This window comes from Dermacentor andersoni, chromosome 11 (genome assembly GCF_023375885.2).
Source record: "Dermacentor andersoni chromosome 11, qqDerAnde1_hic_scaffold, whole genome shotgun sequence".
NCBI lineage: Eukaryota > Metazoa > Arthropoda > Arachnida > Ixodida > Ixodidae > Dermacentor > Dermacentor andersoni.
Genome location: NC_092824.1, coordinates 108,467,504 through 108,754,519, shown reverse-complemented (window position 1 = coordinate 108,754,519; position 287,016 = coordinate 108,467,504). Strand labels below are relative to the sequence as shown.

At 44.8% G+C, this 287,016-nt stretch overlaps 10 protein-coding genes and 2 long non-coding RNA genes across 20 annotated transcripts in view; 5 read left to right on the top strand and 7 right to left on the bottom strand.

Annotated features, from left to right (window-relative positions):
• The window catches only part of LOC126539604 (uncharacterized), a 34,262-nt gene extending 4,583 nt beyond the window's left edge, over positions 1–29,679 (bottom strand). Inside the window, exons 1-13 of one of the 3 annotated variants that reach the window (XM_055075380.2) lie at positions 29,577–29,679; positions 29,233–29,333; positions 28,553–28,714; positions 27,956–28,045; positions 26,952–27,065; positions 25,021–25,101; positions 24,388–24,562; positions 18,789–18,836; positions 17,010–17,101; positions 15,614–15,786; positions 12,643–12,875; positions 10,063–10,391; positions 6,648–6,780 (exon numbers count right to left, since the gene is read on the bottom strand). In XM_055075380.2, coding sequence (XP_054931355.1) covers positions 6,648–6,780; positions 10,063–10,391; positions 12,643–12,875; positions 15,614–15,786; positions 17,010–17,101; positions 18,789–18,836; positions 24,388–24,562; positions 25,021–25,068 — 1,231 coding nt within the window. In that variant the 5' untranslated portion in view covers positions 25,069–25,101; positions 26,952–27,065; positions 27,956–28,045; ... (1 more) ...; positions 29,233–29,333; positions 29,577–29,679. Of the gene's footprint in view, positions 1–6,647; positions 6,781–10,062; positions 10,392–12,642; positions 12,876–15,613; positions 15,787–17,009; positions 17,102–18,788; positions 18,837–19,530; positions 19,626–20,857; positions 22,643–24,387; positions 24,563–25,020; positions 25,102–26,951; positions 27,066–27,955; positions 28,046–28,552; positions 28,715–29,232; positions 29,334–29,576 lie in introns of those variants that run through there. The other 2 variants (XM_055075381.2, XM_055075382.2) reach the window with 2 other exon arrangements.
• On the bottom strand, positions 25,220–30,379 carry LOC140214003 (terminal uridylyltransferase 7-like). Its single transcript, XM_072285236.1, has 7 exons — positions 30,328–30,379; positions 29,577–29,663; positions 29,233–29,333; positions 28,553–28,714; positions 27,956–28,045; positions 26,952–27,065; positions 25,220–25,228 (listed from the first exon to the last, which is right to left on the bottom strand). The coding sequence occupies exons 1-7, from the start codon at positions 30,377–30,379 to the stop codon at positions 25,220–25,222; spliced, it is 615 nt and encodes a 204-aa protein (XP_072141337.1).
• Positions 30,380–54,162: 23,783 nt separating this feature from the next.
• Positions 54,163–91,998, bottom strand: LOC126539603 (terminal uridylyltransferase 7-like). Of its 2 annotated transcripts, none has more exons than XM_055075378.1 (28): positions 91,884–91,998; positions 91,232–91,317; positions 90,019–90,785; positions 88,744–88,847; positions 88,045–88,161; positions 87,784–87,961; positions 86,534–86,674; positions 85,351–85,547; positions 83,597–83,710; positions 82,266–82,313; positions 81,348–81,519; positions 78,637–78,848; positions 75,585–75,965; positions 74,995–75,045; positions 74,752–74,848; positions 74,009–74,095; positions 73,633–73,733; positions 72,929–73,090; positions 72,347–72,436; positions 71,343–71,456; positions 69,663–69,743; positions 67,892–68,069; positions 65,497–65,544; positions 63,678–63,769; positions 61,955–62,139; positions 59,711–59,985; positions 57,995–58,323; positions 54,163–56,064 (listed from the first exon to the last, which is right to left on the bottom strand). In XM_055075378.1, exons 3-28 carry the CDS (start codon positions 90,770–90,772, stop codon positions 55,738–55,740), a joined length of 4,635 nt encoding a protein of 1,544 aa, XP_054931353.1. In that variant the 5' UTR covers positions 90,773–90,785; positions 91,232–91,317; positions 91,884–91,998; the 3' UTR covers positions 54,163–55,737. The 2 variants fall into 2 exon arrangements, with proteins under 2 accessions (XP_054931353.1, XP_054931354.1); XM_055075379.1 differs by having other exon boundaries at positions 54,163–56,061.
• A 3,494-nt stretch (positions 91,999–95,492) lies between these two features.
• On the bottom strand, positions 95,493–104,699 carry LOC126539390 (uncharacterized). Its single transcript, XM_050186213.2, has 5 exons — positions 103,548–104,699; positions 102,514–102,629; positions 100,750–101,064; positions 98,794–99,296; positions 95,493–97,505 (listed from the first exon to the last, which is right to left on the bottom strand). The coding sequence occupies exons 2-5, from the start codon at positions 102,616–102,618 to the stop codon at positions 95,618–95,620; spliced, it is 2,811 nt and encodes a 936-aa protein (XP_050042170.2). The 5' UTR covers positions 102,619–102,629; positions 103,548–104,699; the 3' UTR covers positions 95,493–95,617.
• Positions 104,700–104,962: 263 nt separating this feature from the next.
• Positions 104,963–124,990, top strand: LOC126539430 (spindle assembly abnormal protein 6 homolog). The gene is made up of 17 exons (XM_050186261.3): positions 104,963–105,008; positions 105,229–105,362; positions 107,264–107,321; positions 107,855–107,934; positions 109,175–109,268; positions 109,806–109,985; positions 111,718–111,915; positions 114,387–114,503; positions 115,021–115,136; positions 115,746–115,899; positions 117,256–117,410; positions 118,740–118,854; positions 120,410–120,491; positions 121,866–121,954; positions 122,181–122,270; positions 122,902–122,966; positions 123,450–124,990. Exons 2-17 carry the CDS (start codon positions 105,235–105,237, stop codon positions 123,637–123,639), a joined length of 1,911 nt encoding a protein of 636 aa, XP_050042218.1. The 5' UTR covers positions 104,963–105,008; positions 105,229–105,234; the 3' UTR covers positions 123,640–124,990.
• On the bottom strand, positions 124,451–134,302 carry LOC126539433 (plasminogen receptor (KT)). The gene is made up of 4 exons (XM_050186264.3): positions 133,937–134,302; positions 133,721–133,851; positions 129,505–129,614; positions 124,451–128,869 (listed from the first exon to the last, which is right to left on the bottom strand). The coding sequence occupies exons 1-4, from the start codon at positions 134,003–134,005 to the stop codon at positions 128,727–128,729; spliced, it is 453 nt and encodes a 150-aa protein (XP_050042221.1). The 5' UTR covers positions 134,006–134,302; the 3' UTR covers positions 124,451–128,726.
• A 182-nt stretch (positions 134,303–134,484) lies between these two features.
• LOC126539428 (dystrophin-like) lies at positions 134,485–182,841 on the top strand. Of its 3 annotated transcripts, XM_050186259.3 has the most exons (19): positions 134,675–135,354; positions 135,636–135,703; positions 136,214–136,350; positions 139,040–139,244; positions 140,876–140,961; positions 141,079–141,158; positions 141,284–141,358; positions 147,818–147,932; positions 148,721–148,775; positions 148,868–148,979; positions 151,001–151,116; positions 152,940–153,012; positions 155,808–155,896; positions 158,691–158,835; positions 160,955–161,150; positions 161,595–161,773; positions 166,431–166,617; positions 167,947–168,006; positions 170,772–170,859. In XM_050186259.3, the coding sequence occupies exons 1-18, from the start codon at positions 135,337–135,339 to the stop codon at positions 167,955–167,957; spliced, it is 1,947 nt and encodes a 648-aa protein (XP_050042216.1). In that variant the 5' UTR covers positions 134,675–135,336; the 3' UTR covers positions 167,958–168,006; positions 170,772–170,859. The 3 variants fall into 3 exon arrangements, with proteins under 3 accessions (XP_054931352.1, XP_050042216.1, XP_054931351.1); XM_055075377.2 differs by lacking the exons at positions 134,675–135,354; positions 167,947–168,006 and adding an exon at positions 134,485–134,652 and having other exon boundaries at positions 170,772–182,841; XM_055075376.2 differs by lacking the exon at positions 167,947–168,006 and having other exon boundaries at positions 134,676–135,354; positions 170,772–182,841.
• Positions 173,604–185,201, bottom strand: LOC140214215 (uncharacterized). Its single transcript, XR_011891135.1, has 2 exons — positions 181,487–185,201; positions 173,604–181,437 (listed from the first exon to the last, which is right to left on the bottom strand). It is a non-coding gene; the product is annotated as an uncharacterized lncRNA (long non-coding RNA).
• An 18,541-nt stretch (positions 185,202–203,742) lies between these two features.
• Positions 203,743–234,261, top strand: LOC126539427 (kinesin-like protein KIF2A). 2 transcript variants are annotated; one of them, XM_050186255.3, is made up of 20 exons: positions 203,743–203,858; positions 204,721–204,789; positions 206,226–206,258; positions 208,908–209,076; positions 211,360–211,624; positions 213,233–213,336; positions 216,263–216,425; positions 217,579–217,669; positions 218,246–218,309; positions 218,401–218,492; positions 219,828–219,970; positions 220,978–221,052; positions 222,032–222,167; positions 222,662–222,772; positions 223,181–223,248; positions 227,026–227,143; positions 227,256–227,357; positions 230,828–230,900; positions 232,066–232,128; positions 233,527–234,261. In XM_050186255.3, the coding sequence occupies exons 1-20, from the start codon at positions 203,793–203,795 to the stop codon at positions 233,601–233,603; spliced, it is 2,082 nt and encodes a 693-aa protein (XP_050042212.1). In that variant the 5' UTR covers positions 203,743–203,792; the 3' UTR covers positions 233,604–234,261. The 2 variants fall into 2 exon arrangements, with proteins under 2 accessions (XP_050042212.1, XP_050042211.2); XM_050186254.3 differs by lacking the exon at positions 206,226–206,258.
• Positions 234,262–249,833: 15,572 nt separating this feature from the next.
• Positions 249,834–284,185, bottom strand: LOC126539426 (uncharacterized). Of its 3 annotated transcripts, none has more exons than XM_050186247.2 (15): positions 284,108–284,185; positions 279,928–280,137; positions 278,845–278,964; positions 278,376–278,573; positions 277,374–277,558; positions 273,451–273,578; positions 270,422–270,561; positions 267,874–268,066; positions 266,157–266,229; positions 264,475–265,949; positions 260,914–261,260; positions 258,797–258,978; positions 258,375–258,422; positions 258,140–258,256; positions 249,834–255,660 (listed from the first exon to the last, which is right to left on the bottom strand). In XM_050186247.2, exons 2-15 carry the CDS (start codon positions 280,102–280,104, stop codon positions 255,582–255,584), a joined length of 3,462 nt encoding a protein of 1,153 aa, XP_050042204.1. In that variant the 5' UTR covers positions 280,105–280,137; positions 284,108–284,185; the 3' UTR covers positions 249,834–255,581. The 3 variants fall into 3 exon arrangements, with proteins under 3 accessions (XP_050042204.1, XP_050042209.1, XP_050042206.1); XM_050186252.2 differs by having other exon boundaries at positions 264,475–265,946; XM_050186249.2 differs by having other exon boundaries at positions 279,928–280,134; positions 284,108–284,160.
• LOC129386925 (uncharacterized) lies at positions 280,111–282,192 on the top strand. The gene is made up of 3 exons (XR_008614253.1): positions 280,111–280,202; positions 281,462–281,565; positions 282,055–282,192. It is a non-coding gene; the product is annotated as an uncharacterized lncRNA (long non-coding RNA).
• A 259-nt stretch (positions 284,186–284,444) lies between the features above and the next one.
• AlkB (alpha-ketoglutarate-dependent dioxygenase AlkB) lies at positions 284,445–286,797 on the top strand. Its single transcript, XM_050186263.3, has one exon. It carries the CDS (start codon positions 284,792–284,794, stop codon positions 285,692–285,694), a length of 903 nt encoding a protein of 300 aa, XP_050042220.1. The 5' UTR covers positions 284,445–284,791; the 3' UTR covers positions 285,695–286,797.
• Positions 286,798–287,016: the final 219 nt, after the last annotated feature.

Below are 287,016 nucleotides of genomic sequence, written 5' to 3'. Positions count from 1 at the left end.
GCTACGTCACCTGGGAATCTTCATCGGCACTGGCAAGGTCGACATCGAAGACTGGCTGACGTCCTATGAGCGCGTCGGTAAGCACAACAAATGGGACGCCCCACTTTTGCTGGCCAACGTGATCTTTTACTTGAGAGGAACCGCGAAGGTATGGTTCGAGACGCATGAAGCCGACATTAGAAGCTGGGATTCCTGCAAGGAAAAGCTATGCTATCTTTTCAGAAGACCTGTGGACATCAAATGGAGGCCAAGCAAAAGCTAACATCTCGTGCTCAGACATCAACCGAATCGTACGTCGCATATATTCAAGAAGTTCTGGCTCTCTGCTGTAAAGTGGACACGGACATGCTGGAGGCCAATAAGGTAGGACACATATTGAAAGGCATCGCGGACGATGCGTTCAACCCCCTGCTTTGCAGGAACTGATCAAGAAGTGAGTCCATCATTACGGATTGCCAGAATTTTCTGAAAACAAAGAGCAAACGCATCGCGCAATGCTTCGACTAACTTCTGAATACGGCCGACACTTCCTCCTGCAACAACCCTCTGGCGTTACATAATGCATGACCTTGCGGCGTCACATCCGCCTACAACGCCAAGCTTGACACAGGTCATCCGTCACGAACTTGAGGCTATGGCTTCAAGTTCTCACTGCCTGATCCATACACATGACAACATGACCATCTCGCTCATTCAAGCTGTTTTCCGCCAAGAAACTGCAAACATGGACATCCAGTCTGCTGTCCGCCCACGTACCACCCCTACCGCTCCTGTCATTGCCTCTGCTGCACCTTGACAGTCGTTCCCGAATCAATAACGGAACCCCTCTGAGTGGCGAACACCGGATCACATGCCAATTTGCTTTTCTTGCTCCCGGGTCGGTCACATCTCCCACTATTGCTGTAGTAGCCGCTGGTACTCCTTGCCACGGCCATATGGTGATCGCCGCTTCGACCGAGACCCTTTGCCTCTGTCGCCCCTCTCTGAGCCATATCATAACTGCCTTCCCTCTCGGGGACACACCACTAGCCGCTCGCCCTCGCCGCAATGCCATCAGTCCCATTCGCTTACACCTCGACGTCCCTCATCCCCGTCCTACGCGGGCCGCTTCTCTGGAAACTAAGCAATGCAGCCCCCAGAGGTGAAGCTGCAAAACCTCTGCTGACCCCTGCTGCTCAACCGAACCTTGTTGAAATTTTTGTTGATGTACCCGGTCAAGCCCTCATCGATACTGGCGCTCAGGTGTCGGTTGTGTGATCAGATCTTCGTAGCCATCTCCATAAAGTCCTGACACCTGCCTAGTCGCCTGCCATCCGGGTAGCTAATGGCAGTACAACAGCCATGATGGGAATGTGCGCCGCCCGTGTTACCGTTGCCGGCCATCCAGTGTTAGTCCTGTTCACTGTACTGGCTGAGTGTCCCCACGAAGCAATTCTTGGAATCTACTTTCTGACTCCCCATTCAGCACTTATTGACTGCAACCGGCACCCTTCGTCTTAAACTGCCCCATTACTTTGCCGACCCGACCAATGACCACAAGTCCAAACTTCGTTCTACTGAATTTGTTCGACTGCAACCTGATGCTGCGACTTACGTCCTCATGTCGCCTTCTTCACCACATCGAGATGGTCCTTACGTGGTGTCCCCACTTTGCGACGTCCTCCTGGCCCGTCAACTAGCACTACCAAGCCCTCTTGTAAACTACTCTTGTCAACAATCAAGCGTGGCTTTTTCTGAACTTTGGTTCGTGTCTGCAAGTGCTTCCTGAGGATATCTCTTGCTGTGCTGTCCCCTTTGGAAGACTGGAGTAGCTGCTCTTACGCCCGAACCACGATTTGACAGTGCTGCAGCTTCTGCCCCTCCTACTTCATGCAACAACAAGTTTACACCAACGATAGCTACTTATTTACGACCTGCTTACGCCGACGCCCTTGGCCGCATTCTCATGTCCTATGAAGACATCTTTGATTTTGTCAATCGCCCACTAGGTCGAACCCGTGTCGTCACCCATCCAATCCACACTGGCGATGCTTCTCCTATACACTGGTGGCCCTACTGTGTGTCTGCGGCTAAACGCCAAGTCATCCAAACAGAAGTGGGCAAAATGCTCTCCAGAAACATTATCGAGCCTTCCTGAAGTCCATGAGTGTCACCTGTCGTTTTGGTTAAAAAGAAAGACAATACCTGGAGATTTTGTATCAATTATCGTCACCTCAATAGGATACCAAAACGGACGTGTATGCGCTTCCGCGTATTGATGACGCGCTGTACTGCTTACACGGTGCCAGTTATTTTTTGTCGATTGATTTGTGTTCTGGCTACTGCCAAATCGCAGTGGATGAACGAGATCGCGAAAAGACTGCCTTCGTCACCCCAGATGGCCTCTACCAATTTAAAGTGATGCCATTCAGAATGTGCAATGTCCCTGCTAGCTTCGAGCGCATGATTGGCTCTCTTCTGCGCGGATTCAAATGGACCACATGCCTCTGCTACCTTGATTACGCGATAGTTTTTTCACCGACGTTTGAGAGCCACCTCCACCGACTCTCAGCTATCCTTGCTGTTTTTCAATGAGCTGGCCTACAAATCAATTCTGAAAAATGCCATTTCGGCCACCACCAAATACAAGTACTTGGTCACTTGGTTGATTCTGCTGGCATCCAGCCTGATCCTGATAAAGTTTGTGCAGTTGGTGAGTTAACAGTTCCGTGTTCTTCTACTGATGTCTGAAGTTTCCTAGAGCTGTGTTCTTAATTTTGGTGATTTATCCAGAACTTTGCCGAAATCGCTCATCCTCTCACAGACCTCCTCAAAAAGAACACTTTTCATTGGGGACCCGGCCAGGCTGCAGCATTTTCAGTGCTTATCAGTCGCCTTATCAATCCACCCGTGTTGGGTCATTTTGATCCTCATGCCTACACAGAAGTTTGCACTGATGTCAGTTGCCATGGCATTGGCACTATCTTGTCCCAACGACAGCGGGACACCCATTGCGAGATCGTGTATGCTAACAGTCTTCTTTCAGTACCAGAACGCAGCTACTCCATAACAAAATGTGAATGCTTGGCCCTTGTTTGGTCCATTGCTAAGTTGCGCCCTTACCTGTTTGGTTGGCATTTCAGCGTCGTGACAGATCATCATGCCTTATGTTGGCTATCTTCACTCAGAGACCTGACTGGGCGTCTTGGCCGCTGCACTTTTCGCCTGCAAGAGTACACCTTTCCCGTGTCCTACAAATCTGGGCGGCTACATAAGGCCTCCGAGTGCCTCTCCCGCTATCCTGTCGACCCTCCCGATGGCAGTGAAACCGATCCAGATACCTGTGTTTTGTCATCTCCAACTTCTCACGCATCGCCGACGAGCAGCGTCGTGACCCATATTTGCGATCCATCATCGAACGCCTTCCTTCAGAGCAACCGGATGTTTTTGTCCGTATGTTTGTTCACCTGCACAGGACCTTATACCAACGCAATATGAATCCACGTGGTGCTGAACTGCTTCTCGTTGTTCCCCAGCATCTGTGCTCGACAATTCTCTCGCAGTTAAACAATGTGCCCACTGCTGGTCATTTGGGTGTCTCCCGTACGTATGACCATGTGCGCAGGCGATTTTTCTGGCCTGGGCTATATTGCTTTGTTCGAAGCTATGTCGCTGCCTGCGAACTTTGCCAACGCTGCAAGAAGCCTCCATTGTCTCCCGTTGGGCACCTTCGGCCTATAGATATCCCCAGCGAGCCATTTTACCGCGTCGGCCTGGGCCTCCTTGGCCCGTTTCCAACTTCATCCTCAGGCAACAAGTGGGTGGCCACTGCGACGGACTATACCACGCGTTATACTATAACGCGGGCCCTTCCTACGAGCTGCATAACTGATCTGGCCGATTTTCTCCTTCATGAGGTGATCCTATATCATGGTGCCCCACATCAGCTACTCACTGATAGAGGCCGCTGTTTTCTTTCTAAGGTTGTTGACGACCTTATTCGCTCTTGCTCCACGTCCCACAAGTTCACGATTCTTACCACCCACAGGCAAACGACCAAGCATCTCAACTGTACACTCAAGAACATGCTCTCCATGGACATGTCTCATGATCGCCGGGATTGGGACTGCACCTTAGCCTTCATGACGTTTGCATACAATTCGTTGCGTCACGATATAACTGGTTATACTCCGTGCTATCTGCTACTAGATCACCGTGACCCATTCCTGCCTCTTGACTTGCTGCTGCCTTCCAATGCCACCTCTACCATGTTCTATGCTCACGACGCCATTGTTCGCGCAGCCACAGCACGTCGCATTGCCCGTGACCGTCTTCTGGCGTCTCAAACTATCCAAAAGCACCGTTACGACAGTCGTCGTCGGCACATTCATTTCAGCCCTGGGTCACTTGTACTGCTTTAGTTACCCTCCCGTCGCATCGGCCTTTGCAAAAAACTGCTGCCGCGATACGTCAGGCCACACCGAATTTTCCCCCAAGTCACCAGCCTCACATATAAGATATAACCTTTGACTTCACCGTCTTCTACCCCATCAGGAACTGATATCATGCACGTTTCGTGACTAAAGCCCCACAACTCGCATACTGATTCGGCACCCCAGGAAGCATCGAGAGGATGCTTCTGCCGTCGGTGGTTAATGTCATGTACGAGTTTGTGCCGCTGTGGACAAAAGGATGTTGGGAGGTGAAGAGGAGGTCGAAGTGTCTCAACGATCAGTAGCTGGTGTTAGCCCGACTACCGAGCTAGAACCTTGTTACTGTATATATTGTAAATACGTATATTTTCTCCCCGTAACAATACAATAATCGGAACCACATAGTTGATGATAAGGCTAACAATGCGAAGCACGTAGCGCTCGCCATATACATTTTCTGGTGAAGATTACTGTTGTGCAAGCTACCGTACTGATAGCAGCTTGGCGACATGGGGAGTGACATTCTTAGCCTTTTGTATATAAACAAAGCAGCCTAGTAACCAATTTCAATCTTGCAGCACCACTGTGGGTGGCTGGGTGCTGTCAAAAATTACCATTTCTCCCATTACTCTACATTACCATTGCTATCAATTACTCTAAAGCAATAAAGCATTGCATACTCCCCTCAGCAATCATATTGGTGGTTTTCAACAGCTTTGATGGACATCCACTTTCGCTGGGGCGGGATGGCGAGCCAATTTTTTTATTGCCGAAAGAAAAATGGGAGGGCGCCCACACAAGGGAAAGCCTACGAGGAGCATGTTTCGCATGTTGGTCATTGTCATCATTCTTATCCTTATTGTCATTGTATATAACATAAAGGCAAGTTTCTAAACAAGGCCAAAGATTCACAGGCAGTGGTTAGTAATTAACACAGAAAAAGGAAAAGTCTTGGTAAGTCTCCATGGAAGGCAGGGATTGTAGCTGATATACATATGATTGCTCACAATCTACTCTGCATAGGAAGGAGAAAGTGGAATAAACTATTCCAAAGAGGAGTAGAAAAAGATTTGGTTTTGACGTACGAGTAATTCTGATCGTATTTTCGGGTCAGGCAATGGTAAAAAGTTCAGAGCATTCTAATCACGAAGCAAACTTTGGCTAAAGGGTTTTGTGAAGACCAATTTTTGGAATGTATTTGAACAAAGAACCCAAGTCCTGCTGCTGTTTTGAAGAGTAAGGTATAGAACGCCATGTAAGTTATAGTACTTTACTAAACCAGTGCTTGACAAATGGAAGACAACCCATCATCAATAACAGTTCTTTGAAATGGCACTGCATTGGCTTCGAAAAAGGGACGCACCTGACACAGAATTTTTATTGATGAAAGACGGAGCAATACGCGACAAAGGCCACAGACTGTTAACAGTAATGCACATTTTAATTACACGCCCTTTCATATCACAACACAGACCAAAATACTGTTGCTATATGCATATGCTATATATGCATATGCTATATATGCATATTGCAAATACCTTTACACCCCACTTTAACTTAAGCAGATAAACCACTTATGCGCTTGACAGACGAATGTGGTAAAATATTTCTGTGAAAGTCTGCAAGATGGAGGAAAGGTTCTACACTTTTTTAGGTGATACTGGCTTCTTCAATAGACTTCAAATTAATTGAAATTTATAAATTTTTGTTGATTTCTAGCACCTAGTGGGTGGCTCAGCATTGCCCGAGACGATGGGCAAGAATGACAAAGAGGTCAACGATGAACATGGTACGAAACTTGCGATATTTGGAATGCGACCAATGCAGCCCCATGATGAACCAACTCAAACATTCCAGCACACGCTACAATTCTGCTGTGTGCGTCGGTACTTCTTACACCAAGACAAGAAGATGATAATACCAGCAATGCTCACTAGCTACACCAGCATAATTTTTAGCCCCCCCCAGGGCAAGAGCCCACCAAAACTGCTGCAAAACACACCATTATGACTCATCCGGGCTGGTGTTGCAGTGGCTGGCATTAGTACTGTTTGTAGTGCCCTGCGCCTTGCTCAAAATGAGAAAGCAGAGATACAAAAGGCTGCTGAAAGATCTCGTTGCAGGAAAAACAGACATTCATTCCTCTTGGAATTGCAGGTTAGCTATCCTTTATGAGCTCCGCATTTTCAAGACACCGGAGACCGAAGCCAAGATGGCCTCAGCCAGCAAGCTTACCCTCTGCTTGAGCACTCTGTTGTTGCTGGTGATGCGAAGAATGCCACTGGTTCCTGGCCTGACGCGACCGCGCTCCCTGTCCGGCTCGTTGCCTCTGTTGCAACACGAGGCCCAGCTGCGGCGGATTCGGCCTCTGTGGGTTTTGAGCAAAGCTACATATATATACACACTTTATCTACATACTAGCCGAGAGGATGTAATTTAAAAATCCTGCACATACAAGTCTCTCAGTTGTTGGGCCGTTATTTGTGTGACATCAACGCCTAGATTATTATATTTATTTAGAAGCATTGGCATTGCGTACGACAGCTTTTCCCTTAAATAATTTTTTCTGGGTGTGACCACCTGCCATATCTTTTTATGACAAGTAACATAAAATTTGTCATTGAGTTCAAGGTTGGCAATTTCTCGTAGAAAGGAGCAGTTCAGTTTTACTTCCCAGCTAAATGCAGTTGTTAACTTGTACTAGTATAACGTTGGCACAGAAATTATGTTGGCTTTCTGAAATAAGTTTATAGTACAGGACATTAAAGAGCAGCCGAACAAACTTCTTTTGCAAGACAAGTAATTTATGCAAATTACCAAAAGTAGTTGTGCCCCAAACCAATAAGCAATAATAGAGGTATCAATAAAAAAGCGAGTTATAAATGAGAAGTTTAAACTTTAAACGGCAACAGTGATTTACATTTCCACGTCATGCGAATGACCCTAGATAACTGGATTGAGACTGCGTCAATATGTTCGTCCCAAAGCATATTGTTTAAACTTAAAGTTTTTTCCCTGTACATAATTTTAATATTTGAACTCGCTGGCTTATTTTTAGGCCTAAAGAGCACAGCTTTGGTTTTTTGTATTTATTTCTAATTGGTTCATTATTGACCAGTCCCTCAGCTTAGAGTGCATGAGGTTCGTTTCATACTCTACAGTTGTAAAGTTTGTTCCTGAAACAAATATACTGATGTCATCAGCATACAGGACATATTTCACGTTTAGGTAAATATTCGTTACATCACTGATATAGGCGTTAAAAAGAAGGGGCCCCAAAACACTTCCCTGCAGAACTCCTTTTGAAATTGACTTCATACTTGAGCAATGCATATCTATCTGAACAAATTGCATTCTGCTTGCTAGGTAAGATTTAATTAGTGCTAAACAATGAACTCAAATGCCATAGCTATCAAGTTTTTCAATCAATGTTAAAGGGACACTAAAGTGAAAAACGATTTCTTCTGCATCAGTAAATTACCGTTCTACAACACAAAAAACACCACTCTTACAACGATAAGACGTTTGGTAAGCCAGAAAAAGCGCAAAAACGAAATACGGGTGGCGACACCTACTTAAGTTCCCGCACCTGGGGGCTGTGACGTCTTGGATTTTGATGGCATCTTCTAGGGCCTACTAATTATATATAGTAGTACAGATTGACTACATTGTGTTCTAAAGGAACCAAATATTAAACATTGCAAGTTTCGGGAACCTTTATTCAGCAAACGCGGCCCAAATGCGAAAACATACTTTGGAATCGCTGACGTCACGCTGACGTACCGGCGCTAGGGTTTCGGCGCGAAATTCAAATACTGATACTTGGAACTTAATTTTCTCATCTAATAATCAAACTATCTTTTTGAAATGCAGGGTTCTCAAACAATGCTGCATTAGTCTAAACTGATTTATTGTTTCGCTTTAGTGTCCCTTTAAATGGTGAATATTATCAAATGCTTTGCTAAAATCCACATAGACGCCAAGCACAAGTTTTCTTTCTTCAAACTGGGATAAAATGAATTCCTTTTGTTCTAACAGTGCATATTCGGTGGAGTTAAGCTTTCTGAAGCCAAATTGGGCAGGTGATATTATAGGTGATGTAAGATTTTTTCCGAACCCTTAGAAAACATAGGCAATATGGATACAGGCCTATAATTTTGAATATCATTTCAGTCTCCCTTTTTAAATAAAACACTCACTTTAGCGATTTGCATTCTTTTTGGAAAGGTTGCACTGGACAAACATAAATTAATATATATGTAAGGTACGGTGTGACAATATCTAACACATGCTTTACCGGTCTAATTTGCATGCCTTCAAAATCACACGAGGAACTATTTCGCAGTGACATAAAAGCAGAGAAAACTTCATGTTCAGAGACAGGCTCAAGAAATAATGAAAAGGGGCTAGCAACAGGCTTCAACTTAAACAATGTCACAACAACTTTTTTGGTTGTTCCTAACAAAGTGATCATTAAACATAGTGGCGAGAGGGATGCCAGATATCTCATTGCCATTTATGTTCACCTTTTCTATATGAGAATGCGATTTATTATGATTTAAGACAGTATTAAACCTTTTCCATAAGAAGTCAGGTTTTGGTGTAGAGCACTCAAATTCAGGCTGAATGTGTCGCATTCTACTTAGTTTCATTTCCTTATTCAGTTTATTACGATATATTTTGAATTGTTTCAGTGTATCTGGGTCCTTATATTTAATAAATTTATGATACAATTCGTTTTTGCGATGTATTTTTGCAAGCAATTCAGGCGTTATCCAAGGTTTACGAATTTTTTTGCCTAAGGTAATCTTTTTTTTTTCGGAGAAGTGGTACTTGTATACACCAGAATTTATATCTATGAACTTTGTTTATGCCTCTTCAGTGTTGTTGATTTGACCGATAACTTCCACGTCACAGGTTAACATCTGAGTTCTAAAAGCCTATGCATGTGCATTGTGCTCATCGCAATTGGTTGTGCTCATCTTTGCGTGTTAGTTGTTTTTCTGGGCACAGGTGTGCCAAATAAAGAGTTAAATTCGGAACTGAAAGTTCTGGCGTTTTGTGGTTCTTGCTATTTTCTACAACGTGACAATATTTTGCTGAAGATGGTCATTTTGCTAAATCACAAAATCGCTTAGAGCTAGAAGGACAGAGCTTTGGAAAGCCCATGCAGTACTACCCATATTTCCGATGCTGGATGAACTGCAACACTTGCAGCTCTCATAGAGGCTAGTGGCAGAATTCCTTCTAGTTCTTTCTTTGACAGTGCTGGCTAACACTCCCAGGCCTACATCTAATACACTTGTAATACTAGAGGAAGTGGACGGTAAAGTAGTGCCACAGTAGCTCAGTTGGCGAGAGCATTGCACATGTAATGCGAAGACGTGTTTGTATCCCACCGGTTTGCTTTTTAATCCCCTTTCATTTCCGTATTTTTAATTCCTTAATTTCAATTGAAAACAAGTAATTTATCCTATGTTTTCATTCGTGTCATTGTCTGTTGGCTTTATATGATTGTGACTAGCAAAAATCAGGTTACTTGGCTCCCCTTGTTCATTAGAGTTCAGTATATTAATTTCTGTAGTAAGCTTCGTGCTGAAAAGGAGCTAATTTTAGTAGACTTTCAATGATGACGTTGATTCACACTCACCCCCTGGCCATATCGCTGGTGTCCCATGTCTTCTGAAAGCTGTTGCGCTGGCTGCTGTTGATGCAGCCCCAGCAGGCGGGCCGGCACATCAGGGTGGGGTGCCGTCTGGCAGTTGCTTCCCGGGGACTTCAGTGGGCGAAAGGGCGGTGCTACCACAAACGGCGTAGGCGTGATCATAGGCGGGACAAAGGAGCTGGGGGCAGCTCCCATCTGGAGGCCTGCTGTTCCCATGTTCTGTGGCACCCTCTGGAACTGTGGCTGGGCAATCCTCGGTAGTGCATTTCCCTCATGAGGCACTTTAGGAGTGAGACCGGGATGGCCTGTTTGACCTGCAGAATGTGTGGATGTGCCCATATGTTTTAGTGCGAAGCTGTTAGCCTCTAGTCGGTTGGCATTTTTTGTAGCCGATACTTGAGGCAATGCAGGGCCAGGAGGAGTGGCTCGTACCCCCGTAAGACAGAGGCTTCAAGCAGTCAGCAAAGTTAACCAAGCAGTGCATATATATATTCTTTAGAATATACACAAGCACATTACAATCACCCAAACCACATAATTGATGATAAGGCACTCCTGCTAACAATGTGAAGCATGTAGTGCTCCCCATATACATTTCCCGGTAAAGATTACTGTTGTGCAAGCTACATCACTGATGGCAGCTTGCGACGTGGAGAGTGAGATCCTTAGCCTTTTGTATATAAACGAACCGGCCTAGTAACCAGTTTCAATCTTGCGGCACCTCTGTGGGTGGCGGGGTGCTGTTGAAAGTTACCTTTTCTCCCATTACTTACATTACCATTGCTATCCGTTACTCTAAAGCAATAAAGCATTGCATATCCCCCTCAGCAATCATATTGGTGGCTTTCAACAGCTTTGATGGACATCCACTTTCGCTGGGCCGGGATGGCGAGCCAATTTTTTTATTGCTGAAAGAAAAATGGTAAGGCGCCCACACAAGGGAAAGCCTAAGGGCATGTTTCACATCTTGGTCACTGTCGTCATTCTTCTCCTTAGTTTCATCCTTATTGTCATTGTATATGGTAAGGGAATACATCTACTTAGGGCAGGTAGTGACCACGGATCCGGATCATGAGACTGAAATAACCAGAAGAATAAGAATGGGTTGGAGTGCGTTTGGCAGGCATTCTCCAATCATGAACAGCAGGTTGCCACTATCCCTCAAAAGGAAAGTGTACAACAGCTGTGTGTTACCAGTACTCGCATATGGGGCAGAAACCTGGGCTTACGAAAAGGATTCTGCTGAAATTGAGGACGACGCAACGAGCTATGGAAAGAAAAATGATGGGTGTAACGTTAAGGGATAAGAAAAGAGCAGATTGGGTGAGGCAACAAACGCGGGTAAACGACATCTTAGTTGAAATCAAGAAAAAGAAATGGGCATGGGCCGGACATGTAATGAGGAGGGAAGATAACCGATGGTCACTAAGAGTTACGGACTGGATTCCAAGGGAAGGGCAGCGTAGCAGGGGGCGGCAGAAAGTTAGGTGGGCGGATGACATTAAGACGTTTGCAGGGACAACATGGCCACAATTAGTACATGACCGGGGTAGTTGGAGAAGTATGGGAGAGGCCTTTGCCCTGCAGTGGGCGTAACTAGGCTGATGATGATGATGATGATATAACATAAATGCAAGTTTCTAAACAAGGCCAGAGATTCACATGCAGTTATTAGTGATTACCACTGAAAGAGGAAAAGTCTTCATAGGAAGGCAGAGATTTCAGCTGATATACATATTGACACATGTAAATGTTTAGCTTTATCGTGTGACCACATTTCACTGCCTAACAAAATGTTATTGCACAGTGCAGGACACGCCTGCATGTGTAGGGAGCTTCTGGAATGTTATCGATGGTTCCATCCGCTGTCTGTCACCGAACCTTGAGTAATCCGATTGCATGTATGCCCGACGCGAATGGTGTAGAGCTTTGTGGAAGACACACAGGTCCCGGCGATTACGCTGGAATTTTCGACCACTGATGTATAAAAGCCGATGTGCTTGACCCGCTGATCAGATTTTCGGCGAACGCCGACTGTGTTCGCCGCTTTTGTTGAGCATTGAGTGTACCCTGTTTTTTCTAGGCAAAGTTGCTGCGTCCTAAACCATCAGTACCACTTAACAATATGATTGCTCACAATCTACTCTGCATAGGCAGGAGAAAGTGGAATAAAATATCCAAGAGAGCAGTAGATCCTGCTGTGTGCACTGATACTTCTTACACCAAGACAAAAAGATGATAATGCCAGCAGTGCTCACTAGCTACACCAGCATCATGTTTTGTGGGGCAAGAGCTCACCAAAACACCTGCTGTGGAACACACCATTATGACTCATCCGGAGTGCTGTGTCAGTGGCTGGCATTAGTACTGTTTGTAGTGCCCAGCGCCTTGCTCAAAATGAGAAAGCAGAGATACAAAAGGCTGCTTGAAAGATATCGTTGCAGGAAAAACTGAGACATTTATTCCTCTCGGAATGGCATGTTAGCACTCCTTTACGAGCTCAGCATTTTCAAGACACCGGCCTTTATAGACCAAAGCCAAGATGGCCTCAGCCAGCAAGCTTACCCTCTGCTTGAGCACCCTGTTGTTGCTGGTGACGCGAGGAATGCCGCTTGTTTCTGGCCTGATGCGATCGCGCTCCCTGTGCGGCTTGTAGCCTCTGGTGCAACATGGAGCCCAGCTGCGACGGATTCGGCCTCTGTGGGTTTAGAGGCTTCAGCATCTCTGAATCCATGTTTTCTGGGTCCAGATTCTGTATGCTCTGCTGTGGCCGAAACTTGAAGTGCCAAGGCCTGCCACTGCAAAGGGCAGCGGTCAGCTAGCTCACCTTCGAGGCACCTTCGACCGGTCAAGAGAACAGGAAAGGACCACAATGGAACTAACAACTGTACAATGGGCCGTACAACATTTGCAGCCTCTTTACACTGTCAGTGGGTCACAGCAATGTCTAACCATGCTACTAGCCAGAAAGCTGCACATGCTTTACAATTCTACATGCTTCAGCAGCGAAGCAAAATTCGATATTCCAGTTGGGGCAAGGGGGTCACACGAGCTTTAAATTATTGAAGCATTTTGAGTCATTTCGGATGAAAATAAAGATAATTGGAATTAAGTCACAATGCAGAATCCAGAATATATCCCAAATCATTAAGTAAAAGCATACATTTTATTCCAAGAATGTCTTCTACAAGTGCTCTCACAACAGTACTGGAATTCTGTCAGGTGGCCTAGTGCAGGAACCGTGGGCACCAGTCTAAAAAGGCATCTTCTTGCAGACATTGCCACCACTTCTTAGTTCAAGGGCAGCACATAGTGGGCACCACATTTCAACAAATAGAGCCAACAGAGTAGAGCACAGAAGTATAGTGCTCCGCTTCATACTTAGCAGGCAGCACTAAGGAAGATAAGCAAGATGTGCAGTGATAGAAGACACATTCAGCGTGTCTTGAAGGGCAGTTGCTTTTGGCCTGAAACGCTTTCTATGGATTAATTACTTAGTATACTACAACTACAGCTTGTGGATGTAATGTCACTACAAATCCTGGCTTACTAGTGCACTTGTGTGCTTCCTGTATGCAAGATATCTTTTGGTGGCAAGCACAAGTGGTGCAAAGTAGCTGCTGGTCTCAGAAATGTGCCATTTTGCATGTTTGGTGGTAGATAGGTTCAGGTCTGCGATACTTTCCATGTAATACGTATGCCATATTTTGCTGCATTGAAGCACGAAATATAACTTTTTACAAGCCACTTATATCTTTCATATATAATGCACCATATCTTGGTCGACACTGAGAAAAGTCGCACTCTAACAGACTTAGCGTTGCTGCTGAGAAAATGCATTCGAAGATTGCCTGTGCCATTACAGTTAAATACGAAAGCAAGGCTGTGCTCGTGCCATTGGCAACAGCATATCGTCGGAGTCATAATTACTTTGTTTAGCACAAAACAACGGACACAAAAAAGACGACAGCACAAGGCGCTATTCTCAACTGCTGTTTAAACTACTCTCAACTGGTCCGTTGTTTCGCGCTAAACAAAGTAATTATGGATTCGCACCAGCTAGCCCGCCAACGCATTGTGCTGAATTATCGTCGGAGCGCCAGGAATGCTGTCAGCTGCATATTTCGCTAAGTTCGGTTCAGAGTTACGTAAGATCTTGTGAAAGTGATAGGACTACAGATATTGATAATTCAAACTTGAAGGGGCCCAAAAATTTGTTTGAATTCAAAAGTGTTCAAATTAGAGAAAGCTCACTGAATGTAGGACTTACGTGCAGCCCTGTGTTAGCTGTGCACAAACTAACACATGAGTGACGAGTTCTCCAAGCGTGGTTTCACGGCAGAGCGGTTCCTGCTGCCATGAAGCCACAACTCAAGGCACAATTCACTTACATAAAACATATACAAATAACCCACATTCTGACTTGACGGCTAACCTTTATGGATTTTGGTGCAGATTACGCACGTCAAAATACGATCCATAAGAAAGAAGCAGTGGCACTGCCAGGTCAGAAGCACGACCGTGTGAGTTGGCGGAATGTGGTATGTCAAAATTAACAGCCACAAATGCTTACGCGTACAAACTGCTGGGGATTTTTGCACATGGAAATGCACATAATTTTAACAGGACCACTTTGGTTTATTCAGACTGACAGACATTCAAATTAAGTGGATTTGAATTAACATGATTCCACCATATCTCTAAAGGTGATCAGACGAGATAAACCATCCCACAGTGCTTGTTATCGGTGGGAAATAAAGCGAAAATAGCAACAATGCACGGTTTTTATATTCAAAGCTCATTCTAGAACAATTTCTCTTCAGTGAAGTTAAACTCTCCACGTCTTAGCTTCTGATAGCGAATGTGGTGACATGCTATATTTTCTTCTACAAACCAGCTGCGCATCGCCTTTAGATGCACTTTTATTTTCTCAATTAAAACCCACGACAGTTGGGTGCACATTAGATTCGTTGGCACGTTAGGTTCAGGTACATATAGTAAGTTAGCCAAATTATCTTCTTATTTTATGCCATAATTCATGCACTGTAGCTCCTCACTGGTTAACTAGCACTTGCAGACGAATACAGTAAAGCCAGAAAAGGCCTCTTGTCCTTTTTGTAATGCTTGCTTTCACTTTTCACTATGCATAGGCTTGAGCGTAAAATTGCTGAAAATGGACGGGTTTCTCTTGAGCAAATTTGAACAAGGGAAATGTGACAAAATACTCAGAAAGCTGCATCACATTAATATGCCAACGCTGTGGTTTCAGTGCAAAATGTAAAAACTTGCAGTGAAGCCTTCGTTCTTTTCGTCAATTAATCAGTTTCTCACCACAGAATTAATCGATACAGACCTTTCAGTGGACAATTTGTCAGTCTTATCTCAATGAGTGTTTTGCTCTAGTGTCACTTTACTGCCATTAACATTGTTCATGTGCACTAGATGTCACAGATCAACAGCATGGCCATAAATTATGCAGACGTGCAAATGGTGCTATGTGCAGCTACAGTTTCGTAGAAGTTTTTGTCATACATACCTCGGGTGCTGCAGCACTTCCATGGGACAATTGCCACCAGCAGTTGCATCATTCTCCTTGTCCCCATTTTTGTTCCGCTCGTTCCTGGAGTCGCCATTCTTGACACGCGGGTGGCATCCCTGACTCTTCCGTAGGAATTTGTCAGCAAGATGCCGGCGGTCAAAGTAGTACTCCTGCAAAAAACTTGCGTTTTTAAATGTACTACAAGCCGTATGCTTGCTGCATTTATCCCTGCCTTAAACAGCAAAGTGAAAAATGACATGGCCCTGAGTATGTCAAGCTTAACACAAACTTGCATGAGCTGGTAATTCACAATGAACTTGCAAACACACGCTATGAACATGATACAGGCAAAGGACAAGCAGTGTTGCAGGTCTGCTTTACCTGTGCCTTTGCATATATTCCTGTCGACAGCTTGCTTTTGTCGTTTGTCAAGACCTGTCATTTGCGATAAAGAGAGACGCTCAGGGTGCTAAAGTTTGCAAATTTCCTTGGTATTGTAGCTTAAGAATGGTTCCTGCTTGCAATAGGAATTCTCACAATTTGACTGAGACTGGGACCACTGATTATTATAACAAACAACTTACTACATAAAAAGCTACAGAAATGAGGTTACACTGTGGTTTATAAAGCTGGTTTTCAACATCAGACATAGGTAACCACTGGTTATGCCAATGTTGTGCAGTGATGTGCAGTAATACCACATAGGTCTACATTACGTGATCCTCTTATTTTTTTTTAAAACGACGTGGCCCCCTGTTGGCCATGCAAAAGGGAGTGGGAGCCCAGTCAAATCACTCCACTGCAGCCTTTTCTCTCACCCTTAATATTGCACCAAACCTGAAATAACCTTGTTAAAAAAATTCCAGGATTTTGTGTGCCAACACCACAATATTGTTACATAGGAAGACGCAGACGAAAAGCTATGTACAATTATATTTACAAGAAAATACGCTGCGCTTGGCCAAGAGGCAACAGCCCGCGCTAGCTTATCGTCGTAGTCGTCTTCGCATTGCTCACCTTTTCGTGATCGCACGTATTGTTCCATAGCAATATTATTATGAGATATGCCGTAGTGGGAGGATTGCGCATTACTTTTGACCACGTGGTGTTCTTTAACATGCACCCAGTGCACGGTAGAGGGGGTTTTCACATTTCACCTCCATCGAAATGCAGCCACAGTGGCTGGGATTTGATCCCATACCCACGGTCTCAGAAGTAAAATGGTGAAGCCTATACGCCATCACGGCAGGTAAATAACCTTGTATACTATCGTAAAAAGTCATGTTCTCAGCATTTCTTACCCGCCCTTGCCCAATTATAGTCAATTGTCTAATAAAAACATACTTTTATGCCCAGTGCAACATCAGGCGTAGCTACGAACTTGGCATCTTACCAGGAACGAACGGTAGCCTTCAGGAACGTTGTCTATGGGTGTTTCAAAGTGGGACAGTGCTTTGATGAAGGCATTCTTGATATGCGTGTCCACTGCAAATGAGGTGCACAAGAAGCAAACAAGCATTGTGGAAACGCCACACATATTTAAGCAGAAGGATATCCACACGCACACTTAGTTCATCATCAGCATGAAATTGCAACCAGCAGAAGCAGCCGGCGCACATTGCAAAACAAATAAATTCAACGTCCGATTTTTCGGATTCCCTAGGGGCCGCGACGTCCGGAAAAATGAACGCATGCCTTATACGACTGCCCCAGAAGCTCAAGTGCTCATACTTTGGCAAGAGACGGTGGGTGCACGCATGCATAATTAAGGAATACTAGCTGTATCCCGTGACAGTTGCCCATTCCCCCTCATTATGTGCATGTCCTCTAATAGTGCTGTATTTCGGCAAAGCTGACCTTTGGGAACGGGCATTGTGTAATGCTTTGGCCTTCCGAGCTTCGAATTCATCAGTGAGAATTACAAAGGCAAAGTAGGCACCATTGCTGTCATTGGTGGATTCTTTCAATAAAAAACACAACTGCGTACAGCAAGAAGCTTTGCAGCGAACGTAGCCAGCATTTGTATCTCTGCACGCGAGAGCGCCATTTCGAGGCAGTGAAATAAGATGGTGTCGGTGGTTACTTGGATTAATGCGATTTTGGATCTGCAGTCACGGCAGAAAGTCCGGAAAATCGGACGGCAGAAGGCTTTTGCCTCCTAAATTTCAGACGTTCCTATACTCTATGGAGTACATGGCAGTGCCACGAAGGCATCCGAATTATTGGGTATGTGCGAAAAATCGGGTGTCCGAAAAATGTTTGGTTGATTTAATAAGAATAATCTGTGGGCTCGTACAGGGGTGATCAAAAGTTCCTAGGCCACAGCTTGCGTGAACATGTTGACTTCGTGCCCATGTGGTGTGTCATTTATCGGATTATAAGAGCCCGACGGTTTTTTGCGAACAGGGTAAAGGACACTGTTTCTCAATATCCAGAGCTTCGGAGTGGCAAAATTACTCCAGGAGCCCCACCACTTGCTTGAGAGTGAACGTTTTCAAACATGCTGTGGCCTGGGAACTTTTGACCACTCCTGTACTTCCAAAAACCACTGAGTCATTATGAATAAGCCATAATTGGTGTGGTGTCTTCGGCTGGCTAACAACCACTTAAACCAGTCTAAAACCAATCTAAAATTGGTTCATAGAAACAAGTGCAATATCAGTGTCTATTATTTAGTGTGACTTGACATTTGCCAGTATACTTTCCATGGTATAAAAGGCTTGAACGTACTGCAAAATTATATATATATATAAAATAAGAAAAACAAGTAATAAATTGTGTCATGATGACCTAAAGGAGCACTGACACTTTAGGTCATCATAAGACTCGCAACATTGAGGCAGCGTACACTTCGCAACATGGATTCCTAAGTAGTGTTTTATTGGCTTAAAAATAAGATTCTTTTATGAAATAAATAATCTCTAACAATTCTCATTTTATTTACTTAAATTCAAAGGACACATTACTGCAAGTCATCTGCAAATAGAAATGCATATTGCAAAAATATTTGAAGAGCTTTAAACAAAATGTGTGATATGGCATTAATTTCACAATGTTTCCAACTACAGTACACAAGGTGGAAGAAATGATACCGCTGAAAGAGACTTCTTTTATAAAGGTAGCTGAATTTACAAAGCGACATACAATTTCGTCAAATGAAAACAAGACCTACTCTTCTCATACACACCGCTACCAAGGTTGCGGTCCAGGTGGAAAGGGTCTGCAAACAAAACCAGTCACAGGGTTTCGTTTAAAAACACGAGCCATATGCTGCAATGCAGTGTTACTAATCTTCAAGAAATTCTGACAGGAATATACCGTATTTACTCGCATAATGATCGAGCTCGCGTAATGATCGCACCAAAATTCGTCAAAATTCGATGTTTTTTTTTTAATTATTTCCCGTGTAATGATTGCACCCCGAACTTGCCGAAGCGATATGTCGTGTGTCAAGTCTAGCTAATAATGATCGCACATACCATCTGCTACTACCAAACTTGTCTGTGTAGGGATTCATAATGGTTGTGGTCAACAACAACAAAAAAGGCGCCTTTGGATTCTTCTCGTCTGCACTCGTACGCACGCAACAAATCGCGAGCGGCAACGATAGCAGCCACGTTTACATTGATACATTTGAAGTGTACCCCATTCATACACCGAGGCTTGTAACACAGCTAAGATATTCGCGCACTCTCAGCGGAAATGCCGTATTAGGACAGTAGTGAAGACAAATGCGACAGCTTCCGCAGCATGCCCGCCATGTGTTCCTATGTCACTGGCAGCTAAGCGCGCCCATCTGTTTCCGTCCCCTCAAAGTGGACATGGCTACATTATAGCCGCAAACTTGCCGATATTAACGATATCATTCATTACTGATACGGAAGAAACTGTTTCAATGCACGTAATGCACTCACGAGAAGAAAAAAAAAAATCGCGTTCGGCGCGTTTGGCTTGCTCCGCCGGCCGCCATTTTTGTTTTGGTGTCCCGCACTACATACAGCGGCAGCCGCCTATTTGTTGACCTGTTGTCATACCGCAGCAAATACGGGATGAAAACATTTTTCTTTTTGCGGGAAATTTAACCCGCGTAATGATGGCACCCCTGAATTCGCGTTGATTTTTTTTACAAAAAAGTTCAATCATTATGCGAGTAAATACGGTATTTTGAGATGGCAATAATTACAACGTTTAAACTTGATTAAATCTGTCCAAACATCCTAACACAAAAATGTGCATTTAACAGCATTTTTGTCACTTCTAAACGCTACAAATGCACACTCTTTGTTGAAAATACTTGTTGCTTTACTCGCATCAGCTGGGCCCATATTCTGAAACGTTTGCCTTCCGTGAAACTGGAAATACTCCGGAGCGGATGTAATTCCGAACGGTAGTCTGGTAAAACAGTACCTCCCGAATGGAGTCAAGAACGTAGTTAGTTCTTCAGAGTCCCTACTTAGTCGGACTTGATGGAACCCCGCGAAGGCGTCAAGCTTCGAAAACCATTTCGCACCCGCCAGAGAGCCTAATGCTTGATCGGCCGTAAGTAGCGTGAAGCGCTCACGAACGATACACTTATTTTTTATTTAACTTTGTGAGGTCGACGCATACTCTCAGTTCCCCCGGACCGTTTCGTTAACAGGACTATTCCTGCGCACCAATCCGTGGGGCCGTCTACTTTTCGAATTATTCCCATGCGCACGAGTCTCTCGATTTCGTGCTTTAGCCTTTCCATGAGCGGAATCGGCACTCGCCGCAGAACAGTTATGGCATGTGGAATTGCGTCCAGTTGTAGCCCGATAGTGTATTCTCCTGGGATAGTGCCTAGACTGCGACCTATGCGCGGAAAAAGTGTCTCATACCGTTGCTTGTCTGCAGTAAGTGAGTCGGCAAATTTAACGATACCTAAAGCATCTAAGGCTGGCAGCCCGAGAAATACGTCGCGAAGAGGGCTAACGACATAGCACGTTTGTCGGGCAGTCCTCTGTTTCCACGCAATCTCTGCGACAAATTTGCCTAGAACATTGAGCTTATTGCCGCCAGCCCCCTGTAGTACCTCGTCTGCATGGGTGGGCAATCCTGGAAATGTAGAAGGTATAGACTGACACTACTGCACCCGAATCAACTTTAGCAAGGATAGGCAGAGTTTATCAGAACCTGCACATAGCGCGCTTTCCCGGCCGCGTCAATCGCGCCAATGAAAGTTTCTCCGGTACCATGTTCGACAGCCGAGACGCGTAGTACCTTTCTTTGCGCTGACCCAACTTTCTTGAGGCAGGCTTTCGCAAAATTTCCTTTGTTACCACAGTAGTGGCACTTGGAAGCCTTGGCTGGGCACGTCGACCTTGGGTGCGCGTCGCCGACGCAGTAGGGGCACCGTCCCTCTTTGTGCTGCGGTCGTTTCTTGTGGCCCACGGCGTCCACGATGGCGCCTTGGTCCTGAAGTTCTGGCGGGCTCCCGATGTGGACACCCTCCGGTCGAAGGCTCTGCTGCTGCTGACGCACGGTTTCCTTGAGGCGAGCCTTAGCCAGCGCCGTAGCCAATGTCAGCTGCGGATCCGTCTGCAAGGCCTCGGATAGTTGCACGTCCTGGAGCCCGACGACAAACCTGTCCCGGATGAGTCTCTTCTTCATATCCCCAAAGTCGCAGCGGCCTGCCAGCACGTGAAGTGCGGTTGCGAACTAATCCATCGATTCTTCTGGCCATTGCTGGCGTCTGTGAAAGCAGGCACTTTCATTAACAATGTTCCGCTCTTTGACGATATGACTGTCGAACTTATGCTTTGCGACATCATAACTTTTTGCTTCATCGTCGGTCAGCTCAAATGTAGCAAAGACTTCGCGGGCTTGGCGTCGCATTGTGTAAAGTAGCGTGCGCACCTGGACCTCTCCCGAACGCTCGTTGAGAGCTGTGGCGAAGCGGTAATCATCGAAGTGGTCGATCCACGCCGGCCACTCTGACGTTTTGTCAAAGTCCAGCGGTGGTGGCTGCTGGAGCCCCGGGATTACCGTTGCGGGTTGGTTTGCCATTTTCTGGAAATGCTGCCGTCCACGGCCTCAGCGAGATACGTTGACCACTGCCCACTTCTGACACCGTGTAGTGACACTGCATACGAGCGCGACGCGCATGCGTGTCGGAAGGAACACTCGACGAGCCGCGCTCCAGGGGACGAAAGGAAAGAGCCACTTGTTTTGTGTGCTGGCCGATAATATACACTCGGGGGGCGTCACGTGTTACAAGTTGCTTGGCGCTCGCAGTTGCCGCCCAGCTATCTGTCGTGACGTCACATGCCGCACACATGCAGGCGATAACAGCACACACACCACGAAGGGTGTACTTTTGTCTAAACTCTTAGAAATATTTACACCCTTTGGGGCCTATCTTGTCCCACAACGATAATCGTCATCTGTCTTGCCCGCGTTTACTTTCTTTAACGCTGCGAGCCCACGCAGCTTCTCGAAAGGAAAGTAGCGAGCGCCGAGCTTTCAAAAAACTCGGGCAAGACTGATGACGATTATTGTTGTGGGACAAGATAAGCCCCAAAGGGTGTAAATATTTCTAAGAGTGTAAGAATGTAGACGTACACTGTTAAGCAAAATTACACCCTTTTGCCACACAACGATAATCGTCATCTGTCTGCATTCCCGACAGGAAAGTAGCGGGCGCAGCGTTTTCAAGAAAGGAAACGCAAGCAAGGCAGATGACGATTATCGTTGTGTGGCAGAGATACACCCCAAAGGGCGTAACTTTGCTTGAAAGTGTACACTCTAAGAAAAGTTTACACCCTTTGGCGTGCCCCTTGTATACCACACAATAATCGTCATCTGCCTTGATGCGTTTCCTTTCTTGAAAGCGCCGCGCCCGCTACTTTCCTGTCGGGAATGCTATTATGCTGATAACGCGCGTGCCGTTCGTTACTGGAAAGTACCGGGCTCGCAGCCTTAAAGAAAGGAAACGCATCAAGGCGGATGATTATCGTTGTGTGGCAGAAGGGGCACTCCAAAGGGTGTAAACTCTTCTTAGAGAGTGCTCTCAGGCAAAGTAACACCCTTTGGGGTACTCTTCACTCTTAGGCAAAGTTACACCCTTTGGAGTGCCCCTTCTGCCACACAACGATAAGCATCATCTGCCTTGATGCGTTTCCTTTCTTTAACGCTGCGAGCCCGGTACTTTCCCGTAACGAACGGCACGCGCATTATCAGCATGATAGCATTCCCGACAGGAAAGTAGCGGGCGCGGCGTTTTCAGGAAAGGAAACGCATCAAGGCAGATGACGATTATCGTTGTGTGGCAGAAGGGGCACTTCAAAGGGTTTAACTTTGCCTAAGAGTGTACGGCGCGTGCTTTGGAGTTTCAGTTGTTTCGTTATCGCGTCGTGTTGCGCTGGTTCTGCTAGCTCGCGAAACATGCATTTGGAACAAGCAGCGAGAATACCATGTCCATGTGATGTCGTGGGATGCGCGAACGGTCCGCGGAACTTGGCCAAGGGCAGTTGCAGCGGCGAATCGAACGTTACTTATCACTGTGTGCCAACGAGTGAACCTCTCCGTTCGAAGTGGTCAAGTGCCGTATACCTCTGCCACAGCGCGTTGGCAAAGAGCCGAAAAATCGCACAGTGTGCTCGCTGCACTTTCTTCCAGAGGATTACGAGTTCAATGCCGACTTACTGAAGTCGTGGGGAGTGCCTTTCGAAGCAATGCTTTCCCGCAGCGCTGTTCCGTCGGTCCTGACTGCATTCTCCGAAGCGCAAGAATAACTGCAGGTCGAAGACGGCGCGGTGAGAGTGGCATTTGGTTTTCACGAAGGAAAAGCTACAAATGTGCGAATATGCACAGCCATGACATACAGTTGCCGTCGTAGTAATAGTACGCAACGACGTCGGCAGCGCGAGCCCTCAGCAGCAGGTAACGTTCATCAGTGCTTAAATCGCTGAAGTCGAGCCCAGCATCGCGAGCCAATCCGTCGTTGTCAGGGTCATCCATTGTAACGAGCATCAAAGTTGGCGTCATAAAATAAAGAACCATCTGATCGTCGTGCACTTTCTCTTCCGCTAGCCACCATAGTTCCGCTTTCGCGCTGCCGTCGGCTCTGTCTTGGCTCTGTTTCTGGCCGCGCGTTTGCGTAGAAAAGCTGTAGCGCCGTCTGTGGGCGCTGTTTTACTCACCAACGGCGCAACGTCACTATGAGACCATGACGTTACCACTCCTCGATCGGAGGGCGGGCAGATTTGAACTGCGCTAGAGGTACGGGGACGCTTCAGAACGCATTTTCTCTTAAAATAAGTCTCTTCTTCGCATGAAACAAGCGTTTCGAGGTTTCTGGGATGGTATCTCAACAGTTCACGTTGACATAATAATAACGTTTAGTGTCCCTTTAAGTGTAGTGAAACATTTTTTTTTGTGTACTCTGTTTCAGTTACTTTCTTTTTATAGAAACAAATTAACTAACATTCCAACTATTACGGACATCATTTGTTCACCATAAAGGTGGAAACATTATCGATAACGTCCCCTGGGCAGCCAATCGGATAGCTCGCCCTACTGACGTCAGTTGGGTGATTTACGTCATATGGGTAGGGACGGCTGAAAATTTCGCTGAACAGTGTGCTGCGATCGGTAGCGGTGTGCATTTCTAAAAACTTATAATAAATTACACGCTTTACGCGGAGCACTTAGATGCATCAATTAACGATCACAAGGACCTACTCTAATGACTCAGTACGTTTGTACAAAATCGTCAAAATTGTTTCAGGGTCCCTTTAAGTGAGACTTACCTTCGATGGCTATATACTTTGACGTCCAAGTCTTCTGATGCTTGGTTAGAGGCGCCCTCTGTCGAATGCTCACAACATTTTCTTGGAAGTTGAACTCTGTGTAGAACCTGAGCATGCCTAGCCACAGCTTACCAACGTCCTCGTTGTTGTGCCCAAATTCATTCCAGACAGATTTCTGCAAGAGAAAAGCATTTTACTGACTGAGTGATTCCTCAAGCTGTTTGATCAGATCAAAGGAAGTTCCAAGTAAACCAGCAAGCAATGGCTGCCTCTAGCAGAATGAAGAAAACCCTGCTTCTGTGCCTTACTGGAACCGAGTACAAACTAGGCAATTAAAATCTAAGTGAGCTGATTAACTAAGCAAATCAAATGGCAAAAGGCCCAAGAAAACCTCGACGCATTGTGGAGCTGACATGGAAATTTCAAGGTGACATCCGATGCTATCTTTTTGTGTCCTTTCTGGCTTACCAGATGTCTGCTCACAGAGAGTGTGCCAAGGACTAAATGTGCAATATACCGACCTAGCTGAAATTATATTTCCCTTTCATGCTCCTTCAAAGCTGCGCAACCATAAGCTTTTATTTCCGTTTTTTCGTTCCCTGGGCAGCCCAGTACTTCACCTCTAAAACTTACCACAACTTCAATGTCATCAAAAAACCATACATTCCATCCTTCAACCATGACTTCAGGTTTCTGGTCCCCTTCTGGGTAAAACTGCAATGCAAGGGAGGACGCCACTGCAAAGTTACATGTCGGCGATGCTTTCTTTGGGTTCAGAAAGCGGACCACCATGCGTAATAACACGCTAAACAAGAGAAACAATAACTAAATGCTAATGACACTGCAGTACACGTTACACATTTACTCCATGCAACATTGTGCTATTACTGTTAATGCCTTACTTCACAGCACTCGGGGGTGAAAGTGCAATTTCATGTTATTATCAACCATGGTTGAACAAGGAATGTGTCAGGCTGGAGCCAACATTTCAGCAAGAGGACTTGTGGACAAGTCTCCCTGTCGGAACGTTGACTGCTAAGACACATCTTGTTCGACCATTGTTAATCATATCCATGTTCTTGTGAACTTGTGCAATTCCTTCTTCTGCACCATGTAGTGTGCCTCACGTAGTCTAGGTAAGCTAATGAAGAACCTGACAGTGCTAAGCTTAATGAAGCAAGAAAGGAAAAACAACTATTACCAGCCCAGCTGCCAACACATTCGCATTCTTTGTGCCTGCACTAGAAAATTCAAGAGGCAGCTCGTATATGATAGGCCTATAGCATTTTAAACATTACATTTGGAGCCTTCTTACAACCATAAAGACTAACAGAAGCAGTAGCTAGGGCCGTGGCTACCACCCTTCACTTTAATGAACTTTGTGTAATCACGATGCATTGGAGGCAGCTAGAATATTTCACGAATACTAGAAGTTTTCAAGCACTTCCATCAGTGAATCAAATAAGTGCTGTTAGCTCTATAACATCTGCCAATGTAATCTAGATTGCTATAACTTTTAGTGACCACTTGAAGCCAACAGAAAATGAAATCAGGAAAAGCATAGGGAAAATTAACTGTATGCAGCGAAATAGCGAGGACAAACTTCCCATGGGCCAGATGCTATAGCAGCTTTGCGTGCCTCTACCATTTTTGGAATTTAGTGCAAGGTACTAATGCCCGAATGCTCGCAAAGGTAGTTTAGCATGGAAAACATGGCAGTCTCTTCGAGGCGAGAGCCACCCACTTTGGACTTATCAAGACATCCTGTGCTGTTTGGTCCATTCGTTCCCAGCAGATGCTGGTGCTTTAGATTTGTGTCATGATGCTTCGACATCAAGGTATTAGAGACAACAGGCCGCTGTTTCCGAAATCTGTCCTCAATTTCTCGGCACTTTAGGCTTAACAAGAGTGGCTGTACACTGCCTCTGAGATTTGGCAGCTCAAGCAACAAGTCACGCGCATAGCCCAATTTCGAAGGCAACAGATTATAAATGTTAGTTTGTAGTACAGATGATGCCACAAACTGAATCATCATAATTTGCAAAAAAAGCGAAGTGCTACCATAGTTGTTTCTGTGTTCATGATACGAATACATTACCAGATTATATTGACATCTTGTGTATGTTGGTTTACTTTGTTAACTTTTACACCTAGGTGGCAATGCAGCTGTTTGCATTAGCATGCCATTTCGCTGTTCTTAAAGACTAGGTTGTGCAGCACTCTGAAACGTACGATAGCACTAGTGGTGCGTCACTTGCTAATGCTAACGCAAGCATATTACGCTATACTAAATCTCTCTAATATTGACAATAAGAAACGGAATGCGTAGGGGTAAGTATGTCCTTTAGTTGAAATGTAGAAATAAAGCACGACGGCAAATAAAAATGGAGAAATAGACAACTTGAGTAGTCTTTTCAATTTCAATAAAAACAGTAGTTTGTTTCCCTACGTTTTCCTTGCGATTGCTACATGCTAAAAATTGAGCCCCTCAAAGAACCATAATTGAGCACCGAAATTGCGCTGCCTAACAGGTGCTGCAGAGACTGCGTACGCAACGAGCTTACCTCCTGGAGCACAGGAATAATCGGTGGGCTGCACTGCTGCAGGTAATAGATTGTCAGGAGGATGTACGCATACGAGGACAGGCTTCCCCGAGACGCATCACCAATGTCACAGATCTGCAAGTAGGTCCACTCCTTGTTAGGCATCAGACAACATATATTAACGGCAGCTCTACACCAGGTGCCATTTGAGTGCTACACAGTTATTCCCTGAAATTGCTGAACTCTTGCCATCTTAGATTTGAATGCCAGCCTGGATGGCACGTGGCAACACAGGTTCGCTCAAGCTCAGCAAGGTTTTGCTTTTCAAGAGTGATCCTCTGATGCAATGTTCTGTGCATTCATTCAGTGAATGAGCAGCAGCTTATCGACAAACATTGCGACAAAAGTCCCCTTCTGAATTGAACTCAACCTTGGAATGTCAATGGCAGCAGTTTGATTCTTCGGATTTGACTCGATCCCACGCTCAAGAATCCTTTTGAATGGCTTTCGAACTGCGACGTCAATTATGCAAATGCGACAACCCCTCTGAAATCGACTCCCACAATGTGGCGTCAATTTCAGTTGCTCCCTTTTTGAATTTGACTTATAAAAGATTGCTGCATCGATAACGTCTGTGTGACATGGATTCAGTGGTACAATTTTTTATCAATAGTTAAGGTTTACAAATGATAGCATTAATTTTTAGCTCACTTCTGATCGGAATGTAATCATGTTTAAATAGCAAACTAGACTATGTGCCATCATAACCTATGACATCAGTGCACAAATGAAATAGTATTCACTCTTATAGCAACCATAAATTTGATATCTCAGTTATGTTTATTAGAAACATCGGTATTGATAAAATAATGTTTCTGTTAGCCTTCCCTTAACGATCGAACGGTGAGCAGATCTTCCTGTCCTTCATCAAAGAAACAGTTACTGGACCTAATCCAGGGTTATATATACACAGCTGCCTTAAAACCAACTCTCGCAGCAGTAAGAAACAATAGACGACCGGTTACCTTTGCAAAGTGCTTGAAAGTGTAACCAAGTATTCGGACCCGCTCATCAATCTTGCTGTACGCCTTCAGGAGCCTCGTGTTGTGTTGCGCCTAGAAACAAGGGAGAAAGCAACAACAAAAATTGATACACTACATCAAAGTTTAGTTGAATACTTTTTTATGCAATCACATTACTGAAGATTGAGCCTAATTTGGGGGCAAGTCAAAAATCATGTGCACATCATTTGTCTTAAATTCCTGCTCACGACAACTGTCTCATTTGCAACTTTAGTGCTAGTTCAATGTCTCAGCTGTGCGGTATGAAAGTGCTGCATCAGATCACCTGCAACAGAGTTAATGGGTGCTACCGTTGTGACGTGTACGAAAAGAGGGCAGCAATTCCTTTCTTTTTACTCTGACAGGTGTATGTGTGGGTGAGAGTATTTAACAAATATTTCGTGCGCAATGCAAACGAATTGGTTTGCCACAAACCAGTGTGTTCAAATTTACAGACAGTAGCGTGTTTACGGTTTTTCTAAACACATCAGTGAGGTTCTGCTGTACAGATGCACTGTAAGATATATTACACACTCATGCAGCAGGCTGTCAGGTACATACCAATGTGTTATTTAGGCTGATGTCGCACTCAAGACCAGTTGGTTCGTGGTAGAACTTCGCGATGGGCACTTTGGCTTTGGTGAGGAGGAGGATCTGGCGCAGGCCCTTGCGTTTGCGTAGTTTTCTCGCAATCTGCTGAATAATATATACGCCTTGATGGTCCTGTGAGCAACAGAGCAACAGATTTCTCGTCTTTTATTATTCAACCTTATGTGGCCGCTCAGCGTGTTTGGCCATTGCAAAAAGACAAGCGCGGCGCGAGAACGGCTGAAATTCTAAAGAGACGCGCACGCGTCCTTCCTCTGTATGAAAGAAGGTGGGATGGAACCTCGCTTGCGAACGCTCGTCTAGGCAAAGGGAGAGAGTGTGTACAATGCCGGTGAACTTGCCTGCGGGCAATTCTTAACATTACTGTGGTAAAACAGTCTCTAGGCGGTACCCCATAACTTCCAGTCTAGAACCGAAATTTATCGTGAAGCCTGGCGAGGAGGCCCTTTAGAGAGACGAGAGAGGGAGATACAGGCACAAGAGAGAATTCAGAGAATACATACATTCTCACTGATTCATACTGTAAAAATAAACGCACACAGAAAACTAAGAACTATAATGTAGCATTTTCTTCTCGTGTATACATGCTGTTCAGGCGTATGCGCAGATGCATGAGTCCAGCAGTGACTCACCTTGCCGTCCTTGTTACTCTCTATAGTAAGACAAATGTCTAGATCACTCTGTACACGACAAAATCCATTGCACGATGAGCCATAGAGCGTGAGCTGGGCACCTGCATTGGAGATGGATATAGGCATGTACAAAAGGTGTAGCTCGACAAGGCACATTAAAGCAAGTGACAGTTTGGGAAAAGCGCAAACAAAACTGTTTTCTTCCGGCTACATTGTATTGCACTACGAGTTGACGCACACACGTGAAACCTGCTTTATGATGTCTAAGAAATGTCGCGATACTTCGGTAAAAAATAATGAATTCTGCTTTTCAGCAAAGCCAATGGAAAGCCTAATCCTCCTACCTGAGAACTGCCCACGGATGAATGACTGAAGTTCGTGGAAAAGCCCTTGACGACGCGTCTCCTCCTCCGAATCAGGAGAAAACTCATCTGAAGGTTAAAAAAAGAAAGAGAGAGCCCAAACCGTCAAAAAACGTAAATAAGTTTTTTTTTTTTTTCACTATGTTGACACTGCTCTAAAATATAGCCATTATTTGAGAGTTCAAGCTTTGCAAAACTTCCTCAAACAGGATAACAACATGCGACTTGGCACAGAAAACACAGAAATGTTTTCAGTGCCAAGTCACATTACACTATCATACCAACTCGCCAAAGTTTTGCATTTCTGCAAACAAACAATTTTACGAAAACTTATACATTACATTTGGCCTGCTTTGCATGCTCTGATAGATGTACTCAACAAAACTGATATGTTGTCATCGCACAGATGCAAAAACTAAATTTTGTTAAAACACGAAACAATGCATTTGGTCACTGTATCTCAAAATCAGTATTAGTTTCAGTATCCATACTAAGTGGGTATGCTTTAAACCCTGACCTGTTACTGCAACATGCGCATTAAAGTTATTTAAAGAGGCAATTAGAGTAGTTTCATCAAAGAGCTTGTCGCAATCATCCCAGAATTTATTCGTCCGCCTCTGTTACATAGCTTGATCAACAAAATATGCGATATTGCCTTGAATATCGTATTCACAATAACTGCAGACGGTTGTTGCATGGAAATGAAAAGGACATATCTAGCAGATGCACTCACTCATCACATCTCGACAGACTTTGTTGAGGAGCTTGATGTGATCTGTCTCCATGCCGCTTCAGCTCAGAAAGCCGATGATCAGGACAGTCCTTCAGTAAAGGCACTTCACTTAGCATTTGGAATTTTTTAAATATTCATAGATAAGACAAACAGGGAGTTGTCTAATTCACATGCAGAAAGAAGAGCATAGGCGCTTCCAGAAAAAAAAAAAAAAAAAGGTATGAAAGATATACGAACCTCACGCAAATACACACTCTTCTGGGAAAAGGACCAGATAATAGGAGGTAACTGAAAGACAGCAAAGGCATCGGCTAGACAGACCGGTGCCAACATAATGGGCACTGATGTGTGTGTAGCTAAGAAAAACAATTAAAAAGAAAACTATCTGAATCGAACGACAGCAAACTTAAAGCAAGCCATACAGTGCTCAACACGAACACCCGACAAAGTTAAGGGGGCACGCGGCACAAAGGCTGGAAATGGGTCCAAAAAGCGAATCTTTAATTTTGTCATTTTCGCGTTCCCGAAACCCTGCACCAATATATAAATTTTGGCATCGAAATTCCGCTTATTTCGCTCATTATAGCAATCGACAACAGCAACACGCGCGTACCTATATAAATTGAGGTCTAAACTCACGAACTCACCCTGCTTTTGCGCCGACGGCTACCCGCAGAATCCGCGCTCCGTCAATGCAGTTTGTTTGAAATTCGGTGCGCGTTCTGCGCATCCAGCTTTCTCGTTTTGCGGTAACCGACCCTGACCGCCACTAGGGGGCAGCAAAATCGGCGCGCAGCGCGTGATTCTATTGGTCACTTAAAAACGCCTGTCGCCATTCTGAATAGGCATTGTACTCGCGACCAATGGCGTAGACAAATTTTCTCCAGGACACTGTAGCGCGCGACTGTGATTCTCCGCCCTCGCTTCACGCCTTACCACTGGGCCTTCCTATATCTCTCTCTTTCTCTATATTTCCCTCACCCCTCCTCTGTGCAGCCCTGTTCAAGGTTACGGCGCTGCACTTCTCTCTTCACCCTCCCAATAAGTCACTCACACACAGGCACCGTCTTGACCCTGGCAGGAGAGAGTGAGGAGAGAGGATGGGATTGACAGGCCCCGTATCAACACAGATAATTTTGAGGGGGAGGGGGTGGAAGGGCACGTGCTCGTTGTGCTCGCGACTCCAATAAAAAAAAATTACATGTATCGGGTTTTTTTTTTTTGGCAAAGCCGAAACCACGATATGATTGTGAGGGACGCCATATAGTGACGAACTCCGGATTAATTTCGACCAGCTGGGGTTTATTTAACGTGCGCTCAATGAACGGTGCACATACGTCTTTCATTCTTCTTTTTTTTCTTCCATTTCGCCCACGTGGTTGTGGTTATGGTTAGCACAATGCGGCCGCCACAGCCGGGATTCGATCCCGCTGCCTCGGGCTTAGTGGCGCGATACCATATCCACCACGTCGGGTGCGACTCGAATACGACGTTTCGCGGATCGATTATCTACTATTAGATTATTCGGTATTATCAATCCTAGACCAGGCCGTGATCGGTGACTAAACGTCGGGGTCATTGTGGTATAGACGTCAAACGACATTTTACTGAGCGAGCCAACGTGGCTATGGAGATGCTGACAAAATCGGCGCTCTTACAAGAGAGAGCGTGTCGTCTTCGGAGGCACGTGTTGTTGATGCGTGCGCATTAGTTCCGACTCGACCTGGAAGCGCAGATTTAGTATGGTGTGTGACTCATGCCTTGGGTATGTGAGAGTGATATGACGACTGCGGGCTTGCCAGGTCCAACTATCAGTAAGGAAGTCTACCAGGTCTGACCGTTCTTTTTGGTGTAACATACGCGGTCGAAGCACGGCTTCGCCCATCTACGAAAAAAAGCTATTGAAAGCGCATCGTCAGTAACAAATGGCGTCCTGCAGTGTCAACGAGCTTTTCTTCGTGGTTGACGGTTACCAGATAAAAGACGGGAATCCGTCGCTCTCTCAAGCACCGCGCTTATAAGCAACGGCTACGTGGAGCGCTGATGGGGTCGTTCGCTCCAACGTTTATACGTTGGTGGCGAATTGTGAATATTTTGCTATAACAATGAGTGGTACGGCATAGTTCTTCAATAGCAATAGATTAGAACGTTAATACCCCGTCAGAAAACTACACCGCGCTAAAAACAAAGACCGGAGGAATGCTTTAAAATATAGTACCGCAAACGCACGGCAGCGCGTCGCATATGGCCTGTTAAAACTTTAACGCGCCGTTCATTCTCCGCTGGTACTCGAAAACCAGACAGAGCTGCCTAACGGGTCTGCAAGTAATCGCCTGTTGCGGTGGCTTTCTGACAGCCTTATAACGTCGTGTATCACTGTAAAATAATTTACACCCTTAAAAGTGAAAAAAGTGTGTAAATGTGTCTATAACTTACACCCTTAGGGTGTTATCTATTTAACGGACTCCCTAAGGGTGTGAGTTATGGACACATTTGCACCCTTTTTCACTTTTTAGGGTGTAAATTATTTTACAGTGCAGGTCATAGGCGCGGACTCGTTAGCTTGTCGTTTCGTGCCACCTTGAACGTCCCGCTCCCGTAAGCTACAGCCACAACGTCGTAAAAGCTTAATGCACGATACACGCCTTCATTGGCGCCGTCACATGCTTCCCGATCGGGAGCTTCACCGGCCACTAATTTTTGGACACGCCTCCGTCGGAAAGGAATGAAGACTTATATCCCTCTGCGCCGCTCGATTTGTACACTGAGGGACGCAACGTATCCTGTCGATTTTAAATGGTCTAATTTTCATTACGTAAATCATCAGAAAGGCATAAGAAACGCGCCCGCACAAACGGAGCCATATGCGGAGAGGCTGTGCGGATAATCCTTGAAGCATTCTTCTCACTGGCCACTCCGCAGCGCCACCGCCTGCGTGCATTTCTAATACATAGCCCAGGATTGTGTGGGACCAGAATAACGGACAATGTGTGTTCGATTAATTCGTTCGGCCCGAGCTGGTCATGCCAGCTGACGCGACAAACGCAAGTGTCGCGAGAGGGATGCCGAGAGGGAGGGAAGCGGGACTTGCGGTTGGACGCACAGGAGAAAAACTCAGAAGAAATCAATAAATGTTAAAGAATGGACAGCTCATTGGGGGGCCGCAACTTAACATTGAGTTTTCACGACAGCGAACAGCTTGAAGCCACATTAAATGGCAAAATGATCGCGCCTGTGTTAGAAAATTACAATTATGCGATACCAAAAACGCCACTATTACCACAATTACAGGCTTGGTAAGGCAAAAAAAGAAATGGCGCTTGGAGAAAATGATTATGGCGTAGCGTTTGCTAAGGCCTATAGTTAATTCATTAACAGTAAAAATGGAGTACATTGTGTTCAAGCCAGGAAGTGAAAATGGCAAGTTTGGGTAACCTTTACTAACCCAACGTGGCCCAAATGCGCGAGACTCTTAAATTCGTGACTCCACACTAAAGTACAAACGCTGGAGTCGTAGGGAAAAACTTTAAAAAAAAAGGAACTTTGCCGGACGCGGCAAATTTTTAAAGCGAAGCTTTCTTTGCCTCTTTCTTCGACTTTTTCCGATGCTGCTGCTGCTGTATGACACCGAGTCGGTGTGTGGTTCAGAGCGTGTGTATACATGACATGAGCGAGATAGGGAGGAACGACAGCGCGAGAAACTTCTTAATAAAGGCAAAATGAGACATCCACCCAAACGTGGCTAAGTGCTTCAACGGAACCCCATACGGATTCCTCGAAAAAAAAGCTTCGCAGTTGAAGAAAAATTCGTCCTGGTCTGGGGCGAGGCTTCTTTGAACCTTGCACAAAACGCCCTGTGGAGCTCCCTACGCGTCGCCATCTTAGACTTTTGACTGCTGTAATTACCAGTAGTGACCCCCCGCATAAACACTGCAGAAATTGCAGCACCTACCTTCTTAAGGTGCAAGTCCAGAGGGAAGGAAAAAATTCAGTCACAAAACACAAAGGACAAGAAGAGAGGTTCACACCACAACGACTGTCGTTGTGGTGTGAACCTCTCTTCTTGTCCTTTGTGTTTTGTGAATGCTTTTTTCCTTCAACTATGTACCAACTGGCCCGGATTTCAACCCTTCTCCAGAGGGAAGCTAGATATAATTTTAGAGAGTAGGGGTGAGAGTAGGCGCAGAGAACAACTAACAGCCTTGCCAGTTTTTGCTCCGAGTTCCCATAAGAGGATGTGGGGTGGTATGGGAAAAGGTAATCTGAGAAGACAAGGAAAGCGGTTCTGTGCAAAGAGAATTAATTTAAGTTCAAAGTACGGAGCGGTACGCTTCAGCTATTTCTGAACAATAAACCATGCAGATTTGTCAAGCGGACATCTTACGCAGGGCGTGCAGAACCAGCACGCATGTGTGTTTGTCTCTTTTTTGACCTTCGTATAGGCAGTATAGTGCAGCAAGCAGAACGATGCCAAACCAACTATGCCCCAGTCGAAGCTTTGTTGAAGCAGAGCCGCATTAATTCCTTCGTATAAGCAGTATAGCGCAGCAAGCAGAACGATGCCAAACCAACTATGCCCCAGTCGAAGCTTTGTTGAAGCAGAGCCGCATTAATGCGCACCGTAAGGCCCAGGCGACACTATACTGAAGCGATCACACGTCAAATCAGCACTTCTGTGCCCGCCGCGTTACATATAGCTTTGTGGCTATGGCATTACTCGAGGTCGCAAGTTCAATCCTGACCACGGCATCTACATTTAGACAGAAGCGGAATACAAAAAGAAAAAGTGCAGCTATACATTGAGGTGCACGTTAAAGAACACCAGGCCCGATTCCGGCACTGCGGAGTGCCTCGTAATCCGATCGGGGCTTTGGCACGCACAGCCCTGTAATTCAATTGAAACTTGACACTTCTGCCACGATGCGATGTGCCATGTGAGGCAATGATGATGCTCAACCCTCTCAAGATATTATGAACAATGGCGCACAACAACGCCTCAAAGAAAGATGCCTCCCTTTGTGTTCTGTGTACTATGCAGACAGACAGCAGGGGTGCACGCAAGGTAATGTTTAACATTAGCTCTCTACTGTGGCATTGTACTAAACGCTGATGAAATTTAACATTCGCCGTTAATATCACCGCTGATTAACGTCTATCAAAGCAAACGGAACAGAAGGTCTCGCTTACATCGATTCCCACAGTGCTTGGAATCCGCATATGTTTCTTCTAACAGTCAACCTATTATCCACGGTGGCCGCATTTCGATGGGGGCGAAATGCGAAAACACCCGTGTACTTAGGTTTAGGTGCACGTTAAAGAAGCCCATGAAGGTGTTCGAAATTTCCGGAGTCCTCCACTACGGCGTGCCTCATAATCAGAAAGCGGTTTTGGCACGTAAAACCCCATAATTTAATTAAAATTTTAATTAACCTATTGCGAAATTAACAAATATTGAGTTTTCAATTGAAAGTTAATCAATCGAAACTTGCACAGTGTATGCTAGCCGACACTGCACAATGTCAGCAAGAGTCAGCCTCGAAAAGAAAATTAGTTGCCAGTGCCAAGGAATGAGTCAACCACGGTTTCGCGTTTATCGAGAGTAATCGTATTTATGGTCCCTCGAAAAGTCGGACTCGAGTTAGCAATTGTCCTAACCCAGCTCCAATGCAGGAGGAACATTTTAAGTGATAATACATGTACAAGGCAGACAAAAAAGATAAAATATCTTTGCGATAGTCGAATCTTAGCAGTGAGTCAGTGAATCATCAGCAGCGTCAGAAATTCTGCGTCACCATGTATTGGCGTCATTTAGATGTTACTTCATCAACGATGACCCGGTTCGCATGCGTTCTAGCGATATGATAACACGCCGTTCAATGCGAAGCACGTTTCTACGGCATCTTTGTGCCCCTCGCTGACCTTCCATCGTGATTAGAGATGATTCAAAATGGCGACGCGGCATCGGTGATGCTAGTATAGTTCGCTCGTGGGTCTAGCGTGATGCGCTGTATACCGACATTGACGCGGTTCGCAATCACGTCAAGTCTTCGGGACACACGCTCTGCAGAGCGTGTCGTGTGTCCGCAAGTCCTAGCAAGTATGAGCAATGTCAAGATGCTCGCCATCGGTGGGACGCGGGATGTTTGCTCACAGCATCGTCATCCTCAGCCACACGGAGAACAGTATATATACACTGGCTCAAAACGCCCAAGTGACGTTAATCTCCCCGCTCTATTGAACACTACACCTGCTACGTGCTGTTGTTCCTATAGTTTACAGTTTCACTCAAATGGGTTCATATTCAGCAGCTTTTATTCCAGAAAAATACAGATCACTGGTGCTAGAGGTCAAAACATTTTTTGCAACGTGAACACAGTCGCGCACGAAGTCTCCCTGGGCCCAGGGGAGGCATGGGGACCCAGGTTTGCCTTGATCTGCGAGAAAAACACGTTGTTTGCATGGTCAGGCATTCCATATATGGTTTTCAATTGCAAAGCAGTCGTCGCACAATGCCAAATGAAACCGACTACTCCACAACGAAGCCACGGTCAAAATACGTATTGCCATGGCGTGATTTTTCGTAATTATCTATTTGGCTACTTTTGGGCTATTTAGGGCAACGCTATATCGGCAGAGCCGGTGGTGCAAAGCACCTGAGGTTGAGTCCAGAACCCTTGGTTGGGGCAACGGGGCCACCATTTCTATCCCTCGGTGCCGCGTCCCAAACATTTAGAGACCAGTCGCGACCGAGTGGTTTTATGGATGGTCCGCCGGCGCGCCACTTGTCCGAGGATCTTCGTGTGAGTGGTCCGCTGGCTATTCATGCTTTCAGACTCGTCTACGCCGACTTTCTTTTACCAGCAACTCAGGTGTTTGCTTCCATCCCAAATGCAACGTATGCAAAGAAAGCGCAACAAGGGCGAGTGACACAAACGCAAAGCAACAGAGCCCAATACAAAGGATGCAGTAAAATTATATATGCAGGTCCCACGCACTGTGGGAGTCGATGTAAGCGAAGCTTTCCGTGCTGGATGCTTTGATCGACGATAATTAGCGGTGACGTTGACGGCTAAAGCTTAATTTCTTCGACGTTTAGGCTATAGCACGAGAGTGATGAGTTGATGTTAAACGTTACCTTCCGTGCACCACTGCTGTTTGTCTGCTTAGTACACAGAACACACAGGGAGAGGTGTTTGCTTCAGGCGTTGTTGTGCGCCATATTTTATAACCTCTGAAAGGTTTGAGCATTGCCCTTTCCTCAGGTGGCATATCGCATTGTGGCAGAAGTACTAAACTGGAACTGGATTATGGGCCTGTACGTGCCAAAACCACACTCAGATTGTGAGGCAAGCCGTAGTGGCAGACTTCGGATTAATTTTGACACCGTGATGTTCTTTAACGTGTCTCAAAATCTAAGTGCAAGTGCGTTTTCTATTTCGCCCCCGCCAAAATGCGGCTGCCGCCATAGGGATCAAATCGATAGCCGTAAAGCTAACGCGGCGGGCACTGAAAGTGTTGATTTGACGGTCGACCACTTCCGTATTGCCTCCTGGACCCTGCGGTGCGCTTTAATTAATGCGGCTCTGCTTCTGCACGCCCTGCGTAAGTTGCCCGCTTGACATATTTGCGTGGTGTTTATTTTTCAGAAATAGCAGCAACGTAGTGTTCCGTACTTAAGCTTATCCTGTTTCCTCGCAACCGCTGTCATATAGTAGTGGGGTTTCCTTGCCTTCTCACGTCACCCACCCCCCTCTCTTATATGGGAACTGCCTCTTCTCCTCTCTACGGTTCTATATGCGTCCCTTCTGGCCTCGCACGTTAGTAGAAGGGCAAGCGCTGCAGTTTCTGCAATGCTTCTGAGGGGAAGCAGTCAAGCGGCTAATGTGGCGACGGCCACGGAGCTGCAGAGGGCATTGTGCACATTCGACGCGGTGGGGTGAAAACGAGTTTCTCCCGTCGCTTTTCCTCTCTTACTCGCGCTTGTCATCGCTCTGAACCACCCCCGAGGCGGTGCGCGCGACAGCAGCCCACAGCAGCAGCAGCTGTGGGAAAGTCGGAGGCAAAGAAAGCTTCGCTTTAAAATAGTAATAAGCAGGAAGCACCTGCGAACTAAGACGGCAAGGTGCTTGGCATATGATGAGCCGCCACGTGCCACGCTCTTACCTGCGTGCGATCTCCAACGATCAAAAGATGAAGCGCCAACAGAGATATCACACTAATAAAGAGCAAAGACAGGACAAGCGCCTTGTCCTGTCTTTGTTCTTTCTTAGTGTGCTGTCTCTGTTGGCGCTTCACCTTTTGAAAGCTATGAACCAACTCGACCCACAACGTGTTCTACTACAATATCTTCAGCGAAATCGATAGCGTAATAATTGCGGGCCACACGCAACTAAAGTTGTCAATGCCGCGCGCACTTCAGACTTGGGTATACACTTGTCCAAAAGCTGGAGTAAATATTTGCTCAGGAAGGGGTTGCCGTAACGGTCAATTAGCCGCGGTCTTGGAAACGGGTTCTCACAACTGTCACAATATGGGCACGGTGCGCGCGGTGAATGATGGCTACGGCGTTGACGCGTTCTGTGCCGGTCAGACACGCCTGGCCCGCGCACATCAGGAGCCGGAGGTTTGACACTGGCCTCTTAGCTTTTGTTGTTAAAACGACCGCACGTTAGATGGATGTAGCAAAGCGCCGACTGTCACTCTTGAGGTTAGCTTTGTGCACTAATGGGCTTAGGCACGCGTCACAAGTAGCTGGCGCTAATCGCCCCCTCCGCTTGTCGGGCATCAAGAGAACAGATTGGTGGGCTAGTTGGTACTGCACAACTTGAGGCAAAACGCAAAAAAAAAGGAGAAACAAGAGGACAAGAGAAGGAAAGCAAGACACAGTTCTAATAACTGAATTTTTATTGCACATGGTTACCACATATGTACCATCGTACAACAGGCCAATATCGCAGCATAGATTTCTTTCCGGCACAATCATCCCCTTCAAGACGCTACCGCGCTAGATACAATTTTTTTTACAGCGATATAGATGGGCTACTTACAAATTTATCAGTTCTAATCATTTTAAGTGCCTCGATGATCTCCCTAGTGACTTGATCTGGGTTCCTAGATATCGCTTGTGATTTATCAAACAAGGGTTCACAGCCACGACGCGAGCGCTGTGCAGCTAGATGACTAGTCGGTACCAGATTATTAACATTGTTCGAATGTTCCCGTAAACGATCATTGAAGCATCTTCCCGTCTGACCAATGTATTCCTTCCCGCAGTCTAAACGAATGCGACACACCACTCCTTCCATGCACGAAACAAACGCTTCTCGGTGTTTTTCATTGCAATCACGGCGCCTCTTTGCAGTGTTGTTAACTTTCGCGCACAAACCAGACAACTTCAAAGCGGATGAAAAGATGACGTCAACGCAGCACGATTCCCAATTTTCTTCATATTATGGCTAGGTTGCTGCAAGTACGGCATGAAAACCACTTTTCTGATTCTGCTCTGTAGGGTATAGTGGAATCTGGGTGATCACGTATGCTATCAGCATTTGCAAGGGGTAGGTGTGCTTAGGCGAGAAACCTTGTTTTCGAAGCTTGTGCGTACCAGGTGATGACAGGATTTTAGAAGAGTGTTTTAAAACAAATATTAATGATGCCCCGCTTAACTAGCTTGGAATGCGCTGATGAAAATGGTAGAATGGTTTTATTCCCTCTGGGCTCGTAGCACCAACACATATGACTGTTTGAAAAAACAAGCGAAAGATCTAAAAACCTAATGTAACTATTAGCAGCCTCTTCACATGACAATGTAAGGATTTCGAGGCACTCGTGAAAAACTGCACAAGCTGCAGACGCGGCAGAAGCCAAGCATTCAATGTGGCATTGTAAAAATACTAGATAATCACCGACATACATAAATCGGTCAGTATCATGAGCAGCGTGCCTGTTTGAGACGCAAACACGAAGGAAACCAATTAGCGTGACCAATTATCATATTGTTACTTGAGAAAAGCAACGGGAAAAAAATGAGACGCGAACTTAAAGGAAATAGGATAATTTGTTGTCAGAAGCATGTCTGTGTTCTCTTTTGTTTCCTTCCTTCGTGTTTGCATCTCCTTTTTCTTTTTTTTTCGTTGGCTTTCTCAAATATCAGTATGAACCAATCGGCCCGGCCAGCGAGCAGCAGTTCTATCCTGTTGTGTTTCGCTCGTCAAGCAAGGACCATCGGCCACATATACCGCCAGCCCTCTCTTTACCTTTCTTTGCAGCCGTTCCGCTGATCTCAAACTTCCCGAGCTAAGATTAATCACATAAATCGCGCTTCTGCTGCAGCAAGCTTCCGGCTAGACAGGTAGAAATATCGGGAGACCGTCAGCCCGCGCTTCCCGGGTCAAGGAATCCCGTCGTCCCGATGGGCAAAGTGGGCAAAATACACTCGGACGTACAGAAAGAAGTGGGAAAACGACCCCTTATTTAAAGGGACACTAAAGGTTACCAGAAACACAAGTTAAAGTGGTAGAGCAATGTTCTAGAACGTCTAAGGCGTCAATTTAATCGCGAACAGAGCTTTAGTAACCGAGAAATTGAGGTAAGTGCATGACACGATTTGAGACCCCCCAGCGACATTCCGGTACTAGCCCGATGACGAAAGGACTCCTCATAATTTGTGTTACTAATACTCAACTACTCGTATTAAAAATATCATTTCATTCGATTATAAGACGGAAAAAAATGCTACTTGTCTACGTCTATTCGACTCTAAGAAAAAATAACATTTTGACGTTACCCTTCAGTAATATGGGTGTTCGAAAGGTTTCGTTTTCGCTCGACTCTGCGCGCTCGACTCTGCGCCGCGCACGCTTTGGAGTTTCAGTACTTTCGTTATCGCGTCGTGCTGTGAGGGTTCTGCTGGCTCGCGACACTTTCATTTGGAACAAGCAGCGAGAATGCCACGTCCATGTGATGTCGTGGGAAGCCCTCGTTGCTTTCCCGCTCCGGAGAGCCGGTGTCGAGGCCGCCGTCGTAGTACGCAACGACGCCGGCAGTGCGAGCCCTCAGCAGCAGGTCGCGCTCGTCGGTGCTCAAATCGCTGAAGTTGAGCCCACCATCGCGAGCCAATCTGTCGGTGTCAGGGTCCATTGCGACGAGCGTCGAAGTTTGCGCCATAGAATGAAGTACCAGCTTATGGGCGTCTTGCGCTGGAGTTTGAGGTATAGTAGCGGCGCCTGGTGGCGGTGCGGGGAACGACATCTGGGTCGCGCCAGCTTGGGTCGTATTGAGCCCTGGCTGTGGCGAAGCACGTTTCTAGGCCGAGTTTTGCGTCGATTCGCACTTTTTTATGCCCTGTTGCGAGTGCGAAAAGGCTCGTCACTTCTCACAGATCACGCCGACCACGCTGCGAGCTCGCCGCAGCCTATAGTTTAACGAAAACGGACTCTCCGTGTGCCGTGGGACGTAATGTGGGACGTAATTCGTTTCTCCTTCCGCTAGCCACCATACTCCCGCTTTCGCTCTGCTGTCGGCTCTGTCTTGGCTCTGTTTCTGGCCGCGCGTTTGCGTTTTGCGCAGAAAAGCCGTAGCGCCGTCTGCGGACGCCGTTCTACTCACCGTTGGCGCAACGTCACTATGAGACCATGATGTCAGTACTCCTCGATCGGAGGGCGGGCGATTTGAACTGCGCTAGCGGTACGCGGACGCTTCAGAACGCATTTTCTCTTAAAATAAGTCTCTCGTTGGCACGAAACAAGCGTTTCGAGGTTTCTGTGATGGTATTTCAACAGTCCACGTTGACTTAATAGTAACCTTTAGTGTCCCTTTAAAGGTAAGAACGATTTCAAGCCTTCTTTATAATTACTTAGGCAATGTTGCTTCGTTCTTGTGGTTGGTCTCGCAGTGTAGTTCATAATCTGTTGCGTCTTTGGCAAGTTTTTCCTTTCTTTTTCTTTTTCTGTTACAGACTGGCTGGCACCATCTCAGTCAGGCGAAATGGCACGCTTAAACCCTTTCATTTGTTGATCTGCGCGCACACGCGCAAGGTTTAAAGGCGCACATAACTACGAGGAAGAACGGAAGAAACATATGCTTCCGAACGGCGCCAACTGAACAGATGCATTTAGCGACGTTTATCACATCACAACCAAGGGCCGTGTTACGTCCCAACACCGCGAAGGGTGTTAATTGAACGCCTGCCACGTGTGTCAAACCACCGCACCTCCTGTCCAGACGTCAACGCGGCGTGGACAACGACTAAAAACGCTCACCCCATCGTTACTTGGAAAATTGAGAAAAGTGTGAAAGGAAGGGAACCACAACAACGAATTGATAGGCGCAGTTAACTAGAAGTGTCAAATCATCACCCACCCCTCGGCACGTATCCCGCCGTCAAGACAGCGTGTAAACCGGCTGTTGCAGGGTTCCACGAAAAGGGCCTCAGCCCGCGCCTCACCTTGCAGGCTGAGCGAAGAAAGACACCGTGCAAACTGGCTGTTTCTTTAGTTGATTCTCTTTAGTTGGTGTTGTCTTTTACCCTGTGTAAAGCACAAGGTTTGTTTGTTTTGTGTAAAGCTCAACACAAAACGCAACAATCTTTTTTTTTTGCGGGGGGGGGGGGGGGGCGATTGAGATCCTTGTTATACGCTGGCAGCCCGTTTCATTACGAAACTGCGTATTGCCTCGCGCCAGTTACCAGTATTACTTTATGGCAGAATCCTTAGAATTTCCTAGTTCTGTACACAGGTGGCAGAAACGGCTTGTTTGCGGTAAAGCCCCTTAAACTTCGCAAAGTACTGCCACGCTTTGAAGAATGCCGCCTCCTCCTCGCGCGCTCTGGCCGACGCCGCGTCGCCATTGGCCTAATAGCATCACATGGGCCCTCGCGCCGTGCATCAGCGCCATTTTTGCTCGAGAAGCGTCTACGCCACGGAGGAAGGAAACTAAGGAGAGGCCCTGACGTCACTCTTTGTGAAGCAAAAGTGAAGCCGGAATTTGGCGTTGCTCATGGCGATGCTCCGCCTTTTGGGCCACCCTCCTCTCTTGTTTACATCTTTCGCGAAACCACGCCGCGCTGCGCGTGGTGTCGCGCGCGGAGCGCGCGCGCTCGCGCAACATCTGGCAGAGCACGGCGCAAGCAACACAGCGCAACAAGCCACGGTGGCTAACGCAAACCCGCCCACTCAGCGCCTTTGCCACGGCCCGAAACCTACCAGAGCAACACGTGTGAGCGCTCAAAACCATAAGAACGCCGCCATTGTGGCCCAAAAGGCGTGGCCATAGAACAAAAAAATAAAGTAGCAAAAAAAATGAGAACCTACTACGTCATTTCCTCCACACTTTTCTCCTAGCGCGCGGAGGGGGTAGGGCCTCTCCTTAGTTTCCTTCCTCCGTGGTCTACGCAGTGGCGAGGAGCGCATGTTGGCGCCGTTGCTACGCTCGAGCAGTGTAGACGGCGCCACGGTCGAGGAGGGAGCGTGAAAGAGAGGAGAAACGAGGAGTAAAGGCGCAGGAGGAGAGTGTCACTACTTTAGTTTGCGGTAGAATCCCTTGATAATTTGAAAGCACCGCGCGACCTCCTCGCCTCCTCCTCCTCCCTTCCGCGGGAAGTTTTGCGCCCGTTTTTCTGCACGACGATTGGTCTCCTTGCCGTTGCCATTGGAAACGCGCAAATCTTGCGTTTTGATAGGTGTATAGTATTGTGTATTAGAATATATTCTAGTTCACTGTAGTGTAGAGGCTTGAAAGGTGTATGCTCGAGTGGACCGAACGGCGCTCTCTCGCCGAGGCGCCGCGCGTGGAAAAAATTTGCGAGGGCGCTGCGAGCGAACTGCAAAGAACTGCATAGGGCTGGAGATGCGCTTCGCGGCACATTCAACGTAATTTCGGTGCGGGCACTGAGACGGGTTGCGCGCGTGCGCTCTTATAGCAGTGCTTTATTTCCAGTGAAAATTTTGATTAACACATTTTCGCCATGTATATATATTTGAGGCATGTGTTATACAACACGAAGTCTTCAATTTTTGCTGTCGTTGTCTAGTGCGCCGTCTGCTAGCGAGCGCGCGTTCCTTGCGCGGACGCTGGTGGACGCCGTTTTTCTTGCAAAAAGTCTGTGCAGTAAGCTTTTTTATTATTTTACTTGCATTCGTGCGCCCGCTACTCTTGTCGGCCGGTACCAATTGTAGTTTTAGCCAGGTGAACTGCCGTTTTTAACATTGTTATCTAAATGTAACACGTAATTTTTGCCACAGAGGCCGCCTATCTGCAACATGAAGCTACGTAAGAAAAAGTTATTGATATCGTGTCATTTGACGCGCGTTTCTTGTTGATGGAATATTGATAAGAGGCAATGATCAAATAAAACATTATATAGTGAAATAAACTAGGTTCATTAACTGCGCGGTATGACATTACTTATGCCTTAGGAATTGATGCCTTTCTTTATCTTCATTTGGTTTTTTACAGCGAAGCTGCATATGGCTAACCGATTCGTCCGTCCGTCGCCTGTACGCCGAAAACTCCGGTGTGTTACGTTTCGCCTACGACGCGCGGTATAGCCGGCGCGGATGCAACGGACGCCGGGGCTTCGTTCAAAGCGGCGGACATTTTGGCCCGTTCGGAGCTGCCGCAAAGCCTCCCCGCCAAGCGCGTCCAGGCGTGTTTCAGTGCCACGTGTCTTCGTGTGTGCGTGCGTGTGTGTGTGCCCACGCTTGTCAAAGCGCGGCAGCCGGGGAGAGGAGCTCCCCAAGTGTGAAGCGAGGAGGTCTGTCCGGCGCCCGGCCGGCGGATGCGTCACTACACTCGTCTCAACATGTCTCTCAGCTCGTCCGTGCTCCGCCGTCACGTGGTCTCATCCCGTGACCTTCCTTCTTGCCCGCGACGCCGAGACTATAAGAGCAGCTGCCCCCGGACGCCGAGAGAGAGACTCCGATTTCTTCTGTTGAGTAACGTGCACTCCCGCCTTTCCACTTCGGTCGACCTGACCGGCCGCTCTTTTGCGATGTTAGAATAAACAAGTTGTTCTGTTACCAGTCGCCTCATGCTTTGCCGGGACCTTCGGATGCTTCCAGTTGTGCCCCAGGCCGCCAGGCCAACGCTACCCTTGGGGCTTGCGACCCAGTTGCAATAACGGGCGTCAGCACTGAGATTCCAACAGCTGGTTGCCAGCGGTGAGATCGCGACAACGGAGGCCAGCAGCGAAGATATGCGGTTGACTGTATGCTGAGCAGCACAACGACCATCCGGGAGCAGTGCAACGAGCCCTGTGTGATGACTGGTTGCCTGCAGCGGAACGACTGCGCTGAATTCTTGGCTGCGAGGTTTGGTGAGTGCGGGACTTTCTTCTTCCGAGTTTTGCCAGGCTTTTGTTAGTGTCAGAAACAGAGCTGGTAATTGTGGTTGTCGTTGCTGCCGGGTTAGTTTGCGGCAAGACAATAGTAGGCAGTAGAGAAAGCAGCATTCAGAGCAGCCATGGATTTGAAGTCGTTGCGCAAACCGAAATTGCTGGAGCTTGCAAGAGAGTTGGGTCTGGATGTCTCAGACAAACTCAGAAAACCAGAACTGCTAAGGGCTATTCTTGAGTTAGAAGCTGAGGATGACGAGCTGTCGGAATGCCTTGAGACCATTGAGGAGAGGGAGACGGCAAAAAGACAGGAGCGCGAACTTAAAGAACAGAAAGAGAGACAGGAGCGTGAACTTAAAGAACAGAAAGAGAAAGATGAGCGTGAACGAAAAGAACAGAAAGAAAAAGAAGAGCGCGAACACGCTTTGGAAATGAAGCGTGTCGAGGTAGAGATAGAACGCGCTCGTAATGGAAGTCAGGCACACGGTGCAGGAGAACGAGTATCGTTCAAAATGACTGACCTGATGCGGCCGTTTAAGCTTGGAGAGGACATTGGTTTGTTCCTGGTTAACTTTGAGCGAACGTGCGAGAAGCAGGGGTTCTCTCGGGAAACGTGGCCACAGCGCTTGCTCACTTTGTTACCCGGCGAGGCGGCCGACGTAGTCGCTCGCTTGGAGAGAGAGGAGGCAGAGGATTTCGACAAAGTGAAATCGAGTCTGCTAAAAAAGTACAGGCTGTCAGCGGAGGCGTTCCGTCGGAAGTTTCGGGAAAATGAGGAAGGCAAAAGTGAGTCATATACAGAGTTTGCGTACAGGCTTATGTCAAACATGCAGGAGTGGCTCAAAGAAGAGAAAGCGTTTGGTGACCACGAGAAAGTTCTGCAGTGTTTCGGGCTAGAACAGTTTTATAGTCGGTTACCTGAGAACGTGCGGTACTGGGTCTTGGATAGGCCAGACGTTAGTACGGTGGCTAGAGCCGCTGAGCTAGCCGAGGAGTTTGAGACGCGTCGGGCTCGCGGAGCTAAGGACGGTCAAAAGGGTGAATTTGGCTCCAAGTTTGAGAGGCCGAAGTTCACGCCCATGAGAGCAAAGGGGGACACACGTAGTGCGGATGCGAGTGAAAGCAGTCCGACCGAACGTAAGGAGACGGCGGCAACCGAAGCCGAACGCAGAAAGCGGTTCGAGACGAGGCAAGCGCGCGTTTGTTATACGTGCCAGAAGCCGGGTCACTTTTCGGCGCAGTGTCCAGAAACAAAAACAAAAGTCGTGTTTTTGTCCTTATGCAGCACTGATGAGAACATGAAGCTTCTCGAGCCTTACATGCGAGACTTCCTCGTGAACGGGAAAGAGTGCCGAGTGCTTCGCGATTCCGCAGCTACAATGGATGTAGTTCACCCCTCATTCGTAGAACCCGATATGTTCACGGGCGAGTGCGCATGGATCAAGCAAGCCGTGGAAGCTCATAGTGTGTGTCTGCCCGTAGCAAAAGTGCTTAGTGAAGGACCTTTCGGAGCACTTGAGACGGAGGCCGCAGTGTCATCTATGCTGCCCCCCCAGTACCCGTACCTATTTTCGAACAGGTCCGATCACCTCCTGCGCGAGAAGGGGCTTTTGTTTGGTGAGGCTAGCGTTCAGGCCTTAACCAGATCGGAGGTTCGGGAGCTCGCTGCAAAGGCGGTAGTTGCGGGACCGACGTTGTCGAACAATGAGAAAGGGTCAGAGGTGCAGCTAGCTGATATTCAGAGCACGCCCGAACTGAATAAAATTGCGCCTGTAGCGTTAAAGGCACCAGATACTGGAGAGGAAATTCCCGATGCGGGAAAGTTAGAAGAGCTATCTGCAGATTTGCTCATCGCGCCTACGTCAGACGGACTTAATAGGTTGCTAAAAGTCAGCCGGTCGGCTTTGATAGCCGAGCAAAAGAAGGATGGCAGCCTAGAAAACATACGCTGCATTGTCAAGGAAGGTATCGCCAAGAAAAATGCTCGCTTTGTGGAAAGAGGTGGGGTCCTGTACCGGAAGTATCTAGACCGCAGGGGAGTGGAGTTCGATCAGCTGATCGTGCCTCAGTGCTACCGTCAGGATCTGTTGCGCTTGTCGCATGGGGGTTCGTGGTCCGGACACCTAGGAGTTAAGAAAACTAAGGACCGTCTCTTGCAAGAGTACTATTGGCCAGGGTGTTTTCGGGACGCAGACCACTTTGTGAAGACATGTGACACCTGTCAGCGGGTGGGCAAACCAGGGGACAAATCGAGGGCGCCGTTGAAGTTGGTACCTATCATTACGGAGCCTTTTAGACGGCTCGTTATTGATACAGTGGGACCTCTGCCGGTAACAGCCACGGGGTACAGACACATTTTGACTGTGATCTGCCCAGCGACAAAGTTCCCTGAAGCAGTGCCGCTTAAAGAACTCAGCTCAGTTGAGATAGTCAATGCACTACTGTCCATATTTGCGCGAGTTGGTTTTCCTGCGGAAATCCAATCAGATCAGGGCACAGTGTTTACTAGCGCTTTGACGACAGCCTTTCTCGAAAGGTGCGGGGTAAGGCTGTTACACAGCTCAGTGCACCACCCCCAGTCGAATTCCGTTGAGAAGCTCCACTCCGTCATGAAGCGCGTGTTGAGAGCATTGTGTTTTGAACATCAAACTGACTGGGAGCTGTATCTGCCTGGGGTGATGTTTGCATTGAGTACAGCGCCACATGCGGCTACGGGGTTTTCGCCAGCTGAGCTAGTGTACGGTCGCTCGCTGCGTTCTCCGCTTCGCATGCTTCGAGACGGATCACTGCCCTCTCCAATGGCTGCAGACCATCTCTTCCACAAATGGCCGCCTCCTGCACTGGAGCCTCGCTTTGCAACAATATTCCTTTGAGGTGCGTTACAAAAAGGGGAGTCTCAACGGTAACGCCGATGGCTTAAGTCGAAGCCCCTAACGTAAGAATCAGCCTCAAAATTGTTTGTTACTGATGTTTTTCTTCCTGAGGCAGGATTTTTAACATATTGCTTTTGTGTAGTGTTTTAAAGTGATGATATGCTTTCTAGTGCAATTTTCCGATTTGTGGACGCGTTCTGAGTGCTGCTAGACTACTGTAAGGAACTAGGCAGTGGTATAAAAGGGGAAAGAGCCTGGCAGGGCTTAGTGAGGGTTGTGCCGTGCTTGCTGACTGAGCGGTTGAGTTTCGGCGTAGTTCTAACGCTTGCCGGGAACGAGAACAAAAATGTCAACTCTCCCGAAGTCACTTTGCAGTGTCCTGGGTGAACCTGAACGTGAGAACGAGGCCTTCTCTGTGCGCTGCGCTCAAGAAACGCCGAAGGACGCCCGACTTCGGTTATGAGCATCATCGAGCGACATCCCTCCGGACAGCGGATGCAGTCCCCTGACCATCGGGATCTCCTTCCCCCGGCGGGGCGGTCTGTTACGTTTCGCCTACGACGCGCGGTATAGCCGGCGCGGATGCAACGGACGCCGGGGCTTCGTTCAAAGCGGCGGACATTTTGGCCCGCTCGGAGCTGCCGCAAAGCCTCCCCGCCAAGCGCGTCCAGGCGTGTTTCAGTGCCACGTGTCTTCGTGTGTGCGTGCGTGTGTGTGTGCCCACGCTTGTCAAAGCGCGGCAGCCGGGGAGAGGAGCTCCCCAAGTGTGAAGCGAGGAGGTCTGTCCGGCGCCCAGCCGGCGGATGCGTCACTACACTCGTCTCAACATGTCTCTCAGCTCGTCCGTGCTCCGCCGTCACGTGGTCTCATCCCGTGAGCTTCCTTCTTGCCCGCGACGCCGAGACTATAAGAGCAGCTGCCCCCGGACGCCGAGAGAGAGGCTCCGATTTCTTCTGTTGAGTAACGTGCACTCCCGCCTTTCCACTTCGGTCGACCTGACCGGCCGCTCTTTTGCGATGTTAGAATAAACAAGTTGTTCTGTTACCAGTCGCCTCATGCTTTGCCGGGACCTTCGGATGCTTCCAGTTGTGCCCCAGGCCGCCAGGCCAACGCTACCCTTGGGGCTTGCGACCCAGTTGCAATAACGGGCGTCAGCACTGAGATTCCAACAGGTGCAAACCCATGCGCTTGCGCGGAAAAAAATAAGAGTAAGAGAGGCGCGCGATTGGCTGCGCCAGTAGTGACGTCGTTGCCCTCCGACGCAGCCGAGCGCGCGTGCGCAGCAGTTTCCCTCCGGCTCCGAAGTGGGTAGGCCATGCATCATACGTACTCCTAAGGAGCAGGCAGCTTTCGATCAGCAATGCCGCGAGCAGAACCGGGAACGAGCTCGTCTACGCCGTGCCGTTGCTGCAGCCCGGGCACAAGAAGTCTCGTGCAGCCGAGCGCAAGAAGCAACTGCGCACCGATGATCCGGCAGCCTACCAAGCCGTCGTCTAACGAACTGTCGTGATTAACCCAGTGATAAACACTGGGGCCGCATAATTCAGCTTCGCTAGTTAACCATCTGTACGGAGTGCTTCGATGGTGATCTTTTATGCTTTAACTTTCTCAATTTAAAGGGCACCTGAAATGGTTCAGACAGATTTTGTAGACACGTAGAGCAAAGCTAAAGTTAATCATTCGCTCCACAATTTGAAATGTCTCATATTAAGAGAGCTATGGACAATTACTAGTAACGCTCCTCCATAGCCATGCATTTTCTCAACTCGTTCGCCAAGTGATCGGGCTAAGCTCCCCCTTCACTGATGAGTGTCATGATGGCACATCGCGTCGTCTACTTCAGGTTGTCTAAGTGTGAGTGCTCGAAGCCTCTCCAAACCTCTCCGCCAGCCGCTTGGCAGTGGACCCCAAGCGATAGCTATCGAAGCAGCGTGCATTGTGAGCATTCTGTCGCAGCACCGAGTGTCCGGTATTCCGCTAACCACAGGTGAGCTGGGTGTTTCGACGGATGGGTGGAGGCATAAACTCGAGCTGAAGAAGCTTTAATGTAGAGGTACAGGGTGGTCCTTTATGAAAGGGAACACGCGAGCGCGTGGCTCGTGCTCTGCGGAGTCTGCTTCGAGCGCCAGCAAGGAGAAGCACATCCGCTTGTGTCGTCATCTATAGGTGGCTAGAATAACCAGGCGTGGTCAATATGCAGGCGCCTGCTAGAATTAGTTTGAACCCCCCACCCCCCTTGCATGACTGTTGCGCAAGGAGCGGTGCCTGCAGCGCAACGTCTGCTGCTAGCAAACTGCGTTGTGTACGCAAGCGCACTGGAAACGTGGAAGTGCTAAAATATGCCCGGAAGCTATTAGGTACTGCCGGCATAACTGTACTAATGCGCAAGCATTCTAGGGCTACTTCCCTTAGAACTCTGTCCGTCCATTTTTTTGTCTGTAAAGAGTGACACAATGCACTGCATGCATAGGTATAGGCGAGGTCCTATGGAGGCATGTATATATGAATGCCTTACGACTACATTTGAGTACCGAGATTTATGATTATGACTATGTGTAATGAATACTGAGAGGTATAGGTGTAATTAAGGTTAATAAAAACTAACAAGTTAGTTACAATAAAACAAGTTAAGCATAACGATGATTAATTGACGGTAATTCGGAATAGTGAGGCTAAATAATATGCATTTATTTTAACTTAGACTAATCAAGAGTTACTAAGGTTAAATCAGCAGAGCCTAATCAATCATAATTAACGGTACCTTGAGATTAGTGAGACATCATTAAGTATTCTTAATTATTCATTACAGATACAAATGTCTCCGCCATAACTTCACTAAAGCTAATTAACTAAGTAAGCAAATAACATCATTAAAATTAAATAAGCTTGAATAATTAATTAACAAAATAATTATGTTTATTTACCTAAGCTATAGTTTCACCTGAGTGCACTTTTCTCCTAAACCTCCCCGAATTAGGTGAGGCTTAATCACGCCATGGTGGGAGTGGGGAACCAAGGCTCCATACTGGAAAAGACTACCCAGAAACTCTACTGGGGTTGTCAAAGTGGTCCACTACCAAATTTCAGTTGGCCCACCCTCAAATTTCAAGTTGGCCCACCCCCAATTTTATGTAGGCCTACACCCAAATTTGATGTTGGCCCACCCCAAAATTTAAGTTGGCCCACCCCTACGATAGGCTTCCCCATGAATTTTCTGTAGACCCCATGTATCTCTATGGTTACTCCCTCTAATCAATTTTTTTGTGCTTGTTCCTGATTGCTTATAAAGCTACCAATCATCTACATTTACACTATTATAATGATTACATGTAGAGAGAGAGAGAGGAAAGGGAAAAGGCAGGGGGGTTCTCTACCCTACGCTGGGGAAAGAGGGGAGGGGGAGGTAAAGTGATAACAAAGTAGAGATAAAGAAAGAAAGGAACATAGACGTACAATCACAGTCAAATACTGTCACCGTATACCGTCACCACACAGCACAGTGGCACTTGCAGCACTATAAACATCTGTTCATGCTACAACCGCTTGTCCAATTCTGTAGCCCTTAAATACTGCAACAGTGCCCTCGTCGCCCTCTGCTGTGATGGCTTGTGATGACGGCATCTTAAGAAGTTCCTCTGTTAGAGGTCTTCGATCAAAGCGCCCTATCGCATTTGCTAGCGATCGTCTCTGCAAATTATAGCGAGGACAGTCACAGAGAAGGCGCTGAAGAGTCTCCTCGTTACCACAGTTATGTCGTAACTTCACACATTACGCATTTTCGTGCAGATACAAGGCATTGCACCTTTCGCGTGGTCGATAGATCTTGTTGCGAAGCGCGCCAAAGAATGCTTGGGCATTAAAATGCGCTGACAATGCCTGTTAACCAGCTGGCATATGTTGATACTTCTACGTTTCCAGTGTGCCAGTGTACGGAGTGCGGTTTGCTAGGAGCAGACGCTGCGTTGCAGGCCCCACCTGTTGCGCATCCAGCTGGCGTTGGAGGCAGCCCAGCAGCCGCTTGCCTGTCAGCCGTGTCTGGTTATTCTGGCTTGCAATAGATGACACTACAAGAGGGTGTGCTTCCCCTTGCTGCCAGTTTCTGGCGCTCTTAAGCAGCCTCCGCAGAGCACAGGCCATGTGCTTGCATGTTCCCTTTCATAAAAGACCACCCTGTACATGAGCGGCCTGATCAGTCTGCAAGGTCCAGCCACCTGGTGGCACCACCTAATGAGAATGATCATTTAGCAGATTCGTAAAAACATTTGAAGCCACAAGGGCTAAATTTAGGCAAATCCATGTACTGCCTGTCCCTCCCATGCAGGCTCTGCGGGAAACTATGCTTCAAGGTCCCGCCGTCGGCCGGATCTAGCAGCTAACTTGTGCATATCTTAGTGGTACTGATCGTCAATTTGTCTTGTGCTGTCCTTTATAACAATGCAGTAAGGAACCTTACACGATTTGCATGAATGTGTGCGCAAGTTTTAGCCTTTCCCAAGCAACAGCTAGTTCTCTCTAATGGCGCTGCACATTGTGTGATGCATCACACATAGAATTGTGACAGCACGAGTTCTGTTGTATCAGAGAGTGATAATCCCGACAACGAAATACTGTTGGTGCTCCTTAGCATCAATATAGACTTTAAAGGGACACAGAGAAGAATGATTTCTTCTGCATCAGTAAATCGCCACTTTTTCTATGATAACGTGCTTGGTAAGCCAGAAAAAGTGCAATAACAAAAGAGTGGTGGCGATGCCTCTCGGAAGTTCCCGCACCAGCTTGCTGCACCATCATGGATTTTGACAGCACCTTCTCAGGCCAAGTTAATTCCTTAGCGGCAAAGGTCACACTGAAGACTGCTTACGCGCGGCAATGCAAAAGCGTTATAGCCTTTTTAGTGAAATATTTCGATTAATGTTTTCGACATGCATTACAGTTCTTTCTGCTGATTCGCTGGTGTGTTTGCCTATATATACGTTGGCCACAGACCGGCTCATTTTATACACTCGTGATGTGGCATCAAGAGTCCATCGCAGTAGACACAGCACCGATAAGATCCAAAGATCAAGTGACGTGCAGGGGCAACACGCTCATTTTATACACTAGGGACGTGGTGCCACTACCCCCCCATTGGCTGCACCGTCACACGTACAATGACGCACGCACTGGGCACACCTTTAGTCAGCCAGTACCATGGAGCCACCGTGGCATAGAGGAAGCATGCTCATCTCGCGCCCCCTATGTCCGGGTCGATTCCCACCCAGACCAAAATTTACTTTGTTTACAGGAACCTCCCTTACAGGAACCTCCCCATTTTGAGGTGTTTTTACTCTGCGCCATCGCCCATTTTGCTACCATCAATCAGTCATGCTGCCGGCGCCAATGCCGCATTTTGGCATAATGGGGCACATAATGCTTTTGCATTAATATCTACTTTGAAATCCGTGACGTCACAGTGACTTACCGACCTTAGGGACTTAGCGCGAAATTCAATAACTCAAACGACACGAGACGTTCAAAGAATGCTCTATCCATCAAACTGATCGTCTGATTAGCCTTAGTGTCTCTTTAAAGTAACATGAAAATGCATCCAAAGAATACTTCCAAAAACAAATAAAAGAGGCACGGCACAAATAATGCTTGAATTTCTCTTTACTTACATATTTTACTACAATCGTTCAGAGTTATTGGCAGGGGGGAACATTGTTTAGGCCACTTATGTGCTTTTGAAGTTCTTCACATATTTACAAGAAATGACAATTACACACTTTTCTTGCCTTCATGGCACCATGTACATGACATGGCTTACACAAATGTCCACCATAAAATCCTGATGATGAATTTTATTAAAATCAATAAACCCCATCCAGCACCACCATGACGTGTGGCACCGTGCACTGTGTCAAAATCTGTGTTGGCATGGTATGTCAAACTGCTCACGCATGAGTTATGTTTTCCAAAGACTTGTACTTGGTACATGACACAAGATGTCAACAACACAGTGGCCTTGAGATCGAATGCATCTGATGAAAATGATTGGGTTGTATAATTACAAAAGACGCACAATGCCGAGGGAGGCTGGACAGCCCCAGCCCACGGTTAAGACAAGTGGAGCACTCAACAAGAACTGCCCGCCCCGATACATTCTGAACACACTTCCTTTTACAATTGCTATCTTTATAATATCATTACAAGGAAACTGATTTTCTCAACCACAATTACCACCACCAAATGCTGGCTGAAGAAACACCTTTTTGTTTTCAGAATACTGCCCAGAATGAAAGATTCCTCGCGCAGCGCTGACTACAACACTTAGCTGCAATTACTGTCACAGTGCTAGTAATGACACTACTCAGAGAGCTCCGTTCACAAGCCAAATCAAATGTGACAGCTTCTTGTTACCACATCATCACGTGATCACATTGAAACAACTTCCTACTCGAGAGCATCACTGCAAGGGATGAGAAACGGGGCAAGTCAAAGGGGAAGCTATGCTTTGACCTAAAAATCCCAAATTGAAAGTGTGACAGAAGAATGTAAATAAGAATGCTAAAACTATGTTTTGCCATGTCTTGATGACCTGACAAGATTTTGCATGAGAAACAATGATATCTGTTAAGCGAGGAAAAAAAGCTAACTTTGGGAAGGCACCAAGTGATAACATTCTAGTACCATTGCCAGTCAGTCCCCATGATCGTCAGTAGCTAAGCTAAAACAATGAATGCGAAAATGAAAAAAAAAAAGCCATTCCTTACATGCATGTCCATCAGTTGCCCCGACATATCCTGGAAGCATGCAAAAACCTGAAATGTATCTCGCTTTTGACAATGGTATACACTGTCAAAAAAATTGAGCTTTGCTCAACAAGTGGCACAATAAAAAAAAGAAAGGCAGCCAACTCTTGCTTGAAAAGTGGTAACTCCTTCTCTAACCACCCTGCACCCTGACAACCCAATCCTAAGCAATTGTAAGAAACATAAACAGGCAGTTTACACAGCATTGTACCATCAATCAAATTGACACAGTCTTTTTGTCCAGGGTACTAATCCAAGAACTTAAAACGAGAAGAATGTATGAGTCGGGGGGCTTGTCAATGGATGCCTGAGGCATCAGTCTTTGGGAACAAGCATCACCACAGGAAAGGGGTAGAAGGAAGAAATTTGTCACAAGTAAAGGTCGGGTGGGGAAAAAAGCTCTTTTAGAGATTCTCTAATCTTGGGACGGCACAGACTTCACATCGTGGCTCCCATGTGATGAGGGGTCCCATTGCTGTGATGCATGGTCACTGCACAGTGCTCCAGGGAAGACCGGCTGGCTTGGCATCGCACCAAATGGCGGCTTCGAAGGGGGCCCGCAGAGAAAGGGCTGCTGCTGATTTGGTGGTGGGGGCATTGCTGCCGGGTGTGGCGGCAGGTTGTGGGGCCCCCTCGGTCCGAGAAAGCCACTGAAATGGTGCGGAGCTTCCTGGCCATGAGGAGGTAGGTTCGGAGGCCATGATGGCGGCATGTTGTGCCTTGACGGCGGACCCATCGGCTGCTGTCAAGAGGGGAGGGGGGGAGGGGGGGGGGGGGCAAATAGTAGAGGCAGAAAAAACGATCATTCAAGATGGAAGTTTGGCCAGTTTGGTGGCGAGAGCCAATAGTTTTGAGAGTCCCATCTTTGACCGTTCACAGTGGTTTCAATTACACACGCAGAACTGCACAGAGCCTATCTATCCCTCAATTTGTGACTGCATGCATAGGCTACAAAGAATTTCTTGTTTGTCACAGCTTCCTCATTCCAGACACCTGTGGTTGAATGCAAAAGCAATGGAAAGCTTAATTCTATCTGCAAGAGCTTTCTATTACTGGCTTACCTTTCTAGAAATCTTACAACAATTGTTTCAGGCTAGGAGATGACTCAATTGCAAGAGAAATAGTGACTGAGGAAACTGCAATATTCTCTTGCAGTTCACACAGAGCGGGCACCACACTCTCATAGTGCATATCGTTTCATCTTCAAACGTGATCTAGTTAGCATATCTATGTATTATCATTGGTTGACTATGATGTACCAAGCATAAAAGAGACATTGCATCATACTAGACACTCGTGCCATACATTCACAGTGGCAGCATGAAATTTCTCCTCCAGTTGTGTTGTTTTCTCACCAGTCCATCTTCTTAAAAGCGACTTCTTCGACACCTTGAGGCACTAACCTGTAACTTTAGCCTCACTCAATATTAGCCTTTGGGTGTCCTGTTAACCTTGATGCCATCCAAGTGACACAAGACAAACCGGCAAAGTTTGCTTACAAAATGGTAATGGAGGGCAACACAGACTTACCTTTGACTCTTTTTATGAGCTGTTCTCACCTTGCGAGAGTCAAACTTCTATGATCCCACAGATTTGCTTGAAACAGCCACTCTTAAATTCACAATGTATAATTTTTCTATCTAACAGAGGCAAGGACAGCGTGAGACTGTTATTGCTTGCCTTCGAAAGCGAATGATCGTACCAGCTCAAGACACTTGTTGAAACGCTTCAGCGCCATTTTCATTAATGTGCTTCTGATAGCCCTTCAACCTAGATGCCCAACAAGGGCACCCAAGAGCAACAAAGATGCAGTCACAGAATGGGCGTGATGTGTTAACAACCACCACTTCATTCAGCTGCCAGAAAATCATGAGTACGACTAGTACATAAATTTGCCTCATCTTTGGGCTTTGTGCTTGAGATATTTCTGTAACATTATTATGCCTTACCTTCCTAAACTTCAAAGTAATTCTATATTTCTAAATGCGTGAAGGTAATAAGTGCCTGCAGGCATCAACAATCACTGCTAATTTTCTTTTTTCACCAGCTAACCATTATTACAAAGGCATCGCTCTGCTCAAGATGTGCCTTGATGTTAGATTCGTGACTCAAAGTTCTGACACTCTGATCTCCACAACATGACAATATTTTGCTGAAAATGGTCCATTTGTTAAGCCACAAATCCATGCAGTACTACTAACATTTCTAACGCTGGGTGAACTGTCACACTTGCAGCTGCCATAGAGGCTAGTGGCAGAATTCCTTCTAGTGCCTTCTTTGACGGCGCTGGCTAGCACTCCCAGGCCTAGATCTAGTACACACATAATACTCCAGAAAGTGGATGGGAAAACGGTGCGGTGATAACCTAATTGGTAAAAGCATTGCATGCATAATGCGAAGACGTGTTCGTATTCCACTTGCGGCCAGTTTCTTATTCCGCTTTCATTTTCCTTTATTTATTAGTTAATTTCAATTAAAAACAAGTAATTTACCCTACACTAATCTTGGTGCCATTGTCTGTTGGCTTCATATGATTGAGACTAAAAAAAATCAGGCCCCTGGCTCCCCTTGTCGTTCATTAGAATTCTTTCTGGTAATTTCTGTAGTATACACTATGCCACAAAGGACTTAAGTAGAGTAGATTGTCAATGATTACGATGCTTCACACTCACCCACTGGCCATATCGCTGGGGTCCCATGTCCTGCGGCAGCTGTTGCGGTGGCTGCTGTTGCTGCAGCCTCAGCAGCAGGGCCTGCACGTCAGGGTGGGGCGGTGTCTGGCCATTGGCACCCGGGAACCCTTGTGGGCGAAGGGGCGGTGCCGAAATGAAAGCCGGCGGCGTGCCCATGTGCGGAACAAAGCAGCGGGGGGCAGCTCCCATCTGGAGACCTGCCGTTGCCATGTTCTGCAGCGTCCTCTGGAGCTGTGCCTGGGCGACCCCTGGCGGTGCAACGCCCCCGTGCGGCACTTCGGGAGCAAGACCAGGATGACCTGCATGACCTGCGGAACATGGGGAGGTGCCCACACATATTCTTTTTCTTTAGAGCTGAAAGAATAGTAGGACGTCCACCCAAGGCAAAGCCTAAGGGTATGTTTCGTCCCTTCGTCATTGTCATCATTCTTGTCTTTGTTTTCGTCCTCATTGTCATTGTATAACTTAAACACAATTTTCTAAACAAGACCGCAGGTTTATAGGCAGTGGTTAGTGATTCACACAGAAAGAGGAAAGGTCTTCATTGGAAGGCAGAGTTTCTGGCAGATATGGATATGATTGCCCACAATCTACTCTGCACAGGGAGGTGAAAATGGAATAAAATATATCAGAGAGCAGTGGAAAAAAATAAGAGTTTTTAATGTGCAAATAATTCTGATCGTATTTACAGGTGAGACAATTGCAAAAAGTTCAGAGCATTCAATGTCACAAAGCAAACTTCGACTAAAGGTTTTTGTGAAGACCAATTTCTGGAAGGTATGTGATGAACAAAGAATCCAAACCCTGCTGCTGTATTGAAGAGCAGGGTATACGACGCCATGTAAGCTCCACCTTACAGAACCATTCCAAGGCGAATGCAAGACATTGTACTGCATCTACTTCAACAAGGGCACGCATCTCAAACACAATTTCTTATTGATTAAAGAGGGAAAAAAAAATATGCAACAAAGGCCACAGACAGTTAACAGTGATACAAACTTTATTTACATACCCTTTTACATCACAACACAGAGAAAAATACCGTTGCCAATTATACATATTGCAAATACCTTTACACCCCACTTTAGCTTTAGTAGATAACCCACTTATGCCCCTCACAGACGAATATGCTAAATCATTTCTGCAGAAGCACACAAGGTGGATAAACATTCTCAGCTTTTTAGATGACAGTGGCTCTTGGAGTAGACTTTAGAAGAATGCTAATTTATGAATATTTATTGATTTCTAACACCTTTTGGGAGGTGCAGCATTGCCGAAGTTGCTTCTGCGCCGTTAAACTAGATTTTACTAACTAAATCTGGTCACAATAGGCGGAGCATTCAACTAGTATGTGTGAAACGAATGAACAAGAAATGTCTCTGGAGCAAACATTTCAACAAGAGAAGCCATCTTCATCCTGCCTATGAAGACCCATGTTGGAAAGACGGCTACAGCGACTTTCCTGTTCCACTAATGTTGATCACATCGTCTCCATTTTACTGCGAGCCTCTGGTCTTGTTTGGACAGCCTCTGGACACTGCTACAAATGGCTGATTAAAAGATGTCGTTGCAGGAAAAACCGAGACCTGCATTCCTCATGGAATGGCGTGTTAGCACTCCTTTATGAGCTCAGCATTTTCAAGGTTCCAGCCTTTGTAGACGGAAGCCGAGATGGCCTACAGCCAGCAAGCTTACCCTCGCTTGGAGCACCCTGCGGTTGCTGCTGGTGCTGTGCCTGTTGCTGGTGATGCGAAGAATGGCGCTGGTCATCCTGCGCACGATTTCTCGCCTGACGGGGCGGTGCTCCTGGTCCGGCTCGTGGCCTCCGGTGCAACATGGGGCCCAGCTGCGGCTGATTCACCCTCTGTGGATTCAGATGCTCCAGGTTCAGCTGCTCCGCATCCATCTCCTCTGGGTCCAGATTCTGTGGATTCGGCCGCGGCCGGAACTTGAAGTTCCTGGGCCCACCACTGTAAAGGGCAGCAATCAGCTCGCTCACCTTCAAGGCACTTTCGGCCACTCAATAGAACAGGCAAGGACCACAATGGGACTAACAACCGTACAATGGGCCGTACAACAACTGCGGCCTGTTTACACTGTCAGTTGGTCACAGCAATGTCTAGCCACACTACTAGCCAAAAGGCTGCACATGCTTTGCAATTCCTTGTGCTTCAGCAGAGAAGCAAAATTAGCTATTCCAGCTGGGACAAGAGGGTCATACGAGCTTTAAATTTTTGAAGCATTTTAAGTCATTTGGGATTAAAAGAAAGCCAACTGGAATTAAATCGCAATGCAGAATTCAGAATATGTCCCAAATCACTAAGTAAAAGCATACATTTCATTCTAAGAATGTCATCTGCATGTGCCCCCACAACAGTACCGGAATACTGTCAGGTGGCCTAGTGCAGGAACCTTGGGCACCAGTCTAAAAAGGCATCATCTTGCAGACATTGCCACCACTTCTTAGTTCAAGGGCAGCACATAGTGGGCACCGCATTTCAACAAATAGCACCAGTTACTTCATATACTACAACTACAACTTGTGGATGCAATGTCACGTCAAATCGCGTGTTACTAGTGCACTTTTGTGCTCCCTGTATACAACATGCTATGTTTTGGTGTCAAGCACAAGCGGTGCAGAGTAGCTGCTCGTCTCAGAAATGTGCCACTTTGCTTGTTTGATGGTAAATAGGTTCACTTCTGCAATACTTTCCATGTAATACATACACCATATTATGAAGCATAGAAGCACGAAATATAACTTTACATCAAATTACAAGCCAGCTATATCTTTTATATGGAATGCACCATTTTTTGATCAAAACAGAGAAGTCACTCTCTAACATATGCAGCGTTGACTGCTAAGAAAATGGGTCTGAAAATTGCCTGCGCCATTACAATTAGATACCAAAGCAAGACTGTGTTTGCGCCATTGGCAATAGCTTATTGTCGGAGGTAGTGTGTTCGTGATGGTTGCCCTGTATTCAATTTGTGCTCGACTACGATCTGGAGCGGTTGACTGAGCCCGACTCGATGCTTGTGTTCAGCCAAACTGGTTACCGTTTGCACAATCTCGACATGCATATTCCAGTCCAACAAGCCAGCTCGACCTGTTTCTGTTGGGTTTGTGTAAATGCCTTGAAAGACGAGAAAAACATGGCACCAAGCTGCCTACATCGAGAGTATTGTGCAGAAGCAAGCATAACTGTTGCTATACATTACTTTTAATGCAACCTATAATTAAATAGTCTGTTTTACAGCAACAACTATGGGCACGAGAGTACTTCCTTCAGCCACCAAGGGAGATCACTGATTTCCTTTGACTAAAAGTTCAATTAAACTCCCTTAGTGGAAGAGCGACCATGTGACACCGAGTGCATCTCGTTTGAGATAAAGATGACGGAATTAAAAGGAGTTCACAGGTGCCCATTTGACAGGGGTATAACACTAGCACATGAATACAGTAAAGCCAGAAAAAGCCTGTTGTCCCTATTGTAATGCTTGCTTTGTTTCTTTACTAAGCAGAGACTTGAGCGTAAAACTGCTGAAAAGGCACAAGTCTCTTTTGTGCAAATGTGAACATGAGAAATTTCTAGAAGTTCTATTGCACCTCAGTGGCCGAAATATGAAAGAATGCTCCGAAATCTACAACGTCACATTTACGTGGCAACACTGCCATTTCAGTGCGAAATATTAAAAATTTATGTTTTCCATCAAGTAATCAATTTCTCATCACGAAATTAATTGATACAGAGCTTTCAACGGACCCTTTGTCAGTCTAAACTAAATGAGTGTTTCTCTCTAGTACCCCTTTATTTCCATTAACATTGTTCATTTGAGCTGGGTGTCACAGCTCAACAGCTCTGGCACAAATTCTAACTCATTGTAGCCATAGTCCGTGTGCAACTACAGTTTCATACAAGCTCTTGGCATACTTGCCTTGGGTCCTGTGGCGCCCACATGGGACGATTGCCCCCAGCAGTTGCGTCTTTCTCCTTGCCCCCATTGTTCCTTTGACGCTTTGGACACTCTTTCATGCGGTGGCCAATCTTGCCACACACGCGACAACCGCGATCATTGGGTGGTGGTCCATCAACAAGCTGCCGGTGGTCAAAGAAGTATGCCTGGAAAAAAAAAAAATGTGGGTTGTTTAATGTGCTGCAAGCCATGCTTGCAGCAGTTGTACCTGCTTTGGTGAATGCTTTAAACACCAGTGACCAATGACTTCACAATTAGTATGCACAAGTTTTCAAGGCTTAACACAAAGTTGGATGAGCTGGTAATTAACATCAAAATTGCGAATGCATGCCATGAACATGATACAGGCAAAGGACAAGGAAAGTTGCCATGCCTGTTTTACTTGTTCCTTTGCTTGTGTTCCTGTCCACCGTGTGCTTTTGCTACTTTAATTTTCAAGGCTTGTCATTAAAAAAATTTTTCTAGGGTTTTATGTGCCAAAGCCACTTCCTTATTATAAGGCATGCCATAGTGGGGGATTCTGGAAATTTGGACCCCCTGGGGTTCTTTAACGTGCACCTAAATCTAAGTACACAGGTGTTTTTGCATTTTGCCCCCATCGAAATGCAGCCGCCGTGGCCGGAATTCGATCCCGCGACCTTGTACTTAGCAGCTCAACACAGGCTTGTCAGTGTGCACCCATCCCCAGTCGACAGAATTCAAAGCCAATGCAAAATCACAGAGGAAATTGTAAGTTAAGCTTTCTGCACTTATAATCCACACCAGTGCTTCAGCAGAAACAGCAACATTGCTAATCACAAACAATAAATTGGTATTGCAGGTGCTGCAAATGTTATTTAGATATTAGCAATAATCTTACTGGTGCACCATGGAGCTTAGATGTAAGCTAGGATTTGAACTCAGTTCACTCCAAGATGGAATGTATCAGAAATAATGAGAGTTGCTCAGGCTGTTAAAGTTTGCTAACTTCCTTGGTATTGTAGCTTAATAATAGTGTTTTTTCGCCATAGGAATTGTCGGAATTTATCTGACACAGGCACCATGCACGACTTGCTACACAAGGAACTGCAGTAAAGTAATGAGGTTACACTGTGGTTTATAGCCGATCTTCAAGATCAGACATAACCACTGGTCACGCTGATGTTGTGCAATGACATGCAGTAATCCCACATGTGTCTACATTGAATGATCCTTTTATTTTCGTTAAGAACAGAGTGACTCATTGCTGGTCATGCAAAAGGGAGTGGGAGCCCAGTCAAGTAACTCTACTGCAGCCTTTTCTCTCACCCCTAATTTTGCACCAAACATGAAATAACCTTGTTCAAAAACATTCTGGGGTCTTATGTGCTAAAAAACCACAATATTATTATGAAATATGCCATAGTGGGAGAAGTCCGGATTAATTTTGACCACCTGGGGTTCTTTAACGTGCACCGAATGCGGCACAGGGGCATTTTTGCATTTCATTTGCATAGAAATACAGCTGCCATGGCCGGAATTCAATCTCGTAACAACCTTGTACTATCGTAAGAAGTCATGCTCTTAGCATAACTTACACCCTCCCCCCCTGCCCCTGATTATAGTCAAATGTTTCATAAAATCAAGCATTTACGGCTGATGCAACATCCCCACCCCAACATGGCCACGCCCGATCTCACCAGCAGTTACGAGCTCAACAGCTTACCAGGAATGTAGTATAGGCTGCAGGAAGCTTGCGTATGGGTGTTCCAAAGTGGGACCGTCCTTTGATGAAGGCCTTCATGATATACGTGTTCACTGCAAGTGAGGTGCACAATAAGCAAACAAGCATTGTGGAAAAGTTATGCATATTTAAGCAGAACGATATCCACACGCACACTTAGTTCAGCTTAACCATAAACTTAAACCAGCAGAAGCAGCCTCCGCACACTGCGAAACCAATAAATTTAACGTCCGATTTTTTGGACTCCCTAGGGGCCGCAGCAATGTCAAAAAAAAAGAAAATGCATGCATGCCTTTTACTGCCCCCAAAGGCTCAAATACAACATGCACATCCGAAATAGCTCTGAAGGTCTGCTAGCACACTTATTAGACTTATGGGTGCTTGTACTTTGACAGGAGACAGCGGGTGCACACGTGTATAATTAAGGAATACTAACTGTGTCCTGTGACTATTGCCCTTTCCCAATCTTGGTGTGCTTCACCGCAATAGTTAGTGTATGCTTTACAGAGTAACACTGCTGTAATGAGGCGAAGCTGACTTTCGGGAACCGGCATTATGCAACTGCGCTGTGCTTTCCGAGCTTTGAGGCCATTGGCGAATGAATCAATGTATGGTGTTTATTGATGGAAGGGCCAGGTATGGCCAAAGAGCGCCAGGTCTGTGGTGATAAATTCGCAGAGTAGTTATGAGTTCTATGAAGTTGATGTGACGTGGCTGTAAAGGGGGAGGCCATTGGCGATAATTACAAAGGCAGAGTTGGCGCCATTGCTGACAGCGGCGAATTCTTTAAATAAAAAACGCGGAACGATTCATGCAGCTTCGAAAAAGAGGCTGCAGTTTCAATGTGACGACAGAAAGCAGCCGAAACATCATTCAGGAGGTTCGGCTGACACGACCAAAATGCTGACCACAAATGAAGCGAACCAGCGCGTGCAACGCAGCATCCAAGAGATGGAGCGAGCAGCATCGTGGCCGTGAAATCACTCGCAAGAGAGCGCCACTCCAACTTCTCCCCACTATTGGGGCAGGTGGCAGTGGCATGAAGGTGTCCGAATTATTTGGCATGTCCGAAAAATCGGGTGTCCACTAAATCGGTCATTGACTGTAATTGAAATAACAAATGGGTTTTTACGTCCAAAAACCACTGCATCGCTATGAATAAGCCATAATCAGTGTGGTGTCTCTGGCTTGTTAACAACCACCTAAATCAAACTAAAACTGCTTCATAGAAACAAGTACTGTATAGCATAGTAAATTATTTGGCATTTGCAAGTATACTTTCTAAGGTTAAAAGGGCATGAACCATACCGAAAAAAATCTCTAACGCTGGAGACATTGACCCACTAGAAAACACTGGAGAGGATGGCCCACTATAGCATCCCCCTTCTTCGCTACAATATATATTTACATAAAGAAAACCAAGTAAAATATTGTGTCATTACTCCTTTAGGTCTTGATAAAACTCACAACATTGAGACAGCGGACCCTTACAACATGGATTAATAATTACCATTTTGTTTGGCTTAGGAAAATTACTTTCAAAAGATAAATAATATATATTTCTTTTCTTTTAAAAGACAAATTACTGCAAGTATTCTGCAAATGAAAATACACATAGCAAAAGGTTCGAAGGGCTTTCGACAAGATGTGTTACATGGCAATAATATCACACTGTTCCCAACTACATGATGAAAGGTGAAAGAAATAATGCAGCTGAAGGAGATTTCTTTTAGAAAGGTAGCTGAAACTAGGATTTACAAAGCGACATACAATTTCCCGAAAAGAAAACAGGAATACCTACTCTTCCGAGACACTCCGCTACCAAGGTTGTGGTCCAGGTCGAAAGGATCTGCAAACAAAACCAGTCACAGGGTTTTACTTAAAAGCACGAACCACATGCTGCAATTCAGTGTGGCTAATCTTCAAGAAATTCTAACAGAATATATTTTGAGACCACAATAATTACACGGTTGAACGTAAGTGAATCTCTCCGAGCATTCTAACATAAAACTGTACAACATTTAACAGCATTTTCGTCACTTCTAAACGCTACAAATGCACACTCTTTGTTGAAAAATCTTTGTTGCTTTACTTGCATCAACTGGACTCTGTGTGTTCAAATCACTGTTGGCAGGATTTGTAGGACTATGATAATTACCTAAATTAGCACCTCAGTGTTTCATCAATATATCATGTTCCACGTTGCTGTAGTTGCTTCCTTTGATTAATCTACTCACCTGTGCGATATCCTGGCTTAACAATTTCACCATCATGGCCACAGGTCCTTTAATCATTGTACTATACTAATAGCACCAACAATCTAATAATTAAGTTGATTGTATATTTCCTCTGTGTCCACTAGCTCATCTGTGTGTCATTGTCATGCACTGCACCATGTTAAAGGCATAAATGAGTTACCAGCACTTATTACAAAAGAACAAGCTATAGGTTTTTGTTGAAGAATTATCTGTTACTTAAACCATTATAAGTTACCATTTGTTACTTCTTACAAATGGTTTATGGCCCCCTCAATTCTTAGACATATAATAAAGAGAAAGCCGAGTTGTACAGTTAAACATCGGTACAATGAACTTCAATAAAACAATATACTCGATAAAACAAGGTATTTAACTTTTTGTAACCTCTTGTACATAGTATACCATGTATTTAGAAACTTAATATAACAAAGTGTGTTTGTATGAAATTTCAATATGACGAAATTTTGCTTTCGCCGCTAGGGAATGTCGAGACAATAAATAGAAACTTCTGCGGACCCAAATAGTCAAATTATTGAATTACACACGGCTACTCGCAAATGCACCTCTCAAATGGTGCTGGGCACAAGAGTGACCGCTGAAGTAGAGTCATGTCATGTTGCGTACAAAGTTCAAGCGCGATGAGATGCTATTGCACCCCCGCACACTTTGTGCTTTAGGCGGGAGTGAAAGTGTGCGATGGTCCGACAAGACAGATGGTGGCTTCAGGAGTACCACCCTCCTGTGCGAGCAAAAGGAAAGAGGGGGAGGGGACGTGGTAACGAGATGAAGCATGCGCGAGGGGCGGGTGGGGATAAGTTGGTGCGGTCGCGATTTCTGGCACGCGTCTCAGCCCTGGCTGCAACTGGCCGTAAGCGCAGCTGAGCGCATACACAGCTGCGGCGCATCCTAATTTAGAGGCAATCTGCCACGTGTGCAAAAAGTGGGCTTGCCAAGGCAGCATGGCATCATGTAAGTTGTCTTCCCGTGCATTTAGTATTGAAGTTTGCGCAATCTAGAGTTTTGGTGACTCGTTGGAGCAAGAGGCAGACAAAGCATTCGCTCACTGCTACCCGCGGCTTTCATGACAGCGTCATCCCAGCTCGGGCGACACTATCTGCTGCGGGGGTGCAGTGCACGCGAAAGCGTGTCTTGCTTCGCTTAATTCGTACCGCCGATGTGAAGATATCATCGACGTGGTATGAAACCATACCATTCGTCACCGACTCCCAAATTCACCAAAATGAATTGTTTTCTCACTTAAATTAGCTTTTTTCGATTGCCTGATAATTCGGAAAATTCTGTGGCACCATTCCATGCAGGAAATATAGATTGGCGACAGTACTTAATTGCATAAATTGTCGAATTTCAATCCACCAAAATTTTGATATAACGAAGAAAACTGCCGATTTTACCCACACTGTTATATAGAGGTTTAACTGTATTAGCAAGAAATACCAAGCATTACCAAATAAGACTCTGAACCTGAGAGCAGGCATGACAATCTAGAAAGGGTTCAAAAACTAAAGACAGGCAGCGGGGACACATTGAAGTTCCCACACCCACCAGCTCAGATTTTAGCCACGTCTGCTGGGGCCTAGTAATTTGGTAAAATACTGTGATAACTGGCAAAGTACAGGCAAAGATGCAACAGTGTGTAATAAACGAGTTGAACACTGAACTTAAGAACTTTTCAGAACTGTTACTGCACCACAACGGCTTAAATACGAGAAAACTATTTGAAATTCGTGACACCACACAAATGTGCTGACACTGCGGATGTTAGACTACATTGTTTTTAAATGGATGTTACAGCTTCATTTTTTCTTCTCATTATCAATATATTACCGCAAAATTAACCATGATAGATTTTTGAAAGGTACCTCATCAGTCTGAACTGACGCAATGCTTCTCTTTTGTGGCCCTTTAAGCGAGACTTACCTTCGATGGCTATGCACTTGGATGTCCACATCTTCTGAAGTCTGGTCAGAGGTGCCCTCTGTCGAATGCTCACAACATGCTCTTGGAAGTTGAACTCTTCTGTGTAGAACCTGAGCATGCCTAGCCACAGCTCACCAACATCCTCGTTGTTGCGCCCAAACTCACTCCAGACAGATTGCTGCAAGAGAAAAGCATTTTACTGACTGAATGATTCATCAAGCAGCTTGATCAGATCAAAGAATGTCCCAAGTAAACCAGCAAGCAATGGCTGCCTCTAACAGGATAAAGACAACCCTGTTTCTTTGCCTAAACTGCAACAGAGTACAAGCTCAGCAATAAAAATATAAATAGGCTGGTTTATTAAGTAAGCCAAATGGCAAAAGGCCCAAGAAAACCTCAATGCATGGTGGAGCTGACACGGGAATTTAAAGGTGGTATCCCTTGCTATTTCTTTAGTCCTTTCTGGCTTACCAGACGTGCGATCACAGAAAATCCGGCGTATGTGGAAATAATTGTGTAGTATACCAACCTAGCTGAACTTAATATCTCCCTTTCATGTCGTAAGTTAAAAGGTTCAACGGTTAACGCTTTTACAGCTAAACCTTGACATAACGAACTTTAATATAACAGAACTCTCGATATAAAAAAGTATTTTAGTTTTCATAATCTCTTGTCCACAGAACATCATGTATTTAGAACCTCAATACAACAAAATATGTTTGTGTGTGATTTTAATGTAACGAATGTAATGAAATTTCACTGCCACTGCAAAGGGATGCTGAAACAATAAATTGAAACTTCCACATACGCAGATGGTCAAATGATTTATTTACAAGTGGCTGCTTGCAAATGCACCTCTCAAATCACACTCTGGCCACGTGAGAAGAGCAACTGCTGAAGTAGAGCCGCATCAGGTTCTGAAGAACGTCCCAAGTGTGATAAGATCCTATTGCGCCCCATGCACTGTGTGTTTTAGGTGCAAGTGAAAGTGTGCGAGGGCGAGACAAAGACGGCGGCTTCACAAGTGCCACGTTCCCGCATGAGCAAAGGGAAAGAAGGGGAGGGGAGCAAGCTTGCGGTAATGTGATCAAACGCACGCAAGGTGGGTGGGAGGTAAGATAGCTTGGCCGTGGCTGCGCGTAACTGTAAGCGCAGCTGAGCGCATATGCAGCCACACACCCTAATTTAGAGGTAGTCTGCCATGTGTACAAATAGTGGGTGTGCCGAGACAGTGTGGCATCATGTAAGCTGTCTTCCTGTGCATTTCGTATTGAAGTTTGCATAATCTTGAGTTTTGGTGACTCGTTGGAGTGAGTGGCAGACAAAGCATTCACTCCCCGCTGCCAGCGTATTTCATGATAACATCGTCCCAGTGCGGGAGGACGCTATCAGCCATGGGGCAGTGTGCACACGAAAGCATGGCTGGCTTCGCTTAATTCGTACCACCTATGTGAAGATATCATCGATGCGGCATGAAACCGTACCGTTTGTCGCCAACTCCCAAATTCTTCAAAATGAATTGTTTTCTCAATCAAGTTAGCTTTTTTTTATTGCCCTATAATTCGGAAAAATCTGCAGCCTCTTTCCTTGTAAAAAATTGATAGGAAACTGTACTTATTTGCACAAATTGTTAAATTTCAGTGCAACAAAATTGCGATATAACGATGCAAATTGCCGATTTTTGCAACTTCATTATATAGACGTTTAACTGTATTTCCTTTCTTTCCTTTCCTGGGCAGTCCAGTACTTGACTCCAGAGCTGCACACTTACCAGACGTTCAAGGTCATCAAAAAACCACGCATTCCATCCTTCAACCATGACTTCAGGTTTCCGGTCCTTTTCTGGATACAACTGCAAGGCAAGAGAGCACACCACTGCAAAGTTACAACCTGTCAGCAATGCTTTCTTTGGTTTCAGAAAAGTAGACTACCATGCATATTAACACACTAAATAAGACAAACAGTAATTAAATGCTAATAACACTGCAGTACACATTACACACTTACTGCACGCAACATTGCACTCGGGGGTGAAAGTGCAATTTCTTGTTATCAACCATGGTTGAACAAGGGATGTGTCAGGCTGCAGCCAACATTTCAACAAGGGGACTTGTCTGGACAAGTCTGCTTGTCAGAATGTTGACTGCCAAGACATATCTTGTTCGACCAGCATTAATCACATCCACCCTCCTGTGAACCTGTTTTGTCGCAGTTCCTTCTTCTGCACCATGTAGTGCGCCTCATGTAGTCTAAGTAAGCTAATGAAGAATCTAATAATGCTAGGCTTAATGAAGCAAGGAAGGAAAAAACTATTACCAGCCCAGCTGCCAACACATTCGCATTCCTTGTGCCTGCACTAGAACATTTAAGTGGCAGCTCGTATATGATAGACCTAGAGCATTTTAAACATTACATTTGGTACCTTATTACAACCCTAAAAACTAACAAAAGCAGTAGCTAGGGCTTTGACTACCACCCTTCACTTTAATGAACTTTGTGTAATCAGGTTGCATTGGAGGCAGCGAGAATACTTCACGAATACTAGAAGTTTTTAAGCAGTTCCATCAGAAGTCTTGCAGTGAAGCAAATAAATGCTGTTAGCTCTATAACATCTGCCAATGTAATCTAGACCTATATAACTTTTAGTGACCACTTGAAGCCAACAGATAATGTAATCAAGAAAAGCATAGGGAAAATTAACTGTATGCAATGAAAAAGCAAGGACAAATTTCACATGGGCCAGATGCAGCTTTGCGTGCCTCTACCATTTAGGAATTTAGTGCAAGGTACTAATGCTTGAATGCTTGCAAAGGCAGTTTAGCATGGAAAACATGGCAGTCTCTTCTATTATAAATTTTATAAATTATAAAGATTATAAATGTTAGTTTGTAATACAGATGATGCCACAAACTGAATCATCATAATTTGCAGAAAAGCAAAGTGCCACCATAGTTGTTTCTGTGTTCATGATACAAATATATCATCAGATTAGATTGACATGTTGTGTATGTTAGGTTTACTTTGTTAGCTTTTACACCTAGGTGGCATCACAGCTGTTTGCATTAGCATGCCATTTCGCTGCTCTTAAAGACTAGTTTGTGCAGCGCTCTGAAACGTACAATAGCACTAGTGGTGTGTCGCTAGCTAACGCTAACGCAAGCATTTTATGCTATACTAAGTCTCTCTAATACTGACAATAAGGAACGGAATGCGTAGGGGTAATTATATCCTTTAATTGAAATGTAGAAATAAAGCACAAAGGCAAACAAAAATGGACAAATAGACAACTTGAGTAATATCTTCAATTTCAATAAAAACAGTAGTTTATTTCCCTACGTTTTCCTTGAGATTGCTACATGCTAAAAATTGAGCCCCTCAAAGAACCATAATTGAGCACCGAAATTGCGCTGCCTAACAGTTGCTGCAGAGACTGCGTAGGCAACGAGCTTACCTCCTGGAGCACAGGAATAACCGGTGGGCTGCACTGCTGCAGGTAATAGATTGTCAGGAGGATGTACGCATACGAGGACAGGCTTCCCCGAGACGCGTCACCAATGTCACAGATCTGCAAGTAGGTCCACTCCTTGTTAGGCATCAGACAACATATATTAATGGAAGCTCTACACCAGGTGCCATTTGAGTGCTACACAGTTATTCCCTGAAATTGCTGAACTCTTGCCATCTTAGATTTGAATGCCAGCCTGGATGGCACGTGGCAACACAGGTTCGCTCAAGCTCAGCAAGGTTTTGCTTTTCAAGAGTGATCCTCTGATGCAATGTTCTGTGCATTCATTCAGTGAATGAGCAGCAGCTTATCGACAAACATTGCGACAAAAGTCCCCTTCTGAATTGAACTCAACCTTGGAATGTCAATGGCAGCAGTTTGATTCTTCGGATTTGACTCGATCCCACGCTCAAGAATCCTTTTGAATGGCTTTCGAACTGCGACGTCAATTATGCAAATATGACAACCCCTCTGAAATCGACTCCCACAATGTGGTGTCAATTTCAGTTGCTCCCTTTTTGAATTTGACTTATAGAAGACTGCTGCATCGATAACGTCCGTGTGACATGGATTCAGTGGTAAAATTTTTTATCAGTAGTTAAGGTTTACAAATGACAGCATTAATTTTTAGCTCACTTCTGATCGGAATGTAATCATGTTTAAATAGCAAACTAGACTATGTGCCATCATAACCTATGACATCAGTGCACAAATGAAATAGTATTCACTCTTATAGCAACCATAAATTTGATATCTCAGTTATGTTTATTAGAAACATCGGTATTGATAAAATAATGTTTCTGTTAGCCTTCCCTTAACGATCGAACGGTGAGCAGATCTTCCTGTCCTTCATCAAAGAAACAGTTACTGGACCTAATCCAGGGTTATATATACACAGCTGCCTTAAAACCAACTCTCGCAGCAGTAAGAAACAATAGACGACCGCTTACCTTTGCAAAGTGCTTAAAAGTGTAACCAAGTATTCGGACCCGCTCATCAATCTTGCTGTACACCTTCAGGAGCCTCGTGTTGTGTTGCGCCTAGAAACAAGGGAGAAAGCAACAACAAAAATTGATACACTACATCAAAGTTTAGTTGAATACTTTTTTATGCAATCACATTACTGAAGATTGAGCCTAATTTGGGGGCAAGTCAAAAACCATGAGTACATCATTTGTCTTAGATTCCTGCTCACGACAACTGTCTCATTTGCACCTTTAGTGCTAGGTCACTGTCTCAGCTGTGCGGTACGAAAGTGCTATATCAGATCAGCTGCAACAGAGTTAATGGGTGCTCCAACTGTGACATGTACAAAAAGAGAGCAGCAATTCCTTTTTTCCTAGTCTGACAGGTGTGTGTGTGTGTGCGTGAGAGTATCTAGCAAATATTTTGTGCACAATACAAACAAATTGGTTTGCCACAAACAATTTACACATAGTCGATGTGTTTAGAAAAACACAATATGTTATGCTGTACAGAGGCACTGTCAAAGAAAAATATTGCACTCATGCAGCAGGCTGTCGGGTACATACCAATGTGTTATAGAGGCTAATGTCGCCCTCAAGACGACTTGGTTTGTGGTAGAACTTGACGATGGGCACTTTGGCCGTAGTGATGGGAATGATCTTGTCCAAGTCCTTGTGTGTGTGGAGCTTTTTCGCAAGATCCTTAATCATCTTTGCATGGCAAAGGTCCTATGAACAACAGAGCAAGAGATTCTCATCTTTCATGACTAAACTTTAAAGCACCCCTCACCAAGTTTGGCCATTGCCATATGACATGCGTGGTGCGAGAACAGCTGAAATTTCAAAGCGATGGACACAAGAGATGGACAAAAATAGTCAGTAGATGCTTGTCGAGGCAAAAATTATTGGGGTAAAGCACTCCCTAGACAGTGCTTTATAACTTCCACTCTAGAACCTATTTATCATGAAGCCTGGTGAGGAGGCCCTTTAAAAAGAGGAAAGAAGGAGATAACGGTACAAGAAAGAATTGAGGGAATACATACATTCTCACTGATTCATGGTGACACACACACACTTACACACACTTACACACACACACTTACACACACACACACATACACACACACACACACACACACACACACACACTCACTCACTCACTCACTCACTCACTCACTCACTCACTCACTCACTCACTCACTCACTCACTCACTCACTCACTCACTCTCTCGTGCATGTTGTTCAGATGCACGAGTCCAACAGTGACTCACCTTGCCGTCCTTGCTACTCTCAAAAGTAAGACAGATGTCAAGATCACTCCGTACCAGGCCAAACCCATTGCATGAAGAGCCATAGAGCGTGAGCTTGGCATCTGCATTGGAGATGTATAGGCATGTATAAGAGTGCATATGTCACATAAAACGAAAAGTCAACAAGGCACATTAAAACAAGTGACAGTTCGGGAAAAGAACCAACTGTTTGCCTCTGGCTGCGCTGCGATGTACAAGCCTATGTGCTGCGATTAGACACACCCGTGAGACCTGCCTTATGAGGGGCTTTACGATTTCTAGAGATGTTCCGGTACTTCGGTAAAAAATAATGAATTCAGCTTTTGAGCAAAGCCCATGAACAGCCTAATCCTCCTACCTTTGTACAGCTCACGGATGAATGACTCAAGTTCGTGGAGAACCTGTTGACGACACGTCTCCTCCTCTGAGTCAGGAGAACACGCATCTGATGGAAAAGACCAAGCCATAAAAAGCACAAGTAAGATTTTTTACTGTGTTGACATTGTTCTAAAACATAACCATAAATTGAGAGTCCAAGCTTTGCAAAACTTCCTCAAACAGGATAATAACCTGCAACTTGGAAGAGAAAACACAAAAGTGTTTTCAGTGCCAAGTCACATTACACTATCACATCAACTCACCCAAGTTTTGCACTTCTGCAAGCTAACAATTTTGCATAAACTAACAGATTACACTTGCCTGCTTTGCATGTTCTAATAGATGTACTCTACAAAACTGTGCTTTGTTCTCATTGCACGGTTGCAAAAATTCAGTTTTCTTAAAATGCAAAACAACAATGTATTTGGTCACTGTATCTCGAAATCAATGTTAGTTTCAGTATCCATATTAAGTGGGGATGCTTTAAACACTGACCTGCTTTGATTACATTATATTAACATGCGCATTAGAATTATTTAAAAAGACAATTATAGTAATTTCATCAAAGAGCTTGTCAGCAATCATCACAGAATTTATTCGTCCACCACTATTGCATAACTTGACCGACAATAAATGTGATTTTCCCTTGAACATCATATCCAGAATAACTGCAGATGGTTGTTGTATGGAAATTGAAAGGATATATCTAGCAGATACACTCACTGATCACATCTTGGCAGACATCGTTGAGTATCTTGGTGTAATTTCTCGTCATGTCTGGCAGCCGCTTCAGCTCAGGAAGCCGATGATCAGGACAGTCCTGCGGTAAAGGCACTTCACTTAGCATTTAGAAAATTTTGAATGTTCATAGATAAGACAAACGGGGAGTTTGTCAAACTAACATGCAGAAAGAGGAGCACAGGTGCTTCCAGAAAGAGAAAAAAAAAAGATGAAAGATATACGAACCTCATGCAAATGCCCACTCTTCTGGCAAAAGGAGCAGATAACAGGAGGCAACTGAAAGACAGCAAAGGCATCAGTTAGACAGACTGGTAGCAACATAATGGGCACTGATGTGTGTGTAGCTAAAAAAAATAATTAAAAAGAAAACTATCTGAATTGGACAATAGCAACTTAAAGCGAGCCACACAGCGCTTAACACGAATACCCAACAAAGTTACGGGGGGGGGGGGGGGGGGGGACGCACCAGAAAGGCTGGAAATGGACCCAAAAACCTAATTTTTACTTCTCATATTTTTTTTTACTCTCAGTACTTGCACTAAAAATAGCAAATTGTTGATTTCATTAGTGTTCCTTGAGGTGCCTTGTTGAAGTTTCACACAAGAATTGATAAAAATTATCTGAGCAATTATTACTGCTTTACATCCATGCAGAACACTTGCGATCAGGCTATAAATTTATGTATCACAGTATGTATTGCAACTACTACCTACATCTCGAAATAAAATTTTAAAACATAAGAGCACCAAAAATGAGCACATTCTATAAATTAGTGATAACTGAGAATATAAGCGAGCTAAGAAGTTTTGCCATACCCGTCCATTGGCCAGTGTCTTCCGCGAAAAGCTGTAGCTGAAGTCTTCAGCAGTGCACATGTCAAGGTCATCCAGAATCCGCTGAGGTATCGGCGGCCCTGGCTTCACAAACACTTGAACAGGTGGCGGCGGTGGCACAGCAGCCTGCTGTGGCGCTTCTTTCTTCTTGTGACTCTTTGACTTAGCTGGGTCTGCCCCAAGGTCTAGGTTGGTGATGACCTTTGAGACCTCGGCAAACGAAAGGTCCGGGTCGTGCTCATCTGTGTCGTGGGCTGGACCCGAAGAGCAGCTGCTGGCATCATCGTCGTCCTCTTCCTCATCTTCATCGTCAGATGCTTTGGCTCCGGCCAACTCATCTGTCGAGTCATGTCGTTGCTTTCGCTGTGTGTCAAAAATGCACGAGAAAAAGCAACGACTGTCAGCTGAACTGTCACAACAGTCTGAGAACTAAAGGGCACATTAAATGAGAGCATTAGTGGAAGCTTTCTTTCAAGATTACATTCACCGATAAGCAAATGGAGTCACCTTTATTAAAAGCATTGGCTTGCCATGTCAGAAAACAACACAAGTAGGACAAGACATAATGCCACCTTCAAGTCCCTCAAGTCGTCAAATCAGTTGCCTCTATCAGTGGTAGCATTTGACAGAGTCTAAATGTTTATAATTAAAAGCCAATTAAACTGCATTAAAGAATAATACAATATAGTGATTGGGTTTTTCAATGGGCCAAACCGATTTAGAAGGATGAGAAGCACAACTCTGCGGTTATCTTTGATGTATCTGCCCAACAGTTTCGGTTGGCGGACCGACCGTCTTCAACAGCTACAGCAAATTCTCGCGACACAGTTTTCTATGTGTAGTTACAAAAAAAAAGAAAAAAAAAGAAAGAGAAATCATAGATTTAAGAAATGAGAGAGTGAGCAGGGGGCTAAGGCGATTACTGGTTGGTGATAGGAGTTATGCATAACCAACATGTATGTGTACACACAGGTGTTTCACATAACCTGAAGCAAGGATATTAAAAAGGTGGTTAACCACAGCTGAATGACACTAATGACATAGTTAGCCATCATGTGGCACTCCTTAGAGTACTTTTTACATTCCACTTAATTGGTTGGTTAACTAAGACCAATTATGCTAAACTTTTAATATAATAGAACTTCATTGATATGTTCCCGTTATGTATGTTATCAAGAGCACAAAAAAAAAAATGACCCAATAAAGCTACGCCCATATTTTGCCATTTCATACGTTCTCGGAAAACACAATTTTTCGACTCCAACGTTCAGTACACCGCCAAATGTGATTGTTTCATATGTTTCACAACCGCTAGATCCTATGTAAACAAGAAAATGCATGAGGTGTGCACGATTGAGAACAGTATATAGCTGCCCGCCATGGCAGCTTCACCGCAATGCTCGCCCGCCCTTCTCACGTGAAAACGCCAGCACACTCAATTTCTCATTTTGGTACCAGCAAATATCCGGGTTCATTGCAGGCAGCATTGACAGCTATCACTGCCAATCCTACTGCGATGGGCATATTCGCGTGGTGTCGTCAGAAGCGCAGCGCACGCTTTTAGCAGGCAATATCTAGTATCGAATTGCTGCGTTCTCAACCATGTGTCAAGCGAAAGAGCCATGCACGTGGACCATTCACTTATGAAAGACGCCGACCCATTTTTTTCTGCGTGCCACTGTGGAAGGTGCTGACGCACTGTGAAGCCGATGCCTAGAGCTACAGCCACTCACTTCGCCACGGTCCACGTGCACAGTTCAAGAACAATGCACTATCCAGGCATTTCATTAAAAGTTATTCAAGCATTTTCAAGCAAAAATGTTGTGGCTATGTAGCAGAAATTAAGGGGTGCTATACTATCACTTTTGTAAGATTTTGCATGGTGTGTCGAACTATATAACGGACAGCGTTCTTGGTAGCGTACAGACAGCAAGCTCGCTATAGTGGCAGAAATGTTGCTGGTCGCATAAAGCAACACATCCTGTGTTGAGCCACGTGAAATCATGCCATGTAATTTTTTTCCACTTGGCCAAATTGAGAAGGGGTGTTGAGCCATGGTCCGTTCATGAATACCGTATTTACTCGCATAATGATCACACTTATTTGTTAAACCACAAAAAAATTGACGCAAATTCAGGGGTGCAATCATTATGGGGGTTAAATATTCCGAAAAAACAAAAATTTTTTTTTCATCCCACGATCGCTGCGGGATACAGGTCAACAACTAGGTGGCTGCCGCTGTATGTAGTGCGGAACACGAAAACAAAAATGGCGGCCAGCGGAACAAGCCGAACGTGATTTTTTTTTTCTTTTCTTGAGTATGTTACATGCATTGAAACAGTTTTTTCCGTATCAGAAATGAATAATATTGTTAATATCGGCAAGTTTGCGGTAATAACGTAGGCACGTCCACTTTGAGGGGTCAGAAACTGATGGGCGCGCTTAGCTGCAGTGACATAGAAACACATGGCGGGCATGCTGCGGAAACTGCAGTATTTATCTTCACTACTATCCTAATACGGCACATTTCCGCTAAGGGTGACAAGCGTCAGCGTATGAATAGGGTACACTTCTAATGTGTCAGTGTAAACGTGGCTGCTATCATTGCCACTCGCGCTTGGTTGCATGCCCACGAGTGCAGTATAATGGTTGTTGACCACAACCATTATAAAGACAAGCTTGGTTGTAGCTTTTTTTTTTTTTTGTCATGGAAGTGCAGAAAGTGATGAAAGGAATGAAATGGGGCATCTGCTTAAGAATGTTTGGTGCGTGCAGACCGCTTGGTTTATCTTCAAGAGTCGTTTGCGTAGCATTCGACAGATGGTAAGCGCGATCATTATTAGATAGACTTGGCACACGACATATCGCTGTGGCAAGTTCAGGGTGCGATCATTACACGGGAAATAAAAAAAACTCGAATATTGACGACAAAATTCAGGGGTGCGATCATTACGCAAGTGTGATCATTATGCAAGTAAATACGGTAAACACCCAAAAGGATGGCAAGAAGTATGAACCCCTGCATAAAGCACACCTTGGTATTCGCATCTTCCTGGTCAGACTCGGAGTCAGACTCGGAGTTCTCGGTGTACATAGGCGGGCCTGGAAGATGGGTGAACATGGGACCTGCATGCAGTTGCGGCTGCAAGAAGTAGATGGCCGAGGTGCAGAGGCAGCGTTTGAGGAACAGGTACATTCGCTCGCTGGGAATCGAGCGGGCAAGGTTCCGCTTGGACGAGTACGGGTCTGCAAGGCAGGCAAAAGAGGGACACTGCTGTGAAGATCGGCAGATACCATGCATAGGTGTGCCGCCATGAATGCAGCCAAGGCACAAATTGGGCCTCTTAGTAAGACCATGATTAAAAGAGCAGGACGGGATCAGAGGGAAAAAAAAAAGAGCTGACAACTAATGGACCCGTGTGTTTTCCACTTCTTGTTGTCATCTTGCAGGCTGTTAAAATCACAGACATGCCAACCTTAACATTTGAAGAACACTACAGAGAAAGCCACAAAATACTAAAATGTGACTGAAATATACAAAAAATTTTTGGCTGTTCGAGATGGTGACTGCTGATTCAAAATTTGCAGACTGTTCTGCAGGGACGCTGTGAACAAACACTCTGCTCCATAATTGCATTCCAGTGCACAAAGAGATTGTTTCTTTTTTAGATGTATTCGTTAAAAAGTCATGTAACAGTGGCTTAAAATTTAGTTGCCATTAGATATACATTGGTTTCATGAGTAGACACCGCTGCACATATGAACGAGTGGGTCTGAAAAATCGGGCCCTAGAAGTTCAGTCAGCAATTGTACTTGGATTCTTTTGAAATAAGCTTTGTTCTAAAATGGATACAAATGAAGAATCGTAAAATTAACCTTGTCAATATGACATACATGAACCATCCATAAAAGTCTGCTCTTTTGGTTATATCATTGGTTCCCAAACTGAGTTCCATGGAACCCGTATATACCCTGGACAGCCCACTGAATGCCAAGCACCCACAGCCTTACACCTATGAGAAGTATGAAACAGCTGAAAGGAAATGCTGAGTTAGTTTTCAAGTAACCATTACCATTCTCATTAAACAATCAGCCAAACAGACAACTGCTATTTTCCACACATATGTTGGGTGGCTGAGGCTTCTTGAACGCAAGCTTGGATGCCGCTTGGTATTGTATTCACCCCTCAAAACCCACTTGTGACGTTAGGCAATATAGATGTTCAAAAGGATATCACACTGAACTGGTTGGTCTTGATCCTGAATAACAGGCACGCTAAACAGAAGCTGGATGAATACAACACAAGGAACACATAAGACGACACAAAGTTAAGACTAATAACTAAGTATGCAGTTCACATGAGAAGGCCAAGGTTATAACAGGCACAAATGCTTAAATCTTCAGCATAGAATAAGAAAGACTAAACAGGAAACGACAGGCACAAGCAGTAACTACCAACTATGTTTAATACCATACGAAACACTTTGAATTCGTACACACAGGAACAACAAAAACAGAACCAGAACTTTGTATTCCTTGTTCCTGCAAATATAAATTCAAAGTGTCTGGTATTAAACTCCTATAAGTTGACACTAGCGCCTGCCAGTGTGTTTTGTCATCTTATTCCACACTAAAATTTTTACTTACTTATTATTATTTGCTTACTATATCTATATATTTTTATATTTTATATATTTACTTATTATTTACTTATGTATTTATTTATACTGTCGACTCATCAGGGACCATAACGGGAAGGGCATTTACATAGGTATCTTACAATGGAACAATTATAATCAGCACAATATTAAGATTACACACAATACTTAGGCAATTAGCAAAGGCAAACAATATGTTAGGCAGAAATAATAAAGTAATACATCGTAATAATGTAAAAAAAACAAGAGGTAATCAAAGAGGTGAACAATTAGCAAATTAGCAAAGATAATGAGCAAAGGTAATCAAAATGGTAGGCATTCAATTATACATGGCAGTAAATTTAAGACGAACAAGAGGTAATGAGGTAGGCTATCAAATAGCAATGGCGGTAGGCTAATAATTAAAAAATAATACGAGGCAATAGGATTAAGAATAAACAAGAGGGAAAGAGGAACACAATTTGCATAAATAAACCATACTACTCAGGAATGCATTCGGTATACTGTCAAGTCCTGGTGATTTCTTTTGATCTAAGTTAAGTGGTAGGTTAAGTATGCCTGTTTCAGTTAGTGTAAGCGGCTCTAGTGGCTTATTTCTAGGGAAGCCTGCTTGTGGTTGTGTGCCATCGTTTTCTGAAAACGAAGCAGAAGTAGTCATTAAGCAAGTTTGAGTTTCTATTATCTTCATTTGAGGCTCTGTTGTCATTACGATTCTTCTGGTTATTGTAGTTCCAATACTTCGTGGGAGTAGTTTTCAAAAAGTTTGTCAGCGAATTAGTAAAGTAGAAATGTTTAGCTGTCTTAATTTTTGATTTCGTACAGTGAATAGCTGCACCGAGATCGCCATGTGCAAATATTAATGGGCTAGTTTTTAGCAATTTTCTCATTCAGTTTACGTTTTGCATGTATAATGTCAGGCGTTATCCATGGATTATGCTTACCTTTTTTTCTCTAGTGGTATGTAATCGGTTATACAATGGGATATAACCACGGTAAACGCAAGCCGCAATAAGAGTTATGGGTTACCAACTGGCCCAAATTAATGTTGTTTTGTACAGATGCCATCCATGCCGAGAACCGAGCGTACCTTCAAGGGCAATGTAGCGCTTGTTCCACTTTTTCTCCACAATAAGCATAGGCTGTGACCGCCTGATGCAGACCACACGTTTGTTGAGCTTAAACTCAGCGGCGTAGAAACGCAGGAGCTCCACCCACAGCTGGCCTATGCTGCGGTCATTCTTGCAGCTCCACCGACCTTCCTGGTGAAGAAAAGGATACAAGCGAACTAAAAGACACGTTTAGAAAAAAACAAAACGCTTTTACGCTCTGCACCTTTGCAAAAGCACAGCATGTGTTGATGCTGTGCCAAAATTGCAGCCAGAATATTTTCAATCTAGCTTCTGCTGCAGTGAACCCTACTCTACCGTGTACTATGGTAGCAACGCCAAAAAGAGTTTTTCTACTGGCTGAGCTGCAGGCTAATTTATTTTGCTAAAAGGTCACGTAAAGGCAGTATTAGTATAGGTCATCGGCGAATGATGCTATCACAAGTGCTTGCTTATGCTAGCGGTCACGTTCTGTCCAGGATACTTTGAAGCATGCTACTACTTGCAACAAGATATAGCAACACATGTGCATCAGCAGACACAACTAAGGAGAAAAGCATTATAATTATTTAAAAAATGCTGTTTGTGTTGGAAAACTCAGTTTATCTTCAGGCAAACCAAGATGTACTAAGCCAATTTTCATGCAAGTACCATGGTATAAAAATTTAAGAAACTGAGAAAAATGACATTGCCTGGAAAAGCTGGTAGTAACCAAAATTCGATTATGAGCAAGTGGGTGTGATGGTGTGATGTCGCTGGCTATGGCAGATTGTTAACACAGGGCCACAACGAGAAAACAATGCACTGAGCTTTGCGTCGTGTCGGTTATTCTGTCCTTCAATTACTGAACAGTTATAGGCATGCTGTTATGGCCACATTGGCATGTTTAGTCCACTTACCAGATCTTTAGGCTTTAGGTATGACTCAGATTCCTTGCCATCTTTCATCTGCACAGTTTCAACAAAACAGCAGAATGTGATACCACGGCTCGCAAACCTGAAAATGTGCGACAAAGACAGTTTCCTCATTTCATGAAAGGAAAGAATTGTCATACACCTGAAAGTAGCATGAAGCAACAAAGGAAACCCATGTGGGTTTTTCTGAAAAGAATGGTGGATCAATCAGCTGACCCGACGGAAATTGGTTAGCATTACTCCTTCGTAACTCTCAAGTAACCGAACACCTGAGGAACACTACAAGGCTCCTTAATGACGCCTGATGCATGTCACTTCACATTGCACTTAAAGACACGTGCCTTCACAACACGTCTGAACCTATCAAACACCACAGGCAATATGCCAAGTTAGCCACAGTGTGATTACCTCCTCTCCCCTGGCGGTCTGCCAGCTGTGAGCACCGAAGCGCAATGTCACACACCACCTGTATTCCTACAGGCTCCAAAAATGTGGTCACACCACCCTCTCTGCCTCCCTCACACACCCTCTCTCACCTACTTTTCTTATTCCTCTCCACACGCTTCCCTCCTATTCTCCCAGGCCACGACGTAACTGACAGACACCACCGAGCTTTCGTTCATACAAGTGTTCTAATGCAGACACATTTTCAAGTTTTACGGCAAAAGAAAAATTAATCTTGGTTCAGTTGGCATTGAAACCAGCACCAATGCCTGTCTGGGACTGTCTCTCTACCACCTTATCTAGCCAGTAGGAAAGTAGACCGAAAACGAGACCGAATAAATCGACAACTTGAAATGCAAGGACACTGAATACAGTCAAACCTCAATATCACAAACACGGATATGGCAAAGTAAATTTAAATACTTTCTCAGCAATATCAGTGGGTGACAAATATATGCTTATAATAAATATCGGATACAATGAAGGTATTTCCACGTCATACAACTTCGTTTTAATGAGGTTTAACTGCATGGCAAATCAGTTCTGTGGAATCCCACAAGGTGAAGGTGGAACGCCTTGTCCTGTAATCTGCTGACTTGCTCACTAGCTCACCAGGTTTTAGCACAGGAAGCTGGGACAGACAGGAAGGACAACACATGAGCATGTCTTGTGTCATCAGTGTTCATTCTTGTTTCTCGCATTGTATGTAATTGTATGTAAACAAGGTACTGTGTCATATTATGAAAGCCACACTTCAGTCTGTACTTCTGCTGTATACAACTGAAACATAGAGAGCAGCTTGTAGGCAGAGTGAAGGCAGTGTACGCAAGGGGAGACAAGACAGGCTGGAATGTAATATTGATGGTACCAACCTCATGCAAAACAGGCAGCACAGCAGGCTTGCACTGTTGCAAAAAGAACACTGTCATGATGGCAAATGCATGTGGCGGCAGCGTGCCCCGATCTTGCTGGTCCAAGCCACAAAGCTGCAAACATAGAGCCAAACTTGTATAATTGGCCCCCAAAAATGTGCTATATAGCATTTCCGCAGGCATGAGCATTACAGAAAGTTACTTGACTAATTGGACCAACTGAAATTCGCAAAGCAATACCTGGGCTACAAGGCCAACAGTAGACTGCTCTAGACTAATTTGGCAATCTGTGGCTAATTAATATGCACCTAATTGTAAGTACACAAGCGTTCCTGCATTAGAATCCAATGGAAAATGCCATGATTGGAAATTGAACTTTTGATCTCATAACAAGCAGTAGAACACAGGAGGCATAGAGCCACAAGAAAATGATGCTATGCTTCTAGCCCATGATCATGCCCATAATACAAATACAAGAAGTAACACCTGGGAGGTTATTTAAGTGTCCATCTAGTGGACATGTCCATTTCGTCTGCTGCTGAAGTGCTGATTGGCTGGGGGTGCCTCTCCTTTTCGCAGGTACCCCAGCACAGCCAATCAGAACTTTTAAAAGCTGACAACATGGACATGTCCACTAGGTGGACACTTACAGAATACCCCCCTGGTGACAAATAGTTTGGAATCTGCAAACCTCCCCTGCAGTGTCTTCCATAAGCATGTTGAAGCCATGACACATTAATAAATAATCATTTTACTAATGAGATATCAGGCTGGTCAAGATCTCCATGAACAGAAAGGCAGAAGAGCTAAACGGTAAATAAGGGTCTAAATTTAAAAACAAATGACCCCTTGCTTTGTTTTTTGTTTACTATCAAGTCTGGACACAGTTCTTGCCCGTAGCTTATTTCATGTTTAATAAATCAGAATAGCAGTGAGCTAGGCTAGTTGGAATTCGTTCATGTTGAAAACAGTTCATAGAATGCGCCTTTTTCAAAATGAATCAATCAGAAGCACAAATGATCTGCCAGACACAAAAAGTAATTTTCACAGTGAAGGAAATGGTAGTACCATCTATGCTAGGATGGCGCAACGCCTGCCACAAAGATGACAAAATTCAGAGTGTGGTTTCGCCCTCTTGGTGACAGGCAGCAATGCCATTCCTCTCTATGACAAAATTGCCTTATGCTTGACATAACTGCAGATGACGTGCACTTCTTATCTGTTTTGTAAAAGAGCAGGAAAGTACTGTACTCTGCCCCCAATTATAGTCATAAGGAAAATTCGCTGCAAAGTGATACTTCTGTACAAAAAACTCAACAATCAAGCAAGTGGTTTAGCAAGCGATCTTTGCAAGACTCCATGAGACAAAAGCATTAAGCATACAGAATGCACAATGTGTTCTCCACCTACACTAGCCCCCTATTCTTAGAACATTTCTCGTCTTGACATTCCACCTCAACTACAGACTAATGAGGGTAACACTATGTGTTACCCTCATTTACCGTAGCTTACCATAGTTACCATTTACCGTAGTTTACCGTAGCTAGCTACCCTCAGCATCTACTCGAAGGCACTTGCGAGTGGAGATGTGTTTCTCTTGGAACTGCTTATGGCAGGAATCGCAGAGAACAACTGAAGTGCAGCGTGTCCACTTCAGATGAGAGAAGGCAATGCTGTCCTACACTAGGCAGATTTGAGCAAGAGTTTTGATACGAGATTCATTTGTGAATGTGGGGGTAAGACTCTATAATCACCTTGGCCCATAGCCGAAAAGCGACTCCCAGAATTTTAACCCTCCTGTCGAGCGAGGCATAGTCATCGAGGAGCTTTGAAGTCTTCTGCGAGTTGGAGTTGTTGAGGCTGATCTCACAAGAGAGCTTGCTGTCGACCTCCTTGAAGCGTATCCGCGGCACCTTGGACAGGTAGTCCTTCGTCACTTGGGTATACTTGGCTACAGGGACAAACGTGTGCAACAATGAATGTCAATGCACAAGAGAAGGAATTCTCAAACTTGCAGTCTATGAAAACAAATCTAGACTGCGCAATAACGCCTTGCTGAGACCCCTTTATTGGCTGGGTAACAAACTGAGGTAGATGAGCAAAACGTGAACAAGGTGAATGCAGGAGCCAACGTTTCGACAAGTGGACTTGTCTTCTTCAAGGCGACGTACGCTTTCCTCGCCAGAGTATATATAGGTGGGGTGCCCACCTATATATACTTATAATATATACAGTATATATTATACTATATATATATTATGCTATATATATATTATATATTATATATAGTATATATTATACAGTATATATAGGTGGGGTTCCCACCTATATATACTGTGGCGAGGAAAGCATACGTCGCCTTGAAGAAGACAAGTCCACTTGTCGAAACGTTGGCTCCTGCATTCACCTTGTTCACGTTTTGCTCATCGTCTTGAATTTCCATCTCCTGCATTCACCGTGTTAAACCGAGGTAGAGCCACATGTATCCAAAGACATATCCACTTGTGCTCAGTGGGACAATCAGGAAGACAGCAGGACAAGTGTGAACTTTCGCCACCTTATGAGCATAGAATGACAGCTGACATCGGCAGTTACCATATAGTGGTTAAAGTTTAATGAAAACTTTAATTCATACCTCATGCTTTCTTTGTTTGGTCATTTGGTTCCTATTGTTATCTCTTGCTCAAACATTTGTCTATACATTAAGCTTCGCAACATTCTATGGCCCGCTGATTTTTGTACTTATCACTGCCCGCTTTTTGTAGGCATTCCTCGTGACAACTGGGAACTCCGATTAACTACTCGAGATATTGCGTATGCATAGTACAGTTCAACGAATGCTTTACCTTAAAACCGTATTCGAGGCCTGCTGTTACCAAAACCTCCAACAGTTAAGCTGCACTCAAAGGGAAATATTCAGTGACAAAATATGCTTACGGCACTCCAGAAGGAGGTCACCTGTGCCAACAAAGAGCTGGGCACAGTCCGCTTTCCCAAGTGGAGACAAGTCCATGTTGACGTTGCTCGTCTTCAAGCCAAACCCACTCACTGACGAACCATGCAGGTTGAGCTTGACATCTGCATATGGAATTGACAAAGCATTTTAGTTCCTTTCCAAACCATTTCGACATGCATCCACTCAGTTTTAAACAGTCTATGCACTGTGTACTGCTCTAGCAGATGAATACTGGTTAAGTACACTAAGCCACTAGAGTAAAGCAAAATAATTCACTCTTTATTTCACTGAAAAGCTATTCCAGGTAATAAGATCAAAATAACATTATTATTTGCTTGGGTATAATGTCCAGGACATATGTGTCCTTTGACCAGTGATATTTAAGAGGAAAGCTGCTTAGCAGGTACAGCCAGAACCACTCTAAATACATTTTTCACTGCAATGCAGTGAAAGAGTATCTTGAAAAATGCTGAAAACATAGGTAAAGGCCAAACCCCATGAGAGTGGTTTTGTGCACGACAGCGATGCGCGACGAAACGGATCGTCACTTGAACAGATCGCTCGGTCTTGTTGCTAGATTCTGGAAATCTAGAATTCGTCACTCATCGACCAGAAGTGCTATCAGCAACCAGCCAATAGAGCGAAGCTGGAACTGGATGTACATCACTTAAATACTACCGATTGTCGCACAAAATAAAGCAATGATAGAATTTTTACATGTGCAAGGATAAGAACCTACTGCAGGGCATTCCGAAATATCTTATGCTGCTTTCTACAGTAAAATACATCAACTTAAATTAATAAAGGATGCGTCACGCTAGTTTCGATGCGTATTTACTGCCCATACTGGCAACACCAGCGAGACGTCGCTCAAAATTGCCGCTCGCATGGGGTATGACTCGTAGGTGACAAGCGAACACGACAGCCATCTCCATCGCATCGCTTGTTGCTGTCATGCACAAGATTGCTTGGATGTTTGGATTGCTTAGGTTTATACTTAACATCATGGGCAGTGGACTTCAAGATGCTATCACATTATCAGGGAACATATAATCAAGATCATATAAGTGAGGTCGTAGGTCATGTCTCGGCTGTAATTGTTTGCTTAAATACCAACAACTCGTGTGCCAACTTTTACCAACTAACACGAACTTTTGTATTCGAACATCTTATAATTAGGCTTGCATAGCAAAAATCTGCATGTTTAAGAGACAAGAAATTTCCCTCTCACCTGGTAATGTTGCCTTGACAAATGTTTCCAGGTCATTGGCTACTCTCTTCCGCAGTTCAACCTCCTCCACAGTCAAACTGTGCTCCTGCACAACCTTCTCGACCACAGCACTAATCGCGTCACATTGGACATCAACTGGGTAGGGAAGGTTCTTGACTGCCACCCGCAAGTCGTTTACCTGGGCCAACATTTCCTCAATGAAGACTCAATCCAAGAAAAACAAAGAGAGAGAGGCCTGGGTCCTCTAGCAAGAATACTCACAAGCTTCTTGGTAGCGTGCTGCTCCTGGTCCAAATGCTTTTCGACATACCACATGTCGTCGAAGTGTCGATGACAAAGGTGACAGTAAAACTGCGCCCTTGGGAAACGCTTGGATTTCTGGAAAGTGCAAGCAGTAATCGAGACTGATGTCGGCAATAAGGTGACACCATAGCACACAAACAGCAACACACAATGACTTCCTCAGTGAATGTGCCCATGTAACTCCTGGTGCGAGAATAATGTCACAGTCGAGGCAACGGACCCTTTTCCTAGTTTGTAACGTGGGCTTTTTTTCCACAAGGCAGTATGCCAAGCTTATGGTGGCGTAGCTTTGCATAGCAGTGCATACATGTATGTGCAGAGCTAGCGCAACTTATGAAATGGGAAAGGCGGCTCTTATGGTTAAACTACATGCAACATATGCTTGAGCACAACCACATGCTACTAAAAATGTACATCTGCAGATTAAGAGAAGGGTCTAACTTAAAATAGGAAATTTGTCCATTCATCCGTGCACTAATATTGCGGCAGTTTCCTGCCAAAGAAATGCAGTGACAAATGAGTTTGAAAGATTACAGCAACAAAGGCAGTTCAATGTGCCTAATTTTTTGCCCTTTAAGTGTATACGATGATGGGACACAGAACAACAACAACAACAAAGAAAAGGAAATGAAAGAAAAATTAAATGACAATAGTTACCTTCTTCAAAGGGAGAACCCTGTGCTGCTTGAATATCTCCAGCCTGTCCTCACATATACTGTAGCTATCATGACGGCCACCATTCCGGTGTGAAGGGGCAGGACCTACAAAGTTGAGTGATGATGATGACGGTATACATGGTTTTATGGTACAAGGGCAAATGATGGCCAAAGAGCACCAATCAATGGTATAATGTAGTTGATGATGTGGTCAATGACAAATGTTAAATGTATAGATATAGCATGGCTGTATAGAGGCCTAAAGACAGCACTGAGGCTGACCTTATTTACCAATGTTGCCAACTAATAATAATTTAGATAGCTGGCGTGATCGCTGGACATGCGATTACCACCACACAACGCATCAGAAATTTCATTTTAACAATGCTCTTACGGTGCAGCCTTTAAGCACTTCAAAAGTATACACAATATGTTACTGCTTTTTCGGACTCTGCAACAATGCCTATTTATTGTGAAAAGTAAGCATGGATATATTTGCTGACAATTCACAGCTGAGCAGCAACAGCTACAAAACAAAAGGGCTATTTGATATGACCTGTAATTTATTGCCATTTTCAGCATAATACAAAACCTTATTTCGCTTCATTACCGCCGGCAAATTTTGAAAAACTGTGTGCTAGTGTTCACGTTTGCCATTGACAAAAAACCCCAAACTACACACATATTCAAAAATGTATATTTAAAACGAGAGTGAGGGTGCATTACGACATTTGTTCCTCCCTCACTGTGAATTTACAGTTGTTCTCAGGATTTATGCTACACTCCCAAGAAATGAACTGGTGCAAGAGGCATTTGCATTGTCTCACTTTGCTTTGACCACGTGCTCCGATATGCCACTGTTCTTAGAACACTATTTCAAAGTACACATTGGCACTTGAATATTTATTATGTGTGTTTTGATTATGCCCATCTCCTCTTGAAGGTTCTCCATTGGCAGTTCTACCCAAATTGCTCAGCCCCAACGGAGCCAAAAAGCTGGAAGCTACGTAAATTCTTGTTTTCATTAAGTAACTTCCAAATGCTGTAAAACATAACCAGTCAACCAATGCTTTTGAAATTTGTTAGAAATATCTGGCATTAATAATGGAATTTTGGATGATCACTGGTCTACCATATTTTGCTGTTTATGAACTTGCCATGAACAAAACACTGGACTTTACAGCGAAAAATTTCAGAGCTTATGACAGCAGTACAAGCCTTTCTTTAATATCATATATCATAGACCATTGCTTGTGAATCCCATAAAAGGTCTCACCTAAGGCCTTTCGGGGTGGATTCAGGCGGCGATTCTCATGCAATCTAGGTGGGCTCTCAAGAAGCTGCCTCTCAAGGTCCTGTAGAAACAGAAAGGCCTTTGGGTCGGTTGCACAAGGCCAAGCAGTAGCAGTCAATGGTACTTCTTCGCAGACTTTCCGTGAACCCCTGCTGTTGTTCTTCAGGCCAGGTGACTTGCGCCCGGTTGCAACAGGCTTGGCCTTGTGCTGTACGCGCTCTTCTGCCTTCAAAGGAGCGCCTGCACCAGCACCAATTTCACCCTGTACGATGCTACCTCCTTTGGAGACTAAGTTACAGTCCTTCAAATTTGCAAGGCCTGTCAACACTGGAACCTCCTCAGCACCTTCCATGGGTGGCAGCACATTCACGTCGTTTTCGACTGGCCTGAAGTCCCTCTTTCCACCGGAGGCATTTTTCCGTCGTTCGCGTTTCCCCGACTTCTGCGGGAGCCGTGCCAGTTTCTGTCGGCAATCAACTTCGTCATGAGCAGTGTTGCAGGCGGTGAATGCAAATGGGACTACAGATGATGTGTTCACTGATGGCAAGCCCTGTACAGGATGAAGTTGTGCTAAAGGCTGAGTGGGCAATGCAGGCTGGGGCGGCAACGTGGGTGGTGGTCTGTCGTTGTGTTGTGTGACATCTGGCGGCTGATTTCGATTCGTGGAGGCCAGCAGGAGGCGGTTCAGGTCCCGTTCAATCTCGAGGCACATCTCTCGCTCGGACATGGTTGCCATGTTGAGGAATGGGCTGGAAGTATTTTCAGAGTCAATATTACTCTAACTGATTTTTAAAGAAACTGGCTTTCACTCTATTTGAGAATGACAACACTGAATCCAGAACTATGTTACGGCATCTAAAGGTGCAGGAAGCTGGCGCTACTAAACTGGACCAGACCATGCTAACGAAGTAAAGCTGCAAGAAAACGGTATTCACTCCCACCATATAGTTCCGAGAATGCAAGCATTGATTTTACTTTTAAAGATCGAAAACGCCGTCCAACTCCCGCAATGACAGCACTATGCATCAAGTGGTGACCAACACAGCAGAGATAGTCAACAGATTTGAGCTCTTCACGTATTCAGGGGGCCTCCAATGTGCTCCTGCTTTATGAATGCCCACATAGTGAACTCGTGAGTGACTGCTGATGCGCGCGCGGTACGCGTCAAGCACGTGATTGAAATAAGGTACTCTACCGTAGCGCCACCAACCACGACAGCAGCACAGGACAGTCAGTGCAGGCGGATCTTCATCCTTTGCTGACACGTCCTCTGGTCATCAGCTGTGCACCGCCACACATGCAAACAATTTGACCGTGTCACCGCCCACCAAAATACAGAGGCATATTCTGCTCAACAATAATGCTTGCTAAATGTTGGCAGAGGTCGAACTTTTCTTTCTTTATTTATGTCACATCCGGGCTTACGGACAGCAGCGTCCAAATGTAGCTGCTAGTTGCGAAATCTCGCGCAATGAAACAAAGCTATCTGCGACACTGTGGATGGGAGATAATGCGCGGGGGTCCTTCGTGCCGAGCTCGCGGGGGGGACTGAGTTTCCTCAAAAACAGGTTCCGCTGTCACGACAAAGGGGCGCGACGTTGTGATCTGTCAACGAAATGACGTTGATTAACGTGATACAATGCGGCTAGAGCATTCAGACAACAGCATCGAACTCAGCCTTCTTGAAGAACTGCGTGGCACAGGAACACCATAGCGCAGCGTCCAGTCAGCTGCGTTTCTCGGAAAATGGGGCGCCCAGGTTATCTACGCTGGGGATGCTACGTTTCACGGGCCGCAAATATGGGCGTCCGGAAGTGAGACGCGTAGATTTTCTTGAAGAACCTTACGGAGGTCGTTCGCTTGCGGTCAGCGCTTTTTTCGGCGGTGGCGATTTCGGTGCACTTGAATTCGCAATTTGGCGATAAAGTCCCCGTAGTCACGGTGGTCGTGCGTCCGCCATGTTCTAACAACGGGCACATTGTTACCAGACTGCGTTGCTTCTAACTGTCTTTATACAGCGGAAAATGGCAGCACGCAGCCTGCCATGATGGGCGAGCACCACTGGCGAGCACACCTCGCATAAAAAGGTCCCAAGACGTTGAGAAACAAAACACACTTTTAAAAAGCAGGCACTGCGTGTCTGCACATGGAGATCTAGTTAACTGATTGTACCAGCGTGACCGTTCAAAAATACTTCCTCCGTGCAAGCTGCGCATCGACAACAAAATCCATGCTCACGATCGCACATCTAGTAATCGCACGGTGCCATAGAAGATTTAACTCCCGTCGCATTCAACCTGCTGCCGCTGTGCCCTTGATGCTGTCGTTGTCAACGCGTTTATAAGATCTGTTTTTGGTTGATGCGGCATCAATGCAACACTGCCGGATGTCGCATTTTTCTTCTTCTTTGCCCTTTGCGCGCACGGAGCCATGCGCAACGCTCAAGTTACGCTTGCCGCGTCTGGCGAACGTGTTCGTTGTTTTTTCCCAGGTCGTGCGCCGGTACCTGGGAAGCTCTGTTGCCGAGCGCTAGCTGGGACGTGATGGGTGTCATGGGCATGGCTGCACTAGCAGAGTGGACAGCTTCGTGTACTCGGATGGTGCCTCAGAGTTTATACGACGGGCATGAACAGTGCAGCTGAATGTACAACGTTGTCGTGTTCACATGTTGTGGACGAACATTACGCGCACATATACACCGTATTCGTAACGCACTATATGCGCACGTTTTTACGAAGGCCTAAACTGCATCGCGTGTTGCCATATATATACATATATATATATATGCTAAGCACAAGGTCGCGGGATCGAATCCCGGCAAAATCGGTAATAAGAAAAAAAAATCGGAAACAAAATCGGTAATGCAATAGCTATGTTGTCGGTTTTGCGTTGGAAAAACACCAGTCTTTGGACTAGATCTTAAGAATTATGTGGTTTTACGTGCCAAAATCACGATATGATTATCAGGCACGCTGTAGTAGGGGATTCCTATAAATTTGGACCACCTGTGGTTCGTTAACAAGCACTTAAATCAAAGTACACGGGTGTTCTCGCATCACCTCTAACCTGTCGTCACCATATCATTTCCTTTAATAAAGTATATATCCTCTCTCTCTCTTTACATCGCGGGCTTTCTTCAGACCCCGAAACAAAAGAACCGCGTAAAAGGTAACATCAAAGAAAAAACTTCATTGGGTGTTTCTGAGCACGGTTTACAACTTCTCCGTTACAATTTAAGTGCTAAAACTAATTATTTAAAAATTTTCAAGCTTAAACTAAACTAATTAGCTAAGCAATCGTACTTCGACCGCATTTCAGTCGCACTAACCGTGTGTTGAGTGACTCGAGACTGGTCTCATTCGTCTAAAGTGTACTATTCTATTTCTTATAAGTTTTGTTCGTTCGGGGTCATCTAAGTCTATAGACAGGCTTTTGTTTTTCAATCCTGGAAAGTATCGTCACCCTTTATATCGCACCAGCCTTACCCCTCCTGTATCCTCACTCGATTTATTGTATTAATTTCCCCCTGTGTGTAGGAAGAGCAGACCGGCTCAGTCGCACGTCATGGGGGAAGAGCTTTCAGATACACCTCAATTCTGATAAATTTTTATATCATGGTGGGGGGTGGGGGGGTATGTAGCGTGTACAAATGTGTACAAATTTAAAGACCCAATGTTCGCGCGGCTCGTTTGTCGCCTGTTTCAGATTTCACTAAAGGTTTCCGCGAGCAGATGAATTTTCGAAATGAATACGCATACTTGAAAAATACCTGCTACGAATATATCGAATCGAGAACCGCGCTCTTTCTCTCCCTCTCTTTATTTCTGTCTCTAAATATATAGGTAAACATGGAGAAGAAAAGCGGCAACAAATAACAGAGGGAGATGTTTATTTCCTATGATATAGGCATCCATGGTACTTGGAGTTGCGTTCATGTAGACAGCTTGCAAATTGGGAACAAGTTAGGACCTAAAATATTATATAGGATACGCGAATATTCTAAATTACGGAATACTAATCGAATAGCTCTGTTCCGAGTCGAAGTATTCGATTCGAGAATTTCTATTTTATATTTCTTCGAATACCTTACTATGGCCGAACATACGGAGTCACTCTACATCGGCTGCTTGAACTGCCCGCTGTAAGCCAACCTGTAACTTTGGCGAATTTTCACAGCGAGGCTGTTAGCATCTAGTTCGGCATTTTTCATGTCCGCGTCCGTCAGCAGAAATGTGGGCCGATCCCGGCGGCAATGCAGGACCATGAGCAGTGGCTCGTACCCCCGTAAGGCAAAGGCTTCAATCACTTAGCAAAGTGAAGCGAACAGTGCATACATTCTTTAGAATCATGCATACAAGATACAGAACAGCATGCGTTTCATTAAAGAACAAGCGCAAAACAATCATCCGTACCACATAATTGATGATAAGGCGCTCCTGATACCGATGCAAAGCACGTACAGCGCTCCCCGCATACGTTTCCCGGTAAAGATTATTGTTGCGCAAACTGACGCGGCGACGGCAGCTTGCGATGTGGGGAGTGACGTCCCTAGCCTTTCGTACACAAAATAACCAGCCTAGCAACAAGATATCGATGTTGTTGCAGCACTGCTGTGGGTGGCGGCGTGCTGTCAGAACTACCATTACTCCCATTACTACCTTCACTCTAAAGCAATGAAGCATTGCATACCCCCCTCAGCAGGTGTAGTGGTGGTGGTTTTCAGCAGCTTCGCTGAACATCCGCTTTCGCAGTACCGGGATGGCGAGTCAGTTTTTTTTTTTAGCTCACAAGGACCTAGAATAGAAATGTCAATGTGTGCATAGAAGTGCCTGTCTTAAATTTTTTGCTTGTCTTTTTCTTTTGATCGCATGGGACAGATAGCGCGCTACGGTCTGTTCGGGTAAATTTCAGGAAAAGGCGTGCGCCATTTGCCTGACGAATCACCATGTCCAGGCAGGACGAGTACCCCTACCAGTTGTTTTATTAATCCTTCAAAATTGCCTTTATAGTGCGCAAGAATTTCGGCAAGATGGCGATTTGCTAGTTAGTAGCTGTTTATCGCAACTGATCTTTATCTGAAGCGCTACAGCTGACACGCACAAAGAACGGTACGAACGAAAAAATAATGGTTATAACATGACTAGGACAGCGCTTCACCTGCGCGCAAGTTCGTATGCATCTCTCTACAACTTTAGCCGAAGCTCGTCTGCCTGTCTTCTCCATCGTGGTTGAATCTTGCAATACGGGAACACCACTGCACGGTGTATGATGTGTTAATTGTTGCTTGAAAGAAAGAAAGATAGAAAGAAACAGTTTTTTTGTCGACCTGAGGTTGACTTCTTTGCAACAATATACTGCTTGCAGTGAAGTTAGCTTTAACGAATTTTTTCGGTGTTCGCAAGTGCTTCCGACAATTGAACGTGTCCGTTACGCTAAATCTCTGTTAATTATTATTATCCCGAATGCCGCGACTCAAACGAATCATAATTCGTTTTATTGCAGGACAATATCGCTGGGTTGCAGCTAACTTTTGGACTATCCTCACTGGCTAACTGCCACTCTGCGCCGGCCTCACGGCGGCTCATGACGTCGTAGTGACGGAGCGCCGGTGCCGGTCTAGAGGACGCTGGCTGGTGGCATCGTCGTCGACGTAGTAATACTCGTACTCGTCGTCCTCAGAAGGCTGGCCGTTGCGCACGACAACTTTCTCTGACGCGTCGGAGTTCCTGGCGTCGTTCGCGTTGCATCGGAGGGCGTCCTTGCACCCGGAGCTCCGAGCCTCGTCGACGAGCGCCTTTATGCTGATGATGGACTTGAGCAAGTCCATCTTTGCGGGAGGCAAGGGACGACGGTATTTTTCTTCGGTGACAGAGAACCCGCTACTGATCGCCGCTCTCTTGTCTGGCAATCGACTTCTTTGCCTGTTTTCGCCGTTGTCTGCGGGAGTCGCTGCGCGTTGTCCGGCGGCCCGGTCCCGCACCGCGTCGTACCGCTTGACGTCGGTGTGTGGAAACTGACGGGCGACCTCTCGGTAGTAGCCTCTGTATGCCCAGCGTTGTCTCTGACGCGACGATGCCGGTCGTTCCGCCGCCGCCCCGAGAATGACGTCGGCGTACCTCTTGTCCGTGGTCGACTTGGTTGTCCGCGTCTCACCACCAAAATAGGGCTTCGGCCGCTTGGAAAAAGCGGTTCCTTCCAGGACGACCGGAACATCACGATTCGGCTGGCTTCCGTTCCTGGACGAGGTGGCAGTGACGTTTCGACCGCGAGGACGGAAGAAGTTGCTGTTTCGCGCCGCCGAGACGTCGGAGCCTCGTAACGGGTACGGAAAGGCAGTTCCGTTCCTGGAGGTCCTGTAGGGCAGCGACTGGACCTGCGCTGGCCTGGACGTGTACGTGGCGGCGCGGGTCCACGTGAAGTCGTCGTCGTCGTGCAGGTGGTAGTGCGTGCTCCTTCGGTAATCCGTCCGGCCAGACGCCTGGCCGCGGTCTCCTTCGTGCGAGGCTGCCGGCGCGCACATGAGCATGAAGGCGAGCGAGTTGTTGAACGTCGAAAAGTCGCCGCTCTTCGGACACCGCTGTGGCCACTCCGCGGAGAGCAGTGTCTCGTTCTTCGACGCCAACAAGGGTAACGTCGACGTTACAGTGCTAGATTGTATGGTATCAGTGGGAGCGCTAGAAGGGAGGATACTAGACGTCGTCCCGGACGTCTGCGATATTGAGGTTGGCGTAAGCCTTCTCGCGCTTGTCTTCTTCGCCGTCGTCGCCGTCGTTCTACTTGTCATGTAATGTCGGTGCCGCAAGTTCTCGGGCATCGGCGCTCTCGTAGACGGCAGCGTCGCGTTCCCCGTCTTGTTGCCGCCGAAAGGATAGAAGGGCACAATGAGGCTCAGATGCCAGCCGCCGGCGGTTTCGTTCGGCGATGTGACCGTGGCGTACGCTGCCTGATTGTGCGCCTTCTTTTCGGGTGCGCCAGGTGACGCGTCTTCGTCCTTGGCATTGCCGCACTTCGACGGCGTCGTGGACACGGTCCTTTTCGCTGTGGACGTCACTGTCTTAGTACTAGCTGCAGTTTCAGCTCTGTTTGTAGTCGCCGTCGGCTGAGCCGTTCTTCGCCTGGTGGAGTACCATGCCGATGGCCTTGCGTAGACCGCGTTTTGCGGGCCCTGGGAAGAAGGTAGCGGATTGGACGCCCGCGGCGCTAGGAAAGTGCGCTCCGTGCTGCTCGGCGTTGTCACCACGCGTCCACCGCCGCAGTCGGCCGACCCTCTGTCCTCGCACTCCCAGAAGGACTCGCCCTTGTAGACGCTGTCCGGTAGCCACAGCTTGCGGCAGTCCGTGGCACGAGCCGGAAGGTCCTCGCCCGGAAACTTGACGAAGACGCGCGTGGGACACTTGGTTCCTCGCGAACTGCTCGCAGTGGTTCTGGGCGCGCACAGGGTCTGCGGGCGGTCTTCCTGCAAGCGCGTGCTGCATACGCGGGAAAGGAAGCGCGATAGGGTGTCATAACCTTAAAGGGACACTGAAGCGAAACAATAAATCAGTTTAGACTAATAAAGCACTGTTTGAGAACTCTGCAGGCAGTCATTTCAAAATAATACTTTGATTATTAGATGAGAAAATGAAGGTCGAAGTATCAGTATTTGAATTTCGCGCTGAAACCCCGACGCCGGTAGGTCACTGTGACGTCAGGGATACCAAAGTATGTTTTCGCATTTGGGCCGCGTTGGCTGAGTATAGGTTCCCGAAACTTGCCATCTTTAATATTTGGTTCCTTTAGAACACAATGTAGTCAATCTGTACCGCTATATACTTAAGTAGGCCCTAGAAGATTCCATCAAAATTCATGACGTCACAGCGACCAGGTGTGGGAGCTTCAAGGAGGCGTCGTCACCCGTCTTTCGTTCTTGCGCTTTTTCTGGTTTACCAAGCGTCTTGTCGTGGTAAGAGAGGTGTTTTTAGTGTCGTAGAAAGGTAATTTACTGATGCAGAAGAAATAATTTTTTTTCTTTAGTGTCCCTTTAACTGTGCACATCTATACTAACTCGTGATAACCCTTGCCTATACGGTTGATTTCAATTAATTAGACGATTGCAAGAGTTTGTCTAATCGTCCGAAAGATCAAATCAACAAACGGCAACAAAATGAACGAATTCATGTTTTTTTTTATTGCTTGAAGTAGTCTGCAACGTCTTTTTGTGTCTTGCTCATTCAGAACGACTCGACCACGCAGCATCAAGCGAAACATGCAGAAACGGTGACTTCATGGGCGGAATGAGCACCGAAACATTAAAAGAAGTTTATATGAAACATATTCAAGCCTATAGAAGACGGGTGCTGCTTGCTTCCCTATAGGTAAGCAAGCAGCACCGTCTTCTGAATTTCTTGTTTTCAAGCTTTTGGTAAACGGTGCGCGTATATGGGGTCAACTCTCGGCCCAGGTCGAGAGTTGACTATTATATCAGACAGTAGACTTGTACAACTTCTAGAGCGGTATATATATGCAATATTTCATAGAGTTATTTCATATATGCAATATTTCATAGTTTCTTATCATTAAAGTGGACTCGCAAGGTGCGTTCCTTGCCTGATGACTGTTCGCTTTCTGTCGATAACTAGAAACTGAGCACGTTCATTTCCGGTCTTCAATCAGTTTTGTGCTTAGCGAACTTTGCTTGCTTACGTATACAAACTATATATATAATCACGAGTCACTGTAGTCGTAAACATTTATCAATTGCCATTGTCAGAAACTAACCTGGTACTAGCGGATGCCGTACACGGCACAGTAGTGGGTGTCGCTTTTGTTGTCTCTGCCGTAGTTGGCCTCGTCTTCGCACTCGAGCTTGCAGGAATTGGAGCTAGTGACGTGTGGTTGCAGCTGCAGCGACAGCCTTTGTCGTAGAGCCTTTCCACGAGCACGGATTTAGACAGTGACGCCCGGATGATCTCTTTGATTAGGCTTCCGTTCTGGCCGCTCGTCTCGAGGGGCGGCGGCACGAGGTAGAAGACCTTGCTGACGGTCTCGTTGCTCAGCAGTTCGCTGCAGTTGCACGCGCTTTCGGTGGCGTTGGCGATGGCGTAATCACGAGTGGCGGACCGCTTCGACCCTTCTGGACGGTTCTCGGTTCGAGGGGATGTCGTCGCGTCGTCGCTTCGCTTCAGCTTTGGCGGCGTTCGCGTCGAGTCCGGGACGAGATCAGCTGGCAGTGGTTCACGCGGTTCCATGAGGTTCTTCCATCGACGCACGATGGATTGCTCCTGCGCAGGAACATGCACAAAGGGGTGGAGAGAGAGACAGAGGAAAGGGGAGGGAGGTTAACCAGAGGGGAAGATCCGGTTTGCTACCCTACGCTGGGGAAAGAGGGGAGGGGGAGTTAAAGTGATAACAAAGTAGAGATGAAGGAAGAAAGGGGCACAGACATACAATCACAGTCGGTCACTGTCGCCGCATACTGTCACCGCACAGCACAGTAGCACTTGCAGCACTATGCACATCTGTTCATGCTACAGCCGCTTGTCGAATTCTGCTGCCCTTAAAAATTGTCACAAAGGCGTGGAGGAAGGAACTGAACTATATGAGAGAGCATCAGGTCACGCAGCTAGCCTTGGCGAACCAGCTCTCCGTGAAAGTCATTCTGCTCGCTTTTCCCTTACAGTATCAGCACAACACGTGACCTCTGAGACACTGCTTATTGGCCGACAACGTTTGGTTCCCGGTAGCTTTTAATCGATGCGCACTTGTTGAGCTGCGATGCCGCAGCTCTGCTTACGGAGCGGGAGCATTAAAACCTGCCTCGCGCTCTGACGTGACGGTCACGTGTTGGGCCGATACGTCTTGGCTTCAGTCGCGTTGCGCGATGCTGTCTACTGATTTTTCCTTCCTCTACGCACAAAGGGACAAGTGGCAATTAGACCCTTTTGCAAAGGTATAACTGCGTACGCCACAGTTGACACCAATTTCGAGAATGCTTAACATCTTTACTCCCCCCTGGACTGCGTTCCCTCTTCCGATGGAGTACGTGTTGTTTGTATCCACGCACACTGCAGATTAAACAAAGTCTATTACGAAGTTAACAGTTAATTATGGGATTTGATCGAGGTACTTAATTAGATAGTCAGCGATCAACACGTACGCCTGCACTAAACTGCCGCTCCTACCGCGCTGCAGAAACAAATAAGGCAATATCCCCACAAAGCTGGAACATAATTCCGTATCAAAGAAATTTAGAACAAATTGGAGAGCATACATTCGTACAAAAAAAAAAGTAGTAATGGCGACGTTTTTAGTCAATCGGAGAGGCTGTAGCAGCCCTGTGAGCTAATCAGAGTTGACATAATGAATTCGACAATATTTGACTGTATTACAAGCAAAAAACAAGGGACTGAAAATGGAGTAACAAATTAGAGTAGTAATTAATTAATTAATATTCGGCTTGCTGAACTTTCCAGAACAGGAAACAACCCAGTGTATGAAAAACGCTACTATGAGCTTCGCGCTAATTATTTTTATTTATTTCTCTCCTCGAAGCAGCGCTGCTCTGGACATAGTCAAATATTGTCGAATGCGCCATCTTGTCAGCTCTGATTGGCCCGCACGGCTGCTACGGCACCTCTGATTGGCTCAAAACGTCGCCATTACAGAATTCGACAATATGGCGGAATTCGACGATGACCAGAATGGAACCTATAGGTGCACGGTGTATATATTTACCGGCGCGATGGACTCGTGGTCGTGCTCGGCAGGGAGCGTGACCGCGCTAGTTTTGGCGGTCATGTCCTGGCCGAAACGTCCTCTGTGCGTCCGGACGGTGGTACGTTCCTCGGTTGTGCTCTCGCCCTGGTCGGCGCTCGAGTCGCCTCCGTCCCGCTTCTCGTCAGACGGGGCGCCGTCGTACTGACTTCGCCACTGCGAGCGCTGTGGCAGTTCCTGCTGCGACGAAGCCTTGCGCTGGAGCCTCTGCGACAGCAGCACGCCTAGCGATGGCACGGACAGGTCGATGTGCAGGTCTTTCTTAGAGATGTGGTGCTTTTTGAGAAGGAAGAAGACCGACACCGTCGATAATATATTAATATTACATACATGGTAAATTAGGGGGCGCTAAGAGAATCGTTATGTAAGTTTATACCTAGAAAGTTCTTTCAAGACACAATTTAGTTAATTTCGCGGCAATAGGATAGTTTGGTACAAGAGAAAATTAAGGACTGTGTTCCATATTTTGAATTTCGCGCCGAAATTCCAGTGCCGGTATGTGCAGTGTGACGCCACAAATATCGAAGTACTTTTTTTTTTATTTGGACCGTGGTGACTCACTTAAAGTTGTCAAAACTTTCTAACTGCAGTCTTTGGCTATTGTAGAATACAATGTGGCCAATCGTTACCGATAAATAGTTACCTATAGCCCTAGCGGAGAAAATTCATGACGTGACGACAGCTATCATTCCGAGATCTTTTTTTTTTTTATTGCACCGGTTGCCGATTTGTGCAAAGGTGAGCGCCAAAGCGGTACGCAAAGGGGCAGGGACATGAACAAGACATTAACGTGCAACTGAGGGTTACTAAGAAATAAATCCACCGAGAGCGTATACCCTTGCGCTGACAACGGTGTTACTACTATTATTATTATTATTATTATTATTATTAGTAGTAGTAGTAGTAGTAGTAGTAGTAGTAGTATTAGTAGTAGTAGTAGTAGTATGACATTCTATTTTTGGTGTTCCATAAGGTGGCAATTAAGTGAGCACCCTTCCTTGTTCACCTCTCTGCTTCTTTCCCGCACCACTTTGGCGCTTTCCTTTGCAGAAAATGTTGGTCCAACTAGAACAGCAGTTTGCTATTCCTGTTGCCATTTTATTTCGTTTCAGAAACGGCAATGCGTTTTAGTACAAATTATTGGTTTAGGGGCAAATGTGTATACGGTACCTCTCAAGAGGAGCACCGAAAATTTTAGGAGTTATCGGTGTCGCGAGCCGTACAGTATATTAGACCACGGCGCGCATGACAACGGAACTGCCCACCGAACTTTCCCCCGCATCAGGCGTTACTCGATGGGACAGGTCGGGATGCGATCTAGAGCCACTCCCTTATGCAGAGGGAACTCGATCGTGACCACACAGTGGCCGAACAATTAAGAGAATCCTCCTGCAGCCGACGTTTCGACAACGATAGTCGTCTTCGTTGCGGTAACGACTACCAGCGAGTTGCTGCCCTGACGAAGATGAGTCACCGACTCGTCTTGTTGAGACGTTGGCTTTAGGCTGATAATTTTCTTGGCCGGTAACTTCAATTCTCCGTCTTTTTTGAACGCTTTGTCAATTGTTTCGTGGTCATGTATGGAATCTCGAGGGTCATTCATATTGGCATGAACGCGTACGGTTTCGTCAAGTCTGGGCGCTGCCTTACTTATCTATGGTGTCGTTGTCAAAGCTTAACCTAACGTACCACTGGACGCGCGTCTGAAAGCCAGAGGATACTCACTGGAACGTTGCTGGCTCCAGCCACGCAACATCCAGGCAGCTGACAGAGAACGCCCGCAACCGTCAGAAGGGGCAGAAGCTTCAGCAAGTGACATGACGGCGCCATCTTTGTTGGGACTGGTCAGAATTGAAAAGAGACCGAGCAGCAATCGTGTCTTCTATTATACAGTCGAACCTTGTTACAACAAAGCTGCACTCGACTAGAAAAATATCTTCGTTATATCCGATATACTGTCAAAGCGTATATTCGTTAAAAGCTGGTATCACCACAAACAGTTTAATTTTTATATATCCGATAGCTAGTTGTATCCGTAATCGTTATATCGACGTTTAACTGTATTATATATGCATCCTCGATCACGAATTATGCTTGCGACGTTCACGCAAGGAAGCTGGCGTCTGCCATGGGCCAGTTGGAAGTATACTTCTAAGTGGCCCACGCGACTCATACGCGACTCATGTGCTTCTGTATATGCTTCTGTATCGTCGCTATCAGCTACAGAAGCATATACAGAAGCATATGAGTCGCGTAGCACGGCGAAGCTACGTGTGCAGTCTGTTGCAAAAGTGCAGGGGCCATCGCTCGCGACGTTAAAGCTCGCGAGCTCCAGTAGATCGCTATGTCTCCGTTCCCAGTCTTGCTGCTGATGGGTATACCGGCGACTGACGTACAGGGCCTGGCAGCTTTCTGTGTAAAGAGTAGCACCCTCCTGTTGTCTTGTATATCTGTATTTTGTGTACCGGGAAGGGGGGGGGGGGGGTGTATGCACATGAAATTAGCTCCTGGCAAGAGGCGCGATCTTTGACAAATTGCGCAAACGTTATTTGACCGAGGAACGAAGTGCTGGTAAGATATTGCATAAGTGACATTTGCTTTGTTATTCGTACTAGAACTCTTGTTTGCGTTTTCCCCTTGTGTAGCTCTGTGAACTCTCCCCGAGCGTGTGCGAAGCTCAAGCTTGCTGCGTGGAGAAATAAATAAACAGTAAATATATTACTATATCGATGACAGTGCATGCAAATGTCGTGTGTTACCTGCCGGTTCCCGTCTGTTTGCTGGCCGGTCAAAAGGCGCGCAGCTGTTCGCGCATTACGTCGGACGCGTGTCAGAGCCGTGGCATCGCCGCTGCACCGGTCGGCCCTCCGCTTCCGGAGCTGCCGTCGACAGTCGACGAGCCACTCGTTGGTGATCGGCTCAGCTCCGCCGCCGCCGCCGCCGATGTCTTGTTCCCTGTTAATGGCAATCACCCACTACGGTAGATTGATGGCATAGGAGGAGGAAGAAACGTAGAGAGATCGGAGCAATAGAAATGATTTTTAATAGAGATTGGAGAAATAATTAATCGAACACGAATAATCCATGTTGAAATATTGAAGGGATATACACGTGTGCCAACGGCGTCTTTTTTTCTCTCTCTCTTTTTTTTTTCAAGCAAATATTTTTTTGTATGCTTCTAAGTTTGACGTAGCTTTCTCACTGAGCTCATCACGGAGACGGTGTGACAGTAAACTGGACTGAACCCGTAGATGGTGTAATTAAAACTGGGCTGGTCCAGCTGACCTCGTGTACAGAATCAAAGGTGGTGACTGGATGGGCCAATTCTGACACGATGAGTGCACGGTGTGTGTCCACATGTGTGGGCTGTAAGCGAACCAATACTGGAGGCTGTAAAACGCGACGTAAAAAAAAAAAAAAACGGTTTAAAAAAGAAAAGCGCACATATAAATTTTGTCTGTTCGAATAAGATATACACAAGGTAACTTTTATGTTATAACCATTTATTATGACGCTTCAAAGCAAGTTCAGGGCTCCAATACACGTTGGGTTGTATTGCGTTTACACTTGATATATCGCGTACACGCCGTAGCACACCGGCCTTCAACGCCGCGAGAAAACCGTTGCAGAACACTGTCCCGTGGAAAGCTTCGCACTTGGTTTCAAAACACAGCATCGGCATGGCATGGAGAACTTAACAGCTTCTCCGGCTCCGTTGTAAAAGCAAGCTTCATAATCTGTGGAAAATGGAGCATCGGGAAGATTACGCGTTTGTGTTTGACACTGCAGACCCATTCTTGTTGACACTGCCATTAGATTGCGATTCACTTTTGGAGGTCTGGTTGCTCGTAAGATAAATCATGTTTGCGGACAAGTTAAAAGTAATCTTCATAATGTCCGCTGGTAGTGGTCAGTGCACTTGCTTGAAATTCCCGCCTTGAGTGGGCTGTTCTGATTAGCGCAAGCCGCAGTGTCGCAAGCGTCAGTTTTTATTCAAGGACAAATTATTATATAAATCTCAGATTAATATTTATGGAAATAAATACAATTTATTACTTTATATTTATTGTTTGGCAACACAAAAAGTTTTGTGAAAAGTCGACTGTTCGAACCACACAAGTCATTACTAGCCGACTAAAAGACGACGAATAATCCAATTAGTTGACCAATCAGATAAAAGTGTGACATTTTTCAATGTGCTCGATGGCGTTGTCAACAAGGTGCGAACGGCTTTAACACATTTTGATAGCACTTGCCCTCGAAATCAAGTGGACAAACGTGCCCTTCTAGCTACAGTTCGATGCATAGCCTGGGCTTGTTAAATTCGGGAGAGTAGTGCTTTTTACTGCCCCTCCCAGTGACGCCCTTGGTCTCAGTGTCACGATCATATGTTGGCGCCGTCTTATCGTGTTTCCTTTCGTTTCTTGCTTCTTTCGTCAGATCGCAATGATCCTAGACTCACAGTACAGGCGAGCGGACAGCTCAGGCACGAGCGAACTGGGCCAGGATGAGAGCCTGTACTGTAGGACACAGAGTGTGCAGCTCAAGGATGACTTCTGCAGCGGTGCGCGCCGGTGAGTTTAGCGCGAGTGCCCCTGTGCTTATTTGTCGCGATGTTACTTGTTACTGCCTAGTAGACCAGAAGTGTGGTTGTGTAAGTAAGGCCGGAGTAAGCTCGGTGTGTTCTCCCGAAGTGAAGGTAGCTTTCCACATGTGATGGTTCCTAGAGCACGTATGCATATCACGGAAAACAAGATCACGGCGACAAGCGACGTGATGGAGATGGTTGTTGCGTCCTTTCGTCGCCTACAAATGGAACTCCACGCGAGCGACGACCTTGGGCGACGTCACCCCGGTGTCGCCGGTTGAGGGCACCAAATACGCGGCAGCAAAACTGGCGTTACGTATTCTCCAATAATTTAAGTTGATTTGTTTTGCTGAACAGAGCAGCATAAAGTATTTCTAAAGGTCTTGTAGTAAGTTTTTCTTATCCTTGCACGCATCAAAACTCGGTCGTTTGCTCGTTTCGTGCGACAACTGGTAGTATCACTGTTGCACATCCTGTTACGGCTTCGCGCTATTGGGTAGACGGGCGGCGAGCGACGAATTCTAGATTTCCAAAACCGAGCGACGAGAACGTGCGATCCGTTAGCGCGACAGCCTGTTTCGTCGCTCGAAGCCGTCGCTAGTCGATGTCGCGCGCAATATCGCACTCATGGTGTTTGGACTGCCATTCGAAAGCTTCTCGATGAAGGTACCCCCACTCACAACTTCGGCAGTGTTCGAGATTTATTGAGCGCTCATGCATTCATGCTCAGCCGTTGTTTCAATCTTGCAGTCTGATTTGATCACATATTCACCATCATGCTTCACCATGGGAGAGAAGCACGTGAATTGATTTTTGAACCAAACACAATTCCTTATTTCATGATGCTGTTTATATGGAGCAAGTATTTAACTTAAAGGAGTACTGACAAAAATTTTCGTGAGCTGTTTTCTTTTTTCACTTAATCAGTAGCTATTGACCCAGTAACCATGGCAAAGAAACATCTTTGCTCCACCGTGCGATGTTCAATTGTATGCTTGTGTGTGATGACCGGTTGCAGTTTTGATTTTGAAGAGCACTTCGTGCCCCATCAAGTAAGAAGCATGCTTGTAAACAGCGATGACCATGCGAGCGTGCAGACCTGTGACGCACGTTGGATGTACCGTATACCATACCATCTGTGCTCCAGTTTTGTCTGCTAGTTTGGTGGGAAACCTGTGCATTGCTATACCATCGTAATGCTTAATTGGGCAGAAGTCCACTATGCAGTTTGAGCTGGGCATTAGAGAGTTTTAGTGTGTATGTAAACTTCTTACCATTTCTGTTTTGCTGAGTAACTGGAGAGCTGTACAGCAGAACAACGCTGGTAACACCATCTTTTCATGCATTGTCCAACCAGAGAGCATGCAATACTAGCATTGCAACTTACATATTCTACTTAACTACTGGTGTAAAGCGTCGGTAGCGGCACAATTGTTAATGTGCCATACTTCTATGATAATTCCTTTCAACAATAGCAAAGAAGCGACAAAAAAAATTTCGGGTGGATTGTAGTTGGCCAAATTGTCCCAGCATGTCGACACCAGCTTTGCTACTGCCAACCATGGCACTGGGAACCTGGTAATCCGTAAACAGTGAGAAGTTTACACGTACACATCATGTGCACACATGCGTACACTTTGTATGTCACAGAGGACCTATGCTGATTATGTCTATAGGTGCTGCACTTTCTGATTCATCGCTCGCATGAACTTCAGGGTTCAATTAAAATGTGTCCTAAGCTACATTTGCTATTGGTACTTTACAGATGATACCTATGAGCTTGCAGCAATGGAATCTACCAGTTATTTCGAGTTGGAATTTTTGTGTTAGCACCCCTTCAGTTGAGTTCCATCATTTTATTTTCATCATTTGTTTGATATATTTTAGAGTTTCATCACTGTGCCTCGCTATACGAAGGAGCAAGTCATCAATCATTGGCCAAAAGGTGAGCGCAAGTCATAATCATTAGACTATGACTTCTTGACTTCCTACCTTTTTAATGTCCACTATGGTGAATGAAAACGTACAATACAGATTTAGAATTAAAAGTGATCGCCTCAGTGCATTTGGCTCAAATTGAATGTTACTGATTTAACTGTTATCAAAGATATATATATCTGTGTATATGTGTTTCAAATGAAGGCATCATTTTAATACCAGAGAATGTGTAGCAAACATTAGTGGGTAGTTTGTTGCCTGTTGGCATTGCCTGCTGACATAATGTGTGAAAGAAAAGAAGACCAGGACAGCCACAACAATGTTTATCTTGACCTGGAGTCTTCACAGTGTGACACAATGTAATAAAGAATAATTATGACAATTATTTTGCATCTGACAGTGGCACATGATGAGAAAGGCAATATTCTAGATTTGCTTTGATACTAAGTGGGCCTTTGAGGGCAGATGCACAATTTATGAGGTAACTGCAATGTATGGTCTGTAAAGTTAATTTCCCAACAAATCTCTTTGTGTCGTTAGGAGCTTCAAATTCAACTCACGGATGATGCAGACCCATTTTTTTTCTACACGCTCACTCTCACTGAAGAGGACTTCCAGAGGCAAGTTTTCATCATTTCTCTTTTATTCCTAGGAACGTATTCCTTGAGGATTCAGAGTTTTCTTTAACTGTGCTATTTTGCATGTCATGGCTTGTGTTGTACAGTCACACCTTGATATAATGAATTATCAGATATAGCAAACAATTTTCTTTTTATTTGCGGCTCAACAGAGGATGCGAGCCAGCATCAATAAGCCAAAATGGTCGCAAAAGTATTTTTAAAGAAGCCCCCCAGTGTCTCTTTGTCATTAGAAAAAAAATACAAATTTTAGTCAGTGGTGTCATCAGTGAACAGCATACGGAGACAATGAACAGCTGCCAGACAAAAATAATTTTTGTTTTTCAAGTAAATGGGTATGAATTGGTTGTGAACCTGAAGAGTGGTCTGTATGATCTCAAATCGCCTGTTTCTCACTCAATGTTTCCTGTGCCAAGCCAGGGTAGGTAAGGATAAGCATTTCTATATTCCCTTCTGGCTCCAGTTAATTACTATATACATCGAAAATTTAGTTTGACCACATTTTCTGGATCATCAGAATTATGAAGAGCATACTGCTGGATAGAAAATTTTTAATTCAATCAGTTTTTCCAAGTTGACACAATGTAGACTCCATGCAACAACTCTCTATAGAAGAATGTGAGATATGAGAACATGGACTATTTTATGCCTAGCATACTATTAAAGCACGTATATCTAGCCACTTCAAGAAATGCCTGATGTAAAACACTGTGAAAAACAATGAAAGAAGTGTACCCACTGCATGAAGATATACTGACACGGACAGCAAACAACCAGCAGTCTACTTTCCAACTTGTTTTGCTAAAACATTATACCACACACATTCAAACTTCCAGCACAGGTCCAAAAATAGTTATTTCAAGATGTATGCGACATGTTTCAAGTAAATTATTTTCATCAGTGTTTTTGCTTTTGATATAATAGTGTTACAATTGAGTATTTTTCTTATGTGTTAGTGTTCATGTTCATAATTCTGTTGCATGGCCCTGGCTATGCACTTGTTGATGCCAATTTCTGTTTGGTCCTTTATAACGAGTATCGGATATAACAAACAGTTTATTCCACCGAACATGGCTTCGCTATATTGAGGTTCAACTGTATGTGAATTTAATGTACAGACTGTGCTGCCCATTAGGAGTAAATAAATTTAATTTTGATGCAGAGTAAAATATGCCAGGGTTATATGTCTCCGTTGATTTCTCATTTGGCTTGCATCCCGCAGCCTCAAGTCACAGCAGGGTCTCCTCGTGGACTTCCTGGCATTTCCGCAGAAGTTTGTCGATCTGCTTGAGCTCTGCACCAAGGATGAACTCAAGGTTCAGTTTGCTTCACTCCATCTGCACCTGCCGCATCACTATTATGTCCCAGATTTTGTGTGTGCGTGCGCGCACGTACGTGCACGTGTACTTGCGCGCTGTCCCACTTACCTGCAGCCTACTAAGGCAGTGAAAGAAAACAGAACTGGCATTCCATGTATGTCACAAATAGTGTGCCTCTGTTAATCACAACGCACTATGCTGAAGCAATGGCGCATGAATGTAGCCTCCAAAGAAAGCACTTTGCAGCATGGGCCATGCATGCCTCATGATGTGCTGGCCTCAGTAAATCTGATGGATGAATACATCAGCTAGTCTTTTGTCTCGTTGCACAGTGAGGCTGAAGACTACCTGCTGAGTACATTGTGCCATGCCCATACGTCACGTTGCTCAAACGGCTCACTGCATTAACCAATGGAGCTAACCAATAAGTGCCCCCAGCAACTTATCTCGGCAGTTATACCGGGAAGTTATTGCTTGACTCTGACAATCATCCTCAGATGATTTTTAGCATTCTTTAACCCTTATCTACCACAGGACAGCCCCCGGTTTGTGCTATCACTCACGGTGCATGGTCGGATAGGCTCGGATCCTGCCATTCTGGATGTCATAGAGGCCAACCCTTTCAAGCACCTAGTTCACCTGTCACTCAAGCTGGCCCCTGCTCCTGATACCACCGTCCGCAAGCACCTGACCTCTGCCATGCGCCTCTTGAAGGTGTGTATATCGACTTTAGAAAGATTTTAAACTTCACATAATGGGACAGTAGGCGAGATAAGAAACAGTGGCGTGTTAGAGAAACAGTATTTATTTAGTCATGGTGGCCAGGATGCTGTGTTATGCAGGGTCACAGTAAAGATTGATGCCAGCGCGCATATACAGTCAAACGCCTTTATAATGAAGTGCTTGGTGCCTCCGAAATCCTTCGTTATGCAGGTCACTTCGTTGTACAGGTTGAACACTGTACGGCTTGCAATAGAGCAACCTAAGTGCCTTCAACAAAATACAACTCTTATTTGAGATGTACTTAGTTAAGAAGTTGCACATTTTCTTGTGCATACTTTGTCCGAAAGAATGTGTGGGTGCAGGCGACCTTATGGCATCGACCTTCACGGCTTGCTTCGTGGTGGAAGCTGATAGCGATGCAAGGTACAGCTGCAGAGTGTCGAATGCTGCTACTATATTGCCTCACGTCAAAATTCTTGGGCCCGTATTCACAAAATGTTCTTATGCTGAAACATTCGCAAAAGCATATGCCAACCAATGGTGATATATTCTACATACTATTATTAGCAAAGCCAGCTAGCCCATGGCTAACTGCACTTACAAATGAAAATCTTTATGAATTCAGTCTTTGGTTTGTTTGAAGGCTGCAGCTGCCTTCTCCTTTCTGTCCAGGATGGTTTAGATGATGTCATCGAGTGCTTATTTTGAGAGTACCATCAATGTGTGTGTGCATGCGTGTGCTGACCAGCACTTCCTATGCGCACCGTAGCTCAGTGACGGTTGTGGAGGGCAGTGATGCTATGTGTGTTTGTTGTAAAGTAAGCAATCAGCAGTCGAGGATGCCCAAATTGTTTATTGTGCAAGTAATTTTGTTGTAGCAGTGTTCACTGTAGTGGTGTTCACAATACATATCAAAGATAGTAATTCGGCTGGGGCATACATATTCCTTTGTTACACAGGTAATTTTGCTGTAAATGCATTCTTTGTAGAGTTGTTGGACTCTATTTCATGCATGGGGAAACATTTCTTGGAGACCTGCATTTAGACCCTGTGGAAACCTTGCTTCCTTTTCTCTAGTGGGGTTCAAAGATAACTGAGCTTAAATTTGAAGATGCTTGTAAGTGGCAGTTCTTGGATGCTTATGTGGTTGGCTTCTTGTCATATGGTCAAACCATATGGTCAGAAGCGTTAAACCTTAGTCAAAGGTAAAAATGGCTGTACGTTCTGACTCTCGTACTACAGCCTTATTTGCTAAGGAAGCCGAAATTTCATTTTTAGTTGTTTATGTTTGCTGTCCATTTTTACTTTTGATTAGGATTTATCTCAAGCCAAATGAGCTATCATCAAATGCTTGACTGCATAGTGAACCTTGTAATGATGAAATAATACTAGTGTTTGATAGTTCCACAGTTCAGATTGCAATGTGCATTTTTTCACCTTATTCAAAATTTATTAGGAAACCATTTGAGTTAGTGTAAAATTTATGATTGAAAAAAAAAAGTCAGAACTGCTTTATTTGCCAACTCATCGGTGCTCGTACACAGATTTAAGTGTTAGGAAAACTGTGAAGGGACAAATTTCAGGCTTTATGTCATTCTCTGCATCCACAATTTGTAGTCTTACAATACTATGCCTGCATCTTGGCATGCTTCTGACAATGATTTTGTAACCGATGAGATATCAATATCGTGGGAGTGAAGTGTTGACTCATATCATGTTGCAGGATGAAAACAGGCGGCTGGAGGCAGCATTCCGAAGCTCTGAGACGGACTTGCATTCCCGCCTGCAGCAGTACCAGGAGATGGCAACAGAGCGGTCACGTGAGCTGGATCGCGTCCGCTCCCTTCACGCCTCTCAGCTGGCGTCCCTGCGAGAGCAGCATGAGCGCGAGCTGGCTGCGGAGAAGGAGAATGTGCGCAAGGTGAAGATGCTGTATTCGTGAGAAAGTGGCGGCTTCATGTAATTTTAATTACAATGCAATGCAATTTGTAATTCGAGTGTGTGGAATGGATTGTTCAACAGAAATTGAGTTACGCCACATTGGCAGGTCACCCCTTGGAAGAAACACAAACACGACTTTCGCTTATACCCACCATGGCTTTTAGCGGCTATGGTGTTGCACTACTAAGCACGAGGTCTCAGAAACGAATCTTGGTTGCGGTGGCCGCATTTCGGTGGGGGCGAAATGCAAAGACGCCTGTGGTCCCATGCACGTTAAAGGTCCCCTGGTGGTCAAAGTTAATCCGGAGTTCCCCACTACATCAGGCAAAACCAAATCATGGTCTTGGCACGTAAAACCCACAATTCATTCATTCATTCAACTTTCACTTTTACTACCACATGTGGCATGAATAAGGTACACTCATACCTAAATATAACAAACATGGATACAACAAAGTAAATTTAATATGTGCCGCATGTTGCAGCTCCTGTTTGTGCTAGTGATGTAACAGTGCTGGTTGCTTGTCACAAAAGATAAGATTAAGACATCACTTCATTCCACTGACCATTATGTTGTGCTGGAAAGAAATTGTAGCTGACATTTATGTTGTCTGTGGTGGTGCACTTGGGCTGGCCAGCATGGCGTGGAGCTGGGTGCAATGGCAGAAATATGACAAGAAAATGGCAGACAGAAAAATGCTGTGCCACTGATGTGCTTGTACCATTGTTATAAATTCATTTATTCATTCTTTTTTTTTAGCTCTTGATCTTTTCATGGTACTATGATCGCCTTGTGGTTCCAATGATCAAACGCTTGGCAGTGGCTTAAGTGGAAGTTCCGGCTTTTCACAACATACCTTTGCCAGTGGTCGTCTAACTGCGCCATTTGTGCCATTTTGATACAATTCGACTTGCCTGCTCCTGGTTGCGCCCACTCAAGTGTCATTTGCGCCAACTGCGCAAAAGTACGGCATTTTTGCATTTTCACGCTAATGCAATGTTTCCACTTGGGTTATGCAACTACTACACAATGCGAATCGGTTTGTGAACATTCAAATACAGTCAACGACTGATTTTTCGGACGCCCAATTTTTCGGGCATGCACTGAAATTCGGACGCATTCGCGGCACCGCCATGTATCCAATAGAGTCTATGTATGAACGTCTCAAATTTTGGACAGAAAAAGCCTTCGCCGTCTGTTTTTCCGGACTTTTTACCATGACCACAGGTCCGAAACGGCATTAATCGCAGCCACCACCGCGGACATACTAATTATCTCGCCGCCTCAAACCGGCGCTCTCGCAGCCACCACCGCGGCAACGCTAAGCCTAGCTACTTCGATGTTAGCTACCAAGCTTGCTGTTCGGCGCTGTGTTTTTCATTGAAACAATTCGACGCTGTTAGCAATGGTGCCGACTCCGCCTTTGTAATCCTCGCCAATAGCTTTTTTTTTTTTTTGAAGCTCTGGAAGTACGCCGCGTTGTATATGTGCCAGTTCCCGAAAGTTAGCTTCGCCTCGATACAGCTAGGCTACGAGGTGAAGCGTACGCAAAGTATTGCGGTGAAGCGTACCAAAAGTGGGAAGGGGCAATTATCACGGGACGCGGTATGTTTCCTTTAATTATGCACGTGTGCACCCGCCATCTCCTATCACAGTACAAGCATTGATATGGCTAATAAGTGTACTGGCCGGCCTTTAGGGCTATTTAGATAAGCTTTAGGTGCGTATCTTTGTTCTCGTTAGCCTACAAAATTTTGTTTAATTGTTTACAAAATTAAGTTTCTTGCCTACCCAAATAAAAATGTTCGCGACAGAGCGTGCATGGTATACCATCCGTGGGAATTAGTTGCTGTTGGCTTTGTGTCTTGCTTCACTGTTGAAGAGCACTTACTGATTGCACAGTAATAACAAGTGTTGCCAAATGGCTACAGATTACTGCTGTACTATTCCAAGTGTTCCAAAAAGACCAATTTTTCTGCTCTGAAGCTGCCCCAAAATGCTGGTGTGGCTACTCTTAAACTGCTACAGAATGACATTATTTCTGCTTCAAAAATCACTCCAAATACTAAACTGACTGGACCATCACTGCTTTGCTTTAATTTTGCATATAATGGACCGTTCTCATTGGATTATGTTCTTTTGTAATGAGCGTTGACTGCACTGGCATGAAACAGTAACAATTAACAACGTCACTGTGAAGTAGGAAACAGTGCAAAAATGAATGTGCACTAGAGAGGTGATGAACAGTAAAGAGAAGTCCCTTCTCTGGTGCCTGCATGTTTTATGTCTGGTTCTCTACTTAAGTATTGATCAGTGAACTTCTTCAGACACCACTGTTGAACTTATGCAGCACCTCTCTGCTGCTGTGCCCTCAGTTTCATTTTGTTTTCTTCGCATCTCTCCTGCTGGTGCTGATGTCATTCAAGGCTGTGTTGCTTGTTTTGCTGCAGGCCAGTTCGGAACAGCAGTTTCGGTTGGACCTGGAGCACAGGGAGACAGAGCAGCGACTCAAGAAGCAAATACAAGTGCTAGAGGCTGATGTGTCTATCAAGGAGACATTGAACAAGGTGGGGGCCCTTTTGATTCTTGGTTACCATCAAGTGCGATTGGCTTGTCTGCTCACATGCAAGAATTCGCTATTTGCGTCATTCATCCTTGTGAGCATATGTGATTAGCCAAAGGAGGACGAACGATTATTATTGACAAGACAACTTGTCTGAAACAGTCTGGTAATCTGGGGCACATAGATACAGTAACTACAGTGCCATTATTTGATGCCATTTTCATTGATGCAGTTGTAGTGATGTGATTGACAGTCTCAAAATGCAGTAAATGGCCTAGAATCTTGTACCTTAATATGATGCTAGTCCTATAACATGCTGGCAAAGCAGGGTAGCTTATGTGATGTCACAGATTGAGTTTAACCATACCGTCTGTTTCTTTGGCAATGTGATTGACTATTGGAAGTCAGTAATTGTGTGTAATGCAGTAAATGGCTTATGAAGCAAGCCAAAAAATTTCAATTTAACATTTTCTTTATGTTGAATCGACAGAAATGACTGCCTTGCCTTTTGTATCTTTCAGGACCTACAGGAAAAACTGGCCAAGTCCGAGCAAGTCTGCCGGGAGCTGTCATTGAAGGTGACAACGTTGGAATCAGCAGTGGGACAGTGCCAGCGAACGGCCGAAGTGCTTTCAAGGTGCGTAGCATGTGGTTACCCTCAGAAGAGTGAGGCAGTAATGATTCTAAAAGCTGCATTCTCATTTATAGCCTCAGTGGCTTAGCCACATTTTTCCCTACCTCATTTTCCACCACAGAAGCTTAAAGCAGTTTTTTGCATTCACTGCATTCTTTACATTACAGGCAGCTTTTGCTAAGCCCAATGTTACTGGCTGTCTTCTGATGAACTGTCTTCTGTCATTGAGTGATTGAATTTGGTGGTGAACTTTGCTGTCAGTACCACATTTTTAGCTTATGTTGCAGACTTGGGGCCTGTCACACACAGAAAGTGCATACAGTGACATGAGGCTGCTGTGCCTTTATTATGCTTGATGTGTGTGCCATATTGTATTGTATGACACATGCTGCATTACGACTGCACTTACCTGGTTTTCGTGTATATACTAAAGGTAACTAATTTGCTTAATAATTTCAGCATTGGAACAGAGGTAAATCTGTTTGAGGGTGGTTCTGGAGGGTTTGCAAGCCTAGAAATGTTCAGGAATGTTTAAAATAAGGGGGCGTGAGCAGGGAGTGGGTGAAGCTTTTCTTTTTGTAGTGCGTGCAAAATACATTTTTGTCATCACAGGGAGAAAGACACTGTTGAGGCTGACAAGCAGCTGAACGAAAAGGATGCCAGCACCTTGAGGTCTCAGCTTGATAAATTGGAGGCCGAACTGTTGCAGAAGTCTCAGCTTCTGGCCGAGACGAAGGCGCTGCTTGAGAGCTGTGAGCAGAAGAAAGTGAGTACTAGAGTGTAACAGTGCATTGTATTGCCTGCCTATACTCTGTAGCATTTGTTTTAAGACATTTGACCATCACAGACCCCTCGGCTTGCCTTACATCCAGTTCACTCGCGTATTCCCTCTCAGGTATGGTCGTGCAGCCTCCTGTCTGTGCCTGCCCGGCCGTGCTGAATCTGAAAGATCTATTTAGAGGGCGCCACTTTCCCAGGTGTTGGTAACAGTCTATGGGGGCACGGTAGCAGTCAAGGACGGCAGAACACTAGGTGGGGCAATGAAATTAGGAAACTTGTGGGCGCTAGTAAGAATCGGTGGGTGCAGGACAGGGATAATTGGAGATCGCAGGGAGAGGCCTTCGTCCTGTAGTGGACATTAAATATGATGATGATGATGCCGCCGACAACCTTGTTGAGATCAGTGCCTTATCTTATCTTTGCCTGACCCCATTTCCTCTGCCACTAGCTGCAGTCTTAATTAAACAGACAAACTGTATATCTACATATAAGATGCTTCACTTATTCTATGCCGCAGGGCAAGCTTGAATAATAATAATATAAAAAAAGAAGCTTCAGACTTCTTTAGTTTATTAGAAATATATCTCCTATCACTTCTTGTCAGGGCAGCTGAAATATCTGTTTTCGTTCTCAAACCTGGGCTACCACATCTTCAATCTTGGCTATCCCTCCGATGAATGCGTTCTCAAATTCTTTGTCACTGTCAGCGAACTCAGAAGCAGTTTGTGTGATGGGACAGTGACGAGGGATGGCAATGTAGTTTTGACATGTCACTGTCCCATTTTTTGCAACGAAAGCATGTCAGCTAGCCAGGGGCAGTGCCAAGATATTTTTGTTGGGGGTGCAGGAAGGAATTTAAGGAATTTAATCACTGGGCAAGCCCTAGTTGTGGGAGGGCTGCGACGGGGCATACAGGAGGATTTTTTCTTTTTTTTTTTGAGGGGGGAGTGGGTGCCTTCCCGCTTTAGAAGTTGTCCCTGCAGCTAGTGCACGTTAGCACACATTGATGTCAAGCAACTTCATTTAACCTACATAAGATGTTTTCCTCACCAAAGATAAAACACAACACTTAGACAATAGCAGGAAGGCGAGCACATATTTGGCTATGAGACACTTGAAACTGGTCCGACAGATTGCATACAGATGAATCTCAATATAAAAAATACAAATTATTGAAGGTAACGAAGTAAATCTAAAATGATTTTTGCCAATATCACTGTATCAGTGCATCGTAAAGAATATATAGTTATAACAAATATTGGATTTAATGGAGGTACTTTTGTGTAGAATGCGAGTTCATTATATAATGCGATTTGACTGTATCGGTGATGAACCTATGCAGCAACAGGCGGAGGCACTCTTGGAGCAGCGACAGGCCCAGCTCAGTCGACGAGAGGCAGCCGTCAAGACTCTCTCGGATGACATCCTCAAGGGCAACGAGATCATCAAGCGTCTTCAGGGCGAGCTCAGGACTAACCATGCCAAGCTGCGGCTCAGGTGTGCACAAAGGAATTGTCACTTATATTGAGGCAGGCTTCTGAGGTTCAAAGGGTTTCAGGATTTTCTTGTGTTTGTCTTAAGGGAGTCTATGCAATTGCAAATTATTTCTGTGGAAATCTACGGAAGGGAAAAATTGTAGGGATGTGTGAATGTTCGATATATTGAATACAAATTGAATAGTCCTTGCTCTTTAGTTCGTAGTTATTTACTTCAAGAATTTACTATTTTAAACTGTCAAATATTCATTTTTGGTCTAATAAAAAAACTTATTAGAGTTACTGGTGTGGATTGTTCCCACTGATTCTCTGTAAGAGAGATGTCGTTGTCGCACGAAGGCAACAGTAGCTGAGCAAATGCGCATGGCAGATAACTTCTGCCCAGTAATTTCTGGCCATTCAAGAAGAATACCTTGCTTTTTAGGCAGCCTTCATACGACACTGTTGTCTTGATTGAGACAGCAATTTGCTATTTAACAAGTATCACCATATTTGCATCTCTCTAAAACAATGCGCGGTGCCAAAGTATCACGATTCTCTCCTTCAACGAAGCACAACACTTTACAGGAATGCGGTGACGCGCTGTACGTGCACCAGATAACTGAAAGGAATTGTTTCTCATTTACAAGCTCCTTAGTTGACCGGGTGTCCATTCGTCAACAGCATTACACACACATAACAAATAATGTCAATAAACCCTCACTTTTTTTTACAAAACGGACACCACAATAATTTAAAAATTTACTTTGTTCAGAAATGGAGAAAATGTCAAAAGGTCATTTTTCCCAAACATTCGTATGTTATTTGATTAGGAAATTGTACTTATTCAAACACTCCTAAAATTGTTGTCCACCTGAGAGTGAGAAACTTGTGTGGGCTTCGTTTATGGCTTCATGCTAATCTCAGGTGAACGACATTTTTTTCTTTCGTAAGTCTACTGTAATGTTCTGCTGTAGACTGCGTGACAACAGGCACATGCCATCTCCCACATGCTGTATGCATGTGACAGACAGCATCAAATGTAAGTGGCCGGGTTCTGTTGATCTTTGGTGGATGTAGCCCGAGTCAGCCACTTGGTCGGCTGAGCTTGATTTAGGACGACGGTGGGAGTGTCTGTACTCCAATGTTATGCCGCATCTCCAAGATGTGTGCAGCACATTATCAAGAGCACAGAATGTTCTGTGCCTCCCAGCCTTCATTAAGCATTTGCCTTCCAAAAATTTAAATTTTTTTCGCAATAATGTTGCATAAGCAAAACGAGAAAAAAAGAGCATAAGCTGCTGTGTTCTGCGTTCATCTATGACGAGTCACCATGTTCTCTCACCTGCAGGTCAGAGGTCATCACAAAGCAGGAGGACGTGCTGACCGAAAAAGAGCAGCAAGTTCAAAGGCTTGTGCGCAAGGTTGATGATCTCGAGCTGGCCAACAAGAACAAAGAAGCTGAGGTCAGTTTCCTGCCAAGTAGGCTGAGCGACGGTTTAACACAGGCTGCCGTTCAATAAAATGAATTGCTTTTTTGATGGTGGACCTTTAAACCAGGGTCCCCAGGCATAATAATGCGATGCCCTAACCATTACACCACGGGCTTCTAATGCATGCCCAATTCTCAACTGTATCACTCCTCACTCGTGGCACCTAAGTCTTTGAGACAATTTAAATGTGTAATAGTGTTGCGAAAAGCATCCAAAATCATTTCTATCAATAATCTCAGCTCATCAATGTATGCTGTAGAATAGCAGGGGGACAGTTCTGTGACAGAATCTGGCAGAAAAAAAGAAAGAAAAAAAAAACGCAATGCATGGGAGATTAGAATGATTCCCAATTACCGCTCCTCTTCGCTCGTGGTAGCCAGCACTTTGAGATGATCTAAACGCTCCCTGGCGCTTCAAAGCTCATGAGCGAGTCTAATAGTGCGTTGCGATTAACTCTCACCGTTGCCGCTGTTTGCTCGTGCCAGCTATCACTTTGAGACGACAATAGGAATGCTCATTTGTGTTAGTAAAGTGATAACTAACGTCACACTTCCGCTACTTACAAAGTATGTTTAGTATGAAGGTATTTCCATGTTGTATCGACTTTGTTATCAGAAGGTGCTTAACGAGCACTTTCCATAAAACAGAAAATAAAAAAAACACAGCAAAAAAAATATGAATGAAGGATAATGGCATGTCGTAAGGTACATGGAATAACATGGTGACACACAAGTCATTGCACTATTCATGCATACACATGCAAAAAAAAAAGGCAAGAAAAATAATGTAACAGTAAAAAAAAAAAGACATCAAAAGGACTTGTTAAGTTCTTCACGGAACCTACAGTGTAGTACTGGAGATTGGATTTAGCTGGCACTGAAGAAAAATTGTAGCAGCTACATGTTTATTACTTCCTGCATTGGGGTACAGCTATAATAACGCTTCTGTCTGGCATGCATTTAAAGGAATGCTACTACGTGTGCGTGCCTATGTTTGTGCACGTGCGTATGTGCGCGTACTACTGGCTCACTTGCTCCTCCTGAGTTCATCATCAGTGCATTGAGGGCATGCTATATATTTGCCTTATGCTAAGCTGCATGAGCATATGTGACAAATACTTCTATATAACTTATCCAATTTTTTTTTTTTTTTTGTTGGCATACTATCATTTATTGCTTAAGGAAATTAAAAAAATAATCATGGTTGCAAGTGGTCTAAGAATTATTTTGTAATGTTGGATAAGGTTACTCAAAAACCTCTGTAAAGGGATTTTTTTTCTTGTGAAAAGTTGGTCTCTGGAGCTTGTCCTATCATTCATAAATTTTTTCTCGTGTGTATGTGGGCACACATGCAAATTGTTCTTTTGTGGAATACGGGTGACACTGAAATAAATTTCTTATATTATGCATGTATACACCCATGGAATTCGGTGTTTAAATTGCTTGCATCGATACAGTATGTCTTTCTTTTTCATTTTTTAATAGAGGAAACAGTCCCGGGATGTTGAGTGGCATATCATTGTTTCCAGGTTGCAAAGGCGCGACAACGCTTGGAAGAGGTTGAGCAGAAGCTGGCCGAGTGTCAGAAGCAAGTCAAAACAAACGAGAATGGTGAGTCACCATCCCTCGAAGTTTTGCATTAGCTCGTGAAGAATAAGCAGTTCATTCCAGGAGTTGCAAGTATTCCCTGATAAAGAACTTATTTTGAAAAGTGGACATATGCTTGTTGCTTGTCCCCATTGTAATAGTGAACGACTTTTTGTTAGCGCCAATTGACAAGAAGCCATTGAGAAAAACAGTGTTACTGGGCTGGACATCATATCAATGAAGTGAGCCATCAAGGCTCTCTGATAATTTTTATTAACACAGGCTATAATTGAAGGCTATAATTGGGCCCTCTGTACGTGAATGTGTGCTTTGTTGCGTCCCTACTATCTTCATCATATCATCATATTCCTCATATCTATCCTGTTGTCCCCTTCTTTCTGAGCAGAGTAAAAAGCTGGAGGTCTATTACTTACCTCAAGCCAGCATGTCTGATTTTTCTCAGATAAATTTTCCCTTCCCTCTTCTTCTGTCTTGTATAGTGCTTGATTCATTAAGTATAATTAATGGTACATCACACCACAAAAGTTTTCACGGCACACAAGTCGTAATGAAGGTAAATTTTGCCTTTGCATGATCGTTAGCCTTGAATATAGATTACAGTGTTGTAGTTCCACAGAGGAGTAATATGCAGTTCCTTTCAGTTCTGGGGCATGCATGTTGTGTGTGCTGAGATTTTGATTTTTCACGAAATCACGGGCTCCGAGGAGATTTACACTCGTAGGTGCATGTCAGGAAAATGTGTTCACTTGAGCGATTGAATGAAATACGCTAAATTTCATTCTAAGGAATGCATTGACTCGATGGGCATTGAAAACGTCTTCCAAAAGTTAAGCAGACTGTCTGTGCTTGTTTTCAGAAACATGCATTATTAGGGAAAATTTTATAAGTTATGGGGGTGAGAGTGGCATGTTTAAGTTATAGTTCGACACGTTGTTGCCTTTTCAGTAATAGTATTGGTAAACCCCTTTTACTACTGCGCGGAAACATGTAAAGCACAACGATAGCGGTGAGTACGGTTGTTGATCGTCAAATTAATTCTCAGGTCAAATGCATCGGCTATTTAGGCATGACTGATCGTACATTCCCGCGTAATCACTGGTGCTCACATGTAAGCAGTATACATATACATATTTGTATTATATAACTAATTCTAATTAATAATTCTAATTCTGAACTAATAAAATGTGTTTTAATTTGATTCTCTCTTTTTCTATTTGAAACCGAATGCCTCAGTTGGGAATGAATTCAAAGCAATAATTTGCCCATGTGACCCCTAATATTGTTTGTTTGCAACCATCTTACACTGACGCTGCGAAACTAAACTGCATTCCAAAGCTGTCCTTGTTGGTGATAATTCTCAGTGCTTGTCATTTGCAGTGATCCAGTGGCTGAACAAGCAGCTCAACTCATGTCAGCTACAGCAGGACAAGCGGGGTAGTCCTGTTGGTTTGTCTTCAAGCAAACAGGTGACTTCACTGCACTGCATGAATGTCTAACACTGGTTAATTGATCCATGCTTTAAGAACAATTTAGCACAATTCAGTGCTTCTGTTGTCTACTTTTCTTTGTCCCTGTGTTGTTCGCACTGTTTTGTTGTTGAGCATGGATCCACACTAAGTACAGCTTTCAGTCGTGATCGTGAAACAGGCTGGCACTAATATCAGGATTTCTTTTCATTTTTTTTTGTTTCAGTTCATAAGCCCAGTAAACCAAAGCCCTACGTATCCAACGGCACGCAACTTCGCATTTCCCGGGACAGGTGGCACTGCTGCATCTTTGCAGGTAAGGATGCGAAGCCTGAGTCATGTTACTAATTTTTCAACACCAATGTGTACCATAATCTACAGGGTAGCCAGGATTATGTCCTTACTCCATTGACTATGAGCTCTCATCTGTAGTGTGCTGACGTGACACGCTCATCTGGAAAACAACAGAACACAGAGCAGGAAAAGAAAGGAGTGATCAGATCCACAAAGAAGAACTACCATTCACGCATTCACATGCACAAAACGTCTGCAAATGTGATATTTACCCCTTTTCTTCATTTATTTATTTTCTTAATTTTTTTCTTTGTGTGTTTTTGTCCTGGTATATATATATATATTTTTTCCGTGTACATTGTGGCCAGGACAATAAATCAGACAGCTGGTAGCCAGCACTGTGCCCTCATCTCCGTTATGTGTCCAATATTTGCACTGTTTTTCATAACGATTGCTTAAAACTAAATGACTCAGCTGCACGGTAATGCAGTCGGTGGAGGACATAATCTGTGTTGAGGATAACAGGGAGAGTGCAAATGCTCACTCGGTAGTCCTTGAACTCAATATTTGCTCCCTGCATCGCGTTGCCCATTGAGTGGCCCCTTTATAGTCGCCCAAGAAGGAATCAGCATTGCTTCGACATTGTATTGCAGCCAACTTTTCCCAACCTGACCCCTGGAGTGAGACAAGAATCTCCTGTTCTTCCCAAGCCCATTGAGTAAGTAGGCCTTTCCCATGTATAGCTCCACTGGAGTGTGAACAGTGTATGATCACGCTGCTAGACTTTTTATTTAGAAGCGTCTTTGGAAACTTGGATGAATGTCAGTGCCAGTCGTTGAATGTTCATGTGTTTTTTTTTTTCTTTTGATTTCCTGAATGGCTATGTAAGCTATGTATTTCATCTGCAAGCTTGTTCACTAATGTTGTCAGTGATTAAATGCTACCATTTTTTAGACTTTATTAAAATGCACTTCTATGCAAAAAATATTTTTCTTATGTTGTAGTTTTTTTTTTAAAATCTAACATATCCCCAAATGTAGAGCTACATTGCATCCTTGCTGCCAAGTCACAAGGTGGGGCGAGGCTCCAGTCAAAGATATTTTCACTGCTCTTTCTCCCATCTCCTCTTCTCAAGGGAAATAAAGTCTGAATTGGGTTCGCCCACCACTGGTCCTGACCATCTTACTTCCCTTTGCCATAGGGATTCCCCACTGGTCGACCCGCGATTCCTGCAGCCTCAAACAGCGGACCCCACAACACAAAGGGCACTTAATCCGCTGACCACTGTGACCACTCCATTTGGGGCTGCTGCAATGGGCCACCAGAGGGCGCCTGCTGCCACCCAAGCCCCACCCTACTACCCCACCACTGCCAAGACTAAGCCGTCCTGACAGCAACATTGAGGGAAATGAAACTGACCGGCTCAATCAAAAGCGCATTTTTTAAACCGAAAATACTGGAAAGGTCTGTGTGCCTACATGAAGTAGGCTCGTCCTATGTCGTGGTAGCGCTGTTCTCATCTGTCACATTGAAGTATGCGAGATTCAGCGTTGCAGGCTCACCAGTGGCAGTGACCCATGGTGAAAGCAGGTATTTCTGATGTTAGTTTTGTGGTCAAGCGTCGTTATAAAGATGTCGCATCTGTCACAAATATCCTATATTCGTTATGACCTATAAGCATGTATTTGCGACATGCTGATATGAGAAAGAAGCATTTTAGGTTTGCTTCATTATATGATATTATTTATTATATTCATTTTCCTATACTGTAATTTGCCTATATAATGAATGGCCCTGTAGTGGTGTTAAAGCACCATTATTCTGCTTCAGGCATAGCCTAAGAACAACAGAGTGCTGTGTAATTATAATATGAAGCTGTATTGCTGTGGGAAAACAACTTAAACAAGGAAATTTTGCTTTATGCAGCAGGTATAATGTTGGAATAAAAAAGTATTTGTAATGTCTGGAAATTTTCTTTCCGATAGAAACAGTGTCATAGGCATTCTTTGCCAAGCCCAGAGCACTGAACAAAAAATAACTCAATTAAGGGCTCTGGCTATGTAGCATTGTGTAAAGGACAAAATCAAGTGAGTCAGCACATTCAGTTTGCAGATGCTGCAGTCTCCATCAAAGCTCTTGCAACAGTTGTGGAGTGATGGAGGTTGACTTCACAATGCAGCGAACATTGCAATAAAGGACTACTAAAACTCAACAAGCTTTATTGCATGTTCATAAATAAGCAGACACTGTTACCAAGACACACAGCACGGTAATACATTTTCATTATAGCAAAGCATTTTTTAATGCAGTTGAATCGGGTTAATCCAAACTTTTACGGACGTCGGCTATTGCAAGAATTTCCCAAATAAGTCACTTTCCTGAACAAAATTGCAGATTATTGTATGCACATATAGCATACACATGTGCAGGTGCCTTTGGGCAGATATACCTCAGTAGGCATGCATAAACAGCCATACTTATTATACCATTGTATGGCACCATTGTGTTTGCAGTGACTGGGTTGGTGGGGCCATTTCACAGTGATGCTAATCACAACAGTGTGAATATGAAGCATAGGTTCTGACTATTCATGCCTGATCAATGTCCTGTGATCAGCTGTTGTTTTCGTCCCGGAATGTCAAGAAGCTCGAAAAACCGAAAACCTTGTTTCAATTTAGTGGCTTCAAAATGCACTGAAAACCAAACTGGGTCAAATAAAATTTTTATATATGTTATAGTCAACTACAATTTTAAATAGAGTTTGAATTATCCTAAGAAATCTGCATATGACACTTTACCCTGAAGTTTTCTTGTCCTAGCAAGCATGCATGTTAAACTGTGAGCGAAAAAACCTGATTGCAGATTAAGAGACACCCAGAATACAGGCATGGTGCAGCAGACGCAGCAACACACCACAGCTAGATGACACTATAGTGTTTCTTTCATACTCAGAAGTGATACACACTGCTAAAAAGATTCTAATAGTACTGCTAGATGCATATTTGTTATGACAATTTATGACTTGTCCACTTGTTTTATTTCATGTGAGCTATGTGCAAAGAGAGACACGTCACAGACACAGAGACATGGCAGCAATAAAAATGGAAGGCTGTCCTTGAGCTACTTATACTATATTGCTTGTTATAAAAGCCTGTTTACATTTTTTTTCACACTGATGTCAAGAAAAAAAAGAACGCCGTGGTAAAGAACTATCATATTTTCAGCCTATTACCTACACTTAACCTACGTCATCAATTAGTACAACCTTTGGAAAAAGAAAACAATGTCTGCACGTCTAGGCCATGCAGATAACTTCATCGAAGGACATTCTAAAGTTATGTTATAAGAAGGACCCTGCACAGTTATCGGCTTCAATGTTTTTGAAAACTTAGTGCGTCTGTTCTCCTCACTTTGCTTGCAGTTTTTGACAAAAAGATGTTAATATGTACTCTATTAAATCTGAGACGTCGGCAATATGAGATATGTCCCTTTCCTCGACGATATGTGAGTAACCAAGTACAAACTGGATTCTTGAGGGTCATGAAACTTTGGTTACATTTCAGTCTGTCATCTCATTTCTGTGCATTGGTAAAGAGTATACATAGCTAATCTGGCTCCTGCAAGGCATTGTCTGTAAATTATGACTTTTTTATAGAGAAGATGAACTGTAGTACACAATTTGCTCAGCCTAAGATATGCAGATAGAATGGAAAAGCTCACTTTTTCTAATAGTAAATAGTCGCTTGCACTTGATTTTAAATACCTCTTGTGCTTTGTCAAACAGGTTCTTGTGCTTCTAGAGCCATGGCTTGACTCTTTCAAGAAATTGCTTGTTTTGCAAGAACACATGTTGTCCAAAACGTTGTAATAAGTAGAGAAACAACCATACAAATTCAAAAAATCTGCTGTAAACTCTGAATATCCCTGAATGTCAATTCAAGAGGCTAGTTTAACATGTCACCAAAGAGACTACCAGCAGAATGAAGCTTGCTTTAGTGTGTGTAATAGCTATCATGGCCTATTTTTTCTGCTTGAAAGAAAATGTCTGAAACAGATCTAGCTGTAAAATGTTGGTTTAGGACTTCTACATTTTCTTGTCTTGGTGCTTTATAAAGCAGCACAATTTGTTGGGCATGTGAACTTGAGTTTTTTTTTTTTTTTCTCACAGGCATTGCGTAGTTCAGAAGACCCTGACGCTTTTTGTCCAGTGAGCATGTCTGGATTCCGAAGAGAGAGTTGACAATTCATATGACTGAACAACTCGGGTAATAAGCACTAACACACACTGCTGCATTTATAGCAGCTGCTATATTTTTTGTGCATATGGCTGATATATTTTGCAGTTTCCTGTGGGCATGTAATCCTACGAGGGTCAACCAGATGAAACACGTTGTGTAAGTTGTAGCAATAGTGATCTCCCACTGCCCAAACTTGTATGGTGAGAACAGGCCTTCACACCTGCCTTGGCATCAGGGATGCCTTTTCACTAGCACTATGTGTTGCCGCGCATTATGAGAACAAAAAAGCATGCTGACTAATCATCACAAAGTCTAGTTCATGTCTCGCTTGGTTGACCCCCTCCTCCTCTCTTGCCAAAGTGTATAAAATGTCCACATATATTAAGGCAGCAGTAAGCTCTGTTTAGAAGTGATTGAAATGGCACGATCCAATGTCAGGGTGAAAGCAGTGTACATCTCTGTCTCACTTTTCTTGTGAATCTTGCGTTGTATCAACTTTTTATGTTAACAGTCTGTTTAGCAAAACTAAGCTCACACTCGACTCTTGCATACAGTGTCACAGTATGTAGCTATAAATGTTTGACATTGTAATGACTGCTGCTGTGCACACTCCATGATTTAGGCTGTGTGTGACAATAACTGGAACTGAAACTGACAATAACTGGTCATTTAAACAAGCTAAAAAAAAAGTTCTCGTAAACAAAAATGTTTTCTGTAGAAAAGCACATTAACATGACTAGAAAGAACTGAAATAGGAAAGATAATGTATGACAACATTTAAAGATAGAACAATCCACTGAATATTCACAATATATATGTATATATTTGTTCTCACTGCTGTTTTAATAGACTAGTGAGAGTAAAAAGTCACAGTCCACTGCCTTGAATACACAACCTATAAATCCGAAACACTGAACACTTCTTCGTTGATCAAAATTCTGGCAGAGCAACTGATGGGCAAAAGTGCTCGAGCTGAACATATTACCAGAATGCTGGCAAATGACTTCACTATGAAGTACTAACAGTTAGCAGCTATGCATAAATATTTGATGTAGTGAAAGACAAGTGAACAAGCATGTTCACTGGTTCAGCTACGTCAAAATGATCTAATGAATTGCACATTAAAAAAATAGGACGACAAATGGTAACGACTGTATGTGACTAGTCAGCATAAGATTAACAAGACTAAGTTAACAAGTGCACTGGTATATACTAGGCCCCTGTTAGGGAACCATAAAGAAAATGGTCACAGATGTGACTATGGACATCTCGAACTACTGCATGGTTCTAAAAAGTCTTGCAGAAAGTGAATTCTGCAAAAGATGCCCCAGGTAGCATTCTTTTTTTCCCTCTGGTACCAATCCATTTATCAGGACATTTGCAAAAATGATAGACTGCATATCTTGCGCGACATGTCAGAGGACCGCAGGCATGATGTGCTTAACGCCAGAATGCTAAAGGCACCACTGGACATCAAAATACCAGATCCTTGCGATGGGGACTTAGTATAAGTGAGCTTGTGGCTGCAACAAATAGCCTAAAAAGCCGTAAAGATAATGATAAAGCATTCATCGCTAGCACATAGGTACATTAACGATAACATGTGCTGTACTGTTTCACCTAAGAACAAACAAAAAATGAAGTAGAAGTGCTTATACACTTCTGTTTGTCATGCACTTTTCTGCCAAAAACAAAGCAAACAAACCCTTACTAATGTAACATCCTAAGACACACAGAACGTCACTTGCCGATAAACAACACTACATTTGATACAATACCACAAAATAGCAGGAACAATAATTAACTTAAGATAATGATAAAGCATTCACTGCTAGCATGTAGATATAAAACAGACTCTGTACTGTGTCACCTCAAAAAAAAAAAATGAATAAAAATAAAAGAAACGAAGAGTGCTTGCATGTACACTTCTGTTAACCTTACAATGTATTGTGATTTTTTGGCCAAAAATATAACAAACCCTGCGTGATATCACACACTAAGGCTCACAAAATGCTTCTCACCAATAACGAACTCTATGTCTGATACAATACCACAGAACTGCGAGAAAAAAATTCACTTGAAGTGGAAGAAGGGAATCTTTGCAGAATGCGACCCGAGGAGTTCTCGGTGGTACTAGTAGCACCAGGCCAAGTATGTATAACGACGATTGCAGTGGGCCGGAATCGGTCTGCAAGAGGGAAACGCAGACTCCTATGGGTCTTGCTGAGCGGCAGGTGTGTTCACAGAAAGATGTCATGCGCTCTGTTGAAACTCCCTTCGTCCTTTGCTTTCTCCCGGGCTTCATCAATGCCACCGACGGTGGGAACGTTGTGAGGGAGTTCCAGCAGCTCTTTCTCAAACGACATGATGTTCTCTGCCTCACCTAGGAACAAACAGAGACCACACCTCAGCTAAATACAGTCGAATTTCCACAATACAATCACACTGCATCCAAATTTGGCAAACGAGTTTGCAGAAATCAGCAAGGTGAAAGAAGTTTCATGAAAAGGAAACATTGTCATCTGCTCGAGTATAGCACGAAGCTGCAAAGGAAACCCACATGGGTTTCTCCGAAAAAAAAGCTTCATAGCTGAAGGAAAACTCATCCTAAATTGTGCTGCTAGCCTCCTGGTTAACTCATATGGTGGAGTGACCACCCCAGAAAAGTGTTGGCCCTACGTTCCATCCCCAGACTCCAACGAACTTCCCTTGAACTTTGAAGCTTTCCTTCTGAGAAGCCTATATAATTTTCCTTTGTAGCCTTGTTCTACATTTAGGTAAATTATAATTTTTCTCTTTCATTCATCTAAATTTCAGGGCAATATGAATTGAAAGTCCCAGCCAAATTGCATTATGTACATTTGTGTACTGCCGAAAAATATTATGTTTCTTAATGTTTGCTGCATTCAATTTATTAAAGTATTTATTGAAATGCTTGTGTATACAGGATGTGAACCGAGAAAAAAAAAAAAAAAACTCAGTTTATTGGGCCAGAGGAATGGCAGAGGGTCATTGTACCTTTGATCCTCACAAGCTTGCTCCCATAGGCCAGGTCACCTTGGTAAGCCAGTATGAATGTCATGGGTAAAATAGGTGCCAACATCAATGGCTTCTTGGTCCTTCGATACCTGTAAGAAGTTGTCGTGCCTTTCACATACTTTCCATACACAGTAAAGTAGTGCGTACTTTGTTGAATCATGCACGCTCGTAGAAGTAACCTTGAAAACTATTAGTTTTCTTGTTGCTCTTGCACACATTCTCCATGTTCGATATCCCATATGAAGGCTTTCTGCTACTGTCTTAATGAAATTTCTTCGTCATTTATAACTCAAAGATGAAGGAAGAGCTGCATCTCAGGCACATGGAAATACAATAACACAGTCAGGTAAAAGAAAATGCTAAAGAAGAGATAGCGTAAATTTATTGCAGTATGTGCAGAACCCAGGTAATGCCCCAACACCCTACAGTTGGATGCAACTGATAATGCATTATCCTTATCATTTTTGCTTGTACCTCGCACTACTTTCAACTGTGCATGTGGTTACTTGTATGGAAATTGAGGAGCCAGAAAGTTGCAGTAAATATATGAATGCATCAAGGCTGAACTGCACATTAAAGAAATAACCATAAAAGCATAAATGCAGTGACTGCCTAGTTTAGAATCAAGCATCTTGACTACATCTTGCGATACGTAGACATGACTATATCCTTGGCTGCAAGATCGCAATGTCGCAAGAGATGGCATTTTGCGGTCATCATCATCATCATCATCAGCCTAGTTACGCCGACTGCAGGGCAAAGGCCTTTCCCATACTTCTCCAACTACCCCGGTCATGTACTAATTGTGGCCATGTTGTCCCTGCAAACGTCTTAATGTCATCCGCCCACCTAACTTTCTGCCGCCCCCTGCTACGCTTCGCTTCCCTTGGAATCCAGTCCGTAACACTTAGTGACCATCGGTTATATTCCCTCCTCATTACATGTCCAGCCCATGGCCATTTCTTTTTCTTTATTTCAACTAAGATGTCGTTTACCCGCGTTTGTTGCCTCACCCAATCTGCTCTTTTCTTATCCCTTAACATTACACCCATCATTCTTCTTTCCATAGCTCGTTGCGTCGTCCTCAATTTCAGCAGAACCCTTTTCGTAAGCCTCCAGGTTTCTGCCCCATATGTGAGTACTGGTAACACACAGCTGTTGTACACTTTCCTTTTGAGGGATAGTGGCAACCTGCTGTTCATGATTTGAGAATGCCTGCCAAACGCACCCCAACCCATTCTTATTCTTCTGGTTATTTCAGTCTCATGATCCGGATCCGTGGTCACTACCTGCCCTAAGTAGATGTATTCCCTTACCACTTCCAATGCTTCGCTACCTATCGTAAACTGCTGTTCTCTTCCGAGACTGTTAAACAATACTTTAGTTTTCTGCAGATTAATTTTCAGACCCACCCTTCTGCTTTGCCTCTCCAGGTCAGTGAGCATGCATTGCAATTGGTCTCCTGAGTTACTAAACAAGGCAATATCATCAGCGAATCGCAAGTTGCTAAGGTATTCTCCATCAACTTTTATCCCCAATTCTTCCCACTCCAGGCCTCTGAATACCTCCTGTAAACATGCTGTGAATAGCATTGGAGATATCGTATCTCCCTGTCTGACGCCTTTCTTTATAGGGATTTTGTTGCTTTCTTTGTGGAGGACTACGGTGGCTGTGGAGCCGCTATAGATATCTTCCAGTATTTTTACATATGGCTCATCTACACCCTGATTCCGTAATGCCTCCATGACTGCTGAGGTTTCGACTGAATCAAACGCTTTCTCGTAATCAATGAAAGCTATATATAGGGGTTGGTTATATTCTGCACATTTCTATATCACTTGATTGATAGTGTGAATATGGTCTATTGTTGAGTAGCCTTTGCGAGATCCTGCCTGGTCCTTTGGTTGACAGAAGTCTAAGGTGTTCATGATCCTATTTGCGATTACCTTAGTAAATACTTTGTAGGCAACGGACAGTAAGCTGATCGGCCTATAATTTTTCAAGTCTTTGGCGTCCCCTTTCTTATGGATTAGGATTATGTTAGCGTTCTTCCAAGATTCCGGTACGCTCGAGGTTATGAGGCATTGTGTATACAGGGTGGCCAGTTTCTCTAGAACAATCTGACCACCATCCTTCAACAAATCTGCTGTTACCTGATCCTCCCCAGCTGCCTTCCCCCTTTGCATAGCTCCTAAGGCTTTCTTTACTTCTTCTGGCGTTACCTGTGGGATTTCGAATTCCTCTAGGCTATTCTCTCTTCCACTATCGTCGTGGGTGCCACTGGTACTGTATAAATCTCTATAGAACTCCTCAGCCACTTGAACTATCTCATCCATATTAGTAACGATATTGCCGGCTTTGTCTCTTAACGCACACATCTGATTCTTGCCTATTCCTAGTTTCTTCTTCACTGTTTTTAGGCTTCCTCCGTTCCTGAGAGCCTGTTCAATTCTATCCATATTATAGTTCCTGATGTCCACTGTCTTACGCTTGTTGATTAACTTAGAAAGTTCTGCCAGTTCTATTCTAGCTGTAGGATTAGAGGCTTTCATACATTGGCGTTTCTTGATCAGATCTTTCGTCTCCTGCGATAGCTTACTGGTTTCCTGTCTAACGGCGTTACCACCGACTTCTATTGTGCACTCCTTAATGATGCCCATGAGATTGTCGTTCATTGCTTCAACACTAAGGTCCTCTTCCTGAGTTAAAGCCGAATACCTGTTCTGTAGCTTGATCCGGAATTCCTCTAGTTTCCCTCTTACCGCTAACTCATTGATTGGCTTCTTGTGTACCAGTTTCTTTCGTTCCCTCCTCAAGTCTAGGCTAATTCGAGTTCTTACCATCCTGTGGTCACTGCAGCGTACCTTGCCGAGCACGTCTACATCTTGAATGATGCCAGGGTTCGCGCAGAGTATGAAGTCGATTTCATTTCTAGTCTCACCATTCGGGCTCCTCCACGTCCACTTTCGACTAACCCGCTTGCGGAAAAAGGTATGCGTTATCCGCATATTATTCTGTTCTGCAAACTCTACTAATAATTCTCCTCTGCTATTCCTAGAGCCTATGCCATATTCCCCCACTGACTTGTCTCCAGCCTGCTTCTTGCCTACCCTGGCATTGAAGTCGCCCATCAGTATAGTGTATTTTGTTTTGACTTTACCCATCGCCGATTCTACGTCTTCATAAAAGCTTTCGACTTCCTGGTCATCATGACTGCATGTAGGGGCATACACTTGTACCACCTTCAATTTGTACCTCTTATTAAGTTTCACAACAAGACCTGCCACCCTCTCGTTAATGCTATAGAATTCCTGTATGTTACCACCTATTTCCTTATTAATCAGGAATCCGACTCCTAGTTCTCGTCTCTCCGCTAAGCCCCGGTAACACAGTACATGCCCGCTTTTTAGCACTGTATATGCTTCTTTTGTCCTCCTAATTTCACTGAGCCCTATTATATCCCATTTACTACCCTCTAATTCCTCCAATAACACTGCTAGACTCGCCTCACTAGATAGCGTTCTAACGTTAAACGTTGCCAGGTTCAGATTCCAATGGCGGCCTGTCCGGAAAATACCATTTGAATGTCATTTGAGCCAAATACGTAATTCCTAATAACATCTGGTTTATAAATGTAATTAAACTAGAGCCATACATAGGATGTGGCTCGGGCATTTTGCTGTATGTTTTGTTTAATAACTCATGTGGGCATCAGTATTTTCCGTGAGTTATTTGAGATCAATTACAAACTGCCATTATTGTATGAATTCAACACCTTGACTCCTCCAATTGCCTTAGAGGGTGATCATACCCTGTCTGAATCGGTTACTGCGCAATTTGAGTGTCTAAAATATGCAGTACAGGCAACAGTTTCCTTCCGACTTGAAGATACCAATGCAACGCCACATCTTAATAATAATAAAAACTTTAATAATGTCAACTCTTTGCCAGATATTTGTTTGAGGGAGCTAAAAATACACGCAAGAAGAAGGTTGGGTCATTTGAGCCAAATACGTAATTCCTAATAACATCTGGTTTATAAATGTAATTAAACTAGAGCCGTACATAGGATGTGGCTCGGACATAATTGAATTCTGCCATCTTCAGCCTTTAAGCAAGTTCGTGGTTCACATTACGACAAGGACACGGTCCTTCCTGTTTGTAGCTTCTAAATGCGTGCGCACGCACAGCATACCCAACGAAAAGAGCCGCACTGGAGGCAACGTAGAACGCGGTGAGCCAAAAAAACAGCTCCCGTGCATGGGCGATCTTGAGGGCCAACATTCGCTGGTGCATCAGGTGTCTCATGTATATCTGCCTCTCCAGCTGTAAAAATAGAAAAATAAGAAGGCAACGATTAGATTGCTGCTCAACAACAACAAAAATTGTACGCACGATTGACAACACGTACTTGATAGTTCTGCATTTCTAGCTGCTCTTGAAAAGTGTTATGAGCTGGCTGACTCCATGCGAAACCCATTTTCGTTTATAAAAAGGTCAGTGGTGGCGCGAACTTTTACAGTTATAACACAAGGCAGCCTGTAGCAGGGCCGGCGCTGGGTCGGAGTCTACAAGCGAAACTCGAAGGTTGATCGCCGGGCGTGGTTAAGTTACGAGAACGTCAGCGGTGATTTTCAAGACCGCCGCTCTGGGAGAAACCAAGGGTCGACGTGGCCACGTCGGACGAGCCTCATTTTCATCAAACGATTTTTGCTAACCAACACTGCGGCTTTTTCTTTGAAGCAGAACTCTTTTTCCTACCGAGGCGCCCCCTGAGGGATTGACTGACGGCGATCTTGTCTGCTACGCGTTAGCAAGATTCGCAGTTAATTTACGGTGCGAGGCGAATTATTTGGTTTTTATACTTAGCGCGTAAACCGTAATTAGCATCGGCAGAACGTTAGCTTGTATGTTATCGCTTGTCGGCGCGCCGGCTCGTTCCTTCTATCACGGTGATCGCAGTCAGCGTGCCAAGGCCAAGCAACAATGTTCCGATTTGAAAATGGCTCCCATAAGTGGTGTGCGTGTGCGATAAATACTGCGTTTAATTTGCAAAACTCGTTCCGTTGTGTGATAACCACGACGCCGGGCATGAACCGATAGGTGCGACGGGCGACCGCGTTCACGGTAAGTGGCGCTCCAACGGCGTGAATGAAGTGACAACGTGACCGGAGTCCGCAAGGGCGGTTTGTTTTTCTTGCCAGCGCGTGCCTGTCGCCCGCGCCCTCCCGTCCCACTTTTAGTAGCTCGCTCTCGCCAGCGAACCGCCCGGAACGAGTTGTTGGGCTTGCGGGGTCGTACGCATACCGTACGCACTACGAAGTGCGAACGTACGAACCCCTCGCCCGTTTGAACGAAACTGGAAGATGGGGGCGCGCGCGCGCGCGCGTTGTCACAGAGATTAGAAAGAGTTGAAAGTTGTGTCGGCGTTCGCTTTTGACCTCAGCGGTCCTCCTCTTTTCTTTTTGTGATTGTCGCGTTTTTTCAAGCCCCCCATTCGGCGGTCAGCGATCGCTGCGTGGTTCTCATTTCGCGCTGCCGTATGTTCGCCGTCGGCCGATCGGCTTGGAGGACAACGTGTAGGCGTCTCCCGCCCGTGCAAACAAGAGCGCGCCAGCAAAAAAGAAACGTTGAGTTCGCGGAAGCGAGCGCCTTGAGCGGGCCGCGCGCAGCGGCAACTGCGCGCTTTGGGTGTCGCGCTGGCTGCGAGTATCGTGTTCGGGCGCCCCGTCGCTCTAGCGTGCTCTTGATGTCACCTTCGTCTGGGCGCTGCTGCGGTTTGCGGACGTGCGAGTGCGTCGTTGCCTTTGCATGTCGCGCGTGGACCGGGTAAGACCTCCGCCGCGCTGACAAGAACGCGCGGGTATACTTAATCGAAAGGTCGTCTGCGTGGGCATCGGCGCGCGTAACGTACCGTAGTACGCTAAATCTAGAGGCTGGCTTTCGCCTGTTGCATGTCCGTGGCGGATAATCGTCGTTTGTGCTGGTGGTTGGAGATCGCCGCCGCTGGGCATTTACTTTCGCGTTCTGTCCTGTGTGGTCGTGTCGGTTTCATCTGAGTATAGTTGTGCCTGTCCCGTGAAAAAGCTGCTTCTCGGATTTTGTGCCAGGAACACGAGAACGAGATGGACGAGTGGGAAAGACAGGAGACGGGAACCGGAATCCCGTATTACGTGAAGTGAGTAAACCCTTACAATGTCCTGGCAAAGAAGAACACGTTCTGTTTGAGATTGCTTGAGGGTGTCATACTTGCTGCAAAGCGCATTCAGGTAGTCTTTAGTTAATGGCCCCAATGTATTGATGCATGCTGGAGCGGTTCAGCCCTCTATGTTGACTGCATACTTTTCTCTACAATATTTAACAAGAATGAAGTAGAATTTCTGGCACATGATTGCTATATTGTCGCATTTTTGGAGGAAACTTGTAATCCTGCAGCGTGTGTTTTAAACTTCCTGTAGTCTGGGCTTGGTCACTGTAATGTAATCATCTAAAATTGTAACGTCTCTGCATTTAAAACCTACTTGAGCACTGCACCACACTGCATTGCAACTTTACGGTCAAACGACTTTGCTAGACGTTTTGTTTCCCAATGGGAGCTCTTCACTGCGGCTGTTGTGTGTGATAAGAATTTTATGTCGGCAGCCCTAGTGCAGCCTAATGCTACAAGTGCTTGTGATTATTTTTGCAGCCATCGAAAGGAGAAGACGCAGTGGGATCATCCTGAAATGGTCCTCATCATTGAGAAGCTAACGTCGTTCAACGACATAAAGTATGCTGCATACAGAACTGGAGCGAAGCTAATCTACCTTCAAAAAGAACTTCTATGTAAGTAGCATGGGATGAATAGCTGTAGTGCATTTCATGGACACAGTTTTGGGTGATATTTCATGCGCGTCTGGCATATGGAGTCCACATCATTTCCTGCGACAGGTTATTTTTTTTCTATTGTTACTTTTACGAAGCAGCACCTGTTGGTTTGAAAAAGGAAACGCTTCATTATAGCTCTGAGTGTCTCTCTCTCTCTCTCTCTTTTAGTGAAATGTCTGTATGCAGCAGTAATAGCCTGCATTTTTGTGGTCAATGCTTTAGCAATGGTACTTCTCATTTTTTTTGTGTATGTCAATTTGCTGTATCATTCAGATCTCATTAATGCAGTGCGCAATGGACTGCGTCTGTCATAGCATAAAATTGGGTCACCGCAGATGTCCTAAAGGGTTGATTGATCGAAAATTGTTTTTATTTTATGGAGTACTGAATTTCTTTGTGTGCATGTGCCGTTCAAGTGCCATAGCAGCTGCACTCCGTATCAGTGCAAAAATTTTATGTTAAATGACCTTTCTGTATTCATACCTCTGGTAGAATTATCTGTAGTTTTTATGCTCTGACAAAAAGTGCTCACAGCATTTTTTGCTGACCTTAAACATGTGTTTAGGTTACCGCTCTTTAAAGTAATAACAGGGATAAATTAAGAGTTGTGAATATTAAGAGCTGAATTGCTTTACAGAACATTGCCCCAAGGTTATAAAAAATGTACTTGTCTTACTTGACAGTAGTGTTGTTGCTGGCCGTATCAACTTCCGAGGTGTCATTTGTAATGACTGATACTAGTTCACAATTTTTTAATACTAGTACCGCAAAATTTTCATAATTTTACTTCGAGTGCACTTGATCGAGACTGCCAAAGTTGACATGTTAGATGGTTTGTGTTCCGAGTTAACATGACAATCTGAACATAAAGACTTGTGATTATGTGTTATAATAAGTAAGCCTGGAAAGAATGCTTGAATTTTCCTTATAGAAAGATGACTTTACTTCATCTTCCACAGAATTTTGTGCGAGTCACCTGTGTTGAGCCGTTTCACTTCAAACATGCACATGCTTCTCCCTTTAAGCAAGCAGCTTCAAGTACTCTTCATTGAGAATTAAAATAGAATAATAATGACCTGGAGCTTGTTGCTGGATGACATTGCTCCCAACAGCTTTGTGGTGTTCATTGTAGATTAGGGATTTTGTCAGAATTGGATTCCTACAGTGTTTGTGAGCTCCCTACAACCTCGAGATAACTGTTCCTGTAAACTACTCGTGCCATGCATCACAACTAATTCAATGGAACTGCATGTCCTTTTGCCACGTTGTGTGTGCCTTTCAGTTTTGTCACATTTGGCCCTCACAAATTGCTTTAGAAGCCCTTTTATAAATTCCTTGCTCATATGGTTAGCTTTTTTTATACAGTGACTGCAGAAGACGCTGAAAACACCCTACTCGGATCATGTAGCATGCATTGTGTGCTCTAAAAAAAAAAAAAAAATCTTCAATACACTGAGGTTATGCTTCATTAAAAATTCTCAGATTCAACAAACAAACAAATTACTGAATTTTGCAGTAGGTTGCCAGTCTTTATAATAGTACAGTAGCCGAGGTAATGGTTGCACGAAGTGCCTGACTTCCAGCGGATTGTTCTGTGTACGGAACGAAGCTAGATGTTGTTTGTCGTGGGAGATAGCCAGTTTATGCGAGCCTGACGTCAAATGTGTCTGCACATGCGTACCAAACCCCTTCAAAGCTGGCTTCCCCACAACAAGTCTCACTGTGAGCGAAAGCTTACCTCTGTAGTTCTTTGTTTGACATGGGAAATACTTCTATGTGTTGCAAAAGGATAGAAAGTTGGGCGAGTTGGTACGGTAACATGATCTTGGATTGTAGCGCGAAGTGACACGGACACAGACTAGAAGCAGACTAGATAGCGCTCGTCCTGTCTGCTTCTAGTCTGTGTCCGTGTCACTTCGCGCTACAATCCAAGATCATGTGACTTCCATGTGTATCTAGTGAAGTACGTTACGATGGCAATGCCTAGAGGTTTTACAAATAATTATAGCATGTCATGACTTGCTTGGGTCAAATGTTGGGCCCGTCACTTTCAAAGCTGGTATGTCAATTATTACTTCAGGCTTTTAGGGACCTGCATTTGTTAAGAAGATGTTATACGTCTTCCTGAAGCGTATGATGTGGCGAACGCCCTTGAGAATAGCAATATCTGTCGGCACAGTAGTGGAGCACAGCTTGAACAACTAGAATAATTAATTATTATTAGGAATAGTCGAGCAAATTGGTTGATCACACCAAGTGACGAAAAGAGCATAAAGTATGAAAAGTGACATTGTACATAACGTGATGACCAAGTGCTTAACTTATATTTCAGTGGTGCAAGAAAAAGCTGCAGAAAGAATGCTCATGGAAAAAAAAATTGACGCTCCGCATAAGACAGTGACCGTGTGAATGGGGTTAGATTCTGTGTGCACACACATGGGTGCATATGAAAACTTTCACATTGGTTTCTAGAAGGTTTAAGCTGTATGCAAGATCTTTTCGAAGTACTTGCAAAACGTCTTGTTGCTGGGTAGGTTGGTGTTTACCTAGCAACACTACACAACACAACAAGTATGGGCTAAAATATGTTAAACACAAGGATTTCAAGAAAAACCAGGGTGTCCTTTCATTTATTCGTACCTTGCAGTCAGCAACGTGCACGTGTCCATGCTGGGCAGCGTGTTTGGGGCGCATGGCCTAGAAGGCGCGTCCCAGCACGAGCTGCTGCTGGGCTGCGCGCAGGTGGAGGCCATCTTGGAAGACCTTTACAAGCGCGCTCCCGGGGTCCATCAGCAGAAAGTTCCTCTTCTTGCTTCGCTCGCCCTCAATCTGCTCCAGAACCTTTTTGACGCGTGAGTTGGTTTCTTCACCACTGGAGTCGAGCAACTCTGCATGTATGCGAAGGCTTTGAGCTAGGATCAGATGACGTCAGCTTGGACTTGTGCTTGATGCCACTGGTCTAGCATTGAGAATAGTTTTGATGCTGGCAAGTTGGTATCGGTTTGAATGGTACCTGCCCTGTCTTCAATATTTAAACATGTCCCTTGTTCTGCACATCTTTGCCAAAATTGTCCCTAATTGAAATGTATTTTTCCTGAGTCATTCTGATGCAAGCGTGTTGTAGCCAAAGTTGTGCAGTATCAACAATTGCAGAAGCTGTCAGCTAGCACCAAGTGACACCCCAATGACCCCCCCCCCCAGTGTCTCTCTCCTACCACCATGAAGTGCACTCCTGTACCCCAAAGGAAAATGTAAAAGTGGGCTCGGCCCTTCCCTCAAGAGAAAAATTTTGGCACCGCCCCAAAATGAAGCAGGACGTTTATTTGGGCAAGTTGAATCATAGTTAACTGAGAACACAGTGCAAAAAAAAAAAAAAAAAAAACACTGGCAAAGAAGACACAGTACAGAGAACGAGCGCTGCCCTTATGTAGTGGGGTTAAGCTTTTGCCTTAGCATCAGACTTGGACTTTTTTATCATTTATACTGCTGGTTTAGTGACTCTCTATCACCTCTAGAAACTTTTTGATGCATGAGCTTGTGGCCACTGCGTTCGTGTGCTATGTAGTGGTTGCAGGCTCCCCTGGCTTGCATAAAACAAGGGCTTTGGTCCGTGTCTTGTACTTCTCAGCAATGTTTTATTCACCTTGCCGACAGTTGTGCAGAGTGTTAAATTGCCAGGCTATTGTCGAAGTGTTCTTCAATTCTTGCTAGTCTTACTGTTGATTTTTACTTTCCGTATTATGATTTGTGCGTTCTGCCATGAGCAGTAATATCAAGGTCAAGAAGCAATGACCGACCTCAATTGCACTGTCACACATGTTAGGGCTGTGGCCACTTTTTATCATTTGCTGCAATGTTCTATATAAGATAGTCTCAAGTTGGCAAATGTCACAAAGCACAATATCCACAGCAGCCGTTATCTCAAAGCAATGAAAAGATAAGGACATCACTGTTGCAATTTCCTCCTCCTTCTTCTTTTTTTTTTGCAATTTTTTTGTGTGTAAGGTATCGGGCCTTGAATGCCCGATACCTAAAAGAATGAGAACACTTATCAACTTGTCCAGTTTCTACATAATGTTACTAGGCAGAATTGGTGCCTTTTCACAGCAGAGCTGTGAAAGTCGAATGCCATCAGCATGAGTAGGGAATATAAAGTGGCAAGTCCCTCAGGCTCTTTCTTTTGGAGTGCGCAATCGGGAGCAAAGTTTAGAAATTGCGGTGTCGGCAATAAATTTAACCTTCTCCTAGCACAGCTGTGCAACATAGAATTGTCTCAATGCATTGCAGTGCTTGAATAGGCCCAGATAGGCCATACCACTTGATTTCAGCTCTCATGCCTAAGCTGCAAAGAAAAAAAAAACAATTGCGGCATGTGTGGTCTCTAGAGCTTTGCTTGTGATTGTATGCATACATCGCACTATGTGTAAACTGTAGTTGGGCCATTGAAGTACATTCTGTTATTGCCCCCTTTGTCCATCCACAGCAAGCGTAAAGGGACAATACAAGTTTTGCAGATGAAGATAGCATTGTTTGTTTTCTGTGCTGGGCGACTGCTGGACAAGCTCAAGTGTGAGTCCGCCGCTGATTTCTGCGGTCTTTTGTTCTGACATAGCTGTCCAAAGAGTCCAAATGTTTCTTTTTATTTCACTGGGCAATACATTCATAAAAATTTGTTCACTTCTTCAGACATTTGCAATGAGCTACAAGACGGCACTCATCGCATTTCCTATGAAGAGCTTGAAAGCTTCCTACACAATATCTCAAAGGTATGGGATCCTGATAATATTGTGTGCAGTAGTGTTTAAATCAACCATTGGTAGCACATTTGTAGCTTTTGCAGCAAGAAGCTAGCACTATGCTTTCTTTTTTCTTCTTTCATCTCTGATGGCAGATTCCGGAGTTCCTTGGTGAAAAGCTTTCGTTTGGTGCGCATTTTGTTCCTGCTGCTGTGGAGAGCTGCCGAAAGGTATGCATAAGAAATGTTGAAGTCTAAACTGAGAGGAAAGACCATACTCATCCTTCCCACATTTTTCCCGCTGTTGACAGACTAAATGACTTGAAAGCCTTTAATTTGCCTAGGGCCTTCTGAGATCTTTGCTCTTGTCAAGAAGGTACATTTAGCTTTGGGATAGACATCTGAGTAGAAGAGGACCTGAATGGTGTGCCTTTACGCTCAAAATTTCATGTATAAGAGATGTTGCTCTAGTACTGTTTTCATTGGTGTCAGGCATTTTTTTTTTTTTTATTCACTACTGTAAACTTGAGGTTTAGTCCAGTTTATTGCTTTGAAAGTCTCTGGTAGAGGCATTACATAAGGGGTGGGTTTTTATAAAACAGCAATGACATCATGAGAAATAATCACTTAACAAAATGGTTGATTACAAGTTCTATAAACAAAGATGGACCACTGGTATAGCAACTTTGGCGGGAGGGGAGGGGTTCCAATCTGTGGCGGTTCGAAAGAGAAAAGAGGTAGTGGAGGTGGTTGTCCGTCCAAGCAGGGTTGGCAATACAAATACAAAAGAACAGCACCGGTGCTGGCTCAAAACTGTGAATTCACGGTCTGATCACTTGTCTCAGTAATGCAATTCCAATCATGTATGGTCCTTGAAAAATAGAAAATTTAAACAGGGCAGTGCGAGCAAAATATGGCATTAGCGCATTTTGTTGGTGGTGTTGGGTGGGCCTGCTAGTTAAGGGTGGTAAATACTGTGATAGATCCGATAGAAAACGTTGGGAAAAAAGTCTTATTCTAAATTTTTGCCTTCATGGCTGTAATCGTGGTATGCTATTAGATGGCATTAAATTAAAATACTTTCAAGACTAACAATGTTACCTTTAGTATAAGGGTCCCATATAATGCATGCAAATTCTAGTTTTGGTTGCACAAGAGCAGTGTAGCAGAGGAGTTTAACATTAGTAGTAGTACTTTTAAGTTTATGTATCGAGACACATAGCTTGCAGAAGGCACTTGAGCAAACATTATCAATATGAAGATCCCAAGATAGGTTAGAGGTCAGTGTCACACTGAGATATTGGTGGCAACTTGTTGTAATGCTAAAGACCCTAATAAGTAATATGTTATGTTCAGCTCAGTGTTTCTATTCTCTTCCCTTAAGTAGTAGTGGGCAGTAAATGATAATGATGAAGTTGTATAGCTTTGTGTATTGCTTTCACTGTGAGACATCTCACTGTAGTAGTGTGCATATAGTTCTGATATAGCTGTTCAGTTGCGCAACATATTTAATATTGCATGATAATTGGGTAGCCACAGCATAATCAAGTTCCCTTGAATGGTGCACTTGCGATCGACAAATTATCTGAGCTGCAGATTAACCGGGTAGTCTTTTAGTTTAGATGTAATGCACACTTGGCAAGCTGGACAACCATATTGTGTTCGTTTCAAAATAAGTCTGCCGTGTACAGTAGAATCTTAGCAACTAGAGATAGCTGAAAGACAATTGCAGTTTACAAAACAGTAACCCCTAAGTTGATTGGTGCTGTATCTTGGCAATTAAAAAAAATAATAAAATTCATTTATCAGAACCAGAATTTCCGTATCTCTGTGTAAACAGAAGCGAAATGCAAAAACACCCGTGTGCTTAGACTTAGGTGCTTATTAACCCTTTGAGGGTCGAATTATTCTGAAAAAAACTTTCCCAGGTGGTCAAATTATTTTATTGCGGATCTTGAATCTACAAAATGTATTAAGTCGGGAATAAATGTCGGCATCACTCAGAACTGCAACATGTTCAATAGTATTTCCGAGCATGGTACTCCTTGAAACACGGGTCTACGCACAGCGCCTTATTGCAGTCTGCACACCTAAAATTCGTGTCTGTTCTCTTGAAGCGAGGAGTTGTGTTGGCGCACACATGCCATCTCTGCGTGCGGCTGCCTTGGGCAGAGGCCTGAGGCACCCTCTCGCGTAAGCGCTTTGCCGCGGAGAGCGAGAATACCTCGCGAACGGCGCTGATAAGCAAGTGGTGATAAACAAGCTAAGAGCAGTGCCAATCAAGATAGAAATCAACTTCCGCCTCCGTTGCGATCACGCGGCGGAACCGAAACCGCGAAAGCGCGTTGCCACTGAGAGCGAGAATACTTCGCGAACAGCGCTGAAGCAAGCTAAGAGCAGCGCCAATCAAGATAGAAATCAACTTCTACCGCCCTGCAAGAGAGTGCCGACAAAGAAAAAAAATGACGTTTCGCGCGCCTCCGTTGCGATCACGTGGCGAAACCGAAACTGCCAAAGGGGCGTTGCCGCAGTCTGAGCGACGCGCTGAAGCTAGCAATCAGCTCTGTTTATCTCCCCAAGAAGGTAGCACCAATTTCAAACGCATCTTGTAAGTGCTAAGAGGTGGCAGCACTTCCCGATGAGCGTTCATCGTCATAATGGCGCGAAATTTCAAACGGAGGGTCGGAACCGTACCCGTACGGCGAAGACCTTGCGGGACAGAAAACCGCCGCCGTACATGTACGGCGAAAACCTTCAAAGGGTTAAAGAATCCCAGGTGGCTCAAATTTCCCGAGCCCCCCGCTACTGTGTGACTTATAATCGGATTATGGTTTTGGCATGTAAAACCCAATAATTTTTGTGTAAACAGAACCCCCAAGACGTAGCGACACTTCAACATGTGAAATCGGCAGTGCAAATGCTAAGAGATTTTTTTGAGAAAGAAGCAGTATCTGAACTTCTTTTTTTTCAGAACCTGCCTTCTGTAAAAAATACATTCCTAAATAACGATGGCAAGGGCTAGCAAACATAGTACGTAGTTGTTCCAAAACAAATTTTCTGCAAGCTGTGTTAAGGCAATTCATAATGCTTTCTCAGTAAATGAAACTTTTGTTAATTGGGACATATTTCTCCGGTACCTTGAGGCTCTGTTTAACTAAATTCTACATTAATTGTCTCATACGCACAACCCTTCAGTTGCACTTTGGTCTCTCTCTCTCTCTCTCTCTCTCTCTCGTTTTTTTTGCTTTTTTGTGCTTCAAGACTTCGCACTAAGTCAACATCCTGTATGAAATTACCAAGGAGCATTTTTCTTTTTTTATGTGGCAGGCTGCATAACCCTAAGTATGGCTTTTTGGAACATCAAACCACATAAGATAGACTGAGAAGTGCTTCCTAGAAAGGAAAACAGCAGGCACTCTTGAGAGCGCATGAGCTTTTTGCTTCAGATAAGATTAGGTGTTTATGCATTGCGCTGAGATAGCACTTTAATACAACCCTTGACCTCTTTGGCCTGACAGATGGTCCACGCCACTTCTGAGATAAGAGGAAAAGGTCAATAATATTGGGGCAGGATGTTCTTTGTTCACAACTTTCCTTTGTTTAGCTTTCCTAGCACCAAAATAAAGAAAGTAAGTAAGGAAGGAAGGAAGGAAGGAAGGAAGAAAGAAAGAAAGAAAGAAAGAAAGAGGGCAATGCAATGAATGCTGCCAGATTGTGTATGATGAAAGAAATTTCCGAGGTGGAGGATATTTTTGCTTGCTGACAGTGAATACAACACAAGTTTCAAAGGAACAGTAAAGAGAAAATTAGGCTTAGTTGAATTTGCAAGTTAGGCTTCTGAAATACCAAAAAAGGCTGCAGTTACCACAAGAAAAAGCTTGATAAGCGAGGAAAGATACAAGAACAAAGGACAGGTGACAGCAATGCCTCGGAAGTTCCTGCAACAGCTGTTCGTGAAGGCATGAATTTTGACACCATCTGCTCTGGCATAACGAATTGTTTATTATTAATGATGAGCAGCATTGCATTCTAAAGGAGCGTAAGACTGAACTTAGCAGGCTTTGAGAACTTTAATTGCACCACAATGGCTCAAATATAACATACACTTTGAAATCTGTGACATCACACCAACGTAATGATGCTGGTGCTTCAGTACAAAACACTAAAAATTGAAGATTCACCTTCATTTTCTCTTCTAGTAATCAACCTCCTCCCACAGAATTAATGGAAATGGAGTTTTGCAACAGTACTTATCAGTCTAAACTAATTTAGCATTTCTCTTTATAGTGTTTTTTTCAAGCACCTTGGAAGTGCTCTATATGGGCAAGACTGCAGCTGAAATATTTATAGGATTTTCCTACCGAATTACAAAATAAGAAGCAAATCGTTTTGTTTGTATTGTGCAATCTATATTTCAGTTTTGCTAATGTGTACAGAGTTGCTGCCTTATGAGCCATCTGGCTTGATTAAATTTTCATGCTATCAGAAAATCTTACGATGTGAAACTCTCATCGGAAACCAGAAGGTAAACCTAGATGTCGGTGGTGTTGCAGCAGGCGGGGTTAGCCTGGCATGCTTGACCAGCAATCGTACCACCTGAGGATCTCGCATGTTGTTATCAAAGGTGCATAATTTATCAGCGCCATGTCTCGAAGAAAAGCAGTCACCAGACGTAGAACTTCTACCCTGATTACTGTGGGGGCTTCAGGGAATATTAAGTCTTGAAAGCTCGCGTGTGGAAGGCCTTTCTTCCCTAGGCTGTGAAGCAACAGTTTTCTTTTCCTGTTGGAACTGCAGGCACAACCAGATGAAGTGCTCCACATTACTGATCTCACCACATAAGGCATAGAGCCTAGAAGGTATCGCTGTTGTTCTTAAACTAAGGTGAACGAGGAATTTCATTGCCAACAATGCTTGCCATTTCTTTTCTACCATTTTAATAATATTCTCAATAATTTAGCCCTCCTATCGTATGCATTAGTAGAATGTTGAAAGTGTAATGTACCCTTTTAATTTCACTCAAGCAATTTGTTTGAGTAGATTGTTCGTGTGTAATATTCTGCTAATTCGGAGCTATTTATGGTGAAACCGTAGAGTGTATTTGGGGATGGTTTTGAGGTGGCTATCTGCTTGTTAACTCCAATTGCTTGTTCAACCAAGACGTTCTGTTGACAGGTGTAACTACCCTCAACCTGCAGAGCATGACGTAAAGGATGTCTAATACTAAGTGTGTCATTGAGTGTGTTACTTAGTGCATTTTGACCTAGGCAATAAGAGACAGCTGTACCCACTAAGTGACATGTGTTTATGAGACTGTCATGACAATTCGTGCAATTACAACAATCTCTGCAGGCTTCAGGTTTCTTGAAAGACAAAATTACTACATGGGGACGAGATTTCGTAAAGTTGCAACTCAGGATTGCTGTTTCCTGCCACGCAAAGTAAAGAAGTTGGGATTGAATGTATTCATCTCCACTTTATGCCTACAGCTTTACACATCTAGCTTGGTGCTTCTCTATGCTACGCAGTGCAGTACGAACCTTGTTTACAAAAATGCAGTTTGTATCCAGACTACTTTGTCAATTAACAGCCACTGTCATTGCAAAAGCAGTCAACCATTATTAATAGTATTTCCCAAATGGTTCCACTTGACAGAATACAAGTTAACACACTGCTACAGTGCTGAACGTGTTAGCATGGTGTCTGGGTTGCTCTTTGCAGACTGGCTACAAACAAAGCAGAAATGCATTGTTGTGTCACTGCTCCTTTTTGCTGCTGATGAGATCATTGCCTGCATAGGCTTTGTATTAGTTTGGTGGTCTAGTAGATGTAATTGGCATTCGCACTGCGCAATGCTGGCCTGCGTTGCTGTGCAATATAAGGGCTCAATGTTATTGCCGGACTTTTTTTTTTTATGCGACGCATATTACTAGAGCTCAACCCAGCTCCTCAGGCGTGGCGGTGTCGCCTTCAATGACCTTTGACCCCATGCCATACCACGTGACACCGTGACGTCACGACAGAGGAGAAACGGGGCTCAAACTCGCGCCGCCGCTCGCGGCGTCGCCTTCAAGGCTGACCACGTGACACCGTGACGTCACGACAGAGGAGAAACGGGGCTCCAACTCGCGCCGTCGCTCGCGGCGTCGCGGCGGTATATAAGCAGCTGCGCTTGTTTCTAGATGGCTTTGGCTCAACTCTTGCAAGATGGGCTGGGTGGGAATCGAACCAGGGTCTCCGGAGTGTGAGACGGAGACGCTACCACTGAGCCACGAGTACGATGCTTCAAAGCGGTACAAAAGCGCCTCTAGTGAATGCGGTGTTGCCTTAGAAACGAGCTGTTTCTAAGGCTCAGGTGTGCGTCGCTTGCTCAGGCGCACATTTCGTTGCCGCGCCGAACGCTGCATTGCTCGACGCTCACCGCGTCCAATGCGCGGCGCGTAGTCGCTGCGCCGTAGCCCATTGTCTTACACCCCTTGGCGGGTCGACGGGAACGCTGTCGCGTTCCACTCTTGAAGGCGAAGCAGAGTAACGCATGAGTTGTTTCTTTGTCTAGCCGAACCAAATATAGCCAAGCAACAGCAGTTCACCAGGCTAAACAGTGGTTCAACAACTAAAATAAAGGCTAGTATGCTTCGCATCCTGGGCTTAACCTTAGCTAAGCCACAGCCATTTTTTTTCTTTTTCCAGCTCGCGCCAGCATTGCCCGCCATTCCTGATGACATGTTCCTCAACTGGCTGCTCCGGGAACCACAAAACCTCGTTTGGATCTCAACCTTCTACAGGATGAGGTCCACTGAAAATGGTAATAAGCCACGTCACCATTCTCATATCACTTGTGATTCTTGAACTTTCATTTCTTTTGCATGCTTTTTCCCATCACCAGGTAGACCAAATTGCAGTTTCTGTCCACTGTGCGAGGAACCGTGCATTGTTTTACCTTGCTGAGCGTACACTTTTCGCAATCGTAGACATTCTTTAAGAGGACACTAAAGAGAAACACACTTAGTTTATATGATTTAACTATTCTTTCAGAACTATTTCTAACTATTCTGTCAGTGCACTGGTGCGCCATCATGTATTTCAAATTATTTTTCTTATTTGGGCCATTGTACTACAGTATAAGCTCTTACTTTCCCAAATTCTGTTTCTGGCTCCTTTATAATACAGTGTGGCTCGTTTTGGTCAGAAAAAAACAGCTAGGCCCATGCAGACATTGCAAAATTTCTTGAGATCATGGCGAAATCCTGCAGGATGTTCAAAACAGGTGGCACCACTTGTGTTTCATTCTTGCACCTTTTCTGGCTTAGCCTCCTTTCGTGGTAAGAGTCACTTAATTTTTTTTATCGCGGAAGCGCAATTTACTAATGGAGGCAGAATTCTTTTTCTCTTTAGTGTCCTTTTAAATTTCGAGGCCATGTGGCATTGCCACCTCATTTTTGAAGTGGGCAAGTGTGCGACGAACAGATGTTTTGGTTAGAAGGTAGCTGTGAATTGAAGGTAAGTATGAGATCCCTGCAAATCGTTTCGCTGCATCCCTTCTGTTCTAGCACTCGCCCTGCTGTCTATAAATTTCGGTTGTGTCTGTTGCAGTTGCACACCCAATGAAATGTGGAGCATGCAAGACGTACCCCATCGTTGGTCTAAGGTGAGCTACTACTCTTTTGACTGCTGCGAATTAGGACAAGCAGTTGTCAGTGTGAAATGTGCTCGTAATTGTATATCCTGGCCTCTGGACAGGTACCAGTGCCTTCAGTGCCTCAACTACGACTTGTGCCAAAGCTGCTTTTTGCACGGCAATGTCAGCAAGAACCATTCCATCAAGCACCGAATGCAAGAGCACTGCCAACAGGTGGGCCTGCCTGCAGTGATGCTACATAGTAGATTTTTCACGCATTTAAGCCACTGCTGCCTCTGGCCTACACAAGAGAAAGAAAAAAGAAGAATGTAGTGTTTGTGCAAATAACCTCATGCAGCAACTATATAGCACGTCAGAAACACTTTGACTTGACTTGCAGTGTTTGTTCTTTTTTTCGCTATACAGTCGAACCCAGGTATATCGAATCTGAAGGGATCACGAAAAAGTTTGATATATAGATAATTCGATATATAACATGAAAATTTTATACAAAAGATTTTCCAGGGGATTTTACTGCTGTTTGTTATACACAATAATTCGTTATGTGTAGGTCTGATAAAACCGGGTTCGACTATGTTCTTGCATTTGTAATACAGTATAACTGTGTGGAGTTGCTCATTAATGTCAGCATTTTCTTTCTTGGCTTAATTCCTGTTGTTCTGCACTCTTTAATGGCTTGTTCTCTAATTCTATTACAGTATACTCCCGTAAATGCGACTCCATTTTATTCGATTTTTCGTTTAATTCAATGCTGGCCTAAAGACCTGGCAGGGCGTCCATGCATTTCTATGGGCCCAAACTTTCTCTATTGCAATCCTAAAATTTGCCTTCGCTGGATAATTCAAACTTTACCAGTCAGCATGCACCTGCACCTCCCCTGTGGTGAGCACGATGGCGGCCCCTTTAGTGGTAGCGCCTGTTTTAGGTGGCAGTGAATGCGTTGAACAAACATCATCTCTCGCTGAAAACGCCCATTTTCGGCCTGCCCTGGGAAGATTTTCAAACAGTGACCGTAGCTCCAAATGTTTGATTATGGTATTTACCCAACTCTAACACATACTTTTTTTGTTTTGTTTTATTTTTGAAGAAAATTGGGCTGAAAATTGCCTGCATGAACAGTGCAATCGGACACGAAACAAGATCCGTCTGTGCAATGTTCATAAGCTTTACCGCATCACTAGGATGTATTGCGGCAGAGCTGACCTTTAATATAACTGTCTGGCTTGAATAACTGTGAAACTGGGCACCATTGCTCAGCAACTTTCCTTGCCAAAAAATTGGAGGCACGTTAGATTTCTAATTTGTTTAGGAGCTTTAATGTCATTTCTACATTCGCTTTCTATGTTTGACACATCGAAAGTGGTCACACGTTTGATTTGTAAACCTGTTAGAATCAGGCAAATGCTGCCAAATGAATCAGTGGTTTGTATTGGTGTCTTCCACCAATCCACCAGATAATTCAAGCAATTTCGTTGGTCTCGTCAGGCTCAAATTAACGGAAATCAACTGTAATTGTGTTTTTGCCTCTGTTGACATGGCTACTTAAAGAAAGCACACTGTGATGTGCACAATAATTTGCGATAAAGTGCAGCTAAGCTATATTTATTTATATATATATATATATATATAGTTTGGAAGTTTAAGAATCTGGTACCATGGTTAACGCTGCTGTTTCACCCTTCACCTCACTGTACCATTTCTGTTGACAGTGTGATTGTGAGGTACCTTTGTTTCAATGCTTCGTATCAGCACAATTATCATAGAATGATTGCAAGCTCAACATATTTACAAGGCTTCATGATTCCAAAAAGCAGACATAAAGTTTGTGTTGCCTTTACTGCCCATCTTTTTCGGTGTTTTCTTATGTCTGCTGTTGCAGACATAAAGGTATGGCATTGCTGCCATGGGGACTGAGGCATTAATGAGATGAGGGCTGCACAAGACTCCTGCAGAGTCATGCAGAGTCCTGATCGCAGCAATGCCCTGTGTTGTTTTGCAGTAAATTTCGGGTGATGTCGCATTGGCCGACCCACTGTGGTTGTATAGTGGCTTTGCCGTTGCGCTGCTTAGCCCAGCTTGGCAGCTGCATTTCCATCGGGCCAAATGCAAAAACACTTGTAAAGAACTCCAGGCGGTCAAAAGTAAACTGGAGTCTTCCTTTACAGCGCGCCTCATAATCACATCGTGGTTTTGGTTAGCCGAACACTCATTTCACTGCATTGCAACATTCGCAGACTTCTTCCTGGGAAAAAGTCAAAGGCGTCCTGAAGACTATCAGCCTGAAGATCCAGCGCTGGAAGCGTGAACCCAGGCCCAGCTACCTTCCCCTGCAAGCCAACCCTGAACCCAAGTAATTTTAGTTCCTCATTATGTGCCTTGTTCAGGGATTATAAACGAGAAGAAAAGGGGTTAACCGAGGGGCCCGATTTTTATTAGTCATATCATAAGCCAACAAAAACAAACACTGACACCAAGGACAACATAAGGGAAATTACTTGTGCTTAATAAATTAAAGAAACAATAAATTAATGGAAATTAAAGTGGATGAAAAAACAACTTGCCGCAGGTGGGAACTTAACCCACAACCTTCGCATTCCGCAGGTGGGAATCCTGCACCAATTGCACCATTATCATACTCATACAAATTGCTTCGCCAAATTATGCCGAAAGCGGAAAAATGACCGAAATTGCAGCCCGCTCCAACAAAACTGTTTTGGCTCCGCCAGGCATCAGCAAAGGATCGCGGGCACTATACCGGCATGAGGCAAGGCATTGTGGGGTTAGTCTCGGAGGTATTGTAAAAGTAGCTTTCGTATTCTGGCCGCCAGTGGGCGCCAACAGCCACACACGATTAAAGCTCTTCTACACCGAAACAGGCCCCTGCATAAAAGTAAAGGTAGCGACATTTCTTCATGTTGCCGCCCGAGTCGGTGAGTGATAGCAGGTGGGGAAGTCCGGAGCTTATCCACGCCTCCCTCTTGGAGGAGTGGAGTCGCATGGTTGTGCTCGGACCGTTTCTGCAAAAACAAGTGCGTGAGTGTTCATGCACTGCCAGCTGTGTCTTTTTTATTTTGTGTTGTTTATTTTTTTACTCGCGCGGTGTGCAGTCCCGCGATTGCAGTGATCGCGAGTCCTGATATTGCTGCAATCAGAAAAAGGCTTTGTGAGGATACGAGCGGCAATTAAAAGCGCATGCGGTGAGGGGACTCTGAGAAGAAGCCAGGAGAGGACGAATGTACGAATGTCGTGACTTCTAGCTTACTCACGGGGCTTGTACAGAATCACTCTATGTGAACTCCAAGTGATGTGGGTGTTCTAGTGAGTCTAGCGAATGGCAAAGTCAGTAACATGCAGAATCTTGGTTCGACCTTGTTGGTGCTGTTAATTTAAATTACCTGGAAATGTCTTTGAATAGACCACTGTGGTGTCAAATAACCCTAGCTTCTTCACATCTGTTGAAAAACACCTCCAGTCACTTCACCAGCTCTGAGCACAAAAATAGTATGAAAAACATCTTTAGGCTGCTTTTCGACACTTTAATGCTGCTGAATGCAAAGCTTTGTGACTGTTACCCCGTTTAATTATAGGCTGCTCCAACATCAGAATTTGTCAGCTCCTCTGCTCCACAGTGAAGTTTTACCTGCTCCAAAAATTGCTACAAAATGAATTTGGGTGTTACCACCCCTGCTTGTTCGATTGAGCGGCACACCTGTGCAAAATACTTGCCATTTTGTTTGTCCAGGCTAAGCTGCATGGTGTTATGCAGTTTTAGCTAACTGTCGCTTATGGGTCGCTTTGCTCATGCTTCATGCGATCGGACACTGCAGAGAACTGCATTGGTTTTGCATTATTTACAAGCGTCTCTCTCCCAAAGACGTAAACTATGGACAGTACGCTTGGCTGCAACATGACAAAACAGTCAAGCGGACGCGCCGTTGTGCTCCACTCAGTCGGCTTGACACGGAGCGAGAGCAGTGTTATGCTTTCTGCTGCTGGAATGAGCATTGTGTGCACGCACACTGGTGTTGCTGCTGGGCAACTGTGAGCACATTAGAATAAACCAGTCTGCGTGAAATGGATTGTAAACAAAAAAATCTAGAACTCTTTATTATCATAACATTGTACACATGCTGCATTCTGTCTTGTATATATCTTTGATTGACCCTCTTTTAGGCCTCCAGCACAAAGCCCGAAAGCGTATCGAGTGCCGCCGTCGGATGAAGTGGACTGTGTGAAGTCAGCAGCTGTGAGTGGCTTCCTTTGCTGGCTATTCTCAAAAAGAGCTGAAATAGAGTGCTCATGTTTCTTTTTTTTTTTCTCTCTTTTTTTATTTTGTAACTAGTTGGTAGAGGTAAAGAACTGAAAATTATCAGGTTATTTGTTTCTTATTTTGTCCTTCTATTGCGATACCAATTATATGGACACCTTAGGTGCATTCCTGCCGGTGGCATCGCTGTGAGGTTCAGTATAAAGTCCAAGGATGATAAAATCGTCGCTGTTTTCACAACTTAGTTCCTGTTGATGTGAGCAGCAGCAGGAAGGTCAATTTGCTTGTTGCTGCTGCCACGTTTACTCACTGCAGCATTTTGACAGCGAGTCTCCACGGTCACCGAGTGAGATGTCTTCATGCTGGCTCGTGTGCGTGTGACGCCGTGCTTGTTAATTTAAATAGTATGTCCTTGTTTACAAGTTTATATGGCCAATAAAACTACTATCCCTACTTCATATAGCTGTCCACTAATTGCTATCGCAATTGGTGCTTCGTCTTTTTGGCGAAACGGCGACTTTTTTTTTCAAGCAGTAGTTGAAAAGACGGAAAGTTCGAGAGGAAGGAAAATTTGCAGTGTAGTGCTGCATGTGTCACTTATGACAAACCTTTCACTTGAGGGCTTATTTTATTAACCGGTTACGACATTGCATTAGTAAACACTTGTTAGGGAGCAGAGATGTCCTAATTAATTAAAATAAATTCCTATCTAGTTATGCACCCGTTACTGGGTCTGTGGTGGAATAGCTGTGGTAGCACCAAATTTCTCCCAAGAACCGTCCTGATCCAAAAATAGCACTTTAGCAGAAAATTGCACCAAACCTTTGCCGGAAAGGCATTAGAGCTGCCTCACTAGTAAAACTGAAACCATCGCCTAAATTGTGCTGTTATATCGCAAGGGAGGTGAACCAAGCTGCCGGAGCCATGGATATAGCCGGTGCCGTTGGTCCTCAGTTTGCTGTTTTCGCTTTTTTGTTGAATTTCACAGGATCCAATTTTCTGGCACTGTGCAGTCTTGTTGTTTCTTCCACTTGAGGGTAGCCAACCGGACGTTATTCTGGTTAACCTCCCTGTCTTCTACTTTTCTCTTTCCTCCTTCCTCCTCCGCTTGAGATGTGGTCGTGTATTGCTCGTACCACTGTGACTTGAAGCTTGCTCAAGGAGGCTTTCGGGTCAAAAACAGCTTCAGATAATGATCAGTCGCACATTCTTTAGCATAGTCATTAGACAGTGCCCCTTTAAAGATACCTTGTAATACATGTACTCAATCGCTGGCTCGGAGGAAAAAAAGAGAGGGAAAGACGGGGAGGTTAGCAACCACTGGCTAATAATTTGGTATTATTGGGGTCTTCCTTGCAATCCCACACGGTCGGAAAGGCATATCTTGGGGTTGTAATTCGAACAGCTTTCACGTTCTCCTGCCTAAGTGCACGTTGGGTAAAAGTAAATACACCTCTGGATGTCTTCACTGTAACGTTAGTTTAGTTGTGTGCATCATAGAGGGTGTTGTCTTCTTTAGATGTCCTTTTTCTTTTATCTTGCTTGAAGCACGGTGAACATGCAAAAAAATTTTGTTGCAAGTCGAAATGGTAGCAGCATCATTATACTGCGATATGCGCACTGTGGCGCAAGCGTTGCCCTACTAATGCCACCTAACGGCGGGTCACTTGGGTGCAGAAGGCTGCTCCTTTTTTGGCTCGGGGTTGGCAAGCAGTGCGGACGTTCCGCGCATGTGCTGATGCATGCCTCTGTGAGACCGTCTCGCAAGGCATGTTTGTTTTCACGACCGTACACGCGAAGGACCAGGCATTGGTGTCCAGCATGGGGCTAACGTACTCACTCGATATCCAGTCGCAGTGAGTTGGACTTCCTAGATTTGTTGTGCACCCATCGGCATGTTCTTTGGATAGCAGTTCGGCTAGCTGGCATTAGTGTATGAAAGGTGCAATAAATGCCCTTGTGATTGTTTACACTACTGTGTCATCATTCGTTTGTCCCAAGAGCACGGGTGAGACCTCACACCACAGGGAGAGGCATTCTATTCAAGATGAATAAAACTAGCCTGGTAATTTTTATCCCGATTGTTGCATTGATATTGAAAAAGCCGGCTCCTCTATATTTGTTTGCTTTTTCAGTTAATATTGAGATCTTGTGGTGCATAGATTATGTACGTTTGACGCTGTGCCAAATCTGCTCCGAAAGGTCGAATATGGTTGTTCCATCACTGTACCTCCTGCTTTGAAGCCTCACTCATATTTTATTGGTAGCATTAGGGGAACATGAGTGAAATACTGAAAACATGCCTTCTCAGGAAATTCAGTGACAGCTGCAAAAGCCAGTTTTCAATGCATTTCCTTAAGTTATTGATTTGGGCAACATGATATTGGAGTGCAAAGATACGAGAAAGGAAAGATTAACAGCGACAGACAGAGCAGAAAGAAAGACAGCGCTACTGTAGCGCTGTCTTTCTGCGTGATGTTATTCAGCAAGCAGCTGCTAAGAACTTGTTGTTCTTTTGGATTGGTGAGATGCATGATCTTGACTGCATAGATTTTTTGTAGATCTCTTGCTGAACCTGATTACTTGATGCTACTGTTCGCTCAGCCGAGGTTGCCTAACGTGCCTTTTACCAGTGTTCAATAAAGTCAACACTTGGTAGTTGGCACATGTACGTTCAAATCTTTTGTCTTGCTTTCTGCATTCCTTGCACTTGGTACTGTTGTAAGCATGATGTTTAATGATTCATGTTTCTGCTGTTTTTATTTATCCTTCAGCACAATAATGCGCTCATGGCACCATGCTTGGACACCCTCCACCAGCAGGAGCTGGAGAGCATCATCGAGCGGCTCGAACGAGAGAACAGGTCAACTTCTTTCACTCACCCTAGAGATGAGTTTTAGTACTTCATGTTGCTCATCTTGTTGTCTGGCACCAAATCAGGCTGCACCAAAGCATTGCTCCATACCTGCCAACTCTCTTAAATTTTCTCTGAAGTTTATGAATTTGGGCTCATTCTACAGTCTTGCAAATGTATTGCCTAGTTTTACGAAAAGTTAATTTTGGTCCAAGAAACCTTCGCTCATTGGTCTCTGATCATACCCTTTGAAGTCTTCTGATGGTGAAAAAACACCAGAGAGGTATTTGCTTCAAGGTAGTTTATATGGACAAACTCCTGAAGCAGGTACTTCATGTTGCTCATCTTGTTGTCTGGCACCAAATCAGGCTGCACCAAAGCATTGCTCCATACCTGCCAACTCTCTTAAATTTTCTCTGAAGTTTATGAATTTGGGCTCATTCTACAGTCTTGCAAATGTATTGCCTAGTTTTACGAAAAGTTAATTTTGGTCCAAGAAACCTTCGCTCATTGGTCTCTGATCATACCCTTTGAAGTCTTCTGATGGTGAAAAAACACCAGAGAGGTATTTGCTTCAAGGTAGTTTATACGGACAAACTCCTGAAGCAGGTGAGATCTAAAAACAGTTTGTTGTCTGTCAGTTGCTGCTTGCTGTTCCAAGTTTGCTTCTGCTTGTGTGGTGCATAAGAAAATAAGTTACAATTAACCCTTTGAGGGTCGAATTATTTTGAAAGAAACTTTCCCAGGTGGTCAAATTACTTTATTGCGGATCTTGAATGTACAAGATGTATAAAGTCGGGAATAAATAGTAAAAAGAAATTAGGAACAGTATTTTGGTGTCGGCATCACTCAGAACTCTTGGAGTGACGAGTTGTGTTGACACACGCAAGGCAGAGGTCTGAGGCACCCTCTCGCGTAAGCGGGTTGCCGCAGAGAGCGAGAATACCTCGTGAGCGGCGGTGATAAACAAGCTAAGAGCAGTGCCAATCGAGAAAGAAATCAACTTCCGCAACCCCTGCAAGAGAGTGCCGACAAAGAGAAAGATCACGTTTCGCGCGCCTCCGTTGTGATCACGTGGTGAAACCGAAACCGCAAAAGGGGTGTTGCCGCAGTCTGCGCGATGCGCTGAAGCTAGAAATCAGTTCTGTTTATCTCTGCAAGAAGGTAGCACAAATTTCAAACGCGTCTTGCAGCACCTCCCAGTGAGCACGCATAGTCATTATGGCGCGAAATTTCAAACGGTGGGTCGAAACCATACCCTTATAGCAAAGACCTTGCGGGACAGAAAACCGCTGCCGTACATATATGACAAAAACCTTCAAAGGGTTAATTACATGAATAAGTAACATGCAAAAGATCTGCGCTTAGGGCAGACTTCTAAAGAAATGCATTCTGACCCCCCAACCACATCCTGTTTTTCCTTCCTTCGGGGTCGTGTCTTTGAGAATTTTGTGAATTGTAAAGCTCACAGGTCGGGCAGGTATACTGCGCTGTTATATATGCACTGTTAGTCAAATGTCATATTGCAATTGCATAAGACACATAAATACCTTTGTCATATATGTATACGGTATTTATCAGAAGCTTATACTATTCGTTACTTGCTCTTATTGGTGAGAAACCTTTTAAATTTACTTTGTTACGCAGTAGAACCTCATTCTATTGTAAAAAAAAAAAACACGAAAAACATAATAATCATGAAAACGTACGATCCAAACTAACTAAAATATTTGTAGACTCAGCTGTAGTTGGCATCTGTGTGATGCAAAGCATTGTGCAAGTTTCTGCAGCATATGTGTGCCGAGCTGCTGGCGCCGAATATGGCGTTGCCATTTTTGTGGCTTTGGCAAACATACGTTTGCGCTTCTCGAATTCGGCCTGCAGCAAGTTTTAAACGTGGATCACTGGCACGAAAAGCTGACGCATGTCTATCTAGTCGGGCCCAAGCGACCTGACCTGAGACGCACGTTGTCATTTTGTTATTGCATAGTGTTTTGAGACAGTGATAGGAAACCTAAACAAGATCAAATTGGTGGGCAATGCCGGAATACGGTGCTGCCAAGCACCATATTCACTCACTTACATTCACTTCACGCCGCCTGCAGTAGGGACTGACAGCGCGTTTGGGTTGTCATCTTTTAAATGTGTGCAATACGATTCCAATGGCACTATGCCCCAAGCGCTGTGAAACAGATAGCTGAAGATGCTTGTCGCAATAGGATTGGTCACGATAGCTGTGAATGCGGCATGCGATGACCCAGGAGGAGATTTGGTGGTACCGAAATAGGAGACTAAGTGCGCACCTGACGTCTTCACGCGAGATGGGTGGGCGAGTATTGCGGGGAAGCTGCTGCGGCGGGCAGCTGCTGTTTTGGATTGCACACACCTCGCGCCTTTATTTCCGTGGGATCTAGCGTTGTGAAAATGTCTCATCTGACCGCAATCTGGCAAGGCGCTGAACGTTGGTGCCGAAAGTTTTCCAAGAAGATATAAACCGGTAAGAAATAAGTGAAACTATAATGGGTCATTTTTTGAGTTCTCGATCACGAATGTTGGCGCCGAGAAACCATAGATAATGGGATTGTATCAATGAGGATCTACTGTATTTGGTAATTCGTTATATTCTTGTTCATTATATTGGAGTCTGATTGGGTCAGCGTGCGACAAATGTATGCTTATAACAAATATTGGATATAAGCAATATATTTTCTTGTCTGATGCGTCTTTATTATATAACATTCGAGTGTAGGTCTTTTGGATATATGTCGTCCCTGCTTCTGACTGGCCCCTACGTGCCCCACAGGAACCTTGCCCGTGAGGTAGCGGCCAAAGAACTCGGCACGGGTAGCCCAACATCGGTGCCTTCGTCACCTCTCCGGCAGCGCTACCTCCACCAGCACCTGGCGCAGGTGGAGGTGCAGCTGAAACGCATGCGCAGTCTTCTTCAGGTGAGAAATATGGTGCATACCTGCCAACGCACCTAATTTTCAGAAACTTCAAATTTTTCTTTATTTAAATGCGCAGTAATCTCGCTCTCCTCACTTCTCGGTGTTGCATTTGCATTATGTTTACAAATTTTGAAGTTCCTAGGTTGACAAATATGATGGTGCACTATTATTACTCTTTGAAGGTTCTGTTTGGATGTTCTGTGAAGGCTAATTGGTTCTTGATCTATATTTAATTACTCTATTAATAATAATTGGTTCTTGATTATGGATGCGAAGTAGCGTTACATAATTGTAACAAAGTGCAAACAAAAAAAGACAGTTATATGTGTGTATGATCGCATTTTTTTGGTTGTCTTTTTACGACCATGCTGCACAGCTTCACATCGGTGTGCAATTACAACTTTAAGGATGTGTTCATCCTTACTTAGGCTTTGTTTAAATTTCTGAGATTTTATGCTTGATCAGCTATTGATGCTGATAGGTGTGAGGTCTCGCACGTGCTCTTGGAGCAAGGGAACGACAACACAGTAGTGCAAACAGTCACAAGCGCATTTTTTGCATCTTTCACATCCTAATGCCTGCTAGCCGAATTACTACGCTGATGGGCGCTTGATAAATCAAGAAAATCAGACTCGCTGTGACTGGACAGCGAGCGAATATGTTTACTCCTACGCTGGACACAAACGCCTAGTCGTTCACGTGCACAGTCACGCGAACGATGTCGCGTTAGAACGATTCGTCCATTATCGTGCTGCACTCCTAGTCCTTCCGCAAGACAGTCCCGTGAAGCGGGTCGGCGCACACACAGAACGTCCACACCGCCCGCTGACCCTAAGCCGAAGAGGGAAGAGCCTACTCCCTGTCGCGCCCGACTAATCTCGCCGTTAGGTGGCGTTAGCAGCACAACACTCGTGCCCTCTCTCGTAATATGCTGCAACCACACCGACCGCCACCGGTGCTTAGCTACGGGGAGATGCTGAATTACAGAAGACGCGAGAGCCATGCGGGGAAAACATCAGGGGATGCGTGAGAGACTGAGCATCCCCACATAATACATGCACTGTGACCAGATTTGCACACATTACAGGGAAAAATTAACCGATTCCAATTACTTCCTTCTAATATGTAATCGGTTACAGCTATCAAATATTGTCCCACGAAAGTAATTGAGGAATTACACAATAGTAATTGACTACTTTTGTATTACTTTCCTCAAAATTTTTATTTACACTGCATAGGTACAGTAAAGAGAACGAGCTGGTATGACAATTTTCAATGCACCCTCTGCAGCACTTCATACATTGTTTATATGCACTAACAATTGCTTTTAAAAATTTAATTGATAATCGCTCTTTTTTTTTTCTTTTTCTTTTTTTGTGAGGACATCAGCAGAAACTCTGCTGTGAAAACATCCTTGAGGAGGAAAAAGAGGGAAAGAGGAGGAGGTTAGCCAGTTCGCTCAATATGCATTCAGGACGGTAGGGCAGTGTTGCAATGTACTATACGGATCTTGCGCACAAGATTTTTTTTTGCTCAGCATCTAGGTCCTCTATGAACAGCAGTGCTTCATTGTTGCTGGGAATTCGAGAACATGCTCCCAGTTCAGAGAAAAGCTGGAAAGTTTGTGTGTGATTTCCTGGCTATAACGTCCTAAGTGGCCTTCACTATCAAGACATACTGCAAAACCTGGTCAGTTAATCAACTAACATCCGATGGAGCGTTAAGATGAAACAAATACTGAGCCCCTTGGGTTTTCCTGTCTGAATATGAGCATTTGCGAGGCTGCTGCCCGATACAGTCTCGACTGTTCTGCTGTAGTTATTGCCAAATTCGGGTTCTCTAAGCTGTGTTGTTTGTTGCAGCTTGTCTCGACACTAAAGTAAGTTGTTATATGTGATTGGTTACTGAAAAAAGGTAATTGAATTATAGTGAGTGTTACTGAGTAAACAAAGTAATTGTTATATTTCAAAATTATAAAAATGTTTAGGTGATTACAAGTAACTATTTACATGTAATTTGTTACGCACAAGTTTGGCTGTGACTGGAAGGTGTGTTCCCATTTGCAAGGAGTGCAAAGTGCCTGACTAAGCCACAGTTCTCTTTACCATTGCTTTGAAAGGTGCTATCGAGAGAGGAGACGAGTGGCGTGGATCCCGTGATGTGCGTCCCCAATGGGGTGCCTGGTGGCGGTGGTCATCCGTGCTTGGCTCCAGCGGGGAACAACCTTGCCTGGCTCCAGAGCACGCCGGCCAATGGTGGGCGGATGCCATGCAAAAGCATGGATCGGTTCATGGAGATTCACAATGGTCTCAAAGGTGCGACAAAACATCAGCCTTTATTATTCATGCTTCGTTGGTTATAACTAATACTGACTGATAGTCTAGCCCCATTTTTACAAACATGCATTGGCCTAGAGTTCCTTCTTGACTTTGGTTATTCAGGGGCAGCAAAGCGTTTTGACTACAAGGAACCTGTGATTCCTGCAACATTGAGTGCTGTGGGAGACACCTGTACATCCCCAGGTTTCTAACAGACGCTGAGAATTTCATAGTACAAAATTACAGTGCAGGAATTGCTGATAAGCGTTGTTGAAGCCAAGTTACTACGTCATCTGAGAGGCCGTGCTGCTGTCTGCTTATAGTAAAGTTGAGAAGTGTCGAGCCGAGACACATTTGTTAATAAAGGAAGGTCTTCCACGTCTCGAGAATGACAGTGTGCCGTCGACGTTACGATAGCTTCGCATTTAATCTTTCCAATAGCCATGGAGGCCCCCCTGAATGCACCCACCCCTCCACCCCCACCACCAACGCCGAGTGTCGTCTGGGAGCTGCGCCGGGACGTGGCTGCAAGTTCATCCACGCTTCCAGAACCGCCATCGCCAATTGCCTGCGCCCCTCCTTCAGAGATTGTCAGCGCCTGCGCTAACAAGGGTACACTGGTAAGTTAACGAATTATAGATTTTGAATCGAGTATAGCATAGCACCAAGAATAAGAGTCCAATATTGAACATCAGAAAATTTCATCAGAAACATCAGAACATCAGAAACACAAGGTTGCACACTTACAAATCTTGTGCACAAAAACATGGTGCTGCACATGCTCATTAGCCTACTGACATTATATAAGAAGAAATGTTGGCAACTGTCATCAATTTACCATATTAATTCGATTATAAGGCGAAACTACTATAAGGCAAGAGCGCAGCTGGGTGAACCAAGAAGAATGGTATGCACATTCATATAAAACGATATAGAGTAGCCTATTTCGGGAAAAGAATTCAAGGCCATTCCTCCCTGCGAAGGTAGAGGACCAGTGGAGCTGTAAACATTGTGGTAAGAAAACTTGTGGTAAAGAATTTATTCCATCACTCACTGTCGCCTAGTAATGACAGTCACAATGGCTTTGTGGTCGCTATGATATCTGACACTGATCGGCATACTCGCAACTGCAAACGCATTCTTTGATAATGTGAAATTGATGCACGTATGCCGCTGGGTGGTTGGTTGGGCCGGATCAGTGAGGCATCACAAGCGATAAGTCTGCAACACGAAGCGTGTAGACCACTCCCTTTTCAGTTCCAACACATTCACATTGAAATCACCGACTGCGACGACAGGGGTAGTGTCATCACAACGGGGGTATGAGCCATTGATGATGACAGTTTTTAACGTGCTGCTCTGTATGCTGTATGCGTGATTAGAAAGAATATAACCACAGTTCACTTTGCTGAGTGCTTGTAGCCTCTGCCTTATAGGGCTATGAGCAATTGCATTTTTTGCTTGCTTATGGGGGTATGGGTGCTTATGGGTATATGGGGATATGAGCCATTGATTATGAAAATTTTTGTGTGCGGACACGAAAATTCTATGGTACCCTAGCCATATACAGCTCCACTGTAAAAACCTCGCGTTATATTCAAATAAATATGGTAGAGATCTGGGAATCGAGATGCGTATAGTACAGTCTGCCCTTATTAAAGGGAGGTGTCGAAGGTCTCGAATATTTTTTATTGATAGAAAGTCTGTTGAATACAATCAAGTGCTTCTTTTTACTTCTGAAGCACAAGAAATTGTAAGTGAGGTTGTCCTGAATACCAATGAGGTATTAACTTAAATAGTAGGCCATACTGCACTTAATGGCAACCTTCTGCTTTGTACTTTTCTTCCAGAAACCAGCCACCCTCTCCTTCTGTCGTGTGTCCATCTGCCCTCCGTGTAAATGCTTCTGTAGCCGAGCGATCAGTGCACTGACATTTTTGAGCCTGCCTTGTAAATCAAAAGCTAGTCTTGTGATGAATACGTCGAAACTACAGGAAAAGACCAATCTGTGCCTACGAGTGGCGTTTCTCGCAGCAGATAAAGATGGCAGCTGTGATCAAGAGTCATCCTGTACACGTTTTTTTCTTTGGTGAGGCGATTTGTCAGCTTTATGAACCGCTACAAATAGATCTGTCTTGATCTGGCACCAAGCACCAATTTGTAACTTTAGTAGTGGACACCTGATAAAACAGCTTCGTATTAATGGGCTGTAAGCCGTCGTGAAAAGCTTGTTGCTAATATGTTCCTACAAGTGTCTTGTCAGTTATCGGTCCCGAGGTCATGCATACAGGTTAGACTGACAGTCGTTGAAGCAGCGTTCAGGTTTGTGGCCAACCAGCCGGCAACTACTGCAAGCATGCATGCCAAGTTTGTGTGCGCTCGCATGTAGGCGGAAAGCTCCGAAATGTGCAAAACTGCATGCGTGAACATGCATATCTGATACGATCTGTGTGCCTTCTGGCTACTCACAGCCTGACCTTCGCCCATGCTTTTGTGCTTCCCATATGCTCTGCTTTGATTGTTCTTTCTCCACGTCACATTATTCGTTTTGATCGGTCCTGTCGACCTGGACGAACCTTGTACCAACAGAGATTGCACAATGTAGGAATGCTGCATGCATGAAGGCACAGACTACAGCCGGGTTTCCTGCCGAATACTTGTAGGTATTATATTTTCAAATAGTATTCGATGTGCGAATCAAATTATTCGAATGTTCACTGTTCAATTCATATACAGTTGCTGACCGATAAATCGGACAACGATAATCTGGACATGTTTCGGTAATTTGGACAGTTTCGCGTCGCCGCCAATGGCCCCGTAGACTTAATGTATAAAGACGACCAATATTTTGGACAGCCGTTAGCTCTACATTCGATTATCCGGACTTCGATTAGACGGTAATCTACATTCGATTAGACGGTAATCCCGGAGACCTTGTGTTGGTTGCAGCACTGTGCCTCGGGAGATTTAACTGCAAATGCCAATCTTGGAGGGTTTGTCTGTATTGTGAGGTCACATCAACATCGCAGTCATCACATCCGTTTTGGCCATTGAGGAAAGAAACAAAATAGGAGAAGCGTTGACGTCACATTTTTGAAGTCGGAAATGCAGCCATGTAGGTGTGCCATTTCCCATTTCGCCTCCAATCAGCTTGCCGGAGCAGATAGGCAGGAGCGTCGAACTTGCATTGCAACGAGCCGCTGGTAGTGTGTGCTGCCCACGCGCATCAGAACAAAGCCTACGAAACTTCTGTAACAGTTTTAGTGAAGTAGACGCGCCCTTATGCTTTTCCGTGGCACATTGAAGATGATGAAGACCCATGCTATGATTACTTGAGTGTGTCTGTTGCTGACTGACAACTCACACTCACGGGCCCATAACACAACTTTCAAGCTTACACACTTCATGCTCCAAAGTCGGGTTGTCTCGCGAACAGAATCTGCTGCGAGAAAGACACAGGCCGAAAAAAACCTGCCTCACTTTCGAGAGCTTCAGAAGCTGTGGTTGCTATGGCAACGTTAACGTTGGGGTACCAGTCCCAGTGGTCCTTTGCGGAAAACAGCATGTGTCTTCCGGCACACTTTCTCCAATACATCCATGCTGGCCGGGGCCTCTCCTCTGCTTTCCTTCTACCATGATTCCGTGCATGGCCCGCTCTCTTGTTTGTTGAATTTGCCATCCCAACAGCATTCCACCATTCTGTGCTTGTTTATTTGTTTGCGCTCTGCTGGCTCCAAGAAGTCTTTCTCGCGAAGTTAGCGACAGGGCACGTCAAATGGCACCAACGGTGCCTTTGCAGCCCAACTCTAAATGAGCCCGACTCTGCAACTGAAGAGCCTGAACTGCGGCCTACCACAACGAGATCAAATGTGGACAACATTAATGACCTGCTAAGCTGCGGTGTGCCGATTCCTGCTACCGTTACGTTTGAAGACATTGCAGACGTCGTCAGGGCGGTGTTGTTGTGTGCCGAACTGAACGATGACGAAACAGTTGAGCAAGTTCTCCCACTGTCAAACAGCTACTTCAACTCGGATGATGACGTGCCGTGTGCTCCAGAGCCTACACATGTGGATCTGACTCGAGCCTTTGCAGTCCTTGCATCTGCATACAGAGACAACACAAAACTGGCAGAAATACAGGTGGACTTGGTTGCACTTAAGCGGAAGTGCACGCAGAAATGAATTGATCACTTCTTCCTTGCACAGGGACCTTAAAACGTAAATAAAATTTTTTTTTGGATACATTCATTTTTTTTCGGATGCTCGATATTTCGGACTTATTTACGTTGCCCGCGAATTCTGAATTATTGGTTATCGACTGTATTTAATTATTCGCGCACTTCTAAATGCAGCAATTAGTCCTACCGATACTAACCTACAGAGCTGATACGTGGATGCTGACAAGGAAACTTGGGAAGACGCTAATGATCATGCAACAAGTGTTAGGAAGGAAGTGATAGGTGCAATGTTAAGGAACAGGCAATCTGGATTATAGAGCAAACACAGCCAGCTGGTTTTCTAGTTGAGAATAAGAGGACGGTGTAGAGTTAGGCGGGTCAAATATTGTGCAGAATGGGTAAACCAGTGTTCTATTAGACTAATTGAAGGGGTCCCCAGTGTAGGGAAACACAGTCAAGGATGGCAGAGGAGTAGACGGTGTGATGAAATCGGAAAATTTGCAGGCATAGGACGTGGTTGTCTTACGTGAGTCTGTGGTAATTGCAAATTGCTGGGACAAACTTTCATCCTGCAGTAGACATAAGTTAGGCTGCTGCTGCCGCCGCCGACAAACAAACGCTTGCCCAGAGCACTTATCAATTAACTAAGTGCTGATGGTTGATATTAATTTGGAGCCATCTTCCACATCGTCCCTTGTTTGCTGATGAGTATGTGCTGTTGGAGTGCCCCGAAAAATGCACAAGGGTATAAATAAACATCAACATCCTCCCCAGTTTTTCCATAGGCATTTATTGGCAGTGCCAGGCATGTTGCTTAATGCCTAGTTCATGCTACCTTACACAGCCGCACACGCTGTGAAACTATTCGCCAAGATATATGCACCACCTTACCAACCAGGCCACTGATTATGACAGGCCACTAACTAGGCCACTGAATAACCAGACCACTGAATATGGCAAGCAGCTGTGTGCCTGATGCAAGGGCGCTACTAGGGCATCACCTTCTGAAATTGCTTGAAACTTGTCTGTGGTCACTCATGCTCATTGAAATGGAAAGAAATGAAGTTTTGGTTTTGGTGCTCTCGTCAAACCTGCAGGACTCTGCAAAGGAGTGCACCTTTGGCGACCTGACGTCACCGGTGCAGTCGACCTTCATGGTGGACCCTGCCAGCACCACAGGGTTGGGCAATGGCTGTCCTGCAGCACTACCCGGGCTGCCCCTCGACGGAGAGCTGGAGAGCATTCTGCGGCAACTGGATGACCTGCTGTCCGAACCCAAACAAGGTTCGCTTCCCATTGGCATTTCCCGTCTCTTAGCTCATTGGCTACAGCGCTGGCAAACTCTATAGTTGGCAGCAACCTAAGAGTGCAGTGGCGAATACACCACTTTCGAAATTAAATAGAATTTGTGTCTCATCATTTGTATCACATCTGTATCTTTAGGCATGCAGATTGACTGTAGTACCATGCATTTGGTTGTTACTTTTGTAGGATGGCAACATTAAAACACAAGAATGGCAGCACTTCAACTCTTCCATAATATAGCCAGTAGATTGTTGGAATGCTCGACTCTCTTGCATCATTAAATGAAAACAGTGCTATGGACGGGACGAAACAAGGAGCACACGGATATGCTGTGTCTATATCCTCCTTCTTGTTTTGTGCCGTCTTTAGAATAGTTTTCATCAAATCGTGAAACTAACCAGACAATCAATAGTCGCTAATCAATTCTCCCACAGCATCCCGGTCACTTTTTTCCCTTCGTTACTCTCGAGTCTCCCTGCGTTCAGATACCCTAGATGATACTATAGGCTTGTTGCCAAGAGCATTTCGGACTTGACAGGTCTCGCTAGCTAAGTATGTTTGCCCCTTTTCTGTCATGTCACAATGCAGGTGAACTTGTTTCAATATTCAGCTTTCCACAGGAACTAGGTTTTGGAGCTCAGAGGCATAGAGTGCAGGTGTGGCATGGTTTCTTTTTTTTCTTCTTCTTCTTCTTTGCAAAGAGTGTACTGAATTCTTAGGTGGTCACGTAGGTGTACATAACTCTTTCATGCTCAGACGTCCATTTTTACATCAGAATTGAATGTTGAAGCAACAAAACCATCGGAAGAAACTCGAAGTGTTTAAAAAAGCCTTTCCTACAAGAACCAAGGAAGCTGTTGTGGTGGTTACTTCAAAGTACAGCACTTTTGTATTTTCACTATTTTTAACTTGTTGTGTGCAGCTCTACAAAACAGATTTTCATCCTTCTAAATGTACTTGCATCTCAAAGCGGTGCACAGACATACGCACGCACTGTCTGTGTTATTTTGCGCTTCTTTTTGTGTTGCGTTTAATGCTCTAAGCACATTCGGCATGACCCACAAACTGTTCGATATACTTACTAAGATCATTGTTTCTTGCACACATTAATGTTTGTTATTCTGGATTTGTAATGCTGGTCCTTCTCGGAAAGTGGCAGGAATTATGTGGACAAGGTCATTTAATGTCGTGGAAGTGCTCAGGATCTAAAAATCTGACATTCTATTACTTTAAGGACTCATTGATGCATGTAATTTCTCAGAAGTGGTTTTCGTCTTGTTTTTTTTGCCTTCACCCTGTTTTCTATAGCTGAACGCTGATCTGGGTCTCTCAGTTAAACATTGACCAATATGCGAATCTTGGTTCATCGTAAGTAAGCACCGGTGCTTGGGGTGTGTGTGTTGCTTCACAGTGTAGTCTTACTCAATGTCTTTGGCATGCTGTACAAGTTTCCTGTACACTAATGCAGTTTTAAATGAAACTTATTCCTCTGGTTAGCCAGATTGCATGAAGTTCCCAGTACTTGGCTGTTACTCGTACTCAAGTTTCTCAATTTGGAAAGCTCATGAATATGTTCTAGTGTTTGAAATGCATTGGGAATGAACATTGAGAGCTGTCATAAAAGGTTATGATTATCGACGAAGCACACCCTATGTAATAAGAAGCATGGTTTTCTCTCATAAAATAGCCATTAACACAATATGGCATGTGCATGAATGTACTCTGTACTAGCTGGTTCTCTTTTTCATGTGTGGCAAAAGCATTGGGAAATTTGGAGCTACAGCTAACACAAGCATGGGTGTCTGCATTGGTCTTGTAAGCAAGTTCATTGACTTTGGGTAGTTTACAAACAAGCGTGAAGCATTCAGCATGACAGCTTTTATTTCATTGCATGATCAACATAGTCCCAGCTAACTTTGACATGGCTCTGCTCTTCAGCCTCTTAGAGAACTACTACTTTCTGTTTGCATAGCATGAGAATGCGAAATTTTACTTCCTTCTTTTTCTCACTGTCTGTCATATTTTTGTGTATGTATGCGGTTGGGCAGAGTATGCACTTTGACCTGCTATATTTCCATAAAATCTAGTAAGCAAATCTTTCCTTTCTTTCTTGTTATCTCTCTCTAGGTAGCAATTACTGGTACTAAAGCACATTGACTGCAGCTGGAAGTCCAATTAACGGTGATATCCCACAATGTTGATTTTCAGTGAAGTTAGTGTGTTACTTCAGTGTAATTCATCAAACACTCACTTTTCTTCCTCAAGCCCTAAATGTAACGAAAGGTATACTAACAAATGCAGCCGCTTATGGCTCGATTCGAGACACCTATCTCTACAGGTGTCTCGTCCCTTTTCTGTGCTACTGTGTACTAGATAGCTACATGCGGCAATGTTTCCTCACACCGAGTCGCATGAGTAGCACATTTCCTTTCACTTATCTTTACAGCAATCACACAGTTTTCGAGGATCAAACGAAATGTCGTCTTATTGTTCGCTCGTGCGAGAATGTCGGCAGCGCGGACATCGGCTTAGCGATGGATGTCACACTCAGGAGTCACGTTGAAAGGATTCCTAACATTACGATCTTCGACCGTGATGTCGACACACCACCTTGAAAGTGTGCAACTCGAGAATCAGACGACCTGTTTCAGTCGAATGTTGGCACTCGGGCCAGCTTGGCACGCTTGGAGCCACACCACCCGCAGAGACCAGTCAGAGCACATGGCTGTCTTCAATGAGCTACAGCGAGCGGGCTTGTCACGGCACCCCGCAGCGGATGCGGTATCTACGCTACACAGCAGATGCAGCTACATGCAACGTTAGTGGCTAACTAAAGTGTGTTTATCTAATATTACCTTTGTGTAACACAGGGCCATAGTAAGTAGGCTGCTGAGCATGAGGTCACGGGATCGAATCCCGGCCACGGCGGCCCCATTTCAATTGGGGGCGAAATGCAAAAACACCCGTGTACATAGATTTAGGTGCACGTTAAAGAACCCCAGGTGGTCGAAATTTCTGGAGTCCTCCACTACGGTGTGCCTCATAATCAGAAAGTGGTTTTGGCACATAAAACCCCATAATTTTAAGGGCTGTAGTAAGCGCTCGCATGCATCAGCTCCAGTTTGGCTGTGCTACGTAGTGTGGACTGGCTTTGTCCTGCACAGACTTCACCGACGAATAGTAGCCACTTCTAAATTGCAAATTTGGAAGTGTTATCATATTAGCTCACTACGAAGTGATATCTGCCAAGGTGTCTCATGAGGAGCTGCCGTGAGTGTGTGCGCCCTGGCAGTCGTACGTGTAGTGTGATCTTAGGTTCAACGGGGTTTGAGGCTAGTTTAGGGTTCAAAACTAATCTAAATTTACGAGACCTGCCGGCTACGACACCGATAAGCAGGGCGGCCAAAGCATAATTCCTAAATGGGTGGTCGTGGCCAAGCTTGAGCAGATGACAGTCGGCTTCCGGAACTACATAATTCTTGTAGAAATTTGGAACGCAGATTTTTGCTTACTTCAGCTTGTGTAGTAAACTGTGTCAATAAATATACACAGTAACAATAGAAACAAGCGCACTGATCCAAACACGCTTCTTGATTGATGTAAACTATTGGCCAATGCTAGCGCTCTATGAAAATAGGCCCGCTGATGTCAAGGGGCAGCCACCGGTAGCCCAGAAACGCTAAGGAGAAGACCTCTTTTAAAAAAAGAGTATTTGAGAGAAAGGTGACCACGCTTTGCTTGTGAGCCCCATGCACCGAGCACAAGTGCAAAATTTTCCTGAGATGTTCACAGCAACATAGAGTATCCACGAAACATGGTTTTTTTTTTTTTTTTTTTTTTCACCAAGCACGAGGGGTGGTTCATGATTCCTTTAATATTTTCATACTTTCAAGTGAAAAAGCTTTCTGAATCGGGCCCCTGTTGGAGTGGCCATGACTTTGTATGTATCTTACAAAACACCACTGTCACCTGTTAACATTTTTCTTTCTTTTTAATACTGCCTCCAAAACATCCTGGCATTACTGAATCTCAACTAATTTCTTGTGGTTCACTTGTGGACAACAGCAGCACCTTGTGCTTATTTAACGGCTTTTGGAGATGGCTATTCTAAAACTTACGTGTGTTGTTTACAGGTTACAACTCAGTGGTGGTGAAGAACCACGTCATGGAGACTGTCAATCAGGTTCAGCAAGTCATGGACAGGATGAAACAGACCTGCTAAAAAAGGAATTTGCACCACTGCATCTTGAGGACCACAGTGTTTTTTGTAGATCCCCGTTTTAAGTTTGAAATGCCTTATTTCTTTCTTTTCTGTACAGTTGTAAGATTTTTAAACAATTATGACAAAACTGCGTATTGTTCGTATTTCACGCTCCTTTAGCATGTAGAGAAAGTTGTGCGCAGTCAAACCTTGTTATTATAAAACCTGTATGCATTGCAGTTTTCATATAATGATGCCACTTGTAATGAGTACAGTTACCATGGTAGACTTTCGTTTACTGTATCATGTATAGGATGTTTCTGAAACAAGTCCCACAGCGGTGCAGTTCACTGTTACAATCAACAGTTTCTTTTTCTTAGTTATTTTATAACTGGACTGCATTTTAATGGATTATTGGGTACAGTTGTCTGAATATAAAGTGCTTCTATGGTTATACTTTAATGAAGTCTCTGTTCCCTGACGCAACGAAAAACACAAGATCTAGCGTGGAACTTATAACAATGTCAACTGTTCATTTTGGCAGGGGTCAAAAGTGTGCTATTTGCGAAAGCACCATGCTGAGTTGCTGTACTGCGTGTGGGATGAAGCAAGCATAGGGATTTTAATTCCACGCAGTCACATTCAACATTACTGTCGCATTGTAAGCGTTGACCTTACCATATTCCGTTGTGTATCATTACTGCAGATCGGATTGAAAAGCATGGAATACAGTAGAACTTTGTTGATATTGTTACGCGAAAAAGGACTAAGAACTGGAGGCTATTTACATAGTCTATTTACAAAGAATAACTACAGCGCTGGCCAGTTCAACCGACAGCTCTTCAGCCAGAGAGCGTTCGTTCTCTTCGTCGGGACGCCCGCGTGCATCGTCCACGAGAAACACACAATATGCATGTATCATTATCCCCGGTGGCAGAAGCACCGTCTCAGTGCGTCTAAATATCGGGAGAGTAGTATTGCTTGAGGCATGCGACATGCACAACGTCAGTGGAATTCGGGGCAGATGAGGCACTGGTACTGACTGGGGTGATTTCGTAAGTAACTGGAGTCGCAGCCTGCAGCACTCGATATGGGCCTGTGTACCAAGATGGGAGTTTTTCTGACAGGCCAACATGACTAGTCGGCACTACACGAGTACCAGAGATCCAGGCGAAAAATGGACGTATCTGTGTTGGCAATCTTACAAACGCCGTTGCTTCTCTTGGGAGGTCAGGAGGCGAGTGCGGGCAATTTCGCGTGCTTGGGCTGCCCTGGTGATGGCGTCAAGTGCATATTTGCTGGTCTCTTCTGCGGTGGATGGAAGGGATGCATCCAGTGGCAATGTGGGTTCTCGACCGAACAACAGAAAGAACGGGGAATAAGCGGCAGTGTCGTGACGTGAAGAATTGTATGCAAAAGTGACATAGGGTAGGGCAAGGTCCCAATCAGTATGGTCGGACGAGACATGCTTGCAGGACATACTTTGCAAGCGTGTCTGTTAGGCTGTGGTTCAGATGCTCCGTGAGACCATTAGTCTGTGGATGGTAAGACGTAGTCGGCTTGTGCTTCGTTGGGCAGAGGAACACGCAATATGCATGTATCAATATGTTCTGAAAAAAATCATGTGAGAAAGAACATAATATTCGGGTAAACATATGATCCAAAGTCACTAAAAAATTTGTCAGACTCGATTGTAAGTGTCACATAATGTGAAGCGTTGCGCAAATCATTGTGCCACGAGGCACCGACGTGTGCTAAGCAGGTGGTGCCAGGGTGCCTCGAGATGCGCATTGCTGTTTTTGTGGCTTCGGCTAGCTTACGTTTACGCTTCTCGATTTCGGCCTAGGTTAGCAGCTCCTTTGAACAGAGCATTTTGGCAGGAAGTTCTGATTAGCCCACTCAGCGCGAATCGTTGTGGCATGAGATGTTGACTTGGCATCAAGCAGGTGGGGCGTGTGTGGCCTGACGTATTGTCGTTTTCTTATTGGGTAGCAACCAGAAACCGAAATGAAATTAAGCCAATGAGCGGCGTCAGAGTGTGATGCTGCCAGAGCAAAACATGATGCTCACTTCGTCCAGCCTGCAGCAGAGAACATGCGGCATGTTTGGTTTATAGCCTTCCAAAAGTGTGCAGTACGCTTCTAATGGCGCTTTGCCATGCAGGGTTGGCCGTGATAGCTGTGGATGTGGCGTGCAACCCACTAGGAGATTTGTTGGTACCTATATAGGAAACTGAGTGGACACTGACGTTTTCGTATGACACGTGCGGGCGACTACCATGGGAAAGCTGCTGCGGCAGGCAGCTACTGTTCTCGATGCCGCGCCTTTTCTTGTTTTTATTGGATATAGCAGCCAGAAGCTGTATCGTACGATTGCAGTTTGGCGACATACTGAGCATTGGTGCCGAAAGGTAGTGTTTCTACTTTACCGGTAAAATGAAAATTCATTGACGATTACGATACTCCCTAATGTGAAATTTGAATGTAGCTCTATACACATTTTCGTTTCACAATATATTGGCTGGTGTAGACAGTCTGTCTCATGCGACATGTTGCAAATGAACCATAGTGTGCCACAACTGCCTCGCTAATCGGGAGATCAAGAGAGGCAGTGCGTGGGTGACGCGTGGGCATAATTCGTAGCAGCTGCCATGGACAGACCTCTGCTCATGCAGTGCTTTGTTTTCATACAGGCAACGCATGCTACTCTGGTGCCATCTTGTAGAGCCACCGTCGCCACAAAGTCCATCTTGTGCGGCGCTACGCATCTCGTGTCACGCTTTCACCATACCCTCCTCCTCCGTTTTCCTCCTCATGCTCTCTTCACTATCGCCGTCTTTCTTTTCCCGCTGCACTCTGCATTTTCTTTCATCCTTCGTCGGGCTCGTTTGCTCGGTTACGAGGGACAACACTGACGCTCGCCGCAGGAATGGGCGCCTAAGTGCTCCACTCTAAGATAAGCGCGACTTTATTGGATCATGTCTTGTGCCTTCAGTCGTGAACATTAGCGTTGAAAAATCACGCGAAACGGGATCATATCAACGATGTTCTACTGTACTTTCCACATACATTGCGAATGAAACCTTAACATTGTTATAGTAAATTGTTATATCTTTGTTTTTCTTGTCAAGCCCATTTTTCATGGGCCCAATTGCATATTTATTTATATTTCCGGTTTCTAGGCATCCATTTTTGTGACTTATTTGGTATGGCAAGTGCATTTCCATGACTTTATGACACTGCTCAGTTGTTCGGGGGGTCTTTTGTGTTTGAGAAGAGGCAATGACATTCCTATTACATACTGCCATTATTGGTTTGCGTAGTATGTTAGTAGATGAGGGGAGTTGCATGTTATATGAACTCTCTAAAGCTGTCACACTTGTTTTACTAAGCTTTTGTTGTCATTTTCTCTTTACTAAAGTTAACAAAACCACAGAAACGTAATTGTCGATTAATCATAGCCTATTGCTCAAATGGACAGAAAGCCATGCTTCAGATAACGGGAAACATTGCATGAAACTGTGCTAAAACTTTGAAAGGATGTAAACGAAGCCATTTCAAGCTTCAAACTGGCCTGTGCTTTTCATGGGCCATAGTTGTGTGAGAATAGACTTATCACTGCACTGTATGAGCATGTGAACAGAGTAATGGGTTGCCTCGTGAGGTGCATTCAGCAACACCTGCCTTCACTCCTATAAATTCACATATGCACCTTGACCAGCTTCATGCTAACTATAAATGTTGGGAGTGTGGGGTCAGCTCTCAAGTGAAGGAGTCATTATACTTGAATAACACTCTTAGGAGATTATTATGATGAGGAGTAGCTTGAGGGACATCCTTTGATACCAGTGACTTTTCACGGAAGCACTCAGTGCCTAAACATGAAATAGAAGTTCAGAGATTGATTAGTGTTTTGATGTGCACCAATTGCTTCAGTTGATGCATGGCACCACCCTCTTTTTGGAGGAGTAAAGGCGTCAAGTTGATGTGCATCTACGAATACAGTAGTCACTGTGTGCCTTTTAATACAAAAATTTAGAGCCTTGCTGTTACATTGATTGTTCAGGATTCGAATGGTGGTTTAGTGATTGCATTTTATTATTTTTTACACTATGTCATTAGGCAAAGAAACTGAATATGTTGACTAGCGCTTATGTACAGCCACAAAGGAGATCATTGGAAGTACCTTTTGTCAGCAGTGGCTATATTGTAACTTGCTGTTTGTCATGCAAAACTGTCGCTGACAGCAATTTGTGTGCAGCTACTGAAAAACTCTGGATGTTTTCCATATGGTGTGTTGGGTGTTGTACCATGTGGTAAGACACCTCCTATTATAGTAGCCATTTTGTGAGGGGTGCATGTAATATTTTTTTACATGCATGTATATGCATGTATTTTTTTTACATGCATGTAATATGCATGTAAAAAAGTTGCAGTTGTTCCTAACAGATTTTGTAAAATGTCAAGTGATTGAGGTTGGCTTCTCGGCCGTGGAGTGGTCGTGGTTACGTGTTTTGTTGCAGTGTTCATTTTAAGGGGTGCCACTACATCATTGGAGTCCAAGCGTACATTTGCTGTTCTCATCGTTTTGTTGGCAGCTGAATTCTTTTTTGGGATTGATTTAATCTACGTTCCACGAACTTCAGTTTTTTAGTAAGGTGTGTCAGAATGACGATGTATTGTTTATCTTTAGATGACGGGGATATGTCATCATGAGTTGTTGTGAAGTAGCTGGCGATAAGATTAGCTTATCGTTGTGTAAAATAATCTCGCATGGAATTGCGGACAATCCAGTTTGTCACTTTGCTTCATGTTACACTTGTGGTTAAGCTTATTTGTGCTGGAGCATTAAGTGATCTGTGAAATTTTGCCTATTGCCACATAACATGTTATGCTCAGCGCCTTGCTTCAAATTACTTTTGTTTCACAGGCAACAAGTGTTTTATTTGATTAAGTTTTTTGGGTCAGCTTTTACTTTTACTTTGATGGCCATGGTAGATGTGGCTTGCATAACATGGGCTGCTATACTGGTATATGTTTTTCATTAATTCTTCCAGTACAGAAAAATTTTGGCTGGCATTTTTGCTCTTCGCAGTTTCATAAATGAGTTCTTGACGGAAACTGTTCGATCCATTTCCATTCAGTGCAGTACTTAGTACCTGCCATTACTTTCGCATCTGTTCTTATGTTTTTAGGGATTCATCATGCATTAAGGATTGCTTTTTTGTTAGTTAGTGCAACATTACTATCAAAAGTGGCATGTCTACCTTGTACAAGTGCATTATATTAACTGCCTTTTGACAGAAGTCCCGCCGAGACATTTTTGATGGCCTCTATTATTTGTGCAACTGCATTTCGCTAATCAGCAAGTACTATTTACCTTTTGTCTCTTCTTACTTTTGGAGCTTAATCAAAATGAGTGAATGGGATTGTTGTGCCTTAGATATAACTTTTGTAACATCATGTCAAAAAAACAGTGTAGTATAGATTTGTTATTGTCCTTGACTATTAAGGAAATGAAACATTGTGCACTGCATTTAATGTAGTTAAGCAATGTTTGCTGTGGTATGCAGCTATGAAATGGTGTATTTTGCCTGTTGTGTACAGTATAGTCCACTGTTAAAGGTAATCCGTAGCTGGAAATGAAGCCAGTGTAACTTGTGAACACCTCTTCTTTGTTACGGGAAAGAGATAGCTCACATGACACATTAGTCCGACATCTACACATCAAAAATAGTCTACATGGCTTCATGCCTTATTCCAGCGGTAGTTGGCAGCCACATACTAAGTGTTTCCTTTAAAAAGGTACCCTGCACTACGTGCTGCCTTCTTTATTATGTGGCATACCCTTAGCTTTTGGAGGGGGGGTGGGAGGGATTTGTCAAGCTATGTCCATTGAAAGCTTCCACATGTCATTTTTGTGAAATATTCAGAGCCTTTGCTATTAAGCATTATTTTTCGTCCAATGTATTTTGTAGTTGGTAATTCTTTGAACTGTGACAAGCATTTCTGTTTAGAATGGACGTTAATGAGAACGTCTGAAAAAGTTTTACACTGGTAGATTACTCTTCTGAATCTGTACTGGCACTTCTTTGGTGTAGAAAGATCGATTATTGGCAGAGGATATGAAAGCTTAACAAAAAAATGCTGTTATTGCGCTCGAACTATAGCACCTATGACAACAACATATGGACACTATTAATTTCACCGCATTTATGCATGCAAGAGTCTTTTCTTCTGCAGGGAAAGCTCACAGAAGTTCCTACTTCAAGGTTTAAGCTAAATTGAGCATACAACCAGCTTTAACCAGATGCTGCCAAAGTCTGTGACATCATAAGGAACTTGGTGCTGGAATTCTAATGTGTCGTCGCCGCTCGTCTTTCATATCTGTTATCTTTATGGAACACCAAGCATTTCCTTACGGTAAGATTAACCCGTTTTGCAACTGGCAACCAGCTTGGAACGGTAGTCTACTAGCATAGTTTAACGTTTTTCATTAGTGTCTACTCCTGCATGCTTGCACATGTTTGGCTTTTGTTTCTCTCAAGTGAAGTGCCTGTGACAGAGTTGTGTATATTTTGCTAGCAAATGAAGTGTTTACATGTTTCCTACAACTTTTGCAACTAACAGGTTCGCGTCAGATCGTTCACGTGCAAATGTTGACTCTTCTCGGACCATGTAAGAACGCACATGTCTGGAATTTGTAACAAAAGTTTTTAAATGAGCCCACATGGTTTTAGTACGTACTTCCTACACTCATACTAGTGCCAATCTCAAATGAGTTTGACTTACGTCTAAGCCGAACCTTTAATGATCTAACTGAGGTCGACCTCTTAAAGGGACACTAAAGGCAAAAATATTAAGTGATGCTAAAGTTTTAGATTAGTGCTCGAGAATCCCTAAGGCATCAACATTATTGCGAACAGAACCTTAATAATCGAAATGTTGAGGTAAATGCAGGACATGATCAGAGACTCCCACGGGAGATTCAAGTACTTGCCTGATGACGAAAGCACTCCTCAGTTAAGAGGAATCTCTAGCTCGGGTGCTCCTATCTAAATACATGTAAAAGCAGAATTCGTTTTTCTCGGCAACCACTGCACCAAATTTGACGAGGTTTGTTGCATTTAAAAGAAAAACTTAAAATCTAGTGACTGTTGTATCGAATTTTTGAGTTAGGTCGTCAATTTTTTATAAAACATTTGCAAAAATCAAAAATTTTCAAAAATGAAACTATCAAGTTTACAACTCTGTAACTCAACAACGAAAAAAGATAATACAATTCTGTGAATTGCACCTGATAGTACATCTGAAGTGGACAAAATTGATATGTTACACGTGACTGTACAAAAATTTAGTAATATGAAAATACAGCTTTTGCAAGACCCTTGTAACCAACATAACAAATTCACGTAAGATGTAAAATGACACATCGAATGTGTCTGCTTTCAATGATCTAATGGTTGCCATTTACATAACTGCGACATCTGTTCTTGATGCAGAGCTATTAATTTGTAAACTTGGTGATTCTATTTTTTTCAAACTTTCGGATATTTGAAAATTCTTACAACAAAATTCAGGCCCTAAATCGAAATTCCGCTTCCAACAGTCGCTAGAATTTAACTTCCTCAAATGCAACAAATTTTATCAAAATCGGCCCAGGGGGTATCTCAGAAAAACATTCTTGCATTTTACATGTATTTGAATAGGCAGCATCGGAGTTGGGGCCGAGCATAAGCTTCCTCTTAAATTGTCACTAGTACTCAACCACTTGTTGCAAAAAAGGTAATTGTATTGTATTATAAGATGAAATAAAATAGTACTTGTCCAGTTCTATTTTATTTTTAGAAAAAGGAACACATTTTAATTACCCTCGACAACGACGCGGGACGGCGGAAGGCTTCGTCTTCGCTCGACTCTGAGCCGCCCACGCTTTCACGTTTCAGCAGTTTTGTTATTGCGTAGCGCTGTGCTGGTTTTGCTGGCTCGCGAAACTCTCACAAACTGCCAGTAGCAGAGAATTCAACTTCCATGTTATGTCGCGGGATGCCCCAACGGTCTGTCACTTAATCAAAAAGCAGCTGCAGTGGCGAATCCACTGCTCTGTCTTGACTTGGTGCCACCGTCTCTCGGGCGCCATTTTACTCACCGACGGCAGCAAAGGGTGGTGACGGCGTATGCAACATCGCCACACCCCCAGTTAGGTGGCGCGAGATTTGAATTTCGAAAAAGGTATTTGGACCCTTCAGATGCAATTTTCTCATAAACTAAGTCCTTTCTTGGCACTAAACAAGCATTGCGAGGTTTCAGGAATGGTATTTAAACAGTTCGCATCGACTTATTATTTGCCTTTAGTGTCCCTTTAAAGTTGTTCCGAGAATACTTGTAATGTTCCCACACCGTTCTGTAGACAAGTCAATCCTGATCTACGTTTAGCGAAATGTTTATTGCAAAGCCTTATTATGAGCGCAGATTTTGCTGTTTTACGCATTCACTTTGCATTTATAGTTTTCCTTTTGCCATGGTGGCTACACTGTATACCTTCTGAGCGTGCATCGCAGTTCACTTCCAAGTTACAACAACTCCATCATGTTGGAGACAATGCAAAAGTGCAGTTTGCACTTAGATCTCACTGTTCAATTAAGAACATCAGGCGGTCTCATTAATTATGGAGTCCTTTACTGCAGCTTGCCTCAGTCTGTTTCAGACAAATAAAAAATAAAAGTTATGAAATCCATGTTGTATATCACAAAACCTCCAGATTCCAGGTAAAGCCGGAAGTGCCTTTTTCAGCAGTGCTCATAAACCATGAGGTTTTCTATTCGCAAGTTCACTGAGCAGTCGGTTTATTGAGCATTAGATGTGGCCATGTGATCGAGAGGTTCCAGTAAGTTCCTTGAGCACTTTGAACAAAAGTTGTTAGTGTCCTACTACGGCATGCTACTAGAATGGTGAATAAAGAATAGTTTGTGCTGATAATCTGTTTAAGTACAAGCAGCAGGCTTCCCAATGGTGTCATGTACGCTTCACCATGCAGCATCTAAGCATATAGTGTTTGTGCCTTGTGCAGCTTGTGCAAAGATATTTAATGCCCCGTATAGCGTGCAGTGTATTGATGTTTTATTACTGGTAGTATTCACCCCTTGTACATTTATAGCTGCTTGAGCTGTTTACTGTCGAGCGAACCAAGCAGGGAAGGTGTTCATTGTACAGCCCGTTATATTGTAGCCAGCTAGAGGCATGTATGCTACCAAATATGCCTATTTCTTCTGGAAGTTCCCATGTCCAATTTTATGGTATATTGCATTGCCTGTTGTTTGTGCAAGCAAGTACAGTTGCCAGTAACCTTAACCCGCTTTAAAGGGCCTTTTTGCTTCTCCTACAGAGGGTACTAGAGATTTCTTGTGGGGTGCAATGAATGTGCTAGTATATGCATCTTCTTTCCAAAGCACTCAATGTTTTCCTCTGACAGCTCGTGTTTGTAAAAGCTAAGCTGCTATAGATGTCTTCACTGTTTGGGTTAGGTCTGACGGCAGCAGTACATGCTTTTATAGTGTGATTGTGTCGTGCACGTGTGTGTAATACATAAGGTATGTAAACTGAATATGCCTTCTTGTGGCACCTTGTGCTGCCCTTAAAAGTGCCCAGTCTTTCTCATGGCTTCATTGTAAATGTAGCTTGTTTTCACCAAGTCTCTTCAATATTGAGACTGCTGTTATGTGCATTTCAATGCTAAGGCCTTTGCAGCCTTGCGCTGTTTCATGATGCAGTTTGGCAACGGACATGATTTGTTTTGACTATCTTCGCACGTTGCGACTGTGTTTTGTCACATCTTGTTGTTTCATTACTTCTCCTGTTGTTACTGTTGAATTTATTCATTCATTCATTACTCATTCACCTACCACTGGTGTCGCGCAGGTGGCATCAGTGGTCACTGGAAAGTATTGCTGTCAAACTTACTGAGCTTAGTCTTGACATTCAAAGCGCTCTTGCAATCAGGATTTCCTTTTGCTATCATTAATTGGTTTCTCAATGTGCGGCTTAGGCCCTGTAGCAGATTTGCTTCTTTTTTTTTTCAGCATTAGCCTACCTTCATAAGTTAAGCACTAACGTTTGTTAAGAATTAAGAAGTGTTAATATTAGACCTGTGCAGATTGCAATGACCTGTGGGTGAAGAAGTTTACCTAGGTAGTGCTGTAGAGGCTGCTAAGCTCATTTATGTCAATCGTGAAGCATTTTTAGGGTTGTGTGATTACTTTCATGTGCGCCACATAGTGACTCCAGAATCTTATCCGCCCCCTGTTGAGGCAAAAATTTCAAATGGTACAGACCAGAAATGCAAGTCTGCTAATTTGGTTAGGTAAAGCTGTGCTAGTGTGCGAGCATTTTAACATTGCTCTTGCAACTTAAAAGCCCATTGTAAAAGTTCTCATTGAAGCTGCTGTCTCTTTCATCTCTATTCTAAGTACTGGATCAAGCTTAACATGGCATGTGCACCAGCTGACTGAAATACTTTTGCAGTCACTAGTGAGCAAGATGAATGTGAAAAACCAAGGAGCTTGATTGCAGTCACATGACAACTATATCGAAATAACAAAGCTGAGGCAAAGGAAAAAAAAACTTTTTTTTTTTTTTTTTTTACTCATACGTGAAATATAGAGGGCAGTAAAGTAAGTTAACTTTGCCGGTAGTGGTGAAGGGAAAAGGAATGGAAGAAAAATCAAAATTTCAACTCACCGGTGGGGGGTAGGGGCAATGTTCCAACACATTTTTTGGTTCTTTTTGTGGATGTGCCTTGAACGCTCTGGGAAACATTAATGGGAGTTCATGTCTAACTCCAACCAAATTGAAGTCAGCACACTGCAGGGGCTTTCACCCTCTTGCGCTTGTCTACAGCCACCATAGTGCGTTAACTTGAATTTCGTTTAACTTAGATATGCCTCCCTCTTGTCCTTGTCTACTTGCGTTAAAATGCTTTTCAAGTAATAGTGGAAGTTTTTGTCGTTGGGGTAGAGGAAAAGTTCTATGCCTTTTAGCATGAGCGAATCTACGAGAACTTGCGAAAGAAACAAGAAAGAGTTAAACAGGGGTGTTACACATGGCCCTTGTGTTTGCAGTTTCTTCCATATCTTGAATCATCACATGACGGGCTAGCAGCAGCATTGGAGTTCAAAATACGAGCCCGTTTTTCAGTTTTAGTGACCACATGATATCATCTGCTTCAGACAGCATTGAATGCTGACATTTATTTTGGTTGTTGTTTAGATGAACTTGAGACATTGTCATCACAAATGGTATGCTAGACGCCACGTTCTTCCTGTTCAGTTACTGTCATCTGCCACTTGTTAACATGACTACGTACGTGCGTATGCATATACACATGCACACACACACATTTTCGTGTAACTAAATGCTTCTTTTTTATATTGAGACACCATTTTCCTTGTTTATAACTAGTAGCTTCTACTACACATACAGATGTCATTTTTGTCAGTGTGTTATGCAAAGGTATAGTACGGTGTTTTCTTTCTTTTTTTTTTTTTTCCAATGGTCTCGCAGCTATGATTTCATGTTGTACATTATGTTAGGTATAAGCTATGTACTTCCATTGCATACTGACTCTTGTTTTTTTGTATTCTTCGGTCAGTCTGGTTATTTAAAGTGTGCCTTTGCTTTGGACCGAATTATCGCTTTCTTCTGTTCATTGGGGTTAATGGTGTACTTAACTATGAGAGATGGTTTGTTAGAAATTAAGTGATTACTTTCTTTTTTTCTTATTCTTGATAGAGCATATTTAATGTACTATTGGTCTCTTTTTATACATAATATATTATGTCAGTCAACGTATACTGAGCAGTTTTGGCAGTTTAGACCTGTGCTGCTTTGTATCTTGTGGTGAAAGGATGCTGATAATGTGGGATGATATTATTTTCACCAGTGCGTTGTGCACACCCATTCAAAAGATTGTTTCATCTTTTTTTTAATAAAGTGATGTGCACTGCATGACTGTTATTGTATCGTCACTTGCTTTTATGACTTGCGCGAGAATACTTTGATGTCGGAGTAATTGTAGCTTGCCAGAAGGCACGCACAATTTGTAGAACTTGTTAAATACCAGAACCCACAGCGGTGGCTTAGCGGCTATGGTGTTGCGCTGCCAAGCGCAACACCATAGGTCACGGAATCCGTCACCAGAGGTCACGGAATCAAATCCCAGGCGCGGCGGCCATATTTCGATGTGCGCGAAATGCGAGAACGCCCCTGTCCTGTGCATTGGGGCCACGTTAAAGAACCTCTGGCGGTCAAAATTAATTCGGTGTCCCCCATTACGGTGTGCCTCATAATCAAATTGGTTTTGGCACATAAAACTCTAGAATTCATTCATCCATTGAATATAAAAAAAGCCCCTAAATTTTGGGAAGCTATTAAGGATCCTTGCAGCTGCACTTGAAAGATGTATTTCTCAAAATAAACTATTCTAAATAAAATATGCTTCCTACGAGGTCTGCTACAAAAACTGGGAATGTGGTTGCAAACAGTTGCAGCAGCCTCTCCTCTATGCTTCCATATGAGCATCCATATGTTCACAGTGTTAGTATGAAAAGAGACTAGGGAATTCTATTTTGTTCTTGTTGAACCGAGTTTTTAGTTATGGAAAAGAAAGAGCATTAGGCTTAAGAGAAATAAAGCTAAGTATGAGCACACTGTGCTTCAAGAAAACAGTAATGATGATTTGCCTTTGTAGTTGGTTATGCATTACAACTGTTATTAGGTAGCATCTGAAAACTCTACTCATTTTTGTGACGGCTGTATAGCTAACAGACGTAAGTACATTGGGTGTGCACTGACCAGGAGGTTGCAATGAAGAAAGTAACACACTAAATGGAAATTTTGGAGCAACGCACACATTAGTGGAGATATAATGTTCAATAAGAAACGCGCAGGAAATAAATTTGTTGCTAACGGCTCTACAATGCCTGGGGAGAGTGAGAGCTGAGAAATGATAAGACGCTGAGCAATGGGCTCAAGCTGTGAAATCACTGATATATGCGCCGACTGATTAATGGAAATGCAGTGTTAACGAAACAAGGCAAACAGCTTAATGGCATTGTACCGGTGTTCAACCTGTGCTACCTTTGCAATTTATTAAAAAATAAATGTCAAGTCAAACACAAGTTGTGTAAATACAAATATTTGTACTTTGCATGCTAGAAAATGCCTTGTTAGTTTTTGTTGCTGCACATTTTAGTTGAGAAAGAGACGAAACCTTAAAAAGTAAAATAACGTGTTTTTGGGGGGATTGGCAGTGTTTGATATTTTGTTGGATTCAGATAGATTAACATCAAGCTTTTATTGATGGTCTTTGGGATGATCTTTCACATCCTATCAAAAAGATGTGAAAATCTGTATTCACTTTCGTCATTTTATTTTCTTTCTGATGTGGCCGTAAACATTCCTGCACAAAGTTCTGGCTACCTTTATTTGTGTTTCACAGGAATGCACTCCTGGTATCACTACAAATAGTTCAGGCTAAATTGCTGCGATGTAATATCTGAATTTCGAATAGTGTTCTCTGCCAGTCTTCACTCTCTCCCTCTTTTCGAACTTCGTTATATCGAAACTATTTTAAATAAGGCGCGCATTATCGTATAATAAAAACCGCGAAGTCGCCGTTTTCAGTCATAATATTGTTAGAAGCAATATTTACCGTAATTGCGATTGGCTGCATACGTTTATACGTGTAAATTTGACATGTGAGTAACATAGGCCTGCTTTCTGAAACATGTTCGCCCCTGGTCTCTCGGCGCCTGTGGGGCGGCTATAGTAGTGTTCTTTAGGCACGGCTTTTCAGATTCTGATGCGACTGACCATTAAAAAACCTGCTGCATGAGCGGGAAACCATTGCCAGACCCGTTTCCTTTTCTCCTCTCCACTAGTGGCGGTCGCGAGCGCCACGTGCGGCTGGCGGAACCACTGAGCATTACCTCGTGTGGTTTCCGAGATCATGCGTGTGCTCCGATCTCGAAGGCCATTTACCTCAATCAGCTCGGCGTATGCTTACATGCATTATAGACAACAGCTATTCTAGAGTCAGGCAACCAACCTTTAAAAAGCACACCCAAAGGATGGTGCCGAACATGGTTCCGCAGGCATCTAGTAAAGGAGGCAATGGACTAACTTGCTACATCGAAACATCGAAAGCCATGGACTGCCTGATGCACGTAGCGTGCTTCATGCGTTATGAAGCAAGAAAAAAAAAACTTCACGATCACTTTACTGTAGCGTTTGAGCTATTGTGTAACGTAGCATTCTTTCTACATTTATCTAGACTTGATGCTATGTGCACATCCACGCACTAGTTAGTAAAAACACATCTCAGAGGCTATGCTTTTACAATAGAAAGAGAGACCAATTTACGTCATAAGAACCATGTTTTAAATAGCCGTAAAGTTTCCAAGAAATCTGAGGCAAAGTGGACATTACATCTACTAGCTTTAACATCAAATTAGTAGCGTAGAAAAAAATCAGTGCAAGTAGTAAGCTAGAACGTTTGTGTAGCTTTTTCGTTGTTGTTATTTATTGGTTGAACTTTTCTAAACGTAGCGCTCAATCTTGCTTCGGCTGGCCACACTGGAGTGAGCAAAGTCAGCCAACGACCAATGGCCAATCGTAAAAGTCCTATTTAAACTGTGTCTCGGGAAGGAGTCCGTTCATACTAGTTTTATAGCTGTCAATGCGTGCCCGTGAATAATTTGTGCCCTGATTCGACCCGACTGTTGCGTCCACTACCAAAATGGCTGCACAACTGGGAGGGCTAAGGATTGGCGCCAGCGTTGACATTCAACGCACTGACGGTGAGGCTTCGCCTTGGGCGGACGTTTTCATTGAACCTAACCCTAAGGTGATGCGAGCCAGCGCTGGGCTCGCCGCGAAGAAAAAGAAGACACGCAAGAGGCTGACCCGCTTTCTGAGCGATGCTCATTTTGTTTATACGACAGGGGAATGGTCTCTGCAAGTTCGTGGGGTTTCACTGTTATATTAAGCACAGGCGCGGTGTATGTGTACGCGGTCTGCGTGCGAGAGGGCTGGCTGTCGCTTGGCGGTTTGCTCGATAGCCGCCCAGGACCTCCCAATTTTTTTTTCTTTTTTTGAAGGAGCGGGTTTTTGTGGCAGCGGCAGTAACCACCAAACAGCATGCCTCGCGTAATTCCTAAGCTATCGCGAGACCGTTTTTGCTACAAATATGCAAAGTGCACCGAGCAAATGCTTCACTGCGTAATGGGTCGGCTGCTATGCGGTAAAACAATGACTGTTTGCACAACGAAAAAAAAAAAAAATTGCTCGCGCGCATTGCAGCATGCTACGAGGCAGGCTGTCGTTTCGTCCGCTACCGTGAAAGCGACACCGTAACTGACCGTAGCGGGATGAAGACCGTGTCGTCGGAAAGCGCGGGCGAAGATGCCGTGGCGGTTAACTGCCTCGAAAGGCGCAACCGTCGACCACTGCCCAGGCATGCACCACTGCTTCCATTGAACGCCGTCGCTGTCGCATCATCCCGTAGTTCCAGAGAACCGGAAGAAATAAAAGGGAATCGACCAAGCACGTAAACCAATTAGGGAGTGTGGGATGTCAGCTTTCGCTGTGGTCTCTCTCCGCTTCGTCTCCGATCCCACGGCCCCTCCTCACCCGTCAAGGCCATGCCATGCCTATAGACATTCACGGTCGTTTAACTCGTTTAAATGCTGTCCCTCTGACTGGCTTGCTCTGGCGCGGCGCGTTTATCTTTACCGAGGTTTAGTTTTGTCCGTTTAACGTTACGTTTCGGCGCTCTCTGCTGTTTCGCTTGGTAATGCTTCCCTGCAGGAGTTCCTGTTTCATCGATCTGGTTTCTTTTTCTGTTGACCAGGTTCTTTTTGCTTTCTCGCGTTTTGTTTTGTCGCCCATATATTGCGAAGCCAGGTTGCCTCCTTTTCAATGTATAATCTCTGGGTCACATCGAGCAGCGTCGTCGGTGTCTGCGTCGAGGTGATGCGACTTCTGCCGGAGTCGTTGCGATATTCTCCTTGTATACCAGCCACGAAGGGTGCCGCTTCATGAGGAAAGACTTAGCTGGGTCGGGTGCGAAACTAGAAACGAGTCTTTTCTAACCCCTGGCCGTAGAATGAACTGGCGCGGGAAAGAGAATACGCTGACAAAAAAGAAAAGGAAATAAGCTGCGGGCTGGTGTGTTTTTCGCGAGGCGCGATTCTCGGCCGCACAGCAATTTGGGCATCGCGCGCACCGCTGTAGTCCTCTCCTAGCCTAGCCAGCGTTCTTGCGTTTTACGCTCGCCCACTGACCTGCGAGTGTGTGATGTCGGTGGTCGCTATCCGCATGTCCCGCTTTGTTTACTCGGTTTCCGTTTAGCGGGATGGCGGTCGTGCCGGGCCGCAGGTTTGTTGCTACGTCTCGCTCGTTCGTGTTGTTCGTCTGTTTTCTTTTTATTTTTCTGTTTTTTTTTTTTGTCGCTCATCGCAGCCTTTCCCCAGTTCGCTTGTGTGACAGGACCCGTCACCTCGGTCACGACTTTCCAGTGCTGAATGCCTTCGTCCGCTTGACATTTTCAGCTGTCTCTTCGCTCGGTCTCCTGGTTACCACGCTTGTCTCGTGTGCAACACGTCGTCGAGGCTTCTGCCCTGTCGCATCGCATATCTCGCTGTGTTGCCGTTCTGTGTTTATTTTACGCAGTGCTCAAATGGCACCACATTCTTAGTGCCCCCCCCTCCCTCCTCCAAACGGCGGTTCGCGGGCGCTCGTTGTACCGTTACTCTGGCGTCGTTCAATGTACATCACGATGTTCCGCGTATGTGTATGCTTTATTATGCAGAAAAACTGAACACGAGGCACATGCCCCCCCCCCGTTTCCGAGGCGCTATGTTGACATCGGTGCAAAATAGCGCCATTAACAAATTTGTCAATATGGCGGAATTCGACAATGTACAGAATAAAGTAGCAATAACTTGATTTGGGCCAGTTGATTCATCTTGAGTAAAACTTGGAAGCATCGCGAAGAAGACGAAGACAACAATTGAAAACACGCAACGACAGCGCTCGTCCTGTTGTCTCCCCCGAAAACTATCCTGGTTACGCCACTGGTCACGTGGGAATGGCGTTATGTCGTTTTTACGTCCTGTCTGACTAAAAAAGTCCACCATGAAGTCCTCGCTTCGTGGCTGACTCATTACTACACGTTGTGAAACTTAATCTAGGTTAAGCAACTTATATGGTTTCCACCCAGTTTCTTGACGCCAGCTCCAGCTTTAACAGTACTGCACAGTTTTCATGGCAGACGAGTGATCTCCTCTAGCAGACGACGCGACAGGCGTTTAGAGCTCTCCGTCCGGAAGAGATTGAGCGCGTTCAAAATAGAAAGCTGGAAAAATAAAACAATAAAGCTGCGAGAAGCTGTGCGTGGTTTAAACTCTGCTGCAGCTGGAACAGCGGCATGCGCCGCTTTTTAAAAAAGGAGGGTGAGGTCACTGGCGCGCTTAGTCACAGTTCAACGGCTTTTCTCGCATCACCGCGCAATGAAGCAAAGAGAAGTGTATGCCATCGCTGAGAGAACGCGTGTTGGTCCGGTTTCCCGTCTACGGCATTTATGATGCCGAGTGTTCTTCTGCTGTCGTCGCTTGTTCACAGCGCGGGGAGCGTTTGTACCTTTTCGGTCTTAGGCTGTTTATTTTTCCCGTCCAAATATTTTTGCCGCATGCAAAGAGCGCACTCTTTATCGGTAACCCTCTCGACGGACATCATTGTAGCTTCCATTTAGCGATCGTCCTGAGCATTTGTTTAGCAGCGAGCTCGTGGCATCCTTCATAGTTCGGCTTATAGTTTCGTACAAAAATTACTACAGCTGCAAAGCACGACGGTTCATTGACGGTTAGTGCACGGATTTGCGCAAACTTCTGGCTGTGAAGCGGCCTTGTGACATTCCGAATTAAGTCCAAGAAAATATTGCGTTACACGTGGCTACAATTAGCAATGCTGGTCTACGTGCACACTCTACCTTCTGCGGTTGACGAATAGGATTGATTCGAAGTATAGAAAGTAAAGTGTGCATAATAATATAGTGAAAAGACAGACATAAAAAAAAAGCGCACCGCGCTTTTCATAAGCGGCGTTATTGTACCCATCGCTTTCTTCCTACGCGAATTCGTCAAATTTTGCTGTCATGAAGTCATCGTGTCGATGACGCCAGGACCGTTATTTCGTCGCGTGGTAATTTCTTTAAAAAAAAGTGCACGATAGTTTCTGAATACAGAACGGCCTGTCACCTCAGCCTATCATTCTGAGGACGGCTTCCTAATTATACCTGCTGCTAAAGACTTCGCGCATCAGTAGACGGTACTCTTATTGCACCGTCATCGTCTACTAGCGCGACAATGGACGCCGTTAATTGGCTCGTTGAACGTCGTCTGATCAGCCATGTCTCGTAAGTCACGCTCGCCTGTCGTCATGGGCTGAAGCGTTCTCCCGTTGCATGATACTTCGCGGTCAGAAGCGGATCGCTGTGCGAAGTTGCGACGCCATGATAAAACGCTGGCGTCATCAGACGACAGCGTACACGGTGACTCGTATTCGATAAATTGACCCACGCGGCTTTGTTGAGCACGGAGTCGTCCACCTCCCGGTGACGTCGAAACGTACGCGTATACCGCAATCTCCGGAGCTCTCCAATGTTCGAATGCGGCATGCCAGTTGCACCTGTGACACCTCGATTCTTGCTTTCGTAGAAGCGTCGCTTCGCACGTTCGGTGGGGAAATGGGTTCGGTTCGGACGCAATATTTTTGGGTCGCGAATGCGTCAAACCTAGTATCCTTTGTAGCGTTGCTTACTATGCGGGGGAGCGGAGTTCGCTGCAACGAAGGGACTAATTTAAAGTACTGAACGATAGGCGAATGTGTATTCCGTGCTCATGACTAGCGCGATAACTAAGGGACAAGAAAAACTGGTTGCCAGTCTCCGCTCTTTTCGTGTTCCTTTGCCGCCCCTTGTAAAAACTTCGCGTCACACTGCGAGTAGTCCGATACCTGCAGTCGACAAATGGGAATCTCTGCCCTGTTAAGGCGTGGCGTCACCGTTGAATTCAATTAAATACTGCGTAGGTCGCAAAGCTACTGCGCATCACTTTTGAATCCGAGTTTCTGTGCACACTCGTCACGGGGAATTAAGCTTTATTTCACAAATCTCGTATCCCGTTCAACGGTGCACTTTCCGTCGACTGTATCCTTACACTGCGCCACGAAAGAAACCTAGCCTGGCATCACCCGCGTGGTGTCGCGCGGCGTCACATGACTGGGATATCGCGGCCCTGTAAACAACGCATATTGACAAACATCTCCCTCCGACTGCGGGAGTCCCGAAAAAAGTATTTAGACTTCCTCATTTAGATAGGCGCATGATTTTACTTCCGTGCCTTATTTCGGCCGACTTCGCAGACCATTTGTCACCTTTATTTCTTTTGCTGGCTACAACTCGTAATAACCCGTCACATTGCATTTTGCAGCGTGGTTCCTGCTCCAGAAGGTGTGGAATCTGGCATATCACCAGGATGACGTCACGAGAGGGGCAGGAATAGTAATGAATACTAAACGCGGGTGCTTCACATACCTACCTTTTTTGCTCTCTCTTCATAACTTCCCCACTCTGTAATGTTTACCGTTCGGTACGTGGATGGTAGACGACCACTGCTTTAACTAGGTTTTGCATAATCCGTATTTCGATACAGCCGCACTGTGAGCAATGCCAGATTAAGAAATTTTGGAGCAAAGGGCTAAATTTGCCTCGGGGCCTCATTGACCATGATCGCGTTGGTGGGTTAAGATGCGAAATATTTGCTGTTCCAAGTTTCGCCCGCTGTTTTCAAGTTTATCACGTAAAAGGTTACACGCCTGTGAACGTACGCAGACTTCTTGCATCTTTATGTACTCTTTACATTTCTGCTTCCAGAAAATGTTCTTCCGTTATCTAACGCTTGTTGTCTAACCAGCACGGCGCTGTCATTTAACCGTGAAGTTATCAAAAGAAAATCCACGAACTGCACCATCGCTCAGGAAAAAGAAGTGTTGTAAAGGAAAACATTTTTAATTATACACGGAAAGTCTAAATTGCTCTGCATATGTGCCCTACAATTTGGGCGAATACAAGAAAGCGCATGTGCCAAGAGATGTAACCTCGTCTCTCATATAGGCGATACCAGAAAGTCATGGCAGGTGGCAGGCGGTCACCTCGTCGCACCACATTGTTTGCGTATACTTCGGCTACTACGAGGCACTTTTCTGGAATTCTTGGGGTAGAAAACGCCCTGGACGACGCTTGAGGGACTGTTTTAAAATTAGGTGCCCGTCAAGGAAACATTTGTCACGGAGCCCCCTGGATGTCCGGGGGGGGGGGGGGGGGGGTGTTGCAGCCACCCTTAGACCATAGGTTAATACATAGTGTGTGGCTTCAGCACAAATAATGCTCGGCTAGATGTTATTTGCGGCGTATCACTGGCTTGTGACGCCATGTGTATGCGGTACCTTGCTAAGCAGACTACATCGCTCCTCACTTTGATGTTCTATCAAGGGTATTTTGTTGCACAAATTGACACGGCGTTGGCTTGTCGTACTGCTCTTATTACGCTAACCGTTATGCGTTAAGCGATGGTAGGCGCGAACACGTATACAGAAACGACTACGTGAGCGCCGTTATAAACCATTAGCTCACATTTATATACAACAGCCGGGCTGATTTTTATGATTTAGCATTTTCTTTTTAAATTTCCACCGGAGATTCGCCCAGGAAGTCTGCTCGGTGTTACCTTTCGGCCTATCGGAATAACCAAAGCATGAATAATGCGTCCGTTACCTACAAGTGTTGGGGCGCGTTTACGCTTGACACTATGGTGTGGACTGGGGAGAGTTCTAAGGGTGGTGTTCGCAGTCGTCCGTTTTAAGAATCGCTGCAGTAGTCCTCTGCGTGGCACGATCGCGAGTGAAAGCCTTCGAGGCTTTCGAGCCCGAAGCGACGGCGCCACGGCCGCCAGGAACCGAAGCACTTAGTTTCAGTTCCGTCACCGTTAGTCAGCCGTCACCACTTTTTTTTGCCTTTCCATTTTCTGACTACTCTGAAGGGGGGGCGGGGGGGGACAGCCATTCCGAACGTTCGAGTCGCTGCTCCTCCCGAACGCTTCTCGTCGACATAAAGTAGGTAATTTTGGCTCCCCCACAAGGAGTTGCTTTTTCCGTCATGCCTATCAAGGAGCTACTCCACCCGCGTCCCCTTTCGACAAGTGTGGCTCGGAGTCGGGTCTTGGGGGGGGGGGGGGGGGGGGAGATGCAGATGCACAGACCGCGTGTTTCCGTTTGGCAGCTAAAAGGTGCGCAAGGGCGACCGGTGCTCTGTCTCTCTGCATGAGCTGTCTTTCGCGGCTGGCCCCGCGTTGTCCCAATGTTGGCCGCGCACCGTGTGGGCAGACTCTGGCCTGCACCGGAGAGAGGAGGGTTTTGCGGGTTGCCTCCCCCTTCCCGCTTCTTACAGAATAGAATGCACGGGTGCTCGCGTGCGTCCCACACGTCGTCGCCGTTAGCGCGCGCGCGCCTTGTCTCCTTATTTGGAGACGTCGCTCTCCGCCGCCGCCACGGTTTGTGTGCGCCCTTCGAACAGAAGGGGGGAGGGGGGTCCGTCCGTCTTCTCCCTGCCTGGCACCGCCCGGTCACTGCGCCTTGTTCTTGAGGCCTCGTAACTGTCCTCGGTCGCCAATACGGTGCACTACTTTATTGCAGCTGCGAGGTGACGAGGAAGCACTGACCGTATAGGGATCAGCTGCAAATACGCAGGCTTTAATTTTTTTTTAAACGGCGAAGATGTATATGGCTCATATCTGGAGTTTCATGGCGTCTGTGTGCAGACACTGTGATGTAGGCCGATCCTGGTGACAGTGCAGAAAAGCTCCACGCTTATTGGCATATACCCCTGTTGGCTCGGGAAATGTAGCGCGCCCTTTAACTACCCTTGTCATGCCTGGAACCCAAAGAGGTCCCAAGCACAAGGGTAGCACCAGGGTAGCACCACAACTTTTCAAAAAGGACTTAACAATTTTCGGCGCCAACCGCGCGAACGCGCTCGTATCACTGCTCGCGCGTTCGTCGTCGTTTTGTCTTCCCACCGCTGGCTCCGTTGCCGCTCATCACTCTAGCGGAGAATCGAACTTTTCTGTCGTCATAATGAGGAGGCCGCGTTTAGGGGGTATGAGCCATTGCTTAAGAGGGTGTCAGCCGTTCATTCTCTTACGTGACCGACGCATTCAATAAAAGAGGTGATAAGCGAGTGTGTGTGCGTGCCTATATCGTCACGATGACCACAGACCAGGACAATAAATATGTTCGTGCCTTTGTTCTAAATTCTGTCACCTTTGTGTCGTGCACCAAGCTGGTCATCCACCTTCACATATTGGATTGGCTCGTTTATTTTTTGTTTTTGTTTTTGTTTTTTCGACAGTTTTATGAGTAGCGCGCTTTATGTAGGTCCTCGGCGGGAGGTTGTCCATACTGTTGGACATCTTATTAACCTTGCAGCGGAATGGAGAAACGAGGTCTCCAGCGGTTTTATTGCGTGTCGACTCCTCAAGCGTCACTGTTTCAGCGAGCGGAAGACGCCTTCCCGTAGGCACGCCACATGCTAATAGCGGGGAACAAGCACGCTATATGTACGGGCTTGTTTCGGTACGTCGTGCATACGTTTTTAGCATTTCCTTGGCAAGCGTTGTAGCAGCCATGACCAGAAGGCGCACTCGCTGGAAATTACAATGTCAGGTAAATGTTGAAGAAATGGAATCACAGCCGTGAAACGAATGGTTCAAACGCCTCAAAACATACGGAATCAACCCCAAAGGGCCTCTCTCGAACCGTTAGCTCCAATACAAGTGCATCTCACTTCTATGCTCTTGATATACACCGCGCTTTTCTATACCGTTTGCTCCAATACAAGTGCATCTGCTGTTCTATGATCTTGATATATACCGCGCTTTTCTATGCCGAAAAAATGCCGTTGAGCAACTTAAGCGGCTACCCGTCTGCGATACCGCAGCGCCCGCCAACCCTGGCTTGCGCTCGGTTCTGCGCGCCGGCTTCCGTAACGGTGCACCGATTTGCCGAGGCGCGAGCTCTTCCTCATCGGCGCCCGCTTCTCGTCTCGTTCCCTTCCTCGCTTTATCGGTTTTTCGTGTACGCTCTTGGCTTGTTTGCTCGTCACCTCCCTGGCGTGTCTTCCTTCTTGACGAGGCTTTGCGGAGTGGGAAGTGGCTTGTTCCTTAAACGGCACCGAGGCCCGCGCTGTGAGGAGAAAGTGGACGGCGTGCCTTTCCCCGCCTGTTTATAGTTTCGGTTAGGCGCGTTTAGTGCTGCAGTTGCGGTTCGCTGTTGCGGTGCTTGTCTTTCGAGTTAGCGTGGGGCCCGATGGCTTCTTTTGCGCACGGCAACATCTTCTTCGCCCGTCTATTCGGGCCTTTCTACTAACACTCGTGCAACGTTTTATCGAGATCCGCGTACAGCGTATTTTTCCGTAATATACCTCCTGGCCATAATCGTACATAGTCGTTTCCTGTTATTTGCCTGTACGCTTATCTACTTCAATGCTGCCAATCTCGCCTTTGGTTATAGCAGAAAGGACACTCGCTAAAGTATAGCATATAGTCGGTACAAAAAAAGTATCGAGTATGCAGTGACCATGCGTAACATAACGCTATGCAGGGTAACTTTGAAACCTAAACACTGCTGTAACGTCAGGTAGTACAAACTATAGTTAGCAGAAGGGCATCAAAAGTTGCATCCCCCACGGGCAACTGAATGTGAAAGACCCATTCTGTTACATGCTAAAAGCAACGTCTCCGCGTTCTGCATACGTGCTGCAAACGCGGTGCATTGCGAATGTTTCGAGTTGTGGCTCCTTCCGAACGCCTCTCGTCGACATAAAGTGGGTAATTTTGGCTCCCCCGCTATCAGTTGCCTTTTCCGTCAAAGTGTGCGTCAAACCGTCAAACTCTTCCGTCAAACTTTGGGAAGGCAATGCCCCGAACTCGCCTAATAACTCAAAACGAGTGCTGCATAACGCAAGCGGAGCGTGCGGGAGTGGGGCTTCGAGTACGCGAAAATACTCCGGCGCGCTATTGTGACAGTGCGAGGTAGCACACCTGTTATGCACAAGAACGAAAACCATGACTGCATTAAGAAAATAAAAATGAAATATAAACATTGGGTAAACTACTATAGCGCAACTACGGCCAAAGCGCGCACAACGGAATAGCTACCAAATAACGTAGTACGTAACAGTACAGAAACCAGGTGCCAAGCTACATCGCTCAGTGGTCATTGCTCTGCAGGGATGTTGTAATCAATCTGCTGTTTATTGTTGGCTGTGCGAGCCTTGCTTATGAGTTTCGCTTTGCGCGATTCGATAATAGTTGCGTCTGCGACCTTGGTGTTCCGCAGTCTAGGTTTTCTGGTCGCCCAGTTTCTGCCGCGCAAATCGACGACCGGGTTGGGTTGTCTGTCCTTCGCTTCCGACCGGCGCTATATACTTGGACATTATGCCGCAATATGTGGAGAGTGAGGGTGTGTGCGATGGCGGCGCGGTCGGTGTGGGTGGTTGCAGCCGGTGGCTTGGCGGCCAGTTCCGTCTCGCTTGCATAACTTAACCCAACGCTGTCTCCTCCCCGCTTCCGTCTCGATTTTCTTTGTTTTCGTGGCATTGAGGATTTCCTCGTGTGTTTTTGCACTTGCCGTCTCGCTGCGTTAAAACCTGTTCTCTCGTCATCTGCAGTAGCGGCTTCTGTTCTCGACGCCGTCTTGCGCTTTCACGAAGCTGTCCCTTTCCATTTCCATAACCTTTCTTTTTTTTGTTACTGGGATGTGACGAGTTCTTACGTTTGTTTTTTGTTACGGAGCACAGCTTTCGGTGCCGCAACCCAGTTTCCCTGGGAAAGAAACGTGAGGGGAGAGGATACGGACTAGGTGGTTACATGTCATTGCATATCAAGTGCCTCTGATCCACAGTGCATCGCCCCAAAAAAGGAAAAGAAAAGTTTGTCCCTTTAAATGATTCGATGCTGCCCCTTAACAACCCAGTACCATTTATGCCCCATTTCCAGAAAAGGTCCTTCTATGGGCAGTGGTTCAACAGAGGTAAAAAAAAAAAAATCGCTACATAATCTGTTTTCCTGGTCGGTGTTTAAATCCGCAGATCAGCACTGGGTCTGCTAGGGACGCCGTGTAGCGGGAGGTTCTGGATTACTACGACCACTAGTGTGGCCTCCGAGATCGCGCCGGGGTGATCTCGGAGGCCACGCTAGCTGCGTAGCGTTTTAATGTTCCGCCAGTACCGTGCTGCAGCCATCGCAGCAGGGCATCGTACCCGCGTCCTCGCGCTGCCGAGTCTGTTCCTCTAACAGTTTGTTGTTCGCTTGATTCCTGTCCGCCCTGATACGTCGTCGCTGTTTGCAGGGTCCTAAAATTTGTCGACTACAACCATAGAATGCAATGGCGGGTACATCGCTGTACCTACTCGTAGACTGTGTGTCGACACTTCGGATCAATGATCGCGTCCTTCGCCACGTCATGGAAAGGAGCGAACGTAATTTACCTGGTGCATCATACACTTTCTCCATACTTTCGGTAGTCGGTAATCTCTGCATAAGGTGATTATATACAATTTCTTATCAAGTATCACCGATCCACACGAGGTCGCCCCCCAAAAATCGCCCCCAAGAAAAAAGGGAAACAACAAAGGTTCGATCTCGTCCCTTAAGGGTGTTAATCACGTGACAACCCCAGCGCCTTTTTGCGCGCTCAAAGGTGTTAAAATGCGTGTACAGCGAAGGCACAGAACCGTAGTGGAAACTGCGGTTTTGCGGGCGGAACTTCAATTGAATTCTGATGTTCCTTCAACGTAAACGGACTTTTGTGTACCGGTGGTCGCCCGCTGCTTGTCTATAGATGTGCGCCGCGCTCATGGTCGCATGTTCGGCCCGCCCGTTCCCGTTTTTTTTCCCACGCCTCTCGCAACGCCAGCCTCCGCGCTACGCCCGACTGCTCGCGTAAATTCGCGTCGACGTACGTGCCGTTGTTGGATACCTGCGAGCTCCCAGTGTGCGGGCCACCCCCGTCATCTCTGCGAGATGGGCTGTTCTAGTTCTCTTTTCCTGCGTTCGGGTCCAAACACGGGTTTATTTTTGTTTTATCGTCGCGCGTGCATTGTAGTACGATCGCGATTGCTGGCCTTGACGGCGCAACCTTCCTTTGTTTTGTACGACGACCTCGTCCTCTCGCAGTGTTTGTTGTATAGGACGGTGCAACTCGGCGTCATAATTCCTTTTCTCGTTTTTTTTTTTTTTCGTTTCCATTTCCTTTTTTTTTTGGGGGGGGGGGGGGTCCGCTTTCTACGTATTGGGCGTGTAGCTTATGCATGGCTTGCTCCGCTCCGCTTGCGCGCGAGTGTGAAAAGCCGCTTGTGTTGCCGGGTTTCGCTTCGTTGAAATTGCAGCACATCGGCAACGGGGCCCTGTCGCCGCGGCGGTCTCTTCAAGGAACACTATCATACTTAACTGATTCACTGGTCCCCTTTATTTTTGGGGAAACTGCAATTTTCGTTCATTACGTCTTACCTTATTTTTGTTTTCTTCTACAAACCAAGCCAAAACTTCCCTTTAATTTCGTGCCCAAGCGCCGGCACTGGTATGTTTTTCGTATTTGGTCGTCGTAGCGCAGCGAAAGTGCAACTTCCCGCTCAAGCTTTAGCGCCGTTACGGCACTGCAACGTCATTTATTTTTCTCGTATGTCGCTCTTTGCGGCGCAGTTAATGTTCCGGAAACTTTCCAGGTTCACTCTTCCCCTCTTTTAAAACGCAATGTAGTCTCTACCTTCGCTACTGGAAATTTAGCCAGGCCCTATTAGACGCCGTCAAAACACGTGACGTCACGTCGAGCCGGTGCGCCAAGTTCAGAGGTTCGTCTTTCAATTTTGTTTTTCGTCTTTTTCTGGCTTACCAGAGCATTTTACTATTGCGGGGTGTCTAAAATCCACTCTAGCGACGGCTCCCTTTGGGTGGCAGGGACGGATCTCGAATGCCATGCTTTTGTTGGCTGTGTGCGCCCGAAGCGAGTGCTGGAGCCGGAAATGCGTCACGGACGCCACGTTTTTTTTTTTACACTGGATTTACAAGTTTCCGCATAGATGGCAGGTTGAAAGGATCCGTTGTTTCCAAGTGCACACATGAATGTATGCTACCAACGTGCGCGATACTAACCGCGGAGGTTCAAATGCGTGGGCTTTCGCCTCCAGGCCACGCGGTCACTGCTCAAATCGCGCGAGTCGGCTGCCCTCCAGGTGTTTGTTCGAACCGTGTTAATCAGATGGTCAAGGAACCGCGCGTGAGCAGAAGGACCCTTTCGGGTATCGCCCAACCCATAGCTGCCGTCGGCCCCGTGACTCGTTTGGCGCCACGCCCCATCTGCGTGATGGCTTTCTCCGACCCGCTCGCCGTATTTACGCGTGACCAGCGCGGTCCATTGTGTTCGCTATGCCTGCGTGAGTGCGGGACCCGTCGCTTCCGATTGTGTGCCCGGCAGCGGGTGTGCGTTGCTCTGCGCCCGAATTTTTCCCCGAGGCCGTGGGACAGCTGACGGCTCATATTACGTACGCGGTTCGAAGCCAGCGCCGGGATCCGGACGTCCTTGCCCGAAGCGGCCTTCTTATGCGGGAGGTCCTGCCGGTGGATTTCGTCTGCGCCGATTGCGCGCAGCTCGCCTTGTTCTCGTTGGTCCAGCGCCAGCTTGTCAGTCATCGTCCGCGGGGTTGCGACGGAGGATGAATTCTGCCACCTCCGAACGTGCATTGCCTGTTCTGAGGCCCAGAACCATCCGCGCTAAAGAACATGGGTAGCGATACAGCCCCGTTTCCAATACACTCGCTGCCGCCAGTAAGAACTGTTACTTTTTTTGTATAGAAACGAAAGCTCGAAAATACAGCCTTAAGCGAGAAGGGAAGGGAAGGGGGGGGGGGGGGGGAGACCTAGGGGTTCTTGCTATTTTTTTTCTCTCAACCATACGAAGAAACAATGAAGCTAGAGAAAGCATAGGGGAAATCAACCACAATGAAAGTGTGCTAAAATATAACTTGTCGCATGTAAGTTTGTTCTGAGCGAACGCTTTCTGTTGGATTTATTAGCGATTAACTTCTAGACGCAGCACAAAAGCGGCAGCGAACTTCGTACAGCAGGGACTGATAACATTGTTTCCAGATCAGTAGCTTCGAAAGCGACTCCGTTGGTGCCGGTTTTGACTGCTTCAGGAACTTGTCTGAATAAGCTTACTCGATGCACGTACTCTTCTCGTATGCGCCGTCTTGCGCTTACAACAGAGCACCGCAAGTGCCCGCGTAACTTATTTAATGTGTGCGTTTTGTTCAAAGTATGCGCCGTTCTACATTTCTCTCGAATAGAATCCATTTTTCGTAACACTTGATGCAACATTCGTGGAATCGTACGTAGCACTGGCCAGAATTCGTATACTTTCCAAAAATAACAAAATTGGGAGAGTTGGCAGGTATGTACGGTGTGTAGTAGGTGAACTTTAGGGAGCCTTCATGCTAAAACGGTGCTTGCGGGGCTCCATGGTGAGCTTAAGAGTAGGCAACCGGACAACTCGCAATTCCTTCGTGATTTAATGGGATGGTGCGCGGGATACGTAACGCGGCCAGCCAAAGGTTTGTTGTTCCGCTTGGCGCTGGATCTCGAAAGTCGCACGGCCGTGTTCCTGCAATGTCTGTAGCGCACTGCGTTCGACCTTGCAATCGGTTCGTGTTTTTCTGACCCCGCCGACACTTGTCCCCCATAACACTGACTTCGTCGCCTCCCTCGGGACGTAATGCCGCCGGCAGACGGGAGGAAGGCGGAAGTCGTAACTTATTAGCGCTGTCGCCATTAACAATGCCTCTCGCAGCGTCGGGCTCATTAGCGAGATGGCGGCGTTGTCTGGCGCAACGGACAGCGCGTACCTGGCTGGTCCCGCGACGGTCCAGGCGCAGCCACGTGGGTAGTGCAACTCGGCTGCAGACCCTTTCTTCTCACTCTCCTTTCTATCCATTCCTTCTATCTTTCTGTCCCCCCACGTACGGCGTCCCTTCAAAACTGTGCAGTACTCGGAAAGCTGCTGGAGCTTGCTTCGTCACACGCAAATGTGTTCGCGCTGGACCCGTTGATAGCCAGTAGATGACGTACGAATAACGCTCGAAGGGTCTTGTTCATTAGGCGCCGATTTTCGTTTTTTTTTTTTCTTTTCTTTCTTGAGGTCTTGCTCAAGCGTACACCGCCAACTCGCAGTGATTCATTTGTAGCGGTTTCGCAAGCTGGGTGGTTAACGCAGTTGGTTATCTTAAAGAGGAACTAAAGGCAAATATTAAGCCAAGCGAAAGTGATAGAAGAGTGCTCTAGAGTCTCTAGGGCGTCAGTATTATCGCGAACAGAGCCTTAATAATCAAGGAATTGGGGGTTTTTTTGCAACGCATGATCACCCGGGGCATTCAAGTACTTGCCTAATGACGAAAGCACTCTCCAGTAAAATTCTGTCAGTAGTAGAGAAACACTCGTTTCAAAACACATCATGGTATTCTATTATAAGACGAAATGCTACTTGTCGAGCTCTATTTTATGAATAAAGAACTCATTGAAATTAGCCGTGACAACGACGCGGTTGGTCGAACGGTTTCGTTATCACTTCGTGCGGCGCTGGTCTTGCTCGATCGCGAAACTCGCACAAACTGCAAGTATCAGAGAATTAAATTTCCGAGTGATGTCGCGGGATGCCCGAACAAATTAATTTACGGCACATGACCAAAACTAACCAAAACGCAGCAGTACCGCCATCTATCGGGCGTCGTTTTACTCACCGACGGCAACAAAGAATCGTGATGGCGCACGCAACGTCACCATTCCCCCCCCCCCCCCCCCGGTTGGTGGCGGGAGATTTGAATTTCGCAAAAGGTATTCGGACCGTTCAGGTGCAAGTTTCTCTTAAACTATGTCTTGACACGAAGCAAGCGTTGCAAGGTTTCTGGAATGGTATTTAAACAGTCCACGTAGACTTAGTATTTTCATCTAGTGTCCCTTTAATTGTGCGCAGCAGTGTGGCCTAAACGGAACGGGTGATACCAGGTTGAGGGGGGGGGGGGGGGGAAGGGGGGCACCACATTCCCACTAATTTAGTCCCTGTTGTTTGAACTGTTGCGCTGCTAAGCACGAGGTCGCAGTATCGTATCCCGGCAGTGCCGGCCGCATTTTTATGGAGGTGAAGTGCGAGAACGCCCATGCACCGTGCATTGGGTGTACGTTTTGGCTTGCTGCCGCTCCGTCCCCGATTGGCCTGATCTGCTTTCTGCATGATCTGAGATCGCGTGCCAGCAATATATATATATATATATATATATAGGCTATTGCAATGTATGGCTGGATGCTATGAGCGTCCCCTTTGGAACGGGGCGGTGGGTTGCGCCACCAACCTTTTGCTATTATACTGCCTAATGTCCGAACTAGGTTAAACAATAAAAACAAGAGAAAAACAAACACCATGAACTGCCCCACCCAAATCTTCTGATCCCGTATTTCGAACTGTGCTTTTGTACGTCTCTTCCCTACTTTTCTTCCACCAATCCTCCAATCGCCTCTTACTAATGCCTATTGCGGACATGTTTACTTTTCCACTGCTCTCGCTGAACCCAAGGGCTTCAAAGAGGCCAGTGGTGCCTAAATCGACCGTTGGGTAGACGTCATCTCATTCTAATTAAAGATGCTTCATAGTTTCCCTAGCTTTACCGCAGCAAGCACATACTTCTTCCGTCTTATATCTCGCTTTATAGGGGCGTGTTCTAAGGCCTCCCGATCTCGCTTCGAAAGGTAATGAGCTTCCCTTTGAGTTATCATAAATTGTTTCTTTCCTGATTTCGTTTTTTTCTTCTTAAGTAGTTACTCATGGCAGGTTTCTTTTCCATTGCCGCCGCCCATGAGATTATTTCAGCCTCCCTGTCTTTCCGCCTGACCTTCATTGTTGCTTTGTTGCCCACCCTACAGGCCGCATACTTGCTGGTAGGCTTCCTAGTTCTTTTCCTCCACTGTGAATCAATGTTTTTCAATCAATGCCGCGGATGCGAGCGCCATCTGATAATGGTCCATAGTAAGGTTTGTTACAGCGCAACCCAAGACAAGGACAACAGAAGGAATAAAACGATGACACGGCGCTGTGTCGTCGTTCTGTTGCCCTTGTCTTGGGTTGCGCTGTAACACACCTCACTATGAATCCCAACGAACTCGGTGGAGGTGATGTGGGGCGCGTCCACCGCTGTGATTGGTTGGCATATTCAGCTCGGCTAGAGAACAGCCACGCAGCACCCACGGTCACGGAAACCCGGCGAGGTTCGCAAAGAAAAAGCTTCGGTTTTAAAATACGCGGCGATGGTTCAAACAGCGCCGAATAATGGTTGTCAGTACAGGGTTGTCGGCTGTGGTGTGACGTCACTGACGCCGTGAGAGCAGAGGGAAATGTTTTGTTGCCGCTGTTTATACTGAGAAGGCAACAGACCTCACCTATTGAGGTGAGGTTTGTTGTCCTTGCTATAAAAAAAAAAATCGCTAAACACCGTCGCAACCGTGCACTAATTCCATACACGCGGTGGCGACTGTGTTCCCGCCTCGTAGCTGTCGCACTATGCTGCGCGGTTCTCGTGAGGTAGGGCGCATACTATGCAGCGTCCGCCCGGGGAATACGCGCTGCTGCATCACGTCACGCAAACGCGGTGGAATACGCGTTGTCCACCGCGGCGTGTCTGACACGCGCCGAGACGGCGTTGCGCAAGGAACAGAGTTTATCATAGTTTTTCGTTCCTATTTTTCTTCTCGTTTTGTCGCAGGTGTATTTGCATCCCACGCCACCGTGTTTGCGTGACGTGACGCAGCAGCGCGTATTCCCCGGCGGCGGACGCACAATAAAAAGTTGTCCTTCAAGGCGGGGGAGGGCCCTTTCGTCAACTGTCATAAGTTGGCTCTTTGGAAAAGGAATCTTGCAGGCGGTTGTTTGAGGGGCGGGTTCGGGGCGGTGGTTGGCATTACGCGGGAACCAGTTTTCAATGACCTACCTGCCTCCTACCTGCTTGCAGTTTTGCTTTGCGTTTCCTTAACATATAACGAGGTGGCCGGACAAGTGCCTTTCTTTGCTCCAACTTTATTCTGCCAGTAGTGGAGGCATCTCTTGTTTTTCCACGTGCTGCAAATTGCCGAGGCTCTTCACTGTCGCATATCAACACTGAAAACTCTTAAGTGGCATTTAATTGTGTAGTTGACTGCACGAGCCGAACCGTTTCTACAGGGTACACTGTGCAGCTGTACGCTGGAGCACGAGGACTCATAGTGGGGATGTACCATATCTTCATTTTCCACTTCTGGAGATATTTTAGGGCATGTTGCTTGCCTGGACTGGCCAGGTGGGCATTGTGCAGACATGAAAGTATACCTGAAAATTATTTACAAACAATGGCCCTAGTAGAGAACTGTGCCACTACATCGGTTTAATAGTTTACTAAAAAATGCAGCTGCTCACTTGCAGTTTTTAAAATTCGAGTAACTTGTTCACCTTTGTGCAGAGTACATTCGTACAAAAACATTTTCGGACAAAAATTTGCGCACTCTCTCCAGCATTTAAAAAAAAAAAAAAAGGCTAACTCTGTGTAGCAAAAGTTGTATGTTGATGTTTCTGGGGATGAACCTGTAGGCTTCAGTGCGTCTGAATTGATTGCACGTAGCTATGGAGCACCTTTAGGCTTCCAACCTTAATCTTATGGTTCCTTGATTTGTGTGCTTGCAGGGCGCATCCACTCGGCCACGGTTGTCAGCATGGATCAGGACAAGCAGGTCATAGTGGCGGAGTGGTACGAGAAGGGGGAGACCAAGGGCAAGGAGGTGAGTGAAAAACTTGGCAACCACAGTCGCAACAGCAAGGATACTCTATTGCACGACTCTCGAGTACCCAGAGTTTGATGGTAGGTAACCTACGATAGGATAACATTGTTGGGAATGGAGCTGGTCGCTGACCATAGTCGAAGCAATGCAGTTTCAAGATCCATGTGGATCTCTAAACCTTTTTTTTTTTTTCTTTTGACAGTGATCGGCGACTTCCTTCATTCCTGTCTTTGTCTGACAACCTCTTCTCTGTAGCTGTTTGGATATATCTGTTGGATTAGATTCCCCATATGCAAAGTCTTCTTTCACGTGACATTGCTGTCATGGCCGAACTTCTATATATGATTTTGCATTTAGCAGCAGTAAGCTTGCGATCCTCAAGAAGCTTTCGATTCTGTCTTCCATAAGTATGTATGCTGTAAAAACTTAATTTACAACTTTTTTTATCTTACGACAAAACCGGTTTGTATTAATTGTTTGAGATAGTGTTGAAAATCTATGTGCTCCACTTTCGTTGCATCATACTGTGGCTCGCCATTGTCTCTTTCCTGCTATATTTCTGTAATCAAAACTGCAAGCTTGCCAGGGTCCCTGTTTGTGAAGAGAAATAGTTGTAGTATAGTGATATCTTGCTGAGCATCCATTTGTTTCATTTTCTGCTGTCACAACCATACTGTGATTGCGACATAAAGAAATGTCTACATACCAGCATATTTGTGCTTGTTAATTTATATCTTTGCAAAAGTGCGCAAGTGATAGCGACACTTGTGTTGAGAAATGCATTCTTTTCTTTTTTATGGGTGCCTGTGTCAAGTCTTGCTCTTTCTTGCAACAGATTTGCATTTTCACTTTTGCCTTTCAGCTCGAGTTCAGCACAGTTTTTGCGCTGAACCCGGGTCTCCAGGACGTGAACCGGAATTCCGTTAAAAAGGCAAGTCCTTCAGATTCCCGTAGAAGTGAATGTGAACTGTTATCTTTATCAACACTGAGTGCAAAACTGAAAAAAAAAAAAAAGTTCGCATGTAGTTACAATCAAACTTGAAGTGCCAAATTGACGTCCTTACGCACTGTGCTGTGATGTATGTGCTCTTGCTTCTTAACTGCTGCTTCAAGTGTGTGTTGACGAAGTTGCAGCAGGAAGGCACAGGTACCATGTGGCCTTCACTTAGAAAATGATGGCTGCTGCCTCCAAGATTTCGGTGCACACCTTTAATCTTTTTTTTTTTTTGTATGATGACGCATATGCAAGCACTGACTTGTTACTGCAAGTAAAAAGATACTGTGCTTAGTGGTAACATAGATTCTGCGAGCAGTGTAGCAAGAAACTTATTTAGTCTCATATTCTGGCAGTTGGAACAATATAAAGTAAAGAGGATGCTGGTTTCTATTGTACCTCGTGATGTTTGCGAGGAAGGCACAAGTCAGTGTCGAGAAGGCGACAGCTAGCCGTGTCGACATACCGTGCTGAGCTGTCTGCTTTTTACAACTGGTGTGCAGCTGCCAGATGTGTTCAGTTACTATGGCATGCTGCTAATGTGTACATGGGCCTGGGCTTGACCTGTGGGTGCAGTGGCAGGATTGCATTGAGGCACAACAGGAAAAGCTAATGTATATAGATTTCTCTACCCATTGAAGAGTTGCACATTTTATCAAATCAATCGGGGAATCTCCCCCACCATCGCATCCCTCATAGCCAGGCTGTGCCTTTGGATGTATTGCTGCATGAGTTGCAGTGTGAGCACATTGCTAGAGACACTGATAATGACCACCCCTTTGGCCTACTGCAAAGAAGTGCAAAAGTGGTCTCGGCAGATTTTAAAATATTGACATGTAAATTGCGCTAATTAAAGTGAACCCTACAAGTAATACACCGTTGCATACCAGAATTCCTTTATGCTTAATTTGCAATGAAAGGTAGAGAAAGGACTTTCAGTCGCAGAACTCCAGTTACACAAACTGCAAACTCTATATGCATAGTTTTTCGAAACTATCCCATTCTTATGCATTCTTGTACAGTTTTATTCAGAGTCGCATAATATCTGCACTGATCATTTGCTTTCTACCCAACTCAAAGGTGGCTCGGACATGACTTGGTAGAAAGTACAAAATTGTATTACAAAAAATTAATTTTGCATCTTTTCTTGCCAGTGTAAATGCATTGTACCATCATAAAACCATCGCCTTGAAAAACTATGGAAAAAGTTTCTGTTGTTGTCTGGAACTTTTGTCGTCCGTTTTGATGCAACATTTTTGCCACTTCCGCAACAACGAAATAGCTGCCAGAGATGCAACAAATTATTTTAGCCAAGAGCAAAATATTGGTGTTCATCTTTTGCTCCTAACTTGTGGGTTACCTTTCTATTACAGCTAATGCGTGATCCACGCGAAATTCCAAGCCGTGTAAGCGAACAAAACTTTTTTTTTGCAAATCTAAAACTGCAATAGCATCTGATTTGTGGAATATTGCACCATTCTTATGTTGTGGCTTTAGCAGTATACCTTGTCTCTGAGCAGGTCCACTGATTAAACTTCTTCATTGCAAACTACTACTTCAAAGTTAAGCCATCAACTATGCCTGTGGATCTTGTCTGCAGTGTATGCAAGGAAGTCAACCATAATTCGCTCATGGAACATTTACCTTAATAGATAAATTTTACAAGTTTTACTACAGCACTCCTGCTGCAAAGCATGCCAGTAGTAGCAGTTTTTATTGAGCTGAGGGAAGCTGAGGTAAGAAGCATGTTGTGCTTGTGCCATGACAAACCCAGTTACCCCTCAGCATCAAAAAGTCGTTAGGTGAGAATAACATTCTGCAATACGTGTAGGGTTGAGCAGGTGCACCACTCCGACTCCCAGCTAAATTTGACTGGTGCAGTGGGAGAAGGACTGGTGTCATTGTGAAGCTGGTCCTTGTACTTCAAGTCATGGTTATGCTTAGAGTTTTAGGAAGTTTAGGAAACGGCTTGCCTTTAGGAATCGGATTGAATGCTGAATGCTTGTTTGGCAGTTTATGAAGATGGGTAAAAGGGAGGGAACATATTGTTTGAAGCAGATTTACGTTCTTCAGTATGCACAATCTTATCCTAATGGAAAAGTGCTTAACTAGGCATCATATCGATGACTAAATTAAAAGTGAGTGTGTTTTGCTATAACTGTCGTAGAAGTACTGCATTTGACCAAATAAAAGTCCTGCCTGGACGTGAATTGTATTTTCCTTGCTTCTGTAATTTCGTTTTACCTTTTGCACACTGTATAAGGTGCAAGTTGGTGTGTGTGTCGCAGGGTGTAAGCTTGACAGGCGGTGTTGCTCTCGCTGTTCCTCCAGCTTCGTCATCGAAAAAGAAACGCTTGGTACTTGCCGAAGTAAATCTTAGTTTCACTTTGACGTCCATGGGAGCACCTATTCAGCATCAGTCTCGTCTGTCATATTCTGGTAAATTCTCTGCACAGGTAGAGAGTTGTAAAGCAATGCAATGTGCTGCACAATTTGAGAATGTAAGCTGCAGTCAGGGGTTGTCCTCGTACAAGAACTGTGTGAAGTTCTGCAGCAATCGATGTGCATCACATCCATACACATCAAAATGCTTTGTGGGGGAAGAGCAAAGGTTGGTGCCATATTCTGCAACCCTTCAGGGAGCACGGCTCAGTGTCTGTGAACATAAAAATGTACACACACAAGGACAAGACTAATTTCAGAATACGCGTATGTTATGTGTACAATTGCTACAAAAGCTGCAACTTGCTTATCTGCCCGGCTGAAACTAGGTAATCGTGGACATTCAGTGGAAAGAAAAACAACCAAGCTGAAAGTGTGCCATTCTACATATCCCTAAAAAAAAAAAAAAAAAAAAAAAAAAAAAAAAAAAAAAAAAACGCTTCGAAAAGGACACCACAGCATTCCTTCACAGGCACAGTATTGAGTCCCTTTTCATGCGTATTGACCTTTAGGCTTGTTATCATGAACGGTCTTGGATTAAGGTCAATTAACAAAAACATCTCCCTTTCTATCGCCCAACTTGCCAAACTTACCGAAATTTTATTCTTCCTTCTTATACATTTTGAGAATTCATTTCTATTTCGTTCTGAGTTTTTGTCACTTGTGTGATCAGTTAGTGTTATTCTGTCATAGTTGGTTTTTTTTGCAATTGAATTGCTGCTGCATGCTATAACAAGGGTGGGATAGTGTAACGATTTTATCCACTTGTCTTTCCATTCATGCATCATAAGTTTTCTGAGTGGCACTCCTCTTATGTTATTGCCACAATTGGCTGGTCATGATTCATAAAAGGATCCTTACATTATAGCCACCCATGTCTGCAATTTGGTCACCCTGTCCTGCTTTCACACGTAGGGCTCTACAGTGTTTCATGCCAGAGGAAAGAGTTAGTCTTGTCTTGGCTGCTATTTGCCTTCAACGTATGTATACGTCAAATGTGGTTTGCTACCATGGTGTGCTCATTACCTCATATGCCAGTGATGTAGCATTGCAATTATCAGCGTGGTGGAATGTTGTCGAGAGCTTGAATAGAAGCGTAAGAGGGCAGAAAATGCGTTCTGGGGGCAATTTATTGCTTGTATATTTAAAATGTTTCTAAACGTTTGTGAAAGTGACATTTATTTGCAATTCGGAATGTAATGCCAAAAGCAAAGGAAAAAGTGGTTGTGATGCTAGAGTGCAAAATTTGCTTGCCAGGACTTGTTAAATGTTCAATGTAAGACTCTTTCACGTACAGTACCCAAATGTAGAGGCATAAAGAAAGAATGCCACTGCCACATTGCTGACTTGAAACTGATTTATTGGCATAACATTTCATACAAATAATTGTGCATACAAATGTTTAAAGAAAATCTTTTGTCTCGCACCTATCTAGTCTTCTGTGTACTGTACGTAGATCATGAAACACCAACTCGCCCAAATCACCACCTTAGCATGTTTCTTGTTGAGGGGATTTCGGGTGTAGCAATTCAGTGTCTAGTTTTATCAGTGCATTGAACCTGTTAGTCTGAACGGCTGCTCATTTCGTCGCCTTGGGCTTCCACTGTGCGCAGCTCCCAAGGCATACGCAGGTGCCCCTGGCGTCAGCCAAGTCGGGCACCATCCAGGACCGGCGTAGCCTCGCAAGGCCAGCGCTGCACCAGCAGAATGGTCACGACCGCGCCATGGGGCCCCCACCCGCACCACTTCCCACGACCAAGTCCAGCAACATAATCTCCTCCAGTCAGTACCCCTTCGTATTAAGATGGCACCGTTTTAACTGTCCCATAAGTTTTCAATATATATATATATTACATGCACATGCACAAACGGCAAGTTCTCATTAATATGTATCAGCTTAATAAGTAATCTCGGTTTAATGCTAACCTTGCTAACCTCGGTTTAATGCTCGGTTTAATGCTCGGTGTATTTGCTAACCACTTCAGCCATAGTCCCTTAATGCATGCCATATATCTGGCTCGTAATAGTATTAATTTGTCTGTGCATACAAGCGTGGAGTCGGCAAGTGGTCATCCGCATAAACCATAGTGAAATAGCGGTGCTAGGACCTTTCTCGGACTGCAGTTGCCACGTCAAAACTAGGTAGCCATGACTTGTTTCCTGCTCCCATAGCTTCTGTAGCACTTCCACCTTGTTGTCATCGATGGCAATGTGGATGAGGATGATGGCCCTTCCGTAAGCAATGTGGCTAGTGCGTTGTTGACCGGCATGAGGGCGTTCGCAGGAAAGTGGGGCCTTGCTTGTGGTCTTGTGGCCTCGCTGAGTTTGAGGATGATGTCGTCACTGCAAGGCCACCATGGTGGCAAGTGAAAACCGCAGATTATTTGATGCCTGCTCACAAATAAAGCTTGTCTGCGTGTGTGTTTGAGTGACAATTAACACGCATTGTTGGTCGGTAATTCTATAGTTGCACATCTTCCATTGTCAGTTAATTAGTACATCACTTAATACGTACTTGCTCTATGTTCCCCGCCAACGACATATTAACGAGGTTTTACTGTATTCAAAGACAAGTTGCCTCTAGATCCGGAAAGTATGGGAATAATACTAGTGCACCAGCACAAATGAAGAGATGGACTAGATTGAGTGAAACTCCGACGGCCAAGCCCACTGCTGAAACATCTGTTTATTAACCCTTTCAGTGCAGAGGTTTCTTTCTCGGTTACTATAAAATGAACACAATGGTTTATTTTCAGTTTTCGGAAGATCAATTTTCTGAGGTGTGCCCTTCTTATGAGTAATTTAAAGACTTAAATGGATATTTTTTGCCTTTATTTCTTGTGTAATTTTTGTGATTCTAAGTGTAAATAATGTAAACTTGTGATGCGCCCATTTAGACATTCTACGTAAGGACAGCACAATTGTATCCTCTTCTGGTAACCATACCTGGATTAAACCACATAAATTCATATAGAGTTTGGCAACCTCTATTGTTTACTCGCAGGCTGATGGTGACTCTTGTGGAAGTCTCGCTAGTTCCCTTTCCTATTGTTTGTAAAATGTGTGTTTAGTGGCAGGCTGTAATTTGCGTATGGCATTAAGTAGAACCGATCTACGATCTACATGATGCGAAACGTTGAGTGGATCACCGTAACACTCGGTGCTGACGCGTGTCGAGCTGGTAGTGCTCTGGCAGCCCAAGGGGCGTTGTTTTTCTATTGCATGGTGTATTAAGAGGGCGACGGGAAACAGACGAAATTGAGCTAGTGGGCGACGCCGGTTGCCGCCGAAGCGAAACGTGATGCCCACATTGTGCCACCTGCAGCAAGGAAGGGCGGCGGGTTGGGATTATCGCCTACTAAATGCATGCAGGACACTACTAGTTGCACTACGGGCTGTAAAACAGATAGGTGAAGATGCTCATCGCAACAGGTGTGGCAGCGATAGCTGTGAATGCGGCATGCGATGAACTGGGCGGAGATTTGCTGGTACCGGAATAAGAAACTGTGCATACCATCGTTATCACGCGCGCCTCGCGCCTTTTATTGTTCACATGGGATCTAGCGGCTGGAAAACATATACGATCGCAGTCTGCAGCAGAGAACGATGGCGTGTTTCGGTTACTGCCTATTGAAAGCTTGCGCTACACTTCCGATGGCACCATGCGCTGTGAAACATATAGGCCGTGATGGCTGTGAATGCTGCATGCGACGACCCCAGAGAAGATTTGCTGGTACTGAAATTAGAAACTGAGTGTGCATTGGCGTTTTCACATAAGGCGGGCAGGCAAGTATTGCGGTGAAGCTGCATGGCAGGCAGCTATATACTGCGCGCCTTTAGCATCTTCTTGTTAACATGGGATGTAGCAGCCTGAAAACGTATCATACGATCGCAGTTTGGAGACTTACTGGACATTGGTGCCAGAAAATTGTTTTGTGGAAACTTACGGCCCATTAGAGTTGCACTCATTTTTTACAGGTTCAATATTTGTGTTCTTGATTGCAAATGCATTGTAGATTAAGCTAAAACAATCTCTGCATATTTGTGCACCTGGACTCGCTGCAGTGGCTGAAAAGGATGTGCCAATGAACTCCGTCGTAACGCGGCAGTCCCAACAGCAGCCTCCGCGGGCGCTGGTTGCTCCCAGTGGCAGTGCATCCGACCTGAGTGCAGCCAATCGGCGACGCACGAATGTGGTCAAGGAGGTGGACCGCATCAAGAAGCAGCGGGAGGAGCGGAGGGCAAGGCAGCTCAGTCAGATCGAGGAGAAGAGGGAGCGAATGAACGTTGACCCAGGCAACCCCAACTGGGAGTTCCTTTCCATGATCAGGTAAGCAGTTCAAATGCAGCTGAGTTTTCTAGTTTGCCACTTTCCGTGGCAATGAAAAAACAAGCTCTGAAGGCGAAACGCACACACAACGGAGCTCGTCTGTGTTAGCTTAAGCTGGGGAAGAAAAACAAGAACATTTTATCTATAATGGCAAAGTAACACAAAATATATACACCACTTAGTGGTAAAGTTCAGTTATGTTTAAGTTTTCGTCTCCCGCATTTGGGCAAATGCGAAACTGTCGCGCATGCTATGGGGATCCCAGTGCAGTCAAACTTTGATATAACGAAGTCGTACTTGCAGTGAAAAACTTTGTTAATTTCGTTAATTCAAGGTTTTAATGTTCAAGAAATAAAAGCTCGGAGAGCATCTTTAGTAGATAGTATTTTGTTAGTAAGCATTCATAAAGAAATCATGAGAAGGTCTGGCCATAATATTATGTACAGTTGCGAGTGCCAGCATGTATGCTGCAGATTGCTCCGAAAGCAATGCATTGACGTGGCTCACGGCATACGAGATTTGCATGCATTGCGTCGCGCGGCACTGTAAATCTTGGATGCCATGGCTCTCCATGCTTAGTGCCTGCAGCCGGCGCCCTCAAGTAAAGAAAGAAATGTAAGAATATATAGATATTTATACGGGTCAAAAAAGTCTGTTTTGCCAGACAGCAGAGCATTGTTGGCTATAGGAAAGAGACTACACAAAGTAAGGTTCATAGTTTCATTGATGTTGCACATGCTCAGACAGGGAATAACAAATCTCTCTTCATGACCACAAACCACTGTCTCAACGTGAGCAAACGCTTCGCACCATTTCTCAAACTTGAGATTATGCAGCTGCCAACGCTAGACATGCGAGACCCCAGCACACATCAAGGCACAGTCTTTGCTCGGCCTTTGCACTTGCCGCAGAGAGATTTCCTCCAAGATACGGCCAAGTATGGACGCGTGCTAGAAGGCAGATAGGCACGCTGAAGGCATGTGATCACCAGCGATTGCACAGGAATTATTGAGTTGTGGAAAAATAGCCGAAGTGTATGAGTCGTAGATGACGTTTTCAACGAGTTCCAACTATGCTCACCGCTTACTGTGCTTGGAGTGTCGCTTGTTTTTCTGGGCACAAGTTTGCCCAATAAAATTTTGCAACTCGCACTTTTTGCTACTGTCTCCTTCTTCACAGCCACCCAACCTGACAATATTCAGGAAATTATTGCGCTACAAGTGCAACAGTTTGCTGTGATCGCACATTTGTGCAGAGTGTAACTACATTCATGCGTTTGTAAAAATACGCTTGATTGAAGATTTAGGGGAGTCCTGTGGTAGTCTGGCACTTCTGTCGAAAAAAGAAAAGCTTTAAAAAGTATGGTCTCGGATTGGCTGCCACTGTAGCCCAGTGGCTATGGTGTTGCACTACTGAGCTCAAGGTTGCAGGTCTGATTTCGACTGCCATGGCAGCATTTCAACAGGGGAGCAATGCAAGAATGCTCATGTACTTACACGTAGGTTGAATGGCAAATGGACAGCCAATAGCATCAGTCAAAATATTGCTTCATGAATTTTTGTTAGTCGCACTAAAGACGCACGCCATACCTATGTTCTTCTTTTGCAGAGAGTACAGGTCAACACTCGACTTCAGGCCTCTCTCCATGAACGATCCGTCAGAAGTGCACCAGATTTGTGTGGCTGTACGCAAGAGGCCACTAAATAAAAAAGGTGAGAGATTTGCTAATGCTACCGGGAATGTGTCGGCTTTGCTTTTCTTGCTTTTGCAGCTCCTTAAGGGGAGACCCTGCCTCTACAAACTTTCATTTCTTAGTAGATTTTGATGAAGTTTGCGTGGTTTATATATTGCAATGTTCTAATTTAAGATACACATTCACCTTTCTTGCATAATAGATATCATTCTAGAAATTCAAAAAATTCATAACTTGCTTGGAGGTGGGCTAGCTACTAAACTATATATGGTGTAATACTACTATGTATCGGCCTATAAAAGATCTTGATCTAAAAGTGTGCAGTGGTACAAGAATGAATGCTCTAGACTGATGTGAACCAAAGTTACAGCATGCCACTGTTTAAATTATGGGCCAATACTAACACCCAGGACAAATTACTTTTTTAATATTTCTGTATATTTGTCTATATTATATGCCTACTGTAATTCATCACTCCAAAACAGTGACACTGCCAGAAATGCTGTTTCGAGAAAACAGTGATGATTATGATTGTTTGATTGTAAGGAAGCTAAATCAATCAAGGATGATAAAGGGATAAGAATAAGAATACTCTACACCAATCTGGAGCAGTGGGATGCATAAAGATATGAGCCAATTTTCGGTTCCAAAAATCAGGGTCTCCCTTAAGGGGAGACCGTGCGCTTCAAAAATATATTTCTGGGTAAATTTCTATGAAACTTGCTGAATTTGTTTGCAATGTGCTAATTTAAAATATACATAGTATTCTGCAAGAAAAGTTTTAGAAATTGAAAAACTGTGCCCTTACACTCTGCTGGTCCACCGCTGGTCGGCCCGGTATTGCACTATCTTCGGGATCGGCCAACGTTTGTGGAGTGCTTAACACCTGCTTCAGGTTCACCATGACTCGTCAAAGGTTCCAGTGTAATCGCTGGTGCCGCTTAGCTTTTAGACATTGCTATACACAATTCGCGTCCTGCACTGTTGGAATCGCACCGCTGGCACGAGTTGTTGGAACCTCAGCGCTGACGCCCGTTGTTGCAAATGGGTCGCAAGCCCCAAGGGTAGCGTTGGCCTGGCGGCCTGGAGCACAACTGGAAGCATCCGAAGGTCCCGGCAAAGCATGAGTCGACTGGTAACAGAACAACTTGTTTATTCTAGCATCGCAAAAGAGCGGGCGGTCAGGTCGACCGAAGTGGAGAGACGGGAGAGCACGTAACTCAACAGAAGAAATCGGAGCCTCTCCCTCGGTGTCCGGGGGCAGCTGCTCTTATACTCTCGGAGTTGAGGGCAAGAGGAAGGCCTCGTGACGAGACCACGTGACGGCGGGGCACGGACCGGCTGAGAGACACGTTGAGACGAGTGTAGTGACGCATCCGCCAAGCCGGCGCGGTCAGACCTCCTCGCTTCACACTTGGGGAGCTCCTCTCCCCGGCTGCCGCGCTTTGACAAGCGTGGGCACACACACACACGAAGACACGTGGCACTGAAACACGCCTGGACGCGCTTGGCGGGGAGGCTTTGCGGCAGCTCCGAACGGCCCAAAATGTCCGCCACTTTGAACGAAGCCCAGGCGTCCGTTGCATCCGCGCCGGCTATATCGCGCGTCGTAGGCGAAACGTAACAGCACACAATTGGATTACAAAACAAATGCAAAACCATGACAGTCGAAACAAGCGCGAATGAGTCCAAACTGAGCAAACCAAACAAGCAAGTAAGAGCCGACGTGAGCAGATGATAGTTCGAAACGAACGATCTGGCTGAGAGCAGATACGAATACACATAGAGCGGTCCAGCGGGTCTGCATGAAACCAGTTTTCTGTGTGCACTTCTCTGAAGGGGCCTCTCTCATTGGTCCCCACTGTTCTCGGCTTGCGTCTTTCATCTGCCGCTCCGCACTCATTCTTTCATATTTCGCTCTTGTGCTTGTTCGCTCAGTTACGCCACTGCTCGCTGTAGGAACAGGCCATTAAGAGCTGAGTCCTAAAATTTACATTCGCCCATGTGTAGCATTTTGATTTGAGTGCCGAGTAGGTTTTTCATGGTACAAACGCAAGCTTCTTGCCATAGTTGCCGCTCAGTCTGCTAAGAAGCATTACTATCTGTATACTCGTACTTAAGCTCTTTCAGAAATAAAATCTTTTCTAAAAAAGTGTTCTGTGCATATTGTCACGTGGTGGTGACGTTGAAGAACACAGTAGCAATACTGTGAAAGACAAAACTAACTTTCATTGGGCAAACCTGTGCCCACAAAAACAGGCTACACTTATAGCACAACGATAGCGGCGAACACGGTCGGCGATCGTCGAAAATCTGATCAACAGGTCAAGAGCGTCTGCTTTTATACATCAGTCGTCGAATGTTCCAGAGTAATCGCTGGGACCCGCGTGCCTTCCACAAAGTTCTACATTATTCGCGTCGCGAACACATGCAATCAGATTACACAAGGTTCGGTCACAGACAGCGGATGGAAGCATCGATAACATTCCAGAAACTTCCGATACATGCAGGAGTGTCCTGCGCTGTGCGATAACATTTGTTAGGCGGTGAAACGTGTCATGTCATGTCATGTCAATATACATGAACCGTGGTTTCAAGTCTTCTGTTCATTGTCAAAGGTAGACAAGCCTGGAAATAAATTCCTAAGTGTGTTTCTTTACCCTCCAAACATGTGAAATATTGTGCCTGCTGAGAATTTTATGTAGTATCTACTTGTGTGCAAGACAAATCGACGGTGAAATCTTGGTGCAGAATGTGCACTTTATATGTAAGGACTCTTCTGGCAGAATCAAATTCAGAGGTTCCATATATGGAGGTTTAAGTTAAGTTGAGCACCAGGGGTTCCACAAAGTACTGTCTGAAGACTTCCAGTGTGGTTTTGCTCATAATTAAGGTGGGGCTTGCTGATGCAATGTTGACGTGAATTTGTAAAAATTTGTTTGCAGAGGTAAATCGCAAGGAAGTGGACGTCATCACTGTCCCCAACAGAGACCTCATCGTGGTCCATGAGCCAAAGCTTAAGGTGGACCTCACAAAGTTCCTAGAAAATTCAACATTTCGCTTTGACTATGCCTTTGATGAGACGGCCAACAACGAGCTTGTCTACAAGTAAGTCCCGTGCAGTCTTGTCATTGCTGTGCCGGCACCTCACGGTTGCATGTTGATTGTGGGCAAACGTGTTGCTTTGTTATTGAACTCTTCTGCAGATAGTAGTACTTGCTGTTTGGCTAGTTGGTGCATGTCAGGTAATGAATTTAGTGTCAAAAGCATGATCGTAAATTGAGGAGGAGAGTGCTCATCCTGTCTTTATCTCCTCCCCTCTGCGATTGTTTTTGGTGCTAAATTCATCATTATTCTACCAATAACTGTGCTTGGGAATGTTGTGACCATTGTGCAGAAAGTCTTCGCTCTGTCTACACTCCAATTCTCCAACAACACTCCAACTTCTCCAACAGTTGGCATGTGTGGTACAAACCATTTTATCTTCGTGAATGAGTCCCTTGGTTTCCCCAACATGGTATATAGGTGAAGAGATTGTATTGAATGAAGGCATTTCATTCATTCAGAAGCCTGAATATTGTAAAAGCTCGTTAATTCGATTCCACGGGGATGCTACAAAAATTCGAATTACACAAAAGTCGAATTAATGAAAGTTCGAAAAGGTAAGGTAAGGCACATGTAGTCCGACTTACTGTGAGCACGTGTGCGTATGCACTCGCACCTGTGTGCTTCTCGGCAGAACGCCTCGCAAAGGAAGGGCACATCCTCCAAGATGTAAACTCTGTTTTATCTTTAAGGTTTAAGAGAACAGACCTGCAATGGAGGCGTTTGCTGTGCCTGGCCAGCCACAAATGCACCTCTCTCCAGTCAGGCCTAACCAAAAGACTGCAGATGGAAAGGACAAAGCTGTGCTGCCCGCACGCCGATTCCAGTGTGCTCCTGCGCACTAGCACTCGACCCGTCCACGATGGCCTGAAATTAAAATTATCGGAGGCGATGCAGATTTCAGTATGAACTAGCGCGATGCGTTACATACTGCTTTCGATATTATTGTTGGATGGGCTGTGGTGGCTATTTCGAATTATCAAAAATTTCAAATTAACGAGTAGTGAATTAACGAGCTTTTACTGTAGTAGATTTTACTGTTAGTTCTGCATAGGCCCCTTTAAATAGAGAGTGGCATATTTTTTCTCATCTGTAAGTCTGACAGTACAAAGATCGCTTATGTGACTGCTGCAGTACAACCTTGTGCTTGTTCTAGGTACACAGCACGACCACTAGTGCAGACGATATTTGACGGGGGCATGGCGACATGCTTTGCTTATGGACAGACGGGCAGTGGCAAAACGCACGTGAGTAACAAACATTTTAACCAAACCTTCGCCGATTTCATGTGTGCAGCTAGCCTAACTTTGACCTTGATTGTTCAGGGCATTATGATGGGGGGGAAGCACAGGCCTGATGCTTCTCTGAAGGTTTCTTAGGTAAATAGACGTAGAAGTATTTGGCCAGCAGTGTCATCTGGTGATCAACACTGCTATTGACAAGGGACGTTATTGGCAGCAGGCGCAGACAGCTCCGTCGACCGTGCACTTTTTAATGGTCATGCACTGACATATGCACATCTGAGCTTGGTAAATTACCCGAGCTCTCAAGACAGCTCTAAATCAGGTGTGCTGTAAGAACTAAATGAGGGTCTCTTACCTGATTGATCTTGCTAGGCAATTTTGCTTAGTTTTGTCCTTAGGCAGGATTTCTTGAGCTGCAGGAATTGTAGGTTTGAATGGGAGTGGTAGCTAGTGAGCTCTATATTTGCTAGGTGAAAGTGTCGTAGAAATAAGGCATTTCCTGTTAGCTTAATGTTTTTGCCTTCATTTTTCGTGGTTAGGCCTGTCATGCACAGCAGCTGATGTGACATTCTTTCACAGACTATGGGTGGAGATTTCTCCGGGAAAACGCAAGACTGTTCGAAAGGCATCTATGCCCTAGCAAGTATGCATCCTCCTTCAGTTTTCCTTTGGCTTGGTTGTTAAATGTTTGAATGTTTTCAAACGGCTTCAAATGTTGGATTATTTCTTTTCAGCCAAGGATGTGTTTAAGCTGCTGAAGTCTCTTAAATATAAGAATGAAGATTTAGTGGTCTCTTCAAGTTTTTTCGAAATCTACAGTGGGAAGGTAAGTGCACGTGCGTGGCATACACTAAACCTTGTTATGTCCTCTGCTGACATCCTTGCCGTCATAATGCAGCTAAAGTGATCTCGCTGTTTGCCAAATGCGTTTCCTGATTTACAGCAAATTTTGTTATGCCATGAAAAATGTCTTGGAGAGGCTTTGCTGTTTCAATTTACAACTAATATTACAGATTCAAACTACATTTCAACGTGTTTTTACTGTAGGTGAAGCAGTGTCTGTAATATTGCTGTGATAGTGGGGTGCGACAATATAGGAGCAATCTCAATAGCACTACGAAAGTTCCATCTGCTGGTGCTACAAATATTAACTTGTGGCTGCATTTTCGTTATGACGTCGTACAAAATATTGCCATGCGTCGCTCATTTTTTGCCAGTGTTATCACTTGGCACAAGACCTAGCCACAGTAAACACTCTAACTTTACAGTAAAAGTAGGTCTTATCAAAATGTGTGCAGATCGCAAAATAGTGTTCTACATTTCCAAATATAAGCAAGCACTGTCTGGAATGTGCAGTGAGACAACAAATAGTGGGTGCACTTGATTCGCAAGAACAGATCTGACAACCGGCGACAATATCTACCGCTATCATTTTAATTTGACTTGCCTGCCTTTCTAGGCACAAGTTCGCTGAAGAGAATGAAATGTCGCTGCATGACAATATTGTAATGTCATTACACCCGTCATTCCTCGCAATACCAAAGCATTGCTGCTCCAGAGTACATCTTGATCTAAGGTCAGCAGAAGCATGTAGCAAAGCATGTAGCGAAAAGTAGTGATCGGCTAGCAATAGTTTATTTCCCAAACATTGGTTGTATTTTCTTCCTAACAGAGAAACGAGAAGAAAGGTGGTTGACCGAGGAGGCCGATTTTTATTAATCATGAGAACCCAACAAAGACACCAAGACAACACAGGAAATTACTTGTCCTTACTTACTGAAATAAATTACAAATTAACGGAATGGAAAGTGGATGGAAAAAAAAAACAAAACAAAAAAAAACTTGCCGCAGGTGGAGAGCGATCCCATGTCTTCGCATTACGCGTGCGAAACTACCAATTGAGCTCGCACGCGTAGTACGAAGACATGGGATCGTTCCCCACCTGCAGCAAGTTGGTTTTTTCATCAACTTTCAATTCCATTAATTTATCATTGTTTTATTTCAATTAGTAAGTACATGTAATTTTCCTTGTGTTGTACTTGGTGTCATTGTTGACTTCTTATGATGTCCTAACAGAGAAAGTATATTCTCTGCTACTTGCACAGCTGCTGTCAGACTTGCAGCGTTCGCTCACAGCAAGTGCTTGTGGCCCTTTTTTCAGGTGTTCGACTTGCTCAACGCCAAGGCGAAACTCCGTGTACTGGAAGATGGCAGGCAGCAGGTGCAGGTTGTTGGCCTCGTGGAGAGGGAAGTAGACTCCGTTGAAGAAGTCCTAAAGCTTATTCAACATGGCAACAGTGTCAGGTGCGTGAACAAAGTTAATGCAATATATAACGTCACGATTAATGCACTATTTATTTCAATGCCATCACAAGCCAATTAAACAAGATAATGCGATCACAAGCACTTGCTAGAAGTAGGAGGGGGTAGGCGCCTATCTGCCCTCCCCCTCTGTCCCCCTACCTGCATGGCTGTCCAAAATTAGGGCATGCACTGTATCTTTGAGGTAATTTTTGGCAAAGGCGAAGCTGCGATGGTTCGTGCCATCATGTGCATTTTGTTCCCACATATGTAGTGTTGATGGTTACTTGATCTCAAGTTTCCGAGGCATGGTGCAAAGCGAGCATGTCACGACAGTTAGTGGTCTTGGTTGTTGAGTGATCTTTCCCTCAATGGGCGAGACACCAATAAAACTGGCGAAACTTAACGTTTGTTTTTTAATTTGAGGGTGCCCTCTGATAACGGCTGTGGGTACTAAGCGAGGTCAGCCATGGCATACCATGATGCATTGCTCATGGTGCGATCTGCACCATGTGCGCTGGCACTCATAAGCACGCTATGAAGGCTTGACCTTCTTGCAATTTGTTTATTACTGATCAAATGATATCCACCAGGAATGTTCTGGGAATTCGTAAAATGATTTCTACTGCTGAAGCTCCAAAACCTCGCATTTAACGAACTTGGCGATAAAACCAAGTTTGATGCAAATACAACTTCATTATATGGAGGTTTGACTGTATGTGCTACGAAAGGCCAGAACTTTCTAATGCAGCTTCGCCATCTTTGATGTATTAGTTGCTCAGACTGGCATACATCTGCCAAGATTATTTAGCTACAGGTTATACCTCGCCACGAGAAACCAAATACATAAATCCTCAAGGTTAGGTGTGGCAAGGTCAAAGAAAGCTGTCCTTTTTTTTTTTCCCATATTAAATATGTGTATTACATTACTAAATACATACTTGTATGCTTCCCCTTCCTCCCTTCACTCAAAGTTCACTTCGCTGGTCTTATTCCATTCTACATTGCAGAACATCTGGGCAGACATCAGCCAACCAGAACTCTTCGCGGTCGCATGCAGTATTCCAGATCATCCTGAGGCAAAGGTAGGAAAAACAGTTGTGTAGCTGTTTGCGAAAGAAGTTCCCTGTATTTCCATATGCACTGTTTCTAAACAAAGGGTGCGATGGTTACAGAATAGCGATGCAAGGTATAGCAATTGCAGAAAGTAGAAATAGTCTCCAACTAATTTTGATGTGACAGGAACAGCCAAGAAGTCCAAATATTGAGTCTGAAATATCAAGTTAGCCAAAAGTATATCTAACTTCATGTCGCACGTGGCTTGTCAACACTTAGTGCGTGCATACACTTGGCTGCACCCTGGGGTAGTATTCTCGACTGATCACCATCGCTCCGTTTCACATGGCTCAACACCGAGCGTTAGTGTCACTGGGAGAAGGTAATATACTACGACATTCAACACATGTACCAAATCTCTACTTCCTGCACGATCACAGGTTTCTTCAACAGTCAGTCTAGCACTTCACTCGCTTAACCATTGCCCTCGTTGGTGCAGACATAGAGCATGGGGTAGTGCCACTTGTAGCAGGTTGATGACTCTGAGCAACAAACATTCATAATAGCAATCAATGAGGTCGTCCAGGACTGCATAGCTATTCAGCAGTTATATATATATCAATATATAGATTGAGGCAGACTGAGCGCTTCGTTGAAGAATGCTTGAACGATCGAACATGATGAAATGCTAGGATGACAGTGTGGGGTCCACTGTTAAAGGGGGACACTCCGACATGCGGCCCTCGACGCAAGTCCTCTCTGCTCCAGCTTCAAATGCAAGCTGTGCAAGTGCACTGCACAGTGGGTATGCAAAGGTCTTCTGCAAAGTCCTGCAATTGTATGCTTCCCAGATGGGAAATTTCTCGCGCTCTGTACTTGTGTGCTCACTGTACGTGTACTTAAATTGGTGAAGTCTGCACTTTGCACTCCCACTATAAGTCTCTGAACTTGCAGATGTCTGGTTGGACGAAATGTTCAAGTCTTAACCCCCGTGGTTTGTCCTTGCAGGAAGTCCAGCCGCCTCCACGGGAAGTTCTCGCTCATCGATCTGGCTGGGAATGAGCGGGGTGCCGACACGTCGAGCGCCAATCGGCAGACAAGAATGGAAGGTGCAGAGATCAACAAGAGCCTGCTTGCCCTCAAGGTGACTACAGTTCACTGCATGCACTTTTTGTTAGTGCTAAAACATCAGGCAGGTTTCTAGTTCCTGCACACAGCTTTGTGCCTTTCTTCATTGAAATTTGTCACCAAAACGAGAGCTGGCCAGCACGCACGCCTGTAGCATCGCTTAATTTGGTGCACGTTACAAATTCTGCCCATGTAGGAAAATTCTTAATTGGTTGTATATTTGTGGTTGTATATTGTGTTTGTATATTGTGATTGCCTTGTTCACCGCTGTTAACGCCATAACATTCTTTAAGACTAACTTCTTTAATGACTGTAACTAAGGGACTTGTTACAATTTTTGTAACTCGTGTTGTTTTGATAGTGCCAGTCAAAAGGAAGTGTTCATGCTCGGAGTGGTTCTTCCCTTCTAGCCTTCACCTCTATTTTTCTCGCTGTTCTGAAAATGTGGTCATCTGATTCTTTCCTTCCGTTTTTTCACTGGGGCTTCATTAATCTTGATTTACCTTGCAGGAATGCATCAGGGCATTGGGTCGTCGTGGTGCTCACCTTCCGTTCCGGGCCAGCAAGCTGACACAGGTCCTCAGGGATTCGTTCATCGGCGAGAACTCTCGGACCTGCATGGTGGGCACATCTGTTTGAGTTCGCAGTCTTGCGTTCATAAATTGTCACATGTCGGTTAATTGTTTGTGATTAGTATTTCTCATAAGGTTCCCAACTTTTAATATTGCAGCAGCAAATAGTAATAGCTGGACATGTTGCATCTGTTTATAACGGCTGGCAGCTTGTTTCACATCCAAGCAGCTCGTGCAGTGTAGTGCTCTAAATTGAGGTTCATTCTATGAGCTGCCTCTCAGTGAAAATATTTTAGGCGTTTTTTTTTTTAAATTGTAATGTATGGTTACCATTTATTCGGAGTCTCGGAAGAAAGTTAAGCAAAGATTGTTACAACCTGATAATAAATGATAAATACAAAAATCCTTGCAAGCAAGCGGTTTGAGTACCTTGTATGTTTTCTTTGGTTATTTTCAGATTGCCATGATCTCTCCAGGCCTGAGTTCTTGCGAACATTCCCTCAACACGTTGCGCTATGCAGACAGGTACGGCCTTTAACTCATCAAAGCATTTACCTTTTGCGGAAAACTCATGCATAGCAGTAGTCGCAATGGTAATAACCAGGGCCAGTATATTGCAACACTTTCTTTCGTTTGATTCTGTTACTTCCTTATCAACCACCATTTTTGACCGGCCAATCCTGGTAATGTAGTTGGGGCACCGCTCAGACCATTGAAGCACAAAAAGGAATAGCATTGTCTTATGTTAGCCTATTTTGGTTGTGTGCTACACATGCGAAAAGGTACAGCAATTTGGTCAATGGTGGTAACTCTGATTGGGCCAGAACTCTTGGAAATTTTATTGTACGGTTCAACTTTGTTTTTACATGCAGGCATCTTGGTTATATCCCAAAACTTGTATATGTGCATTGCACCGAGGTTCGACTATACTACAATTGCACAAGATGTTTAGCAACTTTAATAGCCAGCCCAACATAGTTAAGAAGGTGGGGCATCTGGCTAGTTGGTACAACAGCCCTCCGTTCATTAGACTTCAGGTAGATTTTTTGGTTAATTCAATCCAGACCGAAGGGCCCGGCTGCCGCCCATACATTTCCATGGGCCCAGACTTCCATTATTTTCATCTCAAAATTAGCCTTTGTGGGATAATTCAAACTAGACTGGTCAGTTTTGCTGCTATACAGCAGTGTTACACAAGCACCTATGAGTTGTCTCATTGCAGTACGAGCATCTAGACGCCTAATAAGCATTCAGTCAGCCATTCAGAGCTGTTCCTGACATTGCTGTGGAGATTTGAGCCTTTGTTTCGGCTGCAATACGGGTGTTGTATACGAGACCGTTAACGGGGCCTAGTAAGCTTTTCTTAATTATATGCGTGCGCATGTACCGTGCACCGTAAAGTGAAGAAAGACCACAAGTTTTGGAAAAGGTAGGCGGTAAAATGTCTGTCTAGAAATATGAATCTTGTCTATGTAGGTCTATCTAGAACTCTGAAGACCTGCTAGTAAACTTATTAGTAGGCAACTCTGTGATTGTATGGTAAAGAACCCTAGGTGGTCGAAATTTCAGGAGTCCTCCACTACGGTGTGCCTCATAATCAGAAAGTGGTTTTGGCACGTAAAACCCCATAATTTTTTTTTCTGTGATCATACTGTGACCAGAGACAATGCATGTGTGTGTGCAAATTAAGGAACATGTGCTATGTCCATAACAGTGGCACCTCTCCCTGCTTAGTACGCTTCACCTCAAAAGAGGTGTATTGCAGCGAAGCCCCTCAAAGCAGTACAGTGAAACCTCATTGCTATGAACACCACTTTGGCAAACTTTTCAGATTAACTAACTTTTCATAACTCCCCTGGCTGCTTATAGTTTCACTATACAAATATATTGGTACTACAAACTTCAGAATACCAATCATTATTCATTTTCCTTGTCATGCTAATAATGCCTCAATACTACGAATTAATATTCCAAGATCTGGAGATTCTTAGATTTCAGTGTGTGCTTCATGGCAGCCAGAACAGTAGGCTAGCAGACTAGGTGCAGAAAGCAAATGCTGCAGCGCATGGGTGTGGAAAACCTGAGACGGCGCTGGAGGTGAAAAGAGCAGGATGGGACTTTTTTTATTAAAACTGCCTGCATGGCTGGTTGGTACATACTGCAGGGTTAAGAAAAGCACTACACAAAATACAGACATGAAGTGACAGGACGAGTGCAAACTTCCAACTTAAGCCGATGTAAACTTCGGGTGCATGCATATACAGACAGCATTAAGCACAAACTGCAACTAAGAGGGATCAATATAATTTACATAGCCGCATCTAGGAGCTGCTGCTCATTGCAAAAGAGCGACAACGAAGGAGCAACGCTAATGCATTGTGCACTTTTTTTCTTGACTCCTCTATCAATTCTCGGGAAACTTAGCCGCAGCTTTTGCCAAGTAATCTTATGTCTGCAAACTGCAGTGCACAGACATATGAGCCATAGTCGATGGGCAAATGTCAGCCAGACCTTCTCTTCGTAGAAGCATCATGTTTCCTATGAGCGCATGCTCTGCCCAGACAAGTGTCGCCTAGCAACGGAGGCGGGCGTCTTTTTTCGCTCTTCTTTTTAAGCATGCCTCTGCTTTCCTTCATGCTTATTTCTGCAGTGCATACCTATGCAGAGAAATGCAACACCTGTGCTCGCGGGGATGCCACAGTCGCACTTTCCTGACAGTGTCGTTTACATGCACTGGCACTTGAAAATGGTCCCGCTCTGGGCAAACAAACAAAAAGAAACATTATTCTTCAGAGGTGACACGGAGCTTCCTGTTTGTCGGTGGTTCTCTCTGTCAGCGTCTCATTTGCTTGCGCCACTCGTATTTCGGTGGTGCATGGCGGTGGAATCTGGAATATAGCAAGAGTGTGCGCCAAGAGCCAGTCACGACATTTTCGAGAATAGCTCATAATTGCACTAGCTGATGTGACGGGCTAGCTGATGTTATGTGCATAGCTGATGTGACGGGCTAGCTGATGTTATGTGCATAGTTGATTTTTGGGGTTTTCACTACTGACCTTTCAGAATAACAATTTTCCGTGGTCCCCTGAAATTCGTTATATCAAGATTTCACTGGACTACCAAGTGAATCAACAGCATGTTTCGGAGTTTTTCTTCATTTTGTTCACTTCGACCCACCTTATAATGTGACTAGTTTTAATGCGTTGGGATTCTTAGGGTACTTCACGCACTTTCTGGGGGGGCTATCTATCTCTCTATCTGTTCTATGTTTGTATCTAACCATTATCGGACCAACTTTGTTGGGAAACGACCATATACTCGGTGACCAAACCTTTCACGCCGACATGGGTCCCTGTGTATGTGGGACTGGGTAGATACATGTACCACTGCTCGAAGAAACTCCAACACAGACTTTGAATACGGGGTATGTACCACTCGGTTTGTGCTAGTCTCCAATGAACGTATTTGATGCAAACTTCTGTTACTGGGCATGGGCCTGTAGGTGTGTGTGCTGCTCTTTTGGGTAATTAGGTGTGTGCCACTGGGAATGTGCCGCTATACAATGGCAACATGAATCCATTGAACTTCTTTGATGCTGAGCGGAATCGAATCGTCGCAAGGCTTCCTTAAGGACAACTCGACGCATTAGCATGCTGTGGCACAAATGCACTGGACATGTCACTTTTCAACGCACGCCTTTCGTGCCAGCACTTTAGCAAGATGCGCCACGAATGCACCTCTCGCTTATTTAGGTTACTGAGTATGTGCCATTTAGTGTGCAGCAGGCGAGAGAACAATTCTCGACATTCACAGGCACTGGTGCACCAGGCTTCTCGTCTTGGAGGCTGCACGTGACCTTCGTGGCATTCACACTAGATGGTGCAACTTGTCCAGAAAGAAGCACTACAGACATTGCCACGTGACGCGTTTTTCAGGCGCCATACATTTCGTAGGCCACATGTAGGCTTTGGATTGGTGGCAGCACTGTATGGCACCTAGTGTTAAGGAAGCACAAAAGAGTCGCGCTACAGTACATGCCTTGTACATATCTCATGTCGATGGCGGCACTGCGTTGTGGCTATATTGATTCAATGCTGACGTATTACCGTCTGCAGTCATCATGACAGTTTTTTTTTCAGTCCCATCAGGATCGAATTAATGGAAGTTAACTGTACTCCACAATTGCTTGCCTTGAATAATAGTTAGTGCTAGTCTTCTTTCGCACTTCAAATCTTGCAATTTGCATGTTAACATTTATGTTCGTCAGTTTTTTAATCCTGCGCTTCTTACTGGCTCTTTCAGAGTGAAGGAGCTTGGTGTTGAGGACAGCCCAGAGCTGAAGCCTGCCTCAAACGAGGATGAAGAGATGGCTCCAGAAAGTGAAGAGGACGACAACCTGGCTCTGCTGAGAGCTTCTGATGTGAGCTTCGTGCCTTTGCTGCTCGTGATAATTTATGGCACCAGAATTGACCTGTTCAGATAAACCTGACTCTCTTGGCTTCACTTTAACAGCCGGTAATATCTGTGTGCAGGACGTGGAGATGTCTGGAGACATGTACACATTCCACGAGGCCATCTCCCACCTACAAGAGATGGAAGAGGAAATTCTGGATCTGCACAAGACTGTTGTTGAGGTGTGTGTGTGTGCCATTTGCTGCCCTTCTGCGCATATGATCATGCTAAGGCACCTAATGAAATTCAGCTAGGCAGCACTGGTCGCTAAAATGCAGTTAACCCTTCGAGGGTCGTTTTTTTTTTTCGCCATACGCAGATTTCAATTATTCTTGGGGATTTATTTCGAAAAATATTTACTGCAATTTTCTAGGGTCACCTTAAGTGAGGAAAAAAAAAAATTTTGCGTTGGTATATATGTATTCTTCATGAATAACAAAACTAAAAAAAAAGGAAGAACTCATAAGAATTTAAAACATTGATGCATTTTTATACACATAGTTCAAGGCCTTGAAAATGCGCACACAAGAATATTTCGCAAGACTCAAATGTTCCTGCTCTTACACTAATATGTAATATGTTCATCCATAGCGTAATCAAACTGCGTAGGTACGTGCACACAAGAAAACTGTGTGGTTGTGTGCCCTTCAAAAAAGCGCAACTTATGACAAACTTCCGCTAACCTTCACCTTATCGCCAACCAGAGGCAACTAGTTTTCCAGAGTGTCAAAAAAAAAAAAAAAGCAACGGAAGTGCATACACGGCGGCATCCTTCCTATGTGCACCCCTGTGAGCACTAAACAAGCGAGAAAGAGGTGGTAGCCCTTTGAGCGATTAGTAACGAGGTGGCCATCAGTTTTGTAAAAGCGCAAGAAGCTGAAACCGCCTCCGGGACAGTAGCCGAACCGCCGCCGCCCGCGCCTGCGCGCGCCAGTATATAGACACGCGGGAGTAAACTAGCATTAAAATAAACCGTGCAACAAAAACTGAGAGGGAGGCGCGCAAAAAAAAATTCCCTGTATTCCCACATAGTGGCAGCACATGACAGGAAAGAAAAAGTTAGGAAATTGGTCCGCTTTTTAATTGTACAGACGGCGCCTTAAATATACGGCATCGACCATTTTTGGACGGACTTGTTCGCGGCGCCGTATATTTAAGTCATTGACCCTCAAAGGGTTAATGGAATGCTAGAAATGTTGCATGCTGTTGCTACTAGCTTAGCATGTAAAATGTCTTTTGATTTACCTTTCATAACGAAAGCCATGTACATGTACTACACCATTACCAGTCCTGTCACCATCTTGTGATAACAATGATGCTGGCTCCTGTTGTCTGTTAAATGGGAACTTAAACAGCCAACTAGCTGTCCCCAGCAAATTTAAATTGAATTCCTGTGATTAGAGAGAAGGTACATTGAAATCTGAAACTCTAAAATATGGTAAATAATTAGACCATTAGAGGTTCTATGATGCAAAATACACTGAAAATTATGCTGTAGGGCGCACCCATTCTGCACAAAAAAAAAAAATTGAATCAAGGTACAGTATACGCTGAAACAAGTGACCCATTTACCCTACTATTCCTGGGAGGAGGCTACACTTGAAAGCCAACTTTATGGGTAGCTCTTGACGACGTTTGCGTGCCTTGTGCAATTTTGGGTGCTGAATACAAAATATGTAATGATTTCGGTCCTAAGACAAGCAGTACTTTATGTGATATGAGACACTGGATTCTTGTGTGGAGAAAAATTGGCATTTAGACAGACAGAGCACAGTGGTCGGGGTGTAATCTGAAATGTCCAAGGTGTGCACTAAGGTGCAAACCAATGTCCTTGGTCAGTTGGAACTAGTTATAGCCAATCAATATTGCCTGAAAAAGAAATGCCATCTTGATATACGAAACATGACTCCTTAAAATATATCGCACTAAAATCTGCACAGACGCTGGTGGCTTCTGACAATTGATTAAACCCAATGAATAAGGAACTTACTTGCAGACAGTTGCTCAGGCGTTTGAACAAGCACTATCTAGTGTTCGCTGCACAAGGCTTGTGCACAAGCGCCATTACGAGCGCGTGCACTTCCTCGTTGTCGTTTTCCAAGACGGCACATGAATTCTTCTTTCGTTAGACGAAGTCTCCATAGCGGTCTCAAGGCTGCCTAGCCTCCGGTGGTAGCAGTTGCTCGGTGGTTTCTGCTTGGGACATCAAGGTTGATCGTTGAGAGGTCGTGCCTTGCGCATCACATGAATCTGAAACCAAAGGAACGGCAGAAGTCGTCATGTCTTGGGGCATTGTATCTGAGAAGTAGTCTGCTGTGCCCCAGTCTGTCCGCAGTTGTTTTGCTTGTCTGGCCTGGCTTGTTTTCTTAATGGGATTCAGGTGATGCCAAGCATTTCTATTTGCTCATACAAATTGGGATCACGGTCCGATGGGGTACAATATTTCTCTTTCGATCCAGTCTGGCTTTGTAAAAAACTGCCAGATAACTGCCCCTGCCTGAAAAGTACAGTACACTGAACTGATAAATACAAGTATTCCGATACAGTACAGTAAAGCAGTGCGGAAGCTGCAATTCCCATCATCTCGCGACTGATTGGTTCTCATGGCATCAAAGGCCGCGCAACTTCTTTTGCAGCATGGCCGTGATGCACTTCGAGCTGAAACATGCTTTATTTTTTCGCCAGTGAGCTGATCACCAACAAATCATCTGTCTATCGTGATGTACCCGGAGCTCTTCATCCTTGACAGATTTGCAGAGTCAAAATGAAACTGTTTGCCACAACCGCTGTGGAGGAAACCGCAGCTGCGGTTCTGAAGGCACGCAGCCGATACGGTATTATCATGGCGGTAAATGCAAAGGCTTTAAAGGCACAAATAAGCACAAAGCATATCGACGTTGCAGTCATTCATGTACGATCTCCACTGACTATGATGATGCAGACCCCACCGCTTCGATTCGGTTGGACACTAGCGTCATTTTTGTTCTTTTGGGGTACTCCGCACTTGCCAAGCTTTGAGAGTTGTCCAAAATTCATGTGCCGCCAAATACATCCGCGTTTATGAATTTGATTGTACTGAATAATGCATACGCCTGCTGGGGCCAGAGGACGAGTTTGAGTTATCGGATTTTCCAAATTACCCTCTTTTTTTTTTTTTCTTTTACTGTCTCAAGTCTTCGCTATATGATCCAAGTAGCATCCGTTACGAGTTATCTCCTCAGTTCTGCTACATAGCATTCTCCTTGTCGATTTGTTGCAGGATGGTACGCTGTTGATGTTAGTATGCCATTTGACGCATAGAACTACTCTATCTCGCTAGAAATAAAGGATTTTCTATTGTCGGAGACTACTCTTCGTTGTATGCAAAATGTATCCAAGAGGCTTCATAGTACATCGATGACTGCTGCGGATGTAGCTTGTCACATGACATACTTCCCACTTTGTGCATGCATTTCAGAGCATCTTTATGGAAATGAAGGGTCTTGAAATCCTATGGAATTGACCTTATGGAAATGAAAAAGCTAGACGAAAATGACAAAGCTGGAAATAACATTTTTGGGCCAATTTACAGCCTTTAAGTGCAGCTTCCCCTCCCCCCTTTAAAGGCTTCTTCTGCATTGAAACAATGTGCTGCATTTCTGCTGGTTCTCAGGCCAGCCAAGCATGGGTGCACCAGGACATGGACCTCCTCACCATGACCAATGAAGTGGACTATGACCTTGACCGTAAGCATGCCATGATTCTGGGGTTTTCCCGATAGCTACCTGCTCTATATGCTGCATGCCCCTAAATAAAGCTTAATGCCACAACTGAAAGCCAGCTTTGTGTTGAAGCACCAGGCTTGAATGTCTACATAGGCATGTAGCACAGAGTAAGCAGGTAGTGTTGAAAAAATCTGCACATCGCAGCTGATAAACGTGGTGCAGGGGTCTTGCAAGAGATTCTGTATCAAAGAATATTACTGTGATAGCAATCAGTCTTCCGCAAGCGGGGTGTGTGTTAGTGGTATGGTCTGCTTTCATGCATGCCCAGATCGTGTAATCTGCCGAGTTTCGGAGGCACGGCATAGTGAAATTGTTAAAATTGCGAAATTGTTAGTGAAATTGCACTTTGGGACAAGCACAATTCTTTGCTGCCGCTGTCCCTCGTCGTGCCAGCTTTTGTGACTAGTAGTGCTTGTGGTCGAGTGTATTCTGTTCCTCTTCGGTCATGTGAAACCAAGCGTGCAATTTTTAGTGCAATATATACTGCCTGTACGAGCCTTGCCTCTTGTCATAATCTAATATGTGGCTGTTACTGTCAAATATGTCCTTATTGCGACATCAATGACAGCATATCGGGCAATCATCCTAATGTGCCGACAACAATAATCCATTCGCATTGCCAAAATTAGTGCACTTTAATGATTCACAATTAAGCTCTGATCAATATTCTATTGTGTTATATGTTGGCGTTTGCTAAGTGTTATAGGTACTGTAACTATGTGTGTGTGTGCAGTGCAGATATGTTTTGATCGGCGATTAAGCCCTAATGGCTTTTGTCTTGTTGAGCATCAGTTCTTGAATTCTTTACTTCATATCTTATTGCTACTAAATGAATGTCTCATGCATAGGCTAAAATGTTTCGCATATGCTGCTTGTTGCTGTTATCTTCATGTATAGAACACATGAGGTCTGTGACCCAGTCAGGTACAGCGAGCACCTTTTGTTCCTGGCCTTTGTTTTGTTGTGATAACTATTATATAGACACTCCAGGCACATTGTTTTTTGGTCCTTGAACATTCTCAGTTTCCAGATTCCAAAAAAATTAACTAGGGAAGAATTCTGTCAGTGTCTGTTCTTTGGTAACCCTTTGATATCGCTTACTATGTATTCTCGGCCTTTCATGCAGTGTACGTGCAGAAGCTGAAGGATTTGCTTGCTGAGAAAATGGAGGTCCTCTCAAAGTTCAATGGTTAGTTCCTACATTTGCTGCTGTCCATTGCACTACTGTTGCAGCACCACCAGAAAGCAGCCCGTCAATATTTTGGCCCTTGTAGCTGCATGGTGGGCACGCAGTCTACTTATGTTGCCACATTGTAGTGTTGGTGAAGAATTGACTCTGCCAATGGTGAGTCAAGACTGTAACTATTATCGGGCAAGTTTGTGGGCTCGGAAAGATGAGCAACACTCGGTATTGCAATAGCAGCCAGCACAGTCGCTGGTCTCTTCTAAACTCTCCGGTGAAGTATGTCCATTACTTATACATGCATCGCTGCACATTCCATAGCAATAACTGGTGCTTGTGTGCATCCAAGAACTTTCGACACTGTTTGTGTTGCATCTGCAATCTCTTTAGACAAGTTTCTTTCACTATAGAGTTGGCAACAAGAACTTCTGGATACAGTAGGCATATCTTGATCTTTCAGCAAGCGATAACAATGATGACTCAGTGAAAAAACCCGCCGTGGTTGCTTAGTGGCTATGGTGTTGGGCTGCCAAGCACGAGGTCACAGGATAGAATCCTGGCCACGGCGGCCATGTTTTGATTGAGGCGAAATGCGAAAGCACCCGTGTGCTTCGGTTTAGGTTCATGTTAAAGAACCCCAGGTGGGCCAAATTTCCAGAGTCCACCACTACGAGTTGCCTCATAATCAAATTGTGACTGGCACGTAAAACCCAATAATTTAATTTGATGCAGTGCAAAATTGGACTGGAAGAACAAAAAAATGTATGCAGAACATTACGAGGACTGACAGTTGTCTTTAGTGGATGCAGGCAAACTGTAAAAGCATTGTGGTAGCGCATCACAGCGTCGACAATAGAGGTAGATGTTATGACGAGGAGAGTTGCCATTAGTTGGGGCCTGATGTTTGGACTGCACGCGTCTTAGTCAGACACTGGATCAGTTGGAATTGTTTCCCTACAGATTTAAAGCCTATCGCATCTCCTCCATCTAAAGAAACTGGCACCTATTTTTCCGGTGTCAAGGAACTACGGGAAATTGATGAAAACCCTTTTCATTTTATAGATGAAACTTGAGCCATAGCTCGGCTGATACCATGTAACTGTGTGGATGGCTTGATGCCACATTTGTGTTGGGAAAACTAGCCATACTGCTCAAAATTGGCTGACACAAAAGTTTAGAATTTTCACTGCATTGAATTTTTTTCATTAATGCCGTATACATTAGCATACTGTACTCCTTTATTCATCCTCTGTCTAGCAATGAACACTTCTCATAGAGTAATATTGCTTTTTTCCTCAGAATCTAGAATCTCAAACAATCCCTTTAAGGCACAGTAGTGTGCAGGAACTGTTCCTTGTCGATGCCTTGTCTGATCACTTACTGTTCCGATCATCTCTCCTACAGAAAAGGTGACTGGATTCCAACAGCACTTGGCCGAGGAGGAAAAAATGAGCATGAACATCAAGCGGCCTGTAAAGTGAATCCAAATGGGCGCAGCACTGACCAATGTTATTTGCTTCTTCCTCGCCTCGCCAACTTTCCTCGCCAGCTTTTTTTTTTTTTCTTTTTAAGCCATTTCACCCACATCTGTGAAGACCAGTGCTGCCCTCAACCCTGTACATAGTGAATGGGCAGGCATGGCTTGGTGCTGTACTTTTTTTTTTTTTTTTGCTGACCACTTGATAGACCACAACTATGTTGTTGTGTGTAATATATTTGTACACATGTTTTAACTGTTCTGACTGCTTATTTTTGTTTGTAATCCCCTGTACATAAGCTAGACTTTTAAACCATGTTCAGCCGACACCCCACCTCTCCACACTTAGTTTTTATTATTTTTGTTTAGTTCTATAAACACTGAGTGTTTGTATGTCTCTTCTTTTTTTTTTTTTAACTCCTTTCCTTTAATGGCCTTCCATGCAGTGCATATGTGCAATGGAAAAGTCAATAAATTTCCTCAGAGCACAACATTTGCATTTCTGGCCAGCAGACCTCGGGCAGCCTGATTTTATTGACTACTTTACAACGGCATTGATTGTAATAGTTGCAATAGTAGTATGCCTTGACCTGGATTATTTTGGTGTCGGTGGCTGAAAGTCCCAATCTGGCATTAAAAGTGAATACATATGCTATACATTATATTTGAAGAATTTTTTTTATCGGGGCCGGCATAGCCCTAGGCCCAACTGTTCAGTAACAGCGGTCATACGGGATGCATTGATCACATGAACTGTTTCGATGCATTTGCCGTGGACGATTTTTACATGCAATAGCATTTCTTCATCCACTTTCCTGAACCTGGCTTCGTGGCCTTAAAGCTGTAGCTGTATGTTAGCTGTGGGAAAACATTCTTGTTAGTAGTGAAAACATTTGTGAGTAGTTCGGTTTTGAACCAAAAAACCTAGTTACAGTAGGTGCACTTGAACACCACTCAACAGCCACATTGCCTTGTTTGCAAAGCTCTTGGTCTACAAAATTTTAATGGGTCTTAGGTATCACGGAAATGTAACCCTTCTTTCACAATGTAAATTAAACCTTGGGCATGATGCTCACTGCAAGGACTGGGAATTTGGAAAGTGTATTTTAGCTTACATCATCCCCTGCTCTTCATCACAAGCAGTCCATGAAGCACCTGATGTTGCATGTATAATCTCAAATTGTAGTGCACCATAATACCTATAAGTATGCAACATCATTTCAGTATCAAGTGATCATTCTGCTAGATTTTTTTGTGCTGCTCATTGGTGTCGCTACTAAATTAACTCGTGTTGCAAAGAACAGACTGATAGGCTAGTTTGCTTAACAGCAGCACCTAGCTCAACAAGGAATTCAGATGTTGGGAGACTGTTACTGTAAACTTGGCCTTGCGAATTCTTACACATGCACAGTGTCTGTGATAAAGACTCCGTATGATGACACCGAAGCACGAGATTTTCAAGCGATCATGACAAGTGACAGCAGTGGCCAACAAGTTTGACTGTTGGGGAGGGCGGTCTTTCGTTGCCAGTTTCATCACCAGAAAACTTCGCTTGTTGCCCGGAAATCTGTGCGGTGGCTTTCGTCGGTTACCATGCGATTGTGCTACATGGTAGCAACCAGTCCGCCACATGCCTCGGTCTGAATTTGCCCTTGTAACTTGCTCTGTGCTGTGACAGTAAAAAATAAATATTAAAATTGGCCATCGTCTTGTCTACACTAAGGGCAAAGTATCGGCACTATCTTTTTAACATGGAGATATACTGCTTGATTTGACACTGTTGGGCCTGAAATGCCATGGGGAGCCGCGAAATTTGCTCACCAGATGACGCCATATCTAATGCTGGTAGCAGGAAAAAATTTCCACTTGCGGTGACTGCATACTAAAGCCAGATCTAATATGCCACGATTAAAACATTGACCTCATGGTACAGCAATTCCTACAATGTCGATTTATGGTGACTTTATCACGCTGTCGCGTCCATGTAGTTGCTCCATGCCATGACGGCTCACTTGAATGTCGTCTGCTTGCGGTTGCCACTTGCTTTCTTCTGGTTGGAGTTTTCCTGTTCCATGTGGCAGCTGTTTTTGAGCTAATGAGAAGCTTTAGTTAGTGCACTTCTTTACCAAAATAACAGGTTGCGGTAACTATAGACGGCAGTAATGAGACCAGTAGCGACGTCTTGTGACATTTTTGTGTTGCAGGTGGACTGCATATTGTTGATTCAATTGCTACCAACACTTTACACTAGCAGATAGGTAGCAAACGGTCGGGTATTGCAATAACTCTGTCCTTGCTGGTCAGACTGTTAAAAAAATGGTGCCACCAGCCCACCTGCTCATGTTTCTTCCTCCTGTAATCCAGCATTCCATGAGCAGCAGTTACATATGCGGACCAGTGAAGACTTCATTATCTGTGGCATGACAAGCCTGAATGGGGTGCAACCAGCGCAGCATACAGATTCGAAAGGTGGCTTAGTGGTATCTTCTGTCCTCCGGTTGATGGCTGGTCTTTCCTGCAGCTCACCAGGCAATGACATTTCTGTGTGAAGAATGCATGCAGATATGAAATACCTGGCAGCATTTCCCTACAGAAATTGTCAGAGGGAAGTCTAGTGCTGTGATTGTTAAGCTGCCATGGGAATGGTGGTTATTAAATGCATAAATTTGTCTAATCTCCGCGCCTGTGGCTTTGGACGTTCTTGTCGTGTTATGGTTCACCTTCCTAAATTTCCCGCCAATCGTAGTTTTTTAAACGCAGCAAGACAATGGGTCTCTGCGCACATGCATAGTCGTTAATTATTGTTGCATGTGCAGCCTAATATTCTGTTTAAAAGGTCAAACTTGCAGTCTCAAAGCTACCGTACCCACTATTCCCATGCTGACTGCACTCCCATATTTGCAGCACCATAGGTACTAACTAGTGCCACCACCAATAATTCTGAAAAACACTCAGATTGCTGCCAATGCTTCAGTTATATGCATATGACAAATTTTACGAACTGTGTAATGGATTGCCTTTGCCAGATTCTGTGAAGAGAAAAACATGCGCATTGGAATTCATCATGAAATGAATTTCATGCATCGCAAATTCACTGCACATCGCAGTCAAAATATATGTTCGTAATGCCATTTGAGATGATAGTCGAGCCCCTTGCATAGCAAGCCACAGGAAATTTGCACAAATTAAATTTGGTCCCTGCTGAAAATATTTCATTCCTTTTGACAAACACACCCGAGTGTGAAGACCATACAAGAGTACTTTATGGAGCATTAAAAGTAAAATTTTGTTCAAGCAAGTTGGTTTTGTTGATTACACTTCTGAAATACTGGATAAACCTGCTTTTGATGTGAACGATTTGCACTCCAGAAAGGAAACAATTGATAGCACCTTGTAAATTGCTACACCAGCTACCTGTGACCTAGATTTTGGTAGCATCTGGGGCATCAAGGCTGGTTAAACAGAATCTTGATGTAGTAGTATCCATTTGTAATGCTATATATTGATGGAGTTTCCCATGAAGAGTTTTGTCACTTTTGCTGTAATTGGTTGACCCTAGTGCTGGGCTAAACACCAGTGCACGTGTGCAAGTGTGACGTCTTGCGTTTTTTCTTTCTTCTTTTTTTGGCGGGGGCGAGTCAGGGGGCCAGTTGTAGCTCGGTGGAAGTTCTCGAAATTTGCGGAGCTCAGTCTGGCTCCTTTAAATGGGCTCGACCTTCACTAACAGTCTCCTACACCTGAGCAGGTGTCAAGAAAATTTGTGACATGGCATGCTGATGCAGGAACTTCAAGTTGACATGGCCACCAGTCTTTCGTTTTTTCGTCATTTGTGGCTTGTGAAGCCTGTAATGATTAAAGTGACTTGTGGTATTGCAGAAAAGTAATTTACAAAATATGCAAAAATGGCTGAAACTGCTTTTGGGGTTCGACAGTCATAACAGGAAGTCGAAGATTCACTTTCGCTGCCAACTGCACCACTTTAAGCTGAAAAAAAATTTATACATATGTAGGTTTTGAAGGAAAATGCTAAAGTCATAGATGTAGCATTTTCATCAGAAGTCTTGCTACAAGGAAATTCAAGCATTGGTGAAGCAGATTATCAAAGCTTAAACAAAAATGTAATTACTTTTTGCGTGAACCGGAATTGAACCCAAATGATAGGATATTTTGCACCTTAAGACAAAACAGAAGTATAAGTGATTTTTCGTTCGGGTTGGCCGCTTCTCGGGAGCTGTTCATCCCGTGCGTTCCATGCACTTGCGATTTGTCAAATGCGTTCACTGTCCCTTCAGAAGTGGCATTAGTGTTTGTAGCATGTCGAATTGGGCGGCCTGCTACAGTCTTTGAGTAGTGAAATCGGTGACCGTGAAATGGCTGTCTGGTGATGGAAGACCTGTATATATTAAACGCTGAAAATTGTGCGGTCACTGCTCGTTGCAGTGATATATGTAAAAGAGGTGTGATAGAAATGCATTGCTTCTGAAGTGTACTTGCACAGTGCGATATTTTTTTTTTTTTTTTTAAGGACTTGCAGCCTGGAGAACTGCCCATGTACCTTTTTTTAGAGCAGCTCTTAGGCAACCATTCCCACGTTGAACGTCGGCGTGCCTGGGGGTCGTACCCCATTGTAACCGAGCGAACGCGAAACGCAGCGGCGGATAAAAGACGGGAAGAGTGAGGAGGAGGGTGCAGCAGAAGTATGAGGAGAAAAGCGGAGGAAACCACCTTGGAACACCACTAGATGGCGCTCATGCCCGCGGCAGCGGCCATGGGGGGGAAAGAAAAAAAATAGACCCAGGAAGCTCGCCTTCGCTTATAGCGTTCGCCGCAAGTGTTTCCCTGTAATGATTACTGTTGCACAAGCTGCAGTTGCCAGGAAGCGGCAACTGTGTGGCCAATTTATATATAGCGTCGCTGCTCTGCCAGTCTGTGCAGTGCAAGGATTCGATGTATCGCAAAATGAAAACACGTGTAGAGCTGCACTCAAATTCTGTATTGGGGAGTATCTTAATCGTCGGGGGAAATTCCTTTCAGTCTTTCGATACAGCTCGGAAGCACCGTTGAGTTTCTGTAAAAATACATTGATGCATTTTTTTGTAATATTGTTAGGCTATGCAAATGAACGTAAACCAGTTTAAACTTTTATTTGCTCCGGAGTTGAACCGTTTTTGCTGAAGCAGTACGGAAACCAGAACAAAAAAATTAAACATGACGTTTACGACTCAAGTGTGCAACAAACAGGCCGGTACCACAACTGTGCAAGCTGCAAGTATTAGCCTAGAATGGAGAAGCCTGATATAAATTGTGCAGTTAACATGAAATAATGTCCCATTCACAAAGTATTGGTATATTTCAGAGCAATCTGTAATCAATTTATCTGCATCAAACATTCTAATATATGCAATTTGTGGATTTGCAATTATTATGGAGTTATTGTGTGTGAATATGTGATACTGCTAGTAAATGACTGTTTAGTTTCAAATATGCAATAGTATGGAATTACTCCAAGTTTCATTTATGTTGTTCTCTTTCCTGCTTTTTGTATAGTGCAACAAATTAGAAGGCTTGTGCACTGACTGGCACTAACTATTCAGTTATAATTAATGCATCAGTGTTTAAAGCGATTTAGTTGTAAACTCGAAGACTTGCAGCTTGCACATTTGTGGTGCCATTCCTCGATGCTTACATATGGCATTGTAAACTTGGCGTTTTATTAAAGATGTTTCTCCCATTTTAAGCAAATAAAACAATTTCTGCAAAACATAATTAAATATCAAGCCACTAGAATGTGACTTGTTCGAGGAAGCTTTACATCTAAAGTTCCTATATAGATGTGTGAGGATTTAAAATGTTTTGCTTGGCATCCAAATAACAAATTCCAATTGTTGGGCGTAATCTTTGTACTTGTGCACTTTTATTGCCTATGATTGTGAAAGCATTCTCTGCATTTCATATGTTCGAAGAAAGCATGCTTGAGCTCAAGCTCCCTCTCCCCCCCGAACTCATTGAAACATCTTAGTTGCAAGAGATCAGATACCTCATCATTTCGTCTCTGTGCACCATGGTAGTTCTTCCCTTTTTTTGTCATAATGTGCCCTTTTAAAGTGGCACCTAATTTGAGGTAGTGGTGACTCCAGCTTGTGCCCCAGCGCATGTGGTGAAAACACTAGAGAGTTTTAGAGTGTCCAGTGTTCGGGTAAACACAAGCGGACTGGGCGTTTTACCGGATGAGCGGAGGCGCAAACGTGAACGCCTTGCACGATGCAGCCATCCGGTGGCGCAGAGCTCCGTTAGACAAACACAGCTAATATTGCAGTAGCCAAGTGTATTCTATCTCGCTGCTGGGGCAAGTTTTCGGCAGCGGTGCAAGCGTGCTGCGGCCGAAAATTTGCACCAGCAGCATGGTAAAATACACTTAGTTACTGCAATATTAGCTATGTTTTTCTGGATGAACTCTGCGCCACCAGGTGGCTGCACCGTGTAAAGCGTTCGCGTTTGCGCCTCCGCCCCTCCGGTAAAACGTCTGGTCTGCCTGCAATTATTGAATACCGAACAAGCTAAAGCTCTCTACTATTGCTTGAAGATGCTGACAAAAATACAAATTATATTCAAAACTAGTATGAGTACATTTATGTTGTATCTTCAAACAAGCATATTTGCTTGCAGACTGCCATAGGAAGTAAAGGCAACTGTTCCAAGAGCTCGCTGAATGTGTTGACTCCAAATCTCGCTAGTTCCCGCCAACTGAACCCCCCCCCCCCTTTTTTTTTATTCGATAATGGCGAAATGCGAAAACACCCGTGTACTTGGATCACTATGGCGTGCCTCATAATCAGATCGTGGTTTTGGCACGTTATATTTCATAATTATTTTTTTAATTTTTTTATTTGGTAATGTTTTTCTTCCTGTAATACAATCGAATCTCGTTTTACGGAAGTCGCATTTAAGAGGAAAACGCTCATTATATCCGATATTCGTTTAGACAGAGAGAGAAGGGAAGGCAGGGAGGTTAACCAGGCTGAGTCTAGTTTGCTACCCTACACGTGGGGAGGGGAATGGGGAGTGAAAGAGAGAACTTAGGTGTAGGATGTCTATAGTCGGGTGTTCAAGTCTGTTGCCTTCAGGTAGTGAAGAAGCACATATTCCTTATGCGCTGATATTGGCAAGAAATTCGATCATTCGTTCTGTCCATGTTCGTTATCGAGGTTTGAGTGTAACGTTTTCTACCATCGTCACCTAACCTAGAATTAACCCTGTGTGCATGAATGAAGGTAAGGCACACCAAAGGCAAATACTAAGCTGAGTGAATGTAAGTGATTAGTACTTGAATCCTGTAAATATCAACGTATCAATAATCCTGCTCAGAGTTTGATACTTCAAAATTCTGATTGAAGCATGGAAAACGACTCTTAGTTTATAGTGTCATTTTTGATACGCTCTGACAAAGTTGAGAATAGTTCAGAAAACCAAATCCTAACTGCTGCTAATGAAGTTCTTGCCCAAATAACATTTGTGTGCGTGCGTGCGTGTCCATAGTCTCTGTGGTTGAAACGTATTTATTAACGCACATTCTCTTCCCCTTTTCACTATTGCCATTAGGGGTATCCATAGCCAGAAATAAAGGTGAAAAAATTTTGTTCAAGCTGTTTTTTACGTGTAACTGTGTTAGGGCATTAGAGGGTATTTGATAGACTTGTCATTTTTTTTTGCATTTTCTGGGGTGCAGACTTTCTATACTCTAGAGAAATAAAAGAATGGGTCATCCAAGTGTTGACGCTAACGAAGAGGTCGACTTACGTGGTGGTTCAAGTGATTCTATAATAACAATTGATTTGATTGTTGATTAATTGATAGCGATAGCAAGTTAGTAGACAGCTATATGAAGTAAGGATAGTACAATTTACCAGCCATATAACCTTGCAAACATTCGCTTACTAACTAAATTAACAAGCATGGTCTCGGCGCGCACAGGTAAACGTGAACGCATAACACTCGATGGCTGCAGACACTCGCTGTCATAAAGATGGCGTAAGAAAGCGCGGCAGCTGCAGCGAGCGAAGTGATCTTGGTGCTGTCTGTCGCTCCAACGTGAACTGAGCGGCGAGAACGCAGCACGCACAAAGGTATGAGCCATCGGCGCACTTACAGACTCTGCCCCCAACGCAGATCGGTTGTAAGATACGGCGTGCGCGACCGCACAATACGCAGTTGCTTGTACAACGCCTCCCTCCCCTCCCCCCAGCGTCTAGCGGCGACCGGAGGACGGCGCGCTTCGTGCCCGCTTTCCTCCCTTGCGCGCGCAAGATTGAGTCGGAATCGCTCGCACATACAGCATACGGTGCGCGGCGACGGCGTTATCCCCCTTGGACGTTATGCGGATTGTCACGACGACAACAGCAAAAATGCACCTGGAGTGTCCATATAATCGCAGTCACAATAAAATGTTGGCCATATCGCCTTATTCTCTATGCTTTAATGTTCGTTATTCACTCATTTCGTATCGTATTTCACGCGCAATTACGTCGGCCTTGTCTTAAACATCCAAGAGGCCAGGTGGGCCAATCCCAGCGAGTGTGAGGTCTATGGTGCTATGTGATTATTTTCTCATATATTGGCGTTAATTACGCTCGTACCGTTAATTTTACTTACTTGCTAGCTACGCTTGTATTAATTTTACTTTGCGACTAATTCTCGCTTGCGTATCCCTGCCACGGCGTCCGCATATCGATGGGGGCGAAATTCGTAAACACCCGTGTACTTATATTTAGGTGCACGTTAAAGAACCCCAGGTGTTCCTAATTTCCGGAGTCCCCCTACTACAGCGTGCCTCATAATCAGAAAGTGGTTTTGGCTAGTAAAACCCCAAAATTTAATTTTGATTCTCGCTTGTGGGCACCGCCGCAGCAAGAGCAAACTAAACTACACTTTAGAAAAAAGTTTACACCCTTTGGATTGTATTTTGTCCCCAAACAATAATCGTCATCTGTCTTGCTAGCATTTCCGTTAAGCTGCGAGCCCGGCTTGCGCGTTATCGGCTTGACACAGCATTCTCGATAGGAAAGTAGCGAGCGCAGAGTTTTTAAGAGAGGAAGCGCAAGCAAGGCAGATAATTATTGTTTCGAAACAAGCCCGAAAGGGTGTAAACGTTTATTAGAGAGCGCGCGCGCGTGTGTGTGTGTGTGTGGAGAGAGTTTCTATATAGCTCTATTCCCCAAAAGTGTGCCGTACGTCGGCTTTGCCTCAACATCACCATATCTACGGCGGTGCACCCTTTACAGGGGCATAGTGCAATATGGTTAACTTTCGACTATATTGGCGCTCATTACGCCTACCTACTCTGCGACTAATTCTCGCTTTCAGTGTCGTTTTCTGGCTCTCTACGACGCTCTGAAGACGCGTAAATGCCGTTTTTTTTTAAACTGGAAGTGTTTACAATAATCCCAGATACGCCAAACTCGTGTGGATTCCGCTAAGACCTTCAACACCGGCAAGCGTAGGTGTGCCCTAAATAATTGACTATAGTACAGCTATAACAAAACGGCATCCTACGCGAAAATGTCTTCGTTATATCCTATATTAGCATCTATGCTGATACATCGGAGGGAAGGTGCCGGTGGGATCGTGATCACGTCTGTCCAAAAAAAAAAAAAAAAAAAAAAAGAAACGCAAGCGTGGTGCCTGTGATGGGTCAGAAAAGGGTTTCCGGCTGATTTTAATGGCCTGTCGGCGTCTTGCCGTGCCGATGCACGGAAACAGTAAGTTACGTACACGCGCATTCTGTACCGTCGCCAGTACGCAACCGTGCGATTCCGGGGCGATCAAACTGGATCGGCGTGTTAACTTGCGAGATGCCGTCCAGCGCCACACCGGGCCGCTGGCTAAAACGCGAATGTGCGCCATTTGGAGTTGCTCTTGCCGAGCACAGTCGCCGACCAACTTTTTTTTTTTTTTCGAACATGGAGAGTGCCGCACGCACACCCGAACTCCGCCGCTGCAGTCGTCAACCTAGCCCGTCCCGTGCGTGTAATCTCGCGCTTCACCGATGAGGTGTACTGGTGCGACCATATTGAAGACGCGCTCGTCGGCACATTTTCACAGCTGCACACAGAGACGGTTAAGGCCTAGATTGCTATGCCCAACCACCGCGGCTTCATCGGGAGTCCGTAACCAAAGTTACGGCTCAGTGTCGAGTCGGCGTGGCGGCAGCTTTGCTCCCGACCGCCATGTTCGCCGCACTGCGCATGCGGATCATGCAAGAAAAGCGGAGTGGCATGCCACGCGGTGTCCGAAGCCTGTAGGTGGCGGTTCAGCCTGGAACACTACAGAGACACTATACCACGCATGGAGCGAGGAAAATTCCTTCTTGCATGTTACCGTGTCTTTAGAGTTAGTATAACAACTTTGGAGGAAAATCTTCAACCGGTGGCTAGAAGTTGTTAGGTGACGCCAAATAAAGCCCCTTAAACTTCGTAAAGTAGCCGCACGCTTTAAAGAATGCCGCATCCTCCTTGCGCGCTCTGGCCGACGCCGCGTCGCAATTGGTCTAATAGCATCACGTGGGCCCTCGCGCCGTGCATCAGCGTCATTTTTGCTCGATAAGCGTCTACGGAGCGGCCATGAGTGGCGAGGAGCGCATGTTGGCGCCGTTGCTACGCTCGAGCAGTGTAGGGGGCGCTACGGTCGAGGAGGGAGCGTGAAAGAAAGGAGAAACGAGGAGGAGTGAAGGCGGAGGAGGAGGCGGAAAGTGTCGCTAGGTACAAGCGACGCTCCTCCGATTCATGTCTTGCGTAGGTGGCGCTGCTCTCGGTAGCGCAGGAAAAGTGGCCCGAGATTGAGGAGCGGTTATATAGAGAACAAATAGGGGTGTATGCGGTTACAGAAACGCACCTTCGAGACTCGGAAGAGCCGCCAGTGATTGAGAATTCTGTTTGGGAAGGGTGCAACAGAACTAAGTCTGAAAGAAAGGGAGGGGGAGTCTGAATGCTCATTCACCAGAGAGACAAATGGAAAAGAGTAAATTCAAAATGTCAAGAGCATCTTTGTTTATCAGGTACAATGAGTGGGGAAGAAATTTGGCTGGGCGTTACGTATCTGTGGACCGGAAATAATTGCACAGAGAAAAATAAAGAGTTAGTGGAATGCATAAGCGCTGGTATTAAGGATTTCGGGAATGGTGCTGAAATTATCCTATTAGGTGACATGAATGCCCACATACAGGATTTAGATGGCTATACCAACAATGGGAATGTAATGGTTCCAGGACTTACTTTTGGAAATGCGGTTGTTTGCTTTTAATCAGGGGTACAACCAGGACTCGATGCGAACCAAAGATCAGTGGGTGGCCTCGCATTGGTCGCTCAAGGGAAGACTACAAATGAAGCTGCGCAGGGTGATACGGGCTGGACTAGTTTTGAAGTGAGGGAAGCTCGCAGTAAAATTGATTACGAAGAACGACTGAGGAATATGGAAGAAAGTAAATGGGCTGGGAGAGTGTTGAGGTATATGTACAGGAAAAACATGAATTCACAGTGGAGGAAAAGAACTAGGAAGCTTACCAGCAAGTATGCGGCCTGTAGGGTGGGCAACACAGCAACAAAGAACGTCAAGCGGAAAGTCAGAGAGGCTGAAATAATCTGATTGGTGGTGACAATGGAAAAGAAGCCTGCCATCAGTAACTACTTAAGAGGAAAAAATGAAATCAAGAAAGAAGCAATTTATGATAACTCAAAGGGAAGCTCATTACTTTTTGAAGTGAGATCGGGGTGCCTTAGAACACACGCCTATAAAGTGAGATATAAGAAGGAAGACGAAGCATGTGCTTGCTGTGGTAAAGCTAGGGAAACTATGGAGCATGTTTTATTAGAATGTGAAGACGTCTCCCCAGTGGTCGATTTAGGCACCACTGGCCTCCTTGAAGCCCTTGGGTTCAGCAAGAGCAGTGGGAAAGTAAACATGTTCGCAATAGGGATTACTAAGAGGCACTTCAAGGATTGGTGGAAGTAGGAAAACGACAAAAAACGGAGACGTACAAAAGCACAGTTCGCAATAGGGGATCAGAAACTTCGGTTGTGGGAGTTCATAGTGTTTTTTTTTTTTTATTATTATTGTTTAACCTAGGTAGGACATTAGGCAGTATAATAGCAAGAGCTTGGTGGCGCAACCCACCGCCCCGTTCCCAAGGGGACGCTCATAACATCCATCCATCCATCCAATGCGCGGTGTGCCCACCGCGCTGGGCTGGGCTGGCCATGGGCAGCGTTTATGGGTTCACCGCGCGTGAAAGAGGCTGCATTTACTTGAGCTCACGGCGCGTTTACACGCCAATAAGTTAAAAGCACAAGTCGGGACCTAAAGGTCTATAGTGAATAAAGTTGTACAAGCAGTTTCAGCTCTTGAGAGTGATTGATTATCACACTGCACTCGATAAGGAGGAAACTCATGATTCTCATACGATGTCCTAGCTCACTATGGCCAGCTTCAACTAATGGAGGAGCACAACAGAAACAGTCACGAACCTCGGCAACCAAATCCACGTTGCCAAACGACATTTATTGCGCATTGTATTCACGAAATAAAACTTCTTCTGAACACATATCACCGAGAAATTGCACGTAACTGAAACTAAAAGTCAATGACAAAAAGAAAAGGGGGGGGGGGGGGGGGGGAGTGTTTGTAGCAAGGTTCTCAAGGCACAATTCAGTTTTAGCATGTTCATTCGCTCCCGCATCTCGTCCCATTTCGCGTTGTGAGACTTGATGTAGAAATGTAGCCGAGCGCATAGAACTTTACGATTCTATTCGTAAGTGCTGTTTTGTGTTCAGGGCAGCCAACAAGGTTCAGCTTGGTAAGCTGGAGAAAAGATACCAGATCCATAAAGCTGTCGCTTCTTTCTTGCTTCACTCTGAAGCAGCAGTTGAAAGTGTTTTCCAGTGATGGTAACCAGTGCATTCAGCTGATCTGACGGATATAAACGTCCTCCCCTGTCAACAGCAGTGGTGAGAGCTGCTTTCTTGGAGCTCCATTGCATTTCTTGGAGAGGTGCAATGAAGCATCTGGGTAAATTGTTGGCACTGTGTCGCTTCTAAACACGAGTCAATCACGAGAAATCTTTACTGTTTCGCCGTTGACCACTCTGCCTAGGCACTATGGAGGAGGTTTCTCAGTGCGTGTTGTATGTGTTTGTCCCCTAGACATGCTGTCATTGCGGAGTGTGGTCGAGTTTGTTTACGCTCCGCCGCTGGCTGCCCGTGCGGTGAGGCAGTGGGTACGGATGCCCTGTTTGGTGATTGCTGTGTCTGAAGGGGCAAGGTTCTGACGTTGTATAAGTCACTGGCCGCTTTTTTCGTTGTGACAATAGATCGTATTTTTTTACAAGCACTGCTCCAGGAGGGCACATGTAACCGGTAAACGGAGGCCTCAGGAATTCACCTGAGGTTATAGTAAAGCAAGCAGTGCAGGATCTCCAGGGCACCAAAGGGTAGCGGGGGGATCAAAGCTGGAATCAGTGCAGCTCGTGGGTTGGGGCTGCGGAGGCCGAAGTGTGGTAAAAATACTCATGATGCAAAAACGAGCATTTACACGTAGCACGTACGTATGGATTATGTGTAATGTTCATACCGGGTACTTTTCAGAAAAATTGGCTGGCTATTCATAAAATTTAAGTAAAATTGATGGTGCGTGAAAGGATAGTATGTTCGCAGGCGCCTGAACTAGATGGCGCCACCATACTGAGGAGGTGCATGGAGGTGCATGACAGTGACTACTCGGAGAAAATATTCATGCAAGTTTCTCTGACTCATAATAGGTAGTGTTCCAAAGTCACATTACCTTGCAACACAACCTTCCTCCGTTGTAGTACTAGAATTACAGGCAGGTGACGCAGTAAAAGAAAGGTCACCAGACGAGCCATGCATGTTAAATTGCACTAGCTGCAACTGAGGACTTTACTTAATTTTTATCATTATTTCTTTCTCAAGTGTGCTAAAAGAAAAATTTGGTTGCATTTACAAATACATATCTTTGAACACCAAATAAACGTGCAGGTTAAGAAAATGATGCATCTGAAAAATCATTCGGCAACTGTATTTGATGTTTTTGCTACCATAATACATATCTTGAGTCATCTCCAAATAAAAATTTGCTTCCCTATAATGGATTCCATGTCAAGTTCTGCATTTTCAGTTTCATTATATTACATTAGTAGGAGAATACTCCATAAAGCATGACCAACCAAATTTGACAAATTCTGTTATATCTGAAAATTCGTTACATCAAAGTTCTTCATGTTGAGGTTCAACTAGCTTCACAAAAATGTTTTCATGCTGGAATGGTTAGAGCACATGCCAGCCAATCGTGATGCTGCACATATTAGTCGAGGCACTTGGCCAATGGCAAACGGTGCTTACAAATGCAGAGCTTTGTGAATTCGATCCTAATTTCAGTTTTGGTGCCCAGGAGGTTGCTGCATCATGCCACCTCGTGGTACACTGCCTCGGTCTACTCCTGAAATCACAGTAGCTAACTGCCACACGAGAGCACATCCAGAAGAAATACATACAGCACTGTTATTTATTCCTTTATCATGCATAGTCTCATCGCTGCACAACGTCAGCAAATTTTGGTTGTTTGTCATGAGCATGGAGGAAGGCAAAATCTTGAGGTAGCATAGCACAACACAGTTGAAGCAAAACGAGTCGGCCCAACAGATGTTTGTCAAGTCGGAGTGTGTAGTGCTCCCGCTCTGCAGGCAGAGCTGCAGCAGGGCAGCCAGACAAGTGCGCATCAATTAAAGGCTACAAAGGACCATTGTCGGCCAAGATACTGAGTCTCGGAGGTCACATGTGTTTGACACTGCAAGGAAAAAAGCAAAGAAGGGGAATGGTCTCACAGAGTTGGCTTGCGAAGGCTGGATCCACAATTTAATTCGCCCTCCTAGTCAACAATTTAATTCGCCCTCCTGTGTTAGGCTAGGTTAGGGTAGTAGGGCTAGGTTAGGGCTAGGGTAAGTTAGGGCTGGTAGGGTGCACTTAGTTTATTTCTCCCATCATTATGACATTACAAAAATGTCGATGCCAGGTCTGCCATTTTGAGACCTACTTTAGTATCATATATGTGTCAACCTTGTAGTACGTATGGGAAATGTGTGCTAGAGTTGATGCAACTTCCAAAATGTGAGTCGGCTTCCTTTTAAAGTGTCAGAAGCGTTGCATTTATTAACAGAACATCTGTAATCAAGAAACCGATGTAAACATAGTACAACATTGACGACAATACTAAAAATGCAGTACCAGCTCAAACTGTTTCCTACTAAGGTGGCCGTAGGAATCTGGCGGTGTGGTGAAATCTCGATACATGGGATGTTTCACAATCATGGACAAACATATTGGAAAGCACACTGCAGCATCTATTTATTTGTTGTACAATTGTGTTGCTTGCTAGCCACATTTTTTTATTTAAGTGCATTACTTGCGCAATCAGTTAATTTCATTGTGCAAGTTCTAGAAGATAAGTCGTAACACCAGCATTTCATTGAATCTAGATGACGCTTTGTAAGCAACACTCACCATGCATAATTTTTCCTTCATAAGGAATTCTGTTTGTAATGTTCTGAAAACCATTCAATGGCAGAAATTAGAGGCTAGTTAAAATTAAATCATCACGTCACAATAAATTTGTAATTAAAAATGAACTTTGAGAATGTCTATCATCCAAAGTTGGCAGTGCTAAAGTAAGGCAAATCCATATCCATACTACCAATCTTTATCATGCGTGCTGAAGAGTGAATGAACTGGTGGTAACCACTGTCCTTTCCGCAACCTATTACCAGATCTTGCTGTAGCGTTCGTGGTACTAAACTGTGCCAACTCCCATGCTGTAATATGTCCCACTTACAATTGGTAAACTATAGTCAACCGTGGATAATATATAGAATGAAAAAGACAACTAAATGAAGGTACCTTGAAATTAAAGAGAATGTAGGTTTGACCAAGTTTGTTGGGCTTTGCTGTAGATCTACCTGGTCATGCCATCACTCCAAACTACCTCAAATTAGCGCCATCTGTGAATGGGCACCCTCTTGGTGTGGACCTCTAACCCTAATCGGGCAGTAGCATCCAGTGGACCATCTCCTCGGGAATTGCTTGCTGGTGTAGCTACGCATCACATTGTGTGATCTTCTTCAGTGGCAATTTCCCTGCCTCTAAGTCACGCACAGAAAGCAGACAAAGCACATCAGTAGCATACTAGACTTCTTTATTTGATAACGTGAACTAATAATTTTTTTCTTACATTGTAGGCAGCGCAGAGCGCCAATTTGTTCCAAGAGCCAATGGCAGAAAGACGAGTATTTGTTGCTTGCAGATCTGCATGGATGCAGCAGTGACAAAATAAGTTTCAATCCCTCCCCAATCCCCTCCTTTATATGTATATAGACATTTCCGTGACAAACGCAAGCAATGCACAGTCTTCAGCTCAAACATAGACCTTTCCTTTAGCACAACAACAATTCCCAAACAACTGCTTGCAACATCTACCGACGACTTTTCTCACAAGCGCAGAATCGCTGTTGTCTCCATGCGGAAGCGGGTTCTCAATCCACACCCAGTCTTCAGAACGTCGGCACCAAAAATCAGTTCTCACTGCACTTTTGCTGCTAACTTTCTGGTTAGACTACGGGGCATTATCACACAAAGGGGAGTCGTGTTTACATATGTACAGAGCCCCACTCAAAACTTCCTTTTTTTTTTTCACCATCACATGGTGTCCGCATATGCATGCTTGACTTGCACGCACTTTATTTGATCGCCGAGACGTATACGGGGTGTAGGAGCAACAAATGACGATGCCTGCTCTAAATGGCAGCAGGCAGGATAATACGTACATGCATTACAACACAAACTTGGTATGGAAGATTTCATACATCAGATGCACTGAGGCTCGACTTGCACTGGTTTCATTACCAGGGAGTTTGACAGCTGACTACATGCACAAGAAAGCTCCTAGTACACATGCTATGGCAGTGCTTCACAAGAATACGAGAATGTCCAAGACCCCTTTCAAAATCTTTCATGAAAACAAAGTCATCATACACCAAAGGCCAAGCAATGCATGCCGGGAAATTTGTTGTAAGAGATGCAAGCTTCAGTGTCAAACAGATGAATTTGTCTTTGCAAGGTATTTTTATGTCATTTTGGTGATGTCCAGTTTTGGTGACGTACAACTGTCCCCTCATCTTTCAGGTAGGCAGGCAGGCAGGCAGGGAAACAGGCAGGGAAACTGCCTGTTTCCAAAGCAGTTGGCAGCTAACGTGGGTTCAAATCATTCATTTACGCCTACCTGCCACGATTACTATGTGGTTACAGTATTCTACTGCAGAGTGCAAGGTCACATGCTCGATATCTGGCTGCGGCAGCTGCATTTGAATTGAGGCAAAAATGCTTGCACACGTATTACAAATAGGTGTGCATTAAACAGCGTCAGGCAGTTAAAATTAGTCTGCAGCCCTCCACAATGGTGTCTCTTTAACACCTGACAAATCTAGGGACAAGTCATTTACGAGCATTCTTTATAGAAACACTGAGCATGGTGGGCAAAATGCATGGTAAGGAATTCACTGACAACATGTATGAGGCTAAATTCTCTCTGTTTCGTGTTACATCTAAAGCGAGAAGTCAACATGAATCTGGACCCTACCGGTCTTCAATAGAACCTTATGTCAGCATTCTCATTTCAGACATGAAGCACCAGCTTTCGTGTTAATCAAGGGGTTAAGAGCAGGGGGATAAGTATCGCTGATGAGTGAATATGGGATCGTTGCTATCACTGAGTACTGCGTGAATGATCACTTGTGATGATTCTTCCTAATTGGTGTTTAAGCTTTCTTAACCCTTAGGGAAAATAAAGGCGTATTCTTTTCTATGCTGCAGATGAGCACCATTTCATGGGCAAATCTTCATGTGGCATGAACTGCAGCATTTGTTCATATCCAGAAATCTTGGAAACAAGAGCGACCTGAAAGTTATGCCCCATGATTCCTTCTACTGTTGCAAGACAGGAGATAATCAAGAGATTATAGATGTCCAGATAATTTCTAACAAACTTCACCAGCACTTTTATTGGAATAGAAGATTGAATTTTATTGAAAATAAGAGACATTGCCCAGTTTGTAACAATGCTCAATGCTTTGGCTCTGAATGCTTTGCACCTGGCAGAATGTGGCTAATCAGCAAGCTTGCAACAATGTGTGTGACAGCGGAACATCTTCGACCTCCAGCTAACGGTCTTATTGACCCAACAACCATAGAGTCAATAATTTTGTGCATTGAAGAAGGAAAGCACACGTCACAAAATATGTCCAACAAATAAAAATAAATAATTATATGGGAAAACCGGGAGCGGTAAGTGCTTAAAGGTCCTTTCATGACTGGACAGTCTAAAGCTACACGTTTTATTGCACTGTTTAGAACTGTGTGGTCAGAGTATGGCTATTTCATGTCATAGAACCAGAGCCTACGCAAATATGCAGTCACAAGTGCATAAGTTTTTGTATATAAGACATATATATATACACCTAGGGAGACGTCTGTTTCACTTTTTATCACTTGGGATATGACACTGTCTTCTACCATTAAACTTCCAGCGATTGATCTGCTGTACTTGTGTGTGTAAATTCGAAGTCTGGAAAATGGGAAAAAAAGAAATGTGTATTTTTGCAGCACTTGTCAGCCATGTCCATCCCACTTTAGATAACTTCAGTCACGAAAAGTATAAGCTGGTAGTGAGCCAGTGCAACTCCAGCCTCTAGCTCTCATGTCAGCGCTGCTTGCAACAATAGCAGTGGTAGTCTCGCAGAAGATAATTTTTTATTTTGCTCGTGTTGCGTTATTTACAGGGAACAACCCTTTTCACTGACTCTCATTACGGTCTGTCTGTGTACGACAATGCTGATAACATCATTCCGAGTGTAATGTATATCTTACTCCTGTACCAGCAGCATGGAAAAAAACACTTCGCAGCATCTTTTGCTTCCGCAACATGTAAACTTCTGCTGAAGCTGCTTGAGGATGACAAGCACAACTTTGATGTTAGCATGCCTTAAAAACCTGAATGCAACTCAAGATCAGTGATCCTGTCTGATACAACAGCCTGTGCATTAATCTGGGCTTATCTTAGTGGGGGGGGAAAGGGAGTAATGGGCCTAGAACATGGTTTCCTCCAAACTTGTTTGTTGTCAACTTGCCGTTAATCATAAGAACCTAAACCGCCCTTTTCTTTCTATAAAGACGTCTGTACCCCCTTTATGTGTTTTTGATGCTAGAAGTGCCTGGAGAAAAAAAAAAGAACTCCCTTTGAAACCCCAATTCTTCCAGTGACAAGAAACCTTTATGCCACCCACAAATACCACAAGCACTATCATAGCTTATCACTTTTTCCACTCCATGCACCGCAAGAGGGCACCTTCTTCCATAGATGTAGTGAGAAGCACACATGAGGCCAGTGCCAATGATGAACCCTGCTGCTCTGAATGTGACAAGTTGTCTTGTCAGAAAATGGTGGCAATGGACTGAGGCCCTTCCCTTGTTCATAACCCTGAGCCTAGTCAGTTCTCCCAGAGTTTCACCACTCCAGTCAAAAACATGTCTCGACACTCCTACTCGACTTCAGCATGCAAAGGGAAATGCCACTGTTTAATTGAGTGGTTACTGTGCTTCAAGAATGCTCCTTGCGATTCCTGTGACGAGTTGCTAGAGAAACATCTTTCACTGAGTGGTTACTGCACTTCCAAAACCCCTCCTCAGTGATTTCTATGTTGATTGAGGAGCTGCTTGAAGAACACCCCTTCACAAGGGGTCAGTGCACTTTAAGACTGCTCTTCGGCGATTCCCGTGATGAGGAGTTGCTTCAGTAACGCTCCTCCACCCCAGTGCCTCTGAGCAAATGCTAAAAGTGTGCCATTACGAAATGACTCACAGAATTCTGTAACTGCTCATGAGATTTATAGAAGCACACTGTGACTACTTCATCATTTGAGAGATGGCACTGTCCTCTATTTAGCAGAGCGGAGGAGAAGCACTGAATCAAGGTATATGTATGAATAGAGCGATCAGCCTTCCAAACTTTTTCTTGAAGTTATGCAACAAACATACCAATATTATATTAAGTCTCTGGAAGTAGTGCACTACATATGAGCTATTGGTTGCAAGGAAGAGAAATTTCAAGACTAAGCTCTTTTTATATTGACAGTAAAAAAAGGAAATTGCACACCCTTCAATGCCCCCCTATTCAATATAGTATTGACAGTGATTGTTAATCTCACACAATGCACAAGCTGTTAAATTCTTTTAGCTATCTTTGTAGATGGTTCTGTGTGTTTTCCATTAGCACTCCACTACAAGCTACTAAGCACTCAAAAAAAAAAAAAAAAAAAAAACAAGCTAACTACCAGAATATTCAGAGTCACTGCCCATCAGCTTTAGACTTGATGATCTGCTGACACACTGATATAGCTCCATGCCACTGGGAAACATTTACTGAAGCATATCAGTCATTGTTCAGTCTTGGTCATTTTTCACACATTTGGCTATAGACCAATACATTCTCCCTGCTCTTCTTAATGAGCTGTGTTCTCCGATGTAATGAGGCAGTGATTCTGGATATTATGGCAATCGGACTTAATGATTGGCTTGAAAACTTTGTGCAAACCAGTCATAGGCCCAGGTATGTGTATTGTGCTAGCCTAGGGATACTTTATCATGTTAGCTAAGACCAGCACACTTCCACCATTAACAGTTAGGCACTAGAAACAGTACAGAAATTCCGTGTTGCAAACAGGTTTTTATGGCAGCTAATTATCACATGTGCCATGGTGAACCGAAGGTGTAGCAGCATGAGTTACAAGTCTGTTTTCAGGTAAAGGTTTTGAGAGCACGATTGTTCAAAGACAAGATTGCACATGACATTCGATGAGCAGGGGTCAGCATGTACACAAATGTACTTTGTTGAAAGTTCATATCTGCAACAAAATGGCTGCCTAACTAGCTACTCTCTGTCCTTTGTTAATGCGTTTAATGTTTGTGCATGTCGTGAGCAAACAACTGAAGTATATTGTGAGCTGAAAAACCATCCTACCAATCTTGCACTGTTAGGTTTCCTTCTGTAAACCAAATATTTCCTTCTGGAAGTTGCTGCCTGCAGTTAGTAACAAGCGGTGGTTACTTCGATAAACCTAAAGCATCCTTGTTTACAGTAGAGCCTATGCATCAACAGCAGTTAACTAGACAACACGAAGGAAGAAGAGAGCAGCCAGCTTTTAACACATATGTACATTCGTTTCAGCTTCAAAGAAAAGATCTCTTAAATAGAAATAAATATATATGCTTGTCTCTGTATACATAAAAAAAGGAACAATACTAAATTTGTAAAACACTCAAACAACAAACCTAAATTACAACTTTTTTTTTTGGAACATCACTGTTTGACTCGATGCAATGGGAGCTTTCCAGGTTCGTTTTGGCCATTGAGATAGCAGAGGCTGCCATTTACCTGAGCAAAAAGTGTTATTTGGGTTACCAGTGCACCGAGAATAGGGGGAAAAAAAGATAACTAAACCGTATGTGAGCTCTACGTCGATAACATGCCATTGGCAACAGGTACAAGTTACATTAAGGTTTAACAGCCTCCCCCTCTCTCACACACACACACTCTCTCTGTTTGGGCAGGTGACCGGCTTCTACTCTTGACCTGCCAAATGCAACTCGACACGCACCGTCCGGAATAGTGCAAACACCGATGCCTCCACGGCACAGCTGCGCTATTTGACAATGTCCTGATGTTTGTGGACAGTGAGTGCAGCTACGGTGAGTGCAGACAATGTTTTCAAGGAAAAAGAAAAGCGATTGTGTCCTGCCCGGTGGCTAAAGTTGCAAAGTGTCTCAAAGACTCCGTAAGGCTGGAAGTGAAGCCTTGGATGTGTTTCACCCTTCTGTTAGAGGTCCTCTATGGCTCCAGTCTGAAGAAAGCGGTGCGTCAGCAGTTCCTCCGCTGTTGGTCGCTCACCGGGGCACCTGAAATGTTATTTATTGATATTTCAGCACTCTAGAAGCTGCATGGGAGAACAAAAATTGGGTGACCACATAGCTTATGACAGTCTACAGAACTTAGCCCAAAGTGAATTAGTTGTAGGTAATGAACAGTAACAATATACATATACAATTTCAATAACACATGAATAACTACAGTGAAGTAAGCAAGACGTGAGCCAGGGAGAATAAATTTAATGCACGCTTAAGAAAATAATAGAATAAGAACAATACAGTCAAAGCTAGATTACCGAAGTTGTACTTGCACCGAGAAATTTTGTTAATTCTAGGTTTTAAAGTTTCAGCAGTAAAATTAATTTCACACAAGTTCCCAGAACATTCTTGGTGGATAGTATCTTTTCAGGAAGCACTTATCAACAAATTACAGGGAGGTCAAGCCATAATCGCTTGGTTGTGCACGCCAGTGCGCGGGCAGAGCTGTAAGTCTTGGATGCCATGACAACGCGCTTAGCGCTGACAGCCTTCATCAGTTGGCACCCACAAAAACAAAAGTGTAAAAGGACATGGACATTCATTCTGAGGGGGAAACAAAAAAAATTCAGTTTCACCAGAAAGGCGTAGCATTAATGGCAATAGTAAAGAAAGAACTAAGCCAAGTAAGGTTCTTAGCTTTATCAGAGTCACACACACTCTGGCAAACATGAACAGATATCACTCGGTGACCACGAGCACCTGCTGCCACAGCGCAAGCAGAAGCTTCACACCGTGTTTCGGAAATTTCAGATTACGCAATCACCCACACTAGATGCACAGGAACACGATGCACGTCAAGGCATGAACCATCTTGGCTTGACCTTTACACTTGCTGCAGATTACCGCCAAGATATGGCACATGGTCCGAGTATAGACAACCATGTGCAGCCACAGCAAGGGTAGAGGAGGAGACGCGCGCAAGGGGCAGATAGTGCGCGTCTCCCCCTACCTTCATGCATGCTTGATCGTGTGACCGCCCTCCCCAGCTCCCCTGTGCCAAAGGAATCGCCAGCTCTCGTGTTTCTGCCTACCTCGTGGCTTCCGCAAGTTGTTTACTGCATACCGCGTCTCGGTGCGTACGCTTTGGCGGCGTTTGCTGCTTAAACTTTTTATGCCGAAAGGATGCTTGCAAATAATTCTTACCTCGCCCGACATTTCTATATCTTTTTGCTAAATTTACCAGCCATACGGGCTCCAAGTACATGCTTGAAGTGACCGAAAACTTTGATAACTCAAAACTGTGTCACGAAATTACTTCGTTAAATCACGAAAAAAAGAAAGGTACATGGTTTTCAATGGAATTAAGATCAAGATATTTAAATAGTTAATTACATCGCGAGTTTCGTTATATCAAGGTTTGACTGCATACGAAATCACACACAGCGCAAAAGCAAATGCAGGAAAGCAGCAAACAACATACTATGAAATTTGTAGTCGCAGTATGAACCGTGTTAATTCGGAAAATCGAATTCAGACTCGTCCTCTGGTCCTGGCAGGTGTATGCGTAACTTAATGGTGTAAATTCTCATTAATTCGCACACATATGGGTGCGGAACAGTTAAACTTGGGCAACTCTCGGGGTTCGGTGAATGCAGAAAGCTGCAAATGTGCAAATGCGCAATGCGAGATAGCAGAAACGATGCTAGCGTCCAAGCGAAACGAAGCGGCAGTGCCTGCATCACCATAGTCATTAGCGAAACTTGTATGTGAAAGTCAGGAATGCCGAAAACTTCATGCCTATTTGTGTTTTTACAGCCTTTATTCTTGCGCATACTGCCATACTTAACACCGCATTGGCTGCATGCCTTCATAACTGCATGGTAGTTACCATCCATGATAGTGTCATTTGTGACCGTGGTTTCGTTGGTAGCGGTTGCAGCAAACAACGGTTTCGTTTTAACTCATTGCAATGGTTGCTTGCGCAATGTCACAAACACGGAGGAAGCTGTTGAGGATGAAGAGCGCTAGCTACATTGTTGCAATGCACCGACAATCTGTTGGCAACCAGCTCAGGAGCAAAAAAAAATGAATAAATAATCAGGATGTGTGCGCGGTAGTGAAAAGTGTGCCTTGGATGATGATGCTCGCCTTGGCCTCGCTGCGAAGAAAGTTGTGAAGCCTTCACTGTTGAGAGTGCTAATCAATCATAAGATGACGAGAACTGCAGCTTCCGCACTGCTTTTGTGCAAAACAGAAAAGGATTTACCCATTCAGTAAATAAAATTGTGTTGACATAGTAAGCACTTGTTTATCGCTTTCTTGATACCCTCGATAATTAGACATTAGATTAATTCAGCCATTTTTTTTTCAGTCCAATGAAATCCAAATTACCGAGGTTTTACTGTACTTCATAGTTCTGTGGCTGGCTGTGAACAGTATGGAATTGTTGATGCCCAACTAAATATGCACCTCTGCATGTTTCTTGTATGTGACATGTTTTCAGCAATACAATGAACAAATCAGAACTTGCCTCTTAAGGCAGGTGAGAATGAAGTCTCGGGCATCAGGACTGATCTGGTCCGGAAATTTTGGGTCACTCGTACCCTGTCCAATGGCAAAGGCTGCAGCCAGGGGAGAAAGCTCGTACCTGGAAATTGCTGTTTGTGTTAAGAACTGCAGCTCTAGACCCCAACAAGTAAAAGTTTTCGCCAAGCAAGGTCATTTAGTGGTGTCATGCGATGTACTGTCGTAGTTTGTTTACTCACCAAGGAGGCTTTGTCTGGAACATCTCAATCACAGTGCAACCGACACTCCTGAAACAGAGGACACAGGATGTCAACCAGTGATTTGCAAATTTACAATGTACATCATGGCGTAATGGTTAAAAGCTCCTCCATTTAAAAACAATTTACCAACAGGAAATGGGAACAAATGAGGATGAAGGTGTGTAAGGATGAAGAACATACAGGTAAGAACAGGCAGAAATACCCTAAACAGGGAAGAAAATGTGCAAGTTTTAAGAGGATACCACCAATATGTTTGATTCCTTCAAAGCTCAAGCAAGCTCACGACTTACTCTCAGGTGCAGCTGGAAATGGAAGTAGCATGCGAGCATTGCATTTAAAATAATGCAGAGGTGCGTTTTTCATGGCAGCAGCAATCCCGCAAGAGAGGTGCACAAACGTACCAGACGTCTGACTTGTGCGAGCATTCTTCCTGGCAGATGACCTCCGGCGCCATCCAGTAGGGCGTGCCTCTGGCACTGGCCACCAGTCCCTCACAGTCCGCTGACGAAGGCTCAAACGTGGCGCACCCGAAGTCGATAAGCTTGATGGTGCCCGTTCCAGGACAGACCATAACATTATTACCCTGTCAAAGTGAGAGAAATAGGCATTGGTTAGAGGCTTGACAGCCATTCTGAGTTCACTGGCATTTTTCTATGGCTCGCAAAGAAAAGAGAGCTCACTATAGCTAAGTCGCATCCAACACAAAAATACCTTCATTATATACAATATTCATTATAAGATATATTTATTACACACCATCAGCGAGAAACATTTCAGAGTTTCTTCATCATATCTGATAATTTGTTATATCCATGCTTGTTATATAGAGGGTGTTTCACCCAACTTGTGCAAAGGATTTTAAAAAATGTAGTTAGCCACAGCTGAATGAAACCAACAGCATATGGTTTGCCATCATGTGGTGCTCCTAGTATCTTTTTCTATTCCGCTTAATTAGTTAATTAACTAAGATTAATTATACAACAAATTTTATATTCACTTTAGGGCCAAGTGCATTTCATTACGTTGTAGAGGGGGTTCAGAAACAACCAATCCCATTTTTTTCGGCAACACACATGCTGTGTGATGATTTTTTTCGGCGTTTTAACGAAAGCCCACGAAATATGAAATAAAACCACGTGACTGTGCTCGTGTGCTATCATATTGCAGCACTCTCAATCGCTGTTCGCGCGAAAGAACCGTGCGCACGGACCATGGCGAAGTGAGCGGCCATGGCTCTAGTTATCAGCTACACAGTGCGTCAGCATCTTTGGCAGTGGTACACGGAAAGGAAGCGGCGTCATTCTTGATAAACGATAGGCTTGACGCCTAGTTCAGAGTGCCGCAATATGACAGCGCACGAGCGTAGTCACGTGGTGTTCTTTCATATTTCGCAGGCTTTCTTTAAATGCCACAAAAACTTTCCAAGCAGCATGTACGTTGCCATAAAAAATATTGGATTGGTCGTTTCTGAACCCCCTCTACAATATAACGAAACGCACTTGGCCCTAACATGAACATTAAAAATTTTGCATAATTCATTTTATTTCACTAAGTAATTAAGCGGAATATAAAAATACTCCAAGGAGTGCCACATGACGGCAAACCATATGCTGTTAGTTTCATTTAGCTGCGGCTAACCACTTTTTTTAAACCCTTGGCACAAGTTACGTGAAACACCCTGTATAGACGTTTGACTGCGCTGCTGCAGTGCTGAGGTGAGGTCATTGTAAGGATGCCACATGTCTGCATCCTCCTCAACTGCAGCTCATGCTCCTCCTTTTCCAAGCTGCCAACACACGTCATCATGGATCACATGCAAGACACTGCCTGATACCGCTACCATTGTACAAGAGGGGACAGCTACAAGGAACTTGGAAGGAAAGAACTGTCCAGGCTCAAGCAAGACACTCAGGACTATGTTCACAAGCATCACCCGTGATGGTAACCTCTCTTTTGTAAGACCTGGCGTGATGCTTCAATACAATTGACAACTATTGGTGTATTCACATGATGGATAGCTCTGCGAACAATGGTTCCACAGACAATCATTGCACAACCTGTGCAGCTGTGACATGCATCGTATATGACTGATGAAGCAGGTAGACGACACAACTGAAGAATACTGCTACTCTCGACCCGACACATTCCATAAATGCTAGCAGCAGACTTACAAGATTCGATTCAACATGCATGGAGATGCATGACAGTACAGTTAGCCAGGATAGCTGGTGACTAGTTTAGATCGAACAACGAAGACTTATGAGAGGCCCCAGCCATACCAGCTGCGTTGGAGAAAGTGTGATGGAAATCGCATGTCTTTTTCGCAAAGGAGCACCGGGGTCCGAAGAGCAACGTTGTCATAGCAACTTTGCCTCGGTATCCTAGTCGGCCAAAGTAACGCTGGCTTCTGCTGAATCAGCCAGTCGTCGCATGTGCAGAACGCAACATCACTGGAAGTGATCGAAAAAAAAAAAAAAAGAAACTGTTCACCCTCTGTAAGAAAAGAAGGCAGGTGTACCTTGATGTCTCGATGGATGACATTTCGTTGGTGCAGGTAGGCTAGAGCCTGGAGGAGCTGCCGTCCGTATCGACGCACCACTGTCTCGGGGAAGGCCCCAAATTGGGCCAGGTTGGCAGCGAGGCTCCCGCCGGAGACAAACTCGAGGAACAGGTTGACGAGTGCCTCTTCCTGCTGCACGCCGAGGAAGCCAACGATGTTGGGGTGCTTGAGTGACTGCAGAATGTCGACCTCTAGCTGAACGGCCGACAGCACGTCGGCCCCACCCAGCTGAAACTGCTTGACGGCCACCAGCTCCCCACCGGACTTGCGCAGGCCGCACCATACCAGGCCGAATGCCCCTTTGCCTGCAAGCACAGCACATCACAATAGGCCCTGGTTACTGCCTCTAAATATAGCTTTCCTGCAAGGCAGTTTGTTAACAATTTTCATTTAGCGTGCATGTGCAGTTTGTGCATATTAAAAGATGTAAAATGTAGATAAGATCCAGCACGCATAGTTCGCACTTCTCATTGAACGAAGACTAGCGCTTCCTTTAGTAGGCAATAATGGAAGTGCAATGCCAGTAGTAAGTGCACTTATAAATTAAGTAAGGTGGGAAAGCAAATGCAATAAGGAAAAGGGTATCAGCCATATATGTTGTATTATGAACAGAGCTATATTACAGTCAACGTCCGTTTTTTTTCAGACTCCCAAGGGAGCTTGAAAATGTCCGAAAAATTGAATGCATGCAGAAAACGCACCATTTTATAGGTATTTCTCGGATGAAGAGGGTCAAGGACGGAGTATCGGACTTGCGCAACTCTGCCAATTCATCACTGAAGTGGCTCTGAAAAGAACCATTAATAAAGATAAAAAATAAAAATGTGACAGCGTGTACCGTTAATGCCGCTGATGCTATATTGAGGCGGGTCAACGCTGCATGTTACTGCCTTAATGGTGCAAAAAATCATTGATCCTCTTTTGCATGGTGTTCCACTTGTATGCAATTATGTTTGCTTCAAGTTCAGCCAGGGTCATATCATCACTGTACTCTGATGACAGCATCATAGGTGCTCACGCCAACTCGGAGCTCGTCAGCTGTGCAGGCGCTGGTTCTTCATTCTCGGTGTTAGAATCGTCCAAATCCACTACAACTTGAAGGACAATTTCATCACTGATTAACTCCGCACAGAGTTTGAGACCTTTGTCGGTGTCGGTTAATCCTTCAAAAGTTATCCCGGTTGGAATCGAAAAATGCTAGCAGGGTGCAGGTCGTCGAACACATAGTCCATGGAAGGAGATTGATCACACACGCTGTCGTTCTCTCCGGGCGAGTCAGCCGTCTCAGCGCCGAGTGTGAAGCCAGCGTGGCGAAAGCAATTGCGAAGAGTCTCTTTTGTAACCGTCGTCCATGAGTCTGCAAGCATGCCGACAGCAGACCTAAAGTCAACGGCATAACTTTTGCCGCTGTCTGAGCACAGTACCATGCGGTTCAGCACACGACCTGTACAAAAGTTTCAGGTTGTGGATCACGCCTTGGTCCATCGGCTGCAGGACTGACGTGGTGTTCGGTGGCAGAAATTTCACCTGTAGAACCTTTAGGTCATTGATGTGGCCATGCGCAGCACAGTTGCCCTCAAACAGCAGAGCTTTTCGATTCTGATGTTTGAACCTTCTGTCCAACTTGCAAATGTACACTTCAAATAACTGCTGTGTTATCTAGGCCTTCTTGTTGGCCTCGTACTGAACAGGTAGGGTCGCCCCCTTAAAACCCCTTAGATTTTTTTATTTCCCTATGACGAACATCGGAAGCTTCTCGTTGCCTGACATGTTGCTGCCGACAATGACAGTCAGCCACTCTTTGCTGTGTTTGCCACCATGGCAGGGGTCACCAGCACATGCAAGCGTTTTCTCTTGGAGCATTTTATAGATCAATCCAGTTCATCACAGTTGAAAATGTTCTCAGGCGCAAAGTGCTCCAACAAAGACTGTAGTTTTATGCTCCGACACTGCACGACACCTGAATCGTCGACAGGGCCACTTTACCTGCACATCATCTTTAACTTCAGGTCATTGCGATTGTTGAAATTTCTGAGCCACCCACCACTGAACTTGAAGTCCTCGATGTTCATTTGAAAACGTAACCAGAGACCGGGATTCGCTTTGCAGTCATGGTATTTAGCCACACGAGGAGCACTACCTCAAGCTTTGGGTAAAAACCCTGACTTGCATTCTTTTTTTGAGTCCCGGCTCACCTTCTGGCCACTTCCAAGTACTGCAACTTGTTTTTCATGAAATCCAAAACCATTTGCTCAGAGATTCCAAACTCCTTGCCCACGTCAGCTTGTGACTGGCCGTTTTCAACTTGCTTGGTGATGGCAGCTTTCTTTTCCATCGTCAGCCTACGGGAGGGATTTGCACGCTTCGTAGCCAGGGGCAAAGATGACGAAGGAGTAGCTGGCGCCATCGTTGTCAGCGGCGAATCCACTCAATGGTAAGCACAGCACCAAATAGTGGGAAGCTTCAAAGCGAACGTTGAAGAGAGTGTACAGCAGCACAACACGATCAAACAGCCTATCACAAAGCTGACCAAAAAACATGTGGATAAATACAAAAGGCTATGGCCATAGCTACGGCTGGCTACGGCTGCCAAGAGCAGTGGTTTGAGGTTTCAATATGATACAGTGCCCGCAGTGCTGTGGTTGGCTACGACTAGCAGATCGGCGTGGGAGAGTGAGGGTTCGAGGCTGCGAGATAATCAAAATGGCAGTGATGGATGCCACTTTGGACCTGCGGTTAGGGGTAAAAAGTCCAAAACCTCGGGCGATGAAGGGTTTGAGCATCTGAAACTTCAGACGTTTTATACATTAGCTCCATGGGGCGCCTGACGGTGCTGTGAAGGAGTCCAAATTATTTGGCATGTCCGAATAATCAGGTGTCTGGAAAATCGGAGGTTGACTGTAAAGCAAGATTATTTTTCATGTATGCTATGCTTTACTATTACTAAGCATCTGAGCAATGGAAAAATGCCAACTCTAGACAACATATAGAATGCCGTAAGTAGTTTCCCACACAGCTAAGATGCAAGTGCCTGATAGCACTGATCAAACTGCCAGAGTCAATAAGATCACAGAAGAAATGATAACTAGAGTGAACAGCTTATGGGCACCGATTTACAAGATTTATGTGCACCTTCATTCTTCTACATAATTGTAACAAGGCACTAAATATTTGACAGACCATCCTCACGCTATTCGTGGGATTACTTTATGGAAGTTGACAGAGGAACACATGGGCAATATTTAATTAACCAAAAGTACACCAAGACAAATACGATAGAAGAAAACAACACAATTTGTCATGTGTGCAGTTTCTCTCTATAAAATCATGAAACTGTCATTCATATAACTGTGGCATGAAGTCGGAAAGGCAACGTAAAGAGAGGTAAGTGGGACTAGACGGTATATCAATTCAAAATGCACTGTACTTCTACTTTCGTACTGTACTCGCAACATGCGGGCTACTTTCCAGAGAACAGAGTTAACATGGTTAGTCCATCACCCCAGAGAGAGAACATACCAATGAGCTTTCCCTTGATCCAGGGAAATGGGGGTCCCGAGGGAAATGCAGGGATGTCGCTGAGGTTCTTGGGCAGCGGCGGCACGAGCGCACGTGGCTGCTCTGGTGGCGCGTGCTGACAAGCCGCCGAACCTTTCCCCTTGGCGCTGACCGTGTGGAATGCAGAACCCTCTGTCCCACCACTGCTCCCCCGCTTGCCACAGGTCAACGTGTGTGTTCCCTCGGGACGGACTGATTTTGCTGCCGTTGTGGATGACGTCGTTGCCGCAGGCTCGCTGGGCTTGGCCACTTCGGGGATCTCTTCCTTTCGTGGCAGCGACAACCGAGGCTCGTCTCCGCCTTCCTCTGGTGAAAGGGAGGGCAAGTAGACCCAAGATGCGGACGACAGGTGTGACGACACATCATCACGTGTCACCCAAGGCGGCAAGAACTTGCTCATAAGTCCCCTGGTGCTTGGCACTGGCATGCGCGATCCATTGGGTCGCAGGTGGCTGCCTTCCTTGCTCTTCGTGATCAGCGAAAACTTGGGCTGCACAGGTGCCGCTGCCGTCGCCAATGCGGACGATGTGGCAGGTACCTTCTGCTGGGCGGCATCCTCTGCAGCCCCCAGCGACACGTCCGACTGCTGCCGCCCTGCGGAAATGGTTTTTGGTGGCACAGTGGCCGCCACGTCTGGTATGCTACGGCCTGCCAGTTCGGGCCGCAGTTTGAGTCGGCTGAGGTGATAATTCTTCGCGTAGTGCTGCGTCTTTTTCCGCCTTTGTGCTACTGCAGAGGGTCGCTTCCGTGATGCAGATTGCTTGAGCTCGTCATCTCCAGATTCAGAGTCACAGCTGTCACCATTACCACCTCCGCCACCACCTCCACCACCGCTGCTGCCACCAACTCCTCCTCCTGGTCCTCCTCGATGCTTGGGGCGCACTTTTGCATACATCTCCTTCAGCACCACATTTTCAGTGCTGCCCCCAAAGACCCAAGCTGCCGTTCGAGCCGACTCCGCAAGTGGACTCTCTGTCCGCGCCTCTAAGATGTTCTCCTCAACCTTTTTTTCACTTTCTGACGCAGAGTTTATGCCGTTCTTGGCCTCGACAACAACGGACGCAGCAGAGTGTGGATCTAAGGGAAGCTCCAAGGGTGTGTTTGAAGGCATTGTCTTTTGCCGATGATAGCTGTTGTTTTCAAGTGTGCCTTCGGCACACCATCCGTGTCGTAGCTCGTCATCGGACGAATGGTCGCGCGGTCGCACGGGGATGAAGTGGGAGCCGCCGTGAGACGACTTCTGCCGCCAGCCCGGAATGTGATGGGAAGGCAGGTTTGGTGGCTGGTAACGACGAAACGCAGACAGCGACGGGTCTCCTCCGCGGAGGACGGAGTGTGAGCTGCTGCTAGCTTTCGTCTTCAGCACTGCCTCCGCCTCTGGCTCGCTCGGCTCCTTGTCACTACTGCTGGAGCCTTCCTCCTTGGCAGTAGAACTGCTGCAAGAGAGCCAAGTTTTTGTCAGGGCATGAGAGACTTAGGCAGTTACATCATAATGCTCGAGTCACTAGAGCATCATTGGCAGAAACGTCTGACCAAACTCAATGCCCCTGTAAGCATTCTTATACCTTAGAAAATCAAGCGTTGGAAAAGGCTCAGGCTTTATAACAGCATAAGGGTTCAAACAAGACAGGAAAAGTTCTTACCCCGGTGAGCTCTGTTCTCCTGGTGCAGTTACGTTCCTTGACTGCAAGATGAGTTGACCCAGTTTTCGTTTTTCTGCAATTACAAAAGAGCAAAGTTCACGTCGATGCAGTTTTTCTTTATCAATAACATCTCGCAGCTGCATGAAGTTACAACTCCATTAAATTCACACTGTGGCCATTTGACCCAACTTGGCACTGTATCTACATAAGGCATAAACATACAGGCAAGTAAAACATTGGCATATATTAATCTAAGTGTTATATACACTGGAACACCGCTTATACAGTCCTCGTTCATACATTTCCCAGGTATAATGTCGCTGAAGCCTGGTCCCATCTACCATCAGTTTCATAGCACCAAACACATTGATGAGCGACATTGATGCTGGCACTATGCCAAGATTGCCATTACTCGTACACACGAATGCGCCTGGCACTTGCAAAAATGGGGGTATCCCCGGAAGTTATCATCCGAGAATATGAGACACCTTTTTCAGCTGCTCGTAGAACAAGTGACTCATCTTCTGCTGAATCCGATATTTCGAACTCCTGATTATTCATGCATAGTGTCTTAGTTTTAATATTTAACAGCGTATTCGCATAATGTTTTCAGAGTATTATATGTTCTTGTCTTGCGGTCTCGTGGAAAACATATTAGAAGGGTTTTACTTTAATAAGTTATAACATTTCAAGCAGTGGTGCACAACTCTTTTCTGCAGTATAAAGGCATAAAAACTAACTAGAAAGCAACAAGAACAAATACTTACTGTGGTCTGAACTATTCTGAGCTACCTGATAAAGACATAAATATAATAAAACACTAATCATATTTCCTCTGTGCAAGCAACTTGGGTTCAACAGGTAACCTTTAAACTGGTTCATAGACCTATGTATGTTATCATGTACTGCAGCTGCATTTACCTTCGAGCATTTATGGTCAATGGCCAATTTTTTCTGATATGCCCAATAATTTGACAGCGTTTGCGGCACCGCCATTAACTCTACAGAGCCAATGTGTCACACTGGCTTCCAGAAAATCGGACGGCAAAGGTTTCTTTTTTTTTTTCTGACACTGAAGCCCTTCGCTGTCCGATTTTCACCGTCCACTTTTTGCTGTGAATTTCGAACATGCCTATGGTGGTTTGAGTCCTTGAGGGCACTCAAGGGCATGTATTCGTTGTTGTTTTTTCGGGCTGCCCAACTTTTCGAACCTTTTCGCGACCTCTACAAAGTCCAAAAAATTGGACCTCCACTGTAGTTGCTTTTGCTGGATGTGCTTTCTAATAGGTTAAACTTACCACCTTAAAAATTTCTGATAAACTATCAGCATCAATTGAAACACAAAGATGTGGAAAGCATGCATGCATTGTTGCGCTTCCATATTCACTTGTTTGTAACAATAAGATTCACGCAACAAAGTGTACATTTAGGAACAACACCATGCCTAAAAGCTGGCCGCAGAAAGACTGCCCATAGAATTCCAATGTTAATAACACCTAACAAGTGTCCTGGCCACTTCTTTCCTGTTTGCATTTAAATTTATTGTCATGGTACATTTGGAGCACAGTTTTGAAATCAGTGTGAGGTCTGATATCAAGCTTATAAATGCACAACAGAAACTTGCATTATACACATGTAAAATGAGGAAATGAGTGCATTATTACATGAAGCATTCCAGCTCCCACTTTCCTAATGCCTGGCATGAAAACGCGCTCACCGTGCTCCAGAGGTGTGAGCCGAAGCTTGTCTGCTCTCTCACAGAGGGCGCTCTCGACGGCTCTCCTCAGCACACTGTACACATCAGTGCTGCCCGCACAGCAGAGGGGCGACTTGCCATCCTGGGCAAAGCTCAGAACGTCAGCGCCGCGCTCCAGGAGTAGCCGCACTGCAGCTATCTTGCCCGCTGATGCCTGCAAATACCGAGCCACACTGGCTGTCAGCCCATGTAGGAACCAGGGATCATTTCACAAGGGCATGTGAGTATAGAAATTTGACAGATAAACAATCCAATTTCCAGCAATGTTGTTAGTATGACCTACTCACAACGCAATCTCCCCTGAACAGTAGGCAATGGCTACGATCAGCAATAAAACTGAACTTTAGAAATTTCCCACAATGCATCTAATTAACTCCCACACTTGTATCTCTGCCCATGCAAATCATCACCACCAACATCTCCTACAATTTTCAGTGCATACGTATGCTGCAGTTTTAGTGCTGACATTGCACTTACAGCATTTCAGCTTACGTTTTCAAGCAGCTTTAGTCACAACACCAGCGTTACTGTAATGTGCATGCAACATTGATGCAATGGACACTCACTTTTTGACTTTCACATTATGCAGGTGTGTGTGAACATTCAAAATTTTCTAACAGTGAATTGATTATACTGTTAGTATATATGATTTTGCTTTTGACTGAAACACCTGTTATTTGAAATTTTGAATGCTATTTCAAATGGTTCCAAATAACCTGCAATGATGCAGTGATGTATAAAACCTGGATTTAAAACAAACAATTCCTTGCTAAAATGTGAATGGTGAACCAGAATTTCAATAATTTGTACAACTATCCACAAGGTATACGTCACATTCAGAACTGTTTGACCTGTATCTGATTTATTGACATTGCTACAGGGCTCACATTTGATTCAGCCTTGTCATTACTCTATTTGCATTCAATTCAGTATCATATTTTATTCAATTTGCCTTCAACTTGTTTAAATAAGTACCCCCTCTCACTTCTTTTTACTGTTAATGAGGCAGACTGTAGCCTAATTTCACCATCTGGCATTCTTTAATGTGCACCTAAATCTAATTACAGTGGTACCTCGCCGACAGATTCCTTGCTATTGCATTTTTCTGGCTGCTATGTCATGTTTTCGCAGTCCCGACCTAAAGCGCATTGACTCCTATGTATTATGTATCCATTTGATACGTAACCATTCTGTAATGCTCCTGCATCTTACATTGCATTTGAATGTTGCAGTCACAGAAATTTAGCGGTGCAGAGGCAAATTTGCTCATATATGTTGCTGAGAAGACGATAAATGTGTACTTGTGGTTAAGCCTGTCCAATCCCACCCATGGCCTCACCTCAAAATGCCAGAAGTATGCGACTGTCAGTTCCAATATGCATATGTCGGTGCGATTGTAGTTATTGCCGGTTCCCCAAAGTTAGCTTCGCCGCAATACAGTTGTTTTATGCGGTGAAGCATATGCAAAATGTTGCGGTGAATCGTAGTGGAAAGGGGCCACTGTCACGGAACATGTACGCACTTCTTAATTATACATCTCTGGTCACAGCACAAGTTCCAAGATGTCTAATAACTGTACTGGCAACAATTCGGAGCTGTTTCTGATGTTGCTTTGGTGACTTGGGGCCTTCCTCACTTTTAAGGCTTTACTTCGAAGTCCCTAGAAAACCATTTCAAAAGGGTTCTACTGCAAACAACATTTTTGCATTTTGCCCCCGTTGACATGTAGCCATCACAGCTGGGATCGAACCAGCGACCTCGAGCTCAGAAGTACAGTGGCATTGGGATACTACACTGGGTGTTCAGTGTTAAATGACAAAACTGATACACACCACAACTAGCAGCAGGGCCCATATTGTGTAATGTTAAACCTCATTTTCCATTCTTTTCTTATCACGCAGCGTACTGAAGGGCTGATTTCAGCAATAACAGCGAAGCAGCATCATGCAACTCATGTTTGAGCAAATGATGAAGGGTGAAAACAATGGAAAATGAAATGGGACTTCAGGAAATACGGCTCTAGGTCAGCTTATCAATCTCAATGTCATAGCAGCAGCCAGTGCTCAAATGTCGAAAGGTGGATGCTCAACAACAAATTTAAAATTTTTCTTAGGCAATCGCGAATGCAACAAAATCATTCACAATTTTCCATTTAGAATCTTGTTTTCATCTTTTTACATGTAAATCAGAATTCCTGAGCATAATTTTTGCAAGCAAATTGCCAGCAAAACCGTTGATGTCATTTTCTGCATGGTCATTGGCACTAGTGGTTTATGAGAGTACTAACACAATGCGTGCCCAATGAAGACAAAACTCAATCGAAAATGGCAAAGGGGTGTGGTGAGATTTGGCAATTTGAGGCATATAGTATGGAATCGGCTGATGCAAGACAGGCGTAAGTAAAGATTGCTGTGCAAGGCCTTTGCCCTGCAGAGGATGTAAAATGGGCTGACAGTGATGATAAGTGGGCTGGCTGCTTGCATGCAAAAATGAAAGCGATTTGACTTACAGCAAGGTGAAGTGGTGCAATGCCTCCAAGGCCTGTGGCACTCGGATCAGCCCCAGCGTCCAGGAGAAGCTGTATGGCATCCACCGAGCCAGCTTGACTCGCAAAATGAAGTGGCGAGAAGCCGTGCTTGTCCTTGATGTCTACAAAGTACAGGAGAAGAGGCGCAGCGCTTAGAACCTCAAAATGCATGGTTGCTAAGCATCGCGAGTTAAATAAATGCAGCCCTTTGAGATAAGGAGAAGCATTATTTTTTATTAGAGTTATAATTAGCCACAGGCTTTGGACCGTTCTCGGTGAAGAAGACATAGAATTTGGTATATGGCACAGTGCATGGCCACTAAGTGCCATGAGAGTGATACATTCAGCCCTTCAAGATTAGGAGGAACCTTATTTCTGATTAGAGCTAATGATTAGCCACGAAGTTTATTGATCAGCAGGCTTTACAACATCTTTGGTGAACCGTTCAGTGCCTAGAGCTCCAACTGTTCCACAAGCAGAATTAATGAGTGCTATTTTTAATGAAATGTGCTAGTTCATATATCATAAATGTGCGGTGCAGCTCACTGTTTTTCATCACAAGCGGGGCGACATAACTTGCTACATGACCACATACCACTCTGACATCTATCTACCGTGTTTTTCTAACAGTGGACACTAACTGACTTTGCCACACAGGTTTAAGGGGGGAGGTGGGTCCTAAAATTTTTTTTTCTTATTTTTGGGTGAATCTTTAATAAACTCCACTGTCCGGAGTAATTTTTTGTGCTGATTTCAGATCTGTAATTAGATTTTTGATAGCTGTAGCAGTTCAAAAAATATTGAGGTCTGAAGTCAAATTAATTTCAAGCTCGTTACGGGGCTTTGTGATGATTCCGTCTTGCTAAACCAAAAACTAAATGCACGACACCATTGCTAAAGACCTACTGTAGGGGGTGATGCTATTTTTATTCATTTGGAAGCATTTTGCGGACAAAAAAAACAATCTTGCATTTATTATGAACATTTTTTTCTAATTAGCAGCGATTACTATACCTGAATGTAATTTTCATGACGGTGCAAGAGTAATAAAAATAGCATCACCCCCCAGATCATTTTAATACGAATAAATTGATACCACCCTTGTCATTTTTGGCCAAAAACAACCCAGAAAAAACACCCGTAAGGCGGAGTACAGTGTGCAAAAACATCGAACTGAAATAAATGCATTTGAAGTTGCAAACAAATGTAGCTTTTGCTGAAGTGAATCTACAGCAATACAAATGGCACCGTTTTGAAGCTCTATGTTTTGTAAGAATGGCCATACTAAATGTGTGACTGCACACTCTCAAAATAATAGCACACTGGCCACTGAACTAGCACAAGAAACTTTATTAGGCACCATGCTCTACAAAGAGCATGGTGCCTGGGTTTCAAACCGAAGGGTAGAACTCTGTGTGGGCATGAATATAGTTCCAGTGTTGTACATGCAGGCTGCCTGATTGATAGCAGTCTCCATTACAGTCAGTGAGGCATTTTTTCATTTGGTATAATTGACCATGTTACTGAATGAAGGCCCTGAGTGTAAGTAGCCTTCCAAGTCATCTTCACCTGACAGTGGCTGTGGAATTTAGGATCAGAGAGCCAGTGATAGATATGCAGCTGCTAGGTGCTTTCCCGAATTTTACTTTTGTATGATGCCTCGATCACTTCTTCAGCCAGGTGTGTGCCAGCCCAAGGGACCTAGTGAACAGAGCTCATGATGAGGTTCTCTTTATGAAGGGGTGGTATGATAGATATTGTTAGGAGCTATCATGACAATATGATAATAGAGTGAACGCGCAATGTGCTTAGTTGCGAGTCCGAAGTGCCGATGTGCTAAATGCATAGCCGCAGATACAAGGAGCCGATGCGCGATGTGCTTAGTCGCGCAGTTCAAGGTGCCGACGCGCGAAATGCCTAGTCGCGGGCTCGAGGAGTCGACCCTCGATGCGCTTATTCGGGCAGTCCGAGGTGCCGACGTGCGAAATGCCTAGTCGCGGGCTCGAGGAGTCGACACTCGACGCGCTTATTCGCGCAGTCGGAGGCGCCGAGGCACAAAATGACTACGTGACGGTCCGAGAAGTCCGCGCGCGATGTGCATGATCGCCGAGTCGGAGACTCCCTATGCGCGAAATGTTTAGCTGCGTTTTCGAGGATTGCGTGCGCGATACGAATGTGTCACGAATTCGAAACATCGAGTGCTGAAAGGCTTAGCCGCATGTCCGAGGATTCCGCGCGTGAATCTTGGTCGCGAAGTCCGCGTCGCCGATGCCCGGAATGCTTAGCCGCGAGTCTGAAACGTCCACAAGCGTAGGGATCGGCCACGCTACTGCGATGTCCGCGTAGCGCTCGTTTTGACACGTCGAGATTACGGCGAGTGGAGACATCAAACTCGCGAGGTGCAAAGAGCCGAGCAGACGACGCGAGCGCCGGACCAATGGCGAACCGCGCTGGAGTCACGTGGCAGGCGCGGCCAATCGCAGACTCCGGCACGACCTTCAATCATTTGCTTTTTGTGCGCTTGTTTCTGTATGGAAGATATCGCTGAAGCGGCAAATTTGAAGACTGAGAAATGCGCTTTCCAACGAGACCAAGATGGCGGCGCTCGGCCGCGCCGTTCCGGAGATATTGTGGCGTGAAAAACGCTGTTCTTTCTTGATTTCCGCGAGATTTTTCGCCGCCTTGGCTGATAAAACGAATTTTTTAGAGCACTTCTAAGTGGTTTACAGTGATGATATTTGGGTATCAGGTAGAAAAGGGGTTATAGAAACTGAAAATGTGATTTTTAAAAAATCGATTTTTTGGCCATTTTTCGCGATGTAAAACCCGCGTCCCCCCTTAATCAAATGTGCTTGAGAAGGCATCTCGAGATCTATGTGATGCTTTTGAAATGTCATTATCTTCATTAGAGACAATGACACATTTGTTTGGGGTGTACGATCAAATGTACATACCAGAGCCTCAGGATGCTGTGGAGAAACAAGAAAAAAAAGTCCGTGTTGTGCCCTTACCAACTTTTGCCTCGTTCTGAAGAAGGAGGGAAATGACGGGTGCCGTGTGCTCGCAGCACGTGTGGGAGGCATAGTGCAGGGCAGTCCTGCCCTGCCGGTCCTGATGGTTGACGTCACGGTGGATGAGTCTGCACACGTTTGGTGGAGGACAAGAACCGGATTGGTTACAGATAACCGAATTTCTTAGTCTAACATGGATTATCAGTAGGGGTGTGCAAATACCGAATAAATTTCGAATCAAATATTGAATATGAGAGAATTTGCATGAAATGAACAATGAGAAAGGAGAGGCCAGGCCATCCAGCAAAATAAAATGTGATACAAAAAGTAAATGTCGTAGACTTCTCAAGAGCCGCACATACCTCAACACCTTCATCAACCTGATTTCTTAGGAATGATACAGAGAGTCGCGTTCTACATTTTCATTTTGTTACTTTGCTAAATCTTTTAATTGTTTTTCAATGCTCGCCTATTGTTGCAGAAACACAAATGTTTATGGTTTCAAATTTTGTGCAATAAACACAGAGCTGCACATGCCCAGGAGACTAGTCACATTACCTAACAAGAATCTTGCTAACTATCAGTAACTTAGGTACACGTGAATCGAGATGTATGGTATGCTCTACTCTTCGTAAAGGGAACACCAAATCAGTATGCCGACAATGATAGCCGCTCAATTGGTATACAAAGATCAGGAAAATATCTTTTAGAAATAGAATGTCTGTAAAATAGAGTTAAGTGCTGTTTTTCCTCTGAAGCTGAAGAAATAGCGAAGTTGTCCTAAATAGTAACGGGGTTCTCAGTGAGTCATACTGTGCTTAATGGCAATCTTCTATTGTTTAGCATGTGTTACATTCAAGTTTTCTTCTAGTAAACAGGAGAGTTTTTTTCATCTTTCACAGGTGGTTTCTGTGGGTTATCATCAACTCGTTAATTAAGGCCAATCTGCGTGACAGACAAAAATAAGGAATGTGTGCCATGTCATGCGGCCCTACTCCGCGTGGTCATTTCCACAGCACACGTCGACTGCGATTGGTGCCAACGGTAAAGAGTTTTCAAATCGTGAGGCCTGCCTTTACTTTCATCCGTGTCCATCTGCCATCTGTGTAAATGTGTCTGCAGCAGGGTGTCAGTGCGCTGATCCCCAGCTGCAGACAGCCCGCTATGTAAATTTGAGCCCACCATGTAAATCTAAAGCTAGTCTTGTGATGGGTCGCTTAGGCTACGAAAAAAGGCTGTTGTGCACCTAAGAACGGCTTTTGGAATGAGGGGCCACCGTACGGTATTTTGCAATGATGGTGGCCATGAACATGCAATGGTCATCCCGTACACTTGCTTTCATTGGCGAGGCAATATTTCAGCTTTATGGGGGCCATGCGACCGCTGTGAATAGATCTGCGTAGATTTAGTAACTGTAACACTTGCCGACATCTGACCATGCAGCTCCGATTAGGCCTAATGGGCTGGGCAGTGTGGCTGTGATGAAAATTCACCGCCGGCCAATGTGATAATGGGCTGCAAACCATAGCGAAAAACTTGTTGCTAATATGCTCCTACGGGTGGCTAATCAGTGATAAGTTGCAAGATCACACATGCGGGTTAGATTGACGGCCATTGAAGAAGCATTTGGGTCCATAGTCGACCAGCCAGCAAGCACCGCGAGCATGCTAGCCTAGCTTGTCTGTGGGCTCGCACGTGGGCAGAAATATCTGAAATGCGCAAATCTGTGTGTGTGAAAACTGAACTCTCGTGCCTTCCGGTGGTTTATCGGCCTGATCTTTGCACGTGTTTTCGTGCTTTCCACAAGCGCTGCTGTTATTTCCTCTGTTCCCGTAGCATTAATCGTTTCGGTTGATCTGGTCAAACCTTGTACCAACAGAGATTTGCGCACTGTGGGAACACTGTGTGCGTCAAGGTACTGACCACGAACGGCCAGGTCGTTCACTGAAGGTACCGATATTTGAAAAATCGAATATTCGGGAGTCGAATATTAGATATATGATTCGAAATTCACAGTATTCGAGTAGAGTCAAATCTCGATATAACTAATCACGCAGGACCACTGAAAATCATTCGTTATATTGGAATATTGTTGTTATGAAAAACTTGCAGTTATAAGCCAGTGGACAAACCTAGGAATGAAAATTACATACCTTGGCAGTAGATGCGTGTGTAGACAAGCATACTGTCAAATAAAAATGTTTCACTCATTTCAAAGCTGCTTTATTTGAAGAAATCAGTGATTGTCTTCTGACACACACAGCACACACGACCGATTAGGAATGCGTCTACATGTTCCACTTTGCGCAGTACCTAATCGGGTACGTCAGTGCACCGAGCAATGAAAGTGCGGACTTTGTCCATGTGCACTAAAACATCAATGTTCGACACAATCTCATCTTCTCTGTTCGGCGACCCACAGTTGTCTTCCTTCGGGTCATCATCGTCACTGGAGACGTCGCGAACACAGTTAACAATCTCTTCGGTTGTCAGGTTCGTTGCCGTTAGTGCTGCGCTGTCGTTCTCCACGTAGCTGTCGAAGGAAGAGACAGCGGGCAGCAGTTCTGCAACCTTGGTCCACAGGTCTTCTGAGTTGTTGTCGGTCACCTCCAGGTCATCTTCAAGCTGCACAGGTGCTTTTACAAGCCCTGCTTTTCACCAGCAGTTGCTGATGGTGGAAGCCTCCAAGTTCTACCAAGTTCCTGTGAGCATTTCTACTGGCTGACGAATATTGATTGAAGTCTGCTGCTTTAGGCGGAGGCTGATAATCAACCACTGCACAAGGCATTTACGAAATTCTGCTTTCATACTCTTGATAATGCCCTGGTCTAGGGTTTGCTGCAAGGACGTGTTGTTTGGCAGCAGAAACTCCAAGCGAACGTGCGTTTCTTCATAGGAGCGAGTTGCGATTCCCGGTGAAGCTTGACAATCTTGTCCCAGTCTTTAAAAATGGTCGGACGGTTGATGGGGCAATGCCACGCTGTCTGCACACATCAATTTGCTTTCTCCCTGCGTTGATTTTCTGGAATATGTCCCATTTGTCCTGCAGCAAAAACTGCTTTCGCTTCTTCATGGCGCTGTCGCAAGCTGCATTCATCGTTGGATTTCGCACGAACATCGCCAAACCTTTGTCGTGAAGTTTGTGGTGAAGCAGTTGGCACTAGACATGGTGGTGATGATAGCTACTGTGGCACGGGAATGATGATAGCTACTGCACTTGCGGTTTTTGTTTCAAGCGAGAGTTGCGGCGCTGTTACTTTTAGCTGAATTCGTAATACTGATGTTCCTTGGTTATAAAGGGGAAAATAAGCTATGTGCGGTATTCTGAAATATGCGCTGTATTAGAATTCGTAGTTCTGAAATATCTTTACACTGAAAATATAGGCAATCTGGTGGGAATTTTTTGAATATTCGTAAATTTGAGAAATTCGTTAATGTGGGATTCGTAGTAACAGGATTTGACTGTATTTGCACACCCCTAATTATCAGGAGAGGTTACTACCACATCATCAACACTATCTTCTAAGTTCCATCGAACCATCCATGTCCTCAACTGACTTTCTTTTAAAGTCTCTTGCTGTCTATTTGTTGCTTTGAAACATTAAATCCTTATATACCACACCACATGCCTTACCGAAGTCTACTTCTGCATGCTATAGTTATCTAGAAATGTTGTCTACATCATTTATCTAGAATAGCAACTTCAAAATGCTCTGAAAAAACAGGTCAGCCAACCAACGTTTGTTTTAAGGTACATTTGAATTAGCCAGAATTTCTAATTGTTTAGGTTTGGATTATAGTGAGTTACTACTAAAAAACATAGTCTGCCCCTACTTCTGCTGATACATTTTCCCATGAACACACTTAAATGTGAAATTACCGTCTGTCTTGTTTTCTGAACAGATAACAGCTGTTCTACTCACATGCCATGGTCGAGAAGGACCCGTATCACGCCTAGGGGGTCATACGAGCGTAGCACGCCTGCAGAGGCAAGTTCCTGGAAAGTGGCCAGGTCCCGGCACACGAGCACCAGAGGTGTAGAGCCTTCCGCATTGGTGCAGTTGATGTCGAGGCCCCCATTCCCTGTCTGGGACAACAGGTGTTGGACCTAGCCGGATAAAAGGCACGGAGGGTGCTTACTAAAATGAGGAGCTTGGAGATTCAGCCAGAGGACACAAGCCCTCTTTTGCAATTACAGCAAGTGCACCTTGATAGATACAACACAGAACACTAGGCAGAAAAACTTAGGAGATCGCAATTTATGTAAATGTAGCAAGAAATAGTGCTTATACTGTTTAGACAGTGGTTAGACTTGTTTTTGTAAACTTAAGACAGTAATGACTCCAAAAACAACCAGTTTTTGGAGGCCCAGCGCACTTTGACAAATGTATGCTATATAAATTGAATTCATGTGAGAAAAAAGTGAACACTGGTTCATCATTGAAAGTCTGTAAATTTAACTACAGCAAGTTCACTTTAATGCAAGTGGAAAGACACTGGGGATTTGTCCATCTTACAAGAAGTTTAGCTTAGCAGAAGTGCAGTGAATGGAAACGAAGTAATGGTCTCCAAACTGCCCAGTTTATCAGAATTCAGCTTAGCATAGTTCATCTCAGAGGAAGCCTACTGCAAAATGAATTTCAGGACGTAAATGAACTTTTCTCCTCTGCTATTTTTCAGGTCTGGTGCTCTTGACACAAGTCTACTGTGAGATACCTCCTCTGGCAGGGATCTGAAATTGCCCCTGCCCTGCTTCAATTGAAACCTTCTTGAAAGTTTCTGACCCTCATCACTTCCCGTGATCCCTCATTACCTTCATCTGCCTTTCTTTTCTCTTGATATAGAAGGTCACTTCATGCACGCATTCACGTGCACACATTTCTTCAGGTGCAAGTGCTTTCTGCAGGGTGAGGATGTGCTCTCACCTCGTCCCGCTGGCCGCTCCATGCGGCAAGCAGGAGCCGTCGCTCCTCATTGCTTCGGTGGGGGCTCTCCTTGAGCAGGTAGTCGGGAAAGCCAAGCACCAGGTGCACCAGGGAGGCCGGCAGGGAGTCGAGGCAGTTCTGACCTGTGTAGCTGTGCAGCGTCGGGTCAGCCCCGTGCTGCAGCAGCTCACTCATGGCCTGCGAGAACGAGTGCAAGAACAAGTCCCAGCTGTGAGGTCAGAGAAGCAAAATAGAGAAGCAAGCTTTCTTTGTGGCGTTCGATGCGTTTAGGTATTGTGGTTGACTGTCGAGAAGGATAGATAAAGCTAGAGATAATGGGTAAGGACATGTCTTTGCTAGAAACTCATATGGGCAGCAAGAATATCCTTTCAGCTGTTAATATAGGGGCCATATAAAGACGAAAGGCATCTTCTCAGAAAAAAAGATACATGATGACCTGGACACTTACATCAGGGTCTTGGACCAAAGATGCCACCATGAGAGCAGTGTTCCCTGTAGATGGATCACGGGCGTTGACATTGACCCTGTGTTTCTGTAGCAGTCGACGGATCTTCTTGAAGTCTCCATCCTGGAAAAGGAGTGAATATTTATTGAGTCATGGGGTTTCATATCCCACAGCAACATTGGGGTGTCTGTGCTTTGAAAAATACTACAGCACACATAACTTTGTCATGCCACTGAGCGTTGTTACACTATGGAAGATGCGATTGAGCAAAAAGTGCTCGGGGGGCACCTGAACCATTGAAAGACCAGTCATATGCTTCATGTTACCTCTTGTTTTGCAATTCAGCCAACAGTTTACCATGACTATAGTTCATTTCATACATATCTGGCGACACACCGCAGAGACTAGAACAACTTTTCATATTGTCTACATTCTGCGACAAAAAGGTAGCACATGATACACAACAGGAAGAAATCAGAATGTGCTGCATAATTTAGCGCAAAGTTCGTTTCAAACATTACAGTAACAATGTGCAAAGCAATTGTAACATGGCTGATACAGCAGTTTTAAACCTTTTAAAGCACAGCATGACGAGTGGAGCAACACTCATTGCACTCACTGCAAAGCTTCAACAGTGCACTACCTGCATTTGCTACCAAAACCCAGTGCATTATTTACTGGAAGCTGAAGGCATACAAACAATACACACTTTGACGTAACATTAACTCTATATGTTAAAAGTACTAATATATCAAGAAGCTATTCTGTAGATGTTTCAGATCAGAGGCCAGTTCATTACAAAAAGTGCAGAGTGATACATTTCTCAGACAGCACTATCCACACAGCCTCTGCAGTGTTGCCTGCAAAGTATGAAACATAGATTACAACCAACTAGCTCACATTCATGGACTAGGCACAGAAGCCAACTTTCAGGTTTTTACAGAGGGTTCATTGTGCTGCTTTCACCCATACACTCACACTCGATGTATTGTTTTCAGCAACAATTTCGGTTTGCTTTCAAGACAGTGCATGCAGTGGCCATACACTACACCAGGGCAATACATGTGGCAGTGGACTGAGTGTTACCCTGGCTGCTGAGACGAGCCTCTGGTCCCCGTGGCCCCCGCCTGCTCTAATGGGGGCTGGCATGACTGGCGTCACCACGGGGGTCGGCTCTGGGCAGCGTGATGAGCCGCTGCAGCAGGGCGCACTCCCGTCGGCGACCGCTGCTGCTGACGTGGTTGGCCCGCTTATAGCTGCCATGGCGTGCCATGCCCTGCCACCACTGGGACCCTGCTTTAGGGGACCAATGAGAGAGACAGCGTGTCAGGGCTACAATTCAGCTAGGGACCAAGTACAAAGTGAGCTGACATAAAGTGCACAGAACAGGAGCCTGAAGCAAAACATCTTTTTCTATCAGATGTGCCGCCATTTTACAGCGATAGCCGTTACGGTACAGCAAAAGCTGTTGCAATGAGACAGTGTGTCAGGGCTGCAGTAAGGCTAGGGACTGAGTACCAAGCAAGCTTAAGCGAAGAGTGCAGCACGAGAGCCTGAAACAGAATGTCTTTTTTCGCCAGCTGTGCCCCGTCTTACAGTGATAGCTGTAATGTTACACTGGTAGCCATAATGCCACAACAGTAACTGTTACGGTGTTTTCCCCCCTGGCCTGAAGGGGCATTAATGACTGGTATTGCACAAGCCTCCATTTACAGTGTGTAAAGGCTCGTTTGAATGATGCTCACACACTCCCCCACTTTCTAAATGTCAAGATTACTAGCACTGTTAGAGAAAAGAAATATGGGGTTTAAGTGGCAAAACCATGATCTGATTATGAGGCACACTGTAGTGGGAGACTACAGACTGATTTGGACCACCTGGGGTTCCTTAACTTGCGCCTCGATCTAAGTAGACAGGTGTTTTCGCATTTCGCCCTCATCGAAGTGTGGCCGATGTGGCCGGTATTCGATCCCGTGATCTCATGCTTAGCAGCTCAACACCATAGCCACTAAACAACCATGGCGGGTCGAAGCACTGTTAAGTGTTTCCCATAAGAATGCTTTGCCTCAAAGTACCATTCTACACACTTCTGTGGCTCATTCAAAAGTGGTCTTGCCTAACATAGACACAGTGGTTAGTCAAAGCAAGAAGACACACATATTAGCTAGCTGTTACTGCTCTGGGTGGTATGAAAAGCAATCCATTAAGTGGCTTTCTTGAATTAATTTTTTTACTGCTTCAGTTAGCAACATCTCATTCTTACATGGGGTCACTGCTCTTGATACCATTACGACCCCAAACTCTCTGCCATTTTTGAAGCAACTTTTCACTATTTCCCATTTTTGATTAGCTCGTCACATCACTCTATCAGTTGTTATCCACTTTCTCAGGCCCTTTATGTAGGATTTTGAAAAAGGTGGAGTGTTATTTTTCTGACGCAGTCCTTCCACTTTGCCTTATAATTTGGCTTCTCTGGCTTGTGAATCACAAGAACCCGAAACCCCCATTTTTGTTGTTTAGTGCTCTTGTGTTTTAATTATGTTTTGGCAACCTCACAGAACAGTTTAAAAAATGAAAGCGAACAGCAACACAGTCTGTTTGTGTTTTCTATATGGTGCAGGCAGGAAGTTATTACAAGAACCAGCACGCGTAAAAAAGAAAATCTTCCACAACGTTGATTACGCATTTTCATCATTATATTCTGGCAAACTGTCAAAGCAAAGTGTAAGTGGCGTGTTGGCAAAAATTGGTTCACTATTTAGCATTAACAAATGTTTTTTTCTTAAATGTCAATGCCCCAAGATGACTTTAAATTGCTCACAAGTGATAGGCAGCAGTAATGAAAATTAATGCAGTGAAGGGCCCCATGAAATATGGAATCAAGTCAAAAATTAACAATAAAAATGTTGATTTTCTTAGGCTCGCACGGCGTTCTGACTTCCCCTCGTTTCACTGTTGCACTATCATAAATTCTAAATAGGACATCAAGGCCATTAATGTCAATGTTCAAGAGAGGTCCTTCAACCACTAATACAAGTGTAACAGTGATTTTCGAGGCCCCTTCAGCCACACATGTAGTCACAGTTTCTGCAGAGACTGGCCTGAGTGTTTGTTGCAGTTAAGCAGATGTCGCTCTCGAAAAGCACTTAACGGTCTGTCAGGAACACAGCTGTGCCACATAACGTGAGATAAGTTTTTTTTTTTTTTTTTCAGACGAAGCCTGCAAGGCATTTCAGCCACAAGGAGCGACTCCATTTTGTTGAGCATGTACAAGTAACAATGGTAAACTTCAACAATCTTCAAGCATTTCAATCTGTTTCAGATGTGTTGGCAGTAAAATGTGAACCAGTGGCCTTATGTTTTAATTTATGTAGAAAACACTCGCTACCAGAGCAAGATATATTAGCAGATTGGAGAACACTGCTTAAGCTGCAGTCTAAGCAATGGAACACAGAGGACCCAACATTATTAGCTCGTCTAGCTATTAGCTATTAGAATTGTTGGTCATCGTACAACTCCAGCAATAATGATGGTAGGACAGGACACCCTTTGCAATCTGGCAATGAGTACACAGAGGGGTGCTAAGAAAGCTATCTGTAAGACATTCGTTTGAATATTTCCAGAACTCCTCATGTAAGTTATACACAATGTCACCAAACTGCAGCTTAATATAGTAATTGTAGAACTTCTTTGTTGCTCTCTCGCACCGTATTCTCTGAAGTTTCCGACACCACAAGGAAGTTTCCAGACAAGCTAAAGCGCATTGACGAACGGTGACCGTTGTGCTCTGTCTGAACGAGGTGTGTTTGTGACGTCAAGCTCGACTTATTCATGACGATAACACCGTAGGGCGCGGTTGATAAGACGCAATGAGGCCGATAACGCGGAAGGGTCGTCGCTCCGAGACGGAAGAAAAAAAGAAAAAAGACACGGAAACGTGATGGGGAGATGCATACGCGAAATATATTCTGAGAAGGAGCCGGAAATGAGTTGAGTCACGCTTTAAATTACGGAGTTCTCGGCGACGACGGGCGGTGATCTAATGCAACGCTTGGCTACCGACGAGCAATTTCTCCTGCTTCATGCATTCATCAGCAGGCCTAGGCTACCGCGTGCGATCGCCGCCGTTGCCTAGATCATTGAGGAAAGCGTTTGCAACGCTTGCTTGGGCGTTCAACTCGCACAACGGGTTCGATCGACGAACGGCGCCGAGAACCAGAGTAGCAATACGATCTCGCTGTGCGGTTACGGTCGCTCGGAAGCCGTGCTACGCACATCGCACGCACCGAAAAACGCAGTGAACGACGCTTCCAGAATGCCGTCCGTTTGCCACGAACATTTACGCCATCGACCAGCGAAACGACCGTCTAATTGGACTCGTTTCGAGAACAAACCGCGTCGGCGCCCGCCACAACAAACCGATTTCGCCAAATCGTGGGCCGGGTACCCGACCTCGCTTTTCGCCACGTTCGCTGGCCGAAAGTGCTCCCTCGCGAGCTGAACCGCTTTCCGTACAGGGATCGCGAGAACAGCTGGTTATGGCGAAAGGATATTTTTTCACGCATGTCCAATTATAGTCATTTCATATCCATTTCAACGCGCGTTTGCTCCGAAACGAGGCCATAGGCGAGAAAAAGGAGAAAACGTGTTAGAAACGGCCCCCAGCGAGAGACGAAATAAAAAAAAGAAGAGAGAAGCGTGCATTTTTTTCTTCTCCCTCCTCGTCCCGGTTTTTCTTCTTCTTACCGCGTTCTTGTTTTCTCCCAGCATTTTTCAGCGCACAGTGAGGTCTCGCCCGTGCTCACAAGCATTCCAGCCCTCGTTTGAAGAGAAAAGAAAAATGAGAAGGCGGCATTTCCTACTCTGAGAGCAGCGCGAAATCGAGCCGCCGCGACGAGCGAGCGAGGTGTTGACGAAGCGCTTAGCTACTGCACCGCACACCACGGCTCTCGGTTGTGTGCTGTGAGAAACCAGAATTTCCCCCCATCTCGAGAGAGCGCTCAATCGATGAGGAGTTTTACCGTAGCTTTCGGAGGTTCCGCGACCCGCTCGGAGCAGCCAGCGGAGAGGAGCGGAGAGAGAAAAAAAAATGTGGTGAACGGAGACCGACTCGAGGCGGTGCGGATGCTGCGATTCCGGGGATGGGGCTGTCGGACGAGCCGCAAGATCACGGTGGCGGTGATTCGGGTATCGTCCTCTTCGGTCCGCCAGAGATCGGCGAAGACGGTTTCACGCGAGGCGCGCGAGAGATGTCGAAAGATCTTACCTAACAGGATGCTCGTCGGCCAGCGACACCATCCATGCTGGATGTGTGGAGAAAGGGAAAAGTAAACACCAAGGCGCGACGAGACGAGCGCAGCGACCCGAGCGGGTGTTCTGCGAACATGCCGCCAGCGTTATTTCTCACTGAGTTTTCAATGTTACAAAAAAGTGTTCCTTAGCAATTTTTTATTTAACTTAACAATAAAATATAAAGTCTGGCTTTTGTTTTTGTAACACGCACATTAGAGCTTGCTGCTTACTTCGGTTGAAAAGGGTTAGTGCCTGGTAGTGCTATCTGTCCATCAATCGTGTACATACGTTGCGTTCGATTTTAAACGTTTTGAACAATTTGCAAAGTATGACGCCACTGAAAGGTGCCAAAATTTGTTTGTTGCAATATTTTATAGGAAGACGCAAGTTAATGAGCTGCTGTAACGCTTAAGTTGAAAAAGCGGGTGTTCAAAACGTCTTTTTACATCAACATAAAGAATGCTGTTTGATTGCTTACTGCACCATACTTCAGCCTATAAGTGATAGTAATGATCTTGCAACTCTTGTTAACAAGTGACGTCAGTAAATTGTAACTGACCAACGACTACAGGCATATTTTGATTCACCTCGCCGCACTCGATGAAGTTGCGTGTGGCGCACACCAGGCAGATCATTAAAAGTAGTGTTTTATAGTAATATGTACTCTGATGACTGCGGCGATATCTTGAAGAAGGACTTCAAGTACTACAAGAGGAAAGCCGTGCGGCCGGATTTGTCCAAAGTGATCGATTTTGAGAGGCCGGAGGAATTTCCCGTCGAACTGCACGCGCAGTTGCAGACGACGCCGGATTGCAGCGAGGTCGGTCTCATCAACGACTCCGAGCTGGTATGCTACTCCGTACCTGCTAATCGGGGTCTCATAGTAATACCCAATCCTTTCACGCCTCATGGACAACGCCAGTGGGTGAGTCGAACGCTGCGTTCGTATCCGAAACCACCAAACTGCACTAATCTGAAGGCGCTGAAGCCGCCGGACGCGTTTCCCGCATCGCTGAAAGGCGACGAGTTTTACAAGAACCTCCGGTGGGTCACGCTGGGCCTGCACCACGACTGGGACTCCAAGGTGTACGACCTCGAAAACGCGACCGCCTTTCCCAGCTGTCTCGAGGCGCTGACCAAGAAACTCGCTACCCTGCTCGGGTACCCGGCATTCGAACCCGAGGCCGCGATGGTCAACTACTACGCCATGAACTCGACGCTAAGCGGTCACGTCGACCGTTCCGAGCTCGACCTCGATTCGCCTCTGTTCTCCGTGAGCTTCGGACAGACTGCCGTGTTCCTCATCGGTGGGGCAACCAAAGACGTCAAGCCGACGGCCATGTTTCTGAAGAGTGGCGACGTCGTCGTGATGACGGGCGAATCCAGAGTGGCCTACCATGCCGTACCGCTGGTGCTACCGCGCGAGGATAACGCGCCGTGGAGCTGCGTTGCGGAGACGTGCGGTGGTGGTAAAGCAGGTGGTGAATGGAGCGCCGAGGCGGAGTACTTGTCTGATCACAGAATCAATCTAAACGTGAGGCAGATGTTCGCAAGAAGCTGATGGTCCCCATTTGGCTGTAGCCAAATTTAGGTTTTCAATACTGCACCACATTTCTGGCTTAGGGCCCGCGCCTCGTCAGATGCTAAGTCATATGGTACATGGCAGCATCCGCTGCTGCAAAGAGCTCAAGTTGTAAGACCGTACTGCAAGTACCCAGAATATTGCTTATGAAACTTGCTGAATGTTAAGAAGATCATGGTGATGCCAATGTGGATGCACAAGCACTTGAACCGGCTCACGCAAGACGCAACAGTGTGACTTTAGTTGTGCGTGAAACTTCTATACACTGGGTGCATATGAAAGTTGTTCCGATGTGGACAGAAAGCTTGCTGTCACACTAAAATGTGAAACTACATGTTCTAGTTCATGTTCATATGTGCATGATGCAAGCATTTCAAACATGACGGGTGCCATGTACAAAACCTGTTTAAAGTAAACAGAGGTGCGGGGGTGTTCCAGGATATGGAAGAGATGAATGGCCAGGGTTACTCCAGTAGCATCTATCAGGATTGAATTCCATACTGAGCAGTTGCAGTGCCTTTGAGCGCCGCCTTTGACTTTCTGGTCCTCAGTATTTGCAGATTTGTCAGTTCCCCTGCAATGTTAAAGGACAACTGCAACGAAGTTTTGCTTCTGCTAAATTGGCTCTCAATTAGTAGAATAAACTATTGAAGAAATCTTGGCAGAACTACAGGTCTGGTAATTGGCCAATTTATTTATTTTATTTATTTATTTTACAATACTGCAGGCCCTCGTTGGGCACATGCAGGAGTGGTTACAACATGGAATAGAGTAAAAAAAAAAGAAGAAAGTGAAACTAGTGTATCCAAAACAAATAGCATTAGCGCACACAAAAATGAACATACTCAATAAATATATACACTCTGTTTAAATGAGCAGTCCGGGAAGCAGGAGAAACAGCGTTTACCATAAGAATGCATCTGCAGAGGCTGCATATGATATACAGGTTATATCACCATTCGAATTCCAGATTCTCAATACTGTCAATAAATGCGTTGGCAGATGGGCAATTTACGGCTCTAGAGGATAGTATGTTCCAATGGGAAATGGCGTGTGGGAATAAAGAGTACTTGTGAGTGTTATTATGGCTGGGATGGTGTCGTATTGATTTATTATGGTTGGTTCGGGCAGAAAGTCTGAATGGCGCTTGAATGTATGTTGCTTGTGGTATTCAATAGGAGCCGTGATAAGGCAAGTATAGAAATTTTAATTTGGAAATCATTCTACGTTGAGCCAGTGATTGAATGTTAGCCTTGACGCGCAGGTTCGTAATGCTCGTTTGACGTGAATATTGTGAATAT

Excerpts from the sequence above, each read along its gene's own strand:
- LOC126539433 (XM_050186264.3), bottom strand. The coding sequence starts at position 134,005 with ATGGGTTTCGCATGGAGTCAGCCAGCTCATAACACTTTTCAAGAGCAG. Across the intron at positions 129,615-133,720 it reads AGTGCGGCTCTTTTCGTTGG|GTATCGAAGGACCAAGAAGC; the intron begins GTATGCTGTGCG and ends AACTTCTTACAG. Across the intron at positions 128,870-129,504 it reads CAAGCTTGTGAGGATCAAAG|GTGAGGCAGAGAACATCATG; the intron begins GTACAATGACCC and ends GTTTGTTCCTAG.
- LOC126539428 (XM_055075376.2), top strand. Across the intron at positions 148,776-148,867 it reads TACCCCATCGTTGGTCTAAG|GTACCAGTGCCTTCAGTGCC; the intron begins GTGAGCTACTAC and ends GCCTCTGGACAG. Across the intron at positions 161,151-161,594 it reads GATTCACAATGGTCTCAAAG|CCATGGAGGCCCCCCTGAAT; the intron begins GTGCGACAAAAC and ends TCTTTCCAATAG.
- LOC126539603 (XM_055075378.1), bottom strand. The coding sequence starts at position 90,772 with ATGGCAACCATGTCCGAGCGAGAGATGTGCCTCGAGATTGAACGGGAC. Across the intron at positions 75,966-78,636 it reads AGGAAGATGCGAATACCAAG|CGAAAGCAACGACATGACTC; the intron begins GTGTGCTTTATG and ends TTTGACACACAG. Across the intron at positions 62,140-63,677 it reads CAGCCTATACTACATTCCTG|GCATACTTCTTTGACCACCG; the intron begins GTAAGCTGTTGA and ends TTTTTTTTCCAG.
- LOC140214003 (XM_072285236.1), bottom strand. The coding sequence starts at position 30,379 with ATGGAGACAGATCACATCAAGCTCCTCAACAAAGTCTGTCGAGATGTG. Across the intron at positions 29,334-29,576 it reads CATCCGTGGGCAGTTCTCAG|GTGCCCAGCTCACGCTCTAT; the intron begins GTAGGAGGATTA and ends TCTCCAATGCAG. Across the intron at positions 28,715-29,232 it reads AGAGTAACAAGGACGGCAAG|GACCATCAAGGCGTATATAT; the intron begins GTGAGTCACTGC and ends TGTTGCTCACAG.
- AlkB (XM_050186263.3), top strand. The coding sequence starts at position 284,792 with ATGTACTCTGATGACTGCGGCGATATCTTGAAGAAGGACTTCAAGTAC.
- LOC126539427 (XM_050186255.3), top strand. The coding sequence starts at position 203,793 with ATGGATCAGGACAAGCAGGTCATAGTGGCGGAGTGGTACGAGAAGGGG. Across the intron at positions 217,670-218,245 it reads CGGGCAGTGGCAAAACGCAC|ACTATGGGTGGAGATTTCTC; the intron begins GTGAGTAACAAA and ends ATTCTTTCACAG. Across the intron at positions 227,144-227,255 it reads CTCTGCTGAGAGCTTCTGAT|GACGTGGAGATGTCTGGAGA; the intron begins GTGAGCTTCGTG and ends ATCTGTGTGCAG.
- LOC126539430 (XM_050186261.3), top strand. The coding sequence starts at position 105,235 with ATGATCCTAGACTCACAGTACAGGCGAGCGGACAGCTCAGGCACGAGC. Across the intron at positions 117,411-118,739 it reads CATGCCAAGCTGCGGCTCAG|GTCAGAGGTCATCACAAAGC; the intron begins GTGTGCACAAAG and ends TCTCACCTGCAG. Across the intron at positions 122,967-123,449 it reads GTTCTTCCCAAGCCCATTGA|GGATTCCCCACTGGTCGACC; the intron begins GTAAGTAGGCCT and ends CCTTTGCCATAG.
- LOC126539390 (XM_050186213.2), bottom strand. The coding sequence starts at position 102,618 with ATGGCGCCGTCATGTCACTTGCTGAAGCTTCTGCCCCTTCTGACGGTT. Across the intron at positions 101,065-102,513 it reads CTGGAGCCAGCAACGTTCCA|CACCACATCTCTAAGAAAGA; the intron begins GTGAGTATCCTC and ends CTTCTCAAAAAG. Across the intron at positions 99,297-100,749 it reads ACCACGAGTCCATCGCGCCG|GAGCAATCCATCGTGCGTCG; the intron begins GTAAATATATAC and ends GTTCCTGCGCAG.
- LOC126539426 (XM_050186247.2), bottom strand. The coding sequence starts at position 280,104 with ATGGCAGCTATAAGCGGGCCAACCACGTCAGCAGCAGCGGTCGCCGAC. Across the intron at positions 278,965-279,927 it reads GGCTCGTCTCAGCAGCCAGG|GATGGAGACTTCAAGAAGAT; the intron begins GTAACACTCAGT and ends CTCCTTTTCCAG. Across the intron at positions 273,579-277,373 it reads GTCCTTCTCGACCATGGCAT|ACTCATCCACCGTGACGTCA; the intron begins GTGAGTAGAACA and ends AAACGTGTGCAG.